At 40.4% G+C, this 232614-nt stretch overlaps 1 protein-coding gene across 1 annotated transcript; it reads right to left on the bottom strand.

Moving 5' to 3' along the window:
• Positions 1 to 34261: 34261 nt before the first annotated feature.
• On the bottom strand, positions 34262 to 196512 carry HTR4 (5-hydroxytryptamine receptor 4). Its single transcript, XM_032627113.1, has 8 exons — positions 196306 to 196512; positions 171372 to 171444; positions 86106 to 86231; positions 84650 to 84850; positions 61049 to 61202; positions 60086 to 60127; positions 56873 to 57441; positions 34262 to 36124 (listed from the first exon to the last, which is right to left on the bottom strand). The coding sequence occupies exons 2-8, from the start codon at positions 171395 to 171397 to the stop codon at positions 36034 to 36036; spliced, it is 1209 nt and encodes a 402-aa protein (XP_032483004.1). The 5' UTR covers positions 171398 to 171444; positions 196306 to 196512; the 3' UTR covers positions 34262 to 36033.
• Positions 196513 to 232614: the final 36102 nt, after the last annotated feature.

Below are 232614 nucleotides of genomic sequence, written 5' to 3'. Positions count from 1 at the left end.
ATCATAGTGTCAGGGGTTAAAGCAAAAGCAGCTTTAGAGCAACACCCGTGTCTGAGGGCTGGCTTTGTCACTTGCTAGCTGAGTGAACTCAATAAATTGCACGAACTGAAGTTCTGTGGAAATATTTTAGAAACTCTTCCCAAACAGAATATGTAATTATGGTCTATATGAGGTGTAAGGGTCCAAACCCTTCATTTACAGGGGATTAATTGAAACCCAGAGGGAAAATGGCTAACCCACAGTCAGGGGCTGGTTGAGGCCAGGCGGAATAAGAATTCAGTGCCTAATTCCCACCAGGCTGCCTCTACCTTCATCATTAATATTCATAGAAATGCAAGAAGCCAGCAAGTATTTCCTAACACACACTCATAGTATGAATGATAATCCGTTTCTTTCCTCAAAGTTCTCTGTTTTCCAAGACTTTCAGTTCATCTACTTACATTAGGAAGAATGTTTGGTGCTGCATTCAGTCATCTCTTTATTACCTTGTTTTTAACTCAGCTCACCTCTCTTCTAATTAAAAGAGTGTGTTCCACTCTCCAGGTTAAAACTCTGATCACTAAAAAGTGGGAAACAAATTACGGGACATTCTAGATATTTCAAAGTAATATAGACCCCCAACTCTCAGCTAGGACTCGATCTAAACCTGTTTTTTCACTGTAACCGTAACCAAACAATGTTTAGATGTAAGGCCACTAGAGGCCACTGCTCTCTAATTTTTGTTGGTTTGTCTATCTCACTGTCTCAACCTGATCCACTCTAAAATCATTCTAAAGATGCCTGACTGCAACAACTAAAAAAATGAAACTTGATAGATGCATTTGGTAAATGTCTGTGGAATGAATGGCTGAACAGTGATTGCCCTACAGCAGCTATCAGCACACTTTTTCTGTGCAGAGCCAGAGAGTAAATATTTTAGGCTCAACTGTGACAACCACTCAGCTCTGCTGTTGTAGTATGAAAGCAGCCATAGAGGGAACATCAAGGAATGGGCATGGCTGTGTTACAATAAAACTATTTTTGGAAACAAAATTTGAGTTTCACATAATTTTCACGTCACAAACTATCTTTTGTTTTCCAACCACTTAAAAAAGTAAAAACCACTCTTAGTTTACAGACTGGAGGATTTGGCCCGTAGGTTGTCATTTGCCCACACCTACTTGCCACAGGGAACTGAGTTGTGTCTGGCACATTTTTTAAAGACCTTAAGAAATGTTTCATGGATGGATTACTGAATTAATGTCAAATTTAGAGAGAGAATCGTGTCCCTCTTATAATGCTGCCAGGTGTGTGAGTCCTAACAATCTCTCTAAATAACAACTGGCACCACAATTCTTCCAGGAACTTCTTATTTGGAACCAGAAAATCTGGGCTCACATTCTGACTCCCTCAGACGACTGCTGGATGACGTGGATGGTCATAAGCCCTCTCAGTTTCCTCATCTGTAAAATGGCCCGGACTAACACACCCACCCAACAGGGCAGCTGTGAAGGTCCAATAAGAGCCTTCAGTAAACTGGACGATGAGATGCAAGTGGAGGTAGTATTGCTTCCACCATAATTCCCTTTATTATGAAAGGGTTATCTTTTATTTTCTTTTTTTAAACTAATCTTCCTATAACCTTCTGTTCCTTAGACCAGATCCCAGGATGGTAGGAAACAGAGATAGAACTGGTGAGGAAGTAACGATACCGTGAAAGCATTTTTTAAATCGTTTACCAAGTGCTTTCCATATACATCCTCATACCAACACTTTAAAATATGTATGATCATTATGTCCCCCACTTCACTGTTGGGGATACTAGGGTGTAATAGGTTAAATATCTTGCTTACAAAAACAATTCTAAAAAGTAGTGGAAGCCGTCTGACTCTAAAGCCCGAGCGATTGAGCAAAGTGGCTTAGTTCCTCAAAGGGAGGGAGGAGACCATGTGAAGCCCATCTGAGGGCGGGCCTTCCCCCCCCCCGCCCCGGGAAGCTGCCCAGTCAGAGTTGCTGCTGCTGCTTCAACTTGAAACAACTCCAGCTGACCTTCGCATGGTTAGTACAGTCCCAAAATATGGAGGCTGCTGATTTTCTGATGCAGGCCTCAAATGACCCACTCAGACACGGGATGCAGTAAAAACATAATAGAGACAACACTGCAAACTATACAACGTCTACTGTATGAAATACACAGCAACTAAAGAGAATGAATAAAAATCACGTATTGATGTGATATGATGTTGAAGGTATACCTTTGCAAAGGCAAGTGGCAGTTATTATAAACTTCATCATCTTATTTATATACAAAAACAAACCAAAACCATGTATTTTTTTTTTTTTTTTTGGCGGTACGCGGGCCTCTCACTGTTGTGGCCTCTCCCTTTGCGGAGCACAGGCTCCGGACGTGCAGGCTCAGCGGCCATGGCTCACGGGCCCAGCCGCTCCGCGGCATGTGGGATCTTCCCGGACCGGGGCACGAACCCGTGTCCCCTGCATCGGCAGGCGGACTCTCAACCAATGCGCCACCAGGGAAGCCCAAAACCATGTATTTTTATATGTACATTTTGACATATATAAATATACAGAACACGTTCTTGAATTATATAAGCCAGGTGATGAGGGCAATTCTTGGGAGGGGAGTGGAACTGAGTTGGTGTCAAGGGGTATTTTGTGGTATCTTTATTATTAGAACTCTTTATAATGGGGGTGGAGTGCACAAATACATTATTTGTATAACCCGTAATTTATATAGTCTAAAAATATATAATTTGCATATTTACTAATAAAATATTTAGAAGAGGAAGAAGAAATCACTCCATGAGGATGGAGTGACCCTAAGTGTTTTCAGCCCTGATTTCTGCCCCGTATAAGCTCTGTGTCCTTGAGCAAATCACTTTCCCTGACAAAGTCTGTTTCCTTTTCTATAAAATGAAGTCAGTAATCCCTCCCCGCAAGCTGCTGGGAGAGGCTCAAAGATCTTGCTGTGAAAGCGCACAGAAGCTGTAAAGTGCTGAGAAGCCTGCAGTGCTGAGTTGATGGGACGTATGGGAACATTTCCATGTAGTGTTCCAAGTTCCAACTAGAAATGTGAGGAAGTCAAACTGCCTTCCACTGGGGTCCCTCCTGCTGTGGGCAGCCCCAGCGATGGTCTGAAACACAAAAGACTAATCCTCTCTTTGGCTCACACACCTGATTCCCAGGGTTCTTTGTTGGTTACTCAGTGACTCCAGGCTGCTGAATACTGGGAAGACTATGAAAGATCAGTGTGGAAGGGCCTTTCCTCCTGATCAATCATCTGCCTGAATCCCTGCAATGTATGAAGATGGAAATTGAGGCTCAGAGAGTGAAAGGGAGCAGAAGAAGGTACAGAGGGTGTGTGGCAGAGTTTCACTCTGGAGTAGGCATGTCCCAAGTTCCTTTCCAGGTCCCAGGATGACATGGAAGGGAAGTTCTCAGGCAGCATGAGGAAAGGGGCCAGCCTTGGCTTGTTCACTGCTCCTTCCTGGAACAGGGTCCGCCACGTGGATGTGGAGTAAGTCAGTCCAAATAAGGAACCGTGTTGCACACGTCTAGGACCATGGGCTTTAGGGTCAGACTGCCGATGTTCCCATTCCAAACCACACTTCCCAGGTCTATTACCTTGGACTAGTCACCAGATCTCTCAGCGGAGGCACACTCATCTGGAAAGCAGGGTAAATCCTGGTACTTATCTTGTAAGGGCTTTATGAGGATTAAATGAGACGATCCATGTAAATAAAGCACTTAACATAGTACCTGGCAGAAAGGAGCTCATTAAATGTTACTTCTCTTATTATTGCTACATTATTACATTATTATTATTATTTTATTATTACCTAAGACATGTTCTGGGGAGAGCTGAAAAAGGAAGGAAAAGGAAAGGAGAAACCTAATCTGAACCAAGTATAACAGTAGTTAAAAATATAAGCAGTTTCACTTCCTTTCTCTCTATGCTGCCACAATATGCGGAATGCAGCTTGTCATGAAATCATATTAGCTCATAAAGTTTGGGAGTTCTCTCTGGTAAATTCCCTTTCACCTCTTCTCGGCTTAAAGAACCCCTCGTGGGAGGCAGGTGCCTTAACAGCTCTCTGACACTCTCCCTTTCAAACTCGGAAGCAGAGAGGAGGCTCTGTGCGTTGGCTTCCCGTTAGAACTTAATCATCTTGCTTTGTTTTCATTGATTCCTCTCTATGGCTGCTTTCTATTAATGGCAATTCTGAATTTCTACTTGGGGTACTGATACAGTGTTTCTTTCTAAGATAAATTTATGTAAGTGAAAACTTGAATTGACTTAAATAAAGATATTAAGTAAATAACAGTATAGGCAAGACACACGTTTGGTAAAAATACTCGGGTGACACATGTTGGAACACTCAACCATCCTACCAGCTCAGAGATTTTCTCCATTTTGTAGATGACACAAGTGAAGCAAGTGCTGGTTAAGGCCCAAAGTGACATGATGTCCCAAACTCAAGCCTTCAAATCCATCCCTGATTTGTTTAAATTCAAACCAAATATTTGGCCTCAGTTTTCTAGGCTAGATGGAAAAGAGATTGCAAATTATGACTAGAAGAGGTAAGTGCATTAGTCTTTTTTTTCCCCCCTCTAGAGCAGCTATTACAGTAAGGACTTTGACTAGAGTAAAGCAGAGTAATACAGAAAAAGAGAAAAGCAATATTGATCTCTCACCAAAGAGAGATATAACACCAAAGAGAAAAACAGGTAGACAGCACAGCACCAAGAAGGCATTGCTTTTGTCCTTACTTGAAGAAAACAACAAAGTCTATTTAATGATAGCCACTCCCCAGCAATCCACCCCATTTCCCTCCCTCATCCACCCCCATGCCCACACCCCCATCCCCCAGCTAGACAGAAATTTGCTTCAGGATAGAGCAAGTTAGCAGCATGAAGTGGGAATGTTGGTGAGATAAAAGGTGAAGTCTCAGAAAGAGTTTTTCTGCAAACACATACTTGAGTGTTAGTTGAAGTTGGTTTTCATCCCTTTTGCTTCCTAGCTGCTGATCATGAGCTGGATAGGGAGTTTCAGGGCTTCTACCTGGACAGCCCTGTAGGCTGGAGAGTCAAGGTGCAAAGCAGCACAGGTGAACCCCCTTTATTCCGGGCATGGGGCAGTCTAATTGCAGCATCCATCACCCCAGTGACTGTCAAGGCCAATCTGGCAGATGTGGCTGGGGCCATGGGCCCTTCTCTCGGGGAGCATCCCTTCATGACACTGCAGGCTTTCTGAAAGAGGATGGCCTCAGAGAAGACAGCAAAGTACTTCCTTCCTTGACAAGCTCCAAGTCTCCTCCTTCTGAGGCTTTCACACACATGCCATATTACCTAGATTCCTGGGAGCCAGAGATTTAAGTAATGCCAGGCTAGTAGCTGTCCAGATAGAGCAAGCCTGCTTCTGTTCTGTGAGGCTCCAATGTGAGCATTTGGTGCAGCACCCACACCATCCCAGCTCTGCTCCAAAGAGACAGCAAAATTTGCTTGTGAGGCCCTCTCTGCAAAGGGGTCCTTCTTCTTGACAATGGCAAGGGCTCCTATTCCTGCAATTGCTGTCCTTTCCCTGAACCAGGGTGCATGTGACCTCTACAGATACCATTCATAGGCTGGCCCACACAAGCATGACCAAAGAGTCCAGAAGATATGGACCCGTGACATGGTAAGGTCTCATTTTCCCATCTATGTTGTAATCTACAGATCCCTGTCGAGTTCAAGTTGCCATTTAATATGGGAGACTGCCACTGAGAAATAATATTTTGCATAAGCAGATATGCTTGCTAAGCTCCTGGGAAGAAAAACTTTTCATAGGGAAGAAATCCTACTGTATTTATGTATGTGTGTATGCATGTATGTATTAAATAGTAGAAATTACTGACTTTGGAGGTATTAAAGTTTACCAGCTGCCTCAACGCACTAAACGTTTTCCTCCTCACTGTGAGCTGGCTCTATGACTGTCTTAGTCTTTCCCTAAGAAGTTCTCTGTGCTTTGATGAGAGGAGAGACCACATTAAGACAGCATGTGGAAAACTCTGGACCCCCAAATTCACTCATCTCTGCCTTTTCCATGAAAAAGTGGGGGAAAAAAAGGAAATGCAACTCTGAGGAGTCTTATTTAACCCTCAGCACAGGGAGGGTTCCATCTAGGGGGTGACCGACCAGCCTGGTTTGTCTGAGATTGAGAAGTTTTCTAGAACATGGGACTTTTGGTGCTAAAACCAGGGTGCTGGTCACCCTAATCCTATGTGGAGTCTGACCATTTCTGGGGACAGAGAGAAGAGGGAGGGCTAACGAGTTCTTCCCTCATGGATGAAATGGGTGAGAAAGAGGCGACTGTCGTTTCTGAGATCACTTGGGAAGGAAGGAGGGGCCAACAGCCCAAGTAGAAGGGCAAGGAGAACTGGTGAGGTTAGAAACTTACGGCACATCTCTATCTTGTAGTTCATGTTACTGTATGCTCCCAACCATCCCCCACACTGCCTGTTCCCTAGGCTTCCCTATAAGGATCAGCAATTAACCCTTTCAGTAGGGTTTTTATCAGCAGCCAAAAGAAAGGCAACTGTAAAACCTCAGAGTCTCAACCTGAGGGGATAATTCACCCCAACATAAAGTCATTTGTTGGTAGCTTTGACATTAGGGAAGCATCTCCTTAGGAGATTGGAGGAAATGAGATACTGGAAAAGGTGTAGAAAAATGGTAGCCCAGGAACTTCACAGGCAGGAGGCCAGTGAAGTTTCCCAAGAAAGAAAGGCCCTAAAAGGTGTCTTATAGGAGCAACTGAGTTTCCCTCCCAAAATCTGAATTGTAGGACAATTCTCAATCGACATTCTCGGTAAAGATGTAGGTCCTTTCCCCATTGTCATGGAAGGGGAGTGAATCAAGATTTACTTCAAATGACCTCACAGCCAGTATGCCAATGAGAAAATGTCATCTTTAAACACACAGACACACACAGACACACACACACACACACACACACCAGACCAGCCGTAAAGATGCCTTCTGGTAATGGATCCAAACCAAAACCTAAGCAGAGTTTCCAAAGTCTATCCCCAAGAAAAAAAGAAAAATATTCAGGTCTATGAACCAAAAAACACTGATGCTTCACTTGTCATAATTCAGTTCTTCTGGACAGACACTTGGCACTACTATCAACCTAATTTCATTAATAAAAGCCTTGATTAATTCACCCACCAATGAAAGTCCAGAGGAAGATGGCCAGAATGGAGAGGAAATAGGAGCTGTTGAGTTCAAAGAAAAGACTTAAAAGGGTGGGTAGGCGGCAGATCATTGTCTTCCGATATTTAAGGGCTCTCAGTGGAAGAAGGGGCCAACTGCTTGTTCCCAGATGCAACTAGAGCAGAGACAAATTTGTGTTCCAACAAAGGAAAAACCTTCCTTATAACTAAAGCTTCTCCACAATAGAAGGAACTGCATTAGGAGGTAGTGAGCGCCTATCCCTGGAGGTATACAAGCAAAGACTGACCAACTTCCAGGGACGCTATGGAAGATGCTGCTTCTGTGTTGGCTGCGAGCCTGCATCTGATGGTGCCTGAAGTCCCTTCTCAACTCTGAGATCCTCCATGCTCTGGCCTTGGATCCTGTCCAACCCTGTCATCCATGTACCTTTCCTGGGCCCTTGGTCCCACTGCCCCATGCCTCACTGGTGGTGATGAGGGTCAGGAGAGATGCCAGGGTATCCTGTTCATGCAGACATGAATGGGAATGAATGGCTTAGTTGTGAGCCACGTCCTCAATCAGAAGCATGATTCCAGGGATTCTGGGTCATGGTGTATGGGCAGTTTCTCGAATTCCTGATGATGTCCACTGTGCAGAACTGTGTACCTAGGAAGGATGGAAAGAAAGCTTGAGAATTTGACAGGCATCCCTTCAGATGCACCGAAGACAGCACTCCCACCACTCTTGACTTCCTTTCTGCTGTACACTTCCGAGAGCATGGCGAGGTGGGGCCAGGCAGGGGCTGGTACTTCATCAAGAGGGAAGCCCAAATAACAGCATCTGAACTGTTTATTTTAAAGGTGAGGAACTGAAGTCCTGGAGGAAAGGGGTACATGGAGGGTGAGAGGCAGAGCTGGGATTGGTACCCAGATTTATTTCCCCATCACAAAGCCTGGGGCTCTCGTGTTACTCATCAAAATGGACCCTATGTACCACTTCAAGCAGTATCTAAATATGCTAAGTTCCCAAGGGATGGCTCTGGGTTCAGCAATAGCCAAGTTCTGACTGAGATTAGTAAACCACTCAGAGCCTGAAAGACAATGTAGCTCTCTTTGTTAGTTGGATCCCTTTTGGTGACATCTTGGATAGTAAACACATGAGATGAATCCAACAGCAAGTTGACTCTAAGCATCAGAGTGAAATTTACTACTTGACAAGTGTTTATTATTTTTCTGCAGTATCACACGGTTACACTCAACACGTTAACTGCATTTAAATCAACCTCAACTGCAAGTGGGTCCTGTCAGCAGTAACCCAGTTTCCAGCACTTGGCAGTTATTCTTATGACATTATACAGTTCAGCAGCGCTATTACCTCTCACTCCCAAGGCCAGTGTAAAGCCCATTCAGTAAAACAAGTAAAAGAACACATACCACTTACCTGGCATCATATGTGGACAACCAAGTTGGGGGTGGTTTCTCAAGAATTATTTGATGCTTCCTTTGAATTATAATAGTTTATTGCTCACTCGTGTCTGCTGGCTGGTACTAAACTCTCTCCACGCATTACCTTATGTAATCTGCACGACAGCCCCATGAGACGGTTGTTATGTTTATTTTTCATTTAAGCAAAATGACACATAGCTTCAGTGACTTGCCCAAAGGAGTACAGGTACTATGTGAAGATACAGCCAATCAAACCTGGTCTATCTGATACCAACACCCACATGCTTAACTGGTTCGCACACAAGCCATGGAGTAGGTATACATTTAAAACAGTGAGTCTTAATCGGAACAATCTGGAGGCACTTTTGGTTGTCATGGCAGGGGCAATGCTACTGGCAGATATCTAGTGGGTAGAGACTGAGGATGCTGTTAAACATTGTTCAATACACAGCACAGACTCCCACAACAAAGAATTATCTGGCCACAAACGTCCATAGTGCCCTGATCTGGAATAAAAAGTCCTCCTAGCTGGACAGAAGCAGGTGTTAGCTGAGGAACACAAAGCGAAGGGCGTGAGTCTGCTCTCACAGAACTGTCACTGCGGTGCTGCTAAGATAGAGGTAAGCAGACGGAATATGGCCTGAAGAACCACGAGCACCTGCTAGGTGAGTGTTGAGGAGAAGAATGAAGTGGGAAGGGTTATAGAAAGGGTCAGATCACACAGTCTTCATGAAGGCAGCCAGGGTAGGTCCCAGTGAGATATGTGAGTAGAGGCTTTAGGGAGGTCAGCATGCCAGCTACTGAGTCATAATCCCTCAGCCTCAACACCACCCTTCTAAGCTTGGCTTTGTGCTTCTGCAAACCAAATGTTGGCTTGTCGGCTAGCTCCTATCAGGCTCCTCCAACTGGCAGAGCCTGGAAGCCTGCAAGGAGGAGAAGGACCCTGCTGCTCCTGTGAGCCTGCTACCTACTCCTGCTTCTCGTGAGCATCACCCCAGCCATGCTTCGTCCGCCCAGCAGCGGCGATGCCTGGCAGTGGCCTTGCAGTAGCAGCGGAAAGTCTTGTTTACAGTCTTTCCAACTCTTGCATAACCAGCTTCACGGCAGCCCCTCAGAGATAGTGCCTCCTCCTCAGAGGTCAAGTTTCTGCTCTGTGGGATCCCTCTAAGTCTCTACATTTTTTTGGTTATTCCCTTTTTTCCCTCAGCCCTAGAGGGAGCAGTTGCTTCCTCCAGTTGCTACCTCCATATACACTATTAAAATATTGTTTAAATAGCTGGTGTGGTTTCTGTCTTCTGTCTGGATCCTGTGAGATATAATGAAGAATGGAGGCATGTGCATATCTGGGAGAAGAACATTCTAGGTAGAGGGAACAGCAACTGCAAAGGGCTTCAGGCTAGATCCTGTCTGGAACGTCTGAAGAAAAGCAAGGATGCTGGGCGCCAAGGCAGAAGGAGTGAGGGGCGGAATGGAAGGAGTTGAGCGCTGAGGTCAGTAAGGTAGCCGGGGCCAGAGGGTTGGCGTGGAGGAGCCACGGCTGGCAGGTCCCGATAAGGCTTTGACTTTTCCCACATGTGAAAGGTTTGAGCAGCGCCCTGACATGATCTGAAATGACTTCTTAGCAGGCTCTCTCTGGTTGCTCTACTGAGAGTAGATGGAATGGAGGTGGGGTGAGCACAGGGAGACCAGTTAGGAGGTTACAGCAATAATCCAGGTGACAGAGTAGTTTGCTGTTATACTTCATACCAGAAGGTTTAGCCTTTACAACTGTTCTCAGGCGCTGTCACGTGTCAGTGTTTCCCTTGCCTTGGCTCACCAACTGGAGGCTGTGTTATGCAGCACAGGGACGAAAACGATGACTTGAGTCAGACAGACCTCATTCCCAAACCAGGCTCTACCACTTAACCAGCTCTGTGATATTTAGCAAGTTATTCAATCTCTCTATGCCTCATTTTCCTCCAGTGTAACTGAGAGTGATGATACCGACCTCACAGTACTGGTGTGTGGACCAAACTGCATCATGTATGAAAAACACTAGCACAGGGTCTGGCGCAAAGTAGAATCTCAAAATACTGAAACTGAAATTATTCTGTTTACTTCTTTCCCTCAGTACCTCATTTAGTTATGAGTATATAATAATGACAAGAATTATATATGCACAGCAGTTTACTGTTTAAAAATATTTTCCTCCTCTTTTTCCTTTATAGGTAAAACCTAAAAGAACTCAAGATGTAGAAGGTTCCCAGATCTTGTCTTTCTCCCTTATCAGAATCACAAGAGCTCTTTTGGCAAGCATGTGTACCAAAACAGCACTAACTGATTTTCCCACCCATGACTTTATTTATAAGTAGCTCTTCAGGCCAGGCAAGGTAGGCAATAAGACCAATATTATACAGAGGAGAAAACTGAGACTCAGCTCAGTTAAGTGAGTACTGAGCATCACGGTAAGTGAGTGGCAGAGCCTGGCCAGGACCACAGTCAGATGCTTGCCTGTTGCTCTTGCCCCTGAATGGCATTGCTTAATGACTTAAATACAGGTCTTCAAACAAGGGCTCAGAACCAAACACCCCTGTGAAATGGGGCTGTACTGCAGTATCTGAAAATCATACACAGCTCATTTTATGAAGGAATTAGGATATACGCCAGGCATGATTTTTGGTAATTACATACATGACTTCATTTTTATCATTTACTTTTCACAACCCTAAGCGGTAGCAACTATACTGGGACCTACCTTACAGATGAGAAAACTGACGCCCAGAGAAACCAAGCAGCAATTTATGTAAGGTCACAGTGTCCACGATGCCCACACTCTTAACCTCAAAACACACTCCTGAACCTTTGCCCTGTTCATGGCCAATAAGCCACGTTCACTGGCAATCAGTCAAGTCTACATGAAGAGGGTGTCCTGGTTGAGGTAGCTTTTGGTATTTCTGATCATATAAGAAGATATACTGCATGGAATCAGGCACACGTCTACAGAAGCCTTGAACACGTCTTTCCTGAGTATCTATTTCTCATGTGCTAGTTCAGAATAACAAGTGGAGACTCCCCTTCTCCAGAGTTCAGTGGAAAGGCAGCAGCTCTCGTTCCATGTGAGGGTGAACAGACAGGCATGTGTTCTGTTACAACCTTTGGGTGGTCCTCTCACCGTGGTGGGTGATGCACCCAGAAAGGAGGAGCTAGTCTGAGATTTCCTTGGCAGGACTCTAGCAGAGGGCAGTGTGTCTCACATGGAGTCTGGCCTGCAGAGGTTTTCCCAAATCTCATGAGATATATTTTTAATTTGGTATTTTCACTTTGATAGTAAATAAACAATCTGAGCAGATTTGGGATGATCTAGAAGCCACCTTATGAACTCATACTGCCTTGGGAATTCAGAGCTTGAATTGCACTCAGGTCCACATGATGTTGTGGTGACAACGAATGACGGTGCAGTGTTTCTCTAATAAGGGTACATGGAAGTACATGATACTGCAGAACAGCATTCAAATCCTGACTCTACCATTTACTAGTTGTGTGACCTAATCAAGTAGATTAGTTCTACCTACCTCACAGCTTTGTTGGGACGATAAAATGAACAGCTATAAAGAGCTTAGCAAAGGTCTGGACATGTAGTGGGTGCAGAAATCTTCACTGGTAAGGAAACCAAGGTGCAAAAAATGTGAATTTCCCAGGGTCAGAGAAGGAGTTATGTATGGAATGGTTAAGAGTATAGGCTCTTGAGTCAGAATGCCCGGGTTAAATCCTACCTCTGGCACTGACTAGCTCTGTGAATTATTCAAAATGTTCTGGGTTGTTGTGGGCATTCAGTGAAATAACGCACATACAATGCTTATTAGAACAGCGACAGCCAGCTAGTAAGCACTCCATAAATGTTTATGAGAACTGTTCCTATTTGATGACAGAGGTAAGACTTGAACACAACGCGTGATTGCTGATTCAGTGCAGAAATCCATTCTTTAATAATTAATCAAATGTTTGTTCACTTAGTCATTGATCACAGGGCTGAAAGAAACCTTCAAGATGGCTTTACAGACAAAGAAACAGCCCCAGAGAGAGACAGTCCTCTGTTCTGAGTGGCAAAAGTCTCTCAGCTCTGTTTGGTGTAATATCTTACTTGCAATCTTGCAGCTGTGCTGGGGAAAGCAGACCCCAGATATGTGGGTGTACCTGGGCAGTTCCAAGTCCAGATGAAAAAACCCAACTGCTGTTTCCCCAGCAACAGCAAGGCAGGAGGAGGCAGCTCCCTTCAAGCTGGGCTGCTTTCCCTCTTTACATTAATTTACTCAAGCATGACTGAAGCCACATTAGGTTTGGTAATTACCTGAGGCTACAATTCATTCACTGAGCAATTAGCATCACACTTAGAGCAGCCTGGATGTAATTAGTCGCATAATAATAGCCCCCTCTGCCTGCGCAGCCTCGTATTATAAGGAAATGATTAGACTTTATTACACATCATCCCGGCCCTACCCCGCACGGCATTGCTCATGTGGAGGCGACTGCAAGATGTTTTAATTATTGAAACGCAAGGTGCATGAGTTTAAAGAGATTCAACCCTAAGACAGCGTTTCACGGAAGCCGGAGCCCCATCACCTGGAGACAAAGATCTCATCTTGGGTGTTTTTTGATGTTCAGGGAGAAGCGAGACTTTCAAATCTGAGGCATTTATTCATTCAGCCACTTATTTGTTTAGAAATATATTTTGAGTGCCTACCACTGTGTCACGCCCTGGAGGTAACAGGGCGGTGAGGAAAATCTACAGTCCCTGTCTTCGAGGAGCTCACAGTGTAGTGCGGGAGACCCACAGTGAGGTGGAAAATCGCAGGCCTGAGAAGTGTTAGGGATGAGAGGTATTTGGCGGTGCTGTGAGAACATGTCATAGGGGATGTGGCCGAGGTTAGTATGTCAGGGTAGCGTGACTGAGGAAGTGAGGGAGATGAGAACTGAAAGATGGGTAGGGGTTAAACGGGTAAAGAGGAGGAAGATGTTGGCAAAAGGGCCAGCAAGAGTAAAAGACCACGGTCCTGAGGGCAGGTGTGCCTTGCGAGAGTAGAACAGGGCGAGCAGCACTTTAAGAGGAGAGTGAAGACTCAGAGACTCACCCTGCTAAGGGCTGTTATGCTCATCATAAGAGCAGTAGGAAGCTGGCTAAGGTAATGTGAATGGATTCATGAGGACTTCATGTTTTGGAAGAACATTCTAGCTGTGGTGTGTAGAATGGGCAGAGGTGAGGTTGGAGTGGGAGCCCAGAGGCAAATCAGGAGCCATCTTAGCTTCCTATTGCTTCTATAACAAATTACCACAAACTTATTAGCTTAAAAGAGTGCAAACTTATTATCTTACAGTTCTGGAGGTCAGAAGGTCAAAATGGGTCTCAATGGGCTAAAATCAAGGCGTTGGGCAGAGCTGCATTCTTTCTGGAAGTTCTAGGGGAGAACGCCATCCCTTGCCTTTTCCAGCTTCTAGAGGCTGCCCACATACCTTTGTTCGTGGCCTCATTGCTCTAACCTCTGCTTCCACCAACACATCTCCTTCTCTGACTCTGACCCTCCTGCTTCTTTATTACAAGGATGCTTGCGATTACAGTGGGTCCACCCAGATAACCCAGGATAATCTCCCCATCTCAATACTTGTAGCTTAATCACATCTACAAAGTACCTTTTGCCACCTAAGGTAATACATTCATAGATTTGGGGGATTAGGATGTGGATCTCTTTGGACATTATTTTGCCTGACACAGGTGATTTCCTTTTCTTTTTTTTAGATGGAATATGCTCATTTTAATTTAACATTGTTATTATGCTTAGAGTAATTTTTTTTTTTGGCAGTGTGGACTGGCTCTATTTTTATTTTTAAAAATTTTTATTGTTAATTTACAATGTTGTGTTAGTTTCAGGTGTACAGTAAAGTGAATCAGTTACACAAATACATCACAGGTGATTTTCAAGGTGTCTAGAGATGTTAGTGACTCAGAGATGTGGGATGGTAGCAGTGGAGGTGTTGAGAAACAGTCAGATTCAGGATATATCTTGAAGACAGAGCTGACAGGACCCACTGATGCATTGGACATGGGGGCAATGAGGGCTTTCAAGGTACAGCATGGGCTAGGCAAGGTGCAGAGGCAGGAAAGAGCCTGGAGTGACGTTTGAGGAATGGTGAATGTTCTAAGAGTGTATCCTACATGGTGAGGATGGGGGTGCTGGGAGATGAGGCTTAAAGGAGGTAGAGGCCCCATGACTGAGGGTCTTAAAAGCTAGGCTCAGAAGGTTGGGCTGAGTCTTTAGGTAATGGAGAGTGAAATGAACACTGGCTGCACTGTGGGGAATAACTGGGACGATTAGGACACTGAGACCAGTGTGGAGCCTCGTTCCTCCAGAAGAGAAAAGACAGGTCTAAAGCACAAGTAGGAGCAGTGGGCAGGAGGAAAGAGAAGGACCTTGCAGACACTGATGGGCAGGACACGCTCACTGATTCCACTGACCGTGAAGGGTGTCCAGTCTGAGTTTAGCCTGCAGACCTAAGTGGATGCTCACGTCATTCATTATGGAGCCCTCAAGCCCCCTGAGACTTTTCTTCTCCAGGAGAAACACCTCCAGTCCTTCAGGATTCCTCATAGACCAGGGTTCCTATTCTCCCTCGGCTCCCTGGTTGTTCTGCTCTGGACTAGCTTATCTCTGTCATTAGAAAACAGATATTCTTGTTAACAGTTAAGGGATTCTGGCCTCAGGTCCTCTCTTTGATTATCAGTGGAGCCAGGATCAAAATCCACACCTATGATTCAGCTGTTTGTATTTACACAGACATTTATAGTGATTCCAAAACAGGGAATGCTTCCTTCAACTGTGTTCCTCTCTTGGCCTACCCACCCCCATGCCATCACGGGCTCACAATCTCTTACATGTGCTTCTTCACCATAGGATACAGCTGTGGCGGTGCTCCCCAGCCCTTGTCTTCCATAATCTAAGGACCAGTCCCCACCCCTGCAGGAGGCTCTACCTTCTGGCCATAGCAGAGTCCAAAGTTACTCTGCTTCTACCTCCAGGAAATATGTGACTGGGGACTTGGAGATATTATCAGGGTCTTAGTGCTTGAACTGAGAATGGGAAGGGCTGCCTGGGGGAGCCAGGTTTGACCCATGTGTTCATAGAATCAGAGAAAGTTGATCCAGAAAGACAAAAGAATGAAGTTGATGTACAGTGAAAAATAGACAAGAGATTATGGTCTCAGAGAGGTGGAAAGAGGAACACTAATCCCTAAAAGCACCCATATTCCTTATTTGTCACCATGAAAGCCAGTAAATTTCCTGCTCTGGGGATCCATGAGATACCTCTGTATCTTTCCAATAAATCTCCCTTTGTTTTTCTTCAGGAAGCATGAATGGGCTTAGAGCCTGTGGTAGGCACTGTGAGTTATTTACTTTAAAGCATGTGCCCAGGGCTTCCCTGGTGGCGCAGTGGTTGAGAGTCCGCCTGCCGATGCAGGGGACATGAGTTCGTGCCCCGGTCCGGGAAGATCCCACATGCCGCGGAGCGGCTGGGCCCATGAGCCATGGCCGCTGAGCTTGTGCGTCCGGAGCCTGTGCTCCGCAATGGGAGAGGCCACAACAGTGACAGGCCTGCGTACCGCAAAAAAAAAAAAAAAAAAAAAAAGCATGTGCCCACACACTCTTCTGTCTTTCTAATAGAGCCTGTCTCCTAGTACAGGCAAAAACACTGCTTGACAGCTAAGGGTTTGGCCTCTGATCTTCTGATCAATGACTTGAAGGTCTGCTAGGGGAATCTGATGGAAAATGTTTTCCTCCTGAATAAAAGACAAGTATGATAAGAGTCTGCTTTATCTTCTAGCATTTGGTTGTGGTTATGTGAGAAGGATACAATGTTTGGAGCTGTTCCAACTAGTTTGTGACCATGAGAGTATCATCCAGAACGAAAACTAATAGGCTGAAAAGAGCAGAGGAAAAGCATCTGGGTCCTTCACAGTGTTATTGAATTACTGAATTAACCAATACTAAAACTACCAAACTCTACCAAACCAAGCTTTCTATCTTGTAAATGGATAACTTATTTTTTAAAGTTAATTTTACTTAGGCATTCCAGTGCTTATAGGCCAAAGTATTCTAAATGACATAATGCCTAAGATCCCTGTCTTCCACGGCTACTATGACTTCCCACATTCTGCTACATCCAAATCCTACCCACCCTTTAAGACCCATTCCAGAAGCCTTCTACACCATTCATGAGCATTTACTGTTGACAGGAACACAAATTATATGCTAATGTGAGGTGTCTGATTGGACATACGTCTGGCCTCCTGACACTCCTGGAAGGCAGAGCCCATATCTTATTATATGATAAGAAGAAACAATCTTTCAGCCCTGTACTTTTATTTATTTTTATAAATAAATTTATTTATAAATAAATTTATTTATTTATTTATAAAAATAAATTTATTGGGCTTCCCTGGTGGTGCAGTGGTTGAGAATCTGCCTGCCAATGCAGGGGACACAGGTTCGAGCCCTGGTCTGGGAAGATCCCACATGCCGCGGAGCAACTAGGCCCGTGAGCCACAATTACTGAGCCTGCGCGTCTGGAGCCTGTGTTCCGCAACAAGAGAGGCCACAATAATGAGAGGCCCGCGCACCGTGATGAAGAGTGGCCCCCACTTGCCGCAACTAGAGAAAGCCCTCGCACAGAAACGAAGACCCAACACAGCCATAAATAAATAAATTTAAAAATAAATAAATTTATTTAGTTATTTATTTATGGCTGTGTTGGGTCTTTGTTGTTGTGGGTATTTCTGGTTCTCAATCTTTCCATTGGGTATTTCTGGTTCTCAATCTTCCCATGAGAGGGAGACTGAGAAAGCTATCCTAGCACAAAACTTACATCATGGGTTGGGTCATTGCCATGGAAACCCCCTGGCAAAGAAGCTAGGAGTCTGTGGATACAAAAGGAATATTTTTCAACTGGTATAGGATGGGAAGGTGTTACAAACTGAATTTTTTTAATCTCTCCCCAAATTCATATGTTAAAGTCCTAAACCCAAATATGATGGTATTTGGAGATGGGGCCTTTGGGAGGTAATTAGGTTTAGATGAGGTCATAAGGGTGGGGCATCCATGATAGGATTAGTGCCCTTATAAGAAGAGGAAAAAAGAACTGAGTCCTCTTTCTCCACCTTCACTGCCATGCTCTCTCTGTCTCTGTCTCTCTGTCTGCCATGTGAGGACAGTGACAAGGCATCTGTCTGCCAGACAGGAAGACGATTCTCACTGGGAACCAAATTTGCCTCCACCTTGATCTTGGATTCCCCAGCCTCCCAAACTGTGAGAAATAAATCTCTGATGTTTAATCTACTTGGTCTATGGTATTTTGTTATAGCAGACTGAGCAGACTAATACAGGAGATCTCAAGGAGTCAAAGAAAGAATATGGATGGAGAGAGCAGGAAACAACAGTATAGATTGTGGAGATAGGACTTTTTTGCCATTAGTCATTAACTCAGGAAAACTTAAGGCATCAAGAGAAAATGAACTAGCAGTGGGGCACGTGCATGTACGTGTTTCTGTGAATCTTTTACGCAACACTGCATTTATCTAAAGGTCAGGTATCCAGTGACCTTAACTATCCAGAAACCTGCACTGAGGTGTTTTTTGTTTGTTTGCTTGTTTGTTCTTTTTAAAGGTCTCTGAGTAATCAGAGTAGTTGTCCCAAAGGTGTGGACTTTCCTTGTAGTCTTCCTCGTTTTTCATTCGGAGAATATTTAAACTTAGTTTGCATACAACTCTAGAAAGCTTGGTTCTTCCACACACAGCAGAGGAGAGACTGGAAACTAGGATGGGAAGGGAAATACGTAATGCTAGTGGTAGATAAACTGATTGCAGGAAAAAATGATAGCTGACATGTGCAAAGAGAAAAGAAACATAAGAAGGTCAACAAAATCAACATAGCAAAACCAACCAGGGCCATATAGGGCAGAGGAAAATATTTCAAACAGCCCTAAAGGCCATTACTGTAGTGTAAAATAACTTAATAATGGAAATTCAAAATAATGACTTTGAACAAAGTTACTCAAAATCTGATTTGATACTAGGGGAATCCAAATAAAGTCTGTAGTTCACTTAATAGTATTGGATAAATGTTAATTTTCTAGCTTTTGATAAATGTTCCATAGCTATGTAAAACGTTAGCATTGGGAGAAGCTGTGTGAAAGGTATATAGGCACGCTATGTACTATTATTTTTCTATAGATGTAAAAGTGTTTCTAACGAAAACATTTCTTAAAAAACGGAAAAAAATCAGTTTAGTCACAATCATTTGTTTGAGAAAGTTGGAGTTCACCACTTATAGCCAAGGAGATGCAGGATGAACTGGGGTCTGGGATAACCCAGATGAGCCTCTGAGGACCACGGTAACACTGGCTGAATTCAGCTCAGTCAAGGGCTCATCTCCCAGAGGGCTTGGGAAGGCTATGCTCCCAGAACAGGGAAGAAGAAGCCCCAAACAAAATTAAAAATTAGGGAATAGAAAACAAAACAAAGCTCTCAAACCATGCAAACCTTTGGCCTTCAGATCAACAGCAATCAAGGTCCAGAAGGAACTCTCTTGGCACGGCAGGCCTCTGCCAACAACCGTGATATTTCTAGGATATATGATGTGTCCACTGGACTCAACCTAGTCCAGTGAGGACAGAAGAATAAGCAGAAACCAAGGGCATTTTGTAGGAAGAAGGGAATGGACAGATGCAGGCAGACTCACAACACAGACAGTGACAGACTTACAGAGCACGTTCAGAGCTAGACAGGAACTGGTCTATTGCAGAAGAGCAGGAGGAAGCTGGAGACAGAGGAACAGCCACTTTTAGTTGAAACAGAAAACAGCCACAGATGAGGAAGAGCCAAGCAGAAGTTGGGAAAGAAAGAAAACACAGAGGTTAGTGGATTGGTGATCTTAGCCCAAGCAAGCATTCTACTAGGCTCAAAGTGCCTTTAGGGGGGGATAAGGGGGGGAGCATAACATGGTTATGCCACACTGTAACTCTGGAAAGAACTTTTATAGCCAGAATCTCATTTGAGTCGCACAAACTCTTGGGAGGTTTACAGTGCAGGTTACTACCTTAATTTACCAAGTCATAAAATAGGCACAGAGAGGAAAGTTATTTGTCCAAGGGCACTCAATAGTTAGCATCTAAGGCAGAACAAAAGCCAAGTGTTCTGAATTACCTTTCATGGTATCATGGCCAAGATATGTACAGAAAGCCACCCTCTTTCCTTCCCCTTCCTCTTCCTCATCATTAGCCAGGCCCCATCCTTACATGAATCATCCCATATAATATTCCCATATACAATATCCCCATATATAATATTCTGCCAACCTTGTGAGGTAGGTACTATTAACCCTCATTTCCTAATGTGGAACCTGAGGCTTAGTAAATGCAGTGTGACCAAAATAATCTAGTTAGTAAGAGGGAAAACCGTGACTCGACCTCAAGGCCCTCTGACTCAGAAGCACACACCTTTAAACTGAGCGTCGTGACCTCAGAGCCTCCCTTCTAAAGGCTAGAGCAACTTATTCACCACCCCCATCCTCCCTAGCCCCCAGATTCTGGACCAGGCAAGCAAAGAAACTCTTCTCGAGCTCTGGGTCCCATTCCAAGAAGGAAAAGCCATGCATGGCCTCCTCATATTTCCCAGAGATATTGTATTAGGAAACCCCATCCAAATATCCTCTCCATACCTTCAGGGCCCCAGGCTCTAAGAGGCTCTCCCTACTCTGCCCACTTCTTCTCTCATCAAAACATCAAATTCTACTTCAGATGAGGCAAGAGACCAGATAGAAAACCAGGAACCTGGAGTTAGAATCCTTAAGGGCAATCTGATTAAAATAATTCACCATAAAGGTTAAAAAGCACAGACCATACCCTCTTTGCCCTTCTTCCCTCGTCTTTAGCTAACCTCCGATGATATGTCTGTGCTGAGGGATCTTTGAGAATGTAGTTGGGTTTGGCCACTTCCTCCTTACAGCCACCTCTGGCCAACTCAATGTTATTCCCTTTCCCTCTTTTAAACAAACATAGCACTTCCTGCTTCTATAATTTATTTGATGATATAAACTGCCTGTGACAGCCCTTACTGTGGCTTGTTAAATACAACTGTATATGCATTTAAGGTTTCCAGATAAATTACAAGCCTCTTGTGGGAAGGAACCATAACTTATTCATCTAGCACAGTTATTATTTTACTGACCATTAGCCAAGCAATGGTGGTTGAGAGTCAAGTGTCCAAAATTCTCATCTCAGCTCCATTACTTAGAAGCCTCCCAATCTTGGACCTCCCTATGCCTCAGTTTCCTCCTCTGACATAGAGATAAAAGCAGTACCTCCCTCAGCCAGTTATGGTGAGGCATGATCGTATGTGCTCATTATGCCTGGCACGGTGCTCATGAAATATTAGCCAGTGCTGTGCTAGTCAAACATTAAGTTAACTACATGATTACATAGTGATATGGACCCACAACTTTTTCTTCCTTCAACTGGTTCTCTCTAGCCCTTCACTAGCCTGATGACATGCCTTAATATCCTTCATGAATAAGACTCTCTAAACACTCATCCAAACACTATTCTATGAAAAGTTTCAATTTCAATAACTCATATGCTGGCATGAAAATTTAAGAAAGAAACTCAGAAACTTTCAGTGGGCTATAAATAATCACAGATTTAAATATCTGGGTGTCTGTTTGCATGATATGCTCTCCTGGAAATCAGACAATTGGTATCTGGCCACTCAAACACTAGGAGCTGTGATGCATTCTAGTGCAAGAGGAACTGAGACCACTCCTTGGCTCTGGGTCTTCCACAGTTCAGTGGTTTCCAGAATCTGTGTGGGGGCTGGGATTACATGTAGGATAATACAAACTATTACAAATAACTAATACTTGGCACATATATGTTAGACCTTCATAATAACTTAATTAAAAATTTAATTACTCTTACATATTTATATATTTCCTTTTAAATGCAAGTAACAACATCGTTTTTCTTGGATATAACCCTTAACGAGTTTAATGAGCAAACTTTTGGGAGTGCAACGTGTAGGTAAGCTATAGACATGTCTGAAATAGTGAGCAGTTCTGGGGGGGGATAAAAGCCTTTCCTTATGAAAATCTCAGAAGATATAAGTCTTACAAACACTTTTTTTTTGCACTGCAATACATTTAAACATGGGGGATGAGATTAAAGTTAAACATTGAAGAAACAAGATGAAATTTAAAATATTACTATAAAATAAAAATTTAGATTTTCATAAATTTTATAATTTGTATTAAAGACCTCACTGTCTGTCCCGTCTGTGTCAACCCTGCTGAATAGTTTTCCTGTGACCTCTGGCTGTTTGAATTTGTACTGGCTGGAGTGATCATGTAAGACCTCGCCTAGTTGGAATCTATGTTTTTATATACAGAGATTGTTCCTTACATTTGTACTGCAGACCACGATCTTACAAAGCCTTTGACAATCATCATTTTATTTTTTACTCACCACAAACCCAGGAGGTTGGTATTGTGAAAGTTTGAATGGAAAGAAGTCACACATCCTTTCCCCTGCCCAGACAATGTAGAAGACCACTCTAACTGATCTGTTTTATCTTCCTTAAATTCAAACACGGTCCAGGCAGAGTCTTGGCCTGGCAGCTTGGGACACAGCTGAGGTAGGTCACAGACCCAGGAAACAGCACTGTGCAGGCTGACTTGGCTGTTGTTTGGATGGGGATGTGACAGGCTGGGGACTGGTTGGTCGTTCGCCAACTGCCTCGCAGCAGGTGTTAGGAAAACTCAAAGCCAGAGAAACAAGGCTTGGTGGCAGATAGAGGGAAGAGGTCAGGCAGAGAGCTGGGATCCTAGTTAACGGCTCAGAGTGCTTCAAACACCTGGACAGCTCCTGCCACCTGCTTTGACTAAGAACTCTGGCTTTCCTGATTGGGTCAACCCCTGTTACTCTTGGAGGAAATCTTTGCTACTAGAAAGGGTCTTATCCACAAATTCTGAGTTAATACCTTAAAATCATTTGCCATAGGCTTAGAAGAGATGCATACATCTGACCCAAGGTAGGGACCCACAGCACTGTCCTCCCTGGGCAGGGAGGTCATATAGTCCTCTTCCTCAGACTGAGGTCTCTATGCCTCCTGGACAACAGTTGAGGACCAAGTCTCAGAGCTGTTTCTAAGCAAAGCTTAATGTCATAACCAAAGGCAGCTTCCCCTAGCATGGCAAATTCCTATCTACAAAGTGTTCTTCCATTTATTCTGCCTTATACATCAGGGGCAATGATGAAACTTCTTAAGGGTAATTTTCATTATTTTTGCAGCAACAATATGGGGAAACACAACTTTACATACTGCCCAACAACAGCATCTATTTGAATCTACTACCTTAAAAAAAATCTGACCTAAAGTTGTTCTAAGCTGAAGCTGATTAGAAATGACTGGGACTCCTTCTATGAGCTAACTTTGAAAGATCACCTATTTTTATAGTCATTAACCCACTCTAAGGTTGTACCACTATGATCTTAACAACTTGCTTTAACATCACTCTTAGTGCACACTTTGTTCAAATGTGCTTTAGCCTTTGGCCAAAACCAAATAAAATACAGCTCTGATCTGACCACATCAGCTCTGCTGTCAAAAATGTCCTGGCTCCTTACCTCACACTTCCCTACTCCAGGGACCTCTGCTTGTCCCTAGTGGCCGGCTAAGGTCTAGCACATTCTGAAGCCATCTCTGTCTGCCCTGGATAGGAACTATTAGAAGGGATCTGGCTGCTGTTGATGAATTTCACTCTCCGCAGCATTAACAATGAGGTCCTGCAGGGGCGTTGTGTTTGTTTGGTCAGGGCTTTTTCCATTAGGCTTGGTCATCAGCAGTTGGCTGGTTACAAATGCAGTCCTAAGATCGAATGGCTGGAATCCAATTATCCCAGCTTCCTGTCTGTAGAGCCCTGCCAGGGAAGAACACAGTCGTGTCTGCCTGCCTTGTCAGGCTCCCAGGACTCAAAGTATATCATTTGGAGAAAACAAACAACAGATCCCCAGATGTTCCGATGGAGCGGCAGCATGGTGTGGAAAGAGGAAGCACTGGTCCAGACACAACATCTAACACTATTCTATATTCTGCCTCTTCCTGCCTCAGTGTCTACCCCTTCACTTCTTTGAGCTTCCGCTTCTCATTTATTAGTGGGAGATCATAACACCAATCGCTGGGCTATTGGGAGCTTTTTAATGAGATGATGTATATGAAAGAGCTTTGAAAACTATAATGATTATGGTGATGATGATAATAATAACAAGGTTAACTGACATTTACTGAGTGCCTATCATGAGAAATGCACCCTAGTGGGTGTTTAATAGACACAATCTCATTTAATACCCACAAACATCTTTTGAAAAATTGGTGATGATGGTAATAATGATATTAATAACAATAGCTAACATTTCTTAAGTGTTTACTATTTACCAGCCTCCAGCGTCAGCATTTTATGCATGTTAACGTAAGTAATCATTACATCATGTGAAATAGGTACTATTATCATCTCTAACTGACATATGAGAAAAATTGGATACAGCAGTTGGGTAATCTGCTCAAGATCAAGCTGGTGGTAACAGGCCACAAGGATTCAAACATAGGCATTCTGGTTCTAGAAGAGAAGCTGGCAAACTTTTTCTATAAAAGGCTAGATGTAAGAATTTTAGATTTGGGGCCCACATGCCATTTCTGTTGCATATTCTTCTTGTTTTTTGGGGGGGACTGGTTTAGTTCTCATTGTTGTTGATTTTTTAAACCCCTTTACAAATGTAAAAACCATTCTTACCTCAAGGGTTACACAGAAATAGGCTGACAGCTGGATGTGGCCTACCATAGTTTAATGACCCTTGCTCTAGAGATAATTTCAATTTTACAGATAAGGAAACTAACGCTCAAGTACTTAAGTAGTTGAAATCAGGATTTTAATCCAGTTTTGTCTGCTTCCAGAAAGTGTGTCAACCCATGCTCTATTGCTTTCATGTATGCTGTTAAAATGTAAGATATTACCACTGAGTTAGGCCCAGTCAATTTCCAGAGAATAGGTTTTTCTTATTCGAACAGACTTGGGGACAAGATAACAGTTGAGACTTAGCAGACCCAATGCCTAGTACAGTGCCTGAAGCATAGTAGGCATGTCATATATCTCTATTGAGTGAAATAATTCTGATTTCTGATTAGATTCAGTGATTAACCAAGATCTCAGCCATTTGCTCAAACTCTCTAGACCTGGTGTTTGAGTCTGTAAACGAAGGCAATGACATATTCTTTTATCTAGCTCATAGGGAATCTATAACAATTTATGAGATAATTTCCATAGAACTATTTGGAGAAAAGATATTATGTAAAGAAACATAATCTCCACAATGAATTGTTCTATTGACAGCAATGGCACTTGGAGACTTATTTATGACTTTGAAATAAATACATCACTAGCCAGAAACAGTACAATAGGGACAAGTCTGTGACTTCATCAAGTTAATATTGTTGTATCCACCAATACAATCTCATAATAAAGCAGGGATTTTTATTTTAACCTTCGGTTTTTACTTCAGGGAATAAGTGAACTTCTTGGAAATGTATTCAAAATTCTGTCCAGATTTCTAGAGGGAAGGCCATAGATTTTATCAGACTCTCAAAGAGTTTTATTATACCCTAAATGTTAGAACTACAATAAAACCGCTGCAGTGTGGTCTGCACCTGATGAGGAAAAGGGGAAGAGAAAACTTGCCAGTGTGTAGTGATCAGTGCTAGGTTTTCCAGATACCCCTGTCAGTATGATGCTTTGCTATGCTCTCAAGATACCCACGTAGGATCCTAAAGCAGCTCACCAGTTCCCCACTGGCACAGGAGTCTGGGTCTAAAATCCCACCAGATTAATCACCTGTCTAAGCTGGGTGCAGTGACAAACACTCAGGGTAACCAGCAGGGTAAAAGCAGCTACAAAATGCAGCAACAGGGTCTTTTCCAGTTTTATCTTTACCCCCAAGATCAGGCCCACAGAGACTGTCATAACAAGGCTTTTTTTGTTTGTTTTTCATTACTAGCACCTAGCACAATGTCTGCCACATAATGGGTGTTTAATAAAAATTTATTTGAATGAAGATTAGGGTAATAATGATATTGATAAAACTTATTCCTTACATTCCTGGTATGCTTAATAAGATTGTGCCATTCCATTATCTCCTAAGATACTCTCTCAAGTATACAGTCTATATGGACTCATTTGTCTTTGTCAATTAGAGGGTGTTTTTTTACTTTGTACTGTTTATTGTTGGTGATAGTTTTATGCTGAGATAGCGAGTTTGGATGCTTCTCTTTTGTTTGTGAGCCTGAGAGCATCCTTCCTTGGAGATTATGGCTGTTGCCCCAGGGAATTAGGTTCTGTGGGCCTAGACCAGGGTGGGCTGGATTAGGCTTCACAGACAAGGCAGTCCATGAACTAGGCCTTGGCTTTTAATGGCAAGTGGTGGGAGAGAAGCACAGTGGGCTGCTGCTGCAGAGCAAGGAGAAATCACATATGGACCTAAGAGCTGTAAAGGGAAGCGCTGCTTGGCTCATTTTTACTCATTCCACTCTGAGTTGGGCATTGTGTTATGGGTGTGGACAATATATGGATGAGCAACTGGGACTCACTTTAAGTTTTCGAGTAGAGCTGTTGAATGTGGAAAATTTTCAGCGTATAGAACATTTTAGGGGGGTGTTATTTAGTTTTTCTTTCCGTTAGTTGTTTTGTGCATATGTGTGATTTTAAAACTAGACTAACCTATACAGATGTAAAAGGAAAAGAATTAGAAGATAATAAAGGTAGTTATCTAGTGCAAGGTGATGAGGCGGCAGTGAAACAGGGAGAGGCGGCAGCGAAACTGGGAGAAAAGACTAGATTTAAGTCTTTTCAAAGGAAGAGAATTTGGAGACTAAATTTAAGCATAAAAGGTAAAGAAATCAGAGATGACTTCCCACCTGGAATACTAGAAGAAGAATACTACTACTTTGCATTTGTTGCCCATTCCTATACATTTTAGAATACTGTGTCTTAATTAACCTCACTGGACTTACCACTTTTTGCCTGGCTTTCTAGTTTTTGTGACTATATCTTTTCCTGACTACTAACGTGGAAGCCATCAAAGGCCAAAGAAAAAAATTTGACTTATCTCTCCTCCAGTAGCACAAAAACCTTTGTCAAGTGAACAAAGTTTGGTATCTGTGAGGGGGGGCTAGGGCATATGTTTTATGAGAAATTTGAGACCCAGAGGGGAAGTGACTTTCCAGAAGTCACCCAGCTGGTGAGGGACTCAAGGCGGAATCAGAATCCATGGTGTTTTTCCCCCATTATACAAGCTATCACAAGTAAAACCATCAGTTGCAAAGGACGGTTTAAACAGCAAATAAATGCCAGAAAATTAGAAAATAAATAGAGACTGCTCTCCACTGAGAGGGCTGCTATTAGATGAGACAGAATTCTGGAATGACTTTGGCTTTTACTTTTATAAGCTCAATGTTTCCGGAAGGCTCTGCATTGAGGAGAGGAGATGCAGTAATAAGGGTAGCCCTGATAAAACCACTCTTTCCTGGTTCCTTCCACTGACTCACATCCCCTTGACCAACTGCCCACTCTCTGGCCGGCTGGTACAAGAGGTCCACCAGAAATGGTGCCTTGGCTCAGTCAGCCAGGGGCTTTTTCACTTGAAATTATGAATCCCTGGCTTCCCTTCCCTTTCACAAAGCCTTAGGAATGGATGACTCACAGTCTCCTCCAAGGCAAGTTCCTGAGGATGATAAAGAGAGATGGCTATAAGGCTTTGGAGAAAGAATGTGGGGTGGGAAGGAGGGTCTGTGTTCTGGCCAAGAATTTCATCATTAAGCAGTGGCATATGGGCCCCCATTTGGACCCTGCTGACAAGAAGACCATATCCTAATGATTATCATGCTAATTCAGGAGACCAGGGCTGGAATAAAATGACGTAACCCCCCAATGGCATTCAATACTGAGAAAGACTCAATTGAAATTAAATTATCTGATCTCAACCAAGTTTTTTAAAAGCACAGATAATGTCTGACCTTTCATCCAAGGCTCCATTTAGGATACCAGGATACTCACACATATTATAAAATGTCTTCTAATTTTGGAGGGAATGTCTCTTCAAAGTTGGATGACATTGTTCTGTCTCCTACCTTCTACACAGGCAGAAAAAAAGACTATGAACTCTCGGGATAGGCAAATCTAGGCTTGTATCCTGGCTTTGCTCATAATTACTTGTGTAACCTGGGTTAGAAACTTAGTCACCTTAAGCCTCACTTTACTTATCCATAACATGGGGTTATTATATAAAATAACAATGAAAATAATAATAAAATACCAATTATCTGCCTGGTGGTGTTGTAATTGTTATCATATGCAAAATTTTATTTAAATTATATAACCTCATAAGTTAGGTAGCATTAACACCTCTATTTTACTCACAAAGAAACTGAGGCTCAGAGAAGTTAATTAACTTGCCCAAAGAAACACAGCTGGCAACTTAGGAAGCCAGGATTCAATACAATCAATACTCTTTTTTGAGAATTAAACGTTATAAGATATGTCAAGTGTCAAAGTAGTATTGACATAACTCAGGTGCTCAATAAAGTTGTGTCCCTTTACCATCTTAGAAGGGAAAGTGTCGGGCTTCCCTGGTGGTGCAGTGGTTGAGAGTCCGCCTGCCAATGCAGGGGACACAGGTTCGTGCCCTGATCCAGGAAGTACCCACATGCCGCGGAGCGGCTGGGCCCGTGAGCCATGGCCGCTGAGCCTACGCGTCCGGAGCCTGTGCTCCGCAACGGGAGAGGCCACGACAGTGAGAGGCCCGCGTACCGCAAAAAAAAAAAAAAAGAAGGCAAAGTGTCATTATTGCTTGGAAAATTCATGAATTGGAGAAAATAAAGAGACATTTTAGGCGTTCTGTAACAAGACACTGAATCAACTAAACTCCATTTCCTGACCACTCTCATCATGTAAATCTTCTCTGAGTCTGTAACCAAATATTTTAGCATTTCCAGCTTCTCCTGAATAGTGTTCATAGCCTGCCCTTTTCTGGATCAGACAACTGACATAGAAATAACCACTGCCTGCCACCTTCACCACTTTCCCACCTCTGGTTTCTCAACACCCTTTCCATACGTCTCTACATGCAGCTTTGGAATTTCAAATGTCATGGAATCCAGAGTAATAATAGTCACAGCTACACTTCAGTGAGTGTGTATGACAGGGACTATGCTCCACTGTTTATAAGCTTTAATCCACTGAATCTTCATAACAACACTCTACGGGATGGGCTATCGTTATCCCTATGCTAAGAAGAAACTGAGGCTCAGATAGTCAAGAACTTTTCCAAAGTCACACACAATTAGTAACTGGAAAAGCCTGAATCTAAACCCATGTCTATCTAATGACAAAGCCCAAGCTCTTAACCACAAAAAGCTTCTCAATTTATAGATGCAAAACTTAAGCCAGAGAGGGACAGGAACATGTGCAAAGTCATACAGCAAGTTAGGACGCTGGGGAGAAAGGACACATTTCCTGACGTTGCTTGAGCATGCTCTATCATACCCTAGCCTGAGTAACTCCACTGTGTCCATTCCACATCCATGGCCTGGACCATCACCCATCATTCACTCCATGCTCTGTGCTGTGTCAATAAATACCATTATTGGTGAAATGGTAGCCAATGTTCTCTAGGATTATACAACAACAAGTAACTCACACTTCACTACCACATTCTATAAATATAAAACTTTAAGCTTAAGTTCTTTCTCAATAGACAGACATGAATCAAAATGGGGGAAAAAACTTGCCATAAATCACGGAAATAATGGTACTTTAAAACTGCAATCCTTTGCTACTTGCGAGAAATATGATAAACATCTTGATTTTATTCAAAACTGTCACAGAAAGATTTTCTTCTTATCAGAAGGCTGCAGCTTTTGCAGTGGATGGAGTATTAAAGAGCAGAGCAGCAGTGAGACTGGAAGGCTGAAAGAGCTAAGTAGGATGGTGCAGTGCAGATGCTGTGAACAAAAACTCCAAGTTCTTCCAAATAAGTAAATTCAGTGAACTTACTGGATAGCTTCATTGTATAAAAACCTGCGTTGGGCACAAGAAAAAGGGGAAAAAAAGATGATCGGTACGAATTGGCTCCTGTTCTCAAGGAGCTCAAAATCCAGGATCCAGGAGGGAAGTTCAGAATAGGCATCATTAATGAACCACGCTGAAAAGCATATGAAAATGTCATAGCAGAAAACAAAGTACTTTGGGGATTGGAATAGATTAAAAAAAAAAAAACTTCATGCTGTCTTAGAGGGTGGAAAAGACTTCAAGTAGAAGGTGGCATTTGAGATAGACCATGTAAGAGATGCTGGGAGACGTACGCCCAAAGGAAAGAACAGAAGGACTAATAAACTGAAGGTGAAAATGCAAAGAGCAAGTGAGGGGAACACGGAGCAGACTGCCTGCTTTGTAAGGATAAAGAGGAATAACCAGAGGCGAAACTCTAAATAGTAGACTTAGAAAACTACGGACAGCCCAGATCTGGTTGGCAATAAGGAGTCCTTTGGAGGTTTTGATCCAGGAAATGTCATGCTCAAAGTTGTGTTTTACAGCCTAACTCCCCAGTCCAGATGAAGATAGCATCAGCTGTAGAAGGATGGAGATAAAAAAGTGCACGAGGAAAATCTACTGATTATATAACCAGATTGAATTTCCTCTAATTTCTGATGAAATGAATAGTTTTATAGGAAATCACTTTCTGACTAGTCAAGAATTGATTTTTATTCCCAATTAGGTGCTATTGGAATTAGCATATGTAAAATCAATGAAGAATCACTGTATAAATGCATCTTCATTTGTTTACAGATAGCCAACACTCCACGGAGAAAGAAGGGAAGCAAAAGGAAAAAGACAAGTAGAGAACTCATCTGTTTCAAGGATGGTTCTTGGTACTAAAAGGAACAGGCCTCAGGTGGGTCAAGTCCCCTCAGCCTTTCTGGGGAGAAAGGCTGGACTTGGCAGGGCCTGGGTTCCATTTCCCCATTTCTGGCTCCAAGTAATCTCTGTTCTTGGGGATATTCCAGGTTAACTTCCACGTGATGGGAAAATGATACTTACCTTGCAGGGTTTCGTTTAAAATGCTTCCCACCAAGCCTGGCCCATAGTAAGGAACTGATGAATGGTAACTGAAGCTACCACAGGATTGTCAGTTTTTACGTACTTCTCTGATTCCATCTCCTACCACTCTCCCCACATTCACTGAGTGCCACGCACACATACCAAGCTCATTTCTGCCTCATATTCTTTGCATCTGCTGTTCCCTTTGCCTGACACAATATTCCCCCAGATTAACACATGACTGACTCCTCTTCAACATTCTTGTCCCCTGTCACAGGGGCTGACCGCCTTGAAGCTTTTCTGACTGTCCCAAATAACGTCCACACCCGTGCCTCATCTCAATATTTTTTTGTTCTTTATAGCACTTGTGTGTATCTAAACTTCTCTAATTCATATATATATATATATATATATATATATCCTTGTTTATTTTCTGGCTCCCAATGAGGGAGCAGAGATCTTATCAGTTTATTTATTAACGGACCTCTGGCAACAGGCCCTGGCACACAGTAGGTGTTTGAAAAATATGTTTCTCTGAACATTGACAGAATTAAACTACGTAGCACACAGAAATCACCTAGCACATGGTGAGTACTAAATCAGTGTTCATTCCTCCCCCTTGCATGGGTCCAGAGAATGACTGCTACAAAGTGAAGAAAGACAATTTGGAAGGAAAACAAAAAAGGGTATAGTCATCCAAGGCTAGGCTAGTCGAGTTTCTGAGGTCTAGTTCTCTGCCTTGACACAGCAGATACTTCACAGGAGGTGAAGGCTCAGGTTGTCATTCTAGATGGATGTTTCAGGAGATGAGGCATTTTCTGTATGCAGGAAGAGGTGCTGTAAATAAGTGGACAGGTATGATCCCGCCCGAGGAAAGTCATCAGGAGAAATAGCTCACAGAAGTCTTACGATGCTTTTAGAATAATTAAGAAAGAGGGGAAGCCAAGCACCATCACAGACTTTCAGTGGAGAGTGCCTGGTCAGCTGCCTAGGGCTTTTGGATGGCTTAAAATGAGTAGAGATGAGGGACCCAGATCCACCTGCTCCGACCTATTGCAGTGGAGTTCCAGGTGAATTTGTGTATGAAGAAAGTATTTGGATTTGAAACCTAATTCTTGTCCACTCTCTTCATTTCATATGTGAGCTGATGGTGGCCCCAAGGACTGAACAGAAGAACTGGGGTGAGTACCCTGCCCCTGACTGCTCATAGAGGTCCTTCCATTGCCCCATACTCAGAAGAGTTGGGACCTGGATTTCACTGACATGTACTCCAGGCCTAAAATCCCAGGAGCTCCATGGCAAGGGAGTTGGACTCCAGAATCCTGGGTTGTTCATGACACCAGAAAAAGGAGGCACATGCTTAATAACCTCAATTCAAGACCTCTGAATAGAGAGTACAACTGTCAAGCTGACTTGAATGGCTCCTATGGCATATGCCCTGAGTGTGGCTGGGTTGAATGTTACCACATCACCTGCTCTTGGGATCACCCATGTAAGAGATCTGTCCTAGCACTTGAGGCTGACGAAGGTGGCAGACAGACAGACAGGTAGAATTACATTATCTAGGAGTCCTGGACTTCTTTCTTTACCTTGAGGAGAACCTGATACTGGAGACGAAAAATTCTCCAGCTTCAAACGCCCAAAGCTTCTGAGGGATGAGTTGGGCTACAGAGATTACAGAGAAGCTGCACAGAACTGAGGCATGGAATTGACTTTGGCATTTTATTGTGTACTCAAAATTCCCTTAATAGTTTTAAGACTTTATATTTCCCTCCATATATAATTTCTTAAACACGCACAGAATGCACAAATATAAACATGTGTAATTTATTAACGTTTATCAATAAATAGAGAGACTTTATCAATGAAAAAAACAAGTCTTTGTAGGCTCCTGTTTTTCCTAGAACACATTCTGGGAAACCGCATCAAAAAGTGTATTATTGTAAAGCCAAGGGTGTTTTCCATAGAAACAAATTAGAATCAGGGGTCCTAGTACTTCAAAACTTTAGCTTCAAATAAATCAGAAGCATAACTAACAATTTCATAAAACCAAAACTACAACCATCATTAAAACTTGTAAGCCTTTGAGTTATATAATTAAGTTCCATGTTCTGTATAATGGGCACACATGTACTTTATATGTTGATTACACAAAGGGACTCAGTTTGCTAGAAACTGTATGAGTGGCCCCACTTGTAATTCTGCTTTATTAAAACTGTAAACAAAATTAAAGTGTTAGCTAAATAACACTAAACGATAATTAACAATAATTTACATAGACTATCAGATTAGGGAAAAAAAATCTCAAAATTATCTGGTTCAGTATCTTAGTAGACTCTTCATGTAACATTCTTGTTAGCTGGTCATTCACGATCTGATTTATGTTGGAGGGTTCTTTTCACAGGGGATTCTACAGAGAGAGAGAGAGAGAGAGAGGGTGGGGATAATTTCGATGACCCAAGTCTTTTTCCTCTAAATAAATGTTTTCATGGCAAAAAGGCATTTGAATTTATTCCATGTGACTTTGAAGTTACATGAAAAATTATACTCATTCTCACCAAAGTTAGTCTGTAGTCCCCATCTCTCTCCATCCACCTCTTTGAGAACAACAAAATCCCCTCAAATAAGAGTGTTTGTGATGTATAAATTTTCAATGTTTGTGTGTTTTGGGTAACCTAGAATAACTAGATGCAGAGGGGTGAATTTGGAAGAATGGACCCCAAAAAGATGATCCCTTGGTATTATTTTTCAACATAGAAAGCTCACTCTCTAAATTGGTCCACCCCTTGGTGAAGAAATTCTTAGTCCTTGAGCGCCCAGGAGCATCCACAGTAACCCAAAGTCATAATAAACAGAATGTCATTTTATGATTTACAGAACATCTTCACAAAAATTATCTTATTTTTCTCCACAGCAACTTCATGAAGTAGGCAGGAGAGATTGTTTCTGAGGCCAGAGAGGTCCAGTTATTAGTTCAGGGTCACACAGTAAGTCAGCAATTGATTTAGCTGCTTCTCTGCTGCACCCATCCTTACTGTGTGCTCACAGAGGTTGTGAACAGCGTGTGCAGCCGCCAGACAGATAGTGTGAGTCTCACTGCCAGGTTCAGGGCCTTGGGGCTCAATGCCTTGCTGCTCCCTCCTTTGTATTAGAGAAGCATCATCCTCAAAAAGGTGGTTGCCTCCTATGCCCCAATCTCATTAACGGCAGAGGAACAGTGACTTAAAAAAGCACAGGGGATTGGTCCATCCAGAGTCAATGTGCAAGTAAGGACTTAAATAAACTTTCTTCATATATGACGAGAATAGGTCCCCAGATGAATCTGCTCCACTGACCAGAGAGAGCCCCAGCCTACACCAGGAGCATTTCAGCGTGGCGCAGTCTTTCTCAACAGCATTTGGGAGTTCCGAGTCACATTTCTCATTAGAGGCTTTTCCCCTTCCCTAAGGAATGACTTTCTCCACAACAAAATTGTAAGCCTTTGCAGGGCACATAATTTTTTTTTTTTTTTTTTTTTTGTATTTGGATTGTTTGGGTCAATCTTCTCTTCCTCATTCCAAGTCTCTTTCCAGTCTGGTGCAATTCCAGAACTAAAGTAAACATCAATGGAAATGACACCTGACTTCTTAAGCAGCAGGAACAAGGACAGTATGATGAAGTCATGAGATGCTATCAAATCACAGCCAAGACCAAAGTTGAAACCTCACATGGCTCTAGGATGTGGTGGCGTTTACCTCCCTGGGACCTTCACTCTGGGGCAGGTGGCAAGAGCCATGAACTTAGCTTTGAATGAAAGACATCCAGGTTTATCTGAAGGGCAAAGCTGGCAAGGTCAAGGGTCTAGAAGGCCCAAATGACGTGGCTAGTTCCTCTAAAACAAAGTCAAAAGGCAGGCAGGTCACACCTTTCTGAGGTAGCTGATGGCTATGGCAGCATCCTGTTGTCACAGAAACAGAACGGAATCTTAGAGATCCTCTGGTCCAAACTTCAGTTGACAGATGCAGAAAGTGAGGTCCAGGGATGGAAGGGCATAGGTCATGATCTCCCACGTTAGGAGTGGAGCCAGGGCTGGAATTCAGGTCCTCTGACTTGAAGTCAAGCACTGCTTTCCACCCCAAGCGCTGCTTGGTTCTGCCTCCTCCACCTGGGGAAACTGCAGTGAGTGACAAGTCTCGGCAGTGTGCGCCTCCAATTGTTCTCTCCTTTGGGAGCAGCAAGGCCAGATTCAAGGGTTATAAATTGGTACCATGGGCTTTGCTACAAGCTCGTGCGAAAGATTCCAAAGTCTTTCAATAAACACTATGATGCCGCCAGCCCTGCCCAAGGCGTTTTAGGAGAGGATTTGTTCCAGGAAAGCGAGCATTTCACAGCAGGAGGGCCTGAGGCCATGGCACTGGTAGGGAGCTGTCTTCAGCTTCCCTCCGAGGTTGCTGCAGAGACTGTTTTCCTCTGAAGGATCTTTGCCCTGTTTCTTCCGTGGTGAATAAATGGAGCATGTCCTGAAGAGAAGGACTGATATGGACATAAGGTAAAGCAAGTGGAAGTCTGTGACTGGTATGGGGGGCTGGCCAGGAGGATGCACATTTGGACCCACATTCTGGGAGGAACGTGTATTAGTATCTGGCACAGAGCAGGACACAGATGAGCTGGTGAGTAGTTTGAACATGGCTGTGACAGACACAAACAAGCAAGAGATGCACGCTTTTGGAACGCAACTCTGACCAAGGCAGGTGCAGGGAGGATGTGTTTTGACAGTGTTATGTGAGCAGGCACAGCAAAGAAGGAATATTTGCAGACATCTATGACTGAGATAGGACACAGTGAGTGATTGTGTTTGAAACATGAGTGAGACAAACCAGGCACAGTAAGGGGATATACTGGGGACAACAGAGACTATGAGGCCAGGGTGACTATGAAGCCAGGAAGAGGGAGTGCTAGGAAATAAAAAGATCCCTTCAAGGGGGATCTCTGGAGGAGAATCCCCAGTGAACAAGGGAGCCCTCCTGTCCCCTGACACCTGCTGGAATCCTGGAGGAAAAGCCCAATGGGCATGGGGTGCCTGCACCAATGGATGGAATGCTGGGTGAAGAGAATACCGGGTGCAGTCAGGCACGAGCAGCAGCTTAGGACCTGGCCCTCTCTTGGAGGGATGGCTGTCTTCAGGGTCACTGCCCCAGGGGTCTAAGTGTCACTGGGCTGAGCAGCCACCAAAGAAGAAGTTGTTGGGGGGTGGGACTGACTCTCCCATTGGCCACCACACTCCACTGCATCCCTAGAGAGGGGAGAAGATCACAGAACCTCAGAGTTGGAATGGACAGATAGGCTGGTGAAAGAGCCCACCCACTGCAGGAAAGCCCCTTGTGCCATGCAGATGGGTGGTTGTTTAGCCCCTGCTTAGGAATCTCCACTGACCGGCCAGGCCATATTATTTTTGAGCAACTTTAGTTACTGGCGAGAGCTTATTAATGTTCTGCCAAAATCAGCCTTCCTACAGCTTCTACCCTGTGGAACTACTATGCCCTCCAGGCCCACTCAAAATTCTTCCCTCCACTAATTATATCCTCCAAGTTTTCTCTTCTCCAGGCTACACATTTCCATTTTCTTTAATATTTCATTATATATTATGGTTTCCAGATTATTGCCCATAATGGGCACTGTCCTCTAAACACAATCCTTATTATAATTATCTCTCTTGAAATATAGTACCAGGAAAGAGCCCAAATTTACACAGTCAGCCTGATTTATGTCACATACTTTTCATCATCAATTTAGTTTACTTCTATGAATGCAGTCAACATTAAGTTCGTTTCTGACAATGGTAATATGCTATTGGCTTATATGTTAAACTCATTGCCAACTTTTATCTTTTTGATACAAAGAGCTGTCAATTCTTGTGGTTCTTTATTACATTGGTACAGTTTATTTTATTTATTTATTTATTCACTCATTCATTCATTCATTTAGCCAAAATATAGGACACGTTTCTCAGTTTAATTTCACTTTATTGATTTGGTATCATTTTAATCAATTGAGATCATTCTAAATCATAACAATTTCAACATTCAAGATAGGATTATCTAGCACTGACTCAAGCTAGACTTTAAGGATTTTACCAACATATAGGAAGATCAGATAATCTATTGCTACCTAGATTTTTCAGTTTAGTATCATTTGCTTCTTAGATCTTCAATCTTCAGTCAAGAGAAAAAACTACTGATTGAAGAGGGCTAAACCAGAGAATTGTGGTACCTCACCACAGACTGCCTTCCCAGCAGACAGGTAACAATCCGTGTGCCTGAGAATGGACCCACCCATGGAAGGTTTTGTGTAATGCTTTGCTGAAATGTCTCTGTCAAGCAGTAAATCTGTCCTAATAGATAATGAAATTAGTTGGCATGAATTATTTTTTAATGAAACAACACTGACTCTTGCATACAAATCATTTGTATAATAACTGTCTTTGAATTTTGATAAGGTCTATTTCAAGCTATGAGTCTATAGTTTCTGCAGTCGAGCTTTAATCTTTCTTTAAGAACTGGGACAATATTTACTGGTCTCCAGGCTGCCATCATATCCTGAGTCCACAAAAGAGCTCCAGTCAGAGGTCTTATCAACCAGTTCCTTTAATCCCGTGAGAAATAATACATCTTGGCTCAGAGACAGTTAAAAGTTTTCCATCAATCCCAGGCAACAACTTTTTCCCTGTGATGTTCTCTTCTTTCCAGTTGCAAGATTATTCTTACTAAAGCAGAATATGCAAGATTTCGTCCCTAAATAATGAGAGCTATTTCTGGGTTTTCTACTTGCTCTAAACATACCTTTTGATTCATCTTTGGTTATACATTCCTTCTGCCAGATTTTCCACATGACATTCTTCAAGTATAAGCTCTCTAGAAAACTCAAGATGTGGCCTAATGTCTTTACATATGCCCCACATTTTTATCCGTTTTATTCACTGAACATATCTATTAAAAGAAAGAATGAATGAATAGAAAGGAAGAAAGGAAGGAGAGAAGGAGAGAAGGAAGGAAGGAAGGAAGGAAGGAAGGAAGAAAGGAAGGAAGGAAGGAAGGAAGGAAGGAAAGAAGGGAGGGAGGGACGGAGGGAGGGAGGGAGAGAGGAAGGGTTTCTCATTTCTCACTGGCCAAATTCCCTTTGTATCATACTTATTATTATCATTATTAGCAAGAATAAAAATCACCACCCATTAGGGCAGCACCTGTGTGCCAGGCACTGGGCTAAGTGTGTTATATCCATTAATTCATGTATTTTAAACCCACTTAACAGACAAGGAAACTGAGTTTCAGTTTAAATAATTTGCTCAAATTTACTCAGTTAATAAATGGCAGAATCAGACTTACATTCCAGACAATTTTGATTCCAAAGTCTGGGCTCTGAATTGTCCTGATACACTGTCACTCATCATCTTGAGAACCACCACTAAGTCCAGTGTTCATGTTCTGCTGTCTCTAGCATCTTTTTGTCCCACTATGATGGACTCAGGGTAAAAGGAATATGTATGTGGGTGTATATTATATCTATTCTTCCCGTGGGAAGCCTACAGTATGATGTGTCTCCTCCTCTTACTGAAACACAATGTAACTGGGACGTTAATATGGGACTCTTTCCTGCTAACCCCTCTTACTCACTAAAAGAACATCTTTGCCAAGAGGTGTATATATTTTCTGTGATTCAGAACCAGGGAGACTAGGTGGAAAAGGAAAAAGAACCTGCAGAGTCAGGAGGAAAGTAGAGCGAGCAGAGGAAGGGGCTAAGTGAATAAACATAATGAAGAATGAGGAGAGAGGATGGAAGACAAAGCAGGAAGACCTGGGCTAAAGTGAAGCATTGAGTTGGGTAAGTGGAAGGCTCCAGAGCAGTTGGGGATCAAGGAGGAGGCTCTTTGGGAAGTGTTTCCAAAATGTTATATTGGTTATCTCATATAATCCTTCCAAATATTCAAATAAAGACTGAGATTTCTGCAGAATTGCTATTGGGTGCCTGGTACCACTCCTTTTTATTCAGACAACATCAATATAGCCCTTGCCAAGGAGAGAAGTCATGAATAAAGGAAAATGGCCCAGCCTCTTAACTCCATGAAGGACTCACAACCAACTCCCTTTAAGTAGGGAAAAAGGAGACTTGAGAATAATGCTAGGGTGATCTTGTGTCCTGGTTGGCCTGTGTCAGCCTCAGTTTACGCTCCTGTACTAGTCTAATTGCTCACAGTTAACAATTTAATATCATCTGCCTTTTAGGTCTTCATTCAGGATACAAAGTCATGGTGCAATATGCTGCACCCCAAGAGACCTCAACCCATACAATGAATCACAGTCAGGAGGCACGGCTTTAACACTCAGTGAGCCCCTTTCACTTTCAACCACAAGGCCACCCTACTAACTCAGCAATGTGAACAATAAACCAGAAGACAGGAACCTGGATTCCAATGCCTTTTTAGCCTCCATCCATGCATGCCTCTGAGGACTTAGTCCCTTTCCTGTGCCTCATTTTCCCCATTCTTTAAACAAGGAGGATTATCTGTAAGATCCCTTGCAGCTCTGACATTCTGATTCTATAAGGAGCAGAGATGGTGGGTGACAAACACAGACCTTCTTATTGGGTACCAGCTGTGTGTGGGACTGTTCTCCAAAGCTGTGGGTAATTGCTTCAAATTTGGCTTTAATATTCTTTTGTTAGTATCTGATACTTTATATTCTGTGTGGAGGGAAGAGGTTTTGCTGGAAACAGGGAGGATAATTTTTGGATTTGGATTAAAGAATCTGAAAGACCTCAATTTCTGAATCTGTGAAGTTACACTGCAAAGCTGTTAAATGTATCTCGTTAGGATAGGATAGGGAAGACCTGAGATGCCACAACTTAAAATGCAGCGAGACCACAACCGTCCTTCCTTAAACACATGCTTGATCAGAAACACTGGCAGAGCCGCTCAAAATTTCTGATGCAAAACATCATTAAAAAAGAATCTCTGATATTTTAACAGACTTAAGATGCAGCTTCTTGTTTTAATAGTTTTAGTAAAATCCTCTACAATTTATGAAGCATTTTTGTATCATTTTCCACATTTAATCTTCAACACAAACCTGTAAGGAAGGAAAGTAGGTACAATGTAGGGGCATAGATTGATTGCTAGGTAACAGTGGATCTAGTGCTATAAATCAGGTGTTCTGCCTCCCAAATCAGGAATTCTGTCCGTTGGGAAACATGGAAATCATTTGTACAGTGGGAAGAGTTTTGTGATGAAGTTTAATATCAACGGTTGATGAAACAGAGTTACAATTTCCTTTGTTCCAGAAGAAGAAGGAGGAGGAGGAGGAGAAGGAAAAAGAGGAAAAGATGAGAGAGATCACTAGCTAAGTCATCTTTCACAAAATTGTTCAGAGACTGTGTGCATGAGAATTATCTTGGGTACTTATGGCAAATACAGATTCCCAGGGTCCACATCAGACCTCTGACAAGAGAGTGGGAGTGGGGAGTGGGGAGTGGGGAGAGGGCAGGGGTGGGATGGGGAGGGCAGAAATCTGCATTTTTAAAAAGTGCTCTCACATAATTCTTAGGCACATGGGAGTATAAGATTCCCTGAGGAGGTGAATGTCCAGTTATTCTACTCACACCTGAGGCACAGTTTAGCACTGGAGACAGGGGGCAGTAAGAGAAAGGACAAGTGAGTGGGAAGGGCCAGAGCTAGCAGTATGAGACATTCAGCGATTCTGCACAAGGGATCAGAAAGGAAGCACTGACAAGCATGCAAAGAGTCCATTTTAGCAAAGTGGACAAGGGGTATTTGTTGGCTTTTATGACACTGATGATGAAAAGAGAACAGACTTGGTGATGAATCATGAAAATGAGGTGGCAAAAAATGTAAAGAGATGCACAAAGAAATATTTTTTTAAGGTGTTTTTCATGTGATGAAAAAAATAGAATGCTTGGTTACAATTAGCTGATAAAAACTAACTGAACTGTTTAGAAACAGTAAGCACATAAACTTGTACTAATTTATCAGTAAATTCAATGGCTCAAAAGGTGATGGCCTAGGCCAATTTCTTCATTTGTCTTTAGATCACTATCAACCAGAACAGAATATTGACTCTGGAAGATCTAGTATTTCCCAAACATGGGATGTTTTCCACAGGTGATATGCCAAACAAAAAGGCACAACGTTAAACAATCTGAATCACAGTAAGGAGATCCAATACTTCTTTCACTCATTCTGCTCATTTCAAAGAGACGTACTCAGTTTGGCCCCACTCTGACTTTAACAATTCTCTACTACCTAATAAAATGGAGAGCAGGCCTTTAACAATTCTCTACTACCTAATAAAATGGAGAGCAGGCCTTTGACTCAGAGACTTTGGCAAACAATATTATTAAATTTTAATAGTAAAAAAGTTATGCAAATAATAATAATTTGTTTTGTTTTCATTGTATTTAATTTTTTTTTTGCGGTACGCGGGCCTCTCACTGTTGTGGCCTCTCCCGTCGCGGAGCACAGGCTCCGGACGCGCAGGCTCAGCGGCCATGGCTCACGGGCCCAGCCGCTCCGCGGCATGCGGGATCCTCCCGGACCCGGGGCACGAACCCGCGTCCTCTGCATCGGCAGGCGGACTCTCAACCACTGCGCCACCAGGGAAGCCCCATTGTATTTAATTTTAAAATCATCTTCTCTATATGATTTTTCACTTAAGGTCATAATAGAGAGTTTCATTTACAAACAGATTTATTTAAATTAAAAATGTATTTAAAGATAAATAGTAAATAAATAATAGCATGGGCAGAATGTTGATATGGGTAAAAATTGTGAAAATAGCAGGCAGATGAAAAAACTTAATTGCAGGGAGGACAGTGTCTTGACAAGGACATAAAGGACATAAAGCAATGCATCCTCAGGGTGGGAACTCTGGGATCTTTCTATTATTTTGTACTGCTTGCAGAAAGAACCCCAGATAGCTAACTTTGCACAGTTTGGAATGCCTAACCTTGTAGCTCTGGACAAAACATATTCTCAGGGGCTCTTTAATTGCACCACCAGCCTCAGATATGTCCATGTTTCAACACGCTCAAGTGCAAGATCAAGTCAGTACGCATGACTTATTCTAATCCGAATGCACCTCTATTTCTCAATGTGCACATATAATTAAGGTCAAACCAATTTCCTTGTGTGGCTTTTTTCCACTGTCTACCACAGTTCCTAAAGGACAAATAAAAGACTGGAACTTTGAGTCTGGGGGATCAGACTGTCTGCCTGCTTCTTCTGCTGAACTATTTTGATATGACAGAACCTAAAAATATGTAGGAGAAAAGTATGGATCCGTGATAATATCAGCCAATATTAATTGAGCGTTTATTATGTGTCAGTGATTGTGCTAAACTAATCATGGATTATCTCATATAATTTTCACAACAATCCTATCACATAGGTTTTATTATTTACAGCCTCAAGTTGTGTGGAATGAGGCGTAGTAACTTGCCCAAGTCAAATCATCTAGGGAGAGGTGGAGCCACCAGCTGAACCAGGCAAATCCAACACAGAGTCTTATCGTACCAGCTTCACTAAATGTGCACCTTCACTGAACAGGCACCCTCGACTCTTACACACTGCAGGTAGGAAAGGTCCTGCTCTCGAGAAGCTGTCCAGGTGAGCAGAGGGTGTTTTAAGTGCATAAAATTACTTAAGATCCCACAGGATGAGCTGAGCCTCCAAGAAAAAGAGAAGCAGGTGTGAGAGCCCAGAGGAGGAAGTGGTTAGCTCCAATATTCAGGGGGTAGGGATCAGGAAAGTTGAGAGAGCTCATATTGGAACTGTGCCTCAAGGAATGAGTAGGCTTGTGCCAGGCAGCAAAGTGAGAAAGAGCATTTGAGACAGCAGAAGTAATCCAGAGGCTGGAGAAGTCACTATTTATCTAGGGAAAACTGATCAATCTTGCATGCTTATTGCATAGGGAGTTAGGTCGGGGGAGAGTTGAGGGAAATGAGTTGGAAAACCAGACTGGGTCAGGCAAGAAGGGCTTTATATGCCCTTCACTATCTGCCCACTGCAAGTCACACTATATTGCTCAAGGCTATTCTATTACAGCTCAATCCAGCTGGCACTGACAGTTTAAAATCCCACATGTTTGAATGGCCTTAACATTCTCTTAAACGATACACATGAAATAGCTTCTCTCTCTATGGTTATATTATACACATGGTCCCAAAAGAAAACCAGAGGCAAAAAAAAATTATAATTTGCAACCCAGCCTATGTCTTGCCTTGGATAATAAGTTACCCCTCATTGGGAGGAGAGACAGACAACTACCTACTAGATAAGTTGTAGAAGAGATCACTGCATTGGTTGGGATACTTGACCAGACCACTTCTGAAGCCCTTTCCATGTCTAAGAATCAAACGTTCTGCATTATTTCAAGAGTTTTTAATTAACTAGCAAGGAGCACAGCTTAGTGGTTAACAGCAAGGGCTCTGAAATTAGGTGAACATGTGTTAGAATCCTGGCCCACCACTCACCAGCTATAGGACAGTAGCCAAGTTATTTAATCTGAGTCTCAATTTCCCCATCAGTAAAATGGAGATTTTAATACCTGCTCCATGGATTATATTAAGGATTCCATGAGATGACACATGTAATGCACTTAGCACAATGGCTGGCATATAAAACCAGTGTTCAGTAAATGGTAGATGCTAAGATGACGATAATAAAGATGGTGACGTCTGGACCAAGAAACCAAGTTATTCTTAGGCAACTAGTTATTATACATGACAATCATACACACACACACACACACACACACACACACACACACACACACACACACTCCTTTTGCCAAAGTCAGAAACTCTAAGCAGGCAATGAAAATTCACAAATAGAAGAAAAATTCCATTATACAAGCCAGCAAAGGAAATAAAAGTTTGAAAAGAATAAAAGGAACATGAGTAGGCACCAAATATATTTGTTTGTCAGGTTTATCAAAATATAGATTCACCCATTTCTTAGAGAACAAAAAGCTCTCCAAGGACAATTCTAACTGTGAAATGTTTCCAAGAACCTTGTAAAAAATGAGAATGAGAAAATAATTCAGAAATCACTTGGTAAAAAGCAGGTTCTTGGCTCTTTGGTTGAATATAACCCAGAGCACACTCAGATATTTGTTTATATAACCAGAAGCCATCCACCAGGTTTCCTTGCTCAAGGGTTGGAGATGATTTCACAGCATTTCTTGGAGCACAGAAGCTAGAACTTTCTGCCTCACTGCCTTCCCCACAGTTCCCCTATCCTTGCCGTTGAAGTAATTTCCCTCCTTCTTCTGAACTTATTGCTCAGGAACTATCCTGTACCTTATGAGGAGGATATTATGATGATTTTGACCCCAAACCATTTCCCCTCAGACCCAGTTCTGACAATGCACCAGTGTTCCAGAAAAAGAAGCCTTGTCTTCCCAACCTAGTGTTCCTGCTTTTTTGCCTACTAAGATGATGATTATGATAAGGAGAACACAATATATCAATAAGTTACTTATCCCAGGCTCTATATGTACAGTATCTCACACCAGCCTCGTAACAGTGTTATGAGGCAAGAACCACCTTTACTTCCACTTTTGCACAGGAAGAAACTGAGGCAGCAAGAGGTCAAGTAACCTGCCCAGGATCATGCAGGTTCAAAGTGGCAGGACCTGAATTCAGACTGAGGTCCATCAAATGCCAAGTCCTATGCTTTTAGCCGTAACACTAAACTGCTTCATCAGTACTCTGATTTCCTCTAGGTTGGGACCCTGCCTTAACTACCTTCAGACCAGAGAAGTCCAGGTCTTAACTGTCCCCATGTGAAAAAGGAAGAACATGAAAACCAGGTTGAGGGGATGTTTCTTTAATCTCAGTCCTTCTCCTTACAAATCTTTAAACAGCAATTCCTTTCATATTAAAGCCTCAAAGAACAGAAATTTATCTGGATAGGTGGATATGACAACATCTTTCTCAAACAGGATCTCAGGAATAAAATCAACTGCTTAACCACTAAGCAGGCATCTACAGAACCCAGGAATGGATTCCTTCCTTAGATGTGTCTAAATTTCCTACTAGCCAGATTGCTAGAAGAATCATACAGGAAAAGAAAATGGTCCCTGCAATTGACACTATCACCTCTGGCACATCTCTTCCCACTGGTAACCTTTCCAGAAGGTCTCCAGCTTCAACCAAACAAAGTGCTACACTGGCTAAAGTAGGTTTTGCTCTCTCTTGTGTTTAACTGCACTGTGGGAGGACTTGCGTGGTTCTGTAACTCATACAATCACAAAGAAAGGGTCTGAGAATATCTCCTTTGACCTCCCACCCCTTCCTTGGCCATGTTGACAAATGATCAGTCAATGCTTCCAGTGACTGATGGTCCATCAACACTTCTAAGTGACTGGTGATCATCCAGTTTTCTCCTACTTTATTAGAAACATCTTAGTAAGAGGATCCGTTCCATTTTGTGCTGAAACATGCATTCTTAAAACTTCAATCCTTTGTACCTACCTCTCTCCCTTGAGACCACGCAGAACAAATCGGATCCCTCTTTCCCCAAACAGCCTTCAGAGATATTAAAAACAACGCTCATGACCTGAATCTTCTTTGAGCCCTAAACTCATCATGCCCCATTCCTTACATTGCTCTTCACATTTCATGAATTCTGCAAAGAAAATCATGATGCTTTTCCTCTCCTGGAGACACTCTGGTTTGTCGACACCCAGAGTAAGAAGCAGCTTTACCACTTCTATGGGCCAGAGTCAGGTATCATTACAGTGTGGACTAAGCACACATTTACACAGGGATATGGTTTCCTAGTAGGTCTCTTAAGTGTGCTTTGGAGGCAATTCCTTCCTGAACAGCTGCTCCGACTAAATTGGGAGGACTGTGTCTCTGGCAAGTGCATGCTGTAAGGGAACAAGCTCACAGAGCCTGCCTCGGAGAAAGGGCTTATCTGCAAGGTTACTACTGGCACTCTAACCACGGACATTCAGGGCCCTTCCTCTCAGAAATAATTGCCTTTTACAGGGCTTTTTCCCTCTTGTCTTGTCTTGGGAGTGGATGTGGATTAAGAGGAGCCAAGGGATGCAGGGGCTGCACTGCAGTAGGCAGATAAAAGCACACACAACTCCTGGCATTGATCAAAGACCTCTCCTCCTGCTGTCCCCTGGCAGAGGTAAGGAGGTTCTTTGTTACAAATCCCAGAGGATTGGTTTAAAGCAAGGTTTTTCAACCACAGATTTATTTTGAAATTTGGGACCAGACAATTCTCTGGGGAGGGGTGTCCCGTGCATTCTTGAATGTTTAGTAGCATCTCTGGTCTCCATCCACTGGATGCCAGCAGCATCCACCAGTTGTGAAAACCAAAAATGCCTTCAGGCGTTGTTAAATGTCCCCTGGTAAACAAAACTGTCCCCAGTTGAGAACTATCAGTTTAAATCCAGACTATCTCAATAGTTTAAGACATGAAGCCAGACCTAAACCTGAAGCATTATCTATGTGAACTTTCTCATTTTATTGGTGCTGAGAGAAATGACAGCAGTCAGTAAGGAATTAGAAGACAGGCTTCCTGCTCTTTCCAGTGTCCATTGAGAACACTGATGGTTCTTAATCCTGCTGTACGTTAGAGCTCCTAAAACATACGCATTTCTGGTCCCCAACCAGACCAATTAAAATAGAATTTCTACATGTGGAACCCAGGAGCTCCCAGGTGACTCTAGTGTGCAGCCAGGGTCAAGGGTCAGAGACCCACATCACACTGCCTCTATTCTTGACCTCTGATAAACCACCTTGAGTACCACTGCAGCTGGGTGTGGTTTGGGGTTTGCCCTGAAGTATGACATGCACAGTGGGCACCAATCTCAGAGGGCTGGTACATGGAACCCTAACAACCTAGCAACAAGAGCAGCTGCAGAGCCAAAGGGGGAAAACAAATACACACAGACTATAACCAACCTGTTCGACAAGTTAGCATGTTTTATGTTGGATCAAGGAAATGCCTACAGGTAATTTAAAAGCCAGAAGGCATATTCAAAATAAGAGTCCCAACTGTTCAGCACAGGGCATGATGTACCCAGGAAACAGGTCTTGTCTCATGTTTAAACAATTATTTATAAACAGTGTAATTAATTTCATTCCATTCATTTCTGGCTTTTCTTCTAACAGAGGGAGCTCTGCGTTCCTTGTTTAAGGAACAGTGTTTAGAACACAGAGATTTCTATTGACTCATTTCTTAAGAGATGCTTATCAGGAGGCTGAGAAAATAACCGGAGAAGTTGTTTGTTTTAACCAAGATATGAACAATGTTATATCTACAATTATAATAACAACAGTTACAGCAGCTTCCGTGCATGGAGCACTTTCTGTGTAACAGAAGCTGGGCTCAGCTCTGCACATACGTTATCATATTTAACCTTAACAAAAGCCCTAGGAGATGGGTTCTAATATTATTCCCATTTTACAGGTGAGGAAACAGAGGCCTAGAGATGTCTGGTCACATGCTGAAGATTATATAAATAGTAAGTGACAGATCTCAGACAGGACTGACATCCAGATGTGACAGACTCCAGCCCCTATAGCCATTATGCTACATTGGGTCCAATGCCCCTTTGTTTACTTACCAAAGTTCACCTTCCTCTGAGTCAGAGACAGTGGAAAGGATGATGTTTTAGGCCTCAGCACTTTAGTCCAGCAGTGGGCATCCTGGAGAGCAGCTTAAGCCACTTGATTACCGAACTTTTGCAAGTACACTCTGCAAACAGCACTAACTTTTCTAACCCTGAGTATTTGATGAGGCAAGTGGAGCTCTTCTGATGTTATTCTCACTGTTTTCCCAGTGTGATCTCAACAAGAACAATGTTTTGTGAGAGCTGCTTCAGGTTGGGATTGGGGAAGGACTGAGGACAGGGCCAGCTTCATGGCTGTGTGACCAAAGCAGTCACACAGGAACCCAGAGCTTGGTGTAATGTTCTGCTTGTCCTCATCTTGGAATTCTCAATAACTTTATCTTTGAACTTGTGATCTCTGAGGGACAATGAAGCATGCATGTGAGCAGAGATGACATGTGCAGTATGTGTGTACACCATAGTTCCTTGCTGCCTCTCACGTTAGTGATGCCCTGTGAGCACAGAATTCTGGTAGGCCAACCATACATAAAGAGTTACTAAGACTCAAAGCAAACACAACGTGAATACATAATGTATATAAAGCATCTTCCTTTCTCCCATCGTCTTTCTGTCAGCAGCTTCCATAACATGCTTACCTTGTATTTGCTGAGTCTTGCTGAATTCCCACAGATCATGGGTCCACTACAATTCTGCACTCATGTTTCCTATCAACACATCTATGACTGAGTAAGCAGATGGCTGGTGGCCCTGAGAGCCCATGTTTTCCATTTGAACCAGAACTTGCCAGATGCAGAAAGGAGGCAGTGATTTTCTAAGAAAAAGGAACCGTCAAGGAACCCTACCATGTCTTTTCCACATGCATTGCCTTCCTCTATTAGCCAAGCACTTATGTTGAAAATACTGACATAGAAAGAAAGGATATGATAAGAGCAAATCATGGTTCTTTTCTCTTCAGTCCTTCTTTACTCCTCAGTAAGCTGAAGGGAGAATGTTAGTAGAATGTGTGTGTATCAAGAAGTGAAATAAAAACAGTTGCGTTAGTTTTGTGCACTGTCTGGTAAAAATAAAATACATAAGCATGTCTGAACTACAGAATACAATTTGTGTAATCTGTATAATTTTGGTGACTCCACACACAGGTTAAATGCTCTTATTTTTGCATTTAAAACTGTCAGTGCACAATATAAAGACAGATGGTAAATTTTCTGCTAATACTTTAAAATTGCATTTTGTTTTTCTACTAGAGAAAAGGTAAATAGCAAATAAAACACATATGACAAGTTGAGAGAAAGACTGAGGAGGAAAGAAAAAGGATTTCCATTTTAATACTTTTAACAGAAATGTGTTCCTGCCCTTTGAACCAGGGGCCCCACATTTTCATTTTGCATTGGGGCTGCGAATTATGCAGCCATCCCTGGGGGAGACTGGGGGAGAGAAGGCAAGGTCATGCTCACCCAGCCTTGGTTTACCCAGATTAAGTCTGCTTTGGCTCAAAACAACGAGGCAAAGGTTGAATCCAATTGTAGCCTCCAAAGTTCAAGGCAAAGGCCAAAAACCTCTAAGCAGAAACCTCTAAGGATCCAAAGTAAATCAAACCTAAATTATTTCCTCATCCAATCTACTACGTGAAAACCTTTATTTAAATGGGGAATTCTGATTGGGTGAATTAGAAAGTTGGCAAGTATCTACATAGTGGAAAAACAAAACAAACAGAAAACTATTCCAGTTAAGGAATTAACAAAAAAAAATTTTTAAGTGGTGAAAATTTATTTGAGTATACACTGTCCATGTGAACAATAGGGTCTAGATAGGGTCTGATAAGGGCATCCATTCATTCATTCAGCAAATGTATTAACTGAGCAATGTGCTACACCCTGGGGGAACTTTTGGGAATAAAATGGATGTTATCTGCCCTCAGGGACTGACAGTCTGACTGGGAGATAGATAATAAAGAAGTAAACAAGACATGAATACAATTATAAATTCTGATAACAAGAGGCAATAATGACATGAAAGAATTTTTTTTCCTTTTCCTGTTTTTTGGGGGAACTTCATTCTCTTTGCCTCTTTCTTACTTTCACTTTTTCCCTATCTTCATATTTTTCTTTATTGATTCCACATATAATTCTGAATATACTAATCTTATGCATGGAAATGTCAAAGACTTAATATAGCCCATCCACTAGAATCAGTTTATTTATTATTAAGCTCTGGTGGATAACAGGAGTTAATAAGTATGAGGGAAAATATACACTGTTTCCTTCGAGAGAGAAGGTTCAAATTGCTTTAGAGCTGTTTTGTCCATTGGAACTTTTTACGATAAATGAAATAGTCTACATTTGTACTGTCTAATCCAGTAGCCACTTACAATATGTAACCACTGAGCTCTTCGAATGTGGCTAGTGGTTACCCTATTGGACAGGGCAGGTCTAGAGACCTCCAGGTCAATGGAAAACCTTTTCATCGGGGGATTGAGGGTGGGGAACGGAGGATGACAGCCAAGAACCAAGTTAGATATGTAAGAATTTCTTTGGGAAGTGCTTGAAGAAATGTTCCGCCTTCGTAGGAATCAGGTGAGTGACCTAAGTCTGAGCAAGATCTAAACTTGGAGAACCAGGGAAGATGCTGAAGCCTGGCATGAGCAGAGAAACCCATCCACAAAGCTAAACTTTGCATGTAAACTCTGCTTGTGTTACCTAACTTATAAATAGTCTGCTCTTACAGCATACTTATCTCTCCCATGAGAACAGAGCTTTGCAGTTAGGAAAGCAATTGCACATCTATTATCTTGTTTGATTTTCACAGTGAGGTAGTGAGATAGGCAGGATAGGAATTATTTACCCAAGAAGCCAAAGCTGGAATCCTCAGTGGATTTCACGTACAGAAAAATCTCTGTCTAAAGTTACTGTCAGCACCCTGAGTCCCTACTCTGCCATGGACCCTCAGAGCTATTCAGCATAGAGACAGCTAAATGGAAGAGAAGCTAGGCCAGGGGAGAAGGAACAGAAGCATTCCTTCATTCCCTTGTCAAGTCTCATGATGTTCCAGGTACTTTACTAGGCTCAGAGGATACAGCAGTGAACAAGACTGGCAAAATCCTTGGCATTTATCCAATGAACAAAGAATTCCAGAATCAAATCCCTATTTAACCTCAAATCAAATCAATATGGCTTATTCCTATCACCTGTCACCCACGTGACTCTGTGTAGTCACAGTCTATATGTTCGCACTATGCCTCCCAAGAAGGGAGTATCACTTGGCTTGAAGAATGACTGAGCTGAGGCCAGGCTTCCAAAGGAATATTCTCCCATATTTTACTGGTTAACATCAGATAAAATTATCATGTTTCTTCCTTCTGTCATTTGGATTTTGTACACACAATGTTGAACAGCAGAGATGACAAGGCATCCTTGTCTTATTCCTGACTTGAGTAGGAAAGCAGCCAATGTTTTCTCATTAGGATATTTCTTCCTTTCTCTGCTGTTATGTTTGATGTGAGTATCCTAGAGTGGCAAAAGTAACTTCTATGAGACTAGGAGAGATGTTGGCAGATGGGGAAAACACAGTTACAGAATCAGGTTAAAGATGTGACAAGGAGACAGACGCTGGCTCCAAATTCACTAAGAATCAGTTCATACACAGGATGAACCTGTTAGAATCCATTGCTCACATGCTGGCATTATGCCTCTTTCTTATATATGTGTGCATACAAATTAAAATAGCCCCAAGAAACATTCTTATGACACTAATTCATGTTTGGAAGCTATTTTTTAAAAAGACTATGTACCCGGGACTTCCCTGGTGGCACAGTGGTTAAGAATCCGCCTGCCAATGCAGGGGACACGGGTTTGAGCCCTGGTCCAGGAAGATCCCACATGCCGTGGAGCAACTAAGCCTGTGTGCCGCAACTACTGAGCCTGCACTCTAGAGGCCACAAGACACAACTACTGAGCCCGCGTGCCACAACTACTGAAGCCCGTGCGCCTGAAGCCCACGCTCCACAACAAGAGAAGCCACCGCAATGAGAAGCCTGTGCACCGCAATGAAGAATGGTCCCAGCTTGCCGCAACTAGAGAAAGCCCACGCATAGCAACAAGACCCAACGCAGCCAAAAATGAATTTTAAAAAAAGACTATGTAATGTACATATCTATAGGACAAACTATTTCATCAGCCAACCAAGTGGTATCTTCACTTATATTTTGATTGTGGGCTGGATATTCCCAAAGAAGACAATTATCCAACAGAAAACAACCAAACACAACTGCAGACATCTCTGCTACTGTGTGTAATTAGTACAATCTGAGTGATCAGAGTCCTCTAAAAATGTCTTGCAAAAGCATATTTTATTTCACTGGCTACCCAACTGCTTGTTTAATAATAAAATGTCATGTAAGTCAAAGGGCTATGAGGATAGGGCCAAGCATGGGAAACTTACTATTCTAAACCACTGAGGCCAGACTAGCTCATTTTTAATTCAACCTGGAAAAGTACAATTCCATTCTCTCAAAAAGATTTTAAGAGAAAAAAGTTCATAGTCTCATAGTGCTGCCATGAATTGGCTTTCCTCAATGTGAGTCTTGGGTTGTAGACTAAGTCCTCTATACTTTTTAGAGCCTCAGGGAAAATTAAAAAAAGAAAAAACAGATAATTTTCAATTTTGAGCATGTGAATACTTCATAAACCTGAAGATAATCATGAAGATATTTCATCAGTAAAAATGTACTGATCATTTGACTATATACTATTTGGCAGATACTGTGTGAGGGGCTATATGTACATGGAGAAAAGAAAGCCATAGTTTCTACCCTCAAGGAATAATTGGCCTTATAGGAGTCAAATAAGGAACTCTATAATCAAAAGCAGCACAAATGCCATGAAAAAGAGTACTGTAAACAGGCCACTGCCATTCAGAAGTAGAAGAAAAGAACAAATGATCCAATTGAAAAAATGTGAAAAGGGTGATTTCTAGAGTAGAGTTTAGTCTCTACCCTGAGGTGAGCTTGTATTAAATTGATTATTTCTTTGAATAGTCAACATGTACCCAGGGACAGGACTCAATCTGAGATTACTAAGAATAAGGCCATCTGATCTAACCTTAGTTCCTTTTTAGAAAAGAGACTGAAAAATGCCTGGATTTGAACAAGTTACTAATCTTCACGGTTTGCAGACAAGAGAGAGAAATATAAGCAGGATGGTAGAGTTGACCTATTGATAAATGTTTCACCAAATTTATCCTAAGAGTCAAGATAAACATGAGAAGTGGTAACCCTATTCCTAACTCTTAAGTGGGCTGGACAAAACTGAACTCTGGAATCAGAAAGACCTACGTCTGAATTCCAGTTTCATCATTTACTACTTGTGTGAGTTTGGGCCAGTTACTTATCCTCTCTAAACCTTGGTTTTCTCATCTTTAAAATGATGATAATTATAATATCAAATTCTTTGAGTGTTGTAAAAATTAAATGCAATGATGCATTCAGAGTTCTTAAATACAGTAACTGGCACAGTCTTTTCTGGAATTATGTTAGGAATCATAATCATTATCATTAATATGGAAGGAGGTCTCTGGTGGCCTTGGCCCAGTACTTTGTCAACAGATGCCTTGGATGAGGAAATTGAAGGCACACTTATCAAGTTCCAAATTTTATATAATAAACTTGTTCAGGCATCATCTTACATTTCTGTGATTTCTATTTTGCTCCTATGGTTGAATTTTACATTTATTTCAATTTAACTCCATATTTCCAATACTGGCTGATTGGTTCTCCTTTCTAAAATCTTTAAGTCTGCCTTATAACATGTTAGTTTCCTATCAGAACTACAAAAAAAGTGTCTGGATTTAGTAACACGGTAGATGATAGCTCTACTTTATGGAGATAGGGAAGACTCAGGAAATTTGCAGTTGGGGTACGAGATATAGGAGGATTCTGTTTTGGATGCATGAAATTTGATATTCCAAAGAAGCACATAACTGGGGTTGTCAAGGAAGCAAATTGGATCTTGTGTCTGGAGTTTAGAGGGCAGCTATGACCTGGAGATATAATTAAAGAGAGGGCTGACAGCATGACAATTGTATTTAAAGCTATGTGTATGGTTAAATCACACCACGTGAGAATGTAGTTTGAGGAGAGTATCAGGAAGCAAGCCCTGAAGAACTCCAACATTGAGAGGCCAGATAGAGAAGGAAGAACCTGTTAAGGATTCTAAGAAAGAGTTGCTAGTGAGTTAGGAGGAAAACCAGACAAGTATGGTGTTTAGGAAAATTAATGCGGAAAATTTTTCAAGAAGGAAGTGAGTCAACTGTAAGAGGTCAAATAAGAATAGTTTTTTCAAAATCTGAAACTTCTCTAAGACAAAAGTTAATCAAAGTTCAAAACCAAGCAGAAGATGGGAGGATGTATTTGAAAATTATATAACAAAGGATTAATATTTGGAATATAATAAAGAGCATCCAGAAATTAATCAGAAAAACAGAACAAAGTTGTCAGATAAAGTACCAAACATACGAAGGTGCAGTCAATAACTAATTTAAAAGAGGCTCAATCTATCAAGTCATCTGGGAAATGCAAATTAAACGAAAGAGCATATTTTAAATTAGTATATTAATAAAAGATGCTTAGTATCCAGTGTTGGTGAGGGGAAGGAGTAGCAGATACTCTCACACCCTGCTGATGAAAATGCAAAGCACTATGGTGCTCTGGGAGGTCAATTTCATGGTAAGCATAACAGTTTTAAATGCACATACATGTCAACAGTGCAATTTCACTTTTGGTAGTTATCTGAGAGAAATAATGGCATATGCACAAAGAAATGTGTTCCAGGGCATTAAAAATAGTACAGTTTGTAACAGCAAAAGACTGGAGACACCTACATATCTACTAATGGGAAATAATTAAATAAAATTTAATATGTATTTTTAGTACAGAAGATTATGGAACAGTTAAATAGAATGAGTTAGATTTATATGTTCTGATGTGGAATGATCTCTGAAATATATTGTTAATGGATAAAAAGCAAGGTACAGAAAAATACACACAGAACGGCTCTATTTATGTAAAATGAAGGGAGAAAAATCTATGAATTTGTATGTTTTTATGAATGTTTGTAAATGCACTGAAAAGAGTACCAGACTAGTGGTAATTCTTATCTCTGAGGCTAGGGGTAGGATTAGCAGGATAAAAGCTGATTTTACTTTTCATTGTTTTGGTTTTATATTTCATGAACTCATGTGAATTTGTTGATGTCCTACTTGTGGGACTTTTAAGAAAAACACACATTTTCCTTAGATTGTGTTAAGTTAAAACAGCTGATCTGGAGAATTAATTTTATGGTTTGGTAATTTACCCATGAAGAAACATATGGGGTTATTTGTTATGTAGCAGGAAATAAAACAGGCAGGATTCCTGTCCTTGCAAGGCTTACACTCTAGCGGATTCAAGTTTCAAATAGTTTTCTATGTATAGGCCACCCCCACTCTTATAAGATTCCTCACCCCCACAGAAAAACACCTCAGACCAACTTTCTGTACTTCTCATGACCTCAGGAAGAAATAAATGTAAGGAATAAAGTGTGAAGAATATACACATAAGCCATCTCTAAACTGCCATCTCTGCTTAACAATCATGCTGCAGATTTCCAAAAGCAGCAGGGATAAAATAATATAGTATTAGTAAAATAGGTTTCTTGGGATGCCCTAGAAACCCTAAATTCTTTCTATGACTGTTTCTACGGGAAAAGGCACCAGTTCTAAACAACTGACTTAGTAAATGCACTGCTGGAGCATACTCTGTACGTAGTCGGCAGCCTGTACTCGGGCAACTGCTACGCTTAAATAGCTAAAAACTCGCTGGCACCCGCACAGAAGTTCTTGTACATACACTTTACTGTTGGATCCTTTCTATAACACTGACGAAGGCACAATAATTAAGAAAGAATGACAGCCTATAGGAGTATCCTTTGAGGCCTTTCCACCAGCTGGAATCTCCACGTCATACTAGGCTTTAGCTACAAGGCTGCCCACACTGGTAGCAGAAAATTGAATTCATGCTCCTGAGCAGTCTCTGAAGCAAAGCATTGATATTTCATAGCAATTCCTATTTTTTTCTTCTTTTCTTACACATGCAGATGAAAAGTCCCCAGTTTTCAGCTGCCAGAACAGCTAAATATTGTCATCATCAGAGAAATTAAATGCTTGTCTCAAAGAAGGAACTGCTCTTTGGAAATTCCTGTGCATCTCAGGGCAAAGGAAAAAACTGTCGTTGACAATTCATCTTTGCTACAGGATGAATGTATTTATCACACATAGCTTTACACAGCTGAGAACAACTCTAAGCCAGGGTAGCAAGAAAATTCTCAGTTTGGAAAGAGGCATCATGCCTAGTCACTGAACTTCAAAGTTACTCCCACCTCCGTCAACCTATGTGACCTTGGGTAAACCACCTGACATTTCCACACTCCTTCATATTCCATTTCCTTCCTCATGCTGTTCTCTGTCTGGAATGCCTTCCTTGACATCTCCTCCAAGTCTCAAATTCTTATAAAATGCTGTTCTGTGACGTTTTCCCTGATTCCCTTAACCAAGTCAGCTTCTTTCCTACTCATATCCCCACTCTACATTGTCCATACTTCCAATATATTATATATCACATAACATTACTATTGCATATTTATCATTCTATTTATTTCAGTTTAGTTTATCATGTTATTTTATGGTCATCTTAGGGTATCAGGTTATATGCTACTATTCACATTAGTAGTATTATGAGCACTTACTATGTATCAGGCTCTATATGAATACATTATCCCTGTCATAAAAGCCCTATAAGATGGGTATCATTATTATTACCATTTTTTACAGTTGAAGAAAATAAAAATCAAAAGGGATTATACAAATGATTAGCAGTGGCACTGAGAGTCAAAATAAAGACTATTTTACCATGCTTTTAATCACTACCCTAAAATACTACCTATAAGTAGGAGTAGATAATATTTACTAAGTTCTTACTATGTGTCAGACTCTGTACTATGTGCTCTACATATATTAGCTAATTTGACCCTCAAAAAAGCCTGGGATGTAGAAATCGTGATTATGCTTTTCATTTTTTTTAATGAATTTAAGGTTCAGAATGGTTAAATGACTTCCCCAAATCAAAGAACTATGGAGGCTGGATTTGAATGTAGGTCATTCACCCCCAGTGCCTGAGCCCTTACCCTGAGCCCTTACTCTATTCCATTAACAGATGGTAGAATTTTTTTTTTTAACCTTTGAAAGTACTGCACAAGTTTTCAAGAAAAATCTATCTGGAAACAGAAAACTGGAAAGTTACCTCTTCTGAGTCCTGCAAATGAGCAAAATCTAACAAGCCCTGAAGCACTCACCTTAGCACATGTGTGGATCCATTAATGGTTGTGGTTGAACAGGGGACAGTCTGGCCCAGAACGGAAGGTCTTCGGTAGCGTTCATTGTCACAGCAGAGGATGATGAGGAAGGCATGTCTAAAAGACTTATTCAAGAAGGCGTAGAGAAAGGGGTTCAACCCAGAATTGATGTAGCCAAGCCAGAGGAAAGCGGTCCACACCTGCCCAGGGACAGTGTAGTCTACGAATGGATCCACAATATTGGTGACAAAGAATGGAGCCCAGCAGAGGCAGAAGCAACCCATGATGATGCACAGGGTCTTGGCTGCTTTGGTCTCTGTCCTCATGCGATGAGTGCTATGTTGGTCTGCTGGCTGGGGCCTGCCCTCTGAGGGGGCTCCTGCCCGTTGTAACATCTGGATCTGGTGGGCATGCCCCTTAGCTGTGACATAGATGCGATAATAGGCCAGCACCATGAGGAGAAACGGGATGTAGAATGCCACCACAGAGCAGGTGATGGCATAGGGCTTGTTGACCATGAAGATGCAGTACGTAGAGTTAGAGTTCTTGTTGAACTTCCTGTTTTCTATCTGAGAGTTAGAGAGAGAGAGGAAATGAGGAAGGAAGGGAGAAAGGGAAGGAAAAAGTGAACAGGAAGAAGCAGGAGGGGAATGAGAAAAATTGTAAGAAAAGGAAAAGGAAAAAAAGAAGAGAAAAGGAGGGTTTGGAAGGTAGAAGGAAGGGGAGAAGAATAGTGAAGGAAAGGGAGGGATGAATAAAAGAAAAAGGTGAAGGGAAAGGAAATAAAAAAGAAGGTTTATCAGCAAAGCTTTTCTTTTTCTTCTAATAAGCCTACAGCACATAGAACCATGATGGCAGAAAAGGAATATACTTTTGGCTGCTTTGGGTATTCTTATATCTCAGTATTTCCCATATAAAATTTAGAATCAGGTTATCAATTTCCATAAAAATCTTTTAGAATTTTGATTGGAGTTAGAATAGAATGACTGAGGAAAAATAATAGTTTTTCAATGTTAAGTCTTCCAATTCACAAACATGATAATTCTTTCCCTTTACCTAAGTCTTCTAGAATTTCAGTAATATTTTACATTTTTGTGTAAATATCTTACACATCTTTTATTAGATTAATCCTAAGTATTTCTATTTTTATTCCATTGCAAATAGTGCTACATTAAAATTCTTATTCGTAATTGTCTGCTGCTAATACACAGAACTCAGTGAAAATTTTTTATATATTGGCTATGTATCCAGGAACTTTGTTAAATTAGTAACTAATATTTCATCTTTAGATTCTTCTGAATTTTTTCCATGAATACTCATGTGATCTGCAAATAATGACAATTTCACTTCTTCCTTTCCAGTCTTAATACCATTTTCCTTGCATATTGAACTTGATAAGATCAACTGTACAATACTGAATAAAAGGGGTAATAGTGGACACCATTGTTACAGTCCTGGTTTCAGGAGAGGAGCTTTCAATATTTTACTATTAAGTATGACACTTGCTGTAAGTTTTTTGTCAATGCGCTCTATTTGAGAAAGTTCCCTTCCATTCTTAGTTTGATGAACTTATATAAACTACCAAATGTAAAATAGATAGCTAGTGGGAAGCAGCTGCATAGCACAGGGAGATCAGCTCAGTGCTTTGTGACCACCTAGAGGGGTGGGATAGGGAGGGTGGGAGGGAGACGCAAGAGGGAGGAGATATGGGGATATATGTATATGTATAGCTGATTCACTTTGGTATAAAGCAGAGACTAACACACCATTATAAAGCAATTATACTCCAATAAAGATGTTAAAAAAAAAGAATAAATAAAATTTCTGTGTATACTTACACATTCATCATCATAAAAAAAAATGATTGTATATTGAATTTTGTCAATGCATTTTTGGCAGTAATGAGATGATCATGTGGGTTTTCCCTTCTTTCTTTTATTCACAGTGAATTACACTGATTGTGTTAAATTCCTGGCATAAACCTCATTTGTATTGGATACTGTGACATACTAGATCCCTCTTAAGAATTGAGACTTTTTTTTCCACCTATAAACTCTGCCTGCTGACAGCTCTTAGTTACCAGCCTTCTCTAGAAATAGTCCTTGGCTGAAGAGAGCTGTGTAACCCAATGACTCTTCCCTTCCGGAGGTCAGCATGCATGCAGTGTGAAGATACACACGAACAGAGATATGTATCATATATATTTTGATACATAACACACTATTTCATTCATTGTGTACACATTTAGTATCTTGTCCTATAGTATTGATATATTGTAAGGTTATAGTATATCTTCCTATTGAACTGACATTTTTAATCATTACAAAATCTCTTTTTATCTAAGTATTACTTGCCTTAAGTCACAGGAATCTAACTCTATATATTTCACCTAGGAACAAAGATTCATGATTTGCTAACTCAGTATTTGCAGCAACTTTATAGACCCTAATTACCATGAATAACAAGGATCAACTGTACATGTGTTAGGAACATCTGGGTTATGCTAGTTTCTCTCTAGGCAGATTCAATGTGCAAATGAGTAAAAAGATATGAAATGCAATCATAATACCATAGAGCAAATACTAGGCACGTTAACAGTAAGCAGATGCCCCATTCAGTTACCTGAAGTAAACAGGGGATGCTTCTATCTCACTCTCACAAATGAACAAAATTCCCTAGGTTATTCTCCTTGAAAGTTCTACGTCAGAAGGTAAGAGTGCTGTACCCTTGTTACAAGTTTTAATGCACAGAAGATTATGCTTCCAAAGGCTTCTCCATTAGGGATTAAGTTTAGCACAAACATAAGAACACAGACTCTGGAGTCCAGTAAGTCTGGGCTTAGATATCGTCACCACCACTCCCTACCAATGTGACTTAACCTCTCTGACCCTCAGTTTCCTGAGGACAATGACAGGATTTACATATACCATTACTGTGAGGCCTGAGCGAGATAATAATGATTAAATTAACATGGGGCTAGGCACACAGTAAGTGTTCAACATTTGTTGGCCATTATAATTATTATTCTACTGGTTATTGGAAATTTGAATCTCATTTCCCCCAAGAATGATAAAAATGAAAGTTTGAAAGAAGAGGGACAGGATTTAAGAAAATATCCATACAGTCTCCCTTGTATGGATCCCCTTTCACTTCTCCACTCCTCTGTGCCCAGCATTTCTTTCAGAAGCCCAAGGAACTCTCGTTCTGACATACCACATGCAAATCCTGGCCCAGCCTTGGTTTGGATATCCTTTCCTGGACAAAGAATAAGGCAAGATTAGGGGCTAGGAATGGGATGGAGAGAGGAAGGGGCAGCTCCTACTCTGACTGGTCCTCTTGGGCCAGAGCTCACTCTCAATCTCTCCTCCCCATTCCCCTCCCTACACGGTCCTGGGATCCATTTTAAAGTGATTGCCTGACAACTTCCTTAGGGAATATACCTGCTAATGGATCCAGACCATAGCTTTCGATCTTCATTACAAGTTTGATGTTAAAAACATAGTATGTCAGAGCTGGAAACTCTTCATGAGCGTCTAGACAGGGCTTGGCAGATGCCTGGGACCTGTGCCACGTGTTGTTCTCCTGCACCACTGGAAGACACTGTTCCCACTGAGGACCCATGAATTTTCTCATCACAGACTTTCAGGAAGTGGGTCAGGGACGGAGCTGAGCTCAGGGTCCAGTTCTCTCGACTTCTGGCCCAAACATTCTCCAGAAGCCCCCACCTCCTTGACAGGTTTTCCGTGGGTCACTGTAAGCCTCATAGGATCTCAGCATGAAATGAGATGAAGGCCTCTTGGGGCACATCACTTCCCTCAGGCTCTGGAGTATGTCTGCTAAGCTTTGAACACCTGTTTTGCTATTCAATATCTGTGTGACACTGGGCATGTTACTTCACTTTTTTGACCCTGAGTTTTCTCATCTGTGAAATGGGGGAAAAGTATTGTAATTTTCCCAAAGGGATGCTGTCAGGATTACATGTACGTTGTGTACTTTCTGGCATGCAGTAAGCTTTTGAAAATGTTAGCCTGCTTTTTTTGTTTGTTATTGTTGTTATTCAGACCGCTATCAGGATCTTTCTTAGAATATCCACCTAACCTGACATTGTTTATTTAGAATCCCAAGCAAACAAAGTTAGTCAGACAGTAAACCAGTGGGGTCTGCATGAGTACTTACCAAATCAATTATGCCAACGTTATTCCAGCCTTGCATTATAGGGAGAAAAGAGATAAACAAGGGGATGACCCAGCAGCCTCCCAGCATTAATGCGATGTGCAGAGGGGTCATCTTGTTCCTATAGACCAAAGGCTGGCAGCAGATGGCATAATACCTGGAGAGGGGATGGGGGGGTGCCAAGGGAAAGGATGGATGAGAGGGAGAAGGAGGGAGCATAATTGATGAGAGAGAAGAGGGGAGAAGGATGGAGGAGAAGGGCAATAAGCAGAGGAGATATTGGGAAAGAGGAAAATTAGAGGGGGAGGTAGAGAAAAAAAATAAGGAAGGAAGAGAAAATAATGGGGTGAGTGGGTAGTAGAGGAAGGGAAGGAGAAGGAGAGAGAAGTGGGAAAAGAACAGAGGAAAGAAAAAAGTAATGGTACAATAAAATGTTATATTGGTCAAAGAGTTTCTACTATTATAAACTTTAGATCATGCATATGAGAACCAGGCATTGGTCCCATATCCCTCTTCCTCTCCCAATATCTGAGAAGCTCAACATATACCTGAGGGTCTGCTCAGTCTCAGGCACAGATCCAACACTACCCTCATGCCTGGGCATTTTAAGAGCTTCTGTCCAGCTCTCTGGGCCTCAGTGTCTAGACGTATGCAGTCCTCTTTGATAACAACTTGAGGTGACCCAGGGTTGGCCCTATATCTGAGCTCTAAGAACAGTATCTCAAACTTGTCTCCATCCTCTTGATCACCTACCTATACTGAGGTGATGCTCTAAGTCAGTGTTCTTTAAATTGTGGTCCAAAGATTCTGCCCTTCTCCCCTGCATCAGACTCACCTCAGGAGACCTACTTAAAATGCAGATTCCAAGGGTCTCCTGAATTAGAGCCTGTTAGGGAGGAATCTGGAGTTTGCATTTGACAAGTGGAAGTCATTACTGCTGTTTGCTAGGTATGTCCAGTTCCCCCTTTTGGGCACATGCACTTCCTGACCTCCTTGTGGTTAAGTGGGGCCGAGTGACTTGGCCTATGAGTCATGAACAGAATTGACATGTGTTACTTCTGGGCTGAACCATTTAACTGTTTCTCTGATGCCAAGAATGTCAAGTTCCAAATATTTCCTGCTCCATCATTTCCTACCTACTGGTAAAGACCATCTCATCCCCATTTATCAGGGTCTGATCTTCTCATGGGACTCTCTGCTCACGCTTTCCTGAGCCCAGATTCTGCCTACAGTACTAACTTTCTTCTTATCTCCAGAGAGAGGTGCAGCTTGCCAAACTCAATGATCTGGTCTTTAACTCCCAGACTGCTCCTTGTATGTTGTTCCAGTCATGGAGATCACTACTTCCATGCCCAGGAAGTTCACTGAACTGGCAACAGGCAAAATACCATGGTAGTTCTATCAGCCATTTGTCTTTGGAAGAGTCAAAGAAAAAATGCAAAGAGACAGCCTGGGGGCTAAGTCTGTTCTTTAAGATTTTTCACCATTTAATGATGAGCCACCCCCTTATATCCCTCATTTTATGCAGCTCACTTTGTTAATTTTTACAACCTCTTCCTTTCTTTTCTTAATTCAAAGCATAACTAATAGAACAATGGCTATATTCTTTGAAAAGGTGCTAGTAGGATGAGTTGGGAGAGGGGGTGCAATGAGAAGGAGAGCCTAGTGTTAAAGCATGAGAAGAGCGTGCCTCAGGCGCTGCAAGGGGATTATACCCTTCCCTACAGGGCATCAAAGAGTAGCTAACCACATTGTACCAGGGAGCTCCCTGTGGCCAGCAAGACAGTGGGGTATCCTGATCTGGACCAGAGTATAGAACAACAGACCAAACAATGGGAGAGGGAATTACTCAGGAACTAACTTTCTCTACCTGTAAAACTGACATGGTAGCCAAATCTAACTAAAGCTAACTCCGTAACGGAAAGAACCATGATTAGCTGGAATTCTCTCCACACTCATCACTTATTTAAGAAAGGCAAATTATATCACAGTGGCAAGTTTTCCTTGAATGGTTGTATTAACAATCATCAGAGGTTTACTGACATAGAGCTGATGAATTTGGAGTACATAAAAATATACTTTTTTCTTCAAATTTTGCTCCCTTCCTTATTTCCTGCTAGAGGGCCTAGATTAGATATTGGTTTTGTACATTTACCATTTTTCCTCCTTTTTCTTGGTAATAGCATCCCAAATCCTTTGGGAATTCTCTTCTCTGTTGCTGTCATGTAGCTGGGGAAAAAAATGATGGGACTGACTTTTCCAGCCGGCGGGTGACCCAATCAGACATTTTCCTGGGACGCTGAATGTCATGCAGAGTGATGCAAAAATGGCAAAGTCAGAGAAGATTCCTCTATTCCCACAGCAGCTTCCTGGTGGGGCTGAGAGTAGCTCCTGCTCCTTGGATCTCTGGGCAGTCATGCTCTTGCCCCTTTGGGTCCTCATTCTTTAGCTCTTCCTTCAATTAAATAAGTCACCTCATATTTTCCCACAAAATTCCCTCTTTGCTTAAGTTGATCTTATGTGTGCAAGTGTGTCCCCATCTCCCAAAAGATATGTTGAAATCCAAACCCTCAGTGCCTTGGAATACGGCCTTATTTGGAAATAGGATCTTTAGAGAGGTAATAAAATTAAAATGAGGCCATTAGGGTGGGCCTTAATCCAACATGACTGAAATCCTTTCAAAAAGGGAAAGTTAGACACAGACAGATATGCTCAGTGAGAAGATGGCATTGTGAAGACAGAGGATCGAAATGATGCTTCTACAAGCCAAAGAACACCAAAGATTGCCAGCAAAACAACTGAAGCTAGAAGAGACAAGGAAGAATCTTTTCCCTACATGTTCAGAGGGAGCAGGGCCCTGCTAACACCTTGATTTCAGACTTCTAGCCTCTAGAACTGTAAGACAATAAATATCCTGTTGTTCCAGACCACCCAGTTTATGGTACTTTGTTATGATAGCCCTAGCAAAAGCTAACAAAGTTGGCTAAAGGCAGCCTCTGTTACTTGCAACCAAAGTACCTTGCCTCAATAAAAATGGTTTTGAATGCCAGATATGTCCTTCATAGATGCCTTGTTCTAAGTAAGAATACCTTTGTTTTTATTCAATATACCTCCAGATCATAGCTCAAATTATAGCATCCCTTCATCTACCAACCCAAAGAAGGCAATCAAGGGATAAGTGAAAAATATTGGGTTGGCCAAAAAGTTAGTTTGGGTTTTTCCATAACATCTTACAGAAAAACCCAAAGGAACTTTTTGGCTAACCAATAGATATCCCCCCTACCTTTGCTGTATAATTTATAATTTTTGAGGTTTGGAACAGATGTCAAGATATTGGGTAAAGTTAAGACTTTAGGAATTTGGGTTGGATCTCCATTGTCATATAAATCTAAAAATTCAAAAAGACAAAGCCAAATTAAACACCTTGCAGGACAAAAGGTATATTTGAGGAAGCAAGATGTTCTTCTGACCTCCATAAGTAGATATGGATGTTTAGAGGATTACGTTGGGAAGACAATAGAATTTACAGAAGAACATGTAAATTATATTCAAAGTGTTTGAATACATGGCTATATTGGTGCTCATAACATTTTTATGAAAGCCTTTCTTTCTAAGTCTAACTTGGCAGGGTGACTGTCTGATTCCCATGGCATGATGAATATCCTGTCAACAATAAGAAATCCCCAAGTTCTGCTGTCCAAATGTTCTATGCTTTAATTTGCATTACCCTAGGCTATTAAGAGCTGCTGCTACACAGAAATAAATAATGGTGACGGGTTTCCTTTTGAAATTCAACTTCAAGGGGAATCCTGTGGATGTAGTACACATGCTACCAATCCCTTATGCATTTACATACATAGTCAGTGCCCTGGACAATGAGTGCTTGCAATAAAGTTCCTTGGACAGCTCCTTTCCCAGGGGGCTAAGGTGGGACACAGCCATGGTTTCTTGCACAGAGAGCTGTAGAAAGTTACTCTTGCATGATGTGAGGTGGCTGGGCAAGCCTCGGGAAAATCCTTCATTTCCTACTTTAAAAATTAGCAATAAGTAAAAGGAAAAAAGGATTTCATTTTCTTCAAATTATACCGATTGAATTGTGAATAATAGTAAGGATGAATAAGAAAAATACCAAATTCTGTCTATGTATGTGTTTTACTTAAATCTTCTCCTCTACATCTTCAATCTGGTGCTATATCTTACAGTAAAAATAATATGATTTTTAAGTGGCACGGAGTAGAGAATATAAGGTTTTTATCTGGAGCTCAAATTAGAGCACTCGATTTTATGGGCTCAAGATTCTTACCAAGGCCTTGGCATCCTTGAGACAGCTGCCATAAATAAGCCACCTCATATTCTTCTAATTTCTTTCCTCATATCTTTCCAATCTTTGCTTTCTAGCTAAGGATCTGAAAAATAAACATCCTCTTGAAGGCTGCATTCAAGAGTGTAAATTAAGTATGTGAAAACAAACATCACTAAATAAAATGATTAATAAAAATTGAGTTCTAGGGCTTCCCTGGTGGTGCAGTGGTTGAGAGTTCGCCTGCCGACGCAGGGGAACATGGGTTCGTGCCCCGGTCTGGGAAGATCCCACATGCCGCGGAGCGGCTGGGCCCATGAGCCATGGCTGCTGAGCCTGCGCGTCCGGAGCTTGTGCTCTGCAACAGGAGAGGCCACAACAGTGAGAGGCCTGCGTACCGCAAAAAAAAAATAATAATAAAATTGAGTTCTAGTGTTAACTGACCCTTAAAATGCTAACTTTTGTCTACAGATCAAGGACCAGATACAAATCAGAAAACTTGATCTTTACCTATCATGGTTGCTTTTTAATATTTATATTATATTACCAGTGCTAATAACAAATATATTTGTCCTATTATGAACTGCCTCCCAAACACATGTACAACACAAATACACAGAAGTAGCTAGTTAAATTTGCAAGCTATTTGGAGTTTAGGCAAAGCACACTTGCTGAGTTAATAATAAGAGTTACTTTTCATTTACTTACCAAGAGGTCTACCTGTATTATCTCATTTGGTCCTCACAACTACTTCTGAAATAGGAACTATAAATGCACCCCTTTCACAGATGAGGAAACAGAAACACAGAAGTGCTAAGATTTGTCCAAGGTCCCACTGGTGGTAAGAACCAAGCTGGGATCTGGCCCAGGCAGCCTGACACAAGGGTCAGAAGGTTAATTTCACTACTATCAGTTCACTCTGCCACCTTCCCAAAATCCCCAAGGGATTATTCTAATTCTTTACAAGCCACTTTGGAAACATAAAAACATTGAATCTCAAAACTTGAAGGATCCTCAAAATCCTGAAATCCCCAAGTCCCCTCTAAAATGAGGTATATCCAAGCCTGCATGAATGCACTAAGGACTGGGAATTCACCAAGTCCTACAACAGTACATTCTAAACTCAAGGCTCTCCTGAAGTTAAAAAGGTCTCCTCCAAAATGGATTTTCTGTAACTTCCAGTTTTACCCTCTGTCTCAATTTAAAATTTCTATCTCTAATTCTTCTTCTGCACAGTACTCCTACAGATATCTGAAGAGAGCGTCTACAACCCTCTTAAGTTTTATTTTCTGCAGGTAAAAATATTCACAGTTGTATTCAACCAGGGTTGATTCTGCATGCCAAAGGATATTTGGTAATGTATGGAGACATATTTTGTTGCCATAACTGGAAAGGGTGATGCTACTGGCAACCAGTGGGTAAAGATCAGGGATGTTGCCAAATGTCTTACAAGGCACAAGACAGCCCCCTACAACAAAGAATCATCTGGTCTACAAGGACAGTAGTGCCACATTTGAGAAACTTCGGTTTAGAGGAGGTGATTTTCACCAACAGCAGGGGCTCTGTGTCCTCTGTATGTTACAGTGTGCCATTCCCTCTGAAGAGTGGGAGCCACAAGGAGAGCATAATACTCTGGTGTATCCTATACAGACCAGAAAAGAAAGAACGTCACCTTCTACCCTGCCTGCCATAACTTAATACAACCTGTGGGACACCCAGCAGTACGAGACACCTGCACCTTCTCAGAGCTATGATCTAGGACAGGAGGTGAGAAAAGTCTACCCCTAACTGATTTATAAGTTCCAGAGATGTTTGCCTGTTCACAATTGTATCCTCAATGTCTAGTACAATGCTAGATATAGAGTTATGCTCACAAAAGGGCTGAATAAATAGTAAACCCTGAATAACTACCAATTAAAATAAATTGCATTAAAATGTGGAACCAGGTTTTTGGGATGTGAAAGGTCATATCTAGTAGAGGGATGGGGAAAGGCTATCTCCAATAAGTGTCTTTTAAGTTGGATTTCAGAGACTGGGCAAGGACAGTGGAGGAGAAAGTATAATCCAGTTGCTATAAAGAGAATGGACAAAGACCCGGACACAGAAATTGTATATATATAAATATACATGCATGTATCCACATACCCATATAAATATAACAGAGTACAAGTTAGCTGGATGGTAGAGTGTTTATATGGAAGTAGAAGAAGTAAGCCTAGAAAACTGGCTGAAGGGCAGATTTCAGAGCAATGGTTCTCCAACATAGTGTGCTTCAGAATCACCTAGAGAGCTTGTTGAAACACCGACTGTAGGTAGATCTTGAATGGGGCCCAAGAATTTGCATTTCTGATACGTTCTCAAGTGATGTTGCTGCTGGTGGTTTGGAGATCACACTTTGAGAACTACTGTCTTAGAGGTTTTTGAGTGCTATACTCGGAGGAATCACCAAAAGTTCTTTTTAAACTGGAAAATGTCCATCACAATCAACACTGCTCTACCAAAGGAGCTGAATTACAACAAACTCAAGAGACAGAGTGGTTGGTTCACAGGCTAGGTGGATAGTATTCATCAGAAAAACCAATTCTGTCTCATCTCAGGACTAATCTATTAGGTCTGTTCTCTAGACTTCCATTGGACAATTGGCATTCTTTCTTAACTAGAAAACTTTTACACAGTGGTTAAGTAAATGTTCAAATGACAAGTGAGGTTCCAGATGGTCAGGATTAACTAAAATGTAGCAAGGATATTTACAAAGTAATATCTTATGCAAAACATTTCTAAGTATTGCTCACAAAACTCCATTAAAACCCACTTTGGTAGACCAGCCATCAGCTTCCCCAACCACAGCCATGTGTAAATGTGTGAGCAAATTGCTTTTAAATGTCTCTGGGGACACAATTTACTTTGACAACTCTTAGAAGGCAGTCATGTATTTTAAGTTCCATGCTAATCTCTTCCCCACTCTTCCTGCAACTAAGGAAAATTCTTCCTCCTCACTTCCTGCCCTCCCAAGCACATTGAAGGCAGAAAGAGCAAACAGAACAACCTGGAACCCTAGACTCTCAGAATCAGAGGAGATTTTAGCAGTCATCATACGTTTTTGCATCTGGGTACCAACTCTGTGGTCTTGGGATCAGTTACTTAACCTCTCCAAGATTCAGTTTCCTCATCTGTAAAGTGGAGATCATTATGTCCAGCTCATTGACTGGCTGTGGGAATTGATGAAATAATACGTTTAAAACTTAGGAAGTTCCTGGCACATAAAGCTTAATAAATAGCAGTTACTATTTTTATTCTCAGACCCTCTGGTCTTATATGTATACATATACTTATTTCATGCATGTTACTGTAAACAAAGTTAAATACATTTTGGAACCAGGGACCCTAAATTATTTAACAAATAAAATAGAAGCCACTGGGTTCAACATCTCTCTTAGTAGTTGATTCTAAGAAACAAAAGGTAAATGAGTTGGTCCCTAAAGGTGAATGGAAACAGTAAGACCATACTGGCTACAATCAATGGGGTTGATTAGATGTAGTATCCTCTCATAGACTTAATCCAGGCCCAGTTCTTCTAACTGAGATGGCTGAAGACAGCATCTTGGGTGATCACTGAGCCCAAATTTCCAATCAAGATCAGCTAAAGACCCCTCCCACCCCCCAGGCCTGAGTGAGCCAGAGCCCCCTGATCAGCTGCTACTTTAACCCGGTACTGTCTGGGTGGGGAACAGACACCCTCAGGTGACCTAGATGTAAAGGCAGGGCCAAATCCAAAGCTGAACCCCAGGAGCTCTGCGAACAAAGAAGAGAAAGGGATATTTCTCGCAGAAGGCTCAGGAGCAGTGGATTAAATCTCCACAATCAACCTGATGTATGCTGCATCTCTAGAATACCTGAATAGACAACAAATCATCCCAAAATAGAGTCGGTGCACTTTGGGAGCAACTGTAGACTTAGGGTTTGCTTTCTGCATCTAATTTGTTTCTGATTTTATGTTTATCTTAGTTTAGTATTTAGAGCTTATTATCATTGGTAGATTTGTTTACTGATTTGGTTGCTCTCTTCCTTTTTATATATATATATATTTTTTTTTTCCTTTTTCTCTTTTTGTGAGTGTGTATGTGTATGCTTCTTTGTGTGATTTTTCTCACTATAGCTTTGCTTTTACCACTTATCCTAGGGTTCTGTCTGTCCTTTTTTTTTTTTTTTTTAAGTATAGTTTTAGCACTTGCTATCATTGGTGGATTTGTTTATTGGCTTGGCTGCTCTCTTCTTTCTTTTTATTACTCTTTTATTTTTTTATTATTATTATTTTTTTGTGGTACGCGGGCCTCTTACTGCTGCGGCCTCCCCTGTTGCGGAACACAGGCTCTAGATGCGTAGGCCCAGCGGCCATGGCCAACGGGCCCAGCCGCTCTGTGACATGCAGGATCCTCCTGGACCGGGGCATGAACCCGTGCCCCCTACATCGGCAGGTGGACTCCCAACCACTGTGCCACCGGGAAGCCCTATTTTTTTTAGTTTTAATAATATTCTTTTATTTTAATAACATTATTTTATTTATTTATTTATTTATCTTTCGTTCTCTTTTTTTCTCCCTTTTCTTATGAGCCATGTGGCTGACAGGGCCTTGGCGCTCCGGTCAGGTGTCAGGCCTGAGCCTCTGAGGTGGGAGAGCCGAGTTCATGACATTGGTCCACCAGAGACCTCCCAGCCCCATGTAATATCAATCGGTGAGAGCTCTCCCAGAGATCTCCATCTAAATGCTAAGACCTGGCTCTACTCAACAGCCAGCAAGCTGCAGTGCTGGACACCCCATGCCAAACAACTATAAGACAGGAACAAAACCCGACCCATTTGCAGAGAGACTGCCTAAAATCATAATAAGTCCACAGACACCCCAAAACACACCACCGGATGTGGTCCTCCCCATAAGAAAGACAAGATCCAGCCTCATCCATCAGAACACAGGCACCAGTCCCTTCCACCAGGAAGCCTACACAACCCACTGAACCTACCTTACCCACTGGGGGCAGACACCAAAAACAACAGGAACTACGAACCTGCAGCCTGTGAAAAGGAGACCCCAAATGCAATAAATTAAGCAAAATGAGAAGACAGAGAAATACAGAGCAGATGAAGAAGCATGGTAAAAACCAACCAGGCCAAACAAATGAAGAGGAAACAGGAAGTCTACCTGAAAAAGAATTCAGAGTAATGATAGTAAAGATATCCAAAATCTTGAAAATAGAATGGAGAAAATACAAGAAACGTTTAACAAGGACCTAGAAGAACTAAAGAGCAAACAAACAATGATGAACAAAACAATAATTGAAATTACAAATTCTCTAGAAGGAATCAATAGCGGAATAACTGAGACAGAAGGACAGATAAGTGACCTGGAAGATAAAACAGTGGAAATAGCTACTGCAGAGAAGAATAAAGAAAAAAGAATGAAAAGAATTCAGGAAAGTCTCAGAGACCTCTGGGACAACATTAAATGCACCAACATTTGAATTATAGGGGTCCCAGAAGAAGAAGAGAAAAAGAAAGGGACTGAGAAAATATTTGAAGAAATTATATTTAAAAACTTCCCTAATATGGGGGAAAGGGAATAGTCAACCAAGTCCATGAAGTGCAGAGAGTCCCATACAGGATAAATCCAAGGAGAAACATGCCAAGACACATATTAATCAAACTATCAAAAATTAAATACAAAAAAAAAATATTAAAAGCAGCAAGGGAAAAATAACAAATAACATACAAGGGAATCCCCATAAGGTTAACAGCTGATCTTTCAGCAGAAACTCTGCAAGCCAGAAGGGAGTGGCAGGACATATTTAAAGTGATGAAAGGGAAAAGTCTACAACCAAGTTTATTCTACTCAGCAAGGGTCTCCTTCGGATTCGATGGAGAAATTAAAACCTTTACAGACAAGCAAAAGCTAAGCGAATTCAGCACCACCAAACCAGGTTTACAACAAATGGTAAATGAACTTCTCTAGGCAAGAAACACAAGGGAAGGAAAAGACCTACAATAACAAACCCAAAGCAATTAAGAAAATGTGAAAAAGAACATACATATTGATAACTACCTTAAATGTAAATGGATTAAATGCTCCAACCAAATGATATATACTGGCTGAATGGATACAAACACAAGACCCATATATATGCTGTCTACAAGAGACCCAACTCAGACCTAGGGACACATATACACTGAAAGTGAAGGGGATGGAAAAAGATATTCCATGCAAATGCAAATCAAAAGAAAGCTAGAGTAGCAATTCTCATATCACACAAAATACACTTTTTAAAATAAAGACTATTACAAGAGACAAAGAAGAACACTACAGAATGATCAAGGGATCAATCCAAGAAGAAGAAGATATAACAACTGTAAACATTTATGCACCCAACATAGGAGCACTTCAATTCATAAGGCAAATGCTAACATCCATAAAAGGGGAAATCGACAGAAACACAATCATAGTAGAGGACTTTAACACCCCACTTTAACCAATGGATAGACTATCCAAAATAAAAATAAATAAGGAAACACAAGCTTTAAATGATACATTAAACAAGATGGACATGATATTTATAGGACATTCTGTCCAAAAACAACAGAATATACTTTCTTCTCAAGTGCTCATGGAATTCTCTAGGACAGATCATATCTTGGGTCACAAATCAAGCCTTGGTAAATATAAGAAACTTGAAATCATATCAACTATCTTTTCTGACCACAACGCTATGAGACTAGATATCAATTACAGGAAAAAAATCTGTAAAAAATACAAACACGTGGAGGCTAAATAATACACTAATAAATAACCAAGAGAACACTGAAGAAATCAAAGAGGAAATCAAAAAATACCTAGAAACAAATGACAGTGAAAACCCGATGACCCAAAACTTATGGAATGCAGCAAAAGCAATTCCATTGTATTGTTTATAGCAATACGATCCTACCTCAAGAAACAAGAAACATCTCAAATAAACAACCTAACCTTACACCTAAAGCAATTAGAGAAACAAGAACAAAAAAATCCCAAAGATAGCAGAAGGAAAGAAACCATAAAGATCAGATCAGAAATAAATGTAAAAGAAATGAAGGAAATGATAGCAACAATCAATAAAACTAAAAGCTGGTTCTTTAAGATAAACAAAATTGATAAACCATTAGCCAGGCTCATCAAGAAAAAAAGGGAGAAGACTCAAATCAATTGAATTAGAAATGATAAAGGAGAAGTAAAAACAGACACTGCAGAAATACAAAGGATCATGAGAGATTATTACAAGCAACTATATACCAATAAAATGGAAAACCTGGAAGAAATGTACAAATTCTTAGAAAAGCACAACCTTCCCAGACTGAAGCAGGAAGAAATAGAAAATATAAACAGACCAATCACAAGCACTGAAATTGAAACTGTGATTAAAAATCTTCCAAGAAACAAAAGCCCAGGACCAGATCGCTTCACAGGCAAATTCTATCAAACATTTAGAGAAGAGCTCATTTAGAGAAGAGCTAAAACCATGATCAAGTGGGGTTTATTCCAGGAATGCAAGGATTCTTCAATGTATGCAAATCAATCAATGTGATAAACCATATTAACAAATTGAAGGAGAAAAACCATATGATCATCTCAATTGATGCAGAAAAGGCTTTCGACAAATTTCAACACCCATTTATGATAAAAACCCTCCAGAAAGTAGGCATAGAGGGAACTTACCTCAACATAATAAAGGCCACATATGACAACCCTACAAGCCAACATCGTTCTCAATAGTGAAAAACGGAAAGCATTTCCTCTAAGATCAGGAACAAGACAAGGTTGTCAACTCTCACCGCTATTATTCAACACAGTTTTGGAAGCTCTAGCCACGGCAATCAGAGAAGATAAAGAAATAAAAGTAATCCAAATTGGAAAAGAAGAAGTTAAGCTGTCACTGTTTGCAGATGACATGATGTTATACATAGAGAATCCGAAAGATGTTACCAGAAAATTACTAGAGCTAATCAATGAATTTGGTAAAGCAGCAGGATACAGAATTAATGCATGGAAATCTCTTGCATTCCTATACACTAATGATGAAAAATCTGAAAGAGAAATTAAGGAAACACTCCCATTTACCACTGCAACAAAAAGAATAAAATACCTAGGAATAAACCTACCTAAGGAGACAAAAGACCTATATGCAGAAAACTAAAAGACACTGATGAAAGAAATTAAAGATGATACAAACAGATGGAGAGATATACCATGTTCTTGGATTGGAAGAATCAACATTGTGAAAACTACTGTACTACCCAAAGCAATCTATAGATTCAACGCAGTCCCTGTCAAACTACCAATGGCATTTTTCAGAGAACTAGAAGAAAAAATTTCACAATTTCTATGAAACACAAAAGACTCTGAATAGCCAAAACAATCTTGAGAAAGAAAAATGGAGCTGGAGGAATCAGGGTCCCTGACTTCAGACTATACTACAAAGCTACAGTAATCAAGACAGTATGGTACTGGCACAAAAACAGAAATACAGATCAATGGAACAGGATAGAAAGCCCAGAGATAAACCCACGCACATATGACCGGTCACCTTATCTTTGATAAAGAAGTCAAGAATATATAGTGGAGAAAAGAAAGCCTCTTCAATAAGTGGTGGTGAGAAAACTGGACAGCTACACGTAAAAGAATGAAATTAGAACACTCCCTAATACCATACACAAAATTAAACTCAAAACGGATTAAAGACCTAAACGTAAGGCCAGACACCATCAAACTCTTAGAGTAAAACATAGGTAGAACACTCTATGACATAAATCACAGCAAGATCCTTTTTGACCCACCTCCTAGAGAAATGGAAATAAAAACAAAAATAAACAAATGGGACCTAATGAAACTTCAAAGCTTTTGCACAGCAAAGGAAACCATAAACAAGACCAAAAGACAACCCTCAGAATGGGAGAAAATATTTGCAAATGAAGCAGCTGACAAAGTATTAATCTCCAACACATACAAGCAACTCATGCAGCTCAATATCAAAAAAGCAAACAACCCAATCCAAAAATGGGCAGAAGACCTAAACAGACATTTCTCCAAAGAAGATATACAGATTGCCAACAAACACATGAAAGAGTGCTCAACAGCATTAATCATTAGAGAAATGCAAATCAAAACTACAATGAGGTATCATCTCACACAGGTCAGAACGGCCATGCCAACAAACACATGAAAGAATGCTCAACATCATTAATCATTAGAGAAATGCAAATCAAAACTACAATGAGGTATCATCTCACACAGGTCAGAATGGCCATCATCAAAAGATCTACAAACAATAAATGCCGGAGTGGGTGTGGAGAAAAGGGAACCATCTTGCACTGTAGGTGGGTATGTAAATTGATACAGCCACTATGGAGAACAGTATGGAAGTTCCTTAAAAAACTACAAATAGAACAACCATATGACTCAGCAATCCCACTACTGGGCATATACCCTGAGAAAACCATAATTCAAAAAGAGTCATGTACCAAAATGTTCATTGCAGCTCTATTTACAATAGCCAGGACATGGAAGCAACCTAAGTGTCCATCGACAGATGAATGGATAAAGAAGATGTGGCACATATATACAATGGAATATTACTCAGCCATAAAAAGAAGTGAAATTGAGTTTTTTGTAGCAAGGTGGATGGACCTAGAGACTGTCATACAGAGTGGAGTAAGTCAGAAAGAGAAAAACAAATACTGTATTCTAACACATATATATGGAATCTGAAAAAAAAAATGGTTCTGAAGAACCTAGGGGCAGGACAGGAATAAAGACGTAGAGAATGGACTTGTGGACGCAGGGAGGGAGAAGGGTAAGCTGGGACGAAGTGAGAGAGTGGCATGGACATATATACACTACCAAATGTAAAATAGATAGCTAGTGGGAAGCAGCTGCATAGCACAGGGAGATCAGCTTGGTGCTTTGTGAACACTTAGAGGGGTGGGATAGGGAGGGTGGGAGGGAGGAAGACGCAAGAGGGAAGAGATATGGGGATATATGTATATGTATAACTGATTCACTTTCTTATAAAACAGAAACTAACACACCATTGTAAAGCAATTATACTCCAATAAAGATGTTAAATAAGAAAAAAAAAAAAAAAAGGATGGCCACTTCTCTCATCCAGAGGTAAGGCATCTGCCCCCTTCCCACAGGACTGCCCTGTGACTTGTTTGACCAACAGAGTACATTGGAAGTGTTGTATGCCAGTTCGAGGCTCAACTGTTAAGAGGACCCTTGGTTTCTCAGATCCAGGAGCTGTCACATAAAAAATCTAGCATGCATCAACATGAGATCATGAATAGGGACCAAAGGGGAGAGACTCCCTTCTGTCAGAGATATGGATTGGTTCTCCATCTCTGTCCTGGCTTTTTTGTTTTTGGGGGGGGTTTTGTTGGCCATGCCACGTGACTTGCAGGATCTTAGTTCCCCAACCAGGGAGTGAACCCAGGCCCCAGCTGTGAAAGAGCCAAGTCCTAACCACTGGACTGCCAGGGAACTCCATCCTCGTTTTTTACAGTACCTCGGAGATATCTGTGACATAGCATTTTTCTAACTGTAATAATTATCCACTTCCTTCTCTGTTACAATTACTACTATTCCTACTATACACACCACCTACTTTTTGAGAACATACTCTGTGTCACAAGTATATTCTACATTGTATCTAATTCCTACAGCAACTCTGCAAGGCAACATTCAACATCCACATTTTAAATATAAGGAAACTGAGGCCCACAGAATTTAATCCATTTGCCCAACATCACACAGCCAGGATATGGTAAAACTGGGACTTAAATCTACATTTGCTGAAGTCCATGCCGTAGTAATGCTGACAAAAAGCAAGGCTAGACAAAAGTAACCCTGTCTAGGAAGAGGAAGGAAAGTATGCAGTGCCCTTTAAGCTTTTTTACCTGAGGACACAAGAAAAAAGACATATTTAAAGATTAACCTGATAGATAAGATAATACACAGGAATAATAACTAAAAGCTACTGCAATAATCCGAAATGGGATGAAAAAATGTATAAAGAGGAGGAAGATGGATTTGAAAGATATTTATGAAAATATAGCTATGACTTGGCATCCTGCTAGTCATGGTAAATAAATTAGATGTCCTCAGAGAATTACCTTTAAATGACTAAAAGTTGACTAATAAATGCACCTTTAATGTACAAAGTGGAAGAGGATATCTGTTTACAATGGAAATTTCCATTCTGAGCAACTGGGTTTGAGAAGACAGAAAGATGCTTAAGGCAAGATGTCGAACAGGCAGCTAGCTGTTCAACAGAGGCAGAGGACCCAGCATGGGACAAGACTGCAGGAGAGATGAGGGCAGGCAAGCAAAGCCACAGGATGGGTGAGGTCTCCAAAAAAGAGAAGGGAGATACCCAGGGCTGGAAGGCTGAGGGTCTAACCTTGAAGGACACTCAGCTATGCAAATAGGAAGAAAAAGACAAGTATCAGTGTCTAGGAAGGCACCCACAAGAGTCACCAGGAATTTGCATTGGGAAAGGGAAACAATAATGGAATAATAACTGTAGTTAACATTTATTGAATGCTTACTAGTTGCCACATCCTAGTTTACGTTCTTTGCATATAATCAGTAATTTAGTCTTCACAAACTCCAAATGGAATATACTATAATTAATACAATTTTGCCAATGAGAAGATTAAACTCAGAGAATTTCAATAACTTCCTTAAGATCATACAGTTGGTAACTGGTCAATCTGGGATTGAATCCAGGAAACCTAGCACCCCAGGCCTCGTTCTTATGTATCTATATATCAAGATTTCTAAAAGGGGAGAAAAGCTAACACTAAAGTCACATCAAACCACAAGTCACATCTGAGAGCATTCTATGCTCAGCTAAACATGCCTGGAGCAGCTACTGGGGATCTGTAAGAAGAACACAGAAACAGATGAGATAAAGGCTGACTCTCAAGGAGCTGGTAGTCTAGGGTGAGACAGATAAATAAACCAATTATTAAAATGGGTGATAACTGCTATGTTAATATTTAACATTCTATGGGAGCTCAGAGAAAGAAATAACAAATTTTCTTTGGGAATGAAGCTCAGCCAGTTAGTGGAGAAGGTGAGTATTGAAGAAGGGTGGATGGTACACCAGGAAAAGAAAAGAAACTCAAGACACAGGTGCAACATGGAATTATGAGGAAACACACCATACTCAGGAAATGATAACAGACCACTCATGGGTGGGAGTAGAGACAGGAAAGACAAAGACTGAGGATAATTCTGGGAAAAGGACTGAAAGATAAGCTAAGAATTTAGCCTATATTTGATAATGTGAAACTGAAAAACCTCTGGGGCTTTGCACATGCTGATTTCTAGAACTGTCGCTCCCCATACCTCACCCTCTCCCCCTTCCCCTACTGGCATCTACATCATCTACAGATCCCAGCTTCAGCATCACTTTTTCTGAAAGCTTTCCCTGCACTGGAGGTCACATGCTCCAACAACTTCCTTGACTTCCCCTTATTCTATTTCAATGACCACCAATTTTACTATAATTACCTATTCACTATCCGTATTCTCCACTAGACTAAAATCTCTGTGATTCAGAGCTTTTCTGATTGTTCACCACTGCACCTCCAGTGCTCTACTCACCTTGTGGCAATTAGTAAGCACTCAATAAGTATTTGATGAAATTAATATAAAAATAAGATTTCATATCCTCTAGCATGAAACTCAACAAATATTATTATTACATACAAAGCGTGAACCTCAAAGAGTATGTGAGAAGGGGAAACTTATAATCCCCACTCCTTGCAGAAATGTATTTCAATCCTATTGGGAAAACAAATGTAATTGTGTGACACAAGTTCACAGTGACAGACACTTTTCATTTATACATTGCAAAACTGAGTTATGCTCCAGGGAGATCGTTAAGAAATGCAGGCACACTTATCTCCAGCACAGGATGAAATATGCAATCTTTAAGTCAGAATTGTATGTTTTACTGTACAAGCAAAATTGTTTTAAAAGAAAATCTGTGACTGAGAAACTGTTGGAGGATTTTTGCAGATAAAACACATCAAATTCCTGGGCTGCCAAGCGGAAGGGTGACAATTCAGATGGACATATCAAAGAGAAAATCTTGCAATGCTATAGATGATGGTATCCTCAATGAAGTGAAATAGCTTTTTTAAAGGGAACTATATTTGAGCCAAATGCAGGGCAAAATACAGCATGATCAGAGAAAGAGGATAGGAACGGTTAAAAGTCTGAGAAGTATGGCATATGAAGCCAGTGGAAGGATCTAGCAATATGTGGCATAATATAAAGAAGACGTGGGGATGACACACCTCTGTCATGTTGTAGAGGCTCCATAAAGATACCTGTAAGTCCTTTGGTCAGCTTAAGAGAAGTTGATATCTGCTATCCTCATCTGCCCAACATCCCTCTTTCCAGAAGGAAATGCCATTTTCCTGCAACATATGCTTCTGGTAAAGCTGGCAGTCACAGTGCCTCACCTCTGACCAGCAACCTGATGTGTCATCCCCACCCCACGATGGTTAGTCATGAGGATGTGTCTGACTCAAGCAAAGCCAACCAAAGTTCTTCAATGAGAAATAGCATTTGTTTCTCTTCTTTGGACTCATGAGTTAAGGATGGTTTAAGACACATGTTTGCCTATAGCTATTTTTCTGAACACAGCCTGAGAATGAATCCAACAACAAAACAGCATAGGGACAAAGAGAGAGATATAAATTTGGGTACAGACATAGAGAAATAGAGACAGAGAGGGAGACACAGAGAGAAAGAGAAGGAAAGAAGGAGACAAAAAGGAGAGGGAGACAGAGACACAGGGAGAGAGCTAGACTAGATGATAATGTTCAAGCCGTGCAGAGCCATGTCTGAAGCCTGACTTTTCAGCTATGAACCAATCAGTTTATTTTCTGTTACATGATTCTGAAAAAGACCTCAGTAATACATCATCTGAGAAGCAAGTTGGTAAAAACACTATACTCAGGCAATTCATTAGGATATATACAGAGAAAGCCCTCTTCAAAGTCTTATTTAATAAACCCATTTGAATAAACTAAAAACATGTTCATAACAAGTCTGCTTATTGTATGTGAAATGATTGGGATTTAGAGGGGGCTGCTATTTACAGCTGTTAACTCTAGGGTGTACAGTGGTGGAAGTGGAGAGGAAGAAATGGGGACATTTTTACTTGTGAAATGATAACTTTTTTTAAAAAAAATGCTCAGGTATTATTATTATGATTTTTTAAAAACTGTGATGATTATAAAAGATCTTGTCGGAATAGATCAAACACAAGGTCATGAACTGGGGTGGCGTGATCAAAGATGACGGTGAGGGTCCTCACGAGGAAGAATCTGCCAACAGGAGATGGTGAAGGCTCCCTTGGGGGGAGATCCTAGGGCATTTTGTGAGGAGGCAGAGAGAACTCACTGGTCAGAAAGATATCCATGCTCCCCACCTTGTTCTGACCTCACAGGGAACTTCTAACACTAAAGTCAGAATGTCCTCAGCGATTTGAGGAATGTGCTGCCCCAGGAGCACTTTCAGCTAAAAGGCTATTGTGGACATGCTTACATTCAAGAAGTATTAACTTCTAGCAAAGAGAAAACTGAATACATATTTCAGAAATTAGTAAAAATGAAGGCTCCCAACAAAAATCCAAATGACCATCCAGCCTAGCCAACACTACCCACTACTGTGCCCATATAACCATTGTTAATAGTTTGGTACAATTTCATTCCTACTCTCTCTCACACTCACTCATTCATGTACACCCAGATACAAATATCTATATATTTACTTTATAAAAATGGAATTAGGGCTTCCCTGGTGGCGCAGTGGTTGAGAGTCCACCTGCCAATGCAGGGGACATGGGTTCGTGCCCCGGTCCGGGAAGATCCAACATGCTGTGGAGCGGCTGGGCCCGGGAGCCATGGCCGCTGAGCCTGTGTGTCTGGAGTCTGTGCTCCGCAACGGGAGAGGCCACAGCGGTGAGAGGCCCGCGTACCGCAAAAAAAAAAAAAAAAAAAAAAAGTGGAATTATTCTAAACATTAAAGTCTGAAACTTGCTTTTCTTCCCCACATAATAAACCAGTGATATCTTTCTAGGACAACACATGAGCTATTTCTCATGGTTTTTAATGGCTGCATTATATTCCACTTAAAAACCAGTACTCTGTTACAAATACTTGGTTGGTTTTAATTTTCACAGTAACTTCAGATTTAAAAGAATCAACTGTATGTAAAGCTTTAATGCAGTTTTTGACCTCCCGTGACCCATACTATATGATGCATGTATTTAAATCATATTTTGGAAAATACTTCTCATGAGTCAATAAACTTTCATTAATAGGTCTCGGTTCTCAAAGCACCAGGAAGCACAGTGGATAGAAGATGGTGGTTGGAGAAATGCATTCAATAATATATTAATGAAGTCGTGCATTTTACTTTGCTACAGAAGTCTGTCATCTGGGTGGAATTAGGAATCAAGGTGAGCATTCTTGCTCGAGAGGCACTACCCTATGTCAGTCACCCCCAAAGACTGAGGGCAGCTTTAGAGAGAAGGACAAGATACCTTGCTAGGAGTCACTTGGCGAGCAGCAACATCACACCTCTCTGAGACATTCACTCTGTACTTCAGGCTGTCTCATGGCAGCCCAGTTGTCATGCTGGGAGGAATACAGCAAAATAGAAGCTAGATGTAAATAACTCATACTCTTTCAGGCTAAAATGTCCTGTAACATCCAGAGTGAACCTTCTACCTCAATGAGAATGTCACTCTTGGGACAGGAAATCATGGGAGATAAATGGCAAGTTTCCAAGACTCCCAGAAGAAAACAAAACCATTTGACTCCATTTAACTTACAGTATTAGAATTTTGATGTCCACTATCAGAGAAGGAAATGGAATTATTGGCAGAACTATTAAAAAAAGAGAATGTGCTGAACGGTCCATTTGTTCAATGGTGTTTACAAAATACCTAAATCAGTGTTTATGTAATTACTAGTAAACTATCAATCTCCCAATTAAAAGGTAAGTTCTGTGAGGGGAGGAACCTTGTCCTTATTCATGTCCTTGATCTTTTTCCCATTGGGGGAGATAGAGACATTTAAGAAAAAATTAAAGAAAAATCAATTGTGGTTTTAATCACAATTGCACTAAGTTTTCAAAGGAGAAGGATGGTTTTGATTGGCTCAGAGGGGACTTCTGCAAGGAAGAGAGGATTGAGCTAAAATGTGAAAGACATTCAAGAGAGGAGGGAGCAAAGGAGCTTTCTGGGCAGAGGGAGGAGCCAAGGCTGAAGTGGCTGAGCACAGAGCACTGGAAAAAGAGAAAAAATGTCGAGTGAAGCTGGTGAAGGGCATGAAGGGCGTGACGTGGGGATGGGAACATAGACAGGAAATAGATGGTGCAAAACCCTACAGGTCAAGGAGTTTGGGCTTATCCTCAGTGCAATGAACAGCCATTGAAGAGTTTTAAGCAAAGGAACAATGAGATAACAGCTGCAGTATTAAAAGATCGCTGAGATCTTGTAAGTTTCAAGCGGATTAGCAGGGATGAAATAGAGGATAAATTAGTGGGGATAAAATGGGAGATTGTTGCAGCGACATACAAGAGATGATATTAGTTTGCACTAGGATGACAGAAATGGGAAGAAATAGACTAGGATCTGTGCAGGAAGAAAAATCAGTAGGACTTGTCATTATTTAAATGTAGGGGATAAGGGAAGACCGCGTTAAGAGTAACTACCTGGTTTCTGGATGTGGCAGCTGCTGGAAAAGCCATTCATTGAGGAGGAGGTCCAAGTTTTGTAAGAAAGATCATGAGTTGTATGGATAGTTACAAGAAACTGGAACTAACATCCACTAACATGGAGGGCTGCACCAAGCTGGGCCAATGCTATGCCTTAAATGGATCATCTAACTTCACCCTAACTGCCATCTGATAAAATAGGTGCTACTGCCCCGCATTTTCAGAGGTAAGAAAACCGAGGCTCAGCAAGGCTTAGTAACTTATCACCATTCTCAGAGCTAAAAACTGGCTGAGCTGGGATTTGAACCTGGATTACCTCCGTTCTAAAGCCGATGGTTCTTAATTACCAGCCCATACTGCTTCATGACAACTGAGGCCTACTCAGGGAAAATTTCATGGTTTCAAAAGGTGATAGTCAACCTGGGACTCTGAAGCCAAATCTTCCTAGGAAACCTTCAATTCTTCTCTCAAGGCTGCCCAGAGAAAACCATCCACATCAGGAAGATGATTCTACGTTTTCTCCCATTCTTCACTCCCCACCCACTCAGGCTTTTTGCCCAAACCTCAAGGTTACCTCCAGGTAACCTGATCTCCTCAACTTTGCCTTCTCCAAGTTCCTATAATACTTTTAGTCTCACCACTTATTTTGGCAATGATCACATGCAGGCTACCCTGCAGGATGTCCATATATTTTCTGCTTCCTCACATTTTATTTTTTCTAATGTGAACTTTTTTTACAGTATATACTGACTGTCTTAAAAAGTCTTTCATGCACTGAAATCAGATTGTTGTAAATAAGCTAATAAACACAAATTTCAAATTGTGACACTATGGTTCTGCCTGCCAACCAACAGTTCTGTTTTACCCATGTTACCATCTCTAGTTGTAGAGTGGAATCTCATTATACATGGCATTTAAATTATGTACATTCATCTATACGTTCTTGGCAGAGCAAGAGAGAGAGAACATGTACAATTTAAATAGATCAGGCCATTACACATGCCATTCTAATCAATAAGCACTTGTTCCATAAAATAGGAGATGAATTTGCTGTTCCCTCAGCTGGTTTCAGTCCCTAAGGATCTTTCACAGCATGAGTAATTACCTGGGAAAACTCTGATTTTAGTGTATAAAGGTACATTTTTTGTTCTATTTAAAAAAATGTTTATATCTTTATTGGAGGATAATTGCTTTACAATGTTGTGTTCGTTTCTGCTGTACAACAAAGTGAATCAGCTACACATATACATATGTCCCCATATCCCCTCCCTCTTGAGCCTCCCTCCCAACCTCCCTATCCCACCCCTCTAGGTCGCCACAAAGCATCAAGCTGATCCCCCTGTGCTATGCGGCAGCTTCCCACTAGCTATCCATTATACATTTGGTAGTGTATATATGTCAATGCTACTGTCTCACTTCGTCCCAGTTTCCCCTTCCCCCCCCCCACCTCTTCCCCTTCCTCAAGTCTGTTCTCTACATCTGCATCTTTATTCCTGCCCTGCCACTAGGTTCATCAGTAAAAGGTATATATTTTAGATATAGCACAATCTCTAATTTTAAGTCAAGTATTCTTCCTATTCCTCTATTAAAGAAACAGTGAAAGACTAAGTGGAAAGCTGGGTCTTCTGGACTAATCAAGAGACAGTAAGAGATTGTCCCTGGCAATTCTGCTAACCTGAGATATTTCACACCACACTTTCTTTTGGGAACTACCCTTAAGATATGACTACAGTGATGGCAGCATATGTTAGTGCAATAGTATGACTTTTCAACTGCATTCTGACTTTATTATTGAATATAAATAAGCAGGAATTGGAAAATGAAAAGTGCTGATACAAATGGTAAACATGCACCTCCAACAAATGAGGCAAAGATAGAAATCATTAGGCCTCCTGAAGTCAAACGTGAAGAAGAAGAACACATTTATGCAACAAGAATTAAATGCTAGCTTGGGTCCAAAAAGCAAACAATTATTGGAGATTTTATAATCACCTTTGACTTTCTGGAAAAGAGGCTCCCCAGTCACAGGCACAAACCTAAATATGCACACAAAATGATGATACAGACACATTTTCAGAAGGTCATGTTCAAACAGAATACTATCATTCTGAACCACCCTGCTGCCTACTGGGCAGAGAGATCAATTCTTGCTTCTCAGCATCCTCAGAATTTTCTTCGTGCCATCAGTATACAACTTAGGGCTCTATCTGTGGGAAACATGATTGCAGCTTAGACTGTAAGCTCCTTGCAGGCAGGTTCTTGGCCTTATTAATCTCTACGTCTGCAGCGCCTTAGAGACTGCCTGACTAAAAAGGGTGCTGTGCTAAAGCTGGAGAGTGAATGAATACGTGAATAGCCAGATTTACCTCTCTGAGATTCATTTCCTCTAATGAATTAGGGAAGAAAGAAAGACACAGCCCGATAGCCATCCGGCTGTTGTCTCCAGCACGGATCTCCACTACGCAAATGGCTCTGGCCTTACCTATCCAGAGAAATGCAGCACAGGTGAAAAATCGATGCCGTTGTGAGTAGGACATCTAGAGATGTCCGGACGAGGCAAAACATCTCCCCATAAATCCAGACGTCTTGAACCAGCTCAATGGCACCAAAGGGCATCACCAGCACTGACACCAGCAGATCCGCAAAGGCAAGAGACACAATGAAATAATTGGTTTTTATTTTCCTGTGGGTGGAAAAGTATAAGGGAGGAAGCAGTGGGAAGGATGAAGGAAGGAGGTTAGGGGGAAAGGAGCAGGAGAGAAAAGAGGGGGGAAAGGAAGCAAAGAAAGAAGGAAAGAAGGGAGGGAAAAAAAGGAAAGAAAAGTCAGATGTGCAACATATTCTGTGAGATTCAGTTTCCCCTTCTGTCACATGCGTGGTCCAGTCACTTCAGACTTTTCCAGACCCCTTTGCACCAGAAGCCCTCTCTTGCCCTCCCCTGTGACCACAATGGCCTGACTTGAGCCCCCGATGCACAAAGTCCCTGAGTCTCAAGGGTTTTTACAGGGTGCTCTCTCTCCCCACCGTTGGCCTAGCTACACCCCATCTACCCTTTAGGCCTCGGTTTAGTCATTCTCAGAACACCCTCCCAAGGGGCCCCCTTAAAAAAAAGTGTCAAATTCCACTGTCTTCCACTCTTTGACTACCATGTGCCTCACATTTGCCACACTTGTTAGAATTTAGTTTTTACTTCCTTGATTAGAGCATGTCTTGCTTAAAGAGGAAGCAGCAGATGAGATAGCACTGCATCTTTTACCCCCCTTTACGGCTTGGTGGCTCTTGATCTAGCCTGCACACTAGAATCACCTAGTAAATTTTTCTAAGTATTGATGCCCAGGTCTCACCCCAGATCAGTTAGTCCAGGGACTCTGTGTGATGAACCCACTTACCCACCCCCAAGTTTGCCAGATAAAATATAGGGCACCCAGTTAAATTTGAATTTCAGATAAACAACGAATAATTTTCTAATATAAGTATACCACAAATATTGCATGGGACATACTCATGCCACATATTAGTAATTTTAAAAGGGTCTTCAAGTGATTCTAAATGCAGCCAAGGATGAAGCAGAAAGAGCAGAAGACCCATGTTTAAAACCCTTTCTCTGAACCAATTAATAAAGTGGGGAGGTTAGATTAGATGTCCTCTCAGCAATTATATATAGAGTGATCACAACTATTACAGAAAAAACAACATAGGAAACAGGAAAAAAGACAGGATAGAAATTCACTTATGTGCTTGTACTACTGGTTATGTTAGAACTGTGGGATTATATGTGATTTTTTTCCATGCTCTATTTTCCAAACATCATTCCCATGAATCTTTTTCCCTTCATAATTACAAATTATAATGGAAATTATAAATTCAGACCTCAGTTTTCCAGGGACAGCCCAGAACTCCACCCAGGTTTCCTCATGAGGTTGCCTCACGTGACTCACCTGAGCTGCCTGTCCCTGCACACAGCCACCATCACCAGCAGGTTCCCCAAGACTGCCATCAGGATAACAGCCGACAGAAATGTGAGCAGCACAACTTTCTCCACTGACCCGAAACCCTCCTTAGAACTGGAAGACACACAAACACAAAGAATTGAAGGAAACTCTGAAACACAGGAAAGAAAATTAGTCTTTTCCTCATTCATCTTCAGGAAGGTAACTTCACTATCAAAGCTGTAATACACATGTACTGTGCACCTAATATATGCCAATGTCTGCACTTGTCACTTTACGTTATCCTGGTTAACTCCTACATAATGAGGAGGCTCAGAGAGGTGGATTAACTCTCTTGAGACTGCACAGTGATTCTCCACCAGAGAACTTGAGGCTTTCCTTCAGAGCACCGACTTCAGCTTGTGCTCAGAAATGTTTTTTGGTTGATTCTTGTTTGGCACACCTACTCAGCTAGGTTGTAAGCTCCATGGGGCAGGGACGTCGTCTGTTTTATCCACTGACAAATTCAATTTTAATGTATCACTCACATTTATCAAATGTAGGAAAGATGACTTTGAATGAGTTAATGACAGTAACTTGAACCACTGTGTGAATACAAGGACCACCCTGTTTTCAGTACCGCATCCCAGCCCACGCAGAAGCTGCTGTGTGCACGTGGGCTGTCCAAGGAGTAGGTCATGGCTGAAGGCTGTTCTTATATGGCTGACCTGGACAAACTGATCCCGTATTCTGCAAAGCCCATTGGAAAGACAGCAGACAATCAATAAACTCAGGGACTCCTTTCACTGCCCTGAACTACATTTCTTTTGGTGCCCAATATAACAGTTCAAATTTGTGTTCTTGTAAATTTCAGCAACTGATTTGATTCTGTAAACCCTGCCCTCCTACTGTCAACTCAGCATTTTGTCTTACTAACTTGGAAGTGAGTGTCCCCTATCAATAAAAGCATAATGAATGCAGGTTATTCAGAAGCTACAGGAAAAGTTTCATTTTTAATAGAGTAGTAAAATGATCTTTTTAAATGAAGTTTCAAAGGATCTTAAAACTCTTAGACCCAAACGCACATTTCAATACAGAGAAACTAAGGCCCAGAGAGGGGAACTGAGTTGTCAGAGTATGTTAGTGGCTAGTCTGGGAGAAGCTGCTTGTTCTGTAGGCCACCACTAGGAACACAGGTCCCATTGAACCAAGAAAGATCTGTCTTTACTGAGCTCTTCTGACTGAAAACCAAGATGGCTGCTGGTCCCAAATCGCAGCAGCCCATGAAGTCTGGGCTCTGGCTTTGTCCAAAACTTTTTCCATTAGGCCTGGCATAGAAGACAAGGTGACAACTGGAATAAGGAGTCAGAAAGTTCCACTCTGCTCACAAGTGGTTTTATTGCTTCACTGAAGTCCTTATGGCTAGGGTTCAGATGAAAAGAAATTTGAGGTACGTCCATCTAAATCACCCTTACACACCTAAATTCCAACTATCGACAGTACAAATAATGGACAAGTAAGATTTAACTCAATGAGGAAAAAGAATTCAGTAGCATGCTTTGGCTATCCAAAACTATTTTGATTTTAGGCCATGTTAATTGAGGTAAAGTGTCTAATAAAGGAGGTGATAATGCTCTTTCCCTTGTCCTTCTCAGAGGCTCTGACTCAGAGTCCCTCTGAAACTTGTTCCCCCCTCAAGGTCTCTACACTTGTGCCTTCTTCCTGGAATGCTTCTTCTCAATATTCAGGTCTCAGATTAAAATTAACTCCCATTTAATGTGCCACAGTCAACAAACATCTTTCATTTTCTTTATAACATTTATTGTTATCTGAAATTACTTCTGTTATTGTCTGTGCCCTACCCCCACAGACTCACTTTTGGTTATCTTTTTCACCACAATTCCCAGCACCTGGCACGGTGTCTAATCTACAGCATATGTAGTGTAAAGGTGGATGCAGTATATAGGAAGTGCACAATTACTCGCTGAGTGAAAGACACTGTGTTCATAATGGTGAGGTTTATTCTTCAATGTCTTTGAAGACAGGCTGCAGGTATAGAAAAGCTTTTACCTAGACAAGAGAAGACCCAAGGATGAGACATAAAAGCTATTTTTAACTATCTGAGGATGGTCCTTTGAAATAAGAGTAGATTTATGCATTCATTCATTCATTCCACAATACTTTGTTGGTTTTTTTTTTTTTGCTGCGTTTAACATACAACTCTTAACTGTATAAGAGTTACATATTATAAAGAAAACTTCTTAAAGCAAAATATACCCTCTTTGCTAAAACAGCTAATTAACCAAGAGATGATGCTTTAAGTATATAGAATATTCTCTTTAAAACATGCTTTAAAAATTACTTATATGTTTATGATAAATTTTCCTTAGAAAATTTTGTTAAAATAAATAGGAAAAAAATTAAAGAGGTTCTCTGAATGCTTCATTAAGTAACCCAAAAGTTTTTTTTTTTGAATTTTATTTTATTTATTTTCTTATACAGCAGGTTCTTATTAGTCATCCATTTTACACACATCAGTGTATACATGTCAATCCCAATCTCCCAGTTCATCACACCACACCCACCACCCCACCACTTCCCCCTTGGTGTCCATACGTTTGTTCTCTACATCTGTGTCTCACTTTCTGCCCTGTAAACCAGTTCACCTGTACCATTTTTCTAGGTTCCACATACATGCGTTAATATACGATATTTGTTTTTATCTTTCTGACTTACTTCACTCTGTATGACAGTCTCAAGATCCATCCACATCTCAACAAATGACCCAATTTTGTTCCTTTTTATGGCTGAGTAATATTCCATTGTATATATGTGCCACATCTTCTTTATCGAGTCATCTGTCGATAGGCATTTAGGTTGCTTCCATGACCTGGCTATTGTAAATAGTGCCACAATGAACACTGGGGTGCATGTGTCTTTTTGAATTATGGTTTTCTCTGGTTATATGCCCAGTCGTGGGATTGCTGGGTCATATGGTAATGCTATTTTTAGTTTTTTAAGGACCCTCCATACTGTTCTCCATAGTGGCTGTATCAATTTACATTCCCACCAACAGTGCAAGAGGGTTCCCTTTTCTCCACACCCTCTGCAGCATTTATTATTTCTAGATTTTTTGAGGATGGCCATTCTGACTGGTGTGAGATGATATCTCATTGTAGTTTTGATTTGCATTTCTCTAATGATTAATGATGTTGAGCATTCTTTCATGTGTTTGTTGGCAATCTGTATACCTTCTTTGGAGAAATGTCTATTTAGGTCTTCTGCCCATTTTTGGATTGGGTTGTTTGTTTTTTCAATATTGAGCTGCATGAGCTGTTTATATATTTTGGAGATTAATCCTTTGTCCGTTGATTTGTTTGTAAATATTTTCTCCCATTCTGAGGGTTGTCTTTTCATCTTGTTTATGGTTTCCTTTACTGTGCAAAAGACTTTAAGTTTCATTGGGTTCCATTTGTTTATTTTTGTTTTTATTTCCATTACTCTAGGAGGTGGATCAAAAAAGATCTTGCTGTGATTTATGTCAAAGAGTGTTCTTCCGATGTTTTCCTCTAAGAGTTTTGTAGTGTCCGGTCTTACAGTTAGGTCTCTAATCCATTTTGAGTTGGGTTTTTTGTATGGTGTTAGGGAGTGTTCTAATTTCATTCTTTTACATGTAGCTGTCCAGTTTTCCCAGCACCACTTATTGAAGAGACTGTCTTTTCTCCATTGTATATCCTTGCCTCCTTTGTCAGAGATTAGTTGACCATAGGTGCATGGGTTTATCTCTGGGCTTTCTATCTTGTTCCATTGATCTATGTTTCTGTTTTTGCGCCAGAACCATACTGTCTTGATTACCGTAGCTTTGTACTGTAGTCTGAAGTCATGGAGTCTGACTCCTCCAGCTCCATTTTTTTCCCTCAAGACTGCTTTAGCTATTTGGGATCTTTTGTGTATCCATACACATTTTAAGATTTTTTGTTCTAGTTCTGTAAAAAAATGCCATTGGTAATTTCATAGGGATTGCACTGAATCCGTAGATTGCTTTGGGTAGTATAGTCATTTTCAGAATATTGATTCTTCCAATCCAAGTACATGATATATCTCTCCATCTGTTGGTATCATCTCTAATTTCTTTCATCAGTGCCTTATAGTTTTCTGCATACAGGTCTTTTGCCTCCCTAGGTAGGTTTATTCCTAGGTATTTTATTCTTTTTGTTGCAGTGGTAAATGGGAGTGTTTCCTTAATTTCTCTTTTAGATTTTTCATCATTAGTGTATAGGAATGCAAGAGGTTTCTGCGCATTAATTTTGTATCCTGCAACTTTACCAGATTCATTGATTAGCTCTAGTAGTTTTCTGGTGGCATCTTTAGGATTCTCTATGTATAGTATCATGTCATCTGCAAACAGTGACAGCTTTACTTCTTCTTTTCCGATTTGGATTCCTTTTATTTCTTTTTCTTCTCTGACTGCCATGGCTAGGACTTCCAAAACTATGCTGAATAACAGTGGTGAGAGTAGACATCCTTGTCTTGTTCCTGATCTTAGAGGAAATGCTTTCAGTTTTTCACCATTGAGAATGATGTTTGCTGTGGGTTTGTCGTATATGGCCTTTATTATGTTGAGGTAGGTTCCCTCTATGCCCACTTTCTGGAGAGTTTTTATCATAAATGGGTGTTGAATTTTGTCAAAAGCTTTTTCTGCATCTATTGAGATGATCGATCATATGGTTTTATCCTTCAGTTTGTTAATATGTTGTATCACATTGATTGATTTGCATATACTGAAGGATCCTTGCATCCCTGGGATAAATCCCACTTGATCATGGTGTATGATCCTTTTAATGTGTTATTGGATTCTGTTTGTTGGTATTTTGTTGAGGAGTTTTGCATCTATATTCATCAGTGATATTGGTTTATAATTTTTTTTTTTGTAGTGTCTTTTTCTGGTTTTGGTATCAGGGTGATGGTGGCCTCATAGAATGAGTTTGGGAGTGTTCCTTCCTCTGCAACTTTTTGGAAGAGTTTGAGAAGGATGGGTGTTAGCTCTTCTCTAAATGTTTGATAGAATTTACCTGTGAAGCCATCTGGTCCTTGACTTTTGTTTGTTGGAAGATTTTTAATCACCGTTTTAATTCCATTACTTGTGATTTGTCTGTTCATACTTTCTATTTCTTCCTGGTTCAGTCTTGGAAGGTTATACCTTTCTAAGAATTTGTCCATTTCTTCCAGGTTGTCCATTTTATTGGCATAGAGTTGCTTGTAGTAGTCTCTTAGGATGCTTTGTATTTCTGCGGTGTCTGTTCCAACTTCTCCTTTTTCATTTCTAACTTTATTGATTTGAGTCCTCTCCCTCTTTTTCTTTTTCTTGATGAGTCTGGCTAACAGTTTATAAATTTTGTTTATCTTCTCAAAGAACCAGCTTTTAATTTTATTATCTTTGCTATTGTTTTCTTTGTTTCTATTTCATTTATTTCTGCTCTGATCTTTATGATTTATTTCCTTCTGCTAACTTTGGGTTTTGTTTGTTTGTTCTTCTTTCTCTAGTTCCTTTAGGTGTAAGGTTAGATAGTTTATTTGAGATTTTTCTTGTTTCTTGAGGTAGGCTTTTAGAACTGCTTTTGCTGCGTCCCATAGGTTTTGGATCGTCGTGTTTTCATTGTCATTTGTCTCTAGGTACTTTCTGATTTCCTCTTTGATTTTGTCAGTGATCTCTTGGTTATTTAGCAACGTATTGTTTAGCCTCCATGTGTTTGTGTTTTTTATGGTTTTTTCCCTGTAATTCATTTCTAATATCATAGTGTGTGGTCAGAAAAGATGCTTGATATGATGTCAATTTTCTTAAACTTACTGAGGCTTGATTTGTGACCCAAGATGTGATCTATCCCGGAGAATGTTCTGTGCGCACTTGAGAAGAAAGTGTAATCTGCTGTTTTTGAATGGAATGTCCTACAAATATCAATTAAATCTATCTGGTCTATTGTGTCATTTAAAGCTTCTGTTTCCTTCTTCATTTTCATTTTTGATGATCTGTCCATTGGTGTAAGTGAGGTGTTAAAGTCCCCCACTATTATTGTGTTACTGTCGATTTCCTCTTTTATAGCTGTTAGCATTTGCCTTATGTATTGAAGTGATCCTATGTTGAGTGCATATATATTTATAATTGTTATATCTTCTTCTTGGATTGATCCCTTGATCATTATGTAGTGTTCTTCCTTGTCTCTTGTAATCTTCTTTATTTTAAGGTTTATTTTATCTGATATGAGTATTGCTACTCCAGCTTTCTTTTGATTTCCATTTGCGTGGAATATCTTTTTACACCCCCTCACTTTCAGTCTGTATGTGTCCCTAGCTCTGACGTGGGTCTCTTGTAGACAGCATATATATGGGTCTTGGTTTTGTATCCATTCAGCAAGCCTATGTCCTTTGGTTGGAGCATTTAATCCATTTACGTTTAAGGTAATTATTGATATGTATGTTCCTATGACCATTTTCTTAATTGTTTTGGGTTCGTTTTTGTAGGTCTTTTTCTTCTCTTGTGTTTCCCACTTAGAGAAGTTCCTTTAGCATTTGTTGTAGAGCTGGTTTGGTGCTGCTAAATTCTCTTAGCTTTTGCTTGTCTGTAAAGCTTTTGATTTCTCCATCAAATCTGAATGAGATCCTTGCCAAGTAGAGTAATCTTGGTTGTAGGTTCTTCCCTTCCATCACTTTAAGTACATCATGCCACTCCCTTCTGGCTTGCAGAGTTGCTGCTGAGAAATCAGCTGTTGACCTTATGGGAGTTCCCTTGTATGTTATTTGTCATTTTTCCCTTGCTGCTTTCAATAATTCTTCTTTGTAATTTTTGCCAATTTGATTACTATGTGTCTCAGCGTGTTTCTCCTTGGGTTTATCCTGTATGGGACTCTGTGCTTCCTGGACTTGGGTGGCTATTTCCTTTCCCATGTTAGGGAAGTTTTTTACTATAATCTCTTCAAATATTTTCTCAGGTCCTTTCTCTCTCTCTTCTCCTTCTGGGACCCCTATAATGCAAATGTTGGTGCGTTTAATGTTGTCCCAGAGGTGTCTTAGGCTGTTTTCATTTCTTTTCATTCTTTTTTCTGTATTCTTTTCCACAGCAGTGAATTCCACCATTCTGTCTTCCAGGTTACTTATCCGCTCTTCTGCCTCAGTTATTCTGCTATTGATTCCTTCTAGTGTAGTTTTCATTTCAGTTATTGTATTGTTCATCTCTGTTTGTTTATTCTTTACTTCTTCTAGGTCTTTGTTAAACATTTCCTGCATCCTCTCGATCTTTGCCTCCATTCTTTTTCCGAGGTCCCGGATCATCTTCACTATCATTATTCTGAATTCTTTTTCTGGAAGGTTGCCTATCTCCACTTCATTTAGTTGTTTTTCGGGGGGTTCATCTTGTTCCTTCATCTGGTACATAGCCCTCTGCTTTTTCATCTTGTCTATCTTTCTGTGAAGGTGGTTTTTGTTTCACAGACTGCAGGACTGTAGTTCTTCTTGCTTCTGCTGTCTGCCCTCTGGTGGACGTGCACATTCAACAATACTTTCTGAGCACCTACCCTGCATTAAGCATTGTTGTAGTCTTAGGGAAGCAAAACTAAGCAAAACAGATAGCAATAAATAGATAAGCAAGAAAATATGTGAAGTGAGCTAATAATATGAACTATGGCAAGAAATCAAGGAGAGAAAGGAAGAGAGAACTCTCAGTGTGGGGGGGTGAAGAAATGGCTATTTTATGGGGGTTGTCAGTGAAGGCTCAGTGATAGGGTTGTCACACTTTATGACCTGACGTTGTGTGACTACGTAGGACCAGTGAGCAGGCTGTAAGCAGTAGTTCTCAACTTTGGCTACATACGGAAATCACCTGAAGAGCCTTAGAAAATCCTGATGTTAGGCCCCCATCCTCAAAGACGCTGATTTAATTAGTCTTGTTTGCAGCCTGAATATTAGAATTTTTAAAAGCTCCCAAGTGATTCTGATGTGCAACAAGGTTGAGAATCACTGCTAGAGGGAGGCAAGATTTAGTAATGGATGATCCCCAATAGCTTCCTGGTGTTGTTTTGAGTGCCCTGGCTCAGGAAGTGTTTACGAATACCTAGGTGTCAATTAGATACCACTTCACACCCATTAGGATGGTTATTATAAAAACAAAACACAACTGAAAAATAACAAATGTTGTTGAGAATGTGGAGAAACTAGAACCTTTGTGCATTCCTGGTAGAAATGTAAAATGGTGAACTGCTGTGGAAACCAGTTTGGTGGTTTCTCAAAAAGCTAAATATAGAATGACCATATGATCCAGCAGTAACAGTCCTAGGTATACACCCCAAAGAATCAAAAGCAGGGACATGAATAGATACATTCACCCCAATGTTCATAGCAGCATTATTCACAATATCCAAAAGGTAGAAAGAACTCAAGTGTCCATCAACAGGTGAAAGGACAGAAAGAATGTAGTATATACATACTATGGAATTTTATTCAGTCATAAAAAAAAATGAAGTTCTGATCCATACTACAACATTAATAAACCCTGAAAACATTACACTATGTGAAATAAACCAGACACAAAAAGACAAATATGGTATAATTCCATTTATATGAGATTCCTAGAATAGGCAAATACATAGAGAAGCAAAGTAGTATGAGAGGGGAATAGTGAATTATTTTAATGAGTACAGAATTTCTATTTGGGGTGATGAAAAAATTCTGGAAATGGATATTGGTGATGGTTGCACACCACTGTGAATGAACTTATTGTCACTGAATTGTACATGTTAAATGGTTACTTTATGTATTAATGGTAAATTTTATGTTATATATATTTTATCACAATAAAAAAGAATACATGGATGACCCTGTATCAGGATGCTGTATAGGTTTCTTGTACTGGAGGCAGGTGGGACTGGATGATTTTAGGTCCCTTTCTTGTCTATGGACAGTGATCCTAACATATCCTCATAACATGAATTGTCCATCAACCACACCCTCACCATGAGAACAATCTCCCCTGCACTGCCTTTCCTCTTGTAAGAGAAAAGAACAGATTCAGAGTCTGAGGTGAACACCTCTGGCTCCAGAGAATGTATATTTCAAATTAGGTGGGAATGTCAGGCTCAGAGAACTGCAAGTTCAATGTTATGATTTATTTGTGGCACGCCAATTAGGAGCTAGAAATAGCTAAACTTTAAACTGTGAGTGAAGAGCAAAATGTAACCATAGCATTTTTAATTAGGTGGAACTGTCCATTGAACTAAATGGAAGTCCAGTAATGATAATTAAAATAAATTAGGAACCACTTCTACTGACTCTATGTTAGATCCTCGGATTACCTCTGATACCCTCCAAGACTACTGTCAACCACCACCAGACAATTCTTATCTGTCCAAAGAGCTATCCACTCCACTAGATCAGTTCTTTGACAGTTATTCTTATGAGAAATTTTACTTTCTCTTCTTTTTTCCTTTTCCAGTGATCTCTTGATCCATGAATAAAGAAATTCTACAAACTTGCTCTGTTTACCACTTTCTCCGTTCTTAATAAATGAAAACATGACAGTAATTCTGGGTAAATTTTTACATAGGTTAGTATACGTGAAAACACTCTGTAAATGACAAAGTATAGTATAAATAAGTAATCACTGTTATTAATATCAGAAGCCCATTAGGGACAATAGCTAAGGAAGTTTTAGGTTATGCCTTGTTATATCATCCAGAATAATTGGTTTCAAGGTCACACACACACACACACACAAACACACACACACACACACACACACAATAAACTTTGTTAGTAGTCAAGAATACTTTTCTCTCTCTTTTTTTTTTTTTGCACTGGCTTTGTTAACAATAGCTATGTAATTTCAAAAAAGTCACTTCCATTTTCTGAGCCTCAGTTTTATCCTGGATCAATTGAGGAAGTTAGAATAAATCTCTCATTTATCAGATATGTATTTATTACCAACCATATGCCAAGACCTATGCTAAGTACTGGAATACAACAGTAAAGCTTGACAAGGTCCCTACCTTCATGGAATTCACACCACTGATGGAAACAGACAATAAGCAAGTATACAACTAACAAAGAAATACAGTTTGTGATCAGTGTTTCAAAGTTACACTCTTAAACCTTAATGTTTATATGCATCTTTTGGGGGTATTATTAAAACGCAGATTCTGATTATTTGGTCTGATGTGGGGTCTGGGGTTCTGCATTCCTCACAAGCCCGTACATAGGCTCATGAAGAGCATCAGTGACGCTCTTGCCACTGGTTCGTGAATCACACTTGGGGCAGTAAGACTATCAAGGACATTGGCATGGTGGTGATAGAGAATAACTAGGTTAAAGGGAAAACAAGCAATCAGAGGACAGTGGATATAGCTCTTCTGATACACATGAAGGATCCATGAGTTAGAGGAACCAGGAGAAGAGCAAGTGCAAAGGCCCTCAGACAGGAAAGACATCTGGTGTGTACTATCAGAGAAGAATGAACACGGAATAAAGAACCTGAAATGAGCTCCAAAAGGTAGTCAGAAGTTGGATCCAGAGGGCTTTGGATGTGCTGGTGAGACGTTCATGTTTTATTAGACAACAAATGAGAATACAATAAAGTGATTTAAGGAGAAAGGTGACAGTGGGGATGTAAATGTGAGAGAAAGTAAGTAAACTTGTCAGGGGCCCTTGCCAGGGTTCAGGTAAGGGAAGACAATGGCTTGGAATAGGGTGGCGGCTGTGGAGATGGAGAGAAGTGGGTATATTTGAGAAGTAAAGGGATAGGTAAGAATAAAAGATTCCATGAGTGGATAGAAAGCAGAAATGAAAATTATAATTCTGATTTGCTCATCTGAGTAAACGATGGTACAATTTAATGAGATGGGAAAACATGTTAAGTGTGAGATATGTATAAAACATTCAGGTGTAGATGTCAAGTAGGCAAATGGATACTCACATTGGAGCTCAGAAAGGATGATGGGGCCAGAGATACACACTGGGATTTCCAGCATTTTAATGGAATTTAGAGCCTTGGGGAAGGATGCAATCACTCAAGAAGAGGGCCAGAGTCTTGATGAACTCTGATACTGAGATATGCAGTAGAGAAGGAGGAACCAGCCGAGGAAACTGAGAAAGAAAGCAGAGCAGACATCACTGGGGTGCCTGAGGAGCACCAGGTGAGTGTGTTGCTGTGGAAGCCAAGTGCAAAGAAAGTGTCAAGTGAGAAAAAAATGTGTTTCTTGATAGTTCCCTGGGAATACCGCAGGGCCACTTCTGGGAACGAAGTGAAGCAAGGAGGCAGCATAACTATAGTAGTTCTTCCTTTTCTTTTTATGTATTGAGCTTTGTAATAAAATTATGTTTGACAACAGAGCTCCATCACTGGACCAATGATCTCTGCAGAATGTTTCTCCTCTGCCACCGTTGTGTCAACCACACAGGAAACACTCTTCTTGAAAATACACACAGTACATCCATTAAGGATTCCAAGCAGTTCAAAATACTCCCTATCTGAGGGCTTTCATTACCCATCCTGCCCACCACTGCACAATCCTTTATGAAATAATTGCATTTAAATTACAGCAAACAGTGTTCATTTTCTTACCAATCAACAGTCAGCACAAAGAATGCAAAAGCACTCTAAATTAAATGAGAGCCTGACTAAAACTGGATGTTTTCTTCTCAGTGTGAATTTTATTAACCTTAAGTGTAAGGTCCCTGGTGTTTTCTATAATGATAAAAGACTGGGTGTTGAACAAGAGGGCCTTAACTTTTCACTCAGCTTGACTGAACTTTAGATAGACTTCTTCCTGACTCTAGGCTCTGGCCTCCCTTTTCTTAGAGCGTTTTACTTCAGAGAACTTGTAATTGTAAATTCTTTCTCTGGCCCTTTGGGATGTAAATCTTTTTAAAAGCCTCTTGCCAGTTTTCCAAGCTAGGATGTCTTCTTCTGCAAGGGCCTGGTAACCATCTCTTTGAAATGTAATCATCAAGGAAGAGAAAGCCCCCATCCCCAGTCTCTATAAAAGGGTAGAAGCCTATCTTCCTACCTTCTGTGGGCACATTGCTCCAAGTTGTAAAACTACCTCCTCTTTCCTTTGGGAAAGGTCAATTAGCAAACACAGATGGCTTAGGGTCCCTGCCCCCCACTCCATTTCTGAAAGCCTCTCCTGACTGTCATTTCAGTGAAACTGAGTTCAGACTATATTCTGGGCTCTCTCTCTATTGCAATAGCTTTGAAAGAAGTCATCCTTACCTGTTAACTTTGTCCAGTGCAATTTTTACTTTGACAGAAGATGTTGTTTTTTTACCACTAATTATGTCATGCATGTATTGTCTTCATTACCTCTATTACTCCCCATGAACAAAATCCGTGACAGTTGGAATACACGTAGGAAAGTTAAATTCACATAATATTTGGATTGGCAATATTTCTTATATAAATTAATGTTCAAAATGCCTTTTTAATCAAAATAGAAATAGTAGGGTCCATGAGTATGTTAACTGTTTTTCCCTATAACCAAAAAACTTGATAAATAATGTAACTGTAACCTTTTTAAAGCATACATCATTCCTTTATATATGTGCCCTTTCTTTCTAGGTTTCTTGAGAGACTGACATACAAACAATAGCCAGACCCTATAAATAACAATAAAACGCTGACAATCTCTGTGGCAACCAGCCCAGGAAGGTCAGGACTTGTTCAATGACTGCTAGCTTTCTTATTTTTCTCCTCCTACCTGCTTCCAGCTCAAGACTAACCACAGAAAGCCAAATATGCTCCCCAAAGCAACTACATTAGATGTCCCACTTCTTGTTTGTGCACCTCCTGCTTTCCTAGGTCAACAACCTCTGATTAGAGCACAGCTGAAGCCCTGTTTTTTTCACTATAATCTTTTCTACTCTGCCTCCTGACTTTGAGTCTTTGCTAAATGCAAGTGATGATGGCTGACTTGCTATAGCAAGCTCTGGATAAATAGCCTCTGTTCTGATTCGTGTGACCTTTGTTTCCACATTCCAGATATGCTCTAGATGTACAATTACCTGGAATCCTATATTTTCAAATTGGGTAGAAGTCTTTTCTGAGGGAGAAAGAATTTCTTATTATTTGGCTTATGTTACGTTGGGTTTTTAATAACTTTTCAGGTGGCCCAGTTAGCTGTTTTTTTTTAACAGTATGCTTCTCTTCTTAAAAATGTTTTTTTTAAAAAACAGAAGGACTAAATTAAATAATTCATATAAAACACTTTCATAATAAGAGCTTCAAAGCAGTGGTGTTCCAGAATCACAAGGGAGCACCAAAATTACCTTGAAAGCTTGATTAAAACACAGAGCACTGGACCCGCCAACAGTTTCTGATTCAGTACATCTGGAGTGAGTCCCCAAATCTGCATTTCTAACAAGTTTCTAGGTGACGCTGATGCAGCTGGTCTGGGACCACAATTTTGAAGACCAGTTGACCTACAGCATTTTGAAAGATGCCCTTTACCCTAACCCTCATTTCTCCATTGCAAATTACTTTCTTTGCTTCTAGGTTTAAAACTTCCTCCTTGGAAGTGGGGAGACTGTGATATTAATTAAGCTCCTACTATATGGCACATATATATGGAATCTTAAAAAAAAAATGGTTCTGAAGAACCTAGGGGCAGGAAAGCAATAAAGACACAGACGTAGAGAATGGACTTGAGGACACGGGGAGGGGGAAGGGTAAGCTGGGACGAAGTGAGAGAGTGGCATGGACATATATACACTATCAAATGTAAAACAGATAGCTAGTGAGAAGCAGCTGCATCGCACAGGGAGATCAGCTTTGTGCTCTGTGAACACCTAGAGGGATGGGATAGGGAGGGTGGGAGGGAGACGCAAGGGGAAGGGGATATGGGGATATATGTATATGTATAGTTGATTCACTTTGTTATACAGCAGAAACTAACACAACATTGTAAAGCAATTATCCTCCGATAAAGATGTTAAAGCAAACAAAAACAAAAACAAAAAAATCAAACAAACAAAAATGACTGCTGGAGCATTCCCACCTGGCAAATCTAAGAACTGTATTGTATTACAGTTCATAAATGCATGTCCAGACTATGCTTGTGACAAATGTAAAAAGAATCTTAAAAACATTCATGCTCCAATAATTCCACTTCTAAGAATTTATCCTAAAGAAATAAATTATTAGAGCTGCTCTTAAAGATTTATATATATATATATATTATGACTCATAATCATATTGCTTCTAATTAGGAAAACTGGAGATAACCTAATTGTCTAAATTTGGGTATCAGTTACATCAACAATTTCATATTTATTTAATATTTACACAGCCACTGAAATCCAGGTTTGAAAAGAATATTTAACAGCAGGGGAAAGTTCTCATAAGTATGGCTCAGTGCTAAAAGCAGGTATGAAACAGTAAATCACAAGTTCAACATTTTATAAAAATGTGTATTTACATAAAGGTCCAGGAAAATAACTGTTGAGAGATTAACTTGTGACCGTTTTATTAAAACCACACAAAAAAAAAAAGACTAGGAGGAATGAGTGGTTATCTTTCTTCTCTCTTGCAAGAAGATAACTAAAATTTGTGTTTTGAGTTATCAGCAACATTGGTTATGGGTTTTTCAAGTTGCAGAGCTGAAGGCAGCGGTTTCTGGCACCAGAGCATAGTCACCTGACCTAAAGGCAGAAGTAGCTAACTAAGGAGGGAGGGAGATTTGTAGAGCTATAACAAGGAGAAAGCAGGGGTTTGCAGATTCCAAGAACAGCAAAAGGGAACACCACACTCCCTCTCGGCACCCATAGAGACCAACCACTATAATCAAAGGCCCCAGTGTCAAGCTTGATATGGAAGCAGCAAAACCTCCTTTCTTCCTGGGACCAGGTAAAAGTGGACAACTAGCCTGGTGTGGTAATCAGAGTGGACTAAAAAGCAAAAGGTCCAGCTTGTCCCGGAAACTAGAAGAAGTCCACAAAATGTCTGAGATTAAATTTCCCCTTGAAACCCATTTGAAGGTTCATTAAAAAGTTTACTAATTTAGAGATTAAAAGAAATCTGGCATTTCTTACATCTGAATTTTGTAAAATTCCTTCCAGTGCTTTATTTTTCTTCATGGCATTTATCCAGCATGTTTCTTTGCTTTTTAGTGTCTACTGAATGCATCTCCCAACCCCTTCACCCCCACTCTCCAATAGATTGTTAGCATCATGAAAGCAGAGCCTTTGTTTTCTTGGCACATAGTAGGTACTCAACAAATATTTGTTTAAATTAAGGAATAAATGATGCCATTAGATTATCCTGGAAATTATGCTTATATCACCTGCTACAATAATGCTTTAGTCCACTCAGGCTGCCATAACAAAATACCATAGGCTGGGTGACTTAAACAACAAAAATTTATTCTCTCATAGTTCTGGAGGCTGGAAAGTGCAAGACCCAGATGCTGGCAGATCAGTTCCTGGTGAAAGCTCTCTTACTAACTTGCAAAAGGCTGCCTTCTCTCTGTGTCTTTACACAGTGGAGGGAGAGCAAGAGCTCTGGTATCTCTTCTTATAAGGGCACTAATCCCACCATGAGGGCCTCTTCTAAATCCAATTATCATTAGTTCCCAAAGGTCTCATCTCCAAATGCCACTACACTGGGGGTTAGGGCTCAACATATGAGTGGGAGGAGGCACAATTCATCTATAACAAATAACATGTCGTTATTTATTCTGACCAAAGTACTGCTTTCAGGTACTTTAGTCATCTACTTACAAATCGAACATGCTATCTTTTCCACAAGACTTTACATATTTTATATCCAAATAAAATTATATTTGAAGGAAAATTAAAACAGGGAGAGAAGGAGAGCTATGTCTGCATCTATGCATATATATATAATTAAATTCAGAGGCTATGGCCATTAGAATGTACAACCAATTGTTAATCATAAATGTTTTGGGCAGAGGACTAGAAGGTAATGGGAAACTTTTTCATTCAGGGTATTATCAGAATTTGAAATGACAAGAATAAATTTATTTATTACTTGTTCAACTGAAGAATACGGAAGTACTACTCCCTCTGCTGTGAATCTCATCTTCCCTTGCACTTCTCAACCACACCCCTTCTCACTTCACACTAGAAGGTTAACATATTGTTCTTGCCAAATAAGTCATACATGAGAGCATTACTTTCTCTAAGCAGTTGGGCGTGAGCTCTGCTGTGATTAGAAAACAAACTCACGGACTCAACTAGGCTTGGCCCAGGAATGTCAGCTTAGCTACAGGCATATGTTTGCTCATTTTTTCATTCAACCATCCCTTTGTCTACTCAGTCATCTGTGTATGCACTCAATGGAATATGTGAGGGGCTAAGCTATTTCAGTCACTGAGAAGAGACAGCAGGCATGGTTCCTTCCCTCAGTAAGCTCAAAGGCTACCAGAGCAGACAGACATGAATCCAACTATACATATACGTAAAATTACCCCTGCTGTGGAGGCTATGAGAAGAGGTATACGTGGTGGTGCTAACCCTGTTTTGAGATCAGCAAACACTCTTCTGAGGGTGTGATCATTGAGCTGCAATTTCAAGGAAGCGCAGGAGTTGACTGAAAAAAAGTATGAAATGTCAGGGGCCAGGGCTGAAAGTGCAGTGGTGAAATTGATGTGATTTATTCCAGCAGCTGAAAGAAGACCAACATAACTGTAGTGCTGGGAGCCAGGAGAGCCACCAGCACTTGGGGCCAACAAGGGTCAGATCAGGAGGGGATCACAGGCTGCGCTAAGTAGTTAGGTCTTCATTATGAGTTCAGTGGGGAGTCACAAATTGTTTAAAGAAGGTTGGCATTAAGGATGACATGATCAGATTTACATTTTGACATGTCTAGAGTGTAGAGGGACAACTGTGAGTTTTATTTGGATGGACTTCGGCCTTAGTAATTTTAAAACCTTTTAGTTATATGTACTCCAGTCAACATATCTAGAACATGATTCTCAGTAGAAGTGGTAACACCCCCAGAGGTTCTCTGAGATACTTGTGGGGCCGTGGGTTGTGGTTATGATTGGGGAACACTATAGGCATTTAGCGAGAGGACAGGTGACATTACAATATGAAGGACAATCTCTCATTTAAAAAATCACATCCCACATTCTCCATGATTTTAGAATGTCCTATCAGCCATCTGTATAAGTGAAAAATTTGTTTATAGTTACCCAATTTAGCACTTAACTCCTTTTACATATAAACACAAATACTTTTTTGCATGGTAATTTATATACACTAAATGAAGGGGAATTACACTTTCATTTTGTTCAGAACAGGGATTCTCTAAATGTCACCAACAGTGATGCCACTCGTGGTATTAGAGTTGACAACCCAACACACCTGCGCTGGACTTCATTAGTAGTTGTTGCATTCACAGTGTTTTAACGTACAAGCCATACATATCTGACTACTTTACTATGTTTTCTACTGTAGACAAGTCTGAGCATTTATAATGAAACAAATACTATATTATAAATAACTTTTGCTTTGTTGCTATTTTGTATTGCAGTTAAGGAAGTATGTGCATAATTTAATTGTGATTAGACAGGTTATATTACTCATGGATCTCATTTCAGTATAGTCAAGGGGTATTACAAAATATTTGTTTAAAAAAGGGCAGAGTAGTGCCTGACCTGATATGGTCAAGGATCACTGGTCTAGCAAAGCGTAATGACTTTCAAGAGCTTGGCTGTTTTGTTCTCTTGAACTTCAGGTGTCTTGTCTAAAATGAAAGCACTCAAGTATTCCTGATTTATCAATCCTGGAAATATGCAGTTAAAGAAGATCAGTGAATGTCAAAGGTTGGAAATAAAAGAGCAGGGGCAGAGGCAGCATACTACTTGTCTATCAAGAAAATTAGAAAGTTCTAGCTTCAAGCTTTTCTCATTCATAGTCCTGAAGGGTTTTTAACAGCTGTAATACACATCTTCTGTAAAAAGCTGTATTTCATTATCTTATAAATATCTAATTTGACAATATTTGCAAATCAAGTTTGTGGAATTCTGGTGTGTGTGTGTGTGTGTGTGTGTGTGTGTGTGTTATTCATTCTCGATAATTTATGGGGTAGAAACGCTTCCATGCTAGAAACTGCTTAGATAGAAAAATTAATTTTTTGGTTAGCTTGAAAATAAATGCTAGGCTGTATTATGTAATGTAACATAATATAATGTAATATAATTAGGATATTCCCTTATGGTTGACTGTGGCAGCTTTCCAATCCTTCAGGCCTCTTTGGCCTCTCTGCTTTAATAATAATGGGGTAAAGAATAGTTATTATCATTACCTGAGTGCCACCACGTGCCAGCAAGAATGCTCTTTTTCATGCATTAACTCATTCTATTGTCACAACAAGTCTACAGAGATGGGTATTACTACTCTATCCAATTTTCAGATGAAGAAGCTGAAGCTCAAGGATTTGAATTGATGTGCCCAAAGTCATACAACCAATAAACAGTAAATTCAAGATTTGAATGTAGATCTCCCTAACTTCAGAACCTATGATGTACTAGGATAAATGTTCCAACATGTTAGAGAAAATTTCATAATCAGTGGTAAAATTTATGAAGATAATCTAAAAGTTAAAATACATAATCTGGAATACAGATGAATATAAATGCTACCTCTTAAATAATGTTTTGGAAACTCCTTTGAGAACTACAAGTTTCTAAACCTGTTCTTCAGTAAGCTGTGTTCTATACTTCCTCAGTTACTCACTCCAATGTTCAAACCTTGAACTTGTCATTACCAATAGCTGTAACTCCCAACAATCTCTATTTCAAATATCTCACTCTGCAACCATCATTTCCTATCTTTAGAACTCATTCCTTCAGCAGTCTGACTCTATCAATTCTTTCAGTCTCTCAGGATAGTCAATCCACTGATCCTAACACTTTTTCACTAGCCCTCACCCTTCTTACCTTAGAACTTGACACACCCCAGGCAGGTTATGGGATCTTAAAGATATGCATGCTAAAGTTGCTAGAAGTCTAAGGCTACCCTGAGAACTGTCCTGGATAATAATTATTCATAGATACAAAAATATCTAGACAAAGTTTACCAGAATTTTAAAAAGCCCTTCGAATTATTCCCAGCATTACAAGCAGAGCAGCTGAGGAAATGGGGATTTCAGCCTAAGGACCAAAAGACTCAGAGGTGCTGGGGTACCTAACTCTAGTCTCTGAAATACTGTCAAGTAGCTCTAAAAAGTGTGACTGGGACCAGTGAGGGAAAACACTGGACGGTAGAATTCAACTCATCCAAAGACGAAATGACAAATACTTTTTTTTCTCATATTACAAGTTTAATCCACTTGTATAGCTGAAATGCTATATTGAGAAGGTTACTGAGAATGGGCCTTCAATCATCACTGTGTCAGTCTGAATGGGCTAGATTTTTCTCTGGTTACAAGCAACCCTCAATCTTCAGTACTTTCAAAGAACAAAGTTTATTTTTCACTCAACGTATGTGTCCATGGTGGGTGGTCAAGGAGCCTCTGCTCATCACGTTCACTCAGGGACCCAGACTGATGGAGTAGCCACCATCTTAAATGCTGCCAGTTGCCATTCTAGAGGGAAAGAGAACTCAGGCAGTGGGTGGGTGCGTGTGTGTATCACAAACTGGTAATGAAATGCTCCCGCCTGAAAGTGGTTCGTGTCATTTCCACTCAACATCTGGACAGAACTAGACACATGGCCCCATACAGCCATAAGGAAGGTAGGATATTCAAACCTACAATGTGCCCAGAAGGAGAGAACAGTGAGTAGCATAATGCACAGTGAGCAGTGGTGTACCTCACGGGTCCAGATAAGACATTCTGGCATTTCAGTCTGGTACTTTTCATTCCTACCCTAATCACCAGAGCTGCCCTACAAAGCTTCCCAATGCAGTGAGCTCCCCAACATCAGACGGGTGCGAGAAAAGGTTAGAGGACGGTAAGTCAAATAACACCATAATGTCTATCCTCTATCTAATAGACTAACGGAACAATAAGGAAGCCCATAGTTCTAAGTTTCTACATGAGGAAGCCCACAGTTCTAAGTTTCTACATGAGTCCTTTATCACAATGATATAAAAAGAATTAGGCATTGTAGAACCTTGTACTAAATGCAGCCAGATCTTTAGAGAGAAATAACTAGTTCTCAAACCAACTAAATGGCCAAGTATTGGAGTGAATCTTACTCAGCTAAAGCAGACGAAAACATGGGCTGACCATCATCATTGCATCGTTGCTTCTCTTCTCCACAAGAGTCAATCACATTACCTCTCTCCCCAAGGAGAGATAATGATCGAAAAAATCAAACAGAAAGCAAGGCAAAAGATTTCCACTGGGAGAAACCCCAATAGCAAGCTTTTTAGTGCTATCAGGATTCTTTATAAAAACCAGAACCTGACTAGCAGTCTATTCAGCAACAGATAGGACAGCAAATGGTTAGGTGAGGAAATGATCTGTTGTTCACCCAAGCCCATTAGCAGCCAGTCAGACTAAGCAACAATGGATAAAACACGTGAGAAATTGCATTAAAGCCTGTCTCACTCACACACACACAATAGATTTTTAAAATTAACATCTGAATTCAGCCTTCAGTTAGCAAAAGCTTTCCTTGTTATTCTTATTTAATGTACATTTTTCAGAGCAGTTAGGATTATTATAATTGATACTTTTGGACAAGGAAACTCAGGTTCAAAAAGATTAATTTCATTCACTCACTCTTAACTAAATACTGTTAAGTCTATATATGTGGTGTGCAGGAAAGCCCCTGAACGGGTATATGCCAAAAACGGACTTGCTAACCTGTCAAAGCTGACATAGCAGAGAAAGGGGCACCTCATCACCCCGCCAATGCCTCCCCATTGCCAGAGTCAGTGATGGAAGGTTGGGCTTGAGGGAACATGAGTCCTATAACATAGGGCAGTTCTTACGTTCTCAGGTAAATTATTTATCTTTGATATTCTGCATTATGTCAAATTTTTACCCACCATGGAATTCATTTTACTTTTCATAAATCGCCAAGTGACATAAAATAATTTTCTCTGGTTTATGCTGTTAAAATGTCCTCATAGTGGAGCTGATTACTATATCCCAAGAGGAAGCCAGCATTACAGGATAACTAATGACTAGGTCCGCATGAGAGTTAACCACCAAGCATCCTGAAAATGAGCCAAAACATCTGTAGATAAAAGGGCTGACTGGCTGATGGTCCAGTCAAGAGAAGAGCTTCTGAGTGCATCTCCTCTCTGTCTACCTATTTCTACCTGTCTCTTCTCACCAGCTTGAGGTCACTATAGGCTCCTCTCAACTTCCAGTTCTGGGGCTACTATAGCCTTTAATAAAAGGAGAGGCAAGCAGCCCTGGTCAATTACCTAGAGGTCTACACCTCAACTCAGCCTGCCTGGGGCTCCAGTTTGGCCCTAACCAAACACCAAAGCCACACTCTAGTTTAGCAACAGGATTCCTTTCTTTCCTATGCCTTATGCCTGATTTCCTCCTTCTTTCTCTCTTTTTCTCTATCTCTCTGCCTCTCTCTCTCCTCCCCCTTCCCTTTCTTTGTAATTACATGGGTAAAACATGAACACATTCTTCAGTTAACAAAATTGGATTAGTAATCATTAATATCTGACGTGGCCATGTGTTGACAGAGATCTGGAACAATGGAGCTTCTTATGAACTGCTGGTAGGAGTACAACCACACTGGAGAGGATTGTGGCACTGCCTAGTAACGTTGAGATGTATATACCCTAAAAACCACTCTTAGGCATAGAACCTACAGAAATGCACACATACACCCAAAGTGACATGATAATTTATGAAATAATTTTCTATAACTGCAAAACACTGGGAATTGTCTAAATGCTCATCAACAAGAGAACCAAAAAATAAATTATGGCCTACTACCCAGGAGTGAAAAAAATTAAACTAGATAAACATCAATATCAATAAATTTTTTTTTTTTTTTTGCAGTACGCGGGCCTCTGACCGCTGTGGCCTCTCCCGTTGCAGACCACAGGCTCCGCAGCCATGGCTCACGGGCCCAGCCGCTCCGTGGCATGAGGGATCCTCCCGGACCGGGGCACGAACCCGTGTCCCCTGCATCGACAGGCAGACTCTCAACCACTGCACCACCAGGGAAGCCCCAATGTCAATACATTTTGCACATACAATGCTGAGTTTAAAAAAGTAAGTTGTAGAATAATACTTACAGTATATTATTTATGTAAAGTTAAAAACATGAAACATGAATATTTTATTAACCTATTAATATATATTTTTGGAATACATGCTTACATACTAAAAAGTATAAAGAAATGCAACAGAACAATAGACTCTAAATTCTCGGGGGCAATCGCCTCTGTTGAGGGAAGCAAGGAGATGCAAACATGAGGGACTGAACTGTATTTGTCATGCCTTATTTCCTAACCTGGATAACGGTATGTGGGAATTTTTTCCATTATACTATGTGCCATTTTGTTAGTTTGACCTACATCATAATAAATTGTAAATACTCTAGAGAAAAAGTTCAAACATTTCAAATAACCTTAAACCTCACTTTGACTATTACCCAAAGCCTCATTCTAGGCACACTCCAGGGATATCTACCGATATTATTAGTTCTTTTCTTTTTTTTTCTTTTTTATGATTCAGTTTATACTGGCTTGAGCAGCTTCTTTTTTTTTCTTATTTTTTAAACATCTTTATTGGAGTATAATTGCTTTACAATGGTGTGTTAGTTTCTGCTTTATATATTAGTTCTTTTCTACTCACTATATCTAGCATTGTTTGAACATGTGTGCCTTTCCTTTTTATGTAAGTGATAATGTAACATGTATACATTCATTTAACATTATCTCTTGATCATATAAATACACTTTCCTCACTAACAAAAATACGTTTTCCTAGAACTTTAGCTTTTTTTCCCAGGGAGATGGGTACAGCAACTAAGAAAATAGCCTTTGGAGACATGCCTGAGTTCTGCTTAATGCTTAATATTTACCTAGGGCAAGTTATTCAGGTTTTCTGTGTTTTAGGCTTCTCATCTTTAAAACGGAGATAATCACAAGTACCAACCACACAGGACTGCTTAAGGATTAGATGAGGAAATTCAGGTAAAGCATTTAGAGAAATGTCTGGCACACAGGGAGTCCTTGACAAATACTATTATTATTATTATTATTATTTATAGCTACTGTCTATGCCTTATGGGGAAGGGTTCTTATGATGGCATCCTTACCCCAAGCCCGATTCATGGTCACTCCACAGGAGAATTATGATGTTCCTCTACCCACCTCTGCTACTTTTGTGAGCCTCTGGAAATCAGCTGCACTTCAAAACACTGTAGAACCCATGGCAATGTCCAGTCTTTGGGTTCCTGCACACCAAGTTCTATTTGTCCAAATTCCAGGCATTCTTTTTTTACAGGAGAATTTCTTCAGCTCACGCATAGCTGTCAGATCCTGTCAGGCTAATCTGGCAACTAGATAACTACACTTAAGTATTTATAAGTCACCATTCTTTCTTTAAACTAGGGCTGGTGGCATGGCCAACCATCCTTTTTCACATTCATTTTAATAATATTTTAGTTTGAGTTATGCATAGAATGTATAACTTCCAGGTAATTTATTTTCCTCATAGTTCTCAGTATTTACTCCAAATGAACCACATCATTTACTTGCATTTTAAACTTGCACTTAGCAATTTAAAATACCTAATATATACAAGCCTCTTAGCCTCATCCACCAGAGGACAGACAGCAGAAGCAAGAAGAACTACAATTCTGCAGACTGTGGAACGAAAACACATTCACAGAAAGACAGACAAAATGAAAAGGCAGAGGACTATGCACCAGAAGAAGGAACAAGATAAAACCCAGAAAAACAACTAAATGAAGTGGAGATAGGCAACCTTCCTGAAAAAGAATTCAGAATAATGATAGTGAAGATGATCCAGGACCTCGGAAAAAGAATGGAGGCAAAGGTCGAGAAGATGCAAGAAATGTGCAACAAAGACCTAGAAGAATTAAAGAACAAACACCTAGAAGAATTAAAGAACAAACAAACAGTGATGAACAATACAATAACTGAAATGAATTACCCTAGAAGGAATCAACAGCAGAATAACTGAGGCCAAAGAACAGATAAGTGACCAGGAAGACAGAATGGTGGAATTCACTGCCACAGAACAGAATAAAGAAAAAAGAATGAAAAGAAATGAAGACAGCCTAAGACACCTCTGGGACAATATTAAATGCACCAACGTTCACATTATAGAGGTCCGAGAAGAAGAAGAGAGAAAGGACCTGAGAAAATGCTTGAAGAGATTATTGTCGAAAACTTCCCTAACATGGGAAAGGAAATAGCCACCCAAGTCCAGGAAGCACAGAGAGTCCCATACGGGATAAACCCAAGGAGAAACACGCCAAGACACATAGTAATCAAATTGGCAAAAATTACAGACAAAGAAGAATTATTGAAAGCAGCAAGGGAAAAACGACAAATAACATACAAGGGAACTCCCATAAGGTCAACAGCTGATTTCTCAGCAGAAACTCTACGAGCCAGAAGGGAGTGGCAAGATATATTTAAAGACATGAAAGGGAAGAACCTACAATCAAGATTACTCTACCTGGCAAGGATCTCATTCAGATTTGACAGAGAAATCAAAAGCTTTACAAACAAGCAAAAGCTAAGAGAATTCAGCACCAACAAACCAGCTTTACAACAAATGCTAAAGGAACTTCTCTAAGTGGGAAACACAAGAGAAGAAAAGGACTTACAAAAACAAACCCCAAACAATTAAGAAAATGGTAACAGGAACATACATATCAATAATCACCTTAAACGTGAATGGATTAAATACTCCAACCAAAAGACACAGGCTTGCTGAATGGATACAAAAACAAGACCCATATATATGCTGTCTACAAGAGACCCACTTGAGAACTAGGGACATGTACAGAGTGAAAATGAGGGGATGGAAAAAGATATTCCATGCAAATGGAATTCAAAAGAAAGCTGGAGTAGCAATACTCATCAGATAAAATAGACTTTAAAATAAAGAATGTTACAAGAGACAAGGAAGGACACTATATAATGATCAAGGGATCAGTCCAAGACGAAGATATAACAATTATAAATATATATGCACCCAACAGAGGAGCACCTCAATACATAAGGCAAATGCTAACAACTATAAAAGAAGAAATCAACAGTAGCACAGTAATAGTGGGGGACCTTAATACCTCACTGACACCAATAGACAGATCATCCAGACAGAAAATAAGGAAACACAGCTTTAAATGACACAACTGACCAGACAGATTTGATATTTATAGAACATTCCAACTGAAAACAGGAGATTACACTTTCTTCTCAAGTGCGCACAGAACATTCTCCAAGAAAGATCACATCGTGGGTCACAAATCAGGCCTCAGTAACTTTAAGAAAATTGAAATCATATCAAGCAACTTTTCTGACCACAACACTATGAGATTAGAAATCAATTACAGGGAAAAAAACATAAAAAACACAAACACATGGAGGCTAAACAATACGTTACTAAACAACCAAGAGATCACTGAAGAAATCAAAGAGGAACCCACAGCAAACCCACAGCAAACTTCATTCCCAATGGTGAAAAACTGAAAGCATTTCCTCTAAGATCAGGAACAAGAGGAGGATGTCCACTCTTGCCACTCTTACTCAACATAGTTATGGAAGTCCTAGCCACAGCAATCAGAGAAGAAAAAGAAATAAAAGGAATCCAAATTGGAAAAGAAGTAGTAAAACTGTCACTGTTCGCAGATGACATGATGTTATACATAGAGAATCCTAAAGATGCCACCAGAAAACTACTAGAGCTAATCAATGAATTTGGTAAAGTAGCAGGATACAAAATTAAAGCACAGAAAACTCTTGCATTCTTATACACTAACAACAAAAGATCAGAAAGAGAAATTAAGGAAACAATCCCATTCACCACTGCAATAAAAAAAATAAAATACCTAGGAATAAACCTACCTAAGGAGACAAAAGACTTGCATGCAGAAAACTATAAGACACTGATGAAAGAAACCAAAGATGACACAAACAGATGGAGAGATATACCATGTTCTTGGATTGGAAGAATCAATACTGTGAAAATGACTATACTACCCAAAGCAATCTACAGGTTCAGTGCAATCCCTATCAAATTACCAATGGCAGTTTTTACAGAACTAGAAAAAAAAATCTTAAAATTTGTATGGAGACACAAAAGACTCCGAATAGCCAAAACTATCTTGAGGGAAGAAAACGGAGCTGAAGGAGTCAGATTCCCTGACTTCAGACTACACTACAAAGCTACAGTAATCAAGAAAATATGGTACTAGCACAAAAACAGAAGTATAGATCAATGGAACAGGATAGAAAGCCCAGAGATAAACCCATGCACCTATGGTCAACTAATCTATGACAAAGGAAGCAAGGATATACAATGGGAGAAAAGACAGTCCCTTCAATAAGTGGTGCTGGGAAAACCAGACAGCTACATGTAAAAGAATGAAATTAGAACACTCCCTAACACCATACACAAAAATAAACTCCAAATGGATTAAAGACCTAAATATAAAACTAGACACTAATAAACTCTTAGAGGAAAACATAGGAAGAACACTCTTTTACATAAATCAGAGCAAGATCTTTTTTGACCCACCTCCTACAGTAATGGAAATAAAAAGAAAAATAAACAAATAGGACCTAATGAAACTTAAAAGCTTTTGCAGAGCAAAGGAAACTATAAACAAGACGAAAAAACAACCCTCAGAATGGGAGAAAATATTTGCAAACGAATCAACGGACAAATGTTTAATCTCCAAAATATATAAATAGCTCATGCAGCTCAATATTAAAAACACAAACAACCTTATCAAAAAATGGGCAGAAGACCTAAATACACATTTCTCCAAAGACATACAGATGGCCAAGAGGCAAATGAAAAGCTTCGTAACATCACTAATCATTAGAGAAATGCAAATCAAAACTATAGTGAGGTATTACCTCACACCGGTCAGAATGCGCATCATCAGAAAATCTACAAACAACAAATGCTGGAGAGGGTGTGGAGAAAAGGGAACCCTCTTGCACTGTTGGTGGGAATGTAAATTGATACAGCCACTATGGAGAAGAGTATGGAGGTTCCTTAAAAAAGTAAAAATAGAATTACCATATGACCCAGCATCCCATTACTGGGCATATACCCTGAGAAAGCCATAATTCAAAAAGACACATGCACCCCAATGTTCATTTCAGCACTATTTACAGTAGCCAGGTCACAGAAGTACTTAAATGCCCATCGACAGATGAATGGATAAAGAAGTGGTACATATATATAATTAAATATTACTCAGCCATAAAAGGAACAAAATTGGGTCATTTGTAGAGACGTGGATGAACCTGGAGACTGTCATACAGTGTGAAGTCAGAAAGAGAAAAACAAATATCGTATATTAACACATATATGTGGAACCTAGAAAAATGGTACAGATGAAGCGATTTGCAAAGCAGAAATCGAGACACAGATGTAGAGAACAAACGTACAGACACCAAAGGGGGAATGTAGCGGGGGATGCTGGTAGTGGGATGAATTGGGAGATTGGAATTGACATATATACACTAATATGTATAAATAGATAACTAATAAGAGCCTGCTGTGTAAAAAAATAATAATAAATAAATAAATTAATAAAATATCTAACGTAAAATTTGGAATTTGCATCATTCCCCAGTGTAAGAGAGATTCAGAACAAAAGCTTTAGAGTTAGCCAGGCCTGAATTCAAATCCTAGCTCTGTCACGGGGTAGTCACGTGCCTCATGGTAAGCACATCAGTTTTCTATAGCTAGATAACAGCCTAAAACAACATCCGTTCTTTAGCTCATAGTTTTATAGGTCAAAAGTCTGAGCACAGTATGACTGAGTTCTCTTCTCAGGATCTCACAAGCTGAAATCAAGACGTAGGCAGATCAGGGTCTCATGTGGAGCTCTGGGTCCTCTTTTGAGTGCACATAGTTGTTGCCAGAATTCAGATCCTTGCAGTTGAAGGACTGAGGACCCCATTCCTTGCTGCTGTCAGCTGGGGCCACTCTTAGCTCCTACGGATTGCTCACATTCCATGCCATGGGGCTTCCTCCATCTTTAAAGCCAGTAGGATTTTCCCTCACATCAACTCCCTCTCTGACTTACCTGGCTTTACTTCTAGACTTAGATTTAAAAGGTTCATGTGATTGGCTCAGGCCTACCTGGATAATCTCCCTATTTAAAGGTCAGCTGACTTGGAGCCTTAATTTCATCTGCAAAATCCCTTCACAGCAGCACCTAGATTAGTATTCCATTAAGGACTTAGGAGAAGGAACATGTACTCCAGGGAGCAGGAAATCTTGGGGGCATCTCCAAGTTCTGACACTCAGCAGTGAGCCACTTTGGCCCCATAAGCTTTGGGCATACAGTGGAGACAATGGTGCTCACTACACCGAAAAAGTCATTTGGATACAAAGAAACAAAGACAATCACTTCCAGGTACTCAGTATACTCAGGATTAGTCTCTCTGTTTTCATTATTTCATTTTCTGAACAGACCTTTTGAAATAAGCCTAGTACAGAAGCTCCTTGGGTGACTGCTGCTGATTAGGTCTCTAAAATTATGCATTCTACAATAGAATGAGGCAGAGACTAATACACCCACATTTTATAGATGAATAAATTGAGGCTGAGAGATAATATCTATAAAGCAGTTATCACAGGATCTGGCACATACTATGAACACTCACAAATGTATATCAGCTGCCACCACTACCACCACCACCATCATCATCACTTTTACATTAGAAAGGAGAACCCCAAAAGCCTACAGTAGCACCTTCCACACACCCACTCCTCACACAAGCCAGGAAAAGACCGTGGAGATGGTGAGCACTTTGCAAGGCATTTCTAAGGAGCCGCTGTTCCCTGGGAAGATGCTTGGTCATTTTATTGGCTGCTTCTTTAATATCCTAGAGAGAGCTATTGTTGAAACTCTAGTCCTGGAACCGACCACACCAGAATCCAGAAGCTTCCAGTCTCTTAACACCAACTTGATGGTGGAATATGCATTGCCAAGTGCAAAATGCAGCCGTCTTGGCCTTTACATTTGATCTTTGTTTCCTGGTTATACAACTTCCTTTACCTAATTTTACCTGTTATTTATTTTAAAGCTTTTCACCCCCTCTTACCCAACTTTAGTGGAGACACGTGGTATTCAAAAGCTCTCTCACATCTTATAAAAGCATATAAAACATTTTGTTCCTATTAAACTAACGCCCTTCATTCTCTTCAAATGTCAATCCATAATCAACATAAATAAGGTCAGCAAAGGGTGATACTCAAAGACACTTTAGATTTCATCTGGTTCAAACTCTTCATTTTACTGATGGAAAAACTGAAGAAAGGATTTTCTTAAAATCATGAGGTAGAGGCAGAACCAGGACTAGATGGGCAGCAGGAATTCACTCGCTCAGGGCTGTATCCTCTCCAATTACATGGCCCCACCAGGCAACTGGTGTATACCTCCCCACCCCCAACAAGGCTCTGCTTAGTAATTAGCTTCTTTCATTCTGTGTGTGTGTTTACATATAAAAACCCAAATAAATGATTTTAAAGTGAAAATAGCTCACTAGAGCTTAAAAGCACTAGTGAGCAAGCAGAGATTCTCTGTGATGATTGAATGGCCAGGCTGTTCTACACACATAATGAAAACACTGACAGCTACCTTCCCAGTAGCCATCCTCTCCTTCTTCCTGGGTGACAGAACCTCAATTTTGTTTGGGGGCACCATTATGCCCAGCTCCATCAAGCTACTCTCTTTTCCAATCTCCCCTGCTGCCAGGGGTGACAAGATAAAATTTTAGCCAATGAGCAGAAGTTGGCTAGGGAGTTAAGGAAAGCTTTTGCTCTCCTGAGCATCATCCCTTCCCCTTTCTTCCCTCTGAACTTAAATTTGATGCCTTACATAAGGGACAATAAGATGGAAAGATAGAAGGAGCGTGGATTCTTGATACCCCTGAGCTCCTTCACCAGCCCTGAACTACTTGTATTTTTATTCAGGATGAGAAACAACAATTCAGAAAGCGATGTGTTATAGTGGATAAAGACACTGCCCAAAACAGACCTGGGTTTGAGTCCTGGATAGCTGCCTGACATTGAGAAAGTTACCTAACTTCTCTGAGTGTCAGACTTCCCAACACACAGGATTATTTTAAGATTAAATAAAATGTATATAAAGTGCTTATAATGGTGCCCAGCACACTGCAAGCCCTCAGTATGTGGTAGCCTGGTTAAATCCAGGAATCTCACTCAAATTATTTTATTATTATCCAATGTATAACCAGGGGATATATGCAGAGTCAATCTAATTGCTCAGCAAACAATATGTATTACCCACACAACTTCATATCTAGACTGGCTGTGGAAGGCACAAATTACCAAAACAAGACTAATGAATATTCATTGAAGATTGCCTCAGAATCCTGAATGCTAAAGCTAGAAAGATCATTCAAGGTTTACCCAACATGTATTTATCGAGTGCCAAATGTATGTGCAGCACTGTCATTGCAGATACACCAGTAAATAACTGAAATAAGACCACTGTTCTCATAGTCCTTATATTCTAGTGGGGGCACTCCTCAAAGTGTATTTGCCATGATCAACTCATTCTACAGATGAGGAAACTGCATCCCAGAGAGGTGAAGTGACTTGCAGACTTTCCTAGATCACACAGCAGCCAGTGGCAGGTGTCAGAGTAGAACTCCAGCCTGCTGATGCCTCTTGCATTATTTTTTGTCTATATCTGAATACTCCTGAATTTAAATGTTTGTATACCATCACAAGGCATGCCTTGCTGTCTACTGTCATGACTGAGAAACAAAATCTGATCCCTGTGGTCCTTTCATTTTCTAACCTCTCATTCTCTCTATGCACCATTAAGTGTGGTCTTGGTTGTATTTCCTCAAACTTGTCAACTTGTTCTTGTTTTAGGACTTTCACACTCTCTGTCCCCTCCATCTGATTGCTCTTCCTCCTTTGTTTTATTTGGATGGCATTCTTTCATTATTTAGGTCTCAACTTGAATGCCACTTTTTTGGACCACCCCCTGAAAGATTATCATCTCTACTCAACCATTTTCTTTTTAGCTCATGTAACCAGCTGAAATTATCTTACTAATTTTTTCCAACATGCTTGTTGCTGGTCTGAATAAGAATAGAAATCTTGTCTACCTTGCTCACGACTGCATTCCAGAGACCAGAACAATGCCTGAAACCAAAATTGGTACCCAATAAATATCTGTCATATGAACACTGAATTTCAGTTCTAGAATTCTAGGTTCCTGAAGCAATCTTCATCTGGTAAATAATCGTGAGCTATGCTTGGCAATTTATGTTGAATCAATGAATCCTGAAGGCATTTCATATTTAGCTTTGTAGAACATATGATGCAGAAGAGATCTTGGAACAAAGCTACTCCAACCCTTTCATGTGAAACAGGAGGAAAGTGAAGCCCAGGACCTGCCTCAAGATCCAACTGACTGAATTCAACTAATGTGTAATAGGGGGTGAGGTTGGGGATAAATCTATCACAGGCTACCTGTCTAAAATGTTAGATAGATGCTGGATGAGATAGGAAATGATGATTGACTGCAATATGCCCTTACATCTCGCATTTCTTCACTCCCTGCTGCCCCAATCCTCCTAAACCTCCCGTGATCAATGACTGAAATCCCATCACAGATTTTCCTTTTCTTTTATCAGAGGCTGTGCACTAGTGGCTCCTGGCCCAAACCCAGCCCCAGAAAATCTTTGTTTGTTCAGCATGGTGTTTATGAAACATTTGCACCTGAATGCCTTTGGGTAAGCAGACACTCTCCAGTTCCCCAACACCCACACAGCCCCCTACTATGTCACACCTGCCTGCTTCAGAAATTTATATTACCTCCCTGGTCGCGGAAGATATCTGAGTTTACCATCTTGGTATCAGGGCTAAAATATAATTTCCCCAGCTCTTAGCACTAGATAAAACATGACCATGAGTAAAGGATCCAGGACTAATTTTGTGGCATGGAGAGCAATATTTTAAAGATATTTATAGCTGTATAGGATATCAGAGGTAGAAAAAATGTAGAAGTGGTCTGATTCCACTTCTTTCATTTGAGAATGAGGAAAGTGAAGCTTAGAAAGGCAGATGGCATGTTTAAATCACTGAGTAAAGGTAGTGGTAGATTTGGGATGGAACTCAACTTGCTTATATCACACCAAACTGGTCTGGTACAGGGTAGGGATGCTTTGAGGTCCTGGAGGTGGGAGGAGGCTGGGTGGTACGGGGCAGGTGTTCAGAACATCATCAAGTTTCTGTCTGGGCTGAGCCCACCTTTTTCAGGCTTTTCCTCCCAGCAGCACTCTGAAAGGTAGGATGCTTGCTCCTCCCACATAATGATACATCTGTGCCTTCATCCTCCTTCACTAATTTGTATCTGTACCTTTTCTGTCACTTTATATAACTAATTACTGTTTACTCTAGAAGAGGATAATGTTCCTTTAACCAAACCTCTGAAGAAACAAGACAGTCCTAACAGAGGGAAACTCCAGTTGGAGAATTCTCTTCTCTTTTCTTGCACATCCTCCCACCTGGGCTCCAGAGAAAGTCCCACCAAGAAGGGAGAGTCAGTAAATCAGACTCAGCACCTCACAGCAGGTATCAAAGCTGTGCCTGGAAGGCGCCTTGCTAGCTGTACTGGCAGCCCCCACACCCTTACACTTCCTCTGCCGGCCATGACAGCCTCTGCGTGGGGCAGGGGGTGTAACTACCCTGGGCCTTTCCTACCTCACTCCTTTTACTATCAGCCTTTCCCTGCTCCCTTCTAACTAGATTTAGGGACATTGGAAGTAATTTTAACCAAAACAGAAAGCACTGTGACCAGATGGAAGAAATTTCAAAAAACAAGACTCCTAAGACTCAAAGCTAGTTCCTTCTCTGCCACCAACCAGCTCTGGGTCTCCCCTGCTAAACCATTAATCATCTCTGTGACTACAGGACCAATAGACTCTTCTCAGCATCTGTCTGATTTAATTGCGGCACCACCTGGCATTATTGATTAATAGCCTCTTTTAAAATTCTAGAACAATTATAAATTATGAAACATTGCAAACATTGCAAAAAGTAAGGAAAATAATACACTGAGTTCAGAAAACAAGGATGAAAAGACCAGACACCCAGGCCTGAGCAATATTTACCGGAGAAAATCTCTGAGGTCCAGGAGCAAGTGTGGTGGCAGGGTTCTATCACAGCTGACTACAGGTTAAACTCTAGGACAGTGTTGGACTTTGACGATGGGGAAAAACTAGGTATAGCTATAAGCCTTGATTCCTTCACCCTTCCTCCCCAGAAATTACCAGTACACTAAAATTCAGTGTACAAGAGTGAAGGAAGTCAGAAACAGAAAAACAAATACCGTATGCTAACACGTATATATGGAATCTAAAAAAAAAAAATGGTTTTGACGAAACTATAGGCAGGACAGGAGTAAAGACGCAGACGTAGAGAATAGACTTGAGGACACAGGGAAGGGGAAGGGGAAGCTGGGACAAAGTGAGAGAGTGGCATTGACATATATACACTACCAAAGGTAAAACAGATAGCTAGTGGGAAGCAGTAGTTATATGGTTCACAAATAACTTCTCTAGTTTGGTTTGTTTTTTAAATTTTGTTTTGGTATATTTGCCAGGTAGAAGCTTTAATTTTAGTGTAGTCAAACATAGCAATCTTTTACTATTAGGTTATGATTTTTGTGTCTCATTAAAGATGTTTTTCCTACTCTAATACCATACTAGGTCTTTGTAATACGCATCCAATCTAAAATGCTATTTCCCCGGGATTTCAGGTCTACCTTGTTTTTATTTCACCAAATCACTACCATTATTTTTATTTTGTTTTTATAGAACAGCATAACAAATACTTGCTTAGTATTATGTATATGTTCATCAAATTCTTCGCTTAATATTGCTTTTTGCATTGTATTTCTACTTTCTGGTTCAGTTTCCTTCCTCCTAAATTCCACCCTTAATACTTAAGTCAGGGACTGATATATAATTGCTCTCAGTCTTGTCTGAGATGTGGTTGTTTCAGAATTAATACTGAAAGACTTTTGATTGGATACAGGTACTTAAACTAATAATTATTTCCTCTCAGCTCTTTGAAGGTAATAGTCCCTTGACAGCGGCCATCTTCTGGCCTCTATTGTTGCTGAAAGTCTGCAGCTGCTCTGCAGATAAACGTGTTCTTTCCTCTGGTAACTTTTAGTCTTCTCTCTGTCTTTAATGTTGCACAGGTTCACTAAAAGGTGTTTATAAATGGATTTACTCTTCATTTTTTCTAGTTAGGACTCACTGTGATTCCTATACATTAATACTCATCTCCTTCATCAATTCTGGAAAAATTTCAGCCATAATTTCTTTGAATATTGCCTCTGATGACTGTCCTATGGTTTTGATTCCTTCTTTTATAGCTTTATTCACTGTAAACAATTATTTTGTAGTTTCTATTAAATTGGTCTACTATTTCAAGTTCTCTAAGTTAAAATCCTGTTGATATGGGGGTCTGCTGACTCTTATTGAAAGCAACCTTTTCTCTCATATACTTTGCAATTTTGGACTCAGTTCTTCTTTGGTGGGACTTTGTGAGAATTCTAGACAACCTAGGTTCGGCATGTTTCTCTCCAGAAGATATCTGAACTTTCTTCAGGTAGGAGACCTGTCAGGTCCAATTTTACGATATTTTCTTGGCTTGCCAGTTCCTGGACTAGTAAAGTAGCAGAAATTCGCACCTCACATCTCCTTTACAAAATACAACTTTTCATCATTTGCTCCCAAATTACTCTTTCTTCTGATTTTATTCCATTAAACTGTCTAAGGGAGTACCTTCAAGATGGCGGAGGAGTAAGACATGGAGATCACCTTCCTCCCCACAAATACAACAAAAATACATCTGGAGGTGGAGCAACTCCTACAGAACACCTACTGAATGCTGGCAGAAGACCTCTGACTTCCCAAAAGCAAAAAACTCCCCACGTACCTGGGTAGGGCAAAGGAAAAAAGAAAAATTAGAGACAAAAGAATAGGGACAGGACCTGTACCTCTGGGAGGGATCTGTGAAGGAGGAAAAGTTTCCACACACTAGGAAGGCCCTTCACAGGCGGAGACGGGGTGTGGGAGGGGGTGTAGCTTCGGAGCCACAGAGGAGAGTGCAGCAACAGGGGTGCGGAGGGCAAAGCGGAGAGAATACCGCAGAGAGGATCAGTGCTCACCAGCACTCACCAGCCTGAGAGGCTTGTCTGCTCACCCACCAGGGTGGCTGGGGGCTGGGAGCTGAGGCTCAGGCTTCGGAGGTCAGATCCCAGGGAGAGGACTAGGGTTGGCTGCGTGAACACAGCCTGAAGGGGGCTAGTGTGCCACAGCTAGCCAGGAGGGAGTTCAGGAAAAGTTCTGGAACTGCCTAAGAGGCAAGAGACCATCGTATCGGGGTGCACGAGGAGAAGGGATTCAGAGCACTGCCTAAACAAGCGTCAGAGAGGGGCACAAGCTGTGGCTATAAGCGCGGACACCAGAGACGGGCATGAGACGCTAAGACTGCTGCTGCAGCCACCAAGAAGCCTGTGTGCAAACACAGGTCACTATCCACATATCCCCTCCCAGGAGGCTGTGCAGCCCGCCACTGCCAGGGTCCCGTGATCCAGGGACAACTTCCCCGGGAGAACACAAGGCGCGCCTCAGGCTGTTGCAATGTCATTCCGGTCTCTGCCACTGCAGACTTGCCCCGCATTCTGTACTGCTCCCTCCACCCAGCCTGAGTGAGCCAGAGCCCCCTAATCAGCTGCTACTTTAACCCCATCCTCTCTGGGAAGGGAACAGACGCCCTCAGGTGACCTACACACAGAGGCAGGGCCAAAACCAAAGATGAACCCCGGGAGCTGTGTGAACAAAGAAGAGAAAGGGAAATTTCTCCATGCAGTCTCAGCAGCACTGGATTAAATCCCTGCAATCAACCTGATGTACCCTACATCTGTGCAATACCTGAATAGACGGTGAATCATCCCAAAATTGAGGCAGTGGACTTTGGGAGCAACTGGAGACTTGGGGTTTGCTGTATGCGACTGACTTCTTTCTGATTTTTATGTTTATCGTAGTATAGATTTTAGTGCTTCATATAACTGGTGGATTTATTGATTGATTTGGTTGCTCTCTTCTTTTTTTTATAACTTTTTAAAAAAAATTTTCTTCTAGTAATTTTTAATAATTTTATCTTTTAATTAATTAACTTTTCTTTCTTTTTTTCTCCCTTTTCTTCTGAGCCATGTGGCTGACAGGGCCTTGGTGCTCTGCCCTACTGTCAGGCCTGAGCCTCTGAGGTGGGACAGCCAAGTTCAGGACACTGGACCTGAGACCTCCCAGCCACATGTAACATCAACCAGCAAGAGCTCTTCCAGAGATCTCCATCTAAGTGCTAAGACCCAGCTCCACTCAATGGCCAGCAAGCTGCAGTGGTGGACACCCCAAGCCAAACGATTAGCAACACAGGAATACAACCACACCCATTAGCAGAGAGGCTGCCTAAAATCATAATAAATTCACATACACCACAAAACACACCACTGGATGTGGCCTTGTCCACCAGAAAGACAACATCCAGCCTCAACCAACAGAACACAGGCCCAAGTCCCCTCCACGAGGAAGCCTACACAACTCACTGAACCAAACTTAGCCACTGGGGGCAGACATCAAAAACAACGGGAAGGGTTTCCCTGGTGGCGCAGTGGTTGAGAGTCTGCCTGCCGATGCAGGGGGCGTGGGTTTGTGCCCCAGTCTGGGAGGATCCCACGTGTCGCGGAGCGGCTGGGCCCGTGAGCCATGGCCACTGAGCCTGCGCGTCCGGAGCCTGTGCTTCACAACGGGAAAGGCCGCAGCAGTGAGAGGCCCACGTACTGCAAAAAAACAAACAAACAACAACAACAAAAAAAACAACGGGAACTACAAAGCTGTAGCTTGAGAAAAGGAGACCCCAAACATAGTAAGTTAAGCAAAAATGGGAAGACAGAGAAACACACAGGAGATGGAGGAGTAAGGTAAAAACCCACCAGACCAAAAAAATGAAGAGGAAATAGGTAGTCTACCTGAAAAGGAATTCAGAGTAATGATAGTAAAGATAATCCAAAATCTCAGAAATAGAATGGAGAAAATACAAGAAACATTTAACAAGGACCTATAAGAACTAAAGAGCAAACAAACAATGATGAACAACACAATAAATGAAATTAAAAATTCTTTAGAAAGAATCAATAGCAGAATAACTAAGGCAGAAGAACGGACAAGTAACCTGGAAGAAAAAACAGCGGAAATAACTACCGCAGAGCAGAATAAAGAAATAAGACCGAAAAGAATTGAGGACAGTCTCAGAGACCTCTGGGACAACATTAAATGCACCAACATTTGAATTATAGGGGTCCCAAAAGAAGAGAAAAAGAAAGGGTCTGAGAAAATATTTGAAGAGATTATAGTTGAAAACTTCACTAATATGGGAAAGGAAATAATTGAGTTCAGGAAGTGCAGAGTCCCATACAGGATAAATCCAAGGAAAAATATACCAAGACACATATTAATCAAACTGTCAAAAATTAAATACAAAGAAAAAATATTAAAAGCAGCAAAGGAAAAGCAACAAATAATGTACAAGGGAATCCCCATAAGGTTAACAGCTGATCTTTCAGCAGAAACTGCAAGCCAGAAGGGAGTGGCAGGACATATTTAAAGTGATGAAAGGGAAAAACCTACAACCAAGATTACTCTACCCAGCAAGCGAATCCTTCAGATTTGACAGAGAAATTACAACCTTTACAGAAAGCAAAAGCTAAGAGAATTCAGCACCACAAAACCAGCTTTAGAGCAAATGCTAAAGGAACTTCTCTAAGCAGGAAACACATGGGAAGGAAAAGACCTACAATAACAAACCCAAAATAACTAAGAAAATGGGATTAGGAACATACATATTGATAATTACCTTAAATGTAAATGGATTAAACGCTCCAACCAAAAGACACGCACTGGCTGAATGGATACAAAAACAAGACCTGAATATATGCTGTCTACAGGAGAGCCACCTCAGACCTAGAGACACATACAGACTAAAAGTGAGGGGATGGAAAAAGATATTCCATGCAAATGGAAATCAAAATAAAGCTGGAGTACCAATTCCCATATCAGACAAAATAGACTTTAAAATAAAGACTATTACAAGAGACAAAGAAGAACACTACAGAATGATCAAGGGATCAACCCAGGAAGAAGATATAACAAGTGTAAGTATTTATGCACTCAACATAGGAGCACCTCAATACATAAGGCAAATACTAACAGCCATAAAAGGGGAAATCAACACTAACACAATAATAGTAGGGGACGTTAACACCCCACTTTCACCAATGGGCAGATCATCCAAAATGAAAATAAATAAGGAAACACAAGCTTTATATGATACATTAAACAAGATGGACTTAATTGATATTTATAGGACATACCATCCAAAACAACAGAATACACTTTCTTCTCAAGCGCTCATGGAACATTCTCCAGGATAGATCATATCTTGGGTCACAAATCAAGTCTTGGTAAACTTAAGAGAACTGAAATCATACCAAGTATCCTTTCTGACCACAACACTATGAGACTAGATATCAATTATAGGAAAAAAACTGTAAAAACTACAAACACATGGAGGCTAAACAATACACTACCTAATAACCAAGAGATCACTGAAGAAATCAAAGAGGAAATCAAAAAATACCTAAAAACAAATGACAATGAAATCATGATGACCCAAAACCTATGGGATACAGCAAAAGCAGTTCTAAGAGGGAAGTTTATAGCACTACAATCGTACCGCAAGAAATATCTCAAATAAACAACCTAACCTTACACCTAAAGTAGTTAGAGAAAGAAGAACAAAAAAACTCCCCAAAGTTAGCAGAAGGAAATAAATCACAAAGATCAGATCAGAAAAAAATGAAAAAGAAATGAAGGAAATGATAGCAAAGATCAATAAAACTAAAAGCGGATTCTTTGAGAAGATAAACAAAATTGATAAACCACTGGCCAGACTCATCAAGAAACAAAGGGAGAAGACTCAAATCAACAGAATTAGAAATGAAAAAGGGGAAGTAACAACTGACACTGCAGAAATACAAAGGATCATGAGAGATTACTACAAGCAACCATATGCCAATAAAATGGACAACATGGAAGAAATGGACAATTCTTAGAAAAGCACAACCTTCTGAGACTGAACCAAGAAGAAATAGAAAATATAAACAGACCAATCACAAGTAATGAAATTGAAACTCAATTAAAAATCTTCCAACAAACAAAAGCCCAGGACCAGATGGCTTCCCAGGCGAATTCTATCAAACATTTAGAGAAGAGCTAACACCTATCCTTCTCAAACTCTTCCAAAATATAGCAGAGGGAGAAACACTCCCAAACTCATTCTATAAAGCCACCATCACACTGATACCAAAACCAGACAAAGATGTCACAAACAAAGAAAACTACAGGCCAATATCACTGATGAACATAGATGCAAAAATCCTCAACAAAATACTAGCAAGCAGAATCCAACAGCACATTAAAAGGATCATACACCACGATCAAGTGGGGTTTATCCCAGGAATGCAAGGATTCTTTAATATACGCAAATCTATCAATGTGATAAACTATATTAACAAACTGAAGGAGAAAAACCATATGATCATCTCAACAGATGCAGAAAAGGCTTTCGACAAAATTCAACACCCATTTATGATAAAAAAAACCCTCCAGAAAGTAGGCATAGAGGGAAGTTACCTCAACATAATAAAGGCCATATATGACAAACGCACAGCCAACATCATTCTCAATGGTGAAAAACTGAAACATTTTCTACCAAGATCAGGAAAAAGACAAGGTTGCCCACTTTCACCACTATTATTCAACATAGTTTTGGAAGTTTTAGTGACAGCAATCAGAAAAGAAAAAGAAATAAAAAGAATCCAAACTGGAAAAGAAGTAAAACTGTCACTGTTTGCAGATGACATGATACTATACATAGAGAATCCTAAAGATGCTACCAGAAAACTCTAGAGCTAATCAATGAATTTGGTAAAGTTGCAGGATACAAAATTAATGCACAGAAATCTCTTGTATTCCTATACACTAATGATGAAAAATCTGAAAGAGAAATTAAGGAAACACTTCAATTGACCACTGTAACAAAAAGAACTAAATAGCTAGGAATAAACCTACCAAAGAGAAAAAAGACATGTATGCAGGAAACTATGACACTGATGAAAGAAATTAAAGATGATACAAACAGATGGAGAGATACACCATGTTCTTGGATTGGAAGAATCAACATTATGAAAAGGACTATACTACCCAAAGCAATCTACAGATTCAGTGCAATCCCCATGAAACTACCAATGGCATTTCTCACAAAAGTAGAAGAAAAAATTTCACAATTTGTATGGAAACACAAAAGACCCCGAATAGCCAAAGCAATCTTGGGAAAGAAAAACGGAGCGGAGGAATCGGGTTCCCGAACGTCAGACTATACTACAAAGCTACAGTAATCAAGACAGTATGGTACTGGTACAAAAACCAGAAATACAGATCAACGTAACAGGATAGAAAGCCCAGAGAGAAACCCACTCACATGTGGTCACCTTATCTTTGATAAAGGACGCAAGAATATACAATGGAGAAAAGACAGCCTCTTCAATAAGTGGTGCTGGGAAAACTGGACAGCTACATGTAAAAGAATGAAAGTGGAACACTTCCTTACACCACACACAAAAATAAACTCAAAATGGATTAAAGACCAAAATGTAAGGCCAGACACTATAAAACTCTTAGAGGAAAACATAGGAAGAACACTCTTTGACGTAAATCACTGCAAGATCCTTTTTGACCCACCTCCTCAAGAAATGGAAATAAAAACAAAAATACACAAATGGGACCTAATGAAACTTAAAAGCTTTTGCACAGCAGAGGAAACCACAAACAAGACAAAAAGACAACCCTCAGAATGGGAGAAAACATTTGCAAATGAAGCAACTGACAAAAGATTAATCTCTGAAATATACAAGGAGCTCATGTAGCTCAATATCAAAAAAAACAAACAACTCAAACCAAAAATGGGCAGAAGACATAAACAGACATTTCTCCAAAGAAGACATACAGATTGCCAACAAACACATGAAAGGATGCTCAACATCACTAATCATTAGATAAATGCAAGTCAAAACTACAATGAAGTATCACATCACACTGGTCAGAATGCATATCATCAAAAAATCTACAAACAATAAATGCTGGAGAGGGTGTGGAGAAAAGGGAACCCTCTTGCACTGTTGGTAGGAATGTAAATTGATATAGCCACTATGGAGAACAGTATGGAGGTTTCTTAAAAAACTAAAAATAGAACTACCATATGACTCAGCAATCTCACTATTGGGCATATACCCTGAGAAAACCATAGTTCAAAAAGTCATGCACCACAATGTTCATTGCACCACTATTAAAACGTCCAGTATATGGAAGCAACCTAAGTGTCCATCAACAGATGAATGGATAAAGAAGATGTGGCACATATATACAATGGAATATTACTCAGCCATAAAAAGAAATGAAATTGAATTATTTGTAGTGAGGTGGATGGACCTAGAGTCCTGTCATACAGAGTGAAGTAAGTTCGAAAGAGAAAAACAAATACCATATGCTAACACATATATATGGATTCTAAAAAAAAAAATCGTCCTGATGAACCTAGGGGCAGGACAGGAAAAAAGACACAGATGTAAAGAATGGACTTGAGGACATGGGGAGGGGTAAGGATAAGCTGGGACGAAGTGAGAGAGTGGCATGGACATATATACACTACCAAATGTAAATCAGATTGCTAGTGGGAAGCAGCCCCAAAGCACAGGGAGATCAGCTCCGTGCTTTGTGACCACCTAGAGGGGTGGGGTAGGGAGGGTGTGAGGGAGGGAGACGCAAGTGGAGGGGACGTGGGGATATATGTATACGTATAGCTGATTCACTTTGTTATACAGCAGAAACTAACACAACATTTTAAAGCAATTATACTCCAATAAAGATGTTAAAAAAGAAAACTGAGAAAATAACACATCATCCTTCATAGGTCTCATATTTCTTTACTCCCACATTGGAATATGTGAGTCTTACAGCTTCTATCTCTTTAATGGAATGCATCTACTTTCCTCCATCTCTAATGTAACTAATTTAGTTTTTTAATCTCATATCTGAAATATGCCTCCTAGTTACTCCCTCTGCCACAAGACTTGACTTCCTCTACTTCATTATCTGCATTGCAGCCAGACTGATCTTTGTAAAATTCAAATTGAATTACATCACTCTTCTGCTTAAAAACCTTTATGGCCCCCCTCCATTGCCTTCAAAATAAAACTCAAAATCTAAGGTGAAATTCAGACCATAGATAATCTGATCTCTCTTTTAAGCTTTTATCTCTTACTAATTTCCCCTCAGTGCCTCCAAATGACCAATGCCTTAAACCACAGTAGATTTTCAATCTACTTCAATTCCCCAGAATGTATTTTGAATATGCTACAAAAAGTCAATGAACTGATCCATAAAATCCATGAGTAAGCTTCTCAGCATGAATTATTATATCTTTCCTGATGATGAAATTGTTATTCTTCATTATGCTTAGTAGTGAAAGCATATTAAATTGTTGTAGTCAGCAACAATATTCTACTTTTTTGGTAATTCTAGTGGAATTACTTTCATCTGTTCATATTCAGTCACGGCATAATATATATTCCTAATAATAAGATATTTTATGTCCTATAAACATACTTTCAATGGCAAGTATAAAAATAGACTCCTCATAAACATAAATGCTTGTCTTAAGGCAAGTAAGCTCTTAAAGGGGAACTAGTTTCTTAGATATGATTAGAAATTATAACAGTAAAAAGTTGATGTTCAACATTCTGTACTTTTGCATTAGGAGTGTGTGTATGTAAAGCTACCTAGTATTATAATAAGGGCAATTCAGTGTGAAAAGTAATGAAATCATAGAATATTAGGACAAAAAGTGACCTTAGAGATAATTTAGGTCCATAGTTTCTCAGATCTGTTACTAGCGAGGAAACTGTTTTTTTTTAAAAAAAAAAACTTTTGAAATCCAACATGCAAGACAGACACGTCAGTCTCTTCTGGTTTAATTTACAGTATAGGATACTGTGGCCCTAGGCACATGTAATCTATCTCTCTCTTGCCAGAAACACAGAGGCTACACAGAGCCAAATTTAAAAATCATTCATCTACCCCAACCCAGTCACTGTGCAAATGAAAGTACATAAGCCCAAAGAGGTGATGAGGTACTCAAGGTCACACAATTAGTCAGAGGCAAAGCTGGCAACAAACCCGATCTCATAAATCTTCACAAAGAGCTATGGCTATGACTTATAATTTTTTTTACAATAATTTCAACCTAATTTCAGAAAATCAATAGGATTTCTCATTTCTCATCTTCCACTAATGGATTAATGCTATAAAGTAACAAGTTTTCCCATGTACTTACTACCCAGAAGCTTTGACATAAGAAATACTTACTACTCATTGTAGAAAATTTCAAAACTAAAGAAAAGCAAACACATAAAAGATTGAAACCTCTAGAAATTCCATCTGGCAGAAATAACCACTGCGACTTTTTTTTTCTATGGAAACAATCTCTTTTAACCAAATGTAGGACCATACATGAGTTATTAGTCAGCATTTCTAGTTGCAAACAGCAAAATACTCTTTAGCTAACTTAGATAGAAAAGCCATTTATTAAAAGACATTAGAAAGTTCCAGAATCTCTAGGAAGACAAAAGAGTTGGCGTTGGAGCCACTCAATCACAAAAAACACAAACAACATTATGGGAGTACTCCAGGGAAATTTCAGCGCTGCTACCACCCTTGGGCACAGAAGGCACAGCTCACATTCTGGATTTGGGTAGGCATCAGAGCCAACACCACCTGTACTGATCTCCTGCCAAAGCCAGATCCTCCACTGCCTCCAAAGCCAGAAAATGGATTTCCCACGGCATCTGCATCCTCACATTCTTCTCTTCCAATAATTCACTGAAGTGGATTTGACTGACAGCACCCAGGACACAGGACATACTCTACCCACAAAGAATGAAAAATGCCCCAAACACCGGAGACCTGTTTAAGATCTTACAATACAAGTGATAGAACATTTGTAGCAGGAGAAATCTTCATATATGTTTGTTGCTTTAACTTATATGACATCATTATATTAATTATTAGCCTGCTGAGACTGACACATCGACCATTCTATATAAATCACCTTGCTGAAAGCAATTAATATTGATTCCAAATGTAATAAATAACTCAGTTTGTCCTTTTCTAGTCCTTTATGCTAGATGTGAGAGATAATTTCTAAATTTTCTATGGCCCCCTACTCTCTCCACCCTCCAGCATCCTCAAAAGATTGTTTTAAAAATCTTTTTCCAATTTAAATGACATAAATTCTAAAAATGATACCACCCATTTACAGGGATGAAATCCATAAAACTGTGAGCTGCGTGAGTTACAGTAGTGACACACTTATTTACTGCTATGACTAATAATCATTGCAACGTCATGTTTTTATCTTTCCAAGTTAGTTAAAAATATCATGCAGAAAATCAGTTGCTTCCGACAGCAATCTGCAGCCCACAGACTTCCGATCAAAGACTGTGGCTGGAAATCAATCACAGCATATGGCATTTGTGCTTCTATTAAACCTAGAGCAGCAGATGAAGACACAGTAATTAAGCAAATGCTAATGAGAAGTCTCACAACCCCAAAATGTATAGACTGTAGCTATCTGACACCCATTTTAAGTGACAAACACATGTGTGAAAATGTGCTTATAAAAACATTAGGGCTTGATGATAATGCCCTACTACTAGTCTCTGAATGTGTCCCAGTAAACTTTTTTTTTGTTGTTTTCATTGAAATGGTACAATTATCCCTAACTCATTGACAAATAATCCTAACTCATCTTTCTGAAACAAACCTCAAATTCAGTCACTCCCTAATGTCAACCCTAGATTGGGTCTCACTGTGTACTGTTCAAAGTCCAGTTCTTAGCCAGGCATTCAAAGCTCTTGACTAAATGTTGTTGGAGGCAGAGAAAGGTTCATCTGAGATTACTTAAGGATCCATCAAGCTTGACTCCAGAGAACTCTAAGTGAAGATTCTGAGATTAGAGGAAACAGTAGACCAGGAAAAAGTGCAAGTAGAATAGGACAGTCAGAAGGAATAAGGAGAAAGTGAGGGAAGGATACATTGCAGTGGGGTAGGAAGGGGGGTGAAGAAATGGAATAGGAAGGTGATGCTCAGAAAGCCAGGAGATGAAATCAGAATAAGTGAAATAAGTGAAAGTTAGTGGTCAGTGAGATCTTCAAGCCACATAATTTAGCATTTTTTAAAGTGCCTTGGCACATGGCAGGTATTAAATAAACATTTGCTTAATAGATTCTAACTAAACCTACTTTTACTTAAACCTACTCCTTTAGCAGTGTGGCTAACGTCCTTGGGCTTGCCTGCCTAGTAGCTTTCCTTCTGGTAACAAAATTCATGTTGAATGATAGAATGAATCACTGGTAGAATCACTGGTGGGGGGATCCAGACCTTGACTTTAAAAAGGACATGGACTTTAAAATAACTGTAATTAATATGTCCAAGAAAATAGATGACAAGATAGAATTTCACAATAAAAAAACTTTAAATATTGTTTAAAAACTCAATGGAAGTTCTATAACATTAAAATACAATTATTGAAATTAAGAATGTAATAGATGGATTTAATAGCAGATTGGATACAGATTAAGAGAACATTAAAAAATAGGAAGATAGGTAAGTAGAAAAATGCTGATTGAATCTTGGAGCTAAAACTCAAATGGAAAAAATAGCATGGTAGATAGGACACATTGAAAAGATCTAATGTAGACACAATATTCAAGAAAAGGTGAAAAGAAGAAAGAGGCAAAGGCATTATTGAAGACATTTTTAAAACTACTAAAATACGTCAAACTCCAGATTCAAGAAATACAATGAACCCAACCAAGATAAGTACAAAGTAAAGGCACATCTAGGCACAAAATAAAAATAAAAACTGCTTTAAACTCAAATACAAATAGAAAAATTGTAAAGCAGCAGAGGAGAAGACATTCCTTCAAGAAGCAAAAAGATTTACACAGGACTTCTCAACAGGAAGTATGGAAGTCAAATGACAATGTAATGATATTTTTGCCGTGCTGAAAGAAAACAAAAGTGTCAACCTAGAAAGTCCATATCCAGTGAAAATATCCTTAAAAAGTGAAAGAATAATAAAAACACTTTCAACACCCAAGTAAAACTAAGAGAATTTGCCATCAGTTAGTCCTGCACTAAAGGCAATCTGGGTTTTTTTTGGCTGCTTTGGGTCTTCGTTGCTGCATGCAGGCTTTCTCTAGTTGCGGTGAGCGAGGGGCTACTCTTCGTTGCAGTGCACAGGCTTCTCTCTCATTGCAGTGGCTTCTCTTGTTGCTGAGTACAGGCTACAGGCGTGGGCTTCAGTAGCTGCAGCACACGGGCTCAGCAGTTGTGGCATGCGGGCCCTAGAGAGTGTGGGCTTCAGTAGTTGAAGCACGTGGTCTCAGTAGCTGTGGCTTGCAGGCTCAGTAGTTGTAGTTCATGGGCTCAGTAATTGTGGCTTGTGGGCTCTAGAATGCAGGCTCAGTAGTTGTGGCACACGGGCTTAATTGCTCTGAGGAATGTGGGATCTTCCCAGACCAGGGATTGAACTCGTGTCCCCTGCATTGGCAGGCAGATTCTTAACCACTGAGCCACGAGGGAAGTCTCCCATGGCAATCTTAAAGAGAGTTCTCCTTATGAAGGAAAATGACCCCAAAGAAAAACATGGGAATACAGATAGGAATGAGAAACAATGGGAAGGTTAAATATATGCATAAATCTAAATTATTTCTAACTGTACAAACAATACATAGTGTGGTATTCAACATCTATGCAGACTTAACATGCAAAACAAAGAAGGGAAGAAGATAAATGAAAAAGTATTTAAGAATTTAGGATTGTCTGAGAAGTGGTAAAAGTACAAATTAGTTTAAAACTCTAATAACACATTAGTGCACATTTTAATATCTAGAGTAATGACTAAAAGGATGTACATCTAACAAGCTAATAAAGAAGTTAATACAATAATAAAAAAATAAATTATTAGTCCAAAATAAGTCAGGAAAGCAAAGAAAATAACCACAAAGCAGGTAGGACAACTAGAAAATTAAAATAATAGACACAAACTCAAATATATTGGAATGTAAACAGTTTAAATACACCAATAAAAAGGAAAAGATAGACTGGATTAAAAAATATAGGCTGCTTTATAATATAGCTTTAAGTATAAGGACACAACTAAAATATAAACATAAATATAAATACACTTGACCCTTGAATGACAGAGCCTGAACTGTGTGGTTCCACTTATATGTGAATTTTTTTTAAATAGTAAATACTATAGGATCCAGAGTTGGTTCAATCCACAAATGTGGAATGGGGGATGCAGATAAACTGTGTATACCAAGGGCCAACTATAAATTATATACAGATTTTCGACTGCAGGGAGGGTCAGCACTCCTAATCCTCACATTGTTCAAGGGTCAAATATATATATATATACATATAAAAATATGCATGTATGTATATACACATACATATACACATACACATATATATGACATTAACTAAGAGAAAACTGGTATAGTTATTGTAATATCAGAACAGGTAAACTTAAAGCTAGAAGTATTTCAGAGGTAAAAAGGAATGTTTCAAAATGGCAAATGTATCAATTCATCAAGAAGATATATTTATTCCAAAATTTTATGTATTTAATATCATATCTTCAAAACATATAAAGAAAAAAAAGAGACAAAACTAAAAGGCAAACTAGACACATCCACAATCAGAGTGGGAGACATTAACACTCTCTTCTCATGAACTGGTAGCAAACCCCCCCCCCACACACACAAATCAGTAAGGACAGAGGATCTGGGTTAACAGATGTGGCCTAACTGACACATGGAACACTGTACCCAACAATGACAGAATTTTTTTTTCCAAGTACACACAGAAATTTATCAAACCTGACCATATGCTGATCAGAAGCATATCTCAAGAAATTTTTTGAAAAACTAAAACATTCAGAGTAATCCACTGACCACAGTGGAACTGAGCTAGAAATCAGCAGTAAAATTAGAATATTTTTAAAAAATATTTGGAAATCAAGCAGTATGTCTCTAAATAAACCATGGGTCACAGAAGAAATCAAAATGTGAATGGAAAGTATTTTGAACTGAATAAAAATTAAAATATGATATATTTTATATAGATTATATCTGTGGTGTGGGATGTAAATAAAGCAGGGCTTAGAGGTAAAGTTATAACCTTAAATGCATATATTGTAAAAAAGCATTTACTGAGAATATAATAAAAAATAAAAACTTTTAAAATTATTTAAATATTCACCTAAGAAGTTAGAAAAACAAGAGCAAGTTCAAGAAAGTAGAATCCCAAAGAAAGTAGAATGAAGGAAACAGAAAAAGCTAAAGCAGAAATTAAAACAAACGGTGCAGAAAATTATAAACCCCAACTTCCTTCTTTGAAAAGACTAATAAAATTGACCCGAGACAGATATTATTAAAGAAATTTTAGAAAGAGACATAAGGCACAAGTTACTAGCATAGAAATAAAATATGGAACATAGCAGAGATTCTATATGCATTACAATGGTAATAAAAGGAGAATATGAACAATTTAATGTTAATAAATTTAAAATTTAGGTTAAATGGACAAATTCGTAGAAAATCACAATTTACCGAATTGACTCAATAAGAAATTTTAACAATCTAAATACCCCACGTCTATCAAAGAAAATTGAATCTCTAACCAAAAACCTTTCCACAAAGTTTCCAGGACCAGATAACTTCACTGGTGAATTCTTCCAAACATTTAAGAAATGAGTAACACTAATCTTACACCAAAACTTCTAGAAAATAAAGGCCAGAATGACCTTGGTACCAAAATCTGAAAGGACATTACAAGAAGAATTATTATAGCAAACGTATCTCCTAAATATAGATTCAAAAATCCTAAACAAAACATTAACAAATTGGATGCAACAATATCTAAAACAATAAATTAGAGTTATTATAGTAATGTAAGGTTAGTTTAACATTCAAACACGAATCAATGCAATTCTCCCATTAAAAAAAATAAAGAATACTCATATTATCACCTCAGAAAAAGCATTTGAGAAAATTTGACCTCCATTTGTAATTTAAAAAGAAAAAAACTCTTAGCAAACTTAGGGATAGAGGGAAACTTCCTTAATATAAAAGAATATCAATAAAGATATTGTGTACCAAATATCATACTTAATAGAGAAATAGTGAAAGTTTTTCTATAAGATCAAGAAGAAGGCAAAGATGTTCACTTTCACTATGTCTGGAGACACAGTGTCTCCACAGTGGAGATCCTAGCCAGGGTAATAAAGGCAAGAAAATAAGGTACAAAAGTAGGAATGAAAGAAGCAAAACTGTCATTATTTGCAAAGAAATATGGTTATATATATAGAAAATCCCAAATAATATGAAAACTGTTAGAATTAAAGAATTTAGCAAATTTGCTAGATACAAGGTCGATTTAAAAGTAAATTTTATTTCTACATAACAGCAACAAAATAATTAGCAAATGAAATTTTAAATGATGCTGTTTATAGATGCATAGTCGTACATCAAATGTCTTAAACTACAGTAATTAAGACAGTGTGGTATTGGCATAAGAAGAAATTAACAAACCAAAAGAACAGAACAGAGTCCAGAAACAAACCCTCACATAATCATCACTGACTTAGAATACTGAGTGCAATGGGGGAAAATGCCTTTTTTAATGAACAGTGCTGAGTCAATTAAATATCTATATTGAAAAAATTCATTTCAATTTTTGCCACATACTATATAAAAACTCAATCTCAAATGGATTATAAATCTGAATGAGTGATAAAGTAATAAATTTTCTTGAAGAAATCTTCCAAGTATATTTTCTTGACCTTGAGGTAACCTGATTTCTTAAAAAGGATATAAAAAAAAAGTACTAACCATAAAAAATGCTATTGATAAACTGGATTGCATTTTTAAGAACTTCTGTTCATTGAAAATCACCTTTGGGGCTTCCCTGGTGGTGCAGAGGTTAAGAATCTGCCTGTTAATGCAGGGGACAACGGGTTTGAGCCTTGGTCTGGGAAGATCCCACATGCCGCAGAGCAACTAAGCCCATGCGCCACAACTACTGAGCCTGCACTCTAGAACCCACGAGCCACAACTACTGAAGCCCATGCGCCTAGAGCCCGTGCTTGTCAACAAGAGAAGCCACCGCAATGAGAAGCCCGCACACCGCAACGAAGAGTACCCTCTCACTGCAACTAGAGAAAGCCCGCGTGAAGCAACAAAGACCCGATGCCCAAAAAGAAAGGAAATCCACCTTTAAGAGAGTGGCAGAAAGATATTTACAATACATATATAGGCAGAAAAAAGGAGTTTAAATCCAGAATTGTAGAAAGAGTTCCTAACAATCAATAAAGAAAAGGCATTAAATTCAATAGTAAAATGGGCAAAAGACTTGAACAAATGTCTCATTAGAAATACCAGCATTGAAAAAAAAGAAAGAAATACCAGCATTGGCAAGGATATGGAGCAATTAGAACTCTCATATACTTTTGATAGGAAACTGATAGTTTCTTCTAAGGCTGAACACACTCATATCCTGTGGCCCAAGCAATCTCAATGCTAACTCAGGTACAGAAGAAATGGGTTGTACATATCCACTAAAAAAAAATTTTTTAAAGTCTGTACAGCATTAATCATAATGGCCTAAAAACTGTAACAACTCAAAGACTCAACAGTAAATGAATAAATAATTTGTGGTACACTCATTACAGTGTAATACTTAATGGTCTTGAGAATGGACTAACAACTTCTACAAGCAACAAAATGAAAAAGATATAAGATATCTCAAAGATATAATGATGAGTGAAAGAACACAGAATCTATGATTCCATTTAAATGAAATTCAAAACTAATTTATGATGTTAGATGGTGGGATAATGGTTACCTTTGATGGGGAGGGTTGTGACTGAGCATTCTGGTGTAGGAAACATATTTTCTTGGTCTGGGTGTTGGTTACATAAGTCTTCTCATTTGAGAAAATTTATCAAGGTGTATCCTTATCTCGGCACATTTCTAGGTACGTTTTCTACTTCAATAAAATTTTACTTAAAAATAATTAATTAATCACATTTGCTTTTCTCATCAGGCTCTTCCCTCTATCTGTTTCTCTTACGTAAGTTATTTCCTAGTCTTCCTGAGGTCTTCCTTTGATTTTATAATCCAATTTTCATTTGAAAGGCTTCCAGATACCCTTTATCAAACTGACATCTTAACAAGATAATAATGCCACTTACATAATATAGAAGGTTACAAATACAGAATACTTCATCCCTCATATAGCTGCAACTGTTGTAAAAACAGTAAATCACAGGCACAGCTGTTCCATGAATAACATTTTTGTTCTACCACTTCCCAGGGCCAGCTGGGTAAAAAGATGGAGAAGATGGCTGGCTACCTAGTGTATTAAATGAGATGAGGGAAGGAAAGCATTTTGCAAACTGTAAATTGTGATGTAAAGTAAGATATCACTATACCCATTCTATTTCATAGCTCAGGCAATATAGAAACTCACTGAAACATCTCACATAACCACAATAAAGGGTGTTGGCTGAGCTGGGTATTAGGACCAACTGAACCTAGGGAATCTAATGTGGCCAGGGACACGTTCCTGTGTGTTCTCTTGAGGTCTCTGCTTTTCTCCACATGTTTGAGTCTTTCTCTGCTACTGCAAATTAGATTTCCCTACATGGGGAAAACAAGTATCTGACAGCTCCTGATCCTCATACTCCACAGCTACCACTATGAAGGAGAGTAACATATATACTCAAGCCTGTACGTAATGATGGTTAAAAATCAGCTTTTGAGGTACTGTAAATTTTATTACAATTTGTGTTTGTGATGCTATGGCTCAAGTCTGTAAAAAGAACTTAGTGATGGGAACCTATCTTTTTATATATGTATAAAAGGGGTCTATAACTCAGTTAACTTCCATGGATTAGCCTCATATAAAAAATAATAGCATGTTGGAAGTATGCAACATTTGATTGAAGGATGTGGATACTCTGTAGACATAAAGCCTACCTGGTAATGTTTCTATACCCCTCTCACTTGACCAATACTACAGTAAACCATTTCTGAAGAATAAAGCTGATCCTGTCTCAGTTAAACCTCACTCATCATCGGAGAAGTAAAATGTATTGTGGGGAAAAAGCACTGACTTTGGAATCAGCTTGATCTGGACTGGAGTCTAATAGCATTCCTTCCTCTTCAGGGAAGTTGCTTCGTCTCTCAGGTATCCAATCCCTCATTTATAAAGTACTGAAATAAAATACCTGTGCTCTTAACACAGTGCCTAGGCACATATTTACTTCCTTTCCATTTTCTCAGAACACCACATAAACACTGAAAAAAGCAGTGGGCACAGACTGGACCAGACAATCTGAGATAGTTCCAACACTGACCTGGCCTGTCCAATTCTCTACCATAGGCAGCAATAATGCATGTTATAGAAGGGCCATAATTGACTGAAGATAGTTGAAGGAAATAAAATTAGTCATTTTTTTATGGATCTTTGTTGTTTTTATACCCCTCTCTCTAGCATCCTTTCCCCATTCTTTTCCTAACAGGGCCCTAAATCATCTTTGACAAACCTCTCCACTCCCACTCACAGTCCAAGTGGCCTGGGGGGAGAGTCACCACTTGCCTCCAGAGATGAAGCATGTGACACAGGCCCAGCCAATCAGAGAACCAAATTTCTCTGGCAACAGTGATTGGTTCATCACTGTGCACATGACCCAAGTTGGTCCATTCCTAAGAATAATGAGACATGTGTAGGAATTACCAAGAGAAGATTCTCTATTATTTCCTTCCTACTATATTTGAATACTTAGAATCTAAAACATAATTAAGTTCCATGGTTTAAGCCCCACCTCACTCAGTGACTAGTTTTTAGGTGAGTTAATGTAGAAATGAAAAAAACATGAAACTTATTTCTTTAGACTTTCAAAGTTAACTTGGCAAAGTTTTATACTGCCAAGTCCGTGATCCCTAGTGGATTCCAGTCAGAACACTGGAGACAGACAGCTAAGATTAAGAATAGTTCAGAAGCCTAGACACTTACTCTGTACTGTCTAACTACAACTGGAAACTTAGGTAGTCTGGACCACACCACAAGATCTGAAGTCCATCCAAAAATATAGTCTATATAGTCTTGTCTGGATGAAGAGCTATCTTATCAAGAAGCAACTATGGCTATGTCAGAGCCCAAAGTGTAAACCTGGTTTACCTTTGCACTTACTCAACTAATATTTATTGAGCATATACTGTGCTAAGAATTTGGATAAAACAAGACAGTTTCTGCCTTCATATACCTTAAGACCTTGTAGAAGAAACAAATAGGGGGACCTTGAAGATGGCGGAAGAGTAAGACGCGGAGATCGCCTTCCTCCCCACGGATACACCAGAAATACATCCACACGTGGAACAACTCCTACAGAACTCCTACTGAAGGCTGGCAGAAGACCTCAGACCTCCCAAAAGGCAAGAAACTCCCCACGTAACTGGGTAGGGCAAAAGAAAAAACAGAGACAAAAGAATAAGGACGGCACCTGCACCAGTGGGAGGGAGCTGTGAAGGAGGAAAAGTTTCCACACACTAGGAAGCCCCCCGCGGGCGGAGACTGCGGGAGGCAGAGGGGGGAGTTTCGGGACCGCGGAGTAGTGCACAGCGACGAGTGCGGAGGGCAAAGCGGGGAGTATTCCTGCACAGACGATCGGTGCTGACCGGCACTCACCAGCCCGAGTGGCTTGTCTGCTCACCCGCCGGGGCGGGCGGGGCTGCGAGCTGAGGCTCGGGTTTTGGTTTTGGACGGAGCTCAGGAGAGGACTGGGTTGGCGGCTTGAACACAGCCTGAAGGGGTTAGTGCACCACGACTAGCCGGGAGGGAGTTCGGGGAAAAGCCTGCACCGGCCGAAGAGGCAAGAGACTTTTTCTTCCCTCTTTGTTTCCTGGTGCGCGAGGAGAGGGGTTTAAGAGCGCTGCTTAAAGGAACTCCAGAGACGGGCGCGAGCCGCGGCTAAAAGCGCGAACCCCAGAGACGGGCGCGAGCCGCGGCTGAGGGCGCGAGCCCCCGAGACGGGCGCGAGCCGCGGCTGAAAGCGCAAACCCCAGAGACGGGCGCGAGCCGCGGCTAAAACTGCGGACCCCAGAGACGGGCGGGAGACGCTAAGGCTGCTGCTGCCGCCACCAAGGGGCCTGTGTGCGAGCACAGGTCACTCTCCACACCCCTCTTCCGCGGAGCCTGTGCAGCCCGCCACTGCCAGGTTCCCGGGATCCAGGGACAACTTCCCCGGGAGTACGCACAGCGGGCATCAGGCTGGTGCAACGTCACGCCGGCCTCTGCCGCAACGTCACGCTGCCTCTGCCGCCGCAGGCCCGCCCCGCACGTAGTGCCCCTCCTACCCCCATCCCCCAACCCCCGGCCTGAGTGAGCCGGAGGCCCCGAATCAGCGGCTCCTTTAACCCCGTCCTGTCTGAGCGAAAAAACAGACGCCCTCCAGCGACCTACACGCAGAGGCAGGGCCAAATCCAAAGCTGAGCTCCTGTGAGCTGTGAGAACAAAGAAGAGAAAGGGAAATCTCTCCCAGCAGCCACAGAAGCAGCGGATTAAAGCTCCACAATCAACTTGATATACCCTGCATCTGTGGAATACCTGAATAGACAAGGAATGATCCCAAATTGAAGAGGTGGAATTTAGGAGCGAGATCTATGATTTTTTTCCCTTTTCCTCTTTTTGTGAGTGTGTACGTGTATGCTTCTGTGTGAGATCCTGTCTGTATACTCTTGCTTCCACCATTTGTCCTAGGGCTCTATCCGTCCATGACTTTTTTTTAAAAATTCTTTTTCTTAATAATTAAGTTTAATTGTAATAACTTTATTATACTTTACCTTCGTTCTTTCTTTCTTTCCTTCCTTCCTTCCCTCCTTTAGACAACGAATCACCCCAAATTGAGGAGGTGGTCTCAGGGAGCAGGATTTATGATTTTTCCCCCTTTACCTCTTTTGTGAAGGTGTATGTGTATGCTTCTGTGTAAGATTTTCTCTGTATAGCTTTGCTTCCAACATTTGTCCTAAGGTTCTATCCGTCCCTTTTTTTTTTTTTTTTCCTAAATATTTTTTAATTCAATAACTATATTATACTTTATTTTATTTTTACTGTATCATCTTTCTTTCTGTCTTTTTTCCTTCTTTCCCTCCTTCCTTCCTTCCTCCCTCCTTTCTTTCCTTCTTTGCTTCTTTCTTCCTTCCTTCCTTTCCTCTTTTCCTTCTTTCTTTACTCATACTTCTACTAATTCTCCCTACTTTTTCTCCCTTTTATTCTGAGCTGTGTGGATGAAAGGCTCTTGGTGCTCCAGCCAGGAGTCAGGGCTCTGCCTCTGAGGTAGGAGAGCCAACTTCAGGACACTGGTCAACAAGAGACCTCCCAGCTCCACATAATATTAAACGGTGGAAATATCCCAGAGACCTCCATCTTAACACCAGCACCCAGCTTCACTCAACGACCAGCAAGCCACAGTGCTGGACAACCTATGCCAAACAACTAGCAAAACAGGAACACAACCCCACCCATTAGCAGAGAGGCTGCCTAAAATCATAATAAGGCCACAGACACCCATAACACACCACCAGACGTGAACCTGCCCACTAGAGAGACAAGATCCAGCCTCATCCAGCACAACACAGGCACTAGTCCCTCCACCAGGAAGCCTACACAACCCACTGAAACAACCTTAGCCACTGGAGACAGACATCAAAAACAACGGGAACTACGAAAGTGCAGCCTGCAAAAAGGAGACCCCAAACACAGTAAGATAAGCAAAATGAGAAGACAGAAAAACACACAGCAGATGAAGGAGCAAGATAAAAACCCACCAGACCTAACAAATGAAGAGGAAAATAGGCATCTACCTGAAAAAGAATTCAGAATAATGATAGTAAGGATGATCCGGAAATCTTGGAAGTAGAATGGACAAAATGCAAGAAACAGTTAACAAGGACCTACAAGAACTAAAGATGAAACAAGCAACGATGAACAATGCAATAAATGAAATTAAAATCACTCTAGATAGGATCAATAGCAGAATAACTGAGGCAGAAGAACGGATAAGTGACCTGGAAGATAAAGTAGTGGGAAATAACTACTGCAGAGCAGAATAAAGAAAAAAGAATGAAAAGAACTGAGGACAGTCTCAGAGACCTCTGGGACAACATGAAACGCACCAACATTCGAATTATAGGGGTTCCAGAAGAAGAAGAAAGAAAGAAAGGGACTGAGAAAATATTTGAAGAGATTATAGTTGAAAACTTCCCTAATATGGGAAAGGAAATAGTTAATCAAGTCCAGGAAGCACAGAGGGTCCCATACAGGATAAATACAAGGAGAAACACGCCAAGACACATATTAATCAAACTGTCAAAAATTAAATACAAAGAAAGCATATTAAAAGCAGCAAGGGAAAAACAACAAATAACACACAAGGGAATCCCCATAAGGTTAACAGCTGATCTCTCAGCAGAAACCCTACAAGCCAGAAGGGAGTGGCAGGACATACTGAAAGTGATGAAGGAGAATAGCCTGCAACCAAGACTACTCTACCCAGCAAGGATCTCATTCACATTTGATGGAGAAATTAAAACCTTTACAGACAAGCAAAAGCTGAGAGAGTTCAGCACCACCAAACCAGCTTTACAACAAATGCTAAAGGAACTTCTCTAGACACGAAACACAAGAGAAGGAAATGACCTATAGTAGCGAACCCAAAACAATATATAAAATGGAAATAGGAACATACATATCAATAATTACCTTAAATGTAAATGGACTAAATGCTCCCACCAAAAGACACAGATTGGCTGAATGGATACAAAAACAAGACCCTTATATATGCTGTCTACAAGAGACCCACTTCAGAACTAGAGACACATACAGACTGAAAGTAAGGGGATGGAAAAAGATATTCCATGCAAATGGAAACCAAAAGAAAGCTGGAGTAGCAATTCTCATATCAGACAAAATAGACTTTAAAATAAGGACTATTAAAAGGGACAAAGAAGGACACTACATAATGATCAAGGGATCGATCCAAGAAGAAGATATAACAATTGTAAATATTTATGCACCCAACATAGGAGCACCTCAATACATAAGGGCAAATACTAACAACCATAAAAGGGGAGATCAACAGTAACACATTCATAGTAGGGGACTTTAACACCCACTTTCACCCATGGACAGACCATCCAAAATGAAAATAAATAAGGAAACACAAGCTTTAAATGATACATTAAACAAGATGGACTTAATTGATATTTATAGGACACTCCATCCAAAAACAACAGAATACACATTTTTCTCAAGTGCTCATGGAACATTCTCCAGGATAGATCATATCTTGGGTCACAAATCAAGCCTTGGTAAATTTAAGAAAACTGAAATTGTATCAAGTATCTTTTCCGACCACAACGCCATGAGACTAGATATCAATTACAGGAAAAGATCTTTAAAAAATACAAACACATGGAGGCTAAACAATACACTACTTAATAATGAAGTGATCACTGAAGAAATCAAAGAGGAAATAAAAAAATACCTAGAAACAAATGACAATGGAGACACAACGACCCAAAACCTATGGGATGCAGCAAAAGCAGTTCTAAGGGGGAAGTTTATAGCAATACAAGCCCACCTTAAGAAGCAGGAAACATCTCGAATAAACAACCTAACCTTGCACCTCAAGCAATTAGAGAAAGAAGAACAAAAAAACCCCAAAGCTAGCAGAAGGAAAGAAATCATAAAAATCAGATCAGAAATAAATGAAAAAGAAATGAAGGAAACAATAGCAAAGATCAATAAAACTAAAAGCTGGTTCTTTGAGAAGATAAACAAAATAGATAAACCACTAGCCAGACTCATCAAGAAAAAAAGGGAGAAGACTCAAATCAATAGAATTAGAAATGAAAAAAGGAGAAGTAACAACTGACACTGCAGAAATAAAAAAAAATCATGAGAGATTACTACAAGCAACTCTATGCCAATAAAATGGACAATCTGGAAGAAATGGACAAATTCTTAGAAATGCACAACCTGCCAAGACTGCATCAGGAAGAAATAGAAAATATGAACAGACCAATCACAAGCACTGAAATTGAAACTGTGATTAAAAACCTTCCAACAAACAAAAGCCCAGGACCAGATGGCTTCACAGGTGAATTCTATCAAACGTTTAGAGAAGAGCTAACACCTATCCTTCTCAAACTCTTCCAAAATATAGCAGAGGGAGGAACACTCCCAAATTCCTTCTACGAAGCCACCATCACCTTGATACCAAAACCAGACAAGGATGTCACAAAGAAAGAAAACTACAGGCCAATATCACTGATGAACATAGATGCAAAAATCCTCAACAAAATACTAGCAAACAGAATCCAACAGCACATTAAAAGGATCATACACCATGATCAAGTGGGGTTTATTCCAGGAATGCAAGGATTCTTCAATATACGCAAATCTATCAATGTGATAAACCATATTAACAAATTGAAGGAGAAAAACCATATGATCATCTCAATAGATGCAGAGAAAGCTTTCGACAAAATTCAACACCCATTTATGATAAAAACCCTCCAGAAAGTAGGCATAGAGGGAACTTTCCTAAACATAATAAAAGCCATATATGACAAGCCCACAGCAAACATCATCCTCAATGGTGAAAAACTGAAAGCATTTCCACTAAGATCAGGAACAAGACAAGGTTGCCCACTCTCACCACTCTTACTCAACATAGTTTTGGAAGTTTTAGCCACAGCAATCAGAGAAGAAAAGGAAATAAAAGGAATCCAAATCGGAAAAGAAGAAGTAAAGCTGTCACTGTTTGCAGATGACATGATGCTATACATAGAGAATCCTAAAGATGCTACCAGAAAACTACTAGAGCTAATCAATGAATTTGGTAAAGTAGCAGGATACAAAATTAATGCACAGAAATCTCTGGCATTCCTATATACTAATGATGAAAAATCTGAAAGTGAAATCAAGAAAACACTCCCATTTACCATTGCAACAAAAAGAATAAAATATCTAGGAATAAACCTACCTAAGGATACGAAAGACCTGTATGCAGAAAATTATAAGACACTGATGAAAGAAATTAAAGATGATACAAATAGATGGAGAGATATACCATGTTCTTGGATGGGAAGAATCAACATTGTGAAAATGACTCTACTACCCAAAGCAATCTACAGATTCAATGCAATCCCTATCAAACTACCACTGGCATTTTTCACAGAACTAGAACAAAAAATTTCGCAATTTGTATGGAAACACAAAAGACCCCGAATAGCCAAAGCAATCTTGAGAACGAAAAAAGGAGCTGGAGGAATAAGGCTCCCTGACTTCAGACTATATTACAAAGCAACAGTAATCAAGACAGTATGGTACTGGCACAAAAACAGAAAGATAGATCAGTGGAACAGGATAGAAAGCCCAGAGATAAACCCACGCACATATGGACACCTTATCTTTGATAAAGGAGGCAGGAATGTACAGTGGAGAAAGGACAGCCTCTTCAATAAATGGTGCTGGGAAAACTGGACAGGTACATGTAAAAGTATGAGATTAGATCACTCCCTAACACCATACACAAAAATAAGCTCAAAATGGATTAAAGACCTAAATGTAAGGCCAGAAACTATCAAACTCTTAGAAGAAAACATAGGAAGAACACTCTATGACATAAATCACAGCAAGATCCTTTCTGACCCACCTCCTAGAGTAATGGAAATGAAAACAAAAATAAACAAATGGGACCTAATGAAACTTCAAAGCTTTTGCACAGCAAAGGAAACCATAACCAAGACCAAAAGACAACCCTCAGAATGGGAGAAAACATTTGCAAATGAAGCAACTGACAAAGGATTAATCTCCAAAATTTACAAGCAGCTCATGCAGCTCAATAACAAAAAAACAAACAACCCCATCCAAAAATGGGCAGAAGACCTAAATAGACATTTCTCCAAAGAAGATATACAGAATGCCAACAAACACATGAAAGAATGCTCAACATCATTAATCATTAGAGAAATGCAAATCAAAACTACAATGAGATATCATCTCACACCAGTCAGAATGGCCATCATCAAAAAATCTAGAAACAATAAATGCTGGAGAGGGTGTGGAGAAAAGGGGACACTCTTGCACTGCTGGTGGGAATGTGAATTGGTTCAGCCACTGTGGAGAACAGTATGGAGGTTCCTTAAAAAACTACAAATAGAATTACCATATGACCCAGCAATCCCACTACTTGGCATATACCCTGAGAAAACCAAAATTCAAAAAGAGTCATGTACCAAAATGTTCATTGCAGCTCTATTTACAATAGCCAGGACATGGAAACAACCTAAGCGCCCATCATCGGATGAATGGATAAAGAAGATGTGGCACATATACACAATGGAATATTACTCAGCCTTAAAAAGAAATGAAATTGAGCTATTTGTAATGAGATGGATAGACCTAGAGTCTGTCATACAGAGTGAAGTAAGTCAGAAAGAAAAAGACAAATACCGTATGCTAACACATATATATGGAATTTAAGGGAAAAAAATGTCATGAAGAACCTAGGGGTAAGATAGGAATAAAGACGCAGACCTACTGGAGAACGGACTTGAGGGTATGGGGAGGGGGAGGGGTGAGTTTTGACAGGGCGAGAGAGAGTCATGGACATATACACACTAACAAACGTAGTAAGGTAGATAGCTGGGGGGAAGCAGCCGCAAGGCACAGGGATATTAGCTCGGTGCTTTGTGACAGCCTGGAAGGGTGGGATGGGGAGAGTGGGAGGGAGGGAGACGCAAGAGGGAAGACATATGGGAACATATGTATATGTATAGCTGATTCACTTTGTTATAAAGCAGAAACTAACACACCATTGTAAAGCAATTATACCCCAATAAAGATGTTTAAAAAAAATAAAAAAAAATAAAAAAAAAAGAAACAAATAAATAGGCAATTATCATACAAAATCGTTAAGTGCTATAATGAAATATTAGGGGGACAGCTTGGAAGGGCAGGTAATACAGGCTTGGGTGGTCCACAAAAGCTTCCTGGTGAAACCAACATCTGAGACCTGGAGGATGTGATATAACTAACCAGGTGAAGAAACAGGGAAGAATGCTCTCAGTAGTAAGCGAATGCAATAGGTGGAAAAATGGAAGTACTGCACTAGGACTGGATGCAAGTAGTAAAGGGGAGAGTGGTATGATACAAAAGAGACAGAGCAGGAGCCAAATTGCAGAAATTCTTAAAAGCCATGTTAAGAAATTTGGATTTTAATCTGAGAACAACAGGAAACTGCTAAAGGCTTTTAAGTAGGGAAGCAGCATAACAAGATTCACGTTTTAGAAATGTCACTCCAGATGCAGTGTGCAGAATGGATTGAAGGGAGACAAGAGGAGAATATTTCCATCAGTCCCTCAGTGTGACCAGGGAAGAGGCTGTTGCAATAAGCCAGAAGAAGAGATGACAATGTTCTAAGAGATAGAAGCAGCAGGACTTAATATTTTATTAGTTTTTGAGCTTGCCCGATCTTCAACCATCACTCCTAGGTGGTTAATCAAAATGATATATTCTACTAGGGATATTAATACAGAAGGCATTCTTATGTCAGGTAGGGGACTGGTTCACTTCACTCAGGATCCCTTTCAAGTCTGCAGTACTTTGAGTCTGTGCTGGCGATAGGGATTAAGAGTAAATAATTATTTATTTATATTTATCATTATTTATGATTTCTTGAATAATAGAAGTAGGGATCCCCTTGTTGCCTAAAAATTGGTAAGATATTAGACATAAAAATAAAGCACACTATTTATAATGAAGTTGCACTGTGCATTCATTTACCTTTGAGAGAAAGGGAGGGACCAATTGAATACTACAGGCATTCTGCTCACTGTTCTACTGAATGACCACATGCCCCCAAATAAGCATGAGAAGGGAACTGGGTATCAGCTGTTCATTCAGTCAACTTGGTTCCCATTGTCCCTCACTGGGTACAATCCTTGCTACTCTGGTTGTAATTCTGGTAATCAAAGAAAGGCATTTTTGAATTTCCAAAAACATGCTTCCGCAAAATATAAGACAATTACTTAATATTGTTCTCAAGAGAAGAAAAGTGGTGATGTGGATTCACTGAAAGAGGGCATTCTGGTCTCCACTTTTGTATAGCGTACTTTAATGCTTACAGCTTAAGAAATTTTTAAGGATGATTTTTTACTATGTGAAAATATACCTTAGGCACTGACCTTGAGAACCCTTGAGTGAAATTCCACTTCAAGGAAAAGTAAATAATGGAATTCACTACCCTAAGAGTTGTAGAACCTAAAAATCCCAATTTATACCAATTTTATAAGTTCCAGGAGGGTTATGAAAGAAACTAGAGGGGTTTCAGAACAACCCTAGTATGATGTTATCTTTCCGAAAAAAACATTGCTCATCACAACTATCCACGAAAAAGAATGAGTGGGGGCTTTTTCCAGCCCTCATGACCTTGCAGATGAATGTTCCTAAAGAAATGATGGCTTTCTGTGACTTCCTTTTTTGCCAACTGCTCAGGTAAAATGCTGACTCAGGACTTTCATTTGTCAATCAATCCCTCAGGTGAAACCAAAAATATTTTTAAAAAATATTGCCCCTGCCTAAATTTATTCAGATGCTATGAATTAATTTTCAGCTGGAAGATACTGTCTGGGCATTTTCTTTTTCACTTTGTTTTCCATAGTCTTTCTTTCCCTCTCCCCTTTCTATTTTTTGATATAAAATAAAGGACAAGACTTCACAGTGATTAAGAAGCAAACATAGCAATTCCACTCATGTTGCTAGGCAACAAGGGCCACACATGAGCTCAATGAATGGATCCTGAGCATCTGCACGAAGGAGAAATAGGAGCCTGTGAGTGAACTGTCTTGATAACCACAGGAGTTAGTACTTTTTGACTCACATACTCCTGGATTTGCCCGAGAAGGAACAAGGCACACTTATTTTAAACCTTTCTGGTGGTTTATTTTTCCAAGAAGTGTTGAAAATTCTCCTTGATGCAAAGTTGGCACAGTATGTTGTAATGATTATCAGCTCGAATGGCGAAATTAGATAAAAATGGCCTTTATTTCTATTTGCCAAGTTCAAGCCTGCATTACCTATAACTCGGGCTATTTCAACAGCCTTCAGCCTGATCTCTGCTTGTTTCCTTCCCATCCACACCAGTTCACCTCACCTAACTGATTAATTACAAGGGCATTTTCTATCTCCTTAGCAGCAACTCCCATCCCCTGTGATCAGCACTTACCCTATTCAGTTGTGGTGAAAAATATAATGCTGTTGACTATAATTAAGTCTGTTTTATTTTGTTCTTATTACAAAGCAATGCATAATCATTAACAAAAAAGCAGAAAAATACAGACACGTAAATGAACATCACTATCCATTATCCTATTCACAAGAAAAACCAATGTAAATATCTTGGTGCATATCACTCTAGATTATTTTCTGTGCATATGCACACAGATTTTTTTCTTACAGAATTGCATCACCTGTATACATGAAGTCATAACATGTCTTATAAACTCAACTATAGCCAACATAGTATTTAATGGCTTCTATACTATGCCATAATTATTTAATAAGCACTGCCATAAAACTTGGGATAATTAACAGAATAAATGACCAGTTACAGATAATTTTACTAATCTTATTGCATCTTCCTGTTCATCTCCTGAACATAACCACAGCTAGCTTTATTAATTCCCCAGTCGCATACCATTATTTCCTTTCCATTTCTATTAGCATGAACCTAGTACAAGTCTCTTAACCTGGCTTCTTACATTAATGAATTTCAGTCTTACACATCAGAAACCCTAACTCAAAGTGGCTGAAGCAAAAGTAAATGTATAGCTATATGGTTGGAAGTTTCATTAGCAGGGGCTAGCTGAATGCATAGTGGGATCCATGGACTCAAATAAGGTCACTGGGACAAGGCCTCACTCCCTCTACCTCCCAGCAATTCCTTCTTCTGTAATGGCTTAATTCTTGGGAAGGCTTTCCCCTAATAGTGACCAGATGGCTAGTCAGCAACTCTAGGCTTTTATGTTCTCAGGAATTCCAGAGGAAAAAGCATTCCTCTGATTTAATCCTAGGAGTCACTTTGATGACCAAGCACTGTGGCCAGAGGCCAGGTGCTCTGAGGGGGGCCAGGCCTAGAGGACATGCTCACTCTGGAGTCTGGGGACAAAGTCTACCATACCCAATAAGCACAAGAGTCAAGGAGGGGTCATTCCCTAAAGCATAATCAGGGAGCTGTTACCAGGGAAAGAGGGTACCATTATCCTCTGTGCTCCGTTTGCTCCTTCAGATCCGCTCGCCACCCTTCTCCACCTGGGCTCTGTGCAGGAATCATATCAATCAGCTCCCTTTCCTCTGGTTTCTGGTTGGGTTTAGTCAACAGGAGGCATCAGCAAGAGAGTCAAGTCAGAGAACATCTCCATCTCCCTCCTTGCTGGTCCACCAGTTGGCAGTAGCTGTATCGCTGTAATGAAGACAGCTCCTCGTGGATAAACTTCTACAACCAACTACAGATCCCCTTTCAGTTCTGTTAATAATTCTCTCCCTTTGCTCCTCAGACACAGGGGTGGTAACAGCTCCATGCTGTGTGAGTCGGAGGGTACTCCACCACCCCTTGTTCTTTTAACCTTGCACACACCTTTACCCCATTCATATTCTCTTTCCAGGGGACCTTGCCAGGTGCAGCCTCCTATCAGGTTGCTCAACTTATCAGTGCTCCTTCAGATCAACCACAAATCTGGTTAACCGTTAAAATTCTCATTCAAGAAATAAACGGGAACACTGAAAGTTCAAGGCTAAGGGCTAGTCAATTTAATACAAGTTACCTGTCACTGTTATCTGAACTTTGGCAACCACAGAAATCACTGAAGATTGTAACACATACTAGTGATTCCAACTGCTTTCATATTCGTTTGATTTAGTAGTGTGTATCTGGAATATACCTTGCGAAGGTTATACTTTAATGCAGTTGCTCTAGCTTCCCTAGAAAAAACTGAAAGAAGGAAGGAAGGGAGGGAGGGAATTTCAAAAAAAAAAAGAACATAGTGATAAAGAGTTCTGACTTTGGAGTCAGTAAACCTGGAAACTCACCCCAGCTTTGCCTATAACTCATTGTACGTGGACTTAGGACCACTGGGTCTTTCACTGGGTCTCATTGATCTGATCTGTCAAATACTGGGATTTGAATAATATGTTTAGTCCTAATGAACTACAATTAATGATGCCTGCAAAACAAATGCACTCACAAACATGGCCAGTTCAAAGAAAATAAAGATATTTTACTAAGTTGGATAAAAATGCCTCTCTTGACCAAGAAAGTAAATTATTTTTGAAAACTAGGCAATCATTTAAGTTAATAATGGAATGGGGTCTTCCCTGGTGGCACAGTGGTTGAGAGTCCGCCTGCTGATGCAGGGGACACGGGTTCGTGCCCCGGTCCGGGAAGATCCCACATGCCGCGGAGCGGCTGGGCCCGTAAGCCATGGCCGCTGAGCCTGCGCATCCAGAGCCTGTGCTCCGCAATGGGAGAGGCCATGACAGTGAGAGGCCCACGTACCACAAAAAAAAAAAAAGAAAGAAAAGAAAAAAAAATGGAATGGAAACCTAAGGCACTGACCTCAATTCAAAACAAAATTGTTTTTGTTCGGCTTCTTGCCTCAGACCAAATTTTATGTAGAGACAACATGGGCTATCAATAGGGATCTTCAGTGAAGCCCAAGAAAAGCACTACTGAAGCCAGCAGGAGCCCATACAGCCTGGCCATGGATGCAATGCAAGATTAGAAATACAGCTGAAAGTCTGCAGAGGAGGGAGTCCCTGCACTACTTTGTGTAGGTTGCCTGGTCCAGCCAAGACTGTGGAAGCTGTAGGAGGAAGATCAGAAAAAGGTCGAAGCAGGAAATGAGCTGTAACTTGACAGAGTCACAAAATAAAACAGAAAAACATGAAACATATCAGTTGAAAAGAAGGAGCTTGGAAAATGTAGCCTGTTTATTCAGAAATGAGGCAGTTGATATTATTAAAAAGGGTTAAAAAAAACCTTTTAAGCTCTGAGGTATTTCATGCTAAAAATATCCATTATAAAGAGCCAGGTACTAAGTGTCCATCATCGGATGAATGGATAAAGAAGATGTGGCACATATATACAATGGAATATTACTCAGCCATAAAAAGAAGTGAAATTGAACTATTTGTAGGGAGGTGGATGGACTTAGAGACTGTCATACAGAGTGAAGTAAATCAGAAAGGGAAAAACAAATATTGTATGCTAACACATATATATGGAATCTAAAAAAAAAAAATGGTTCTAAAGAACCTAGGGACAGGACAGGAATAAAGATGCAGAGAATGGACTTGAGGACACGGGGAGGGGGAAGGGTAAGCTGGGACGAAGTGAGAGAGTGGCATGGACATATATAAAAAAGAATCCCCTAAAAAAAATAAATAAACAGCCAGGTACAAGAACAGGCAATAGACAAACTGAGTGTGGGAAATTAAACTTGTTGGTATATTGGGGGAAAATGAGAGAAAGATTTAGATGTTTACTCAGGACAAGGTCAGGCAAGGACAGGACACCTGTAGCAGAACCCAGTGAGAAGAATACGGAGGAAGAATCAGAGGTTGAACTATCTGCATTGGCAAAATGGCTTTAAGTCACTTGTCCAGTAACTGGTCACTTGGTAGTGACAGCCTCAAAAACTGTCCAGAAGGATGGTAAGGTCACAGAACCAGGACATGGGAATACAGAGTAACAGACTAGTATCATCTGCAGTTGGGATGAGGGGTGGGATAAGAATGGAGAGTGGTGGCTCATTTGCTGATCAGTAATTTGCCGATCTTGGAACTTGGTTCTAGGACTGCACTGTCCATTATGGTAGCCACTAGCCACATGTAGTTATTTAACATTTGAAATGTGACTGGTCCAAATTCAGATGTGCTGTAAGTGGAAAATTAAAATAGAACTACCATACGACACAGCAATCCCACTACTGGGCATATACCCTGAGAAAACCATAATTCAAAAAGAGTCATGTACCACAATGTTCAATGCAGCACCATTTACAATAGCCAGGACATGGAAGCAACCTAAGTGTCCATCGACAGATGAATGGATAAAGAAGATGTGGCACATATATACAAGGGAATATTACTCAGTCATAAAAAGAAATGAAATTGAGTTATCTGTAGTGAGATGGATGGACCTAGAGTCTGTCTACAGAGTGAAGCAAGTCAGAAAGAGAAAAACAAATACTGTATGCTAACACATATATATGGAATCTTAAAAAAAAAATGGTTCTGAAGAACCTAGTGGAAGGGCAGGAATAAAGACACAGACATAGAGAATGGACTTGAGAGGACGGGGAAGGGTAAGCTGGGACGAAGTGAGAGAGTGGCACAGACATATATACACTACCAAATGTAAAATAGATAGCTAGTGGGAAGCAGCTGCATAGCACAAGGAGATCAGCTTGGTGCTTTGTGACCACCTAGAGGGGTGGCATAGGGAGGGTGGGAGGGAGACACAAGAGGGAGGGGATATGGGGATATATGTGTACGTATAGCTGATTCACTTTGTTATACAGCAGAAACTAACACACCATTGTAAAGCAATAATACTCCAATAAAGATGTTAAAAAAGAAAAAAAAAAAGAAAACCACATTGAGACTCAACAGCTGCTGTATCCACACCACAACTCACACCCACTCAGGAATATACACTTACTTAGAAGAACAGTCACCATCACCTCCTCACGTGTACAACCACTTACCATATATGTATACAATCATATTCGTATATGTCAGAATAATATCCATAAATAGGTAAGGAATATCAGCAGCATCATTAGTTACAGTGAGATTTACATTTCTACTGTCAACTGCAATCATTTATTTGAATGAGGGAGAGTCATTAATGCTTGTTAACAAGAAGAAATGCTTTGAAATTCAAAAGAAGTGTTTGAACTTTGTGTCTCCCATTTTCTAACAAGAAGCCAGTTCACTGAGAGGTATTTCTAGCATAAGTCTTTTACCTGTTATCAAGAGTTCCAGGGCTGCTCATACATAACTGAGCATGAAAACCAAGCTTGTACCTTGGAATGAAAAACTGTAGTGTGATTTACCAACCAGCACAATTGCCAGCTCTCTTAGTCATCTTCTCTGGACTTTTGCTCTCTCTGAATCCTAAGAGCCACCTGATCCTTATGGTCTTGTCAATTTCACTGGAACCTATCGCCTGGCATACCTATCTCTCAGTACGTGCCAACTACATCAAACTCCTGATCTAAACTCTGTCTGGTCCACCATGGTGATACAATAATTTTACATAATGATACAATTATACAAAAATTTGCAAAATGATACACTCTTACGTCAGTGAACAAAGGATTTCCTTCACAACTCAACCTCAAAGATCTCTGAGGTTAGTCTCCTCTAAGCAAGGATTTTGGCCCCTGTATTGAACATCTGCAATTTTAAGCTGTCAAGCATGCATCCCCTCTTCATTTGGTAAAAGAATTCCATTTTTCTTCGGGGAACCATCTTGCGGTTTGGGTGGGACTGAGCCTATTCTCTCCCATCTCATCTCCAGGGACAGCACAGAACCTAGGCCTTGCCAATTACCATATTTAATTCCCCTAGACATTTCAATAGAAATATAATGCAAACCACAATGGTTTAGAGATGGTTACATGGATGTAAACTGATCCAATGGACTTAATTGTGGGACTCTGTTAGGAAGGAAGACCTTTGTAATATCCATATTAGAAGCTGATAGGTTGTAAGCCTGGAACTTCAAAGCATTGCTACATTGAAAGGCCCTGCTTTAAGAGGATGGCAGAGTCGAGAGAGAGAGAGAGAGAGACCAATTCCAAGGATCTTGTTTGAGACCCTGGTCCAGCAAGTTGCACTCCTGAACTTTTCAGTTTGGTGAGCTAATGAATTCTCACTGTTGCTTAAGCTACTTTGAATTGGCCTGAGACTGGAACAATTCTGACTAACAGCACTCTTCCAATATTTAGCCACTACATGGATAATCTATATTTTTCCTGTATTTCAAAGGCAACTTCTCATGAAGTCTCCCCTGTTGATGTAAGCTCACCCTGAATTTTCCCTTTATTTTGTCCTTTTCAACAAATGGTCTGTAGGGCACATTTTCTTTATTAGAACCTGCCTTGGAAATCTGGTCCATCCATAATCAAGAGAATTCAAAGGTCACCTCAATATTTCATGCTGAGTTACTGACAATCCTCGACATCAAGTCATCCTTACTGCTCATTTGAGTTACATCCCAGCTCTGGGCTCTTGGTTTCAGTATGGAGCCTGAGACCCACCTGCCAATTTGCATTCCAGCTTTGACTGGTATCCAAATGCACCCCTATGTTTCTGACTTCCTCTTGTAATAACCTCCCATACCCCAGTCACTTCAGCATCAGAGGTCTCCCTCACCATTCTTCCCACTGGTCCCTAGTACATCTTGAGAAACTTCCTTAAGGACAATGATCTATATGATTTTAAATGGTCAACTTCCAGATACCCCACTGCTGGGTAGGAATATTACCATTTGCTGGATTTGCCTGATGCCAGCTGCTTGTTATAACATCACTTCATGGACTAATCATTCCATCATGTACCTGTTATATTTCTTTGTAGACAAACCTATCCTGATGGATAATTTGTCTTTAGGTCTCCACCACTTCTCACCAGACTTCAGTTAACACTTCCACATATCCCAACGTAGAACAAACACCTAGTTACATCATGTCTCTCTACTTACATTTTAGCACCATATAACACCACTGTTACCATGCTGATATACTTATGATACTGTTGTGTGTACTTACTGCCCAATATATAGTAAAAATAACACTGGACTCAGAATCAAAACACCTGGATTCTAATCTTGGTTCTGTCATATACCAGTGGTGTGACCTTAAGCACAAAAAATCTTTTTCATAACCTGTCAAATTTTCATTTCCTGGGTTTCCCTGGTGGCACATTGGTTGGGAGTCCACCTGCTGATGTAGGGGACGCGGGTTCGTGCCCCGGTCCGGGAGGATCCCGCATGCCACGGAGCAGCTGGGCCCATGAGCCATGGCCACTGGGCCTGTGCGTCCAGAGCCTGTGCTCCACAACGGGAGAGGCTGCAGCAGTGAGGGGACCGCGTACCGCAAAAAAAAAAAAAAAAAAATTTCATTTCCTTTATCTGTAAGTTAGGTTAATAATACTTGCCCTATTTTGCTGCATGTTGTGAGAATTAGGTAACAATGGACGTGGACAGGACATGGAAGCAACCTAAATATCCACTGACAGAAGAATGGATATACATGTGGTACATATAGACAATGGAATATTACTCAGCCATAAAAAAGAATGAAATATTGCCATTTGCAGCAACATGGATGGACCTAGAGATTGTCATATTGAATGAAGTTAGTCAGAGAGAGAAAGATGAGTATCATATGATATCACTTATATGTAGAATCTAAAAAAAATGGTACAAATGAACTTATTTACAAAACAGAAATAGAGTCACAGATGTAGAAAACAAACTTATGGCTACCAAGGGGAAAGGGGGAGAGGAGGATAAGTTGGGAAATTGGGATTAACACATACACACTACTGTATATAAAATAGGTAACTAGGGACTTCCCTGGTGGTCCAGTTGTTAAGACTCTGCACTTCCACTGCAGGGAGCATGGGTTCGATCCCTGGTCAGAGAACTAAGATCCCCCAAGCCATGTGATGCGGCCAAAAAAAAAATGACAACTAATAAGGACCTATTGTATAGCAGAAGGAACTCTACTCAAGACTCTGTAATGACCTATATGGGCAGAGAATCTAAAAAAGAGTAGATATATGTATACATACAACTGATTCACTTTGCTGTACAGCAGAAACTAACACAACACTGTAAATCAACTATACTCCAATAAAAATTTTAAAATAAAGCACACTGTAAACTCTGAAATACCTTGTAAATAAACTATTAATATGAGGTCTTATCACTAGCCAGGACTGTTATCTTACACTTCTTTTCAACCACAAACACCCATACATATTGTAGATAGTTGGTGAATACCTGTCAAGTTTGTATGCAAGTATTCCTAAAAATCCATTTGTAAAACAAAAGAAAAATGTTTGAAAATGAACTAAGTAAGGGGTTAGGGGAGATAAAAATATTGAGAAAAAAGAAGAGGATGAAAACGATGGGTTGTAAATGAGAGTAGAAGTGCCAAGCAGAGTGGAAATGCAAGAGAAAAAGAGAACTAGGGGAGACAGGGAGAGAGGGATGCAAGGTGACATGCCAGGAACACAATGTAGAAGAGGAAGAGGAGGAGAGGAAAAGACAGCAGGGAACAGGAAAAGGTGACAGAAGAGAAAAGGCATCAGTCATTCTTAAACTAGAGTTATCTGCCTGGGAAACCCAGGAGGGGCTGAGATGGAAATGGGCTCCTGGCTTTCAAGTAGATAGGAAAGAACTAGCCCCCTGAAGTTGTCTTAAGGAAAGCCGTCCAGCCCAGTGAACCTGTTCCCTGGAGGCAGATGCAGATGATGCCTGCTCTGTGGGAAGACAGGGGCAGCAACTGGACAAAGTAGCATGTTAAACAACAGCACAGAAAATGAGAGAAAGAGTAAAGGCGCAGAGGGCAAACTTAATAGTCTGTAAAATAAAACCTATTGCCTGACCTGACTATTAAAATATTACATAATTTGACAGTCTCACCATGGTTGCTTTTCTTCACTGAAATACATAATAATCTGGATTGAACTGATGATTAAGTCTAATTTAACCAATTACCTGGACATACTTAAAAAGAGGAGTGGAATTTTCAAGCAGAAGCAGGTATCTACTTTCTAGGACACCACAGTGGGAATTCTGATATGGGAGAGCCTTCAACTCTCTTAAGGTCTCTGAAGGACCATAATTATGCTAACATTCTAGGTCCCCAGCCAATCTCAGTCTCCTCTGAATATGGGGGGAAAAAAAAACAGAAGTGATACAACTAATGGATTTCTTATTAGAGGTGAGGAAGAATTCCTGGAGAATGAGACAAAGAGAAACAGAAAGCCTATTGAAAAGGGCATAATCTCCTCTGATCACAGAGCACACGGGCTCCTCTCTCTGGGATGACACAGGCTTTCTTTCTCAGAGTTGGCCACCTGTATTGTTCCCCAGTGACACTGTTGATAAAGCACTTAGCATAGTATTTGGAACAAAGAAAGTATTAGGAACTCAAAGTTGTGGTACTAAAGACAGTAGAAATAAGAGAATTAATAATAATAGTTGAAGTAGTAGCAGACGTTATAGAAGTAAATGAGTAATGGTGGTCTGAGAGCTTGGCATAATAATACCAGCATCAGTAATGCACCACCGTGGTACCGTGGTACAGAGGAAGCTGCAGTACAGGAGTCAGGAGACAGAGCTCAGGAGTCAGACCTCGTTAAGTTTGGATCCTTGACTCTACCATGTGTTAGCTGTATGAACTTGGGCAAGTTAATTAATCTTTCTATGTCTCAGTGTTACTACCTATAAAATGCAGGTGATAAGATCACCCCCTTCACAGAATTGTTATATGGAGTGAATGAAAAAGTAGTGATAAAGGGTTTAGCACAGCACCTACATTATTGAGTGCTTGATACCTGTTAGTGAGACACAGCAGGAATGGTGGTGGCAGCACTGCAAAAGAGTCCATCCCAGGTAAAGGACGCAAAATAAAGGGAGCACCGAGCCTGTCACTAGAGGTCATGCTGCGAATCTGTAAACAGTCCCACTGGAGAGGCTTTCTCAACTTCAAATAGAGAACAGGTGTTCTTTCCATCCTCCTGTCTCCCCTCCGAATCTCATAGCCTCCGAATCCATAACTCCAAGTGAAATTTGGTGTATGGGGGGTGGGAGGAAGAGGTGGTGGCTGCTAATATCTACTGGGCACAAACCTGTCTATGACAGGCCTGGAGTGATGATGAGATCTTGTCTAAAGAGTTGTAAAGTGAAATATAAAGGCTTTCTCAATTTTAGTTAAATTCCTCCAACACTATAATATGCCAGACAGTGTGATAAATACTGGCCACATGAAATCCAGCAGAGGAGGTAGACATATTAAACAAATAACTACAATCAACTCTGACAATTACAAACAATTGATAACAGCAATTTGTATACAGAGATCTGGGGAGGTTGGGAAGGCTTGTGGGTCTGTAGAAGATAAGTTTGAATTCAAAGCGTAAATAGGAAGTTGACAAAAGACAGGGGATGGGCATGATTAATCATAAGCTATAGAAAGATGGCCAGTCATGTGACTTCTAAATGAACTGGAGGTGGGACAGCCATAGTCAAGAAAGGAGTTTGGCAATGACGCCAATCGCTCAGAAAAGAAATGGTGAGGTCTAACGACAGAAATGACAGGAAGAGGAGGAGAGGGTTGCAGAGTCAAGGTTACATAATTCTAAATAAAACAGTCCTAAAATTAAGCTGGTGTAAAAAGGTTACTAGTTATTTTTTTTTTCCAGAGTAAAACCTCATCAGTTCAGCATAACTTGCATAGAAGCATGTCACAATTAATCAAATATGAATTACAAATTTTTAAAAAATATGACTAACTGCTTAGGGCTTTTTGACTAGATGAGATATTTTAAATACCTTTCTACTTTGCTACTTTTAATTAGCAGCATCAATGTTCCTGAAAACAATTAAAGTGGAGGTTCTTAGAAGCAAAGTTTTTTTCTGAAGTGGATTGAATGTTTCTCTCTTCTGCTTTTGTTCCCACAAATGCGCTTCCCAGATTCCAAAGCTGATCTTTACTCAGAGCCAACTCCTCTTTCACTAGTATAAAAAAGTCATAACCCCAACCTCAGGCTGACTCACCAGAGAACTGGTCTGAGAGGCCTATAAAATCTCTCAACAAGTTAGAAGACTGGTTGGCTGGTACTTCTTCCTGTCAATTAGGAGTGTCAAACTGGATAGCCCATCAGTAACACAACCGTAGAAAATAACATGTTTGTAGTTGCAAACAGAAATCTGCCACGTTTTTCTGATTCTCAGGATTCTTTGAGGCAACTCAGTTTGTTTTCAAAACTTCTGTCAGTGATGCAATGATAAAATTCAATCCCAGGACAAGCCATGAAAACATTCCCTTTTACAGAGGGAATTCTATCCTATCCTTTACTAAAGTACTACATTGGTTGAAATCCTTAATTAACATAGCCTGTCTAAAACTCACAGTAAATCAATGCACTATTTATTTTCCAAATACTTGTGCATTTCTTACATCATAACCCCATGAGTCATAAATCATTTATTTACCATGAAAAATATTAGACTCAATTCCCACAATCACACTGACTAGAAATGAAAGTACAAAGGAAATAATTTAGTATTTCCAGATGTACAGGAGGTGGCTTGCTCGTGTAAGTTTTCTGAGGTTAGGAATTCAGTAGGGTCATAGTTGTAACTCTTACACACATCCTAATTGTGCAAAACTTCCTTATTACTTGCAAGTTAGAGAATGAAATAACCCCTGAAGTCTCAAGAAGGAAGAAGTTTCATATACAGGCAGTCTCTTTGATATTAATATTTAGAGAGCTACATTCATTTTTCTCTTGTCTAGAAGATAATTAGAGCTTTGGGGATCAATTTCTATTCCATTCGATCCATCATGCATCAGATGGGATCAGAATCTTTCCCCAAACATTTCCCCTCTGAGCCCCACACCAATTTAGCCAACTTTCTATTAGATGTTTATCACCAGAATGTCTCACAGTTTCCTCCATCTCCACCAGCTCCGAACTATGCTCTATTTCTTCAGACACCCTACTGCTCCATGGTCACCTTCAAAATGTCTTCCTCTTCTTTCTCGTTCAATTGGTCACCTTCTACCATGAATTCTACTTCTTAAATTCCTCTAGAATCTGTGTCTTCTTCCTCTATCCCTACTCCCTCATTCCTAGTTCCGGTCCTTATCCACCACCCCTTGGACAAGTATAACAGTCGCCTGAGTCCCTGAGCCCGTAACTCCTGTCATCCACTGTAATTCAGCCTGTACTCAGAGTCATCCTCCCACAATACCTGACATGACTTTTCCCTCTTTTGTGCAGACTGGTCACATTTCTGAACCTTCCATATCTAGTTTTCTTCATTTACTATTACCAATATTTTTTGAATGCTGAGAAATTGTCTTTTATTCATATTTAAAAAGCAACTTCAGAGTTCTATACTATCTACACATACACTTTTTCTAGAATTCAACTTTTGACGGTTTGGATTGCAATAATTATACATAATGAACAATGCTGGCATTTGAGATAAGGTAAGGCTAAAAACGTCAGTTACACTGTTGACAGTGAGACCTTACAATAAATATGCATCTGTATCTGTTATGCAAAGGGCAAGATAGTATTGAACATTCAAGGATGAGTACTTTGTATAATACTTTTTGCAAGCACTTAAATTAATAAAGCCATTATAAGCTCAGGAGCAAGTGAGTAGGCGGAGGAGAGTGGAAAAAAAAAAAAAGATTATTCTTAGAGTTCTTTAGAAGTGCAAATAAGAACATTGCCTGAACATCATTACCTGACTGATAAAGTGGTAATCGCTTAACAGATATTTACTTAGAAACCTGTTCCAATTCTTTAATTGAAAAAAGTTCTTTAATTCAGTACAACCCTATTTGCTAAATGATAATAAGACAAATTTCCAGGGAAAAAATAGCAGGTACTAAGTGTCATAATATGATCTATAAAATTAGAAATGATTCTTACCACTGTTTTCAAAATTTAAGTGATAAAAAGCCTTCAAGGGTGTGGTAGGTAGATCGAACTCCCTGACCAACTGGACGCTGTAGCTATGGAAGGTAACGTAATGGTTCTTTGCAGGCAACAGGATTCATTGTTTCTCTGGTAAACTGGAGAGTGCCCAGCCTCCCCACAGGTGCTTAAGTCAATTTTTAAAAACTGAGACAGGCCAGAAAAACATATGTGCCAGGCCTTTAGTTTGGGAACCCAAGTCTAAAAATGTATAGAACAGATAATCTACAACACAGAAATTTTTGCACAAGCAAACTGAAACTTAGGCTCTGACATCAAACAAACTGGGTGAAAACACTGGCTTCACCTCTTACTAGAAATGTGACTCTGGATGATGGCACTTATCTCAATCAGAAAGGGTAGAAGCCTAAAAACTACATTTTCCATACTTCCTTGCCAGCTAGCTTCTGGTTATGTTCTCCACAGGAGGTTCAGAATGGGAAACTGGACTTTGAGAAGGAAAAAGAATCTTTTTCTCCAATATCTGGAGGTGCCATTAGCAGTGAGAGCAGCAGCAAATGATGATTCCTTAAGCAACAGATGTGATGGGAGCAGGGCTTGCAGCAGATCCGTGAAGCTTCATGACCTCTGGTTAACATCCCCTTCTTCTTGCCCTTCCAGGGAGCTTTGTGACCAATGCCCTGCATTAAACCTCCTTTTCTTGAAATTTATTAAACAGCCTCTGTTTTCCCAACTGGACACTGATAAATATAGAAGAAGAAACAAGTCAGAGGTGTTTTCCTATAAACAAAGATCTTCAATCTAGGGATGCATTGCATATAATGGAGAGCTGTCTTTATCGAACAGAACACAAGACTAAGAGTCAAAGAGACACAGGATTGAACCCTAGATCCTCCAATTCCCAAAAAGGAATGGATCCACATTCATGGAAGCTGCAGAGTAAAGAGAAAACAGTGCCAAATAGGGCAGAGAAGAGCCGTGGTCTCATCCCAATTATGCCCCTTATTTCTATCACCTCTGGGAGCCTCAGTTTCCTCAACAGAGAATGGGCACAATCCGGGACAAATCGTCAAAAAAAGTTAACAACTGATTAATAAGGTCAGCCAATTAAATGGACACCAAATTTAAGCAATCAAGAAACTTACAGAGTAGTTAATTATCAGTCCTAGGGGTAATAAAGCCAATATCTCCTGGTTACTGTGAGCACTAAAGACAACACTTACCATTTGTTCGATCCATGTCTGTGTGAGATACTATGCTAAGAGTATTACCTACATTATAATCCTTACCAAAAAACATTTTCAGATGCCAAAACTAAAGGCTCTGAAAATAAAATAATTAGCTCAAGGTCATATAGCTAGTGAATGAGAAAGCCAAGACTTGAACCCACATCATTTTGTTTCCCAAAATCCCACTCTTCCAGCTTCCTGTGATGCTGCCAGTTGAAATCACTGTGATATATGTAATTCAGAAGCTGTATAGTGTGACATCACGTAGAGCAGTGGTTCCCAACCTTTTTGGCAACAGGGACCGGTTTCACGGAAGACAATTTTTCCACGGAGGCGGGGGGTGGGGGGGGTGGGGGGATGGGAGGTGGGGGGGGTGCGGGGTGGGGGGGTGCGGGGGTGGGGGGGTTTCCACTACAGGGTAAGTTCCAGTTCATAGTCACCATGCTCATGATCTAATTAGAAGACTAACTGAATAATCACCATTGTATCAGTCAAGCAATAAAGTTGAGTACGATTCTCATTTACATTTCTAAAGCAACATAAAAATAACCCCTTTTAAATGGTACCCACTCACTTTCTCCTTATATGCTAATACATGTCACAATTTCAAAGTCTGAAGAGAGATTTCCTGCAAAACGTTTCACTGACTTAAAGTTGCACATGTTCACAGTTGCAACTGCCAGGTTACAAACATGAATTAACTCTGCTTTCAAATCAATTACATGTTGATAAGTCTTTAGGGCTGACAACTTGCACACATTGATTTTAAACTCTAAGAGTTATTTCAAGACTTTAGAATATTTAGCATTAAAAATTCCAACTTCATCCTGAGACTTTAGTGAAATATAAGTATTGTCACCAGTACTAATAATCAAACCAGAAATCAACTCTCTTATTTTAAAAATTGTTCTTTTTTCTCTTTGCTAAAATTGGATCATTTCAATTAATTCTCGTAGTCACATTGATTTACAATTAATTTTATTTCTTGATTTGAAGTAATGAATTGCAAATTAGTGCCATGACAGAATTAAAGCAACTGGGTAATTACAGTTGACCTTTGAACAACTCGGGGGTTAAGGGCACAAACCCTCTGAGCAGTTGAAAAATCTGTGTATAACTTATACTTGGCCCTCAGTACCCATAGTTCCACATCCATGGATTCAACCAATCTCGGACCATGCAGTACTGTAGCATTTACTTTTGAAAAAAGTCTGCATGTAAGTGGACCCAAGCAGTTCAAACCCATGTTGTTCAAAGTTTAACTGTAACTCGAAGCCAGATACTCTTCTTTGTCACGGCTTTTAATTAATGTTGTGATGTGTGTACAGTAGGTGGTTGTACTTACATCGTGTATGTATTTTATATTTTAGAGTATTCAGCTTTTGGCATTTATTCAGATTTTTTGTGTTTTATACAAAAGCTTGCCATCTTGATCTTCTATTCAATGATTAGTGGCTCCCCAGCACATGGCATCAAGCCCTACCAAAGAAGGAAGAAAGATTCTCCCCTGGAAAAAAGGTTTCTTCTTGGATTCCTTTCTCCCTATCTTTCTTCCTTCTTTCCTTAAAGTGGCTTACAAAAATAAACAATATAAGATGTAGTTAAGAAAGCAAACAAAGTAAGATGAAGTGACAAAAAGGGCTGGAAAAATAAAATAAGGGCATGTTAGAGCCATAACCATAATAAGTGCCTGGAGATCTTCTATAGTTGCCAGTGGTAGTTATAAATTTGGTTCTGACTTTGCTAGAAACCGTAGCAAAAGGAGGGAAATGCTACCATTTATATGATTAATCATTCCTATATGATGCTTTTTTGGTTGCTAATGAGAAACATTAATGAGAAAGCACAACAGCTTTTCTGTAGAGGAGAAACAGTATTAAACCAAGGTATTCTTACTAAAGAGAGGCAGTGCAGCAGGAAAGTGTACTGGGGCAGGGTGATGAGTCAAGGCTAGGAAGAAGCCACAGCTAAAAAGAATCAAGATTAAAAAATAAACTTTCTCTCCACTCAAAGTCTGAGGTCTTTATCTTGAGAAATCTCCTAAGAGCAACTGTATGTATATTTGGACTTTTCCTCCCCTTACGTCTTCTGCCTGAACCCTGTACTTTCTGGAACTAGAAATTGATAGAAAAAAAAAATTCTTAGAAAGCAGAAACTGTATAAGTGTAATAAACAGCAGGAAGAAAAGAACGGAGACCTAGGTGGCCTTTAGGGATCACACTTGAGCTGAGGAAAACCACATGTCAGTGGGAAGAATCTGGTAGTTAAAACAAAACAGAAGGCATGGGTTATCTCTGAAGTCAGGCAGTGTTTCAGGGCTGCATTAAGCAGCCTCAGGGGCTTAGGGATAGCACTGGGGTAAGGCACCACCAGGCTCGCTGCCCAAACACAGGCCAATGATATCCTCAAAGAGTATCTGCTACAAAATCACTGAAGCCACTGTTTCCATTTTCCTTTCTTCAACCCTTCAAAAAGAATGCAGCTGTCTCCTCTAGAGCCCCAACAAGAAGCAAACAGACCAAAAACTGACATCAGGTGGGTGTCAGACTGCCTGGAAAGGGGTGACTACTAAGTTTGTGAGACACTACAGTATTTACCAAGGGACAAGACTCATCGGGAACTTGCCGCTCCAACCAGGGCCTGATTCACTGCTAGCTTTTCATCCTGAGTCAATCCATCCTATATCGACTGTTCTCTGCAGTGAAAGCTCTTAAGAGTAAAAATGCTTGTAATGCTTCTCCTATTTCTAAAATCCAAACCTAGCATTTCTTTCTTTTTTTTTTTTTTAGTCCTCCCTTATAGTTAGTTCACAGAGAATACAGCTCATTGTATAGCCCACTATTTGGATTCTTTTGTCATTGTATTAAATGCTATTTGTGCAACTGTCTTCTTGCTTGAGATCCTTAACAACAGGCACTTATGTTAACTCTTCCTCGCACATCGTTTAGGTGCTTAACTAATTATATCAAACTAATGAAGGAACCCTCACATATTTTTATTTACCAATGGAGCAGCATTATTGAAATACCATAAATAAATCCAACCGCTACAAAACGAATGGAGCTGGACATTAACATATTTTGGCTACGAAGCCTCAATTCCCCCTTCCTAAAAAGCACCAATTACTTTGGAGGATTTAACTTTCCTCCACTGCATGTCATCTTGAGTGATACCTGCCTCCCATTATGAAATGGACAACAAGTGGTCACATGACTTAGCTTGGTCAATCAGATGTCTGACTCTGACTCTTGAGTAGCATATAGAAAGAGGAAATGGTTGGACATTATCCATGATGCAGAAATGTACTGACCACTTCTTCCCATGGTTGGCCACTGTTCCACTTCCTAGCTCTACTAGAATTCTCAAAGTTCTTGTTTATTTACAAACCTGGTCCCCCAGAATTTTCATCTTAACTCTTGGAACATATACATTGTAGCTTCCCAAAAATTACCTTTGAATATGCTAGCAAGTTAGTTTCTTTCTTTTTTATAAATTTATTTATGGCTGGGTTGGGTCTTCATTGCTATGTCCGGGCTTTCTCTAGGTGCGGCGAGCAGGTGCTACTCTTCACTGTGGTGCGTGGGCTTCTCACTGCGGCGGCTTCTCTTGTGGCGGGGCATGGGCTTTAGGTGCACAGGCTTCAGTAGTTGTGGCATGCAGGCTAAGTAGTTGTGGCTCGCAGGCTCTAGAGCGCAGGCTCAGTAGTTGTGGGTGCACAGGCTTAGCTGCTCTGCAGCATGTGGGATCTTCCCGGACCAGGGCTCGAACCATGTCCCCTGCATTGGCAGGCGGATTCTTAACCACTGTGCCACCAGGGAAGCCCAGCAAGTTAGTTTCTGATGTTTACAGTCAATAACACTGGTACATATACAATAGCAAGGATCATGGTGAAATAGCAAACTCAATGAAATGAAACCAAACAAACCAAAAATTAAGTAAACAGTATGACCTGACAAAATACTTAAATGCTAGACCTTTTATTTAGCCCTAAGTGTCAACTAGGACTTCTCTGTTCCTGATATCTGGGGAAAATTGGCTGGAGACTCTCAATTCTATAGCCCGTAGAAATCTTTCTCTCAAATTTCTGATTCACACTCATCCTGTGCCTTTGGGTTGTTCATTCTCACACATGCATTCTCTCTTCCAAACTACGTTTACCCAGACAGGGATGTCAGGCATCTCACCAATTTACACATGCATGCGCGTGCACACACACACACACACACACACACACACTCATATAAAATACCTGTAGTATAGTAGGAGGCAGTGTGGTTTTATGACCTTGAGCAGTTTACTTAACCTCTTTGTACCTTAGTTATCACACATTGTAAAATGGGGATAATAATGATGTGCCTCAGAGGATTGTTTTAAAAATGAGAAGGATAATACACGTTAAGTTTATAGCTCATGATGACCTCACACATTCCACACTCTTTTCCTAGCCAAGGTAGAAAATTTTGCTGAAGAACTCAGTGCTGGGAGAGGTCAGCACACATCATGCATTTTTAAACAAACAAACAAAAAGATGCAACCTAACTCCTCTCAACGTCTTACAGCCACCTCGCAGCTAGATATCCCACCTTCTGCTAAGCAGGATCCAGACTCTCCTTCTTCTTTGAATCTTCTCTTTTCCTACCTTCTCCCTCCTCTGGTCACTCATTTTCCTGTCTTCAGAGCAAGTTAAAAAATTCCTCTCCTGTGCCAGGGACCCAGACCCTTTGGCTTTCACTCTATACAGGCACTTTACCAAGTGAAGACATTTCCTTACCAAAAAAAAATTTCTGGTTCCTATTCTTCAAATGATAAAATTTACTCTATCTAGTTACACCTAGAACATGGGTTTCTGGACCCTAGTCATCTGCATAGTACCCTTGTGATTTTTTTCACATTCATTTATTAATGAATATTCTAAAAGTACATATTATTTTTCTTTTTTTCCAGCATTATGGAGATATAATTGACTTACAGCACTGTATAAGTTTAAGGTGTACAGCATAATGAGCTGACTTACATATATCATGAAATGAGTATCACAGTAAGTTTAGTGAACATCCATGATCTCATACAGATACATAATTAAAGAAATAGAAAAAAATACGTTTTCTTGCGATGAGAGCTCTTAGGATTTACTCTCTTAACAAGGATGAAGGCAGGTAAAAGATGCAAACGCCTAAGTACAACGTGATAAATATAATTAACACTGCTGTATAGGGACTTCCCTGGTGGCACAGTGGTTAAGAATCCGCCTGCCAATGCAGGGGACATGGGTTCAAGCCCTGGTCTGGGAAGATCCCACATGCCACAGAGCGACTAAGCCTGTGCACCACAACTGCTGAGCCTGCGCTCTAGGACCCACGTGCTGCAACTACTGAGCCTACGTGCTGCAACTACTGAAGCCCGCGTACCTAGAGCCCGTGCTCTGCAACAGGAAGCCCACCGCAATGAGAAGCCCACGCACTGCAACAAAGAGTAGCCCCCGGACTTCCCTGGTGGCACAGTGGTTGAGAGTCCACCTGCCGATGCAGGGGACACAGGTTCATGCCCTGGTCCGGGAAGATCCCACATGCCACGGAGCGGCTGGGCCCGTGAGCCATGGCCGCTGAGCCTGCGTGTCCGGAGTCTGTGCTCCGCAACGGGAGAGGCCGCAACAGTGAGAGGCCCGCGTACCGCAAAAAAAAAAAAAAGTAGCCCCCGCTCGTCACAACTAGAGAAAGCCCGCGTACAGCAACAAAAACCCAAAATGGCCAATAATAATAATGAAAAAACACTGCTAATAATTTTTTTCTTTAAGTAAAACTTACTTTCAAATTTTAAGTAAATGTATTTTAAAAGAAAACTCTATTTCACTACTATCAGTGGCAAAATAGTATTACCACCATAAGGTTACCTTAAAATAAATATTTTTAAAAAAATAAAACAGATATTCATGTACCACCTAAAATCATCATGCACTACTATTGATCCATGCATCACAATTTGGTAAATAAAGGTCCTTTACTATGTAGGGACACCCAGAGGGTGGACTGAGAAGGAAATGGCTGGAAAGTCTGTGGCACTTGCATGTTACTAACATTGTGGGTAGAGATGGGGAGTAGGTGAGGATGAGCATATGTTGATGGGATCAGGTTAGAAATCAAACAGAGAGGATAGTCCAGAGACAAGATTCGGAGGGGTGATATCATCTTGTATCCTGCATTGCAGATCTACAGCACCCAGGAGAATGGCTAATGTTCATTTAATTGAATTGTATTCTGCTATTAGAATCCAATGCTGCTATAAATAAATGTTGAAAAGCTGGAAATGTTAGGGATCATACTATCTGAATCATCCAAAAAGAAGTACTGATTTTAACCAACTGATCCAGTTTAATACAATGTCTGAAACTTAAAATAATTTGATAAACATCACCATTGACACTGCTCACTTCGGCCTTTTAATTAATAAAAATAAAATGGAGACTCTCTAGATTCCACTATGCTTTCTCTGTGCAAATAATGCCACAAATTTTCAGAGGAAAATTAAGTATGTGGTACTAGCCTAAAAATCTCTGTTAAAGTCCTAAGACTGCTCCAAGTCAGTGTGTTTGGTAAATATCAAAGTCCACGATGCTTCCATTGGGAGTGTAAAATGGTTTACTGCTGAATATAGACTCTCTGTGCATACCTAAGTGTACTAGAACATCACCCTATTTGAAATATATATAGCTCAATTACTGGCTGATCAATAACTCTTTATTAAGTACCCACCATGTGCCAGGGATTATTCATGAGACATATTCTATCTTTAAGGAACCCCTGCATTGGGGTGATAGTACATCTTTGCAGCTCCAGTCACATTACACTAGAGTTTCTGTGTGAGTTTCCATCAAGATATTTGACAGCTCCATTTTGTCACAGCATTCTCCTACATCAAACACAGAGGCGTAGTGCCCCTGACCTATACCTGAAATGTGCTTTCCTACAGATCTCAAATGAAAGAAAAACTGCTCCTGTGATTGCACCAAGAATGTATTTTTTGAGCATGTCTTCCAGCTATTGATATCGATGATATCTTCAGCCTCAAATGCCAATTCATAACATTTAAGCCTTATTGAATACAATTTTCTCCACAATATTTGGTTGTACCGAATGAAATGCAGCAAACCTTTAAAGAAAAAAAAAAAAATCCCTAGAAGCCATCCTATTATTTGATCTCCAAGGGTTGCAGGAAATTACAGAAAAACAAAACAAAAATCATTTAGCTTTATGTAACTATACCATGCAACCATCATGTCACATAATCTAATGACCTGGTTGATAAAAGAACTGGCAAACTAGCACTTGTCACAAAAAGCTATTTAAACGCATATCTAAAGTTTAGATGTACAGAAAAATATTCTTAAGCTATTTTTACCCCCATTTAAATACATCTTCTTTCTTCCTATTACAGAGATGAATATCTATTTTCATGGAGGAGCATCTCCCGTAATGCAGACTTTTAGTATAGGCATCTGGAATCATTTATAGCCGTATTATATTTATCATTTAAGCAGAAATGAAAAAACATTAATAATCAAACAGTACCACACTCACGATTATATATGAAATATTGAAGAAAATCCACATCTATTAGCTTTGTAACTCTACGACAACAGACTTTTCAGAGACCTTAGAGTTCAAATGACCGCAATTTACAGCACAATATATACAGAAATGTAACATACCTCACATTAGCATCAAGTTCGTCCATTACAGGAAATAGGCATGGGTGAGTTGGATTTCAGTGTGCACAGGGTACTATAATGGGGAAATAAAAAAGAGATTAGATAAGAAAGCTATGTAGGAAAATAAAAGTCATGAAGGGAAAAAATGCCAAATAATCATTGCTTCCTAATTATTAGGACTTTTGTAATGTGTCAGAAAAGTATTTAATAAACAACACTACAGCAAAAAGCTATTGGCATACTGAGGTATGGCACAGCTGAGTACTGCAAAAAGTTCCTTTACATTTGACTAATCTCTTAGAGATTAAAACGTAGAAGTATTTCTTTTTACTCCATGTTTAATCTGTTGTTTTTTGCTCTTCCCAGATACATAGCTTGTTTATATGATCTGCATTAGGACACTAGTTGGTGAAAACAGGCAACTGCATTGTTATGATTAAAATAGTACACTGCCTAAAATGGTCAGCCATCTTGTTTCCTATGAGGATTTTTCAGATTGTTTTTTTAAAAAACCCTTTTTGAGGATGGATAAATCTCTTTGAGAATCTAGTAAACTCCTGAGAACCCTCTTCCTAGAAAAAAAAAAAATAGATGTGCATGTACATACATACACACTTTCTGGGGAGCCCGTAATTCCTTGAGGCTCCTCCATGAACCCCAGGCTAAGAACTCACAATTGAAGAGGAATCAACTTTCAAACTACTGTAAGTTCCTCTAGCATAGACCCTCAGAAGACCTTACACCCTTTAACGGATGGACACTCACTGATCTCCACCAAGTCAGCTCTCTGAACTGGCTGTGTAGTTTCAGTTTTCAGAAGAATTCCTATATTTTTCACCACATTTGCTCTAAAACATGGTGAATCAGAGAATGTAGGGGTGGATCTCAGTCTGTTTCTTTTGGGGTTACCCTAAGCAAAACGCTTTCTCCTTCTAACTTCATCCTCTACTTCTCAATAAACAGAAGGGATTGGAAGAGATGATCTCTGGGTTTACTTCAAGCTCTGACATTCTATAATTCCATCTGCTGGTTTTCCAATAAAATTTTACAGGGAAGAAACTGTAAATCTGTTTATCTACATAACAAAACCATGAAACTCAGCCTGGGCCCTTGGATTCCTTGGTCAGGGTGAACCAAACATATATGCCTGGCAGCCAGGAAAAGAATGGCAGGCCACCAGAGCTGGAAAGGACATGGATTTCTCTGTGTTTTTCAAAGTTTATTCTTTAAAGCCTCTAAGATTAACAAGGGCTCCCAAGGGCATTTCTGGGTTTGTGACAGGTATGAGGAAGGCTCAGCCTACAGGACTCAATCCCCTACTCTGACCTCAAGCAAAGCAATTCTGTCTACTTATGTCTCTTTTACATTTTGAATCTGGAATAATCTTTTATTTGAAGTATATAAGTACAAAGCCCTAACTACTGAAGTGGCAGGGTTCCATCCTTTGTACTCCTCTATCTAAAATCATTCCTGAAGTGAGATGATGTGTGTGCACATCTATTTTTCTTCTAGGCAGATGATGATCAAGAGTTTACTAGATTCTCAAAGGGATACGATTACCCACCCTCAAAAACGGTTAAAAAAACTGAAAATACTCATACTATTTTAATCATAACAATACAGTTACCTATTTTCACTAGCTAGTGTCCTAATGCAGATCGTATAAATAACCTATGTTTCTGGAAAGAGCAAAAAATAACAGATTAACATCCATTCCCATGGCTTAAAAGACAGTCTGTTCACTAGAGATTTCCAAAGTTATAAAGTCTAGGCCTTTCCCACACTCATATCACCTACCTGACATCTCAACTTGTATGATTAAAAAGCATTTCAAACTAAACCCTTCACTTCCCACTCCAGCACAAAAACCTACTCCTCCCCTAGTATTCTCCATCTCAGTAAATGGCTCCACTATTTATCCAGTTGCACAGATAAAACACATTTTTTCACACCCTACAATCAAACTATCAGCAAACTCACTCCCTCTGCTTTGAAAATGATTCCTCAATCTGACTTACTTTCATTACCTCCAAAACCAGCACTAGTCCAAGCCACCATCTCCTTTCCCAACTGGTGTCCTAACTACTCTCCTAACTTTCCTAACTGGTCTCCTGCTAGCTCCACTATCATCTCTTCTCCCCATGGTAGCCAGAATATTTTTTAAATGGAAGTCAGATCATTTCTTGCCTATATAAAATTCTAGTGGCTTTCTGTCATGCTTAAAATAAAATCCAAACTCCTTATCATGATCTGGTCCCAGCTCCTCTCCAACTCAACGTTAGCCATGCCCCACCCCCTCACCACCTCTGAACTCTTTGGTTTTGTGTCTTTCCTTGACCATCACAGTAGGCTCTCACCTCAGAGCCTTTTCACTTGTTTCCTCTCCCTGGAATGCTACCATGTAGATCACTCCCTTACTTCCTTAGGGACACAGGAAATAAGGCTGTCACTTCCCTGACCATTTAAATAAAATTTCAGACCTCATTTTCTGAAAGTTTCCGTCCTCTGTATCCACTCTATGTTTTTCTTCTTAGTACACACCTTATATATACACCATTGCTTCTTTAGTAGTGATCTATCTCCCTTACTAAAATATAAGTTTCAACAGGGCATAGTTATATCTTGATCACTATTATAACCTCAGTGCCTAGAAAAATGCCTAAAGTATTCTCTTCATAGATATTTCTTGAGTCAACTAAGTAGTTAATTCGTTTTGCAAATGAGGAAACTGAGGCTTGAGAGCTTGTGACTTTCCCTCTGGGAGGTAGTATATGAACCACTCCAGAATAAATACTGTAATTTTTAAAAGTATCAAAAACCAGTTCATCTTATTTATTTACTCTTTACTAAGTATTAACAAGTGCCAAATACTGTCCTTTTCGTTCTCCTCCAACCTCTGAGACTTTATGTCTATTGTTAGATGAAGAGACTAAGGGTCAAAGAGGTTAACTGACTTGCCAAAGTCACACAGCTAGCACTTAACCAAACTGAGAATTCAATCCAGGGTTGTGAATTCTGAAACTCAAGCTTTATCTTGCATAGCTTTTGTCATCCTATCACACTTCCTCCCACTGTTAACAAGGGAAACTCCTCATGAAAGTGAATATTTGCTTTAATTTTCTGCTGACCATTTATTTCCTCTTTCTCTGAGAACAGTGTCTTGATTTTCCTTTGTGGAATGCCTCCCCTGCCTCAATCCCACTGATGAGCACATGACCAGGACTGGCCAATCAGAATAGTCCATTCTCTAGCCACAAGGATTCATTAACTCACCAGCTAGACTGTAAAGCCAGCCCTGGGATTTTTGCTAGAAAGAGCCTGTCTTTTCCCTGCTGTAGCTAAACTGATAGACTTTCAATTTAAAGCTGCTGGTGGCCATCAGTGCCACTTTGTGGGGAGAGCTTTTCTGAGAACGAAGCTAACATCCAAAGGAAAACAGAGTTGCAACACTGAGAATGCCGAGCCTTGATGAGAGATAATTTGAGGCTTAAGGTCTAGCAGTGTCTTAAGACAGTTTTATACTTAAACTTCCCAATTATATTGAGTCCAAAAATTCTCTTTTTTCCTCTGTAAGCCAATCTGAGTTGGGTTCCAACCATTATTTGAAACAAACAAAAAAATCCTTAGTTATATACAAGAAAATCCACATTGTATTTGTATACAGATGAGAAGGAAGAAAAGCTGGAAGTAAGGAAAACAGTTAAAAGCTAGCTAAAGTTCATTCATTGAAACTGCATTTGAAAATGTTACAACATGGGGAAAATCATATATTCATAGCAATGTACATTGTTATATTTTGATCATGGAAACTCAATGAGCAAATTTAAAATGACTGCCATTTAACAAGCCAGTGAAAACATGCATTTTGTTAGAGATAAAGGAAGAGTAACAAAAGAGAAGCTGGTGATTAGTACTTATCCTTAGTTGATTCATCGATTATAGTCCGCTATTTTCTGCCGTGCTCACCAGGGATATCTAATCTGAGCTGTGATTATAGGGACACCACTTGCTGGGAAGACTGCTCAGAGTGACAGGTGTGTGCAAGGAACCATGCTTTTATGTTGCATACTTATATTTCTGACTCCTTAACAAAATACTACCCAGTTAATTAAAAGTACAATCAACTGAGAGCATCTCCCATGCTCAGATATAAGCTACATAATATCCCTTCTAAAAGTTTTAATTTGAAATTCAATTAGACCTCGTGTGCATATGGTACACGTGCATGTGTGTGTATGTGTGTGTTTTAATGATAGTCATGCTGTATCCTTATCTCCTTCAGAGAAACACTCCTAGATCATCATAATCAGAAAAAAAGCACAGCAAGTCCTGGGAAAGGGGGGGAAGAGGGAGCCAAATAAACCCTTCTACCATGTGAGGTACAAATGAAGGTCTCAGTATTATCTCAGCAATAGGACATCAGGTCACTAATTACTCAAAACACTTTATCTGTCACAAAAGTAAAGCTACAGCAACATACAACTCCATCAGATTCCTTGGAGCTTCTTTTCCTTGTTGGATACATTGAGACTGATCTTTCCTCAGAACGGGAGGAGAAGGAGGAGGAAGAGGTGAAATTCTTTATGCCACCAAATGCTGATTCCAACCCTTAGTTTTCTGGCTTACAAATTTTAAAAAACTAAAGGGCAAACCCCGAAGGTAAGCACACACCATCTTTACCCTTGTTCTTTTACTCAGAATACTCTGAAAGATTGCTGTGGAACAGCTGTTAATGGTTAACAGAAGGTGTGTAGTTGCATCTCTATTATGAGAAGTGTGAGCACAGGGCTCACCTGTAAATAGTCCCCACCTATTTGAGTGAAACATTGATGTAGTTTGGTATAGTGCCAACACCTGCCAACCTGGAGCTATGTCATAACCTCAGTTTGCTTTGCTGCACTTTGGTTTTGGCCACATGGGCGGATATTCATGCATAACTGTGCATGGATTGACCACGTTTCTTTATAGAGTATGCCTACATGGGTTAAACTTCTACATCAAAGGGCATATTCCAATACCTTTGTTTTGGACAAGTGTCAGGAATAAGTAAAACATTATTTATCTTAATTGCCAAATTGAGGGTGGGAGCTTGGCACAATGGAAGGAACACTGGACCAGGAGTCACTCAGCTTGACCCGCTACTAACTAACTCACTGTTCCTATTCTTAAGCAAGTCTGTTCATCAGTCTAGGTCTCAACTGTCCCAACTGTAGAATCAACTAGGCCAGAGAGTACTGGACAGGGTGAACAAAGGGAGAAATTTCAAGGAATCAGAACTTCTTGGAAGTTAAAGGAAATTTTGAAAAGGTGAGTTGCTTGTCATTAGAGGCATTTAGGCAGCTTGTGGGTAATTATTTAAGGATGTCTAAACAAGAAATGTGATTCTGGTGACTGATAAGGTTTCTTCCAATGCTAAAACTGTAGGACCGTGATAGTCTGTGTTAGTTCTGCTCAAATCCCCAGCAAAAGACCAAGTGTTTTGAATGATTTTCCAAATTAGAAAAGTGTATGATCAATTCACATAGACTGTCCCAAACAGGCTCCATCTCCTGAGCATGATCACAGACATTTCGGAACAGGTGGGACTAAAAGAAGAGCAATGTAATGCACAATTAACTAAAGCCAGATATTCGTTACGAGTTAGCTGTCAAATGCCTGTTGTTGGCCTCATCACCTCATTACCCTAACTCACTACCAGCCATATGTACCAAAACAGCCAGTCTCACCAGGATCAAACACACAAGCATTCCCGCAAATAGTCTTCTGCATCCCATGGTGATCATGATTTCCTAGTAACCTTCACTGTGATAAAAACTCTTGGATCATCTGAAAAACTGCAACTGTGCAAATTCTCACTAAATGGAAGAAAAAGAGCCCTCTTCTTAGTTATTTACTATGACTTTGTTTTCTGGAAAATATTTGGAATTTATAGGATGTTATTTCACCATTTTTTTTTTTTACTTCAATCAGCTGATCATACCCTCTAAAAGAATTTCTCTCTGTAAATTAGTCCTGAAAAAATTTACATTATTTGTTTATTGAGACATGTAAGTGATGGTAGTTCACCAGTGCAAATGCATGTAAACCATGAAAAAAAAAAGAGTCTGTATTCCAGGAGCTGGATCTTCATTGCAAGTGTCTCTTTCTAGGGCTGGTAGTCAAAATGCCATTTGTGCTAAGTCATCTAGAAAGATTTAGTCTAAATAAAAACCTTCTAGCTGTTTCATTTCCATAACTGAAAATCCAAACAGATGCCAACTCAGTTACACTTAAGGGACCACCATGCTAATATATACAATGAGCATGCAAAATGGCTTTTAAAAATAATTAAGAATATTCTTTCTAGGTAAGAAAACATTTCTCAGTTATAGTCCCTTTATTAAAAAACTGATATTGAAAACAGCCCTTAACCAATGAAAGAATATTTAAGAGGCATACCCATTCTACCTCTGGGGAAAAAATGGATTACAGGAAATGTAAAGGAGGAATATGAACTTCCATTTCATGTAGAACTGAATGGAGTATATCTAGAGCATTTCTAGAAATCATATTTTTTTAAGGCATAGATCCCCCACAACCCCCAAATAACGTGATGAGGACTGTGAGGTTACAAGAAATCAGATCCAATTAAATGTGGATCTGGGTATTTCCTGAAGAAAAAAAGAAGATTCAAGTCATTTATTTATATATTTACTTTTCTGATCACTTGATTAATGTCCCACTCCCAATATGGCCACAGGTTCTACATGGAAAGAGACACAGTACGCGATCAGTATTTTTGAATGAATGGCATGACATGATATGAAAGTTCAACTTGATAGTTAGAGAAGCAATTAGCCTTGTCTTTGTGTTGCCAAAGGGGAGATGGTGGGAGTCTCAAGAGAAGTTTGAACCGCATTATGAGGTAAATCATCTGACATCAGAGCTGTCCAATTGTTGACCTGTGTGCCTTGGCAAGTAACAAGGTCCACCTCAGTGGGAGGCTCAAACAGAAGCCAGAAAACCATCCGTCAGTCACGTTTGAGGGGACGAAGCAAGTCTTGGATGATTCTGAATTCTGATGAAATCCAGGAATGCAGCAAGAGCAGAACTAAATAAGAGACTGTTTACTGTTGAGCAGTGGTTCTCAAGTTTAAGCATGCATGAGAATCACCTGGAGGCTTGTTAAAACACAATGGCTGAGTCCTACCCCCAAGTTTCTGATTCAGTAAGTTTAGAATGAAAAATCTGCATTTCTAACAAATGCCCAGGTATTGCTGATGCTGCTGTTCTTGGGATGATTCCTTAAGGTAAAACATAGATCTCCCCATGTTTTCTCATGTCTCCTGGAGAAAGCACATGATATTAGGCAATAGGTGGATAGAAGTACCATTGGATCGTATGGTAAAAAAATGTGTTTATTCATTTTCTTTTATAATCACTGTTGTTTACACTGAAGAAAAGGATTCACATACGTGTTAGCTTATCTTCGAGTCCTTCCTGATATTTGGTAATCTCTCTTTTATAATAAAGAACAGGTCCAAGGTTCACTGTCTTTTGTTAGAAACACTACTGTCTTACTGGGGTCCCCCTAAGAAGCAGATCTTGTGGTGAGGATTAAATAGATGCACATAGTTGATTTGGCAGGTGCAGGTACACTGGCAGGGAAGTAATGATACAGGAAAGAGGATGAAAGGCAGCTTATAAGACACTGAAGCTTAATCCCACAGGGAACTTCTGGGAAACAGTGTAAAACGTATGCCTCAGAATTATCCTGGACAAATGGGGAGGGAACTGGGGTACTGATACTCCCACAGCCATTATGTATTGCTTAAGAGCTGTCCACAGGGGGACATGGATTCCCAGGCATCTCCAGTTCATTCTGCTTGTGAGAAAGGTTGATTTCAGCAGACTGAGGGCAGCCCTCCAAAAATTATGTTGGTTCATCATTGGAAGTCAGGATGGCATACACAGAAATGGTAAGGGGATCTGTGGGGAAAATGGGAGGAACAGTTGATAGTATCTGCTCCAACTATTTAGCTGAAATCTGATACATTGTGGCTTTTGCATTTGTTTTTTACAGTTACCTTACATTTCTTGCAATTGGTACTGGTTTCCACTTATAATTTTCTTTCTCTGTAAAATAAATTTATTTAAGGAAAACTAATTGATCTAAAGAAAAGTGCTATGTAGATAATGCTCCAGATACTTGCATGAGAAGGTGGCAAGAATCACAAGGGTAATACTCAAATGACTGAAGTTTGGGAAATGCTAGCATAGTGGTTTAAAGCAGAGATTGGCAGTTGTTTTTTTGTTTTCTGTAAAGGGCCATTTAGCAAATGTTTTAGGCTTTTTCAAGCATCAGATCATTATCACAGCTACTCAACTCTGGTGTTATAGTATGAAAACAGCCATAGACAATACATAAATGAATGAGCATGACTGTTTTCCAATAAAATTTATTTGTGGACACTGAATTTGAATCTCATATAATTTTCACTTGTCACAAAATAGTATACTTCTTTAGATTTTTTTCAACAATTACAAAATGTAAAAACCATTCTGAGCTCGCAGGCCAGTCAAAAACAGGCAGCCAATCAGATAGTTTGCCAGCCCCTGATTCAAGGCATCAATTACCAGTATGCCCTTGGACAAATTACTTACTTTTCTTAGCCTCAGTGGCCTCATTTGTATAACAGGGGTAAGCATGATACCAATATTACAAGGTTACTGCAAAAAATAAATGAAAATGAATACTTACAAAGCAGGTGCCCAGAAAGTTCACAATATAATGTTAGCCAGCTATCGTATCAAGGTGGTCTCCAGTTTGGCAGTGCCTCAGTCATTGGAGTCTATATGTTTCATACTCTACTTCTCCACAAAGGCAGCTAGGCACCTGGTGGCTGATCTCCCCTACTTTGGGATGTGGTTACAGAAATTCTTCTTCTTCTCTACAGAATAGGCCCCTGAAAGCTGAACCTGAAAATACCCAAAGGGTTTTGTCACCACCGATTTCAGAGGCCTGGAACTGGGAGCAGGTCAAGCCAAAATCTGCATTCCATCTAAATTAAGCTTCCAAATTAGTGTTTTGTATCTCGCAGAATTATGCTGCTGACAGTAGTGGTTCTCAAACATTCGAATACCTAAAAATCACTTGCAAAACTGCAGATTCAGGCGCCTCACTCAAAGAATATCTGAATCACCAGGTCCAGGAATCTGCATTTTAACAAATGTCTCAGTGATTCCGGTGCAGATGATTCATGGACAGCAGTTTGGAAAATACATCAAGGCTGGACTGCAATCCACCAGGTGAGCATGCCCTTCTGAAATCCTCTTTGTTTTCCTGTATCCGTTTAAATGCCTCATCAGCTGAGAGACCAGGATTACAGTATTTGCTATGCATGCCAAAAGAAAAGTCTCCGCCAGCATATATACCTCTTCTGTCCTCACTCTTTTCTATTTCTCCTGAACCTCCTGGAGTAGAAAACAGTGCATACAGAACTCTCTACTTCAGATATCACGTGCTGATTATCATATACAATTAAGGACGCCAGTGCAATCTCAAAGGACGTGTGCTATTTAGAGCTTAGATGTAAATTCTTGGGCAGAAGCTGCATCTTTACTGGACTAATAAGATGCTACCTCCCAAAAGGCTGCTGCCCACAGTTTCCTACCAATAGTTCCCCAAAAAACCTCTTGGAAAATATAAACCAAACCATAGATTTTAAAGGGGCCCACTTAACACAGAAGAGAAGACTCCTGGGGAAGAAGGAGGAGAGGAGTAATGACATGTTTCTATAACTGATATTTGTTTAACACATACTAAGTATCAAATTCTTCACATGCATTGCCTCATTTCATCTTCACATCATGCTACAAAGGAGTACTACAATTATACCATTTCACAGACAAGGAAACTGAGGCATAGAAAGAAGATGTCATCCAAGGCCACACCAGAGCCCAGACCTTTCAACCATTAAGTTATACCATAAAGGATCCAGATCAACTTTTCCAGTTCAGTTTTATTAATTAGATATTTATGTAGCTCATCAAAACTTACAGAATGTCTACTGCCACCTGAAAGAGAATAATTTTATTTTACGAAAGCCCAACTTTGTTCATAGCAGTATGTGACACTGAGTTCCTCATTTTGCTTCCATAAGCACAAGGTCTCCAGCTGTTCAACATGTTTAAGATATCCAGGCCACCTGTCTTGCATATCTGCTATAACTCATGAAGTTCAAATAAGATAACACATGTGAAAGTTCTCTGAACACCGTAAAAAGTTATTTAGAATGATAATCTCCCAGCCTAACCTTTCCACAAATTATTTTAAAATGTTGAGAAGGAAGAGTGTTTTGCAAAATCATCTGTGTCAAAACTCAGGTTTTCCAGAGATTTGGTAGGTTGTAAAGTACCTATATTTGTGAAGCAGAAGAAACACTGCTTCTACGTGGAAAGTAGACTATCATGGCTCAATGCAATGGAAATTTCAGGAGCTTGAGAATCAGATGACCTGGGTGCTGGTCATTGCCCTGCCACTAAGTGACCCTGAGTGAGTCTTTCTTTCTCCCCTTCCAGGAGACACAATGCTGCTTGGCGGTTAAGAAAATGGTTTGGGGGAGTCAGAGCAACAGCATTAAATCCACTACCTCCTCAGGAATGACGTTAGGCAAGTCATGTCACCTGTCTTGGTCTCAGTTTCCCAGTGATAAAAACGAGAATTAGAAACAACAGCTTAAGAGAGACCTTCAAGATGGCAGAGGAGTAAGACATGGAGATCACCTTCCTCCCCACAAATACATCAAAAATGAGGAAGAGCTCCTACAGAACACCTACTGAACGCTGGCAGAAGACCTCAGACTTCCCAAACGGCAAGAAACTCCCCACATACCTGGGTAGGGCAAAACAAAAAAGGATAAACAGAGACAAAAGAATAGGGATGGGACCTGAACCTCAGAGAAGGAGCTGTAAAGGAGGAGAAGTTTCCACACACTAGGAAGCCCCTTCACTGGTGGAGACAGGGGTGGGAGGGGGAGGAGGAGGAAGCTTTGGAGCCATAGAGGACAGTGCAGCAACAGGAGTGCAGAGTGCAAAGCGGAGAGAGTCCCACACAGAGGATCGGTGCCGACCAGCCCTCACCAGCCTGAGAGGCTTGTCTGCTCACCTGCCAGGGCGGGCTGGGGCTGGGAGCTGAGACTTGGACTTCGGAGGTCAGATCCCAGTGAGAGGACTGGGGTTGGCTGCGTGAACACAGCCTGAAGGGGGCTAGTGAGCCACAGCTAACCGGGAGGTAGTCCGGGAAAAAATCTGGACCTGCCTAACAGGCAAGAGACCATTGTTTCGGGGTGCACGAGGAGAGGTGATTCAGAGCACCACCTAAATGAGCTCCAGAGATGGGTGCGAGCCATGTCTATCAGCGCAGACACCAGAGACAGGCATGGGTCGCTAAGGCTGCTGCTGCAACCACCAAGAACCCTGTGTGCGAGCACAGGTCACTATCCACACCTTCCCTCCCGGGAGTCTGTGCAGCCCGCCACTGCCAGGGTCCCGTGATCCAGGGACAACTTCCCCGGGAGAACGCAAGGCACACCTCAGGCTGATGCAATGTCACGCCAGCCTCTACAGCTGGAGGCTCACCCAGCATCCGTACCCCTCCTTCCCCCTGGCCTGAGTGAACCAGAGCCCCCTAATCAGCTGCTACTTTAACCCCGTCCTGTCTGGGCAGGTAACAGATGCCCTCAGGTGACCTACACGCAAAGGCAGGGGCAAATCCAAAGTGAAACCCAGGAGCTGTGCGAACAAAGAAGAGAAAGGGAAATTTCCCCCAGCAGCCTCAGGAGCAGAGGATGAAATCTCCACAATCAACTTGAGGTACCCTGCATCTGTGGAATACCTGAATAGATAACGAAACATCCCAAAATTGAGGTGGTGGACTTTGGGAGCAACTGTAGACTTGGGGTTTGCTGTATGTGCCTGACTGGTTTCTGGTTTTATGTTTATCTTAGTTTAGTATTTAGAGCTTATTATCATTGGTAGATTTCTTTATTGATTTGGTTGCTCTCTTCCTTTTTTCCATATATAGACATATATATATATTTTTTCTTTTTCTCTTTTTGTGCGTGTGCATGTGTGTGCTTCTTTGTGTGATTTTCTCTATATAGCTTTGCTTTTACCATTTGCCCTAGGGTTCTGTCTATCCATTTTTTTGTTTTTTGCTTTTTGTTTTTTTAGTATAGTTTTTAGCACTTGTTATCATTGGTGGATTTGTTTTTTGGTTTGGTTGCTCTCTTTTTTCTTTCTTTTTTTATTACTTTTTAATTTTTTTATTTCTAATAATTTATTTAAATTTTCTATTTTATTTATTTGCATTCTTTCTTTCTTTTATTATCCTTTTCTTCTGAGCCGTGTAGCTGACAGGGTCTTGGTGCTCTGGCCGGGTGTCAGGCCTGTGTCTCTGAGGTGGGAGAGCTGAGTTCAAGACATTGGTCCACCAGAGACCTCCTGGCCCCACATAATATCAAACAGCAAAAGCTCCCAGAGATCTCCATCTCAAAGCTGAGACCAAGCTCCACTCAACAACCCGTAAACTACAGTGCTGGACACCCTATGCCAAACAACTAGCAAGACAGGTACACAACCCCACCCTTTAGTAGAGAGGCTGCCTAAAATCATAATAAGGTCACAGACACCCCAAAACACACCACCGGACATAGTCCTGCCCACCAGAAAGGCACGATCCAGCCTCATCCACCGGAACACAGGCACCAGTCCCCTACAGCAGGAAACCTACACAACCCACTGAACCAACCTTAGCCACTGGAGGCAGACACCAAAAAAAAACGGGAACTACGAACCTGCAGCCTTTGAAAAGGAGACCCCAAACACAATAAATTAAGCAAAATTAAAAGAGAAACACACATCAGACGAAGGAGCAATGTAAAAACCCACCCAACCAAACAAATGAAGAGGAAATAGGCAGTCCACCTGAAACAGAATTCAGAGTAATGATAGTAAAAATGATCCAAAATCTCAGAAATAGAATGGAGAAAATACAAGAAACATTTAACAAGGACCTAGAAGAACTAAAGACCAAACAATGATGAACAACACAATAAATGAAATTAAAAATTCTCTAGATGGAATCAAGAGTGGAATAACCGAGGCAGAAGATCGGGTAAGTGACCTGGAAGATAAAATAGTGGAAAAAAACTACCACAGAGCAGAATAAAGTAAAAGAATGAAAAGAATTGAGGACAGACTCAGAGACCTCTGGGACAACATTGAAAACACCAACATTCAAATTATAGGCGTCCCAGAAGAAGAGAAAAAGAAAGGGACTGAGAAATTATTTGAAGAGATTATAGTTGAACACTTCCCTAATATGGGAAAGGAAACAGTCAATCAAGTCCAGGAAGCGCAGAGAGTCCCATACAGGATAAATCCAAGGAAAAACATGCCAAGACACATATTAATCAAACTATCAAAAATTTAAGAAAAAGAAAAAATATTAAAAGCAGCAAGGGAAAAGCAACCAATACCATACAAGCGAATCCCCATAAGGTTAACAGCTCATCTTTCAGCAGAAACTCTGCAAGCCAGAAGGGAGTGGTAGGACATATTTAAAGTGATGAAAGGGAAAAATCTACAATCAAGTTTACTCTACCCAGCAAGGGTCTCCTTCAGATTCGATGGAGAAATTAAAACCTTTACAGACAAGCAAAAGCTAAGAGAATTCAGCACCACCAAATGAGCTTTACAACAAATGCTAAAGGAACTTCTCTAGGCAGGAAACACAGGAGAAGAAAAAGACCTACAATAACAAACCCAAAACAATTAAGAAAATGGTAATAGGAACATACATATTGATAATTACCTTAAATGTAAATGGATTAAATGCTCCAACTAAATGATATATACTAGCTGAATGGATACAAAAACAAGACCCATATATATGCTGTCTACAAGAGACCCACTTCAGACCTAAGGACACATACATACTGAAAGTGAGGGGATGGAAAAATATATTCCATGCAAATGGAAATCAAAAGAAAGCTGCAGTAGCAATTCTCATATCACACAAAATACACTTTAAAATAAAGACTATTACAGGGCTTCCCTGGTGGCACAGTGGTTGAGAGTCCGCCTGCCGATGCAGGGGACACGGGTTCGTGCCCCAGTCCAGGAAGATCCCACATGCCACGGAGTGGCTGGGCCCATGAGCCACGGCCACTGAGCCTGCGTGCCCAGAGCCTGTGCTCTGCAACGGGAGAGGCCACAACAGTGAGAGGCCCGCATACTGCAAAAAAAATAAATAAAAAATAAAATAAAGACTATTACAAGAGACAAAGAAGGACACTACATAATGATCAAGGGATCAATCCAAGAAGAAGATATAACAACTGTAAACATTTATTCAGCCAACATAGGAGCACCTCAATTCATAAGGCAAATGCTAACAGCTATAAAAGGGGAAATCGACAGTAACACAATCGTAGGGGACTTTTAACACCCCACTTTCACCAAGGAAAGATGATCCAAAATAAAAATAAATAAGGAAACACAAGCTTTAAATGATACATAAAACAAGATGAATTTAATTGATATTTATAGGATATTCAATCCAAAAACAACAGAATACACTTTTTTTTTTTTTTTTGTGGTACACGGGCCTCTCACTGTTATGTCCTCTCCCATTGTGAAGCACAGGCTCCGGACGCGCAGGCTCAGTGGCCATCGCTCATGGGAGTAGCCGCTCCGCGGCATGTGGGATCTTCCCAGACCAGGGCACGAACCCGTGTCCCCTGCATTGGCAGGCCGACTATCAACCACTGCACCACCAGGGAAGCCCTAGAATACACTTTCTTCTCAAGTGCTCATGGAACATTCTCCAGGATAGATCATACCTTGGGTCACAAATCAAGCCACGGTAAATTTTCTTAAATTGAAATCATATCAAGTTTTTTTTTCTGACCACAATGCTATGAGACTAGATATCAATTACAGAAAATAATCTGTAAAAAATACAAACACATGGAGGCTAAACAGTACACTACTAAATAACGAAGAGATCACTGAAGAAATCAAAGGGAAATCAGAAAGTACCTAGAAACAAATCACAATGAAAACACAATGACCCAAAACCTATGGATGCAGCAAAAGCAGTTGTAAGAGGGGAGTTTATAGCAATAAAATCTTACCTCAAGAAGCAAGAAAAATCTCAAATAAACAACCTAACCTTACACCTAAAGCAATCATAGAAAGAAGAAAAAAAAAACCCCAAAGTTAGCAGAAGGAAAGAAATCATAAAGATCAGATCAAAAATAAATGAAAAAGAAATGAAGGAAACAATAGCAGAGATCAATAAAACTAAAAGCTGGTTCTTTGAGAAGATAAACAAAATTATTAAACCATTAGCCAGACTCATCAAGAAAAAAAGGGAGAAGACTCAAATAAACAGAATTAGAAATGAAAAAGGAGAAGTAACAACTGACACTGCAGAAGTACAAAGGATCATGAGAGATTACTAAAAGCAACCATATGCCATTAAAATGAACAAACCTGGAAAAAATGGACAAATTCTTAGAAAAGCACAACCTTCTGAGACTGAACCAGGAAGAAATAGGAAATAAAATAGACCAATCACAAGCACTGAAATTGAAACTGTGATTAAACATATTCCAACAAACAACAGCCCAGGACTGGATGGCTTCACAGGTGATATCTATCAACATTTAGAGAAGAACTGATACATATCCTTCTCAAACTCGTCCAAAATACAGCAGAGGGAGGAACACTCCAAAACTCATTCTACAAGGCCACCATCACCCTGATACCAAAACCAGACAAAGATCTCACAAAGAAAGAAAACTACAGGCCAATATCACTGATGAATACAGATGCAAAAATCCTCAACAAAATATTAGCAGAATACTAGCAAAATACAAACAGAATCCAACAGCACACTAAAAAGATCATACACCATGATCAAGTGGGATTTATTCCAGGGATGCAAGGTTTCTTCAATATATGCAAATCAATCAATGTGATAAAACATATTAACAAATTGAAGGAGAAAAACCATATGATCATCTCAATAGATGCAGACAAAGCTTTCGACAAAATTCAACCCCATTTATGATAAAAACCCTCCAGAAAGTAGGCACAGAGGGAACTTACCTCAACATAATAAAGGCCATATATAACAAACCCACAGCCAACATCGTTCTCAATATTGAAAAACTGAAACCTTTTCCTCAAGATCAGGAACAAGACAAGGTTGCCCACTATCACCACTATTATTCAACATAGTTTTGGAAGTTTTAACCACAGCAATCAGAGAAGAAAAGGAAATAAAAGGAATCCAAATTGGAAAAGAAGAAGTAAAGCTGTCACTGTTTGCAGATAACAAGATAGTATACACAGAGAACCCTAAAGATGCTACCAGAAAACTACTAGAGCTAATCAATGAATCTGGTAAAGTAGCAGGACACAAAATTAATGCACAGAAATTTCTTGCATTCCTATACACTAATGATGAAAAATCTGAAAGAGAAATTATGGAAACACTCCCATTTACCACTGCAACAAGAAGAATAAAATACCTAGGAATAAATCTACCTGAGAGAAAAGACCTGTATGCAGAAAACTATAAGACACTGATGAAAGAAATTAGAGATGATACAAACAGATGGAGAGATATATCATATTCTTGGATTGGAAGAATCAACACTATGAAAAGGACTATACTACCCAAAGCAATCTACAGATTCAATGCATTCCCCATCAAACTACCAATGGCATTTTTCACAGAACTAGAACAAAAAAATTTCACAGTTTGTATAGAAACACAAAAGACCCTGAATAGCCAAAGCAATCCTGAGAAAGAAAAACAGAGCTGGAGGAATCAGGCTCCCTGACTTCAGACTATATTATAAAGCTACAGTAATCAAGACAGTATGGTACTGGCACAACAAGAGAAATATAGATCAATGGAACAGAATAGAAAGCCCAGAATAGAAAGCCCAGAGATAAACCCATGCACCTATGGTCATCTTATTTTTGATAAAGGATGCAAGAATATACAATGGAGTATATGGTGCTCCATTGTAAGCCTCTTCAGTAAGTGGTGCTGGGAAAACTGGACAGCTACATGTAAAAAGAATGAAATTAGAACACTCCCTAACACCATACACAAAAGTAAACTCAAAATGGAATAAAGACCTAAATGTAAGGCCAGACACTGTAAAACTCTTAGAGGAAAACATAGGCAGAATACTCTATGACATAAATCACAGCAAGATCTTTTCTGACCCACCTCCTGAAGAAATGGAAATAAAAACAAAAATAAACAAATGGGACTTAATGAAACTTCAAAGCTTTTGCACAGCAAAGGAAACCATAAACAAGTTGAAAAGACAACCCTCAGAATGGGAGAAAGTATTTGCAAATGAAGTAACTGACAAAGGATTAATCTCTAAAATTTACAAGCAGCTCATGCAGCTCAAAAAAACAAACAACCCAATCCAAAAATGGGCAGAAGACCAAAGAAGACATACAGATTACCAACAAATACATGAAAAGATGCTCAACATCACTAATCATTAGAGAAATGCAAATCAAAACTACTATGAGGTACCACCTCACACCGGTCAGAATAGCCATCATCAAAAAATCTACAAACAATAAATGCTGGAGACGATTTGGAGAAAAGGGAACCCTCTTGCACTTTTGGTGGGAATGTAAACTGATGGAGAACAGTATGGAGCTTCCTTTAAAAACTAAAAATAGAACTACCATACGACTCAGCGTTCCTACTACTGGGCATATACCCTGAGAAAATCATAATTCAAAGAGTCATGGGGCTTCCCTGGGGGCGCAGTGGTTGAGAATATGCCTGCCAATGCAGGGGACACGGGTTTGAGCTCTGGTCTGGGAAGATCCCACATGCCGCGGAGCAACTAGGCCCGTGAGCCACAACTACTGAGCCTACGCATCTGGAGCCTGTGCTCTGCAACAAGAGAGGCCGCGACAGCGAGAGGCCCGCACACCGCAATGAAGAGTGGCCCCCACTTGCCGCAACTAGAGAAAGCCCTCACACAGAAACGAAGACCCAACACAGCCAAAAATAAATAAATAAATAAATAAATTAAAAAAAAAAAAAAAAGAGTCATGTACTGCAATGTTCATTGCAGCTCTATTTACAATAGCCAGGACATGGAAGCAACCTAAGTGTCCATCGACAGATGAATGGATAAAGAAGATGTGGCACATATATACATTGGAATATTACTCAGCCATAAAAAGAAATGAAATTGAGTTATTTGTAGTGAGGTGGCTGGACCTAGAGTCTGTCATACAGAATGAAGTAAGTCAGAAAGGGAAAAGCAAATACTGTATGCTAACACATATACACATATATATGGAATGTAAAAAAAAGGTTCTCAAGAACCTAGGAGAGGGATAGGAATAAAGACGCAGACATAGAGAATGGACTTGAGGACACGGGGAGGGGGAAGGGTAAGCTGGGACGAAGTGAGAGAGTGGCATGGACATATATACACTACCAAATGTAAAATACAGAGCTAGTGGAAAGCAGCCACATAGCAACAGGGAGATCAGCTCGGTGCTTTGTGACCACCTAGAGGGGTGGGATAGGGAGGGTGGGAGGGAGACGCAAGAGGGAGGAGATACAGGGATATATGTATATGTATAACTGATTCACTTTGTTATAAAGCAGAAACTAACACACTGTTGTAAAGCAATTATACTCCAATAAAGATGTTTAAAAAAATAAAAATAAAAAATTTAAAAATTTTTTAAAAAAGGAACAACAGCTTACTTTGAAATCATCCAAAAAATGAATTGCTGAATGGATAGAGGAGTGAATACACAGTAATATGATAGAGCAAGTTAGTATAATGTTAATTGTAGAACCTATGTGGTAAGTATATGGGTATTCACTATACAAGTCTTTCAACTTTTAAGTAGTTTTTTTACAATAAAATATTGGGAAATAAACCCCCAAAAAGGCAACAACAGGTTTGTTAGAAGAGTTGGATCAGATATAGAGCTCTCAGCAATGCTCATGGTAAGTGCTTGTCATATTTTAGAAATGATTATTTACTATAGAGGTAGAAGATGGGACAAGATGATAGATCCCTTCAGCTCGTACAATCTGTGAGTCAGAGCTGTGCTAGGTGAGCCAGAGGCATGACATGCATAAGCAGAGTGAGAAGCCAGGCCACGTGGCATAGAGACCAGATTGACAGGGAGGAGCCAGGATGCAGTCACAGAAGTATGAGAAACCAAGAGGTATGCACAAACAAAAGGTGCAGGACCCTACACAGGAAATGGTTAACATGGGGAGGACCTTGAAAACAAAGGCAAATGGCCATTATTACATGCCAAATTAATGTGTTTCTCTCTCAACTATCCCTTTGGTAGGAGACATGCATCAGATTTAGAGTCAAACCTGAGTTCAAATTCTGTCTCTGCCAACTAGGTATGTGACAACAGGAGATATTCATTCAAGCATCTTCTAGACCACTTTTACTAGGAATACCTACCACAATACAAGCGTGAGCCCATGGCAACTACTCTTCTGCTATGACCTTGGGCCATCAGATCCTTTCTCTTGAGAGTTTGAACCAAGAGACACACTTGTGGGAATATGTCATATTAACTGAAGAGCAATGGGGAGAAGATTGTGAATGCCTGCAACTGAGTTCTCCAGAGATGACCTGGTTTCTGTCCTTCCTGGGGCCTAGTTCCTTGATCTATGAGAAGCTCCATTATCCTTCCAATAAATTTCACTTTCCGTTTAAGCAAGCTAAAGTTGGCTTTTATTATGTATGAGGAAAAATATATATTTACTAATACAATTAGCTTTCTAATAATATAAGAGTTTATTTAAATTTCCAGGCCTTGGTTTCCTCATCTCTAAACAACAACAACAAAAACCCCTCATCTCTCAGTGACTGATTGAAAAATTTAAAAAGACTAGGTATAACAACTCCACAGTACAGAGTAAATATCCAATAAACATTATTTTAATTGCATCTGAGTTTCACAATAACTAAATCTTTCTGAGTAAGTACTCAGAGACACCTTGTTTAGATGGAGGATGTGTGGTCATGCAAAACCAGACCGATGCTGGCAGTCAAGAAGAAGGAAGGAGTTGACTGAGTTTGAAATTTGTTTTAAAAGAAACTTTTCTGATTGAAATTTTAAAAAAATTAATCAGTGACATATTAATGTTTTGATTGGAGTTTCTGTTGGGTTTCTTCATTGTGCTGCCGATGATTCGAAAGGGAAAAATGTACAAAGCAACAGGAAGCAAAAGCTGGATGCACAGATAACATATATTTCTTAATCTCAGAAGGTCAGAATTTATCTGACAGTAGACAAGATATTAATGTACTTTTTATTGGGATTATTCTGTGACTAATGAGGACTTTTATCACCCAAATTGAGTGGTAGGTGGAAGGAGGGAACAAGAAAAGATCTAAGATCATAACTATTAACTCAGAAGTATCACAGCTGAGAAAAAGAATACATTTTTCTGAAATTCAAAACGAGAGGCCAAGCTTAGACGCTTCGTGAGAGATGTCAATTAGCTCCTAGCAGTTACTGTCTTTCAATCTTGCTTTATTTATTGATTCTCCTAAATCCAAATATTTAGTTATCTTAAAAATAAGATATCTTTTTATTTAAAAAATTTCAAGTGGGTGAGTTGTGAGCTTGATTTGGTTATTAGGTCTCAACCATGTGGTTTTCAAATTGTGGTCCCTGGACCAGCAGCATCAGCATCATCTGAGAATCGGTTAGAAATGCAAATCCTCAGACCCCAACCCAGAAGTGCTCAATCAGAAACTCTAGGAGTGGGGATCAGCAATCTGTGTGTTGATATAGGGTCTTAAAGTCAACCTTCTTAGGGCTTGCCTTGGATCTTCAATATTAATGGTAATTGGTAAAGTAGTCATTCTTACTCTGACTATACTTAAGGTTAGCCCCACCGATAAGCCTGTTTGGTGGCTATTTATATCACACTTATATTTCCCTCTGTCCAAATGTGTACTACTTTCTACTGCCCCAAAGTATAAAAACAGCAAGCAGAATGGAAGAATGAAAGGGCAGGCCAAGAAGAATACAGAAGGAGGGAATTGATAAAAATATGGCAACTTTAGTTTGGGTGATAAAAGAGATATCAAAAGTTTAGATAATAGTGAGGATTTAATGGAAAAAGAAATGTCTCATCCATTGTTTGCTTCTTTCTGCCATTCTTCCTTTCCCTTGAGCCCTTCTCCCCCAATTTAACCAACCCTGCCACCACCTCTCTCACTCTGCATATGCCTTAGAGCTATTTCTGAATAACCTGAATTACAAAGAGAGAGAAGACAAAAAAGGTAAGAAGTCACAATATGTCAACTGAACACAACTATCAACCTCACAGTCTCTAATCTTCCTAGAAGCAGACTTGACTCTACAACTGAAACAGACAATGTTTAAGATCATTTCTACCCTGTAACATCAAGATCCCATTCTCAGAGGCAGTTTAATGTGGGGAACAAAGTTTCAGAACAAAGACTCTGGAGCATACAACCCAACCCCAGCTCCACCACTTCACAGCTAAATGAACTTGGACATATTATTCCACCTCTCTTAAGTATGAGTTACCCCATCTCTAAGACAGAGAGAATAAAGTATCTCTCTTATAGGATTCTTAATGCAGATTAAATGAGATTATCCATGTAAAGCATTTAGAACTGTGTCTAGCACATAATAAGGGCTGGATTAATGTAAGCTATTAGGATCATTACTATGTTGTCTCTAAAACACTCCTCAGCCTTCAGCAGCATCTTGAGCATTTCCAGACATAGCAACAAGGCAGTGAGAAACCAGGAGGGATGAAGGTAAACATGTGAGGGTGGCTAATTTGGAAGGGGGTGGAAAAGCAGCAAGCAACACAGCAGTTCATCTATCTACTAAAATACTTTGTTGTAAGGTCTGTTCAAGACCCCAAGACTTGTGTTTGAATTACAACAGTCATTCTCAACAGGTGTTTGGGGGGTACTTTGTCCCCCAAGGAGATACTGGTAATATCTGGAGATATTTTTGGTTATCACAACAGGGAGTTGCTACTGGCATCTAATGGGTGCCAGAGATGCTGCTAAACATACTACTATGGACAAGCTAGGCCCTCACAACAAAAAATTATCTAGCCCAAAACATTAATGGTACAAGAGGTTTGAGAAACCCTGAATTACAATGTTGTTTGAAGTTATCTTAAGAAGGCTTGACAGATTTTTTTTTTAATTTTCAAAAAGGCAATAGTATGGAAGATTTTGGCACTTGATGGAGGTGAGAATGGGTGACCTATAAGACCTTTCCAACTCTGAGGCTTCATGTGTGCAGTTAATGCTCAACCACAAAACTAAGTCAATAGTGCATTTTCACCCTTTTCCCTTTGCCTAATTCCTTTCCCTGAAGACAAACTGAATTTCTTTTTTAAAAAAGACGGTTAGATATTGGAAGGTAATCATAAGACATTAGGATAAAATTTTCTCACTAAAACAAAGAACGTCAATGATAATCAGATAACTTTAGAGCTGGAAAAAACCTTGGATATGATTTAGCAAATAGATTCTAGTTGAAGTCTTCCATTTCATTTCACAGATGAAGAAACTGAGATTTAGAAAGGCCAAGAGACTTGATCTAGGTCACATAATACTACAACCATCAGAAGGTCCAGATTCTTCCAAAGAACTTATTTATAACTCACTGATAATATCAAGGGACTTCTCTATGTGCCTTTATTTTGCATTTTTCAATGATCACAGTCTACATCTGTTCCTATCTCTGGAAATCCCTGAATATGGGTCTCACCTGATTAGGTGCTGGAAGTGGGAATAAAAAACAAACAAACAAAAAAATTAGGTTCAAGAGATATTGAGCAAAAATGGGTAAGACCCGCCTATTGATTAAGCTGTGGTCGCTACTGACAAAGAAAGAGGAGAAATAAAGAGGTGACTTCAGTTCCCAGCCAGGGTGACTTGGAGGATGGTGGTGGTTCAGTAATAGATGGGATAGTCAGGAGGTGATCTGGGTAGCAGGTACTTATGCTGGGTTTCAGGTGCTGTTCTTCAGTCTGTGAAGTTAAGGAAAGAGATGAGGGGATGAACAGTGTCAGGGAGGTCCGGGAGAAGTCGAATGGAAGAAAACACATTCAGTTTGGAGGTTACAAGGCCACTGTGGCCCCTAGAAGGAGCCGCTTCAGGAGTGAAACCCAGATAACTCAGAGGAACCAAGAGCATCACTGTCCTCTGAGCCCTAGGACCTCTGTCTGCTCAACATGTGCTGAACCGAACACTCCCTGAAGCTCCTGCTAGCCTGATGTGCTACAGTTCTCCTGGAGTTTAAATGATGACCCACGGAACTGCACAATAATAACAAAGACATTTCCCAAAACACAGGAGTGAGTGTAGGCTAAGTAAGGGTGGCATGGAAAAAATAAACGTAAGACAGAAAAATGACTTGAGGATGATGCAAATCCTCTTTACTTTATACTAATTTTTTCCGCACTCATCGTTTCTTGAGAGCTGCTCCTCAGAGCTCCACGAGTCTCATCCTATGTCCTGACTTCTTCCTTGTTTCTAGGGAACTGCATCCATCACCAGTGTCCTTTCCCTTCATCATCTGGGCTCACCAGCAGCACGCAGCAACTTCTCCTCCCTCATCACCGATGCTGAAGTTTCACACAGGGGACTAGGCAAACACCACCCACCACCGCCAGGGTCACCCACAGCTATTGACCTGGGGACTCCGTCCCAGCAATATTAAGACAGGAGAGCAAACTAGCCTCAGTGTCCTTCCATCAAAAGCCACCATTTGGTTCATGCCAAACCTGTACCCTAAGAAACATTTTTTGTGTATTTTAATGAACCAATGGGAAATCAAGCCAATGTCTTCTAGGAAGACAAGCTCATGCCATGACTTCACCTCTGCCAGCCATCACTTCCCTGTATCAACAGCCACTTCTTCCAAAGGCAACTAACAGCACAGTGCCACACACTGGGTAGCAAGCTGAGAAGAAATGCATCTTAAATTGGGATTGGGATTCTGTGAAAGACAACCGCAGGAAGCTAGCCCTGGCAGCCACAGGGAACCTTTCATGCAGCACAGCATGGCCACACACTCACGGTCACTTACACACACAGCCAGGTATACACTCCGGGTATGCACATCTTGTCTCACTCACACACACACACACACACACACACACAGAGAGTTAGAGTAGTACACTCCGTTACACATCCAGGATCATCCATACTGTCCACACATGTACCCTGTCTCTCTCTCTCTCTCTCTCACACACACACACACGCACACACACACACGGTTATATATGCACAGCCTATGTTATGTCTCTCTCTCACACACACCCTTTACACACACTACCTCACAGAGCCAGCGAACACACAGTTTCACAAGTACTTACGTACACAAGCGTAGGGCACTAGTCCCAACCCTAGTAGTCCCACGCTGGAGGCATGTCCTACACGACCAGCCAGCCCACCTACAGCCTGAGCCGCCATGCAGCCCATCCCTGAGGTAAACCCGGGTCCCATAAGTCCAGAGCCCCCAGCGCGTCGCCGTCGCGCCGCCCCGCCCCCGCCGCGTCCCCGCAAACACGAGGACTCGCAGGGTCGTGACCCCTGGGCCCTCGCCGCACCTTACCCTCCGCCTGAGGCGAGGGAGCGAGGCGCCCTGGCGGACCGGACCCGCCACCTCTCGCCGCGGAGCCGAGCTTCTGTCGCCGCGCTCCCAGCCGCTGCCTGCGCCCTCACCGCCGCCCCCTCGGGTGCGGGCTTCATCCCCCGCACTGGGAGGCTGGCGAGCGCGAGGCGCGGGCCCGCCCGGGTCTGCGGGCGGAGGGACCCCAGCGCAGGCTCACCGGGGCTGGCCGAGCATCGTCCTCCTCCCGGCCGGCCGAGACTGGCTCCTCAGGCTCAGCAGCCCCCAGCCCGCGTGGTCCTCGCGGCCGCCCCCTGCGGACGCCGAGGGTGGCTGTGGCGCGTCCGGGCGCGCAAGGCAGTGGGCGCAGGGGTGACGGAGGGACCTCACCCCTCGGGGCGGGCCAGCAGGGCGCCTTCCCCGGGGAGCGCTGCCCAACAGAGGAAGCTAGCCCTGGGCTCACTGCTGGCTCCTTGGTAACCCTGGGCAACTTGGTTAACCTCTCTGAGTACTCATTCCTCTACTGAAAGATAATAAACGTGAACACGGAAAGTGCCTGTGGTGTCCGTGCTAAGGGAAATCTACAGCCTACTTCCTTCTCATGCCTCTGACTCTGCCTGGGCACAGTTAGTTTGGGAGCAGGGTTCAGAGTGAGATCCGTAGTCCCTTAGATACAAGGCTTCCAGGTTTTCCAGGGTCAGTGTTTCAATCCACTGGTCTTCCTAAGTGATCCTGCCAATACTTGTTTTGCTTCCCCCATCTGCAGGAAGCCTATTCTCCCAGCTTTTTCCACTTGTGACCTTGAGCATGTGGTTAGACGAAAGCCCAGACCCACTGCTCCCATCTGTAAAACGGGGACCATGAACTCCCAGTTGTGTTGAGACTTACCAAAGCTCCTGCCTGTGTGTCACTAGTGCGTTGTAATATCTGTGAAGAACTGTGAAAGAATGAAAAACATTTTTCCTCAACACATCTTTCCAAGGCCTCAGATTCCAGGGACAAAACAATTCAAGAGTTAGGCCATTTGGGGAAGGGAAGAGGAAAGAAGTCTTCCTTTGATGAGACAGGTGAGGGGCCAAAGGTCCTATAGGTAGGATAATTCACCCCCTCCAGGACCACAGAGTCTGCGTGGAAGCCTGACAGAGGAGCTGTGACAGTAATTAACCTGAAAAAGTAAATAAATCTTTCCAGACAATCTTAAAAATGATTAACTTACAATTGTGAGCACAACCCAAGTGAACTGGAAATTTAAATTGACCAATGTATTCATGCCAGAAACCTCTGAGCTGGTCCCTTTCTGAGATTCTCTCTGTTGATATTCCTGCCTTTCTCTTCCTCCTTCTTTTGCCAGCCTGGTCTGTCTTCCTCATGGTCTGTGTTTCTTCCCCATCTTACTTGTACACTTTTTCTCTCTTCTATCTCTCTCTTCCCATCTCAGTCTCTCCCCACCCTAGGTATCTCTTCTTTACTTTCTTTGTGCCCTGTCTCTGTCTCAACACTCCTCACTCTCAGCCGTTCCCACCCATTATTTCTCTCCCTGGATTGTAGATGTCTTGAATCTTTATTGATCTTATATCCCCATTCAAAATTTGAAAGTGGAAAAGTCAGTTATTTCTCTAAGGATCCAAACTTAAATTTACCACTATGCCAGTTCCCTAAACCAAATATTCCTGATGAATGACACCATTATCCTCACCCTCCTGGGAGTGCAAAGCCTGAATCATCTCTGACAACTCTACCTCTCTTCCCCTTCTCCTCAGTCTCCACTCAACCTCTTCCCATTTCCTAGGGAGTCTCTCCCCACTCTTCCACAGGCAGCTGTTCTCTCCTCCCTATTCCCATTGGACTGAATCAGATGTGATTAAGTTAAGGATCTTGAGATGAGAGATTATCCTGGTTGCACAGGTGGGCCTTTAGAAGGGTCCTTGAAAGTAGAAGTGATGGGCATGAGAGGAGGTCAAGAGTGATGCAGTGTGAGAAGGACTTGAACAGCTGTTGCTGGCCTTCAAGGAAGAAGAAAGGTCCCAAGCCAAGGAATACAGAAGCTGAGGTGGGGGCAAGGAAACAGATTCTCCTCTAGAGTCTCCAGAAAGGAAGGCAGCCTTGAACACACCTTGATTTTAGTGCCGTAAGACTCACGTCAGACCTCTGCTCTAGACAGCTGTACAATAATGAATTTGGGTTGTTTTAAGCCACTAAGTAATTTGTTGCACCAGGAATAGGTAACTAATACAATGCCTCTCTTTTACTTATGGAGGTACACATGAATGCCTTGTCTTATTATTAACAGCAATCCAAGGCAGCCCTTCTTTTCAGCCTTCTTGGTATCCAAACCTTGTGTTTCAAGCAATCTGTTCCCTGAACACTTGCTTTTCTTTTGTCTGTACCAGTGCTCACAATGTCCTCTCCAGATGCTGCCTGTCCTACCTCTCTTCAACGCTCATGGATTCCATGGAGCTGTCCATGATCTCTCCCTTCCTTGATTTCTCAAATACAAAGAACTTTGTATTTTTCAAGGTATATTCCATTTCAATTGGTGCTTTCTAATGGGAGAGAAGGGAACGAGAGAGAAGAAGGGACTTTACATGCACAGGTTGAAACTGCTCCAGGTTCTCTGTTCCCACAATGCTGTTTTCCTCTCTCTACTGCAGCAGTTACCACCACACTGTGTGACTGTGAGTTATTTAAAGGTCTGCTTGGACACCGGGTAGTGAGTGCCTCCAAGGTGGACAACAGGTCTTACCTCCCTTTCTACATCCCAGCCCCTAGATCCATGCCAGGTACACAGTAGGGATTCGATAACCATTTCTTGAATGAATGGATGAAGAGAGCAAGTGCAATGTCTGGTTGTGTTGAACAGACACGGCTATCGTACCATCTGGCTCTATTTAATTGGGCTGGTCAATTGAAGCACCTCAGTTAATGCAATGAGGTTTTAAATGGGACTGCTTTGATTCATAGCTTAAATCATAGACTTTTCTTTCCTTTTCTTTGTTTTATGTTTGTTTTTGTTTTGCTTTTGCTGAAGAAGACTCCCACAATAAAAGTTCCTTTTTATCCACTTCATTTAAAAGGGGCTACTATTATAAGTAAAATGATTATAATCATGCAAACTCTTTGGCCCAACAATTCTACTACTTAAAATGTATCATAAGGATAATAAGCCTATGTTTACAGAGGTTTATCTAAGAGCATGTTCAATGCAGGGTCTTTTATAAGAGTGAATCATTGGAAATAGCCCAAATGTAATGGGGGGTTCTCTAAATATATTATCTCTACCATGAGATACCATTCAGTTATCAAACATTGTTTTGTCAACTGATATTTATTATATAGAAAGATGTTTATGAATTTTTTATATTCTTTTTTATGTTTATCTTTATTTCCTAACTACCATATAATAAGCCTATATTTAAAACTTAGGTTTAATTGTTTTTTTAAAAAAGCTTTGCCTCCAAAAGGAAAATTGTATAAAACTTTGATATTTTTCCAAATTCCAAGAAGATTCATCTACAGATGAGATTTAATTCTCTGACTATGACAAAAGAAGGGGAAAATCACAAAAGGCTTGAAATATAATTCATTCCATTAATTCATTCAGTCTGGGAACATTTATTGTACCATCTCAATTAAGGCCTTCAACAGCAAGCAACAGAAAAGAACTCTAGATAACCTAAGCAAAAGGGAAATTATTGGAATGTTATTTGGGGACATACAGCATTGCTGAGCTACTGGAAGCCAAGCCTGGAGAATCAGGTACCAGGAAGAGTTCCAGAGAACCAAGAAGCAGAAAGTGAAGCACCTGGTTCACAAAGGAACTCCATCAGGACCGTGTGCCATCCCTCCTGATATGGCGAATGGCCTCTACCAGTTCTCCATCCCTGGGCCACTCAACCAAGTCCAAAGTCACTGGAGAACACGCCAGACAGGCTGAAGTTAACTTTGTATCTCCTCCTTCCCCTGTTCTGAATCAGAGAGTGAGGAAGGAAAGATCTAGTCCTTTCACCAAGACTACACACAGTAGGGGAGATTTTACTTCCCCAGTAAATTTGGGGTGCTGTTAGGAAGGCAAAATGGAAGCTGACAGCCTGAAAATAATAAATGGCCACTACGAGCCCCTGAGATGTGCCAGGCATCAGGCTGTTCTGCCTTCCAGGCCAAGTTTCCCTGCCAGGAAGCCTCTGGTACAAACAGCTCAGTGGAGCTACCAGGCCAGAAACACCATTCAGAGGAGATTAAGAAAGATTTGATTCTATTATTTCATTTATAAACTTGAAAATGTTAAGGTTTTCTATTGTTAATTTCTTCTAGTCTACAGAAAAAAAATACTATTTTTTCTCTTCTGGTTGTCCACACTTTGCTCAACTGGTACAAATGTCCTGTTATGTATTTACTGCATAGCAGCCTGCCACGGACTGAAGCACCTTATCAGCAACACACCATGGGGGTTATCTTAAAAGTTTCAAAGCTTGTTTTAAATTTATTTTACTCTGGGTGCCTTAGCTGCAAGACAGAGTGTGTATGAGAGAGAGAGAAAGAGAGGGAGAGGGAGAGAAAGAAAGTATGCAGAGACAAAGAGGAAGGAACAAAGAAGGTGGAAATCAAATCCAAACTGCTGAAATAAATCAAAACTTCTCTTGAACTCACAAACCTGAAGTCTGCATACCTTCCATCCGCTAAGAGCTGCTAAAAATTTAAACAGCTGGACAAAGAGTTTTAATGCAGCTGCAAAATAACGGAAACCAAACTGTGAATACCTTTCCTATAATGAAGCCAGAGTGGCTGGCTTCATTTCAATAGACACCACAGAATAAATAAGACCCTAGAACAAGACACTGTGGCATCCCTCGGCACATGTCATTCACATGATTCATTCACTGGAGTCCTCAGTTTACCTTGTAGAGCAGCGGTCCCCAACCTTTTTGGCACCAGGGACCGGTTTCGTGGAAGACAATTTTTCCATGGTCGGGATGGCCGAGGGGAATGGTTCAGGCGGTAATGCGAGCGATGGGGAGCAGCAGATGAAGCTTCGCTCCCTCGCCGCTCACCTCCTGCTGTGTGGCCCGGTTCCTAACAGGCCGCAGACCGGTACCAGTCTGCGGCCCGGGGGTTGGGGAACCCTGTTGTAGACAATCATTCTATGTCAGGAAACAACTTCTAACAAAGCCTCCTCTAAAGTTGAAAATGGAGAAACATTTGCAATTTGTTGTTTGTAAGAATCAAATTTCCCACAGAGGGTCGTGTTTATTCTTACTCTGCTACACATCCTGGAGTGTATGATTATCTCCCACTCCCCCAAACCCAAATCAGACCTGATGAGCGAGGCTTGTTGCTCACTCAATTCAGCCTCCAGGGAGCTTTTGTCCTGAACTCTGCTACCTCTTCTACCCCAGCTCACACACTCTGCTCTCCCACTGAGTTCTAGCCATCCTGGTCTATAGGTTTTCAGTCACGCACGGCTCTCTGGCCTCAGGACCTTTGCGTTTACTGTTTCATAAACCTGAAATGCTTCTCCTCTGGTTGGGCCTAAGTATCTCTTGTACAGAGAGGATTCCCCTTGACCAGCTATCCCTCATCCCATTATTTTTTGTTCTAGCACTCCGTTTATGTCACCTACAGTCCTCATCTCACTCTGTAACTAATTCATTGATGTATTTTTTTTACTTGCTTACTCTCTGCCTCTCCAGTAAAACATAAGCTACTAGAGGTAAGAGACTCTGAACTTCAGGAAGAGCCTGGCTTAGAGTGGATACTCCTTGGTAAAAGTTGAATGGATAGAAATACGAACGGACAGTTGGATTTGCATTTGTGCTTTCCAGTGGGTCAGAGTTGCCCAAGAACCAAGGGCCCTTGGAGGCCAAAGGAACCCACAACCCTGTGAATGAAAGGATGATCATGCACTTCTGTGAGAGGATGTGGCTTTGGGAGATATAGACTAGTGTGCAGGAGAGGCTGTGAAATGGAACAGGTGGTCCAGATGCTGTGACATTATGTCTGCAAATGAAAAGTGGATGAGGATCCAGAGAAGGAGGAGAGAAGCTTCAGGTTGCCTCTGGCCAGAAAAGAGCTGTCCAGAAGTCAGTCTATTCCAAAGGGGATTAACAGTATTAAGCAAGAGAGTATGAGACCACAAGAATTCAAAGATAGGCTCTTTTTAGTAACTTGCTATATGGCAAAGTCTGTATGAACCTGCTTTGAACACTGAAGAGCCGGATGCCTGAATTAGCAGAGAATAGAGGCAAATAAAGGGCAGCCAAGCAGAGTTATCACTGTCCAGATAAGAGGCTCCTAGCCCTTTTTTGTGCTTGTTGTTCTTTGTCCTCTAGTCATCCTGATATTGTTGGGTTTAATCTATTTATGTTTGAAAAGGCCGTTAACTAATCCATGTTTTATTATCAATAAAAATCAAATCTTCCAAGAACAGCCAAGTCATAAGAAAAACATCATAAGTGTGATCTGCCAGGTAAAACTCTGGCACAACTGAAACTGTACAACTTATTTTAAAATTTGTACATAGTAAAAATTAACTGTATTTTTTGGTGTGCAGTTCCATGAGTTTTAACAGATGTATAGAGTTATGTAACCACCACCACATTCAGGATATGGCAAAACTAATTTTAACATGGACCAGGGTATTTGGGGATATTCTATTTAGTGGGATACTTTTGACTAGCTTTGCCTAATATGAACAAGTCTCTTCTCCCTCCACACTGCCCATCCTCCCCTGCCTTATATCAGTTTGTCCCATTCATAAATTTGGAAGCTTTTTCCCTGGAACTAGAAGATGGGGCTCTAATGAGGGCAGAAGCTACAGTGGGAAGAAGAGAAAAGTTGGGGATATGGAGTAGCCTCTCACCCCATCAGATTCTTTGGACTGGTTTAAGTTGTAGCAAGAAGGGATTAGAAGCAAAAACCAATAGGACCCTTCAGGAAGGATTTGTGAGAGGCTGGGCACAAGTCAATACTCTGTGTTCAGGGCCCAGCTAATGAAGCAGAGCTCAGACCCAGGGAGGAAGCCCGTCCTTGCACCTGGAGAAGCAGGTCATTCAGAGCCAGACTCCTTGGCACAGACACCAACAGTCCCACAAAGCGCAGAGGCAGCAGTGACCTGTCACCAAGAAGCACTGAAGGCAACAGAGGTGGTCAGAGCAAAGAGGGACAAGGTGAGTATGGCTGACATCTTTGGATTCCAGGTACATGTGTAGAATCCCTTTGGGGTCTCCCACAGATAACAAGGGGGCACTTACAATAGGATGGTTAGTGGATGATTTGAGCTATCATTTTATGTTTAAAGAAGGGCAACCTGGGTAGCTAGGGGGTTGGCAAGTATCTGTCCCACAAAAGTTTTACTAGTTTCCTCTGTGGCAGACCCTGTGCTCAACCATGGGGATATGATGAATAAGATAAGAAGATGGATCCCTCTTTTCAAAGCACCCAGAGCCAATTACAGGAGATAGGGTTGGACACAGATCATTTCAACACATTGTAAAAGTTAATAAGGTAGCACAAGTGGTAAATGGAGCTCATGGTATGTATTATTGTTATTATTACGTAACAAACATTTATTGAGTGCATATGATTTGCTAACCACATCGCTACAAAAGGTTAAGGAACTTGGTATTGAGATGATATGACATGGCTAGAAAGGGTCAGAGTCAAGGTTAGAATTCAGGCTGTCTGACTTTAAAGACTTTGCTGAGAGCAACCATGAAATAAAAATCATAATAATAACAATATATAAGCAACATTAATGGTTGATGATATTATATGTATTGGGCGCTTAACTATCTCATACTATTTCAAGAGCTATTATGCAGAGAGACACAATAAAATCGGGCTGGATTTTTCATGCATGAGAAAGCGAAACAGGGGCCAGGATATTATGGAGAAACAATTCAGCTTGGTGTAAGACTGTCTCAACATTTGGAGCCGTCTAGCACTGTAGGTATCAAAGCACAGGCTGGGTGCCATCTGCCAGGAATGCTGAAGCAAGAACCCCTGTTCCAGGTGTGAGGTTCAACATCACCTCTGCTACTCCCCCAGCTCACTGATTCTCTCATGCTGAAATTTGAAAAGCTCTGTCTCTTTTGCCAGCTCCTTCTCTGGCTAACACTTAAATGTCAAAGCCCTTCCTCTTCTTTTACTCTCTATAGGCCCCTATACTATTTCATCCACTGTGCTTGCTTTATCATTTGTATGCTAACAGGTCCCAAATTTTACATTCTAGCCCAGAATTCTTTTCAGAGCTCCAGACCTACATCTTGGATATAAGATATCCAAGCTGCTGGTCTTGGGAGCACTTGGTCTAATTTGGCCTAGATGACCATGGAAAAGACCTATGGAAAAACACAAAAAGGTGAATCAGTTTAAACAGGATCTTAGAAAACTTATAGAAATGGTAAAGGTGTTTGGTGGTGTTTAAAAACAGAAGGATTGGGGGACTTCCCTGGCAGTCCAGTGGTTAAGACTCCACGCTTCCACTGCAGGGGGCACGGGTTTGATCCTGGGTCGGGGAACTGAGATCCCGTGTGCCATGCGGCGTGACCAAACAACAGCAGCAGCAGCAACAACAAAACTAGAAGGATTTTAACTAGAGTGGCACAGACTTGCTTCTTTGACCACCTAGCATACCATTTGTATGCTCAAGGACAATATTTATAATATCAGAATGATTTAAATGTTATTTTCTGTTTTAAGCTTCTAGAATCAGCCTAGGGACATTTAAGAAGACTTAACTAGGATGCTCAGAACATATATTTCTCAATCTCAACATTATATAAATAAAGGTAAAACTGGCAAAGTTTGACAGGTAAAAGTGAGAAGGTGTGGTAAATGGTTAAACGTGTGGTAAATGTCCTTATCATACAACGTGGGAGTCAAGAGATGTCCATCCCTGTGATTAATGGAATAAGAAATGAAGGTTTAATTGTGCTATTTAAAGTTGTAGAGGTGACCAGAGAAGGAACTGAGAATATGAAATTGGGAGGTCAATGAACAACCACAAATGAAGAAAGAAAAAATGTCCTTCTCTGGGCAGTGAGGTGTAGGATACAATATCATGAAATACTCCAGTCAGCTCTGTCATTCTAGGCAGAGCCCATCTGTGGGTAAAAACAATGCATGAGGAGGATGAGCCAGAGGATCTCTGAGAAATGGAACGAAAGTCCGATGATGTTATCATCAGCTGGATCAAACTGTACCTGAAGCCATAGATAAACCTTGAATTATTTAGTTATGTAAAGCAATATATTTCCTGATTGCCTACACAGTATCCTTCATCTACTTCTATGGGTAATAAAACCCCAATTTTATTCAGTGCTGCACTGATCCCAAATAAATGACTAAATTCTCAAACTCCCAGAACTTGGCTGAGCTCTGGCCAATGAAATTTAAATAGATGTTCTGTATGGAACTTCCAAGAAGACTCTTTCAAGTTTCTTAATATGGCTAGAGCATGCCATCTTTCTTTTGCTCCTTACTCCTTCCTGTTGTGTGGACGGAGGAGCTCCAGAAGCAAGCATTTTGAAACCTTGAAAATGGAAGCCATGAGGAAGTGGGGAAGTTAGAGCCCAGGTCCCTGATCAATGTGGAGCTTACATAGCAAAGACTGACTGCATATCTTCAGGCATCTTTTTACCCAAGAAAATAAATGATAAAGTGTTTAACCTACTATTAATTTGTATTTTCTATTATATTCAGTAAACCTATTCCTAACCGATACAGCTGATGTTTCTGTAATTTGCAAAATTGAACAGTCCTGATAGATGAACTCAAACGAAAAATTCTCTTCTCTGGAGACAAATGATTCTTGGGTAGTTGAAAAAATAGACAGATGACTATCTCTTTCCTATAAGCACTGCATTATTTGATTTTTTAAAACTTTGATGTAAAAAATAAAATATGAAGACAATATAATAAGTCATGGAGAGGCCACAGAGTAAGAAGTAAAACACCAAAATACATGATTTAGGGGAGCTCTAGGGCTACCACACATGAAGATTAATGTTATACAGAATGCAGGATAATTCTCCATCTAAGAGAAATTTTAAATTATGGAAGAAATCACTAGAAAGCACTGTGTACATGTATATACACACATACAAACATATTCAAACAGGTCTCATAGACTACTAAATGATATGTAAAAATATTCACAAAATAATATGAAGAGAAAAAAGTGGATGCCTAACAGCACATTTAATAGCATCCTACTTGTAGAAATGCCTGTGGTACAGGACTAAAAATCTATGAGAAATTTCCTGAGGAATTTCCCCAAATATTAGCAGTGGATGTCTCTGGGTGGCAGAATCATAGTTCATGCTTGCTTTTTTTACTTATACTTTTCAGCATTTGTCAAATTTTCTACATATCTTACTTAATGATCAGAAAAAGGCAATATACTTTTTTCCAAATGTGTTTAAAATATTTTTTAATTGAAAAGAGTCCTGAGCATTTATAACACAGCTATTTTGGAACACCAGCTGGCATCAGCTGTGTTGAGGGAAACTAGAGCAGGGGATATGACTACACCTGGGCTGAGAGTGATGAGAAATGAAGCAGCCTGGCCCCAAAGGCTAACTGGGCTGTCCTCACATTCGTGCTGAGGGCCACACTCTTAGGGCTAAGAGCAGCAGGTGTAGCCTGAGAGTGCATTCCACATACTCTAAACAGACATGAACATAGGAACACAGCAGCTCACCTCCATGAATGGGCAGCTAGCCCCAGGCACCCAGGTTTTACTGCGGCTTCTTTCATCCTCTATCCAGGGATGGACCCGGAAAAGTGGAGTCAGGTAAACAGAGGATCACGTGACAGGGGCATGAAGTGGCACACACTCAGGGCTGGTATCCTTCTGCACACATAGGTGATAAAACCTGGCTTTGTGTGTTTTACAGCTTCCAGTATCTTTCTGATCCAGAAGGCAGCCTGGGTCATAAAGTACCTTGAGGAAAGAAAAGGAAAGAAGGTACAAAGTTGAAATAGATATCTCTTGTTGGCATCAGTAATTACAACAAACTCCAGATTAAGAACACAAAGTCAAAGAGGCACCTTTTTTTTCTTTTTAAAAAATTTTTATTTTATATTGGAGTATAGTTGATTTACAATGTTGTGTTGTTTGTGTTGTATTAATGTTTGCTGTACAATGTTCAGGTGTACAGCAAAGTGATTCAGTTAAACATATACATATATCCACTCTTTTTCAAATTCTTTTTCCATTTAGATTATTACAGAATATTGAGTAGAGCTCCCTGTGCTATACAGTAGGTCCTTGTTGGTTACCTATTTTATATATAATAAAATGTATATGAAGAGTCACCTTTGAAATGAATTAGCCAATTGACTTTTAAACACAAAGCAAAATCATCATGATTTTAGGGAGAAAATGAAACACTGTAAATGTCTACTAAGTCTGGGAAGAGTGATTTGCGATGTGTGTGAACACATGTATGAGTGTGCGTGTGTGTGCACGGGCACATGGGCATGCATTGCTGTGACAGGCAAGATGCTTTAGGAAGAATGGAAACTCACCTTCCATCACAGAGCTTAACATTTTGTCACTTTCCTTTGCCTTTGGTAGTTAATAAAATCAATTTTGCAGTAATCGTAGAGGTCCCTGCTCCAAGGGAATGACTTTTTCCTTTAAACTGGGTATATGTTCTTTTCAAAGAGAAATGAGATCAGAATTGGAGGCAAAGATAGTTGAGGAGTTAGTCCATAGTACTGTGGCTACCACAGAAAGGTGGATTCAGTGAGAGAGAACCACGGAAGCATACCCATGGTATCTATGTCTTGAAAAGTACTTGTGTATTTCATCATTCATAGGAATTTGAAGCTACACAGAGAGCATCCAAGTTACAAGCTTTACAACACTGGACATGCTACTTCCCCCCCATAGACTTCATTTCTAAAATGAGCATAACCATGGTACCTACCATAGGATTGCAGTAAAGATTAAATTAGATAATACATGTAAGTGCTAAGGTACATTATCAGGCATGTGAAATTTACTCAATAATGAGTTATTATTATTATTATCCCTCTTCAATCATAAAATGAGGGATGAGATTAGACAATCCCTCCCAGCTTTGATATTTTAGCATATCACTGTCCAACAGAAATATACATAAGCTACATAATTTTAAATGTTCTAATAGCCGCATTTTACAAAGTCAAAAGAAACAGCTGAAATACATTTTAATAATATGTTTTATTTAATTGTATACATACGAAAGATCATTTCAGCATGTAATCAATATAAAAACCATTAATGAGATATTGTGCATTCTTTTTCTTGTACTCAGTCTTTGAAGTTGAGTGTGGGTGACACTTAGAGCACAGCTCAACTCAGACTAGCTCCATTTCATGTGCCCAATAGCCACACATGGCATATTGAAGAGTACAGTTCTAGAATACCAATGAGTCCAGTTTTAAACTTATTCAATTTGTTTTGGCTGAAGGACATGTAGAAAGCAATGCCTCCAAGTTATCTGAGGTTAAGCATTGGTACCTTGGATGAGAGATTAGGCTAGAAACGGAAATGAAGCACCTATTCACATTGTTAATGCCACAAGCATGGATGACCACTACCAAGCCTAAAATCCTCCCTAGGGGGTCATCTGTTAGGTTAAGGCATTCTTAGGTCCACAAAAAGTTACAGGAAAATATGTTAACCTTGAAGAACAGTTGCTACCACTATTTGGATTTCTCCATGGGCTGATGAGAGAGGAAGAGAAATTACATTATGCTTTCATTCCTGATTAAAGCCCAGTTACTTAACAGTGACTGTATCCTATTTACTTATTTTTTTAAGTTTTTTTCTTTAAAAATTACTTAGCTACAGATAACTTGTCTAATCTTTTTAAGTAAATTTATTTTATTTTATTTATTTATTTTTGGCTGTGTTGGGTCTTTGTTGCTGCACACAGTCTTTCTCTAGTTGCGGTGAGCAGGGGCTACTCTTCATTATGGTGCACGGGCTTCTCATTGAGGTGGCTTCTCTTGTTGCGGAGCACCGGCTCTAGGCATGCAGGATCAGTAGTTGTGCCTTGCGGGCTCTAGAGCGCAGGCTCAGTAGTTGTGGCACACGGGCTTAGTTGCTCCGCAGCATGCAGGATCTTCCCGGACCAGGTATCAAACTCGTGTCCCCTGCACTGGCAGGCAGATTCTTAACCACTGTGCCACCAGGGAAGTCCCCCTATTTATTTTTAATAATAATTAAAAGTTAATAGACAGGGCTTCCCTGGTGGCACAGTGGTTGAGGGTCTGCCTGCCGAGCAGGAGACACGGGTTCGTGCCCTGGTCCGGGAAGATCCCACGTGCCACGGAGTGGCTGGGCCCGTGAGCCATGGCCGCTGAGCCTGCACGTCCAGAGCCTGTGCTCTGCAACGGGAGAGGCCACAACAGTGAGAGGCCCAAAAAAAAAAAACAAAAAAGTTAATAGACAAGCAGAGTTGTAATAATCATCAAAGGAACGTAAAGATAGTTTTATGTTGGTACTTGAACCAGAAAAACACTGACAGTGAATTGTGAAGCAAAAGAGACAATCATGATACGTGTGTGTGTGCATGTGTGTGCACGTGTGTATGACCAGTGAGGCCACATGACCTGCTCAGGAAGGACTGACTTTGCTGTTGACTCAGAAATCCAAAAAGATTTCCAGGAGACACACACTGGAGAACAGGGAGGAACAAGGAGATAGAATTGCAGGGCAGGAATTGATAAGATATTGAAACTGTCACCAGATACTTTGGTTGATCTACCCCAAAGGGGCTATCTAATGAGCCTTCTCACAGCCCATAGGAAAAAGTCTCCCCAAATTCAATCATTTTCAGGGCTCTACACACAGTGGAAACTGCCTACTCTCATGGCATCCATCCATGACAACTAGACTGTGAAATGTAAAGTTATTACACCTTTGAATCGATTTATTTTGTCTTTTGATGAGTAAAATGGACGGATTAAGCGCCCAGACATTGATTCTACCATACGTAGGCTTGGAGTCTGGCTCTACCATTTGACCTGGAGCCTAATCTCTCTAAACCTTGACTTACTGAAATGGAAACATGACGGCCCATCATTCACAGGAGTGTTGTAAGGCTTGAGCGAGGCATGCAAGCCTCTAGGCTCAGTGCCAGGCATCTCGTTGTTATTATCATTTGTTCTAAACTCTCTCCCTACAAGGTTTTAACTTGGCAGATCATAACCAAGAATAAGCATTTGGATGATTCTATATATTTTGCTCCATATTATGCATTTAATTATGTTGGGTAGTTGCCAGGAAAGAATCAATAAAAATGCCAACAAGGAAGGCAATTTTTAAAAACATTATTACCATGTTCAAACATAGAAGTGGAAGGGGAAAATGTATTCTGGCTTCATGAGAAGAATCTTTAAGGTAGCATTGTGATTCCCACTGTGACACAATAGAATCTTCTGGGGATGCGAATTCAATATAAGGAAATTAAGTTCTGAGCCTCATTCAAGGGAGTTTAGCTATTAAAATATGAACATATGGCCTCACCTATCAGATAGTTCCCGGTCCTGAGAAACTACTCTGGCTTCCCCTCTATGTACCTCAGATTTCTCACCTGTAAAGCAAGAGCACTGTACTGAGACCCCGCATTTCCTTCTGCTTCTCACATCTTAGGGTTCTATGTCTGTAGCAGAATTGAGTTCTGCAGATTCAATTAATGAGCATTTGACAGAATGAAAATAATTAGCTTTTGAAGGTCCTTCCTTGCCTGGGAAGGGAGATCCTCCCTATCATTCTTGGGATTATAGGATGCAGGACCAAAAGGAAATGATGTGTGTGAGGGTAACAGAAGGAACATGAGGATATGGGGAGAGAGAGGGCAGAGAAACTGGAAGGGAGAATCTGCAGATTGAGAGGTAGCTAGGAGAAAGCAGGAAAAGAGAGAACTTGAAATTCCTTAGGGATTATGTTTCCACTTCAGTTGTTGAGACATATTTACAAAGGATTTGGTTTATTTTTAAATGACTGTACATAGCTGGATGCGTTTTGATAAAACACTAGTCCTAGACCAACCAGGGCACCCCCCCTCTATCACCCCCTCACCTGTGGCATTATCAGCCTTCCTACCGGCTGCAGAGAGTCCAACAGTCACCTGGTCAGGTTTACCCCCTTTCAGATTGATACACCCCTCCCCACCCCACATGTACTCTAAGGCGGCGGTCCCCAACCTTTTTGGCACCAGGGACTGGTTTCATGGAAGACAATTTTTCCACAGACCTCGGGGGCGGGGGTGTGGCGACGGTTCAGGCTATGCGAACGATGGGGACCGATGGGGGGCGGCAGATGAAGCTTTGCTCGCTTGCCCGCTGCTCACCTCCTGCTGTGCAGCCCAGTTCCTAAGAGGCCAAGGTCCGGGGGTTGGGGACCCCTGCTCCAAGGTACTCTCTTACATAATATTATTGAATACATCCCAAAGGTAGCTATTCGACCTTTTTGATCTGGGAAAACCTAAGATGACAAAAGTCTACTTATTTCCTTTTCTTACATAGTTCATAATTTTCTTTACCTAGACTCATGTCAATCATTTGCACAGGACATAAGCAATGGGCAGGATGTATTTTTTACTTTTCGGAGGTTTAATTCCTCTCTTTTTTTTCCTTGTGTGCTTCAACTCTTCTTAATGATTTTAAATTGAAATTGGAAAATAATTAACAATTGATGAGAGAGTTCCTCCCACTCTCTCCCTTCCATTTTTTGGGTAGCTACAGGACAATATTCAAACACAGTTTAGGCACTGTCTCTCCAGAAGCTCTTTTGACTTCTCTCTTTGCACTTGACACCTTGTGCAAAGCCCACCACATCACTTACTACACTGTTTTGAAATGACTCAGGTAGTGGCCACCAACCTCCCTGGTAATCACTATCTCATTCACCTCCTTTTCCACAATGCCAGGCACAGTATCTGGCACTGAGCAAGTCCCAGCAAGTACTTGTTATCGTCAACCACCTGATGAACAGTGAATTTTGAAGCAGTTCCTAAAGAATCCCTTATGTCCATTTTCCTTTACTGAAGCCCAAAGGGGTGGGGAAAATAGGGAAAGTCCCTCTCTAGGTTCGCATGGGAACCAAAATAAATGCAGTAACAATTAGAAGAGAAATGAACATACTAAAAATATCATTTTACAAAGTAAAAAGAATGTCACTTCTTTAAATATTCACATTATATTTGCTGCCCTTTCTTTTAGGAAAACGTTTAAGACAGCTTATAAAATGATAGCTTTTTATTACTTACAAAGCTTACCTCCTTTATCCTAATAATACAATTTATTTGTATAGTGTTATGGACCAAGTGTTTATGTCCCCCCAAAATTCATTTGTTGAAATCCTAACTCCCAATATGATGGTGGAGCCTTTAGGATGTAATTAGGTCACAAGGATGGAGCCATCATGAAAGAGACTTGTGCCCTTGTAAGAACAGACAGGAGAGAAATGATCTTTCTCTCAGCCATATGAGGATGAATGAGAAGCTGGCAGTCTGAAAACTAGGAAGAGGACTCTCATCAGACACCAGAACTGCAGGCACCTTGATCTTGGACTTCCCAGCCTCCAAGAACCGTAAGAAATAAATGTCTGTTGTTTAAGTCCCCCAGTCTATGATATTCTGTTATAGCAGCCCAAACTGACTGTGACAGAACAAAAAATATATAGGTCCTTGCAGGGTCTGTATCTATGACCCTCTCTCTCTTCTTTTCATTTATTCTTTTTTTTTTTTTTTTTTTTTTACAAGCACAAACAACAACCTGCCAGACACCATGGCCAGCTCTGGGGACACAACCATGAGTAAGAGGAGTTCTTCCCTCACAGAGTTCACAGTCTAACAGGAGAAATAGACAACTTAAAAAGCAAGCAAACAAATAAACACATCCTTACCAACTGCACAGGGGAGGTGCAGGAACTAGAAAGGAGCTCTGATGGAGACTAACAGAGGAAGAGTGGGGATGGGCATCTCTTAGGATGAGGCATTTAAGATGAGAAGGGTCTGGTCTATGAAGAGCTGGGGGAGGACTGTTCCAGGCAGGTACAAAGAGCTGCAGGCAGAGAGACTCAGGGGGCTGAGGAATGGAAAGAAGGTTCATGTGGCCCTTAGCAGAGTACAAAAGAAAGAAACTGACTATGTGTGGTGGAGAGGATTTCAGTCACTGAAGCACTATTAGCCAGGAGTGTTATAATCCAATATACATTTCAAAGATCATGTGGTTGCTGCACAGACAACAGTTTTGACAGGGTGAGTAACAAAATGTAAAAGCCAGGAATGAGATTTTCAAGAATTTCAACGAGAGCTAGTGGTGGTTTAGACAATGATAGTGGCAGTAGAGACAGAGAGATGTAAAAGCGCTTGAGGAATATTTTGAAAGGACTTCTTGTGTCATTTCTCTGTTCAAAACCCATTGATGGCTCTTCTTATGACTCAGTGTAAGGTGAGGATTCTGCAGGATCTGCCCCTCCCCTCACCACTCTGCTCTCATCTCCCTCTCATTCCAACCACACTCACTTCCTTGCTGTTTCTTGAACATTAAAGCCATGCTGTCAGCTATTCTCTTCCCTCTGCCTGAAATAATTTTCCCCAGGATGTTTCACCAGCTTCCTCTCGTGGTTCACCCCTTCAACTCTTCTCCCCTTTGCGCAAATGAATCTCATTAAACCCTCCATGACCATGTTCTTTAAGACTGCATGCCCCCACGCTGGCAATCCTTATAACCCTTCCTGCCTTAATCTTCTTCTTGGCACTTTCCACCTTCTAACATGTTGTGTTATTTCGTTTTTTATTTTTTTCACTGTCCGACTCTTTGCACTGGAATGGGAGAAGCTTCCATGAGATACCCAGAATGTGGAACAGAGTGTGCTACATGATAGGGACTCAACAAATTTTGTTTTAGAAATGTAGGGGGTCAGGGAAGGAATCAAGAATGACTCCCAGGTTTCAGGTATAAACAATTGGGTTATGCTTTTTAATGAGATGGGTAAAACTAGGGAGGGGATTGTTTTGTTTTGTTTTGTTTTGCTGTACGCGGGCCTCTCACTGCTGCGGCCTCTCCTGCTGCGGAGCACAGGCTCCGGACGCGCAAGCTCAGGGGCCATGGCTCACGGGCCCAGCCGCTCCATGGCATGTGGGATCTTCCTGGACCGGGGCACAAACCCACGTCCCCTGCATCGGCAGGCGGACTCTCAACCACTGCACCACCAGGGAAGCCCGGGAAGGGGTTGTTTTTATCCTATGATAGAATGAAAACAAGTTCAGCACCATTTTATTCTATGATAAAGTTAGTGTTTAGAACAAAATGGGTTTGAACTTGTTTTCTTCCGCAAAGTGGGAAATACTGATTTTGTAAAAACTTTGAGAGATCCAAGTAGAACAGCTAAAGGGAGAGTTTGATTCTCCCTTTCTCTAGCTCTCTCCCTTCTCCCTCCTTCCCTCCACTACTTGCTCCCTTCCTACACACATTCTTGGGCCTTCCTCATCCTGAAGTAGCCTCCACCTTTTTCCAGAATGAGCCCTACATCTTAACTCTTCCCCTTGTTGCCTACTAGCACTTCCTACAATTGCTTATATCTGTCACTTCCAAGCATTCATAATCTGGCTTCTGAGTCCCCTGCAAACAAACACAGTAACTTTATCATAGAATAAATCCTTCTAGTAATTTTCCTCAATTTACCCTTCCAAACTACTCTCTCACTTAAAACTACATGAACTATCCTCTGGGCTAATAAATCTAGAGCAAACACATACTCCCCTTCACCTACTTGTTCAGGTCTTTTTCTCTTTAGTAGGCTCACCTCATTCCTCTCCATTATCCTTTTCAATTAAGCATGGGATTTAAGCTGCAGTGACATGAGATAACTAGTGGCTTTGGACCGAAAAGACTGCTAGAAAGCCTTTGGTGAATAAAATAAACACTGGTATTTCATTGCAGAGCCATGAACTCATAAAAATGCATTTTTAATTGCTCCCTTAACACTTTCATCTTGATGTTAGGCATCCTGCTCCTTGCTGGCCTGTTAGAAGAGAACTCTTTCAATTTTCTGTTTGAATGATACACTGTTGTGGAGAGGATTAAATGGGGGTAATACATACAAAGCAATTAGGTCTGTGCCAGGTGTCTAACAGATGCTCAATAGATGTTAACTGTTCTGAATTATAAAAGCCTTCTCCCTCTGCCTGTTATCAGATTGGGGCTCATCCAAAGAGAAGTCCCCCAAAAGGATCTTCAAGATCAAGGTGAAGCCTTCCCCTTCCTTAAAAAATTTCAATTGCCACTTCATACCACAAAGCCTGTTAATCTTCATCTGTTTTCAGCCAGAGACCTAATAAAGGGGTTGAACTTGTTTTCCTAGAGACACTGAAAAATTAATTTTAACAAAACAGGATGGTTAGTAAACTAAGAACAATGTATCTTATAATTGTGCTTTCTCAACTACAGGAGTACAGTGATAAGTAGAAAGTGAGAACGTGAGCCCTGAATAACATCTTAGAAGTCATTTGTCTAATTTTTCATTTTCTTGTTCTTATAGGAAATTAAAGTCCTATAGGAGAAAAGTTATTTGCCTAAGGTTATGTAGTGAGTTTGAGGAGGAGCCAGGATGAAACCAAGGTTTCCAAATTGCCATCCAGTGCCCTTCAGACTTCTTTCCTTCACTGGCAGGAGATTCCTCACACAGAGTTGCGGCCAAATCTTATTGTTGGGGTCTCACTCCACACAGGGACAGAGAAAGGGGATCCTCAGTCTGTGGAGGATCCAAGACACGACAGTCCCCCCTCACTTATGCTAACATCTCAGGAAAAGAGAGAGGGCCAGAAACCAGTGCAAACTTTCTTGTTGGTCATGGGCTCCTTAGATTAATTCAGATTTGATCTAAACCAAATGCCAATTTACAGAATCAAGAGCAAGCCAAGGATGGGATAGGGATGGGGAAGGGAAGTGGTATGCATATTCCACACTGTGCTTCTTTAAGGCAAGGACCATATTTTTGTAATCTTGCATTTCTCAATATTCATTGAATGAATGAATAAATTCTCAGCCTTTCTCTGGCATTATCTTAAAACAATATGTTAAACATATTCTAAACCTGTCAGAGCATCAGTCAGAGTTATATTAACCTGACAATGTAAGAACTAGACAAAATTAAGAGCTGAAAAATAAAGTTGACCAAAAACTGTGTTCCAAATAAAGGTGCCTAATGGACTCATTTTCTAGCTCATTTATCTGATCTAATGCAATTTCCCAGTTCTGTGTTTGTCTTAAAAGTCTTCCTATTTTGACAATTTTTAGACAAAATGTACATAGTCCCTCCACTCACGGAGGGAAGACAAAAATAAAATGATCACAAAAATAAATGTGTAATTACAACTGCAGTAAGTAGTATGAAATAGGGGGAGCTAGGAGCAACAATGACCTAATTAACAGAGGTCAAGCTTTCAGAATGTGGGAAGTGATTCTCTGTTGCAACTCAAACTCTTCTCCATGTTTGAGTTCTGAGTTTAGTTCTAACTGCCCTCATTTTAAGACCTGAGCAAGAAATTCTCCTATTGCCTCCACAGTTAGTCTGACTTTTCAAGTGCCACTTTTTTAGGGGCCCTGCTTCGCTTCAAAGCAGGAGGAGGAACAGATAAAAGGAAACTATATTTCATTCATTCATCAAACATTTATGGAGTCCCCGCTATGTGTCGAGCACTTTGCTAGAGCTTAGGATACAACAGGTAGTGAAAAGGACGACCACGGTTTCTATTCTCCTGATGCTTGCAGTTTTGTAGGAGATCAGGTGTAATTACCTGATCTCACAAATAAAGACATAAATACAAATTATAAGTGCCCAAAAGTACAAGAACCTATGAGAAAACATACTTTAATTCCAATCATGGTTCTTGAAAGGCTTTTCTAAGAGCTGAAGTTCACATTGAGATTTTCAACCACTTTATTAAGGTATGATTGGCATGCTTAAAAGCTGTACCTATTTAATCTATACAACTCAGTGAGTTTATAAAACTCACTTGAAACCATCACCACCACCATAACCGTAGACATATCAATCATCTCTTAAAGTTTCCTCCTGTTCTCTGTATTATTTTGTGTGTGTGTGGTAAGAACATTTAACATAAATATCTACCCTCTTAGCAAATTTAAAGTGTACAATACAGTAATGTTAGCTATAAGCACCATACTGTATAGTGGATCTCCAGAACTTACTTATCTTGCATAACTGAAACTTTGTATCCTTTGACCATCTCCTCCCCATTTCTCGCTTCCTAGAACCCCTGACAATAACCATTCTACTCTCTGCTTCTTTGAGTTTGATTATTTTAGATTCTGCATGTACGAGAGATTATAAAGTATTTGTCCTTCTGTGTTCGGCTTATTTCAGTTAGCATAATATTCTCCAGGTCCATCCAGCTTGTTGCAAATGGCAGGGTTTCCTTCTTTTTTAAGGCTAAAAAATAGCCACATGCTAAAGAATGAAACTGGACCACTATCTCACACCATACACAAAATCAACCAAAACATAAGACCTGCAACCATAAAACTCCTAGAAGAAAACACAGGTAGTAAGCAACTTGACATAAATCTTGGCAATAACTTTTGGATTCGACACCAAAAGCACAGACAACAAAAGCAAAAATATACGAGTGGGGCTACATCAAACTAAAAAGTATCTGCACAGCAAAGGAAACCATCAACAAAATAAAAAGGCAACCTACGGAAGAGGAGAAAATATTTGCCATATAACATATAGGCTGTATATCTAATAGGAGGTTAATAACCAAAATATATAAAGAACTCAAGCAATTCAACAGCAAATTAAAAAATAGCATGACTTAAAAATGGACAAAGGACTTGAATAGGCATTTCTCCAAAGAAGACATACAGATGGCCAACAGGTATACAAAAAGGTGCCAACATCACTAATCACCAGGGAAATGCAAATCAAAACTTGATGACGTATCACCTCACACCTGCCAGAATGGCTATTACCAAGAAGATGAGAGGTAACAAGTGCTGGCAAGGATGTAGAGAAAAGGGAACCCTTCTGCACTGTTGGTGGGAATGTAAATTGGTACAGACATCATGGAAAGCAGTATGGAGGTTCCTTAAAAAATTAAAAACAGAATTACAAATTTGAGATTCAAAGAATATGTAATAGTTAACAAAGCAGAGAGGAGTGACGCCATGTTATAAATACTGAAAAAACAGTATCATCAAGCCAGGTTGTTCCTGGCAAATCATTTGACATAATGATTTAAACTGTAAATTGGAGAGAACTGAGTATTCCAAAGTAATGAGTTAAATTGCTAGGGCCAGTGAGCCAAATCTGGCCCCACTGCCTATTTTTGTACAGCTCATAAAATTGATTTTTACTTTTTAAATGGTTGGAAAAAAATCCAAAGAAGAAGAATAGTTCATGACATACGAAAATGATATGAAATGTAAATTTCAGTTCCATAAATAAAGTTTCATTGCAACATGGCCACACCCCTTCTTTTACATGTTGTCTATGGCTCCTTTCATGCTACAGCAGCAGAATTGAGTAGTTGTGACAGAGAATACATGGCCTGCAAAGCCTAAAGTATTTGCTATCTGGCCCTTTACAGAAAAAGTTTGCCATAAATTTTTTTCTGGATTATAAGAAAGTGTTTCTTTTGAGAAGAGTAAATTGTCAGTGTTGAAGTTGCTGCTTGAGGGAAGCTTTTAAATGTTTAAAGTAGTAGAACTATATTGGTTCCAGGAAAAGTGCCTTCAACATGTGTAAAGGCGACTGGCCTGCTCTCTGGCCCCAGGTGTTCCTAAGAGATAACTGAGGCCTCAGTTGAAGGCTTCACTCCCATATCATAAGCCACTTTGCCCCTGCTAGGATGAGGCGGTTACTTGTAGGGGTAGGAACATGTGAGTTCCACTTGCAGTGCCCCATCTGGGAAAAAAACAAAAACAATGTGGGACATGTCATCTCCCATGTCAGAAGCAGACAGCCAGCATCTGGCGACATCAAGGCTGCCAGGGCCTGGGATCCTCACTTCCTTCATCCTGCTGCTCAGACACGGGAAGGGTAAAAAGGAGGTTGCATTTTTTGCAGTGCTAACGTTCTCTACACCCCTCTGTCAGGGTCAGTGGCTCTGAGGTAAAGGGTGTGAGCAAAGAAAGGCATACATGTGTGAATCTGAGAATTTGCAGAAACAGGGCTAAGAAGTTCAAAACAGAAAATAATCCTGCTTTAGTCCCCCGCTTGGGAAGGAACATTATAAAGAGGGGAAGAGTATACCAGGCAGAGGGAACAGCATGCTCGTTGTTTCCCAAGTGAGAAGGAGCTTGATGTGGTGAAGAACAGCAAAGAGGCTGGTGTGGCAGGAGCTCAAAGAGCAAGGTAGAGAGTACAGGAGATGAGGTCAAAGAGAGGCTGGAGTCAGATTATACGAGGCCGTCTTAGGATATTGAACCTCATCATAAGTGTCATCAGAAATCGTGGAAGGGTTTTAAGCTCTGGAAATTGACTGAAGATATTGGAATGTATGCCTTATTATATTTTCCAAAAATGGCCACAGCAAATATCCCATCCCACATGCTCGTCTTTCAATATGAAGTAGATACTCCTCCAGAGAGTGATGAGGTCTATCTTTCCTCCCCTTGAATCTGGGTGAGACTGCGACTAGAAGTGACCTCACATGACTTCCTAGGCTAGGTCATATAAAGGGTTGCAGCTTCCACCTGGTCCTCTTAGAACCCAGCTGTCATGCTATGAGGAAGCAGGGAGACCGCATGGTAAGACCACGTGTGATGTTCCTGCCAACAGCCCCACGGAGGCCCCAGTAGACAGCTAGCATTAACCTCTAGACATATAAGTGAGTAAGCCTTGAGATGATTCCAGCCCCCAGCTGTTGAGTCACTTCAGGCCTTCTGGTGTTTCCAACTCAAGTCCTAGACATTGTGAAGCAGAGGCAAACTTCCCTTGACTTCCTGACTTCCAGAATCTGAAGCATAATAAAACGGTGGTGTTTTGTGCCACTAGCTTGCAAGGGGGCAGGAACTAGGTTACACATCAACAGATAACCAAAACAAGAGACTAAAAATCTTAAAGTCTAGGCTTCTTAAAAACCTCTCTTGTAAATTCCCTTGCTTTTTTAGTTTGTAGAATATCTATTGGTAATAATTCCCCTTTGGTGTTTAACCTAACTGCATAGGACTACATAGAACTTTCTCCAGGCCTTAACTAAGGCTGCCACTATTAATTCTGTTCCAATGGCTTCAGCTCACAAGTTCACTTCTTTTTCAGAACCTAAAAACTCATAGTATAACCTGAGAGAGCATTTGAAAAAGACATCTTAACAGAATTTGCAATTTTATCTTTCTTCCCTTCAGAGGTATGGGTGCTTGAAGGGGGGAAGAAACCTGGTAAGCCAAAATCACTGTTAATAGCTACCGAAGATTAGAAAAGGCATGAATATTATATGCAAATCTAGTTTTACCTAGCTGCAAAAAAACTTGGGTGAAATGAACACCTGCTCACAAACTGTCACCTTTCTCACAAAACTTGGCATGATTCACTATTCAATCTGCATGCAGATTTGATCAGAACACTGCTTTCTTACTCATCATAGCCTGTTTTCTTGGAAACAGATCCCTCCTAGGATTGCAGAAGTTTGACGTCAACTCTCAGGTTTCCCCAAGTGCTGGCAGGGAACTGCTGCTCTGTGGGTATCTTGTGCCAGCCACTTTCTTGCCCACTACCTACCTGCCATCCTTCTTGCCCTGATACTACAAGGAGGAGGCTTCTAGCTAACAGAAAGGAAGAAGAAGGTAGTTAACCATCCATCTGTCTGCACTGGTTCCTGGCCCCTGGCTTAGCAGCCTCTTCATTCACAAAGAGGAGCAAGTAGATAGTAGGTCCCCCAGTGACTGCTGTTTTTCCACCAGAAAGGAGTCATCACCTTCAAAGGGAAGAGAAACTTACTCTGCTTTTGATAGGATTTTCTGCTGCTTTTTTCAAGCACTGTTTGACTTAAATATAATAGTGAACCTTCTGGATTGAATACTTTTCATTTCTAAGAGCAGATCAATTCCAATTTACTTCTGAAATTCTACTTTCATGAAATAACCTGTTTTGTGGTCATACGTGATTCTGGCTTTTATAAGAGAACTTACTGAGCTGCTGAAGACTGATGAGGTGTGTGTGTGTGAAAGGGTTTTGCAAAGCCTAAAAAGCCGTGGTAAAGGAAGAAGAATCCAGTGGACTGTACTACTAACATTTCTGAGCATGTATTAGGTGCCAGGCCACAATGATAAATATAATCCACAAAGGATTTTGCTTAATTCTCCCAACAACCTTATGATTTGAAAGTAAAATTGTCAGTATTTTAAGTTGAGGAAACTGAGGCTTGGAGAGCTTAAGCAACCTTCATGTGATCACACAGCTGGATAGAGACAAAGCTGGGATCCAACCCAGGTCAAACAGCTCCAAAGCCAGCACTTATTGGAAATCCACAGTGGATTCTGACACAAAGCCAGGTTTGAGAACCAACAAATAAGGGTTTCCAGATTTCATTCAGTTCTAATCAGGCAGCAGATCAACCACGCAAACCAGTCTTGCAGGATGTCTGATCTCAGTTGACAAATGATAATCACTTCCCACCATGTCTGCAATTTTTCTTCTTGACTGTTTGGATATGGTTTTTTTTAAAAATCCTTGAAAAGGTGCTTAGCACCTAAAACTACCCCCAGTAGACTATGTAATGTAGCTTCTAATTTGAACTCAATTAGAATGGAATGCACAATAATCATAAGATCAAAAGTAGGGGCCGCCCAGGATTCGAGTCGGAAAGTCTAGGTTGTGGTTTCTGTTCTGTCCAGATTTGGGTAACTTGGGGCAAAGTCAACTACCCCCACCCCTACTTCGCATGGTCTCATGGGGTGTCAGTCAAGGGCCCCTAACCTCTCTGGACTTAGGGGTGGTTCCATGGCCCATATCAGGGTGATCAGATTCTCTGAGAATATAAGTTTAAAACATGGAATTCTAGGAAAGAACAAAATTGGAACATATTAATTCCCAGGAAAAGACTGAAAAGACGGCTCCAGAGTTTTGCTCCTCGGAGGCCCAGACCTGCTCTTTCTAAGGTCTGGTATGTCAACTTTCCTTGGAATCTGTGACTTATCCCAGATCCTCTCCATAAATTCCTCATTGGCATACATTAGGCAGAGTGGGTTTCTGTTGTTTAAAACCGAATAACCTAGCAGCACAGTGTTTCTTAGAAGAAAAAAGTCAAAACCACAGCCTAGATGGTCCCTAAAGTCTCCTCCAGTCCTAGCACCTCATGGTTTTTATCTTACTGTCTTCCTAGGACTTAAAGTTGTTTCTCTACCAGAGCATCCACCCTTCAGAAGAAGTCTGAAAAGGAAGAAAAAAATCAAGCAGTTTGGCATTCTCCCTACAAGTTTTCAAATAGCTAAAAAGCTGAAAATCTGGTTAAGTCTGCCTGAAATTTCCAGTCTTTGTATTTACTGTAAAATGTGATTATGGTTAAGTCTGAGGAAATTAGAATGAGCTTTGGGGCTAGAGAGATCAGGATTTAAAATTATCACTCCCACTTATTAGTGCTTAATCTTGTATGTGTTGCTTCATCTCTCTGAAACTCAGTTTCCTTATCTGTAAAATGAGTGTGGCAAAATGATGTATTAAGATAGCAAATTGTGTTTTATTCTCACTCTATTTTTACCAAGCCCCCATGCACATATGCATGCGCATTAAGACAAATGTATGTGCACAAATCCTCACACACAAGTACACACATGTGAATTCCAAGAATTCCAGGCCTTTTGTGTCTCTTTGACTCAGAGCCCAAAAAAGATGACTGCAAAAAAAAAAACCTGCTTCCGGACCTTGAACTTGTGGAGTGATTTGTGCTAAGAGAGAAGGTACTAGAGATAGACAATCCTCAAGACAGACAAGAGGACATAGATTTTGCATTCCAAAAGCAATACGAACCTGGGCTTCAATTCCCAGGGCCACCCTCAAGGAGAATTCAGGACCTCAGAGGGATCTCTCAGAGGGAAAGTCTAGTCTCAGCAAAGATTTTCCACCAAGCTTAGCATGTAACACAACTTATTGCCCATGCAAATGTGGACAAAATAGGTATTAGTGGCCACCATAAGAAAGTGGGACCAGATAAATTAACATCTTTATTGGAGTATAATTGCTTTACAATGGTGTGTTAGTTTCTGCTTTATAACAAAGTGAATCAGTTATACATATACATATGTTCCCATATCTCTTCCCTCTTGCGTCTCCCTCCCTCCCACCCCCCCATCCCACCCCTCCAGGCGATCACAAAGCACCAAGCTGATCTCCCTGTGCTATGCGGCTGCTTCCCACTAGCTATCTACCTTACATTTGGTAGTGTATATATGTCCATGCCTCTCTCTTGCTTTGTCACAGCTTACCCTTCCCGCTCCCCACATCCTCAAGTCCATTCTCTAGTAGGTCTGTGTCTTTATTCCTGTCTTACCCCTAGGTTCTTCATGACATTTTTCTGTTCTTAAATTCCATATATATGTGTCAGCATACGGTATTTGTCTTTCTCTTTCTGACTTCACTTTGTATGACAGACTCTAGGTCTACCCACCTCATTACAAATAGCTCAATTTCATTTCTTTTTATGGCTGAGTAATATTCCATTGTATATATGTGCCACATCTTCTTTATCCATTCATCTGATGATGGACACTTAGGTTGTTTCCATCTCCGGGCTATTGTAAATAGAGCTGCAATGAATATTTTGGTACATGACTCTTTTTGAATTATGGTTTTCTCAGGGTATATGCCCAGTAGTGGGATTGCTGGGTCATATGGTAGTTCTATTTGCAGGTTTTTAAGGAACCTCCATACTGTTCTCCATAATGGCTGTACCAATTCACATTCCCACCAGTGGTGCAAGAGTGTTCCCTTTTCTCCACACCCTCTCCAGCATTTATTGTTTCTAGATTTTTTGATGATGGCCATTCTGACTGGTGTGAGATGATATCTCATAGTAGTTTTGATTTGCATTTCTCTAATGATTAATGATGTTGAGCATTCTTTCATGTGTTTGTTGGCAGTCTGTATATCTTCTTTGGAGAAATGTCTGTTTAGGTCTTCTGCCCATTTTTGGATTGGGTTGTTTGTTTTTTTGATATTGAGCTGCATGAGCTGCTTATAAATTTTGGAGATTAATCCTTTGTCAGTTACTTCATTTGCAAATATTTTCTCCCATTCTGAGGGTTGTCTTTTGGTCTTGTTTGTGGTTTCCTTTGCTGTGCAAAAAGCTTTTAAGTTTCATTAGGTCCCATTTGTTTATTTTTGTTTTTATTTCCATTTCTCTAGGAGGTGGGTCAAAAAGGATCTTGCTGTGATCTATGTCATAGAGTGTTCTGCCTATGTTTTCCTCTAACAGTTTTAGAGTGTGTGACCTTACGTTTAGGTCTTTAATCCATTTTGAGCTTATTCTTGTGTATGGTGTTAGGGAGTGATCTAATCTCAAACTTTTACATGTACCTGTCCAGTTTTCCCAGCACCACTACTGAAGAGGCTGTCCTTTCTCCACTGTATATTCCTGCCTCCTTTATCAAAAGTAAGGTGACCATATGTGCATGGGTTTATCTCTGGGCTTTCTATCCTGTTCCATTGATCTATCTTTCTGTTTTTGTGCCAGCACCATACTGTCTTGATTACTGTAGCTTTGTAGTATAGTCTGAAGTCAGGGAGCCTGATTCCTCCAGCTCCATTTTTCGTTCTCAAGATTGCTTTGGCTATTCGGGGGACCAGATAATTTGTATGTGACTCTAAGAAGGGAGAGAAACTCCCCCAAAATCATGAGGATTGAATTTCTTGTCCTCCTGTCAAAATGGAGACTCAAGAGTCAGATTTCATTTGATTCAAAGAAAATAATTTGACATTTCTCATCAAATATATATATATATATATATATATATACACACACACACATACACACACACACACACACACACACATACAGATATATAAATATTTGCTTACAGGAAAAAATATATATTTGTTAATTAGAATGGAATTATGCAATATACATTTACCACTTACTTTTTTCAATTTACAATATATTTTGTATCCTTTCCATAGCAATACATATAAATATGTGTAATTATTTTTTAGTAGAAGTACTACATGTTCATGGTTAAGCAAATTCCTTATGTAGAAGGCATAAAATACAAAGTAAAAATCTCCCACCCAGTTGCAGAAGTAACCGCTGCTCATCATTCCATGTGTAATCCATTTGAATATTTTAAGCATATGTGAGTATATCTTATGTTTGCTTTTAATTAGTCTTAACCAAGATCAGTTATTATGGTCCCAATTTCTTCTCTCCATGTGTCTATCTGAACTGTCTGTCACCCAGAAGATCCTATAGTCTAATTTTTAAGTCAGTCCCTAAATGGAAGAATGATTAGAAAAAGGGACCTCAGCAAAAAATTTCTATTTCTAAACATATGGACACCAAGGGAGGAAAGCAGCTGCAGGGGTGGTGGTTGTGTGATGAACTGGGAGATTGGGATTGACATGTATACACTAATATGTATAAAATGGATAACTAATAAGAACCTGCTGTATAAAAAAATAAATAAAATTAAATTTAAAAATTAAAAAATAAATTTATATTTCTAATAGGACTAGATATTATGTTTTCTAAATCTTTTTTAAACCATATATCATAGACAGTGATTAAAACAAGAATATACAGACAACTAAAAAATATACATAATTTTGAGTGTGATCTAGTGTTAAAAACAAGCCATAAATGGCTTTCTTCAACAAGCCCCACATACTTATTCTCAATAATGATGGTCCCAAGTCCATTTTTCATGCTTACAAACCTGTAATGGAAAAGACTTCCTAGTCTGTTTATTTAACACATCCCTCATTTATCACAGCTCTGCTAGTCCTAGTTATCCAGGCCAAAAGTAATTCAGGGACCTAAATACTGCTCATGACCAATGGAATTTTCAGAAAATACAATTTTAAAAACAATTTTGACTATGTATCCAGTCTTCTCTGTATTCACTACAATGATTTGTCTGTAGAGGAATCTTGACCATCCCAAGAACTTAGCTCAAGACCACACTGCATTAAGCCCCACTTGACACTACAGTTATTTGTTTGGTCATACAATTCCCAGTATTGTCCCTAAAAGGAACTCAAATGCCATAGACAACAGTGTGCACTTCTGTAGGTAACAGGAAGTCAGCGAAAGCTTTCAAGTAAGTGAAAGGCACACACTGGTCTGCCTTTTGAAAAGGTGGATTTAGCTGCTTCAGGAAGAGGTATTAAAGTGACTGAAAGCTAGAGGTGAGGCCCAAATCCATGGTCCAGGCAGGATATGGTGAAGGCCCAAATCTGGAAAGTCCCAGTGGACTAGGCAGATCCAGGAAGATAAATTCAGTAGGATTTTTTGATATTATACTAGGTAAGACAATAAAAAGGGTCAAAATAACCTCTAGGTTCATAACTTAAGTGGTCCAATAGTGGCTAGAATTCTAATGCTGGGGGAGAAGCACTCTTAAGGGTGAGAATGGGCAATAAGGAGTTCCATTAAGGAAAGTTGAATTTAGAACGCTTATTAGGTATCCTCCATTTCAGGTATAAAGTGAGCAAGGAAAATAACCCATCATGGAAATCACGACAACGGTAGGAGAAGCATTCATGGCAAGGAAGGGGATCATATGAGAGATGTTGCAGAGATTCAAAGGGACACGTTGAGAACTTTCCACAATTTCATTCCCAGGGTCACAAGATTCATTTTTATTTGAACTTGTTATACTCAACAAAGAAGCTGACAGTGGAACCCATCAGCTGAGCCCAGGGACTCCCAGGGCTTATGCTACTAAACTTCATCTACTTACAAATATCAAAATGATGCCGGGGGGGCTTCCCTGGTGGCGCAGTGGTTGGGAGTCCGCCTGCCGATACGGGAGACGTGGGTTCGTGCCCCGGTCCGGGGGGATCCCGCATGCCACGGAGCGGCTGGGCGCATGAGCCATGGCTGCTGGGCCTGTGCGTCCGGAGCCTGTGCTCCGCGGCGGGAGGGGCCACAGCAGTGAGAGGCCCGTGTACCGCAAAAAAAAAAAAAAAAAAAAATGATGCCGGGGACAAAGTCTTCCCCTTCTGAAAGGAAACCTAAGAGCCAGCTTTCTCCCTCTGCCTTCCAGATGGCATTATACATGTCGATTAGAAATATTCAGGAAGTGTTTTCCTCTTTGTAACCAAGAGAAATATTTTCCTTCTTTGGAGCCTGCTCCCACTTTCTCTCCCTTCCCAAATTATCCATGACCGGTCCCTTGCACTGTTTGTGCTCTTGGTAGATACTCTGCAGTGGGCAGATAAGGATGGGGCTCAGTGACGTACATTTCTCTGCTGGTTTCCTTAGAAATGCCCCAGCAGGCTTCCAGCTCCCCTACAAACCTGCTTCTGAGTCAGCTTGCTTTCGGCTACAGTCCAGGCTCTGCCAGAACATCACTTTTAAAATAATAATTACTCTTTTTCCTTCATGGCACTTTATAGTTTATAAAGATCTTTCATAGTCTTTACTTCATTTTGCCTCCACAGTAAAATCTTACAGAGAAAATATTAATATAACCATTTTACGGGTAAAGAAATCGAGGATCACAAAAATTTAGTGACTTGCCTAGATTGCATAGCAATAAGTCAACAGAAGGGTATGAGGCTTGGAAACAGGGGCTCATGGAGTTTGTTCACCTTGGGCAACACAGTGGTCACTGAGTCACAGTCAGATTTCCCCATGCAGTCTGAAGACTTCAGATAGGGGTTATTCCAGCCCACGATAAAATAAGGGGCAGATCTTTTCTCTGAATTAAGATATGTTCCAGATTTACTGACAATGTCTAGTTCATGGACAGTAATGATAAAAGGCTTCTTAATTCAGCCACCAGCTTGTGTCCCAGGCAGCATTAGTGGTCAAAATACAACAGTTTCTTTAGTGCTCATCACATAGTAAGAATTGTACTATGGTCTCATCACAGGTGTGCTCCTACAGTTACTCAATGTGTAAACTTAATTTTGCTTTAACTGTTGATTCACACTGTTACAGCAGTTTGTCAGGTGTAACGCTGAATTGAATGGTTTACTGAAATAACGTAGAGTTGGTAGAACATGCTTTGAATAATTGGTACCCAGCTGGCATCTAAGAAAGGATGCATGCTTGCTGGCATATGGCTGCATGAGTATAGGAGGAGCAGGAGAGAGCAATAAAAGGCTCTCCCCTAGGAGCTCCCCAATGCGGATGGGTGATGAATTTACACAGTACAAACTATGGATGCTTCTACAGACTATCTGAGGCACCGGTACCTGGGATTAGTGTTTACACTGCAGTTATTGCTGACTTGTTTAGAGCTCTTTGAATCTCTTGATCCCTTGAGGGAAGCTCTAAACTTCTAGTGTTTGAATGTAAGCCACATACACAAAAACCTAAACACTGCTGTTCTAACGTCTATTTCTGGAAAAAATCAAAATTAATATTTAAGATATTCGATTGTAAAACATCCTTAAAATGTCATCAGAAAAAATTAAATGGCCATTGAGTTAAATTACACATCCAAATTTAGACTCTATCTGCAAAAAGATATACCATTTACCGCACCTGACTCACTGGCAGGAGTCTCACTACTGTCTCACTCAGACAGTCTGATTTTTCTACCACATACTACCCTATTTCTTACAATTATTCTAGAGTATTTTTCAGGGTCAGTATCACTGTGGCCTGCAGGTCACAGAGTTCCTCTTATTTTTGTGGACAGAGGATCACAAGCCTCTGCTTGGATCCTTCCAGAGACGAAAATGTCCACCACCTCCTGAAGTAGAACATTCTTAATATTTTCCTTTGTGTTGATTAATAGTCTGCCTTCTTATAGCTTCCAGGAGAGGCAATTAAGCAAAAAAGATAAAGTCTCCGGTTTTGAAGTCAGATAACCTAAATTTAATTGCCAGCTGTGCCACTTCCTGGTTCTGCAACTTGGGATGAACTGCTTAATACTTTGGAGTGGCAATATCCCAATCTATAAATAAGGAAGAATAAAAAAAGTAATACCCACCTCTTGTGACTGTGATAAGGATTAACTGAAATAATGCATGTAATATTCTTATGGCACAATGCTTGGCAAATCGTAGTTATTTAATTAACCGTAGCTACTATTAGTGTTTTACACCTTGTTCTTACTTCGCTTGGTCTTATGGAGGCTTGTGAAATAGATCAGTAAGCTCTTCCACATGTAAGTTTTCTCCTATCTTTGAAAACTGTTCCCAGTGACACCCTTGTTTTCTCTTAGGGTAACTCATCTTAAGTAACACTGCAAAGTAAACACAAACCATTCCTGTCCCCAAAAAGTTAATTAAAAGATAACAATGCTCACCATTGACAGTCTGGAGAATACAACTTGCCTTAAGAAGAAGCCTATGAGAGATGTATAATGAGGTGACAGGACATAGCAGTGAAGAGAACATCTAATCAGGATTCCTGATGAATGGATTATACTTGCTCTGTGCTCTTGGGCAAGTCATTTGACTACTTCAATATCTTCAATTGCAGAAAAGAAGGAATGAGATAAGGGTCACAATACTGATGTGGGAATTAAGGAGATACATATGCAAAATTGCTATCAGGATAACTGTGTTCAGCACATAATAGGCATTCAGCTGGTACTGGTTGATTTTATTACTAAGCCCCAGATATTCTGGCACCCAACAGTATTCTCAGTCTAGATAGTTGGGTATAGCTTTTCAGCTCACAAGTGTGATAGCTTCTTTAACTAGTCCCTACTTCTAGTCCATCCCTGAAAGTCTGGTTCTAATCATGTGCTCAGAATCCAGCAGCAGAATATAAAGAGAATAATAATTATGAATCAAAAATCTATGGAAAGTGGTTGAAACAATATTTAGAGGAGAGCTCATAACTTTGTCTTCACTCTTTAAAAAATAAAGGAAAATCAACTAAATTATCACCTTATTATATAAGATGAGGAAATGAGTAAAAAAGAGGATAAGAAACTGTGAATGTGATAAAATGAACAACAAATTAGTTTAATAATAAATAAAATATAAAGAAGTGATTGATATAACCAAAGATAACTTGTTGGAAAAGACTAACAAATGGCCAAAAAACAGCAAGTCTAATTTGAAATCTAATATAATTAGAAATGGGCAGGAAATAGAGCATCCAGGATAATAGGAAAAAATTATCAGGAAACATTTTGCACAGTTAAATGTTAATTATTTTAAATTCTATCTGAAATAAATTATTTTCTCAAAAGCAAGGGAATTATCACTTACTGAGTACTGACTTGGTACCCAGTCACAGCACTGAGTTTTTTATGTGCATTCTTTCCTTTTGTTGCTGTGATAACCCCATGAGATAAAGAACTGAAGCTTTGAGAGATGAAGCTGTATACTCAAGGTCACCCAGCTACTAAGAGATGCAGTCGGAATTCAAATTCAGATCTGTAAGGCCTATACTATTTATACTTTTCCACGTTTTCATCCTAATAATGTAAAACGTCAAAATAGTCACAGTAAGGAAGAGGAAGCTTGAATATCTAGTAACTAAATATGTTGAAAAATTGTTCACACACTACACACACATAACTGGATATACTTGTTTTGATCAAAACTTCTCCAAACTTTCAAATAGCAAATAGTAACCTAACTACCTATTTCATTCCCCAAAAAAGAAAATAAGAGCAAACTACCTAAACTACTATAAAAGAAAAAATTGGTTTTATTCCTAATAGTGATTAGGGTATACACATACACACACACCAATGGTGAGCTTTCCCCTTATAGACATAAACTTTTCAATAAAAAAAGCAAATTGAATAAAGTGATAAATTATTACATGCTAGAAGATGTCAGCAGAATACAGGCATGCTAGAAGAATACAACAAAAGGGAAATATACTCTACTTAATATTTTCATTTCAAAAGCTTCATCACACACAAAAAAATCACACTGATAGAAGCAATAAGTCATTTGACAGAACCTAAGACCCATTCCTGATTTTTGGATGGTTTAAAAATAGTAAAGGGCAGCATGACAACATGACAAGCTCCACAGACTTGCTCTCCAATGAAACTGGTGAAGATTATATAAAAACAAAAAAAAAACAAAAATAACAACCATTTAAAGTCTCTGGAAATGGTCCCAAGGAAACACAGCAAATGAAATTTACTCAAGAAAATCTATTAAAGTTTGGTAATAATAGCAAGTCTGGTATTTCAACTGAGACATACTCTGTCCTTCTCCCTCTGAAATCAGTGAGATGGAAACTCTGCTCTAGACTGGTGTAGATAGAAAAACGGGTCTCCCTCTCCCTCAGCTCCCAGTCAAAGGGCTATCTTCCCAGGAGGAGCAGAACGTTAGCACTTTTCATCTTGCCCCTAGCTACCTGCTGGTGAGGCTAAGTTCCAGACAAATGCCACTGAGAGGTGGGAGCTCTCTTCCTCCACTCACCCTCCACTTGTGGTGTGAAGGCTCTACCTTGGGTATGCTGTCTCTGAGAATACTGGAGTCCCAACAGCCCTTGCCCTAAGGCGGTGGTGCCATGCAGGACAGGCAAGCTGAGAAGACTGGGGCTACTGCTCCCACCTCCACCAGGAGTTCAGCTCCTAAAGTGGTGGTATCACTTGGAGAGAAATGGTTCATTATCCCCACCCTCAGCTCCAGAACCCTCTCAGATATTTTGCCTGAGGGAAGAAGCAGGCCACAAAGTAGGTAGATCCTAATCTCTTCCCAAAGGAACTGACTTCACTTGGAATAGAATGTAGAGAAGTTCAAGCCTAAGGACACTCTCAAGAACAGTGAAAGTTGTGGTCAAAGGCAATTGGGAGGAGATTGGTAGATTCACTGGATTTATAGCCTGAACTGTAAACCAGCTAGTTATCCAAGAGAACCAGGGAAAGGCACAGCTGAGAGGAGACATTTAGGGTCAGAACAAATCACAAACACTGACCTTGGGTACTGTTCCTTCAAAAGAGACTAAATTTTCATCTGTGGAGCAATTTATACTCCAGCGCATTTTTTTTCTTTTTTTTTTTTTACTGGTACGCGGGCCTCTCACTGTTGTGGCCTCTCCCGTTGCGGAGCACAGGCTCTGGACGCGCAGGCTCAGTGGCCATGGCTCACGGGCCTAGCCGCTCCGTGGCAAGTGGGATCTCCCCGGACCGGGGCACGAACCCGTGTGCCCTGCATCGGCAGGTGGACTCTCAACCACTGCGCCACCAGGGAAGCCCCCCCCCCCTTTTTTTTTAATGGAGTAATCAACCTGCAGTTAATGGAGTTTAACAGTTGGTTGTGGACAGGGAAAAAGATGGTCAAAGAGAGCACTACCAAAACCTTTGTCAGCCCCAAATGACAGGAGACATATACAAGGCTGCACCCCCTAAGAAGCAAAATCAGATGCTTAACACTATGCAGGAGGGAAACAGACTTCACTAAAATAATCCATCC

This window comes from Phocoena sinus, chromosome 3 (genome assembly GCF_008692025.1).
Source record: "Phocoena sinus isolate mPhoSin1 chromosome 3, mPhoSin1.pri, whole genome shotgun sequence".
Classification (NCBI taxonomy): domain Eukaryota; kingdom Metazoa; phylum Chordata; class Mammalia; order Artiodactyla; family Phocoenidae; genus Phocoena; species Phocoena sinus.
This window is presented reverse-complemented; position numbering and strand designations above follow the sequence as displayed.

Excerpts from the sequence above, each read along its gene's own strand:
- HTR4 (XM_032627113.1), bottom strand. The coding sequence starts at position 171,397 with ATGGACGAACTTGATGCTAATGTGAG. Across the intron at positions 84,851-86,105 it reads TGCAGGGACAGGCAGCTCAG|GAAAATAAAAACCAATTATT; the intron begins GTGAGTCACGTG and ends TTCCACCCACAG. Across the intron at positions 61,203-84,649 it reads TGCTGCATTTCTCTGGATAG|GTATTATGCCATCTGCTGCC; the intron begins GTAAGGCCAGAG and ends TCCCCTCTCCAG.